The sequence below is a fragment of the Microcaecilia unicolor genome, chromosome 5 (genome assembly GCF_901765095.1).
Source record: "Microcaecilia unicolor chromosome 5, aMicUni1.1, whole genome shotgun sequence".
In the NCBI taxonomy this organism is placed as follows: domain Eukaryota; kingdom Metazoa; phylum Chordata; class Amphibia; order Gymnophiona; family Siphonopidae; genus Microcaecilia; species Microcaecilia unicolor.
Genome location: NC_044035.1, coordinates 151,225,774 through 151,514,131, shown reverse-complemented (window position 1 = coordinate 151,514,131; position 288,358 = coordinate 151,225,774). Strand labels below are relative to the sequence as shown.

The 288,358-nt window shown below is 43.8% G+C and overlaps 1 protein-coding gene across 1 annotated transcript; it reads right to left on the bottom strand.

Moving 5' to 3' along the window:
- Positions 1-113,246: 113,246 nt before the first annotated feature.
- Positions 113,247-274,974, bottom strand: CHST3 (carbohydrate sulfotransferase 3). The gene is made up of 4 exons (XM_030203421.1): positions 274,934-274,974; positions 142,257-142,418; positions 125,051-125,336; positions 113,247-115,320 (listed from the first exon to the last, which is right to left on the bottom strand). Exons 3-4 carry the CDS (start codon positions 125,185-125,187, stop codon positions 114,066-114,068), a joined length of 1,392 nt encoding a protein of 463 aa, XP_030059281.1. The 5' UTR covers positions 125,188-125,336; positions 142,257-142,418; positions 274,934-274,974; the 3' UTR covers positions 113,247-114,065.
- Positions 274,975-288,358: the final 13,384 nt, after the last annotated feature.

Below are 288,358 nucleotides of genomic sequence, written 5' to 3'. Positions count from 1 at the left end.
TTGGGATGTAAGTTCAAAACCAGGACTGTCACAAAATCTCCAGACTGGAACTAGGTAACTGGGCATCTCTGCATAGTAGGGACAAGTTTTGGACAGTGCTCTTTTCAGCCTACATCCTTAGTGCAGAACTGCCAAGTTACCCATTCCAGGAGGGAGACCTTTTGACTGGTCCTGGACTCTGCCTGTTGAAAAATCAGTGTTGCTGGACCCATAATGCATCTGGATAAGGTGGCTAGAAATCCAGGGGCTGGCCTAAATTGTCCCATCAGGAATTGGGTAAGCTGTCAGCTATGATGACACATAAAAAGTTGGTTCTTCTTTCTGGTGAACCACCAGGCATAGAAGATTTTTAGGCTGCATGAAATAATGAAATTGCTTTGCAAAGTTTGGCAGTGAGTAGGAATGGTGCCTTCAGGCAACTCATTGTGGATGCAAGCAAGAGAGAAATACAGAAAACAGAACATGTCACGCCTCAGGATCAGTACTTCATATGCCAAGACAGCTACCACGTTACAGAATAAGCTCAGCGAGTTGTGCACGTAAATCTTCATTAATGCCAATTAGTGCTGATAGTTGCTTGTTAACACCCAATTAACAGCACTGATTAGCTAGTTAAACAACTAAGTTACGCGTAATGTTATAGAATACGCTTTGATTTCCGCACAGAAATTAAGGGACAATATATAGAACCCTGGGGCCATCTGTACCATTTTCCAAATACTGCACGGGCTCTTCTCAGAACTACTGATCCAACTCTTCTCCTACTGTTATTACAACTCTACCAGACTACAAGAAAGCATACTACTGAAGTTACCTATCATTAAGAACATAAAGGTCAAGCGTCAGATCAATTCCATGTTCTCCCTTTCGAGTCATTGCCAAGTGGAACTCTCTTCCGGCTACTATCCGCTCAGAACCGAACTACCTATGACTGCGCAAGAAAATAAAGACCCTATTATTCGACAATCCTTAACCTCTTCATCTCGCCAGTCAACTGAACCCATGAGCCTACCCTAACTTAATTTTATCTCCCTCCCTTTGCTCTTATGTTCCCCAAACCCTCCCATCCACAACTCTGCAAACTGCCTCAAACCTCCAGCTGGGAATTGTGCGGTATACAGACTGCAGATTAGATTAGAAGTGTTCCTAGTTTATAAAATAGTGACACTTATGCACGTGATTGATGTCCATAATGGCACTTATGTGCGTAAGTGTTAGGCACTATTCCATAAACAGTGCGCCTAAATCACTTAGCACACAACTGTCAGAGGGACATATGCATGGTTGGAGCATGAGTGTATCACGGGTGTATCAGGGGCAGGTTGCCCAGCGACACATACAATTTATAGAATATTATTAATTGTGTGCATTGCATGGCATGGCACACTTAGCAGTCCTTTTACTAAGGTGCGCTAACAGATTTTATCTACTATAATAAAACGCACCTCCAACGTTCTGAAGCTGACTTCATGGCTTCAGGGTTCATAAGTTCGTAAGGGTGTCACATCTCTCTCTGCCCCGCCCTCACGTGAAAACATGATGATGTCGAGGGCGGAACAGTGAGAGTGAAGGGATCGCTGAAAGGATGCATCCATCTGATGAAGTGACATACCGTACTTCCGGGTACGTCACACGCAAAAGCTGACCAACCAGAGGTGGGAGGGCAGACGCACAGCGGTGAATCGATCTAGAGTTCACTGGATCTGCACGCTGAGCTGTGCACAGCAGCAGAGAGATTTGGCTGGTATCATTAGGGGCAGGGGAGACAGGAGATTCGCTTAGTGGCTGGAAGGGGGGCAGGGGAGAGAAGAGCATCAGTGGGTGGCTGGAAGGGGGGGCAAGGGAAAATGAAGAATCGCTGGGTGGCTGGAGGGGGGCCAGAGGAAAAAGGAAAATCACTGGGTGGCTGCAGGGGGGCAGGGGAGAGAGGACAATCACTAGCTGGCTGGAGGGGGGCAGGGGACAGACGAGAATCGCTGGGTGGCTGGAGGGGGGCTGGGAAGAAAGGGGAATCACTGGGTGGCTGGAGGGGGAGCACTCTCTAAAGTCTGTAATGACCTGTTCCTTGCCAAATCCAGAGGCCACTACTCCATCCTCATCCTCCTTGATCTATCCGCTGCTTTTGATACTGTCAATCATGATTTACTTCTTGCCACACTGTCCTCATTTGGGTTCCAGGGTTCTGTCCTCTCCTGGTTCTCCTCCTATCTCTCCCACCGCACCTTCAGAGTACACTCTCATGGATCTTCCTCCACCCCCATCCCGCTCTCTGTTGGAGTTCTCCAGGAATCTGTCCTTGGACCCCTTCTTTTTTCAATCTACACCTCTTCCCTGGGCTCACTGATCTCATCTCATGGTTTCCAGTATCATCTTTATGCTGATGACACCCAGCTATATCTCTCCACACCAGACATCACCGCGGAGACCCAGGCCAAGGTATCGGCCTGCTTATCCGACATTGCTGCATGGATGTCCAACCACCACCTGAAACTGAACATGTCCAAGACCGAGCTTATCGTCTTTCCACCAAAACCCACTTCTCCTCTTCCTCCACTTTCTATCTCAGTTGATGGCACCCTCATCCTCCCCGTTTCATCTGCCCGCAACCTCGGAGTCATCTTCGACTCCTCCCTCTCCTTCTCTGCGCATATCCAGCAGATAGCCAAGACCTGTCGCTTCTTTCTCTTTAACATCAGCAAAATTCTCCCTTTCCTCTCTGAGCATACCACCCATACTCTCGTCCACGCTCTCATTACCTCTCGCCTTGACTACTGCAACCTACTCCTTACTGGCCTCCCACTTAGCCATCTATCCCCCCTTCAATTTGTTCAGAACTCTGCTGCACGTCTTATATTCCGCCTGAACCAATATACTCATATCATCCCTCTTCTCAGGTCACTTCACTGTCTTCCAATCAGATACCGCATACAGTTCAAGCTTCTCCTTCTTACCTACAAATGCACTCAGTCTGCAGCCCCTCATTACCTCTCTACCCTCATTTCCCCTTATGTTCCCACCCGTAACCTCCGCTCACAGGACAAATCCCTCCTCTCAGTACCCTTCTCCACCACCGCCAACTCCAGGCTCCGCTCATTCTGCCTCGCCTCACCCTATGCTTGGAATAAACTTCCTGAGCCCTTACGCCAAGCCCCCTCCCTACCCGTCTTCAAATCCTTGCTCAAAGCCCACCTCTTCAATGTTGCTTTCGGCACCTAACCTTTATACCTTTCAGGAAATCTAGACTGCCCCTATTTGACTGACTGTACATTTGTCCTTTAGATTGTAAGCTCCTTTGAGCAGGGACTGTCCTTCTATGTTAAATTGTACAGCGCTGCATAACCCTAGTAGCGCTTTAGAAATGTCAAGTAGTAGTAGTAGTAGGAGCAGGGGACAGAGGAGACTCGCTGAGTGGCAGGAGGGGGGCAGAGGAGAGAAGAGCATCCCTGGGTGGATACGGGGGGGGGGGACAAGGAAAAACGATAATTGCTAGGTGGCTGCAGGGGAAGCAGGGGAGAGAGAATCGCAGGGTGGTTGGAGGGGGGGCAGGGGAGAGAGGACAATCGCTGGGTGGCTGGAATGGGGGGCAGGGGACAGAGGAGAATCGCTGGGTGGCTGGAGGGGGGGACGGGGAGAGAGGGGAATCGCTGGGTGGCTGCAGGGGGAGCAGGGGAGAGAGGAGAATCGCTGGGTGGCTGGAGGGGGGGGCAGGGGACACAGCAGGCACACTCGCACACAGCAGTCTCACTCTCTCTGTCACAAACACACACTCACACATTCACTCTCCCTCTCACACACACACAGTCACTCTCACACACACTCTCTCAAACATACACACTCCGACAAAATTCTTCCTACCGCCCGTTTCATTTGTGTCAGAAACGGGTCTGATTTAATAGTTTATTTATAAAACATTTCTATGCCACACGATCCATAAATTCTCAGCAGTGGACAAAATGGATATACACAAAATCAAAAATAATTATACAAACATAAAATTTCAAATAAACTAAAACAGAATAAAAATCAACTAAAAATCTAAAAAATCTAATTATTTCTGACAGCTCAAGTTTAACCTTCTACAACTCCATATGCATGTATAAAGAGAGAAATCTTTAACACTCGTTTAACCGGTTTTACTTCCTGTATTTTTTAAGCCTCCTGATTAGTGTGCACTAAATAATAAGATACCCATAGGAATATAATGGGCGCCTTATCATTTAGCATGCCAGGGTAACAGGCATACCCACTTACACCAACCATTAATCTGTCATAAGTAGACATACATAACTCTGGCACCAATACAGCTTCGTGCTAATATTCTATAATGGCTTAGATGCCCTTAAGCCGTTGTACAATTGGTGCTAAGGATGCCCCCTTGTAGCGCCTTAAATGAGGCACCAATTTATAGAATTGTCACTATGATGTTTTATTTTACTGTTTTCTGAATTTACAATTGTGTGTAAAAGTTTAGACACCCTAGTCAAATTATAGGTTTCAAATGAATCTCTATATGGTACAAAGTTAAACGTGGTATCTTTCTGCAAATGATAATACACAGGTTCCGTATGTTTGCCGTTTTTTACAGATTCAAAATAAGAAAACAGTTGCTATGGCAGGTGTCAAAGCTTGAACACTCTTTCTGTCAGTCCTTTGTAACACCTCCTTTGACAGATTTAACAACTTTCAAACATTTCCAATAGTCAGCCATCAGTCTTTCCACTCTTGCTTTTTGGAATTTTTTCCCTGCTTTTCCTTGCAGAACTCTTCTACTTTAGAAATTTTATTTAGTCTTGTTGCGTGTTTTTCAGTACTATTCAAGTCTGGAGTCTGTTAAGGTATTTCCAACACCTCATTTTTCTTTCCAGTAAGAATGTTATTTGGGATCACTATTTTGTTGAAATATCCAACCTTTTTTCAGATTCATTCCTTCATAGACTGTGGGCACTGTTCCTTCTAAGCTGAATTGTTGCCAGTGGGTAGTGGTGCTTCAATATTAGATTTTCAATTGATAGGAACAGGCAGGTTCCCTGAAGTCCTGCACAGCTTGCCAGGGAGAGAGACTGAACCGGGCCAGAGCAGGACTGCCGCTGCCACCCTCCCCAATCACTGCTGCTTCTACCCCCCCACATCGCTGCCAGTGCCGCCCCCCCCCCCATTGCTGCCACTGCTGCCCCCTGATCGCTGCTGCTGCCGCCCCACCCCCAATCACTGCCACAACAGGATTGAATTGAAATACCCTGGCTGGCAGGGTTCCCAAGGCTCCGCCAGCAGAAGACGTCTTCCTCCAACGCTGACTGCCTGCCCCTGCGGCTGCTTTTCCTCTCAGGGCATGCTCGGTTTCAAAATCGAGCATGCGTGCCTGAGAGAAAAGGCAGCCGCTCAGCAATGGACAGAAGAGCAGCGCTGGAGGAAGCTCAGGGTCCTCCCCAGCCTCCAAGGGGGGCCCAGTGCCAGAGTTTTCCCTCTCCTGCTCTTGTCAGGACACAATCACTCGAGTCCTGTCAGGAGCAGGAGAGAGAGAGAACCCGGCGCCGGGCCCCCCTTGGAGGCCCAGGCCCAAAGAAGTTTGCCCCCCTTTCCCCCCCCCCCCCTCAGCAACCCTGAAGCATGCCTGTCCCTCACTATTGAAAATGTGATAGTGAAACAGCCCCCAAGAGGCAGGACTGTAAGTGGAGAACTCCCACTGAGCTTAGACTGAGGGAACAGTGTGGGACGTTAACTTAGAACAGTGCATCCCAATCTTTTTACACCTGTGACCCCATGATTGTGGCCAATAAAATTGTGTGACACCTTGAAGGTGCAGAATAATGAGAGCAGGTTTTATGACCCCCATTTATGATCCCGACCACAGTTTGAGACAGGGCCGCTGAGAAGGGTGGCAGGGTGACAAACTTCCCGGGGCCCGGGCCTCCAAGGGGGGGCCTGGCGCCAGGGTCTCTCTCACTCTCCTGCTCCCAGAGGTTACCAACAGCGGAGTGGTGGGGGCGGTCCACCTCTGCAGTTAAAAAAAAAATCTCTGAATCGGCAGTGCAACACCAGCGTGCAGCGCTTCACCTCTGGATGAAAGAAGCAGATTGCTTCGGGCCTTCCCTCACTGTGTCCTGCCAATTTGGAGATTTTTTTTTTAAATGCAGGGGGCCGGGTGGCAGACAGAAGGGTGCTGTCAAGGGAGCTGAGGGTAGGCAGGTGGTGACTGAGGGGGGGGGGGGGGGCTCAGATGGGAGAATGGGGCTGGAGCTAGAACTGGGGTCTGAGAAGGGGCAGGAGGGAGAATGGGACCATGCCTGGGGCAGGTGGAAGAATAGGTCTGGGGCTGAAGAAGGGGGCATATGAGAGAATGGATCTGGGGCTGAAAAGGGGAGGAATCGTAATGCAAGGCAGGTGGATGAATGAAGGGGACTGGAACTGGGGGCTGAAAAGGAGGGTAGGTGGAATAAGTGGGCTAGTACTGCAACTGGGGGCTGAAAAGGGGCAGGGGCTGAAACTGTGGGGACTAGGGGCTGAAAAGGGGACAGGGAGAAAGTGGCTGGGGCTGAGTCTTGGGACTGGTGGTGGAAGAAAAGGACTGGGGCTGAAACTACGAGCTCAAACTGGGGACTGGGGGGATAATGGAGCTGGAACTGGGGGCTGAAAAGAGGGGGCAGAGAGAGAGGGGACAGATCCTGGATGGAAGGGAAAGAGAGAGAGGACAGACCCTGGATGGATGGGAGAGGAGAGGGAGGGCAATGGTGGATGGAACAGGCAGAGAGAGAGGGTAAACTCTGGATGGAAGGGAGAGAGAGAGCAGACAGTGGTTGGAAGGGGGAGAGATAGGGCAGACAGGGGCAGATGGTGGATGGAAGGGGCAGAGACAGCAGATGCTAGATGGAAGGGAGAGAGGGCAGATAGTGGTTGGAAGGGGCAGAGGAAGAGAGAGGGCAGATGGTGGATAGAAGGGAGAGAGAGGGCAGATGGCCTGAGGGGAAAATCAGCCGCAGGGGAAGGCCACGCAGCAGAATGAAGAACAGCAGCGCTGGAGTACGATCTCTTCTGCTGGCGGGGCCTTGGGATCCCCACCAGCCAAGGCACTTAACAGTTGCGACAGGTGGGGAGGGTGGTGTGGCGGCAGCAGCGATCGGGGGACAGTGGCAGCGACGATCCTGGGGGGGGCCCGGCAGCAGTGGTGGTGATCCTGAGGAGGGGGGCCCGGCGGCTGCGGCCTTGCCCCGGGCCCAGTTCAGTCTCTCAGCGGCCTTGGTTTGAGAAGTTCTGGCTAATAGGATATGTCCATTCTTCCTTCCACAACTGGAATATGCTACTAACTGCCACACAAATCGCAAAAGATCTCCCATGCTGAACTATTAACAAGTTGTATTTTTTTTTTCTAACGCTTTGCCTTTTTCCTACACATATATCTTTTGTGGTTGTGACCAAAAATTCAGTTTTCATTTCATCGGTCCAAACCAGTTTGTGCCAAAAGGTTTGTCTTACAAAGATTTTCTATAGCATACTTTAGACAATGACTTTTGAGATGATGTCATAGAAAAGTTTTTTTCCCTGATGACTCTTCCATGCAGGGGTAGGAACTACCGCTGGGCTGCTGTGGTAGCCCAGCGGTAGTTCCTTTTTAGCGAGTGGTAAGCCCGCATTGGGCTTACTGCCGCTTTGTAAAAGGGGCCCCAAGACTCATAACTGACCCTTGTTGAATTATATAATAGTGATGTGCAGCAACCACCACATTAGTGGATGTAGGACGTCTTTTACAAAGGCACGCTAGTGTTTTTAGCACATGCTAAGTTTTAGTGCATGCTAAACTCTAGAGACACCCATATATTCCTATGGGTGTCTTTAGCGTTTAACGTGTGCTAATTTTTAGCGCGCACTAAAAACGTTAGCATGCCTTAGTAAAAGGACCCCTTACTAAGTGCACCAAATTTTAATACAATGTCCCCCGGATTCTATATAAGGCGCTTAAAATTTTGCATGCAAATTTGGGCACGTGCCCAATTTGTGCATGAAATTTAATTGAGTAATGAGTCAATTAGCACCAATAATTTGGTGCTAACAATCATTGGTGTTAACTGGCACCAATTCGGAATTACGTACGCATCTTGCTAAGTGCTGGTCTATAAAGATGTGCGTGTAAATCTTTGTAAGAAATGCCATACTGGGTCAGACTAAATGTCAATAAAGTCCAGTAACCAGTGCCGTAGTGAGGGCGGCTGACACCCAGCGCCCCCCCTCGGCACGCACCCTCCCCCCTCCGGAGCGCACCTTCCCCCCAGAGCGCATTCTTACTTCAATTAGGAAGCGAGGGGTGGGCGAGGGGGCAGATCCACCCCCTAGTGCACGTTGCTAGGAACTGCGTTGGCTCCGCTGGTTCCTTGCTCTCTTTCCCCCGGAACACCTGTTCCGGGGCAGAGGGAGCAGGGAACCAGCGGAGCCGACACTCCCCCCAGCAGTGTGCACCCGGGGCGGACCGCTCCACCGCCCCCCCTTCCTACGCCACTGCCGGTAACCAATTCCCAACAGCAGCTAATCCAGGTCACAATTGCTGAGCAGGATCCCAAAGAACACAACCTATCCTCCTTGCTCATACACGGCTAATAATGTCTTATGGACTCCAGGGACTTGCCTAACCCCTTTTTAAACTCAGCTATGTTTACTGCTTGCAACACGTCTTCTGTTGACAAATTCCACAGATTAATTGTGTGTTGAGTGAAAAATATTTCCTCCAATTAATACTACTTATTAGTTTCATAGGGTGTCCTCTTAGCACTATTTGAAAGGGTAAACAGCCTACTCATGATTTTATAAATCTCTATCATATCTCCTCTCGTCATAGAACTTTATATTTGACCTTAAAGTTAGGGGCTACTCTTTCTCACTAGCTAGTTTTGCTGAAAATTAAAGTCTGTCCTATCCTGGTATACTCCTGCAGTTTTACCTTCTTTTTAGTTCCCAGGAACTATAGCTGTAGTGCTCAGAATTGACAGCATTAATGTAACACTTCAGTAAGCTTCATTAAAGCCTAGCAAACAGAGATCAGTATTTGTTACTATTTTATGGACGTCATGGGGATATTTGCCATGGAACTAGAAGACACATACATCACTGTCACCTAATTATTAAGTCTTTACAAAGCCAAAATGTTGACGGTATATTTCCTTCAAAGAGGAGCGTGCATCCCCTGAGAAAACTTTAGCATGCATTAGAAATTTTGAAGGATCTAGAAGAGATATAAATTTCAATCTAGCAATCCCTGAAAACCTCTCTCTGAGTTGCAGTCATTGAATACAGGGCTTGTTTAACCATTAGACAAACGTATAAGTTATCTCGGGCAAGGGAAAAAGGCAGCGACAAAGAGCTACTGCAGTAAGTACTACTACTACTACTATTTAGCATTTCTATAGCGCTACAAGGCATACGCAGCGCTGCACAAACATAGAAGAAAGACAGTCCCTGCTCAAAGAGCTTACAATCTAATAGACAAAAAATAAATAAAGTAGCAAATCAAATCAATTAATGTGAACGGGAAGGAAGAGAGGAGGGTAGGTGGAGGCGAGTGGTTACAAGTGGTTACGAGTCAAAAGCAATGTTAAAGAGGTGGGCTTTCAGTCTAGATTTAAAGGTGGCCAAGGATGGGGCAAGACGTAGGGGCTCAGGAAGTTTATTCCAGGCGTAGGGTGCAGCGAGACAGAAGGCGCGAAGTCTGGAGTTGGCAGTAGTGGAGAAGGGAACAGATAAGAAGGATTTATCCATGGAGCGGAGTGCACGGGAAGGGGTGTAGGGAAGGACGAGTGTGGAGAGATACTGGGGAGCAGCAGAGTGAGTACATTTATAGGTTAGTAGAAGAAGTTTGAACAGGATGCGAAAACGGATAGGGAGCCAGTGAAGGGTCTTGAGGAGAGGGGTAGTATGAGTAAAGCGACCCTGGCGGAAGATGAGACGGGCAGCAGAGTTTTGAACCGACTGGAGAGGGGAGAGGTGACTAAGTGGGAGGCCAGCAAAAAGCAGATTGCAGTAGTCTAAACGAGAGGTGACAAGGGTGTGGATGAGGGTTTTGGTAGAGTGCTCGGAAAGAAAGGGGCGGATTTTATGGATGTTGTAAAGAAAGAAACGATAGGTCTTGGCAATCTGCTGGATATGAGCTCTCAACGCTAATCCTGTGCTAATCAGCGTGCGGTAATGTAGCTGAACTAACTGGTTAGTGCAGACACACTCACTCTCTGCCCCCTAGACACGTCCCCCGTAGCAAAAAAATTCATGTTATTTTTTAGTGCACTGGTTGTGTGAACACATGTTAAAAGTACCACGGGACACCTCAGCACACCCCGCCGTATGCCATTTTACGATGCAGTAAGCATGCTTTAGTGCTTACCACAGCTTGGTAAAAGGGCCCCTTAGAGAACCATCAGTTTGTACCTTTAACTGTTTAATTTTTGTAAGTATGATGTTCCATTAAAATCTTGTGGTGGGGGAGGGTTCCACTCAGTTCTCTCCTTTTACTCCTCTTTCAGCTCAGAAGTTTTCCAGAGACATGGGGATGGTGGTCTGGCACTCTCATGACACAAACCTCCACTCTCCATTTTGCTCGCTTCTTTTCTTAAGCGGTATTTCTTGAGAGAGGAGTTCTAAATTCAGGTTTGAGGCCTATTTCATTTTTTCATTTTTTTCAAATTTGTGAATTTGCCACTTTATATGAATGTAAGAGACTCCTTCTAAGACCAAGCTATGGGTCGCCCAGGACCACCGACCCATTCTTGGCTCAGGTCCACCCAGCAACAGCACCTCATGCCCCTCTCTCTCTCCTCCTGCTAGTGGCCCAGTATCTTCCCCTCTCTGATGTACCTCAGAGGCATCCCCGGCAGCCATAGCAACTCATTTTTGTTGCCTACGTCCGCCCTCCCTAGCCCACACTGCCCACAGGTTTCTTGCTGCTACGTCCCACCCTGTTTCTTCACTGGCGGGATGTGTCACACAGAGGAAAGAAGCCTGCAGGGCAGATGCAGGCAGCAGAAATGAGCTGTGGCTGCTAGGCCACCTCTCAGGTACACCGGGGAGGGACAGAGGGTTTAGAGAGAGGGGAAGATACCAGTCTCTGGGTGGTTGGTTGAGGGGAAGGGAACCCCCCCCCCCCCCTGTATTTTATATATCTATGGCAGAGTGGGTTGGGGTAGGGTGGAGTGGGGCAGGATGGGGGGGAGTTCTTTTAAGTGCCCATCCAACGTACCAGGTCTGGCTATGCCACTGCTTTGAGAAGGGTTATTCTAAATGTATTTGCTCCTATTTATATGTAGCTATTAATGGAGAGCTTTCTTCTCCGGAACCTAGATATATCAAGAGTTTGGTGGCTTATTTAGATCTTGTTTTGGAAGTTAATGTGGGATAATACTTATAAGAATGCCCATCTTTTGATTTGTATGCTATACAAATACTGCTACTCATAAAGACTAATATTACTCATCGTAAACTGAATAAATGGAATCCCAACTTGTCTGCCCTTTTTTTGGTGCTTGTGTGGTTCAGAAGACTCTTCATTTACATGTGATAGGAATGCCTCTTGGAGGCCGGGTGACTGTTTCACTTATTGCAGGAAGGGACGTGTGCTCTTCTGTTTTGCATTTTTGTTGGGTGATTCTTCTGGTTGGGCGTTACCTATCAATGAGAAAAAATTATCTTTTTTTTGCATTTGGTGGCAAGAAGCACCATAATAAGATGTTGGAAGAGAGCAACCCCTGGCCCTCCTAGTTAGAATGGCTGTAGAAAGTGTTGGGTTTAGCGACTATGGAAAAGATGACTGTAAACTGAGGGGCCCTTTTACTAAGCTGTATTAGTGTCTATGTGCCCCCAACACGTGGCAAAATGGAGTTACCACACAGCTACGGCATGGCCCTTGCGGTAATTTCATTTTTGCCACACAGCTGATACATGCGGCTGAAAAATCATTTTTATTTTCTGCTGCATGTATCGGACGCGCGCCAAGTGGCATTTGCCGCGCGTAGGTCATTATTGCCTGGTTACCGCATGAGACTTTACCACGGTCAATGACTGATGGTAAGGGCTCAGATGCAAAATGGATGTGCGACAATTTTCATTTTGCTGCACGTCCGCAAACGAATCTTTTCCGGAGATGGGAAGGCGGTAGAACGAGAGGACATGAAATGAGATTGAAGGGGGGCAGACTCAGGAAAGATGTCAGGAAGTATTTCTTCACAGAGAGGGTGGTGAACGCTTGGAATGCCCTCCCACGGGAGGTGGTGGAGATGAAAACGGTAACGGAATTCAAACATGCGTGGGATAGGCATAAAGGAATCCTGTGCAGAAGGAATGGATCCACAGAAGCTTAGCTGAAATTGGGTGGCGGGGGGAAGAGGGGTTGGTGGTTGAGAGGCTAGGATAGTGGAGGGCAGACTTATACGGGGTCTGTGCCAGAGCCGGTGATGGGAGGCGGGAAATACTGCTGGACAGACTTATATGGTCTGTGCCCTGGAAAAGACAGGTACAAATCAAGGTAAGGTATACACATATGAGTTTATCTTGGGCAACCTAGATGGACTGTGCAGGTCTTTTTCTGCTGTCATCTACTATGTTACTATGTCCAGTTTTGGCAAAAATGTTAAAAAGGCCTATTTTACAGGTGTGCTGAAAAATGGTTCTGCATGTGCCCAAAACCCACGCCTACACTACCGCAGGCCATTTTTCAGCACACCTTAGTAAAAGGACCCCCCCTGAATGAGCTTTAAATTTTGGGCAGTATCAACTCTTTTGTTTAAATATGTAAACTGGATGCAAGGGTTGACTTTAGATACCTACAAATTTTATTGAATTACCATTGTTGTTGAATATCTTATCTTGTCTGATTCTTGTTGCTCTGTGCTTTAGCTCTGGTGTTCACCTGTTGGAGGGATGATTGGAATTTTTTTCTCCTCTCTCTCTCTTCTCTGTTTTCTTTGAAGTACAGCTGTAGTTCCTGATGTCTTTTTATCAGTTCTCAGTTATGTTTCTCTGTATTGGGTTGTATACCTACTTCTATTGTATTCTTTTTTTGTGCTCATTCAGAAGGTTGGAGTTTGCAGTTGGCTGTTGCCGGATTTTGCAAAATCTTTCCTTTTGGATATTTACCCCACTGTAGGTTAGACTTTGGGAACATATGACTGTTTATGGTTAGCTGTTATATTAAACTAGTAAAAAAGCCCCGTTTCTGATGCAAATGAAACGGGGGCTAGCAATGTTTTCTTCTGTGTGCATGTGGGAGTGTGTGTGTCCCTGCCCTCTGGCCTCTCTCCCCTCCCCCCTCTGAGTCCTTCACTGTTACAGAGCCAGCGATTTGATTTCGTGCTCTGCTGTTTTCCTTCACTGACTGTGTTACAGAGAGGGCGGGGCAGACACTCATAGGGAAACCGGATATCTCGCCCCCTTCACACTTCCGGCTGGAGGCTTCATAGAACGTTGGTTTTGCCTTTTATATAGAGAGATCTGTTGTGAATCTTATTGCATTTGTTGTGAATACTCAGTTATGTGACTACTTGAGCAAATTTGACATTCTTCATATTTCACAACACGGTTTCAGACCACTACATAGTACTAAAACTTTGTTGCTGGAAATGGTAACTGAAATCAGACTGGCACTTAGTAAGGGAAAGCAAATGATTTTGCTACAATTTGATATATCAGCCACCTTCGATGCAGTGAACCATGATCAACTGTTGAATAACCTTGGTAAGACTGGAGTGAGTGGTACTGTTTTGAAATGGTTTAGTGAGTTTTTACAGAGGAAAATATATAGTGTAAAAAAGGATTCAAAGGTATCCTTGCAGTGGAATGCAGATTGCAGAGTTCCTCAAGGGTCATCATTGTTACCTTCCTTGTTCAGCATCTATCTAAGTATGATGGGAACAGTGCTGTCCACCTTGGGAGTATTGGTCTACTCATATGCAGATGATATTTTTCTTCTGGGTGAAGCTGGAGAAAAGTGTGAAGATACTATGACTTTCTTGAGGGAGATTGTCATCAAAATTGATAATAGGGCTAAAGCTAATTTTCTGAAAATTGAATAGACTAAAGACTAAGGTTGTTTGGTTTGGAGATTATGAGAAGCTGGCAACTAAATGTCTGGAATTGGGTACAGGGGAGAAACTAATGATTGAGGACTTCTCAAAAGTATTGGGAGTCATAACTGATTCATGTTTAATTTTCGAATTACATGTGAAGGCCTTATCTAAAAAAAAAAAAAATTCTGATTACGGCAGCTGAAAGCAATTCAATCTAAATTACACCCAGATAACTTTAGAACAGTGGCACAGGCAATCCTGATTCCATACTTAGATTATTGCAACTCGCTATTTGGGGGGGTCTTACTAAAAAAAAAATATTACAAAAACTTCAATTTCTACAGAATACATCAGCAAGATTGATTTACAATCTGGGAAAGTATAAAAGAGCATCCCCACTGTTGAAGGAGCTACATTGGCTTCCTGTATCTTCAAGATTGAAGCAGTGCTTTTTTGTGCCGGTACTCGCCAGTAAGGCATACCGGCACCTTTTTTTCCTAGTGCCAGCTCACCTGCCCACTCTTAGCTCCCCAGCCCCGCTTTCTGTTCCTGCTGCCCACGACGCGTTTAAATCTTTTTTTTTTACCTGACGTCGCAGCGCCGGCATTAGTGAAAGGACCAGGCTCGCCTCCTCCAGCCTTCCCTTTGTTCCCTCTCAGTGTCCCGCCTTCTTCTGACATAGTTTCCTGTTTCCACGAGGGCGGGACACTGAGAGGGAATGAAGGAAAGGCTGGAGGAGGTGAGCTGTTTTACGGCATTACTCATTGAAAAAAAGCTCGGCTGTGGTTCACAGCCTATACTGAATTCTCCTGTTCCTCCTCAAAATTATATATATAAAAGCTTCATTGATATGTGTTTTTCATCTGAATTAATGCACCACAGGTCCCTGGGAGGCTAATAAGCATTTTCAGTGGGATTGATTCTTTTCATTCATTAGTTTGAGGCAGGTTTGGGGCCCCCTATGGTTTGGGGGCCCAGGGCAATTGCCCTGTTTGCCACCCCCTAACACTGGCCCTGGGTGGGGGGGGAGAGGAGGAGGCGGAGGAGGAGAGAGACACACACAAGGCTAAAAGTTTGCCTGTACCTAATGCCCTTTTTGAAACATAGATTACACTCCCATGCCAATTCAAAGCCATAATTGGAGAGCCATTAGATGCTTGAAGGATTTCATTTACTAACAGCATGCACTGATACTCTTAGCTTACATTGTGCTAATTTTCAAAGCAGATGGACATCTCGAAAAATTCTGTCTGCCAAAAACATCTAAATAACAATTTTAGAAAGGCAGTATTTGGATGTTTTACACTGCAGTGTACCCAAATAGCAAGGGGGCATGTTGGACGCATGTTTTGAGTGAAACTAGGGCAAGCCCAAAACCAGGATGCCCAACAGCGATCATAAGAACATGAAATAGCCATACTGGGTCAGACCAATGGTCTATCTAGCCCAGTATTCTGTTTCCGACAGTGGGGAAACCCAAATAGCAACATTCCATACTAACAATCCCAGGGCAAGCAGTGTCTTCCCCATGTCTGTCTCAAAAGCAGACTATGGACTTTTCCTCCAGGAACTTGTCCAAACCTTTTTTAAACCCAGATATGCTAACCGTTGTTACCACATCCTCCAGCAAAGAGTTCTAGAGTTTAACTATTTGTTCAGTAAAAAAAATATGTCCTCCTCTTTGTTTTAAAAGTATTTCCATGTAACTTCACTGAGTGTCTTCTAGTCTTTATACTTTTTGAAAGAGTAAAAAATCGATTCAGTTCTACACCACTCAGGATCAGTGGCGTAGCAAGGGCGGGGCGATGGGGGCGGTCCGCCACGGGTGTCATCGGGTGGGGGGGTGCTCTGCTCCCGCTGCTCCACCTTAAACATTTTTTTTCGAAGCGACGGAGAGTGGCAGGCAGCGCGCCTCGCGTCTGCCCTGCTAGTAAAGAAGATCTCGCTGACGTCGTCGCCCTTCCCACATTGAGTCCCGCCCCCCTCTGAGGCAACTTCCTATTACCGTGAGGGCGGGCGGGACTCAGTGTGGGAAGAACGACGACGTCAGCGAGATCTTCTTTACTAGCAGGGCAGACGCGAGGCGCGCTGCCTGCCACTCTCCGGCGCTTCGAAAAAAAATTTTGAAGGCAGGACAGGGTAAGAGCAGCAGGAGAACAGATCTCAGCTGTCGGGTCGGGGGGGGGGGGACTCAGAGGGGAGAAGGAGATTGGGGAGGGGTGGGGGAGCTCAGAGGGGTGCTTAAAGGGGATTAGGGAGGGTGGGGGAGCTCAGAGAGGGGAGAAGGGGATTGGGGAAGGGTGGGGGAGCTCAGAGGGTTGCTTAAAGGGGATGAGGGTGGGGAGCTCAGAGAGGGGAGAAGGGGATTGGGGAGGGGTGGGGGAGCTCAGAGGGGTGCTTAAAGGGGATTAGGGAGGGTGGGGGAGCTCATAGGGGGGAGGGGAGTGCTCAGATGGGAGAAGGGGTCTGAAGCTAGAACTGGGGTCTGACAAGGGGGCAGGAGGGAAAATGGGTCCATGCCTGGGGCAGGTGGAAGAATGGGTCTGGGGCTGAAAAGGGGGGATGCAAGGCATGTGGTGGATGAAGGGGGCTGAAACTGTGGGGACTAGGGGCTTTAAAGGGGACAGGGAGAACTGGCTGGGGCTGAAGCTCGGGACTGGTGAGAGAAAAGGGCTGGGGTTGAAACTAGGGGCTCAAAAGAGGACAGGGAGAAGTGGCTGGGGGCTGAAGCTCGGGACTGATGGGAGAAAAGGGGACTGGTGGGATAGTGGGGCTGAAAATGGGGCATGTGGGAGATGTGGGCTGGGGCTGGAACTAGGGGCAGGTGGAATAAGGGGGCTGGAACTGGGGGCAGAGAGAGAGGGGATAGAAGGGGGGAGCGTGAGGGAGGGCAGACCCTGGATGGATGGTAGAGGGAGGGCAGACGGATTGAAGGGGCAGAGAGAAAGGGCAGATGGTGGGTGGAAGGGGAGAGAGAAAGAGGGCAGACTGGGGCAAATGGTGGATGGAAGGGGCAGAGATAGAGGGCAGATGTTGATGGAAGGGGGAGAGAGAGATGGCAGACTGGAGCAGATGGTGCATGGAAGGGGCAGAAGTGGATGGAAGGGAGAGAGGGCAGACAGTGGATGGAAGGGGCAGAGAGAGAGGGCAGACACTGGATGGCAGAGAGAGAGCGAAGACAGATGCTGGATAGAAGGAAGACAGTGAAAAGATGAGGAAAGCAGAAACCAGAGACAACGAACTGTAAATATATATTTTTATTTTTTTGCTTTAGGATAAAGTAGTATTGTAGCTGTGTTAATAAATGTTTATAATAGAACATGTAAATAAGGTAATCTTTTTATTGGACTAATTTTAATACATTTTACTTTCGGAGAACAAAACCCCCTTCCTCAGGTCAGGATAGGACACTGTAACAGTACTATACTGAATTGACCTGAGGAAGGAGGTTTTGGCCTCTGAAAGCTAAATGTATTAGTCCAATAAAATGATATTATTTGTTTTATTTCTATTTGTTAATTTGTAAAGTGGTGATTGGTATTTGTTAGTTTTTTCAAATTTACATCTGCTGTCTTTATATTTTGCACAGTACTAGAGGACATTTTCTGTTTCTGTGGTGTTGCATTGTATGCAGAGTCTGGCATCGGGGGTTCAGTTTAATTTTTGTCTAAATAGAAAGTTTATGATTACTTATTCTATAGTGGATTAGGGTGTATCTGTATTTGTGAAAAAGACATGGCTTTCAGTTGGCATTGACTGTGCAGGATCAACGATCTGTACTAATCTGTCTGCTTTTGTTTTACAATAGGTGAATTGATGTTCTAGTGCTCACTGTAGTGTTTAAGATGCTTTCCTTTTCCTTGTGTGACTCGTACAAATTACTGCTTATGGTATGGTATAATTGCTCTGTAGGTCCTGAGTGTTTTGTATTCTCGGTATGCCTAGTACTGGATTTCGGGGGGGGGGGGTTGTGTGTGTTAAAAAATGACCGGCCCCGGGTGTCAACTACCCTAGCTACGCCACTGCTCAGGATTTTGTAGATATCAATCATATCTCCCCTCAGCCATTTCTTTTCCAAGCTGAAGAGCCCTAACCTCTTTAGCCTTTCCTCATATGAGAGGAGTTCCTTCCCCTTTATCATTTTGATCACTCTTCTTTGAGCCTTTTCTAATTCCGCGATATCTTTTTTAAGATACAGCAAGCAGAACTGAATGCAATGGCGATACAGAGGCATTATAGCATTCTTGGTCTTATTTACCATCCTTTTCCTAATAATTCTTAGCATCCTGTTTGCTTTTTTGGCTGCTGCCACACACTGGGCAGAAGATTTCAGCGTATTGTCTACAACGACACCTAGATCTTTTCCTTGTGTGCTGTCCCCCAAGGTGAACCCTAGCATTGGGAAACTATGATTTGGATTGCTCTTCGGTGATGAAAACAACCATGGAAAGTGAAGGAACAGCAATCCCTATGAATGAATAAGTCAGGAACCAAGGAGTGGGACAAGGAGTGGATAGTCCTTCCAGAAAACACAAGGGAGACTAGAAGATCCTGGTACAGTGTTTTATTCAAATTCACCTAAAAGACTCGTCACAGCACCTGCCTCAGGAATCTTGAAAGAAGATGTGAGCAATCTGTGTGACTTGAGATCTGAGAATCCAAATCTCAGAAAAGGGTCTGAAAAACCTTACAGCGAAACCGGTGTGTTAAATGTGCAATGTGTGTGTATTATATGTGTGTGTTCTTCAAGTAACGGTGGTGTTAAAAAATTGTCGTGGTGTAAAGTTTTAAGAAATATTTAATTTGGGGAAATTGCTCGGAGCAGTCGCTAATATTTATAAGTTTTAAGATATATTTTGGTTTAATTCTCCACCAATTACCTATTACGGTAATAAGATTTACAATTGCAAGAGTACAAAGGAATTAAATGCTATATTATTGGATTACATTAACCTTCATTACCAGGTTTAAAGAGCAGGAACAGACCATATATTTAGCTTCAAAAGGGCTTTATTTATAATACAGTTTTCAGCAATTAATGTTGCAGCGAGAGGTAGTTTTAAGGATCTTTACAGAGAATATGTGCTTTAAAGCAAGGTAACAGGTTTAAATATGAATTATTAACTTACAAAAGTCCTTTGTTGTTGTTCAGCTGATTGATGAGCAGCATGAGGTAAGATGAGCCCAGGAGTTCTACAGTCAGTGATGAAGAGAAGTACAGCTTCAGCAGAGGAGAGGAAAGTCTTGCAGAGAAGTCCTTGGTTGCAGAGGAGAGAAAGTCTGTAGCAGCAGCAGAGGAGAAGGATTCTGTCTTGTAGTCTGTCTGGAGATTAGCTATGAGCACATGGTTGCAGGAGGAGGGAGAGTCTGTGTGGTCAGGGCTGCAGCAGAGGAGAAGAAAATCTGCCTGCTAGGGAAACAGCTTCTGCTTTTTATAGCAGAGAAACATGATTGCATGTCCTGGATCATTTGCTTCCTGGTTTGCACTGGACCCTGGGTAATTGCAAAGCATTATGGTACCTGGTCTCATGTTTTATGACATCATAAGACTTCTTGTTTGGACCTCTCTGACAAATGGTCTATTGACAAGGTTGCCAGGTGGGCGGTTTTACCGCCCAATTGGGCGGTTTTCCGCGACCCGCCACGGGAAATTTTTGCCCGCGGCGGGTTGCGGTTTTTTGGGCTGCTTTTTGGGCTTCAGGGCGGTTTTTTGGGCGGCTTTTTCGGCCGTGGGGGGCGGGGTTAGTGACATTTTTGGGCGGGGTTAGTGACATTTTGGGCGGGGTTAGTGATGTTTTGGGTGGGGGGCCGATGACGTGGGAGGCGGGGCCGATGACGGGGGAGGCGGGGCCGGTGACGGGGGAGGCGGGGCCGGTGATGGCGAGGGCGGGGTTGATGACGGCGGGGGCGGGGGTGATGACACGGGGGTGGGGGTGTCAGGGGCGGGGTTTGAGTTTGGGCGGGTTTTGGGCGGTTTTTGTGCTGGATTGGGTGGGAAAAAAATTTTCCACCTGGCAACACTGTCTATTGAAGCAAAAGGCTTCCTGTTTGAATCTCTGTGGCAAATACACATCTGATAAGATTTGTCTGAGGCAGCCAGCAGGTGGTTTCCTGTTTCCTTTTGTCTTCAATAGCTGAATTCAAACCTTTTCCAGCCTTTCTGTTTCCTTGCCTCTTTGATCTTTGTTGTGTTGATCAGCCAGGCTTTTGATCAGAGGAACTTTGAAAACCTTTTGAAGCAGTCCCTGTATTTGTCAGAGTTTGTTTGAGAATAGTTTTTTGTTAAGGGGGAGGAAGGGGAGGTGAGATTTTTGCAGCAGTACCTTTTTGTCTTTGTTAAGTGTTCCCAGAGGGAGGGGAAAGAGGGACTTGGATGAAAGCCAGACCAGTTTATAATGATTCTGTCCCAATAAGTCTTTAAAAGCTGCATTTTTATATTGGTCAATAATTCTGACAATTAAACTGATATCATAACAGTGGAACATTTGTTAATAGTACCTGCAAGTGTGTGTGAAATGTGCCATGTGGTGTATTATTTGTGTGTGTGTTTGTCCCGCACGTAACAGCACTATTAAAATGGATGTACATGACACACGCCTATGATGCGGTTGTCACCTTTTTTCCTGGGCATGCTGTAACATCAACGCTTGCCCTGAGACTGTTCTATGCATGTGCTCGGCATTTTCCCTACTGAGTCGTTTGCAGAATTTCCTTGCATCTCATTTTCATGCATTGTTCTATGAGCATTGATCGCTGCTTTAAATTTTGTAAGTTCATCTGTGAATATAGACACACACGGTATTTAATGGCAACCTTTGAGCATATGTGTTTTAATCAAAATCTAACTTGGCAAAAATTATAGCAGCTGAATATAATTCCCTCTGCTGAGTGACTGCACAGACTCATCCTGACCATCTCATTGTGTTTTAGCCTCTAAAGTGAATTTAAGAATAAGACTGAATTGGGTAAGCCCTGAGAATTCTTTAAACTTAAGAGTATTCTGTATGCTGAGAGGAGGGTACTTGAACCGTTGTGTAGTTTGCCGGGATGGGGGTGGAGTAAGTGCTTAAAAGTTGATAATGTAGCCTTGTCTGTTGAAGGAGTGTATGTTTTCCCCACCCCATAGTCTAAATACCCCAGGCATAAATCTTGGTATGTGGCGCTTTGCTCCATTTTACTTTGAATGTAGAGATTGGAATTGAGATGGGCTCAGTTTTGGTGGTATTTTTTTTTTTTTTTTTTTAAAGAATCCTCCAACATCGATCCTTCTCTAAAATATCTGCAGGTACTTGCCAGTACATGCAGCGGGAGCATCTATTTTGCAAAATACTCGTGGAAAATATCAGTGGAGGAAATGCAGCGAGTTTCACAACTTACATGTGTTATATGTCGATTCTTAAGTGTTTTATGTCAGCCATTTTGCAAACTTATACTTGTGAATGTTGCTACTTTAATACAGAAGCTACAATCTTTATTTTCAATTTGGAGGGAGAAATAAACAGAGCATGTCTCTCTTAATATCTCATGTGCATGTCTGGCCTAAACAAGCACTTCTTGAAAACTTATATAATCTAGGGATCAGATGTAAATCCCCATGTGGAAATATTAGTTCCTTCATGTGCATTCCATTTACAAAATAGTGAATGCATATATAGATTTTTTACTCAAATAGACAATAACTTAACCACCCCTTTGGGATTAGAAATGTAATGAAATGCCATGTACTCCTATATTAATTTTAAGTATGATAATTTTGATCTTTTCTTTTCCTTTTTTTTTTCTTGGTATGTGACAGTTTTTCTTCAGCAAGAGTTTTTTTTTTCTTGTTTGTTGTTAAAATTTTAAAAATAAAGAAATTTGATAAAAGGCAAAAGTGCAGCCACTGACTTCTGTACTAGCAAGATAAAAAACTAGGGTACAGCACTGAAAGCAATCTCAGCATTTATACTCACTAGATGTCACTGCTGACATTCCCGTTCTTTGAAAACACATAATGCAACCCTCATCCACTACTGCTGAATAAAGTAGATAGCACAGTATAGACAGAGGTTAAAATCACAGCTGTGGGACAGGGCTGCATATACCTCCCAGCAAAGCTGATCAGCAGATAACTGCACTGCTGAAATGATGCCATATCCGCCTGGATTTCAGTCTCTAATAAAACTACCTGTGAACTAGCTGTGTCCGGAATTAGCTCCTCAGCAGAGTCAGAATCATATTCCAGTACAGTCCATGTTTTGGCACTTGATTCAGGACAACAATTCTCTCCTCTGTGTTATAACTTCAGTCCCTTGAGCTGGCCCCAGGTTATTCCCCAAAGCTCATACACCTTCATTAACATCTCCAAATCTTGAGACAAATCTGTGTCTCTTTTATCACACTGAAATGCTCTTAAACACTTTAAGACACTTGATAGAAGAACCATTAAAAAAAAAGCAATGTCAATTATGAATCAAATCACATGATCTTTAATTTAAAAGGACCTTAAGACCTTGATGTTCATTTCCAGTCTTCGAAGGCCACCAACAGGTTAGATTTTCAGGATATTCCTAATGGACATGCATAGGATAGATTTACGTAAGAACATAACAGTAGCCATACTGGGTCAGACCAATGGTCCATCTAGCCCAGTATCCTGTTTCCAGCAGTGGCCAATCCAGGTCACCTTCCATGCTACCAATCCCAGGGCAAGCAGTGGCTTCTCCCATGCCCATCTCAATAACAGACTATGGACTTTTCCTCCAGGAACTTGTCCAAACCTTTTTTAAACCCAGATAAGCTAACTGCCATTACCACATCCTCCAGCAATGAGTTCCAGAACTTAACTATTCTTTGAGTGAAAAAATATTTCCTCCTATTTATTTTAAAAGTATTTCCATGCAACTTCATTGAGTGTGCTCTGATCTTTGCACTTTTTGAATGAGTGAAAAATTGATATTGATTCACCTCCACCCGCTCCACACCACTCAGGATTTTATAGAACTTAATCATGTTCCCCCTCAGCCATCTCTTTTCCAAGCTGAAGAGCCCTTTAACCTTTCCACATATGGGAGCAGTTCCATCCCCTCTATCATTATGGTTGCTCTTCTTTGAACCTTTTCTAATTGCACTATATCTTTTTTGAGATACGACGACCAGAATTGAACACAATACTCAAGGAGAGGTTGCACCATGGACATTATAATATTTGTGGTCTTATTTTGCATCCCTCTTCTAATATTTCCTAGCACCCTGTTTGCTTTTCTGGCCACCGCTGCATGCTGGGCAGAAGATTCCAGCATATTGTCTACAATGACACCTAGGCATGCAAATCTCGCCATGAATATTCATTAGGATTATCCTGGAAACCTGATCTGTTGGTGGTCCTGGAGGACTGAAAGTGAAGACCCAAGCTTTAAGCCCTCAGTTTTAAATGATCAATAGAAAAAGCCATTACATTATTATTTATAGCAGAGTATGAAATACTGTTATATGAATTAAATACTTCACTATGACTATCCTATTTTTCATCAATATTTCAGTTATTTTTAAATTTCTGAATGCATTCTTCATCCCAACATTAATTGTTTTCAGTTAATTAGCTATAATCACCCTTTTTCTAAAATTGATTCTTACAAAGTTAGGAATCATAAATGTTTTTTTAAAGCAGATTTAAATAAGGCAGTCTAGTGATTAAAGTATGAGCAAGCTTTTTTGGTTGGCTTCTTGTCCTTAGTTTGAGGCTAACATCATGATAAAAGCATTGGAATCATGTTCCTTTTACTCTATTCCAGATGTTAATTTAAAGAAAAAAGAAGAAAAATGAAGCAGAAGAATTCTTCATGGAGTAAGGTTCATATATAGGGATGTGGAATTCCTGTCCAGCTTAGGCTTTAAAAGTGGTTGTCAAATGACTAAATAACAATATTTCTTCACAGCAAGAGATTTAAAAATAAAAACAAAGCTGCTAGGAATTTACACCCACCTTCTCTGTATCTTTAGCATAACTTGGCAAACTTTTTTTTATATAAGCTTCAAGGCAGTCTTCCTAATTTGTTTGACAGAAAGAGGGAACCGTGTACACAAAAATCACTATTACAATGCAGAGCAGTTAAGGGAAGTTTGTGTGACTGTTTTGTGGACATAGGTAGGAGACCAATACTGAGCAAGGTTTACCTTAGAAAATAGACACCTCTTGCTATTCAGACTGTAAACAAAATCACCCCTACAAAATACATCCTTTATTACATAGGAGCACCCCTGATACTGAGCAAACCTCTGGACTGTGTCCAGAGAGGGATAATTTCCATTGCTTCTAGAACCCCCCACTCATTTTGAAAAGTTAGCTCTTATGCTCTATTGCAACTTCTGTCTGATGTAACAATTCAAGCTGAGGTTCATCGGTGACATCTTCCTGTTATTTCAGAGATGCCAAGAGAAAGCAATTTTTGAGAGGGAGACTTTTAGCACACACACACACCCTACCCCTTCCTATTCCATAAGAACAGATGAGTAGCCATACTGGGTCAGACCAATGGTCCATCTAGCCTAGTATCCTACTTCCAGCAGTGGCCAATCTAGGTCACAAGTACCTGGAAGAAACCCAAATAGCAGCAACATGCCATGCTACCAAACCCAGGGAGAGCAGTGGCATCTCCCATGTCCACTCAATAGCGGACTGTGGACTTTTCTTCCAGGAACTTGTCCAAACCTTTTTTTTAAACCCAGATACGTTAACTGCCGTTACCACATCCTCCGGCAGTGAGTTCCAGAGCTTAACTATTCTTTGAGTGAAACAATATTTCCTCTTCTTTGTTTTAAAAGTATTTCCATGCAGTTTCATGGAGTGTTCCCTAGTCTGTACTTTTTGAAAGAGTAAAAATATCGATTCACTTTAACCTGTTCTACACCACTCAGGATGTATATATTATGAGCTTATAAACCTCAATCATATCGCCCCTCAGCTGTCTCTTTTCCAACCTTAAAAGCCCTAACCACTTTAGCATTTCCTCATATGACAAGAGTTCCATCCCCTTTATCAATTTGGTCGCTCTTCTTTGCATCTTTTCTAATTCCACTACACCTTTTTTGAGATACGGCGACCAGAAATATTCAATTTGAGGTCGCATCATAGAGCAATACAGAGGCATTATAATATTCTTGGTCTTATTTTGCATCCCTTTCCTAATAATAGCTAGCATCCTGTTGGCTTTTTTGGCCTCCACCACACACTGAGCAGAAGATTTCAGTTTATTGCCTGCAATGACACCTAGATCTTTTTCTTGAGTGCTGACTCCTAAGGTGGGCCCCAGCATCAGGCACCTATGATTCGGATTATTCTTCCCAATGTGCATCACTTTGCATTTTTCCACATTAAATTTCATCTGCCATTTGGATGCAGTTTCCTAAGGATGCAATTTTTCACAATCACCTACCTCACTCATGGTTCTGTTTTCCAGATCATTTATACATATGCTAAATAGCACCAGTGCCAGTGCAGATCCCTGCTGTATGCCACTATTCACCCTCCTCCATTGACAAAAATGGCCATTTAACCCTACCCTCTGTTTTCTGTCCAATGACCAATTCCTAATCCATAGAAGGATGTGGAGGGGCATAATTGAACGAAAACGTCTATCTCCATGGGCGTTTATCTCCGAGAACGGGTCCGTGAAGGGGCGGACCGAACCGTATTTTCGAAAAAAATAGACGTCCATGTTTTATTCGACAATTTGTGAGCTGGGCGTTTTTGTTTTTCAGCGATAATGGAAAATGAAAGCGCTCAGCTCAAAAACGAATAAATCCAAGGCATTTGTTCGTGGGAGGGGCCAGGATTCGTAGTGCACTGGTCCCCCTCACATGCCAGGACACCAACCGGGCACCCTAGGGGGTGAAGGGGGGCACCTACATGTGGGTACAGTGGGTTTGGGGGGGTTGGACGACTAAGCATTAAGCAGCACAATTGTAACAGGTAGGGGGGGATGGGCCTGGGTCCACCTGCCTGAAGTCCACTGCACCCCCTAACAACTGCTCCAGGGACCTGCATACTGCTGCCAGGGAGGTGGGTATGACATTTGAGGGTGAAAATAAAAAGTTGTGAAACATCATTTTTTGTGGTGGGAGGTGGTTAGTGACCACTGGGGGAATCAGGGGAGGTCATCCCCGATTCCCTCTGGGGGTAATCTGGTCATTTAGGGCACCTTTTGGGGCCTTATTCGTGAAAAAACAGGGTCCAGGAAAAGTGCCCTAAATTCTAGCTACAAACGCATACTTTTTTTCCATTATTGGCGAAAGGCGCCCATCTCTCCTCGGCCGATAACCACGCCCCAGTTCCACCTTCGCCACGCCTCCGACACGCCCCCGTCAACTTTGTACGCTTCCGCGATGGAGTGCAGTTGAAAACGTCCAAAATCGGCTTTCCATTATACCGATTTATTCGTTTTTGTGAGATAAACGTCTATCTCCCGATTTGGGTCAAAATCTAGGTGTTTTTCTCTTTCAATTATAAGGTGGATTGCCTCCTATCCCATGACTTTTTAATTTTCTCAGAAGTCTCTCACGAGTAACTTTGTCAAAAGCTTTCTGAAAATCTAGCTACACTACATAAACTGGCTCACCTTTATCGACATTTATTCACAACTTCAAAGAAATGAAGCAAATTGGTGAGGCAAGTCTTCCCTTGGCTGAACCAATGCTGACTCTATCCCATTAAACCATGTTTGACTTTCGGGCTCATTTTCGAAAGAGAAGGACGCCCATCTTTCGACACAAATCGGAAGATGAACGTCCTTCTCCCGGGGTCATCCAAATCGGTATAATTGAAAGCCGATTTTGGATGTCCCCAACTGCTTTCTGTCGCAGGGATGGCCAAAGTTCAAGGGGGCATATCGGAGGCGTAGCGAAGGTGTGACTTGGGCGTGCTTAACACATGTATGTCCTCGACCCATAATGGAAAAAAGGGCGTCCCTGCCGAGCATTTGGACGACTTTACCTGGTTGTGTTTTTCTTACGACCAAGGCATAAAAAGGTGCCTGAAATGACCAGATGACCACCGGAGAAAATCAGGGATAACCTCCCCTTATTCCCCCAATGGTCACTAACCCCCTCCCACCCTCAAAAAATATCTTTTAAAATATTTTTTGACAGCCTCTTTGTCAGCCTCAGATGTCATACTCAGGTCCATGACAGCAGTATGCAGGTCCCTGGAGCAGTTTTAGCAGGTGCAGTGCACTTCAGACAGGCGGACCCAGGTCCACCCCCCCCCCCCTACTTGTTATGTTTCTGGAGGAAACAGTGAGCCCTTCAAAACCCACCAGAAACCCACTGTACCCACATCTAGGTGCCCCCTTCACCTGTAAGGGCTATGGTAGTGGTGTACAGTTGTGGGTAGTGGGTTTAGGGGGGTTTGGGGGGGCTCAGCAGACAAGGTAAGGGAGCTATGTTCCTGGGAGCATTTTCTGAAGTCCACTGCAGTGCCCCCTAGGGTGCCTGGTTGGTGTCCTGGCATGTCAGGGAGACCAGTGCACTAGAAATGCTGGCTCCTCCCATGACCAAAGGGCTTGCATTTGGTCGTTTCTGAGATGGATGTCCTTGGTTTCCATTATATCTGACAATCAGAAACAACCAAGTCTAGGGACGACCATCTCTAAGGACGACCAAAATTTCAAGATTTGGACATCCCTGATCGCATTATCAAAACAAAAGATGGACATCCATCTTGTTTCAATAATACGGGTTTCCCCGCCTCTCCATCGGGATATTTTGCAAGGACGTCCTCAACAAAACTTGGACGTCCCTTTTGATTATGCCCCTCTATGTGTTCCGTAATTATATTCTTTATAATAGTTTCCACTATTTTTCCCAGCACTGAAGTCAGGCTTACCAATCTGTAGTTTCCAGGATCACCCCTGGAACCCTTATTAAAAATCAGCGTTACATTGTTCACCCTCCAATCTTCAGGTACTATGGACGATTTCAACGGCATATTGCAACTGAATTAGAAAAGATACAGAGAAGGACGATGAAAATGATAAAGGGGATGGGATGACTTCCCTATGAGGAAAAGCCAAAGAGGCTAGGGCTCTTCACCTTGAAGAAGAGATGGCTAAGGGGAGATATGATAGAGGTCTATAAAATACTGATTAGAGTGGAACGGGTAGATGTGAATCGTTTATTTACTCGTTCCAAACATATAAGGACTAGGGGGCATGCAATGAAACTTCTAAGCAGTAAGTTTAAAACAAATCAGAAAAATATTTCTTCACTCAACATGTAATTAAACTCTGGAATTTGTTGCCAGAGAATGTGGTAAAAGCAATTAGCTTATTGGGTATGCAAAAGGTTTTGTCAAGTTTGTAAAAGTCCATAAGCCATTACTAAGCTGAACTTGGGAAAATCCATTGCTTATACCTAGGATAGACAAAATAAAATCTGTTTTACTCTTTTGGGTTCTTGCCAAGTACTTGTGAGCTGGATGGCCACTGTTGGAAGCAGGATACTGGGCTTGAAGGATAGGAAACAGAGAGTGGGATTAAATGGGCAGTATTCACAATGGAGAAGGGTAGTTAGTGGGGTTCCTCAGGGGTCTGTGCTAGGACCACTGCTTTTTAATATAATTATAAATGATTTAGAGATGGGAGTAACTAGCGAGGTAATTAAATTTGCTGATGACACAAAGTTATTCAAAGTCGTTAACTCACGACAGGATTGTGAAAAATTACAGAAGGGCCTTACGAGACTGGGAGACTGGGCGGCTAAATGGCAGATGACGTTTAATGTGAGCAAGTGCAAGGTAATGCATGTGGGAAAAAAGAACCCAAATTATAGCTACGTCATGCAAGGTTCCACATTAGGAGTTACGGACCAAGAAAGGGATCTGGGTATCGCGTCGATAATACACTGAAACCTTCTGCTCAGTGTGCTGCTGCGGCTAGGAAAGCGAATAGAATGTTGGGTATTATTAGGAAAGGTATGGAAAACAGGTGTGAGGATGTTATAATGCCGTTGTATCACTCCATGGTGCGACCGCACCTTGAGTATTGTGTTCAATTCTGGTCGCCGCAGCTCAAGAAAGATATAGTAGAATTGGAAAAGGTGCAGCGAAGGGTGACTAAAATGATAGCGGGGATGGGACGACTTCCCTATGAAGAAAGACTAAGGAGGCTAGGGCTTTTCAGTTTGGAGAAGAGACGGCTGAGGGGAGACATGATAGAGGCATATGAAATAATGAGTGGAGTGGAACAGGTGGATGTGAAGCGTCTGTTCACGCTTTCCAACAATACTAGGACTAGGGGGCATGTGATGAAACTACAGTGTAGTAAATTTAAAACAAATCGGAGAAAATGTTTCTTCACCCAACGCATAATTACACTCTGGAATTCGTTGCCGGAGAACATGGTGAAGGTGGTTAGCTTGGCAGAGTTTAAAAAGGAAATCAAGGCAGCGGCTGTGATATACATTCTCTTCATCGCCCTGTCCCTTCCTAACCTCTTCCCCCCTCCCCTTCCACTGTCTACCTCAGGAACTCATTGCCCACCCTTGTCCCCTCTCATCCTGCTCATTACTCCCCTACCCTACCTCCCACCACCCCCCACCATCTCCCCAGCTTTCCTGCCCCCCTCATCATTCCTAGCTCTCAACCTTCTACACTTCCTCCCCACCATTAACCCATCCCCATTCCTCCTTAACACATCCCGTCTTCGTCATCTTCGTTGACCCTCCTCTCCCACCCTCCTCCGCACTCTCTTACTCCTTCTCCTACTTTCCACAGGTGACGTCAATCCCAATCCAGGTCCCCCTTACCTCTCCTCTCCATATCCACGTAACCGATCCCAGAATGCCTCCAATCTCATCTCTATTCCCCTTCTCCCCCCCCCCGCTTCCCTCCCCTTCTCGTGTGCCCTATGGAATGCCCACTCAGTATGCAACAAACTCTCCTTCACCCACGATTTATTCATCTCCCGTTCCCTTCAACTGCTCGCTTTAACTGAAACCTGGATAACCCCCAACGACACTGTCTCATTCGCAGCCCTATGCCATGGAGGATATCTTTTCTCCCACACTCCCCGCCCAGATGCACGCGGTGGAGGCGTTGGGTTTCTTCTCTCACCCTCTTGTAGTTTCCAACCCCTCCTCCTGCCACAGTCCCACTGCTTCTCATCCTTCGAAACTCATGCCATCCGTCTATTCTACCCGACACCACTCAGAGTTGCAGTCATCTACCGCCCCCTGATAAGCCCCTCTCTTCATTCCTTACTGACTTCGACGCTTGGCTCACCGTCTTTCTTGATCCCTCATCTCCATCCCTCATTCTTGGTGATTTTAACATTCACGTTGACAACCCATCCAACTCCTACGCTTCTAAATTCCTCACTCTGACATCCTCCTTTAACCTCCGACTATGCTCTACCACCCCTACTCACCGTAATGGCCATTGTCTCGACCTCGTTCTCTTCTCTTCCTGCTCACCTTCCAATTTCTGCACCTCAGTCCTTCCTATCTCAGATCATCACCTAATCACCCTCACACTTCATCACCCTCCCCCTCAACCTCGCCCAACTATAACCACTGCCTTCAGGAATCTCCAAGCTGTCGACCCCCCCTACCCTATCCTCTCACATCTCCAATCTCTTCCCTTCCATCTCGTCTTCTGAATCTGTCGACACGGCTATCTCTACCTACAATAAAATTCTCTCCACTGCTCTGGATACCCTAGCACCATCTGTCTCTCGCCCCACTAAGCGCATTAATCCTCAGCCCTGGTTAACCCCTTGCATCCGTTACCTTCGCTCCTGCACCCGATCTGCTGAACGACTCTGGAGGAAATCTCGCACCCTGTCATACTTCACCCATTACCAATTCATGCTATCCTCCTTCCAGTCCTCCCTATTCCTTGCCAAACAGGAATATTATTCTCAATTAACCAATTCTCTTGGCTCCAACCCTCGTTGCCTCTTCGCCACCCTCAACTCACTACTTAAAGTGCCCTCCACTCCCACCCCCCCTCACTCTCTCCTCAATCACTAGCTGACTACTTCCGCGATAAAGTGCAGAAGATAAACCTTGAATTCACTTCCAAGCCTTCTCCTCCCTGTGACTTCTTAACCCACTCCCTCAACCAACCTAACCTGGCCTCCTTCTCCTCCTTCCCTGAGATCACCGAAGAGGAAACTGCTCGTCTTCTTTCTTCCTCTAAGTGCACCACCTGTTCCTCTGATCCCATTCCCACCAATCTGCTTACCAACATCTCTCCTACAGTTAACCCCTCAATCTGTCACATCCTCAACCTCTCTCTCTCCACTGCTACTGTCCCTGACACCTTCAAGCACGCTGTAGTCACACCACTTCTCAAAAAACCATCATTTGACCCCACCTGTCCCTCCAGCTACCGCCCCATCTCTCTTCTACCCTTCCTCTCCAAATTACTTGAACGCGCTGTCCACAGCCGCTGCCTTGATTTCCTCTCCTCTCAGGCCGTCCTCGATCCACTTCAATCCGGCTTTCGCCCACTACACTTGACAGAAACAGTACTCTCTAAAGTCTGCAATGACCTGTTCCTTGCCAAATCCAATGGTCACTATTCCATCCTCATCTTCCTCGACCTATCTGCCGCCTTTGACACCGTCAATCATAATTTACTTCTTGACACACTGTCCTCGTTCAGGTTCCAGGGCTCCGTCCTCTCCTTGTTCTCTTCTTATCTTTCCCAACGCACCTTCAGAGTATTTTCTAATGGCTCTTCTTCCACCCCCGTCCCACTCTCTGTTGGGGTTCCTCAAGGATCTGTCCTTGGACCGCTTCTTTTCTCGATATACACCTTTTCCCTGGGCTCTCTGATCTCATCACATGGTTTCCAGTACCATCTCTATGCTGATGACACCCAGCTTTACCTCTTCACTCCCGACATCACAGTCGAAACCCAGGCCAAAGTTTCGGCCTGCCTTTCAGACATCGCTGCCTGGATGTCCAACCGGCATCTGAAACTGAACATGGCAAAGACTGAGCTCCTTGTCTTTCCACCCAAACTCTCTTCTCCTCTTCCCCCACTTTCCGTCTCTGTTGACAATGCCCTCATCCTCCCCGTCTCTTCAGCCCGCAATCTCGGAGTCATTTTCGACTCCTCCCTCTCCTTCTCTGCCCATATCCAGCAGACAGCTAAGACCTGTCGCTTCTTCCTCTATAATATTAGCAAAATTCACCCATTCCTCTCTGAACAGACCACCCGAACCCTCGTCCACTCACTCGTTACCTCTCGTCTTGACTATTGCAACCTTCTCCTCATTGGCCTCCCACTTAGCCACCTATCCCCCCTTCAATCTGTCCAAAATTCCGCTGCACGTCTTATCTACCGCATGAACCGATACTCTCATATCACCCCTCTCCTCAAGTCGCTTCACTGGCTCCCGATCCGCTACTGTATACAGTTCAAGCTTCTCCTATTGACCTTCAAGTGCACTCAATCTGCAGCCCCCCATTACCTCTCTACCCTCCTCTCCCCGTATGTTCCTACCCGTAACCTCCGCTCTCAGGACAAATCACTCCTATTTGTACCCTTCTCCACCACCGCTCTCCAGACTCCGCCCCTTCTGCCTCGCATCACCTTATGCCTGGAACAGACTTCCCGAGCCCATACTCCATGCGCCCTCCCTGCCCATTTTCAAGTCCTTACTCAAAGCCCATCTCTTCTCCTTTGCTTTTGGCGCCTAACCAACTTCCCCATTCATGATACCTACACTGACTACATAGTTTGTTACCTTTAGATTGTAAGCTCTCTTGAGCAGGGACTGTCCTTCCCCATGTTTAAACTTGTACAGCGCTGCGTAACCCTGGCAGCGCTATAGAAATGCTAAGTAGTAGTAGTAGTAGTAGTAGGGGTTAGACGGTTTCCTAAAGGACAAGTCCATAAACCACTACTAAATGGACTTGGGAAAAATCCACAATTCCAGAAATGACATGTATAGAATGTTTGTACGTTTGGGAAGCTTGCCAGGTGCCCTTGGCCTGGATTGGCTGCTGTCATGGACAGGATGCTGGGCTCGATGGACCCTTGGTCTTTTCCCAGTGTGGCATTACTTATGTACTTATCTAGATTGTAAGCTCTTTGAGCAGGGACTGTCTCTCTATGTCAGGTGTTCAGCGCTGCGTGCGTCTGGTAGCGCTATATAAATGCTATTAATAGTTGTAGTAGTAATCTTCAGACACAACTGGACACAGCTCACCAGATTCTGCAGAACTGATAATTTGACCCAACCTGCTCTCATACTGAAGAACCAATATTCAGCCCTGGAAGTGGAAGAGGTGAGAACATCCCAGGAACAGGAAGATCCAAAGCACAAAATCCCCAAGCTAGATGAGTGACCTCTAGAAAGCGAAAGGTAGTGGTGGTTGGTAAGTCCCTTTTGAGGGACAGAGAGGCATCCATCTGTCAACCCAACATGATGTCCCAAGAAGCGTGCTGTTTGCCTGGTGCCAAGATTTGAGATATGAGAGTTTGCCAAGACTCATAAAGCCTAAGTTCTACAGTAGAATAGGTAAACTTGAATCCATTATTTACTCTTTCAAAAAGTATAAATACAAGAGGACACTATCCTGCTTATAAGAGAAAAACGCCTATATTGCGACCCAAATCGGGAGATGGGCGTCTTTCTCCCGTGGGCGCCCAAATCGGTATAATTGAAAGCCGATTTTGGGCGTTTCCAACTGCAATCCGTCGCAGAAATGGGTAAAGTTGACGGGGGCGTGTCGGAGGCGTGGTGAAGGCGGAACTGGGGCATGGTTATCGGCTGAGGAGAGATGGGCGTCTTTAGCTGATAATCAAAAAAAAAGGCGTTTTTACCGCGATTTTGGGTCACTTTTTTGGACCCTTTTTTTTCACGAACAAGTCCCAAAAAAGTGCCCCAACTGACCAGATGACCACTGGAGGGAATCGGGGATGACCTCCCAGGACTCCCCCAGTGGTCACTAACCCCCTCCCACCAAAAAACCCCCACTTTACAAACTTTTTTTCCAGCCTGTATGCCAGCCTCAAATTCCGTACCCACCTCCATGACAGCAGAATGTGTTCTATCCTCTGACAGCCTTTCCCTGGTTCTGATGTGGCTCTCGGGTGAGCATGACACCTTTTCTGTTAAGGGCACTGCAGAGTCACTTCAGCAGTGCATTGTGGTGGGTATAGGGTACTGGGCTCCGTGATTCCACTAGCTTGTGCCACATGCTCACGATGTTGGTAGTTGGTAGGCTCTACTCCCAAGGTGCTTTTCCCTCTGCTGGGTCAGAGTGTGCCCTGTTTTGTTTCCGGTAGTCCATGAGGTAGTGGCCATTTTTGTAAGCCAGTTTTTGATCCCTTTCACGTGTTAGCCACGTTACAGAACTTAGTTCTTACCTTGAATGTAGCTGAAAGAGGGCATTGTACAGCATTCTGCCAGCTCTGACCTACTGCTAATCTCAGTACCAGGGAGACTCATTGCCAGTGGGGCACAACCTCTCATCTGCAGTTAACTGTGAGTAAGCGTGCTTATTCCAATAAAGGACGTTTTCAGAGAGATTAGTCTTCAGGTGTCAACTGGTGTGCCAATGTTATATAGCAGCAACAAGTCCTAGAAGCCTGCGTGCATGCAGGTCCCTGGAGCACTTTTAGTGGGTACCGCAGTGCACTTCAGCCAGGTGAACCCAGGCCCATCCCCCCTACCTGTAACACTTATGCTGGTAAATGGGAGGCCTCCAAAACCCACTGTACCCACATGTAGGTGCCCACTTCACCCCTAAGAGTTATGGTAGTGTTGTACATTTGTGGGTAGTGGGTTTTGGAGGAGGGGGGTTGGGTGCTCAGCATCCATGGTAAGGGAGCTATGCATGTGGGAGCATTGTCTGAAGTCCACCGCACTGACCTCTAGGGCGCCCAGTTGGTGTCCTGGCATGTCAGGGGGGCGAGTGTACTACGAATCGTGGCCCCTCCCACGACCAAATTGCTCGGATTAGGACATTTTTGAGCTGGGCATTTTTAGTTTCCATTATTGCTAAAAAAAAACAAACGCCCAGCTCAAAAACGTCCATTTTTTCAAAAATGCAGTCTGTCCCGCCTCTTCACGTACCCGTTTTCGGACATAGATGCCCATGGAGATAGGCGTTCGCGTTCGATTATGCCCCTCCACATGAATTTACGTGGTAATGCAATCAAAACAAACAGGAGAAAGAGAGATTTACCCAGCGAACGGAGTTCCCGGGGAGGAGTGTAGGGAGAGATGAGAGTGGAGAGGTACTGAGGAGCTGCAGAGTGAATGCACTTATAAGTCAATGAGTTTGAACTGTATGTGGAAACGGATAGAGAGCCAGTGAAGTGACTTGAGGAGAGGGCTAACATGAGCGTAGCAACATTGGCGGAATATTAGTCGTGCAGCAGAATTTTGAACATATTGAAGAGGAGAGAGATGGCTAAGTGGGAGACCTGTGAGAAGAAAGTTGCAATTGTCTAAGCGAGAGGTGATAAGAGTGTGGATGAGGGTTCTGGTAGTGTGCTCAGAAAGGAAAGGGTGAATTTTGGTGACATTATAGAGAAAGAAACGACAAGTTTTAGCAGTCTGCTGAATATGTACAGAGAAGGAGAGGGAGGAGTCGAAGATGACCCCAAGGTTACGAGCTGATGACACAGGAAGGACGGGAGTGTTATCCACACTCCCTCTTATACAAATCTGTCTCATACACCTTCATTATCCTGAAAAAACAGCCTGTTTATCAGCCTCCAGGAAATTCACTTCTAGTCCATGCATGCAATGGTATAAATCCAGTTTTGTGCCAACCTGTCTTATTAAAATGGAGCCAGCTGGTACATTTTTCCCAGCAAGCACAAAATGAGAAAAACATTTTAGTGCATCTGGCACAATGACCTAATTCTCTAACCATCTTCAGTTCATAATTATAGCATTTAATTAAGGAGTGGTAAATGTTTTGATTGTAAGGGCCATCAGTTACAGGGTGTTGGCAACTGACAGATTCTTAGATAACATCATGTCCTGTTAATAAAACAATAAAAATTTAGGACATTGTTATTACAGTTCTGTGCATCCTTCGGTTTGTGTGGAAGAAAGTCCATAGAAACCATTTGTGCCAAGAATCTCTCAAAAACACCAGCACAAATTGGGATTACATAGTACATTTTCAAAAGCTTAATCACGTCCTATGCTGGTAAAATAAGGAGTTACGTGTGTAGACTAACTGAAAGTGCTTACATGGATTTTCAGCCATCTAAAACTTTGTGGACTTTCATATTTAGGCAACTTAGAAATATACAGAAATGAATTTGGCCACATTTAAAAAACAGATGTTCCAGGGCATGTTCAAAATCTGTGTGCATAATTTACATTTTCAAAGAGTGTGGGGAGTCACTGGTATAATGATGGCACACGGAACTGTGAAACAAGTAAAGTTATGTGCCTGTATTTAGCCACATAAAAGCCTGATGATCAACACAATTTAGTTGTTTCTTTTGTGGTTGAAAACTGGGGTTGTTTTGCTCTAAAGGACATATGTAACCCATAGGAGCCAACGGTATGTAAATTCGTTTTCAGGCCATTTTCAGTTTAAATACCTCTAAATGGATCAAATGGACTTGGGTCCCAAGTGACCCAAAAACCCATTTGTGTTTCAGTACCTTAATAATTGGGTCAGGAAAAGAGCACTTGCTTTTGTTTAATCAGTGTGAGGCTCACAGGAGAGCAAACCCATGACCCTTGGGAGTAGAGGCTAGAGGCTTGTAGCTGAAGTCATGGGAGCTGTGCAATCAAGGTAGAAGCCAGTGAAGACTCATCCTCTGGGCAGTAGAAGATGGGACATGCCCTAATCAAGGGCACACCACATGCTGGTCCAATAAACTCCATCATTGGCTTCTTCCTTAACTGTACAGCTCCAGTGGCTTCAGCTGTAAGTCAGGATTCTTGTGTGCTTTCTTCTCCCCAAAAAAGCATCCCATCTGAGAGAAATAGCACCCATACCCTTTGAAACATACCAGAACTGGCTTCTGTTCTCTTATCAGACATGTATATAAAGCTTTCAACCAAGCTCCTCTGAAGGAAAGACAAGATTGATGGACTGGAGGGGAAATACTGCATCCTTCTTAAAGCTGAACCCACAGAAGCTCCAAACTGTAGCCCAAGTCTGCCATATGAAGTTCTTTTGCACCAACTGAAAATTGCAAACATAATCCTGAAATGTCTCCCTGTGATCCCTGAAAAAAAGTGACCAAGGGAAAAGTGAAGATCCACCCCCTTGCATCCTCCTCCTTTGCTTGAAGAAACTGCTTCTCTTGGTGTTTCAGCAGGCTGACTCAGGGTCCATTTCAGGAGGTACACCCTCTGACCCCTAAAAGGATGCTTCTGTCAGTTCTTATATTTCCAGGTTCAAAGAATGAATGCTCAGAACTAAGATTCTTCTGCACTATGAGAGCACCAGCTCTGTTAATTGTAGATGGGCCCTATAGGGAAATCTCCATCCCATCCCAAAGCTGGTTTACTTCCGCCGGTATCTGAGGGATAGTAGGACTCCTCATGTTCACATCGGCTAATTGTGAAGGCACTGTCTAATGTCCCCCAGACTGCCTTCCTGCCACACTAGTGTCCAAGGCTGCTAAAACATTAGTTGTCTGACTGTCCCTGATATAAATAAGGACCCACTAATCCCCCACTAAGTCCACTTCTCCTTTTTCAACAGCATCAGACAAGAACTTTCCCTCAGCCTACAAACCTCACCAGTGGCATAGCCACAGGTGGGCACAGGCCCACCTAGCAGTTGTACAGCTCTGATGTGGTTAGCAGGGATCCCCAAACCCCACCAGCTGAAGATTCCCAGCTTCTCTCCTTCCCCTCCCCTCCCCTGCAGGCAATTGGTTCTCTCAACTCAGCTCCACTCCTCCAACCTCCCTCCCCCCAATACCTTTTAAAGCCTTTAGTTCTTCACCGGCAGCGAGCAGCAACTCATGCCTGCTACACACGCTGGCCCTGAGCCTTCCCTCTGATGCAACTTCCTGTTCAGCACAGGCAGGACCAGGTCAGAGAGAGGCTTGGGCCGGCACGAGCAGCAGGTATGAGTTGCTACTCACTGTCAGTGAAGAATTGAAGGCTTTAAAAGGTACTGGGAAGGTTGGGGGAGTGAAGTTGAGACATCCAATCGTTTGCGGGGGACAGAAGGGAGAGGTGCTGGGCTAGGGGTGGTATTGTGCCCACCCACTTTGGGCTTGGGCCCACCCAAAATTGGGTGTCTGGATATGCCCCTGAACCTCACACCTGAGAAGGGTACTAAGTAGGAGGGAGTTGTACTGGCTGCGTTTATGCTATTCACTTTGTACCAAAATAAAGAAAAATATCATAGAATAAGTTTAAGGAATCAGAGAGTTAGAAGTGGTTTTTATTCTTACCAGCACAGCTTCAGATATCAGTTTGAAAGTCTTGGGAAAATATCACATTTACAGAATCTCAGTTAGAAAAATATCAAATGTACAGAATCTCAGTTGGAAAAATATTACATGTACAGAATCTAATATCAATAGCTTAGGTAATAATAATAAGCAATCAGACTAATTTGATAAGGAACAGTTGTAAAGAGGACAAATGAGAGAGAGAGAGAGAGAGAGAGATCACAGCGTGTTTCCTGAGACCATGCTTTCTTAGAGAGAGAGAGAGGGAGGGAGAGAGAGATAGGTCACATGTTATCTGAAAACATGTAGGGATCAGCACATGTTATCTGAAAGTATGGAGAGAGAGAGAAATAGCAGGAAATATATCAAGGGTTCAAGCAAGAAATATATCAGTGGTTCTGAAGTGAGATAAAATATAAAGATAGGAGAGGATAGTTCTCTGTTATAAAGAAATAGTTCTTACCAGAAGCAATGCAGAAATAAAGAAGGGAAAATATATTTCCTGGAGAATAGCCAATTAGCAAGGATGCCCTGAATCAGGACAGAGAAAAGTCTCTTGCAAAATATGGCTAATTCTGAAGATTTCTTTGTGTGCAGGTATTCTTATAGAAAAAGTGATGTCGTCACCTCTCCCCCCTCCTACACCAATGGAAGGTAGCATAGGTGTCTTGCCAACACCCTATTGGTACATTTGACCTTACCATCTTGTAACTGAAGAAAAGATGTGTATTCCAGATACTGGGCTGCCATAGTAACAAAAGCCAGGGATGTCTGCATTCCTGTCTATGGCTACCAGCAGTGACTAGCAGCCAGGTACAGAAAAGACAGAGGGGGGATGGGAGGCAGTACAGTACAGGTAAAGTAGAACATCTTTTTACAGAGTCTACTGATCCACTTGCTTCGAGATATCCATGAAGAACCTCTCACCCACCTGCTCTCTGGAACCCCTAGAGCAACAAAAGGGGCATCATGAGGGGCATCTGGAGATCATCCAAGAAGAGAGAGACATGTGGGAGATGCATGTGGACCAAGGTACCAGTGGCGTAGCCAGACTGCCAATTTTGGATGGGCCTGAACCTAAAGTGGGTGGGCACAAAATTTTCTCTCTATTCCCCCTTCCCCAGCAAAATTTAGTCACACTAATCAGATGCATTTGTCACATAGGGGTAAAGTGCTGCTTTTCAGTGCATCAGGTTTGAGAAAATTTATTTAAAAGCCTAATACCCTTTTCAATGAGCTTTCAGAGGCCAAAACCTCCTGCCTCAGGTCAGCATAACGCTGTTATGGTATCCTCTCCTGACCTAAGGAAGGAAGTATTGGTCTCTGAAACTTTATTAACACAGGTACCGTATTACTTTATCCTAAATTAAAATAAAATTATTTTCTTTACCTTTGTTGTATGGCCATTTACTTTTTCTCATTGTGTTGCTCCCAGTCTCTAGATTCTGCTTTCCTTCGTCTTTCTCTTGCCAGGGTTTCCTGTCCATTCACCACCTATGGCTTTTCATCTTTTCCTCACCATTGTTCTCCACATGCCCCTTCCTCTTATTCTCCAGTCTTTCCCTACTCTGTCCTCTCCCTCTTTCCATCCAGCAGCTCCCCTCTTTCTTTTGCATCCAGCGTCTCCTTTTTCTCCCTACCCTTCCATCCAGTGTCTTCCCTCTTTCTCTCCTCATCCTTCCACCCATCTACCCTCTCTCCTGATCCTTCCATCTAGTGTCTCTATCTCTCTACCCTTTTCTGTTCAGTCTCCCCTCTCTCTCTCTCTCTCTCTCCACATCCTTCCAGTCTCTCCCCTTTCTCTCTGCATCCTTCCATCCATCTCCCCTCCTTCTCTCCCTATCCTCCCATATCCAGCGGCTCTCTCCCTTCCCTCCTGTCCCTTCTTCCTCTCCCTCCCATGTCCCAGCGGCTCTCTCCCTTCCCTCCAGTCCCTTCTTCCTCTCCCTCCCATGTCCCAGTGGCTCTCTCCCTTCCCTCCAGTCCCTTCTTCCTCTCCCTCTCATGTCCCAGCGGTTCTCTCCCTTCCCTCCAGTCCCTTCTTCCTCTCCCTCCCATGTCCCAGCGGCTCTCTCCCTTCCCTCCAGTCCCTTCTTCCTCTCCCTCCCATGTCCCAGAAGCTCTCTCCCTTCCCTCCAGTCCCTTCTTCCTCTCCCTCCCATATCCAGCAGCTCTCTCCCTTCCCTCCAGTCCCTTCTTCCTCTCCCTCCCATATCCAGTAGCTCTCTCCCTTCCCTCCAGTCCCTTCTTCCTCTCCCTCCCATGTCCCAGAAGCTCTCTCCCTTCCCTCCAGTCCCTTCTTCCTCTCCCTCCCATATCCAGCAGCTCTCTCCCTTCCCTCCAGTCCCTTCTTCCTCTCCCTCCCATATCCAGTAGCTCTCTCCCTCCCATATCCAGTCCCTTCTTCCTCTCCCTCCCATGTCCCAGCAACTCTCTCCCTTCCTTCCAGTCCCTTCTTCCTCTCCCTCCCATGTCCCAGCAGCTCAGCCATTTTTCCTCCAGGTCCGCCCATCCGCATCCTTCACGCTGTCTCTATCCCTTTTGTCCCACGGAGGCAGCGCTTACTTCCTGCCCTGTCTTCTCCCGAAGCTCCGCTGCATCGGTCCCTCCCTGCAAGTAGAATCCTTCTTCGCCGGTTGCGCTGCGCTGCCATGCACATGGAGCTTCGCTCCTCCCCCTGTCGCGTTCATCCGGCCCTAAACAGGAAGTGCATCACAGAGAGCCAGATAGACGCGGCAGGGGGAGGAGTGTAGCTGTATGTGCAATTGCATGGCAGCGCAGCGCAGCGCGACCGGCGAAGGAGGATTCTACTTGCAGGGAGGGACCGATGCAGCGGAGCTTCGGGAGAAGACAGGGCAGGAAGGAAGCGCTGCCTCCGTGGGACAAAAGGGAGACAGCAATGCGGATGGGCGGGCCTGGAGGGAAAATGGGTGGGCCTGGGCCCGTCCAGGCCCACCCGTGGCTACGCCCCTGCAAGGTACTACATTCAGACTTGCCTCCCTAAAGCTTAGAATGAAGTAAGGGCTGTACTTGGTGAGGACATGAAAAAGGAAGCACTAGAAAACTGGGAGCAAGGCCTTGATCCTTTTCCTCCAAGGGCACAAAGCGTCTCTTTCTTTGGAATTCCCATATTGTCCACAGACTGGGAAGGAGTAAAATTTGCTCCACCCTGAACAATAGCCATCCTACTGATTCTAGTGCCTGCAACACCTGAATGCTGAGAAAAATACTTGCAAGTTCACACCTGCATTCAACCCCTTATTGCATTGCTTGGCCATTAATGTGTGTACAACCCTTGGTTAGGCTCACAGTTTTCTACCTCGGTCCCTCTATGCCTTAGAGGACAGCTGTGTGCTAAGCTGGCAACCCAGTTCTCCAGAGAGTTCTTTTTGTTTTGCGAAATAGCTATGCTTGTTTCTCATTTTGATGGCATGACGACTTGCACAGTCAAGGACTTCGACATCCTTCAGATTCAAGTTTTCTTTTATTAACGTCAGTCCTACAGGCTTGATGACCCCTGAGGCAGGCCCATGCACCGAAACACGGCCGTGTTGGGTCCCTTTGTATGACTGCTACAATAAAGGTCCTTGCATAGTTTGATATCCTCCTGTTATTTGCCTCACTTGTTTGGTTGATGCTCACTGTTTCGTGAAGTTCCTGTCTCCCTTCTCTTTCTTCTTCAACTCCTGCTTATAGTCATGTAGGAATAGACCTCTCTCTCTCTAAGCAGTAGGGGACGGCTGTGAGCCAGACTGGCAGCCCCTGTGCTTTTTTTCTTCTCCCCTTAGTCCCTAGAGCAAGGAGCCAAGGATCCTGATGGGCCCTATAGTGAGAAACCCACCCTATACAATTGTTACATCTTTCTTACTGGACCCTTCCAGGAAGGGAAACGTTTAAACCTGTCCCTTACCTCTAGATTCCATACTTCCCTCCAAAAGCTACAGCTTTAATTCTATTGGACTGCTTCCCCAGAATAGACCACATCTTCATTTTCATTAATTGGCACTAAACTGGAGCAGGGTCCCGGAATGTTCCTCCTGCAACTGCAAAGCAATGCACATTTGTTTTCTCGCTACAGGATGATAGACTTCATGCCTCCTTTTTAAAAACTTATTCAACTGCATGAGTATATTACAAAGGGCTCATCTCTTTCTTTTTTTTTTCATTAAACATTTAATACACACAGCAGGTCTGGACTAGATCTTACAATCCGAACACAGGTATGTAATCTCTTTCCATGCTGTTTATGTTTACAATGCACAGATGTCCTGTGTCCGAACTGTTTGGTAAAGCACACAAAACTGTTCTTTGGAAAACACTTAGGCAATTGGTCTACAAGATCCAGCACAGAAAAAAGAAGCAGTAGCTGTCAAAAAGCTCCAAGATGTGCAAAATGTACAAAATATTTTAGTGGTAAATAAATTGAACATTTTGCACATCTTGGGGGTCTTTTCTTAGATGTACGGCTTGGTTGTTTTTTTTTTTTTGGCAAAAAAGCATGTCCATTCCGACTTGACCTGCACGGCCCATTGTCTGATAAGGGAGAACTGAAAATTCCTCAATATGTAGAAAGACCACAGCTACAGTCCTGTTCTATCAAGAAGAGAGCCTTAAGCTGTCAAGCAGAGACCTCAATAAGAGAACCTCAAGCTGTCAAGCAGAGATCCAGAGAAATGCATCTGTGCCCAGGGAAAATAGGCACACACATTTGTACTTGCTCCATGGCAGGTGTAATTGTGTGCATGTATGTGCTGAAAAGAACAGGTGCACACACATATATTTTATAAAGTTAGTAGATAAGTGCTATCCCACTCCACCTACCCCAGGGAACACCTCTGCAGATATCATGTAAGCGTATGCACAAATTGGGTAAATTTTCTAAAGGGCACCGAAAGTTAGACGCCAGGGCAGAATGCACCAAGCATGAATTTTATGTGTGCATGAGTGCACCTAACTTTAAGCGCTTCCAGATGTAAATGGGAGCGCCTAATGGAAAGGGAAAGGGAAATGGGACTTGATATACAGCCTTTCTGAGGTTTTTTGCAACTACATTCAAAGCGGTTTACATATATTCAGGTACTTATTTTGTACCGGGGCAATGGAGGGTTAAGTGATTTGCCCAGAGTCACAAGGAGCTGCAGTGAGAATCTGAACTCAAAGTCCACTGCACTAACCACTAGGCTACTCCTCCACACTGGATGTCAGTTAGGCCCAAATGGTACTATTTAATAACGCCCACACACTAATCCCTGATATGCCCTTCCCACTGCCACTCCCACCTTGCCATTGCACATGCCTGATTTAGCCTGCTGACTTTATAGAATAATGGCTAAGGGCATGTACATGCATAAATGCCAAGTGGTGCAAATTAATAGCAATTAACAGCAATGATTGACAATTATCACTAGTTAAAGCCAAATAATTGATTTGCTTGCATAAATGCCCTTATTCTGAAACGTGCACGTGCAAAGCTCCGTGCTAAACTATTCTTAACACACACATGTATATAAGATCTGGAGGAATGGGGATAATTTTATAGAGGTTTGTCTATATAGAAAGGGAAAGGGAATGGATATACTGCCTTTCTGTGGTTTTTGCAACTACATTCAAAGTGGTTTACATAATATATACAGGTACTTATTTGTATCTAGGGCAATGAAAGGTTAAGTGACTTGCCCAGAGTCACGAGGAGATGCAGTGGGAATCAAATCTAGTTCCCCAGTATCAAAGTCTGCTGTACTAACCATTAGGCTACTCCTCCACTCTTCTGCTGTTTCACATATGCCAAAGCCATTCTCATTATCTTTCAGTCTCTCAATTCCATTCCTATCTCTTCTCCTTTCTCCAATATATCTGAAAAACGTCTTGTCACCTCTCTTTACATCTTTAGCCATTTTTTTCTTCGGCTCGCAGGGATGGGGCACTGGTGGCAGCAGCAGCAGCATGGCGGGGGCAGCAGCATGGTGTGGGGGGGGGCCCCAGCAGCATGATGGGGGTGGGCCCAGAGTACTCTTAATGCCCGGGGGCCCAGAGTACTCTCAGTCCGCCCCTGGATTAAGGCATAACCCCTCTCCTTAATCCCCCAGTAGTCACTGACCCCTTCCCATCCCCACCCCCCTAAGATGTGACAGTGGCAGTACATACCATTATGTATGACAGTGTCAGACGTTATGGCCATTCCTATTAGAGCAGCAGCCTGGTCCCAAGAGTAGGTTAGTGGTCAGTGCAGTGGACTGTAGAGAAAGATACCCATGTCCATATCCCACTCTAACTAGTACATTTGTGGTGGAAATTGTGAGCCTTCCAAAAACTACAAACTACCCACTGTACCTATATATAGGATACATTTGTAGGTTTGAGGGCTATTGTAGTGGTGTCCAGTTAGGTATAGTAAGTTTTTTGGAGTTCCTGAAGGGCTCACAGTACAAAATAATAAAGGTGTTATGGAGGGATTTGCACCTTTTTACCTTTTATGTGAAGTCCACTGCAGTGCCCCTTAGGCTGCCTCTCTGCTCATCATCTACCCTCATCTCCCCTTACACTCCTACCCGTAACCTCCGCTCACAAGACAAATCCCTCCTCTCAGTACCCTTCTCCACCACTGCCAACTCCAGACTCCGCCCTTTCTGCCTTGCATGCTTGGAATAAACTCCCTGAGCCCATACGCCAAGCCCCCTCCCTACCCCTCTTCAAATCCTTGCTCAAAGCCCACCTCTTCAATGTCACTTTCGGCACCTAACCATTGTACCTCTATCCAGGAAATCTAGACTGCCTCAGTCTTGATTGACTGTACTTTTTGTCCTTTAGATTGTAAGCTCCTTTGAGCAGGGACTGTCCTTCTTTGTTAATTGTACAGCGCTGCGCAACCCTGGTAGCGCTTTAGAAATGTTAAATAGTAGTAGTAGTATGTTTGTGTGGCCAGTCTACTAAGAATGCTGGTCCCCAGACATCCTAATGGCTTGTTTTTCTGTAGGACCTTTTATTTATTTATTTAAAAAACCATCTAGAAATTAGCAATTTTTGAAACAAAAAGTTAGATATTTTTCCGGTTCAAACATTGCCATGTTCAGGAATAGAGATTTCTAGACATTTTTAGCAAAATGTCTACAATTTGACTTGGATGTCATATTGAAAATGCCCCTTTATGTGTCCTACCTGATGGGTTGAATTCCTCACAAGCTTAGAGAGTGATAGAGTGCCTAGAAACTGAAATGCATGTTGTGAAGAACCAGAATCAACATGAAAATTAAAATGGCTCATGCCAGAAACGACAGCGGCCAGTAGACTTACAACACCACAAAGTTTTTTTGTGGTGTAACAGCAAATCCTGTCTCTAGCAAATATTTGAATTTATTGAAAAAAGTTTCTTTCCTTTCTAACATACGAAAGGCTTATTATTTTAAAGTTCTACTACCGTATACTTAGCAAACCTAAGTGGCCTTTACAGAAATTATGTGCTTTTTTTAGACAGTGTATTTACTGCAAAAGTACATTTTGAGTTTACCCATTTTACCACCCTTCCGGGCTGCAACCACTCCCTGACTCTGTAATAAAGGCAAGAATTAGAACATTTCTAATATCTCTCTGTTTTCTGCCTAAGTACATAGAAATAAAACAAAACAAGAAGAAAAAAAAGGAAAATAATGTGATACCTTTTTTATTGGACTAACATAATACAATTTTGACAAGCTTTCAAAGGCAGAGCCTCCTTCCTCAGGTCTGTAATGAGCAAAAGACAAAATCAAAATATATAAATAAGTGAAAACGTTCCTACGAGACACTTGAGAAAAAGGTAGGGGTGCGGAGGGGGGTCTGATGATGGATGGATGAGTGATCAGAAGGCAACAGAGCAGTATAGTTTTTTGGTTTATACTGTGATAGGAAACCCAAAACCTTGTTGAGTCCTGTCAGATGGGTGTCAAAATATTTCATTATCTTTCCTTATAGTATTCTGACCATATTATCATCGATGCAGTGCCCAGACCCTCAAAAATGCTCACCAAGGGACACTTTTGCAAAGGTGCCAGAGGGCTAACTCACAGTAGCAAGCGTCAAATCGGCACTACCACCAGAGTAGCATATGCGCCTGGTGGTAATTCCGAGTTTCGCGCACACCAAATCCCATGGTAGAAAATATTTTTCTATTTTCTACCACGGGGGCGTTCTCGTAATCAGCAGCATGGCCAAGTTGGCATGCACTGCATGGTTCCCACACGGGTAGCGCATGAGCCCTTACCACTAAGTCAATGGCCGTAAATAGGTGTGCACTAGTTTTAATTTTTGTGCACACCCATGTTCCGGCCCATTAAAAAATGACCTTTTTCCCAGTCACTGTAAAAAATGGCTCAGCGCGTGCACAAAAGACATGCCTACACTACCGCAGGCCACTTTTTATTGCTGCTTTGTAAAACGACTCCTAAGTGAGATGTCACCTTGGTTTACCTTGTGATGTGGTACCTGTGGGAGGTGATTCTTTTCTTTAGCATCTGGCTGTCTCTCCAGTATAGCACTTTTCTTCACATTTTCTTCACTGAATAACTTATACAATATTTTAGGAAGAATGTGAGAAAAGAAATCATTGTTTGGATGTTTATATAGAGGGGCATAATCAAAAGGGACGCCCAAGTTCTGTTGAGGACGTCCTCGCAAAACATCTTGATGGAGGGGCGGGGAAACACGTATTATCGAAACAAGATGGACGTCCATCTTTTGTTTCGCTAATACGGTCGGGGACACCCAAATCTTGAAATTTAGGTTGTCCTTAGAGATGGTTGTCCCTAGACTTGGTCGTTTCTGATTTTCGGCAATAATGGAAACCAAGGGCGCCCATCTCAGAACGATCAAATGCAAGCCCTTTGGTCTTGGGAGGAGCCAGCATTTGTAGTGCACTGGTCCCCCTGACATGCCAGGACACCAACCGGGCACCCTAGGGGGCACTGCTGTGGACTTCATAAAATGCTCCCAGGAACATAGCTCCCTTACCTTGTGTGCTGAGCCCCCCAAACCCCCCCTAAAACCCACTACCCAAAACTGTACACCACTACCATAGCCCTTACAGTTGAAGGAGGGCACCTAGATGTGGGTACAGTGGGTTTCTGGTGGGTTTTGGAGGGCTCGCTGTTTCCTCCACAAACGTAACAGGTAGGGAGGGGGGTGGGCCTGGGCCCGCCTGCCTGAAGTGCACTGCACTCACTAAAACTGCTCCAGGGACCTGCATACTGCTGTGATGGAGCTGAGTATGACATCTGAGGCTGGCAAAAAATATTTTTAAAGATGTTTTTTGAGGGTGGGAGGGGGTTAGTGACCACTGGGGGAGTAAGGGGAGGTCACCCCCGATTCTCTCCGGTGATCATCATCTGGTCATTTCAGCCACCTTTTTGTGCCTTGGTTGTAAGAAAAACAGGACCAGGTAAAGTTGTCCAAGTGCTTGTCAGGGACGCCCTTTTTTTTCCATTATGGGTTGTGGACGTCCATGTGTTAGGCACACCCAAGTCCCGCCTTCACTACACCTCCAATACGCCCCCTTGAACTTTGGCCATCCCTGCGATGGAAAGCAGTTGGGGACGTCCAAAATTGGCTTTCGATTATACCGATTTGGACGCCCCTTTGAGAAGGACGCCCATCTTCCGATTTGTGTCAAAAGATGGGCGTCCTCTTTCGAAAATGAGCCTGATAGTGTGATAATTTATTCATTCTACTATAGCAGTAGTTCCCAAACCTGGTCCTAGAGGCACCCAAGCCAGTCAGGTTTTCAGGCTAACCACTGTACTATACTAATCCAGCTTATGGATGCTTTTTAGTTTATACGGTAGCTGGGGTATCATAATAAAAGTTATTGTAAAATGTCCCATTTTTGATATGTATATTCATTAGGGATATCCTGAGAATCTGTTTGACATGTGGACCCCTAGGACAGGTTTGAGCACCCCTAGTTTAGACATTCAGGCATAGGCGTAGACTGGGGGGGGGTGTGAGGGGGGGCAATGCCCCCCCCAAACGACGACGAGGCGCCGCCGCACCATTAGTTTAAAAAACAAAAACACATGCAGGCACGCGCTCCTCTCCATCCGCTTGTCTTCTCTGCCCTCTCTGTCTGCTCCCGCCTTCCTCTGACGTCAGAGGAAGGCGGGACGCAGACAGAGAGGGCAGGGAAGCCAAGCGGACGGAGAGGAGCATGTCCGTCTACCCCTCTCTCTTCCTCCCTCCCTCCGGCGCAGGCAGCAGTCTTTTTCAGCGTTCCTGGCAGCAGTAGCGATGTAGACGCTGTCTTTGGCTCTGCCCCAAAGCCTTCTCTTCAAGTTCCTGTTCCCGCATAGGTGGGAACAGGAACTTGAAGAGAGGGCTTCCGGGGCAGACCGAAGGCAGCGTGTACATCGCTACCGCTGCCAGGAACGCTGAAAAAGCTGAAGACTGTTGCCTGCGCCGGAGGGAGGGAGGAAGAGAGGGGGTAAACGGAGTCACGATCTTGGACCTCGCGGGGGGGGGGGCAGTAGAAGGAAGATGGATGGAACTGGAGGGGTGGGGAGCAGAGGAAAGATGGATGATACTGGGAGGGGTGGGGAGCAGAGGGAAGGAGCAAGAGATGGATGGGACTGGGAGGGGTGGGGAGCAGAGGGATGGACCAGGAGATGGATGGGATTGGGAGAGGTCAGGCACAGCAGAGGGAAGGAGCAGAAGATGGATGGGACGGAGGGTTGGTGAGCAGAGGGAGGGAACAGAAGATGGATGGGACTGGGAGGGGTGGGGAGCAGAGGGAAGGAGCAAGAGATGGATGGGACTGGGAGGGTGGGGAGCAGAGGGAAGCCTACTGGAAAGAAGACACTGCATAAAACAGAAGACACTGGGACCAAAGCGAATAGAAAAACTAAATGATCAGACAACAAAGGTAGATAAAAGTATTTTATTCATAATTTATTAATTGAAATGTGTCAGCTTTTTGAAATGTGCATCTGTGATATTTTGCCTGTAAATTTCAATTCCTTCCTCCATATTAGCATATTCATTTGCATATGTATATATGCAAATGATATGCTAATATGCTCCGCCCATTCTTTGCCCCCCCCCCCTCCCCCAAATGAAACAGTCAAACTACGCCTATGCATTCGGGCCTCTTTTACAAAGCCACGCTAGTGATTCCTGCGCAGCAAATGAGAGGAAACCCATAGGAATCGAATGGGCTTCCTTTCATTTGCCACACCAAGAATTGGTAGCGTGGCTTTGTAAAAGAGGCCCTCAAGGTTGTAAAATGGCTAGATGTATTCAGGTGCCACCTGAGAAGTACTGACTTGGACATTTCTTTCAGAAATGCTGTTTTGTGTGCTAGTGTATACTGATCTTTTCTATGCGAGTTTGTGTGATACACATCTGGCCATATGTGGATATGCCCATTTATAGTGTCTATTTTGGTGGTTCTTGTAGCAGAAGCCTCAGAAATGCTCTCTTACTGTTTATAAAGAGGAAAATTATAAACACTCTCCCCAATATTCAGCCAGCTTTGCGCTGTGCAGTCACTGCCCGATGCTGGCACTCACATCAGATAGTGAATGTCAACCTGTATTTGGTGACTGGTATTGAATATGGGGTTTCACTTTTCACCATGGCAACTTAACTGGTTAAGCCAGGGGTTCCCAAACTTTTTCGATTTGCAACCCCCCCACCCCCGGCCACATGGATCTTCGCAGCACCCCCTCTGGCCACATGAGTCTCCGCATTCCCCCCCCCCCCCCATATGGGTCTTCCTTTCCCTGCAGCCCCCTCCTCTCACACCAGCACACCACTGCCTTCCCTAAATCTAGCATCGCTCGCTATCTTCCTTCCTGCTGGTCCAGGGTCGCTGCCGCTTCCTTCTCCTTCCCCTACCACCTGCAAGGGCTGGACGTGGCAGAGGGAAGTCCCCGCAGTGCCTATGTGAATTGCAGGCAGCCCGAAAATGTAAGCTGCAAGCACTGCTCAGCAGTGGGGGAAGAAGCAGGAAGCAGCAGATGCCGGACCTGCAGGAGGGGGAAGTAGGGATTGATGCGCCGTGGCACCCCTGAGAGTTTGCTGCGGCGAACCAGTGTGGTGCAGCGCACAGTTTGGGAACTGCTGGGTTAAGCTGATATTCAGCACTAACAGATTTAGTGCTTAGGGGGGATTCTATATAAGGTGCCTACAAAATCTGCACAGTAAACATTTCTGCCTAAGCATATTTTATAAGCAGCGCCTAAAACTATGCACCTCCGTTTACACCAATGAAAATGTGGCATAAATCCCTGCACGTAGATTTATACGCACTGGGCTATATTCTATAATTGTGGGTAAATTTTGGAACGCCCACGAAACACCTATTTTCCAGCCCATAGTCACGTCCCTTTTGAACTGCATGCATTAGAACTTAGGCTCAGTTCATTATAGAATACACTTAGCGAGTTGTGCACATAAATTCTAATTATTACCAACTAGTGCTTATTATTGCTTGTTAAGTGCCATTATCAATGCTGATTAGCTTGTTAAGCAAATTAAATTATGCGTGCTGTTATAGAATACGCCTGGATTTCAGCATGGATCTCTAGGCTCACTATACAGAATCTGGGGGTTAGCAGTTAGATAGGCCTGCTATCTATGCGGCCTATTTTAACTGCTAAACATAGCCAGTTTGTCACTGAATTTCATAAAAAATAAGAATAGCCATACTGGGTCAGACCAATGGTCCATCTAGCCCAATATCCTGTTTCCAACAGTGGCCAATACAATGCTAGATAGCAATGCTAGATAGCAATGCTAAAATGTCAGTAACAGCAACATAGATTAAGATAATTAAATGCTGTTTAATAGTAACATGTGAGGACTAAATAAATACATAAAATTTCTCGTTGAAATTGAAAGTGGTTGCTGAGAAAATAGCAAAAACCCTAGGGGGTTACTTTTTTTTTTGTCTCACCCTGTACATGGTTTCCGGAAAAAACGGGACCCCCCCCTAACATTTTTCTAAATAACCCAAAAAACAAATGTACTATTTTAACTTTTGTAATTACTGAGGGACCCACTATCAGATTTTTATAAACCCTGTTGGAACTGTAATCTTTTTCATCTCACAGTTTTTTCATCTTTTGTTTTTTACAATGTCTTTATATTTATCAACTGTAGTACAAAAATCTTTGTATTATACTCCAAACTCACCCAAAGATTGTCTTAAACTTGTCATACCCTCATCTAATATAATTTTCTCTTTATTAATAATTTTTATTCCAATCTATAATTAATAGCATATTTATTTAATATGTGATTCCAGCAGTCAATGAACTCCACTTCTTCCTTAAACATTTGTGGTTCTAATTTAACACATAATACATATGGTATTCATTCTAATTTACAATATTCCACCAGAGCTGAGCCATTCATCTCAAGATGTATGATGTACTTTTGTTTAATCAATAAATTGTTTAGTTCTGACTTCTGACCTAATGGTTGCTCACCACTTAACATCTGGAACTTCTGCATAAGATCCTTGGCTTTATCAGATGAAAAACTCAAGCCAGTGCACCTGACTTTTTCAATACCATCCATATCCAAAACAGCAACAGTTCAAATCTCAATATGAGACAAAAACTTGTTCATATAACAATGTTCTAACATATCAAAAGAAAACTGTGACAAGTCAAACATCCATAGTGATAACTCACACGTAATAGCCAAACGAGGAAAAACCAAACACTGATGCTACAGTTTCTTACTGGGATAATAGTTTATTTTATTGGTCAAAAATCTCATGACTTTTTTTTAGAATATTTTAATTTATAGAATTTATGTGCTTCAATTTTTAAAATGCTTCAAAACTCAATATATACTACAACCACTAAATCATTGTGGCAGAATGAAAGTTAACCTGGGGGTGGACTGCAAGGCTGAAGGTTTTCTTAGGGCACCCAATACACTTGCACAAGCTCTGAATCTTTCCCTATCTTTCTGCATAGCTGCCAACTTGCTCAGTAGGGGCATTTTAGATGAATCCTGGATTTCTCATAGCCCTATTCTGATGCATTATGGGATTGGCAGCACTCATTTCAATAAGTAGAATTGGAGACTACAAAAACCACACTACACTGTAATTTGATAATCAGGACTGGCTTAAAATGTCTGTAGCTCAGTGGTTCCCAAACCTGGTCCTGGAGGCACCCCGGCCAGTCAGATTTTCAAGATATCCACATTGAATATTCATGAGAGAGATTTGCATGCACTGGGAACCATTGCTCTAGCTGACAGATATATTTCTACTCTCCTTCTCCACCACTCTCCATCTTCCCCTTTGTACGTCTCTCCATGCTTTCCATCTATTATGGTCTCTAATTCTTTCCTTAGGCTTAACAACTGACATAATTTCTTATGGTCAGGCTTATCCAGTCCTGGTTTTAACACTCCCCCCCCCCCCCCCCCCCCCCGAAGTCTAAACTTGTAGTTATGATCTTCTTTTTCTTCAGAGCTGCTAGATAAGGTTCGCTCTAATTTAATAATTACTGGAGATTTTAACTGTGTCACTGACCCACTGATTGATAGGAAGTCAATTCATAGGTCTGGGCACTTCTGAGACCTACTTCTATTAATGGATGATTTTGGCCTTGTTGACATATGGAGATTAATCCATCCTAGAGATGCAGATTTTACTTTTTGCTCTCAAGTGCATCGATGCTTTTCAAGAATTGATTTCTATTTGATTCCTAAACCTATGGTCCCCTCAGGTATTAATGCGGATATTGGTAACATCTCTATTAGCGACCACGCAGGTATTTGATGTTGATCTAGAACCCTCTCATCCTCCTATGTGGAGATTTAATAATGCACTACTGGAATGTGAGGACTTTAAACGATATATGAATAAATGTATAAAAGAGTATTTTGAATTCAATTCTAATTCGGTCATGTCTGCTACCACTCTATGGGACACATTTAAGGCTACTAGTAGGGTAATATTATGAGTTATTGTGCTCTGAAAAATAGGAGAGATAAACTATCTACTAATTTAGAGAAATCCAATCACTTGAATTGAAACTGAAACTTAAACAAAATTGGTCTCCAGCTACTGCAAATCTTCTCCTTATGTCTAAATTTCAATATAATGATATACTGAGTAAAAAAAAACTCAACAGGAAATCCTTATTCAACTCTACATGTTATGAGTCTAATAATAAAGCAGGTAGGAAACTTGCTACCTTCCTCAAGGGTAAGAAGACTAAAGAACACATAGCTTGCATTAATAATAAAGATGGAGAAGTATTTACAGGCCAAAATAATATTTTACAAGCACTTTCAGACTTCTATCAGGTTTTATACTCTAGTGAAAATGACTCATCTGAATCTCGGTGTGATCAGTTTTTAAATGATAATATTCCTAAAGTGACTGAACTCCAGTATTCTGCTTTAGAAAACATCACATTAGCAGAAGTGAAAAAAACTTTTAGGGGTATGCAAAAAAGTAAAACGCCTGATACGGATGGACTAACTGTTGAATTCTCTATGGCCTTTCAGCATTCCATATTACCATATTTAATGGATACTTTTAAGGAGCTCTTTCAGGTTAGTAACATAGTAGAGGACGGCAGAAAAAGACCTGCACGGTCCATTCAGTCTGCCCAACAAGACAACTCATATGTACTACTTTTTGTGTATACCCTACTTTGATTTGTACTTGTCTTTCCTCTCTTCCTCCTGGGATCCAATAAATATCCATATCTCTTCTCTCTCTCCTGTTCCCACTTCCCTTCCTTCTGTGGGTCCTGTATGTCCCCTGCAGGTCCCAGCATCATTGCCCCCCCCCCCCCCAGTCCAATAATCTCTCACTCTCTCTGCTCTGCACTGGTCCAGTCATCTCACTCCCTCCCCCCTCAAAGCTTGCTTTAGATCAATGGCGGTGGCAGCACTCCACCTGGGCTGTCTCTGATCCTGCCCCCCCAAAACAGGAAGTCGTGTGGCAGTCAGGTTCTGTGGCAGAAGCTATTATTATTGTGCTCCCTAAACCTGGACGTGACCCTAAACAAGTCTCAAATTACAGGCCTCTATCTTTAATTAACGTCGATGCAAAGATTTTAGCTAAACTTATTGCAAATAGATTGCTTACCTGTTTGCCTAACTCAATCCATATTGATCAATTTGGTCTTATGGGAAAAAAATTCTCTTCTAGCCATTACTAAGCCTTCCGTCATCATACCCATCCCCATTTCCTTATCTATCTTTATTACTCCTTCCCTTGCTAATTCACACATACTCAAAGCATTCTATTATTATGTTACATTATAGCTCGTAATATTCTTCTTAATGAATATAATAATTGTAATTCTGTTTACTATCAGCCTTATTTTCGAAAGTGATGGGCGCCCAGATTTCAACCCAAATCGGGAGATAGGCGCCCATCTTGCAAAGGCGTCCAAATCTGTATAATCGAAAGCCGATTTTAGCGTCTTCAACTGCACTCCGTTGCGGGAATGAACAAAGTTGGAGGCATGGTGAAGGCGGGACTGGGGTGTGTTTATCGGCCGAGGAGAGATGGACGCCTTCGGCCGATAATCGAAAAAACAAAGGCGTTTTTAGCGCGAATTTAGGTCACTATTTTTGGACCCCTTTTTTTTCACGAGCAAGTCCCAAAAAGTGCCCTAAATGACCAGATGACCACCGGAGGGAATCGGGGATGACCACCCCTGACTCCCCCAGTGGTCACTAACCCCCTCCCACAAAAAAAAAAAAAATACGTTTTTTTTCCAGCCTGTATGCCACTGTCAAATGCCATACCTAGCTCCATCACAGCAGTATGCAGGTCCCTGGAGCAGTTGTTAGTGGGTGCCGTGGACTTCAGGCAGGTGGACCCAGGCCCATCCCTCCCTACCTATTACACTTGTGGTGATAAATGGGAGCCCTCCAAACCTCCCCCAAAACCCACTGTACCCACATGTAGGTGCCCCCCTTCAGCCATAAGGGCTATGGTAATGGTGTAGAGTTGTGAGCAGTGGGATTTGGGGGGGGGGATTTCAGGGGCTCAGCACCCAAAGGAAGGGAGCTATGGACTTCGGAGGTATTTGACTTTTTTTTTAATTGTTACAAGTCCCCCCTAGGGTGCCTGGTTGGTGTCCTGGCATGTGAGGCAGACCAGTGCACTACAAATCCTGGCCCCTCCCACGACCAAATGCCTTGGATTTGTTCGTTTTTGAGCTGGGCGCCTTCGGTTTCCATTATCGCTGAAAAACGAAACCGCCCAGCTCAAATCCACACAAATCCGATGCATTTGCCGGGCACAAACCATATTATCGAAAAAAAAGATGGGCGGCCATTTTTTTCGAAAATACGGTCTGCCCCGCCCCTTCAGGTACCCGTTCTCGAACATAGACGCCCATGGAGATGGGCGTTCGTGTTCGATTATGCCCCTCCACGTAAGCCGCATTGTACCTGCTTCTGTGGGAAAGTGCGGGGTACAAATGTAATAATAATAATAATAATTACTAGTTGCTATACGACAGGATAATAATATACATGGTATACAGTGGCAACATACTAAGGGGGGTCCTTTACTTAGGTACGCTGGCGTTTTTAGCGCATGTTAAAAACAGGCACGCGCTAAACGCTAAAGATGTCCATAGGAATACATTGGCATCTTTAGCGTTTAGCGCGCACCTATTTTTAATGCGCACTAAAAACGCCGGCGCGCATAAGTAAAAGACCCCCCAGAGTATAAACTTTCTGCTTATGCAGATGATGTGCTTTTATATGTAACTAATCCACAGACTACTTTTCCTACTCTTCTAAATACTATTTGAAAGATTTGGGTCTCTCTCAGTTTGCAAGATAAATTGGTCTAAATCTGAAGTCCTACCACTGAATATTCAGATTTCAGATTTTCCTTTTAAGTGGCAAAGAGATGGTATTAAATACCTAGGAATACAAATTTTACCTGATATGCAGGCTACCACAATCAGAAAGTTGTTATTGACAAAGTAAAATCGCTTTGCCAAAAAATGGAAACTGAAATGATTATTGTGGTGGGACAGGGTTGACACTGTTAAAATCTCTATAGCACCTGTCATTTTGTACACATTAAGCATGATTCCTGTCTTCTTTAATGCAAATTTTAATAAAAACAATTAGTGTGTTATCTTCATTGTTTGGAATGACAAAACTCCGAGAATAGTATTGTACAAAGTGTGCCTCTCAGAGGAACATGGTGGGATTAATTTCCCTCATATATACAGTTATCATTGGGCCTATATTCTTTGATAAGGCATTCTGTGGTTTGATGAGTCTTTGGATAAGTACACTCCCAGCTGGAAACAATTGGAAATGTGCATGGCTGATATTTTGTCTTACACATGTCATTGCAATAGGACTTCCTAAACACCTTTAAAAACCTGATTATTACATCCACACTCCATGCTCTTAACAAAATGGACACCGTGTTATATAATAAATGTAAGGAGTCATTACGTCGGCCATTGTGGTTTAATCTTGCTTTGAAATTAGAGGGTAAAATTACACTATGGACTGAATAAACTAAATGCGAAATACATACAATTGCGGATGTTAGCCATAATGATAAGCTTTTATCCTTTTCTAAACTGAGAAGAAAGTTTGACCTTCCTTTTTAATCAATGTTTTAGATGGATGCAATTCAGACACATGATAAGAGTTTCCCAAAACTGAACAACCTGAGATTAAAATTCTGAGTCTTCAAATCAATGCTTTGGTCATGCAGCCCCACATTGGAATAATTGATCCAATCGAAAGCTGATCTCAGATGAGCTTTGACTTTGAAAAATATTTGGGCTAAAGAACTGGATTACCATTTATCTGACTCTGAGCACATCAGTTCTGGACGAAGTACATCAAATGTTGTAAATCTGCAGCAGTGCGTCAATCTGTTTACCTCACTGCCCATTGAGTGCTATGGACACCTGTCAAATTTAAAAACATTTTCAAAGATAATCATAGCATATGTTGGCGTTGTGCTTCGGATGTTGGCACACTAGGGGGTCCTTTTACTAAGGTGCGCTGAAAAATGGCCTGCGCTGTTGTAGGTGCATGTATTGGACACGTGCAGGTCCATTTTGCAGCACGCCTGCAAAAAAGGCCTTCTTTGGCCGAAAATGGATGTGTGGCAAAATAAAAATTGGCAGTGTCCATTTTGGGCAGAGCTTACCGCTACCCAGTGACTTAGTGGTAAGGTCTCATGTGTTAACCAGGTGGTAATTGTGAGCATGCATACACTGCCAATTACTGCCTGGTTAGCACCATGCAGTAGAAAATTAAAAATATTTTCTGCTACACGTATTGGACTTGCCTAAAAAATGGAATTAGCACCCAGGGCTCACGGTAGCCAGGTGGTAGTTCCAAATTGTGTTTTCTTGCTCCAATATCTGAATCTGGGGGCACAAAGCCTTACCCAGATTACAATTAGAGCCCATAAATTATCAAGGGTAACTTCAGTCGGTTTCTCAGTTCCAAAAAAGTAGGAAAGATGAAGTCTGTACCTGTTGACTGGTAAAGCAAGAGCACTCAGGTCACAACTGCAGTCAAAGAATCTCCTGCAGGGTCAGAGGATCCCACAGTAACTGTTTGGGAGTTCAGAGAGGCTGAAATCCCCCAGTCTTCTGCTGGATGTAATTGTGCCTCACATCATTCTGACACTGCTGCACTTCCTGGCTGTAGAGGGGAGACGTGGACAATGGAGAACTGGTGCTCTGTCGCTGTGGGGGAGGTGCTCTATGGTCTGAGCTCAGAGTTGACACTAGCCCTGGCATCAACCAGGGGCTCCACTCACACAGTCATCATTGCCTTCCCCTACGCTTTAGCATTCTGAGGAAAACAACCACAAGAAATAATGGAGATTCACTCATGTCAGTTTCATGACGCATCTTGATCAGAAGGTGTACTATTTAATATTTTTGCAGAATTGATCGGACATGAACGTTTCCTTAATCTCCATCATGACCACTTTAGCTCTTGTCGGGCAGATGATCTCCTGGGTCCAACAAGTATAATAAACTGAAAAGATAAGTAATGCTAAAAGCTATATATTAATTAAGAGATTAGAAAAAGAACCGGTGAAGAGCTTGATGTTATTTGAAATCGCTATATCCTAAATGGACAGCGATTAACATCACTGAGGTTCAGGGATAAATTTATGATTTGATCTTGAAGTATCTGTATTAGGAGCTGTGCTCTTTTGGAAAAAGAACTTTATTATATGAAGATCTAAAAGATCTGAAGAAGATTTAATCTGGATTGTACTGATAATAACAGCTATTTATACAATCCAGCTTTAAAAGATCTATTTGCCTTAATGTTGAGTGGCACACTTTAGCTCTTCGACATATAGTACGCTCATGGAAAAACTCTGGAGACTTAAATGTTCATTTCTGGTGGAACACTGTCTGCAGTATTTATAAATATGAACATAATATTGCTCAGAATACTAATTAAGATTACAACATCAAAGCCCATCAGGTCTCACCTGGAAAATACCACATTAGTACGGAACTAACAACTAGTGCAGATCCTACTATATTGCAAGTATTATTTTGGCTGCTATAGTATATTGAAATGTTTGCTTTTGAGTTTCTTGTTCTCTTTTTCCTTTTGCTGTTATAGCCATTCTTATTTCAGAATTCTATGTATCTGATGTCTATATACTGACTGGATGTTTGCTTTGGTTTATTTATAAAATAAATAAAATGTTGAACTAAAAAGAAAAAGCCTAACTACAAAGACCACAATGCATTAGGATTTAATTTCAAAAAAATCAGATATCCCCAAAGGCCTTTGAAACTGGATCTCTTGGCTGCTTCACTGGCCAGCATGTGTTGCTAATTCTACTGAAAAGCTAAAGCAATTTGTTTTTCCAAGGGTGAGTGGGGAGACTCGCTCTTTTGCAAGTGACAGAAGTTTGAATCGAGTCTTTCAACTGAAAGATGTCCAGGATGGGGATAAAACTATCATGAACTGTACACTTTTTTATTTTATATTCTTTGTGGAGAAGCCGAGCCTGCAGAGCGAGGTTGAGTCAAAAGGAGTCATTTCTGAGAAATCACATGAAATCACAGTAGATTTTATTTTTAAATGAATAAAAAATACTCCTCTATACGTAATACTCAAAGCATTCTTCCCTCCAAATTCACGTCTACTATTTTTACTTCATAAAATAAAACCTGCTTGTGTTTTATTTTCCTTCTAGTCTCTCTTTTTCCGCTTCTGGTGACATCACCGAGTGAGCAAACAAGACACAAACTCAGTTTTTCCACCAAACCATCTTTCCCCCTGTTCTTATTGTGCAATACTAATAAGGCATTATAGAAAACTTGCTAAAAATGGAAAAGAGCAATACATAAAAAGCGAAGGGGAAAGATGAAATGCGAGTCCCAAAGAAAATAAAAACTGTGGAGCCAATCTTTAAGCAGAAGAGAAACTGCTGAGCCTCCTTGCGTGTCCTGGTGCCAGCAGGGCAGTTGGGCTTCTGCTGAGGCTCTACCACAAGAGTATCCTCCTTGTTTGTGGGATATGAAGAAGGCTTTGTGCAGCAGGACGGCTCAGGGGAAGGAACTTAGTGTAGGCTCTGTGACTCGCTCAGACAGAGGGGCACTTGACAATTTTTTTTCCTAAAGCCCTTCCTGTCAATACACGTGCATACTTGGGTAAACATGCACTCATAGCCATCGTGCACAAGGATACACACATGTATGCATGTACAATTATATACTGACAATCACAGTCGTCTCTCACACTTCCTTATATATAACCACCCATGGAAGCAAACACATTTACACTCACACATGTTCATGTACAATTCCCCTGCTGTAGCAACCCACATAGATTCACTCAGATACAGCAACCTCAGTTGTGCTCAAGAGCAGCTATAGATTCACCTGCAATCTAATCTGCATGAAGACACACACACTTACATACTAGGGTTGCACAAAGAAGCTACAAAGTAGAAAATTAAAAAAAAAAAAAGAGAAAATATTTCTTCACTCAATGTGTAATTAAACTCTGGAATTCGTTGCCAGAGAATGTAGTAAAAGCAGTTAGCTTAGCAGGGTTTAAAAAAGGTTTGGATGGCTTCCTAAAAGAAAAGTCCACAAGCCATTATTAAAATGGAGGAGAAAATCCACTGCTTATTTCTGGGATAAGCAACACAAAATGTATTTTACTGTTTTGGGATCTTGCCAGGTACTTGTGACCTGGATTGGCCACTGTTGGAAACAGGATACTAGGCTTGATGTACCCTTGGTCAGCCCCAGTATGGCAATACTTATGTGCTTATGTACATTGGTAGTGAAATTATGTGGATATGTTATCTGGATAATCGCTAACCTGGAAAAATTTCCACAGTATGAAAAAAGTTTGTACTAATCAACAATTCTCCCATTCTTTATTATAAGAAGGAAAAAAGGCCTCACAGAGCTCCTGGACAGTATTCATCCATCGGAGCTTAAACGAACCTCAAACAGGTTCTCTGTTCATCATTGGCCAAAACTTCTATGTTGTACATATTGTAATATCTTCAATAAAACAACACTAGATATAAATCTTGCATCCAAGTACAACTCTTACACATTGATGTGCGGGAATATGGTTATTAGAATAAGTTTGAGAGAACACTTATCTTTCAAACTGGCACTAGGGATTTCTTCAGTAATATACTCCCTCACCCCAAGCCAACAATGGCCAGCGTTTCGTCTGACTACTTCAGGGCATTGGTGGCGGGAAAATTTTTGGAATTGGTCATGAAATCCGGCTAACCGAGCCTCTGCCTAGCCTCGGTTAGCCGGATTTCATGACCAATTCCAAAAATTTTGTGTTGTTTTAAACCAGTTTTCCCACATACCAAGTTTCACCCCATTCCATAATATTTTAAGAGAGTTATTTTGTCCCATACAGACAGGCAGACATTTTTTACCCCTTTTGTATAATTCTTAAGAACTTCCCTTAGGTTGGAATGAATGCTAAAAGCATTTAATAGCCAATTGTTTTGAAGACTGGGGGAGGAGAGGGGTATTTCCACTTTTGGATAGCACTTTCTTTTATGTAATTTTTGATTGTTTGTTGATTGTGTTTAAATTGTGTTGTCTTATCTTTTCCTTTCCCTTTGTTAGGCCTGTAGTTGGCCTTGAGCTTGTAAAGGTTAAGCGGAATATAAATGTGCTTTTAACTTAAACAATAATGGAGCAACCATTGAGAAAGCAGGATGTTTAAATCTCATTCCAAAACCAAAACAACCAACCATATAATAACAACCTGTTTGATATGGAAGAACAATACATTCTGCATATGAAGGAAATTCATGTGTATGGCTAAAGGTAGCACCAGTGCTATCTAAAACATTTAACAAGCTTATAGAAACATAGAATAGTTCATGTTTTTCCAGAACAGGTGACAAACCCAGACTCTGGCTCGGGCTCCAGGGCCAACTCAAAGAAGTGCTGTCTGCTTGCTGGGAAGAAAAAAAACTTTTGGATGGCTGCACATCTCCCAAACTCATAGTGTCTCCAGACTTGTGGCAGAGGAAGACACAACACACTGGCTGGTCCTATGTCAAGCTGGGACTGAGATCAATAGGGGAAACAAGCCACTGATCAAACATAAGATGAGAAAGTCATATTCTAAGAATGTAAATAGTCCTCAGAGCTCTGCTTGCAGAAAGTGGTGAGAATAGACTGTGTGCTAAGACTTCAAAAAGACATGTACACAGGTCCTAAGAAATCCATAAGTGCTGTGGTTTCAGCATCCTTCAACTACAGAGCTGATCCTGCTTTTTCTATAACCTCCGGCCTAAGAGTACTTCCCTTCTGTGACTGTTGGCAGAATAGGAGGATTTCCCCCATACCCAACAGAGCTGCACAGCTTTGTTCAGCAACTCCTAGCAGCTGAGGGGCTATGAGCTCTCAACAGAACATAAGAGTAGCCATATTGGGTCAGACCAATGGTCCATCTAGCCCAGTATCTTGTTTCCAGCAGTGGCCAAGCCAGGTCACAAGTACCTGGCAGAAACCCAATTCCATGCTACCAATCCCGGGGCAAGCAGTTGCTTCCCCATGCCTGTCTCAATTGCAGACTATGGACTTTTCTTCCAGGAACTTGTCCAAACCTTTTTTAAACTCAGCTACGCTAACCGCTGTTACCACATCCTCCAGCAATGAGTTCTAGAGCTTAACTATTCGTTGAGTGAAAAATACCTCTTACTGCAAGAGAGTGGAGCTGGAGTAACTATAAGTTTTCCCCACAGTCAATATCCCTTATCACTACATGGCTCATTTAGGGGCCCTTTTACTAAGCTGCGCTAGCATCAGTGTATGTTTTTGACGTGCGCCGAGGCCCCCCTTTACTGTAGTGGGTAAAAGGCTGGCCATTTGGGGGGAAAAGAAATGACCGTGTGGTAAATGAACCACTTATTGCATGTAAAACAAAAAGTGAGGAGAGTGGATGAGGATACCAACAATGATGTATTTATTGACTTAAAAAATAAAAAGTTAAAGAATAATGTACATAAAAATGACCCGACACGGCAGTGTTTCGGCCCAATGGCCTGCCTCAGGGGTCTTTGTACCTCCTTTTTTGTTTTTGCTTTGTTCCACTTATTGCATGGCCATTTTGGTGGGGAGCCCTTACCAAGATGGTGGTAAGGGCTCTCGCTCTAACCTGGCGCGCACTGCCCGATTACCGCAGGTTAAGTTCCGGCACTACAAAAATCCAAAAAATTACTGTAGCACCTGAAATGGTGCACGCTGGGGGTGGGAAATACTGCCGGGCTCCTGCAGTAGCCTGGTGTTAGCTCCGGATTGGTGCCGCGAGCCAACCCTGTAGTAAAAGGGCCCCTTATATCCTAAGGTCATCATTCCCCTGCCCCTGTGCTAACTGTGAGAGGAAGAAGCCAAGGCAGAAGGCACTTCAAGCAATCTTAAAGCCCTATAGCATTTCAATTTCTTTACCCCCTGATTTCCTTGGTCTTAAATTTTCTGATCCGAGCTTGGGAGCTATAAACTTCCCTTAGGTATTCATTGTGGGGTCCTTTTACTAAGCTGCAGTAAGCGCTAACACACACTTACTGCAACTTGAAATGGTGCACTGCCAACATGCTCAGGCGTCCCATTGTAAATGCCAAATCAGTGCACATCGGACTGAAAATCAGCTATTGTGAGGGCTTTCTGGGGACAGAGTCAGCACTTGCCAGTTAAATGCTGATATTCAGCACTTAACAGGCTGGTTCCCAAACCTAGTCCTGGAGGCACCCCATCCAGTCAGGTTTTCAGGATATGCACAATGAATATTCATGAGAGTGATTTGCATGCACTGCCCCTTTGGTATGCAAATCTCTCTCGTAAATATTCATTGTGGATATCCTGAAAACATGACTGGCTGAGGTGCCTCCAGGACCAAGTTTGGGAACCACTGGGCTAGGGTAACCACATAAATAGGGCCACATAAAATTTAGTCCTATCTTGGGGCCCTTTTACTAAGCCACGTAGGCGCCTACACGCATTCAACGCGCTCCAATTTGGAACTGCCACCTGGCTACCGCATGGCCCTGGCAGTAATTTCATTTTTTAAATGCGCCCACTATGCATGCTGGAAAATTTCTGGTGCACCAATTTTCATTTTGCAGCACGTCCACTTTCAGTCATAAAAAGAGGCCTTTTTTGCAGACGCCCTGCAAAATGAACCTGCGTGCGTCCAATACATGCGTCTACAACAGCGCAGGCCATTTTTCGGTGCACCTTAGTAAAAGGACTCCTCTATACGGTGCCCCATAGTTGGTTAAGTGCTGAATATAGCACTTAACCAGCTATGTGTTAGCCAGCTCCAAGAACCTAGAAATTCAATGTCGGTGCCCGGACAAGACCCAGCATTGAATTTCCGGGTTTAACACCAGCGGTGGTCAGCACAATGTACCACAGATAGACAGTATATAAAATGCATTACCCTTACAAACTCAGGGGCCCTTTTACTAAGCTGCAGTAAAAAGTGGTCTGCGGTAATGTGGACATGTGAAATTGACGTGTGCTGGGCCATTTTTTACCGCCGCTGGGGAAAAAGGCTTTTTTCTAAGGGGAGCAGTAAATGGCCATGAGGTAAAATGAAAAGTAACGCATGCCTATTTACTTTCTGAGTCTTTACATTGACCTAGCTGTAAGGGCTTGTGCGCTACTCATGTGGTTATCATGCAGCGTGCACAAATGTGGCCACGCTGCCAATTACCGCCAGCAACACCCCCCACAGTAGAAAATAGAAAATTATTCTCTACCACGGGAAACAGCGCGTGCCAACTTCAGAATTATGAATTAACTAACTTCCGCAAACTACTGAAGACCCATCTCTTTAACAAGGTATACAACAAAAATCAACAAATGTGAACTCCTCTACATACATCCAGAATTGTCTTTTAATATCTGCTTGTTATACTACTATCATGTTTTTCATTATAATGTTACCCAAGATCCTTCTGTAATACTAAATGTCTATTTTCTTATATATTTCCACCATTCATGATGTATTGTAAGCCACATTGAGCCTGCAAAGAGGTGGGAAAATGTGGGATACAAATACAATAAATAAATAAAATAGAATTACCACTGGGCACCCACGCTACCCCGGCTGTAGTGCCGATTTGGCGTACGCTACCTGCGCATTAGCCCTATCGCTGCTTAGTAAAAGGGCCCCTCAAATTCAACATTCCTTCTTATGAGGAGCATCCTGAGGCGGAATCGCACCCTGTGCAACACGTCCCCTAGTGCCCCCACCCCGCTTTGCACCACAGCCAAGCAGGGGACACAATGGACAGGGAACAATTATTGCATCCCCATTTCCCTTACACCCTGTGCAGCTGCACCTCTTGCATAGCCATGGGGATAACGCTGCATTCTATCTACACTTCTTCCCTTGGTTCATTAATCTCATCCCATGGCTTTTCCTACCATCTCTATGCTGATGACTCCCAAATCTACCTTTCTACCCCTGATATCTCACCTTGCATCCAAACCAAAGTTTCAGCGTGCTTGTCTGACATTGCTGTCTGGATGTCTCAACGCCACCTGAAATTAAATATGTCCAAATCCGAGCTTCTCATTTCCCCCCCCAAACCCACCTCCCCGCTCCCCCCGTTTTCTTTTTCTGTTGATGGCTCTCTCATTTTCCCTGTCTCCTCAGCTCGAAACCTTGGGGTCATCTTTGACTCTTCTCTCTCCTTCTCTGCTCATATCCAGCAGATTACCAAGACCTGTCGTTTCTTTCTTTACAACATCCGTAAAATCCGCCCCTTTCTTTCCGAGCACTCTACCAAAACCCTCATCCACACCCTTGTCACCTCTCGTTTAGACTACTGCAATCTGCTTCTTGCTGGCCTCCCACTTAGTCACCTCTCCCCTCTCCAGTCGGTTCAAAACTCTGCTGCCCGTCTTGTCTTCCGCCAGGGTCGCTTTACTCATACTACCCCTCTCCTCAAGACCCTTCACTGGCTCCCTATCCGTTTTCGCATCCTGTTCAAACTTCTTCTACTAACCTATAAATGTACTCACTCTTCTGCCCCCCAGTATCTCTCCACACTCGTCCTTCCCTACACCCCTTCCCGTGCACTCCGCTCCATGGATAAATCCTTCTTAACTGTTCCCTTCTCCACTACTGCCAACTCCAGACTTTGCGCCTTCTGTCTCGCTGCACCCTACGCCTGGAATAAACTTCCTGAGCCCCTACGTCTTGCCCCATCCTTGGCCACCTTTAAATCTAGACTGAAAGCCCACCTCTTTAACATTGCTTTTGACTCGTAACCACTTGTAACCACTCACCTCCACCTACCCTCCTCTCTTCCTTCCCGTTCACATTCATTGATTTGATTTGCTTACTTTATTTATTTTTTGTCTATTAGATTGTAAGCTCTTTGAGCAGGGACTGTCTTTCTTCTATGTTTGTGCAGCGCTGCGTACGCCTTGTAGCGCTATAGAAATGCTAAATAGTAGTAGTAGTAGTAGTTATGGGAAAGGAGCAGAAATGGGCTGCATGACCACACAGCAGACAACAAACATGAAAGGACAAAAGAAAGAAAGCAGGAAAATATGAAGTAGAAATTTTTTAATTATGCACTTTTCTCAGGGAGACTTCCTCCTCCCCCTTCCATCTTCATTCACACCAGTCTCTCCAATCATTTCTTGAGGAGACCACCATGATATACTTCCTTGTAATGACATGTTGGGGTTTTTTTTTCTATATATCCTTCCTGCATTTTCTTCCTATTTCAGAAATCTATCTACTCTTTCTTTGCCCTGGAGTTCCTCTGTCTCAACACTGTATTTTTTTTTTCACTTCTGCTTTACAGAATGTAGGTGTTCTCATAATTTTCAGGAAAGGTTTGCCACAGTGTTTCTAAAATAAACTCCAGTGTTTTTAAATGGTTTCTGAATTGAAAATGACAAGTTGGGACTGAGAGGAACTGTTACCAGGAGACTAAACATTCATGTACCTTTGCCAAACTTTTTGTGTGCTTTTTCTACTTGGTAATTATACTATTTTTAAATCAATTTAGGGGCCAGATGGTCTAAGCAGTTTCCCCATAGCCTATTTGTTTCCTTTTCTGGCAAACGTTGCTTCTTCATCTATCCACCTCAATGCCACCGCCCGCTGAGAATACCAGCAAAATGAGGATGATGAAAATAATTCTATGCATCAGTGTTTTACCATTATTCATCATCAGTGCTTTTAGCCAAGTAATCCATTCTGGACTCCACCTTTCAAATTTAAACATAGCAAATGTAATACTGACGATAACTGAAAAATTACAGGAATAGTCTAATGGTTAGAGCAGTGAGCTCTGAAGCAGGGGATCTGCATTTTTTTCCTATTGCAACTTCGTGTGACCTTGCCTCAAGTACAAACTTTGAGGCCCTTTACTAAGCTGTGTTAGGCATTAATGCATACCTAATGCATAAGAACATAAGTGTTTGCTATAATGGGACAGACCGAAGGTCCATCCCAGTATCTTGTTTCCAACAGTGACTAATCCAGGTCACAAGTACCTGACGAGATCCAGAACAGTAAAAAAGACTTTATGCTGGTTATCTTTGAAATAATCAGTGGATTTTCCCAAGTCCATCTTAATAATGGCTTATGGACTTTTCTTTTAGGAAGATAGCCAAACCTTTTTTTAAACCCTGCTAAGCTAACTGCTTTCACCACATTCTCTGGCAACGAATTCTAGAGTTTAATTACACATTAAGTGAAGACATATTTTCTCTGGTTTGATCTAAATTTACTACATAGTCCCCTAGTGCTTGTATTTAAGGAAAGAGTAAACAAGTGATTCACATCTTCCATTTCCACTCCACTCAGTATTTTATATTTCTAACATATTTCCTCTTAGCCGTCTCTTCTCCAAGCTGAAGAGTCCTAGCCGCTTTAGCCTTTCCTCATAGGGATGTTGTCCCATCCCCTTCATCATTTTTATCACCCTTGTAACTTTTCTAATTCTGCTATATCTTTTTTTGAGATGCGATGACCAAAATTGCATAGAATATTCGATGTGTAGTCGCACCATGGAGCGATACAAAGGCATTATAATATTCTCTGTTTTGTTCTCCATTCTTTTTCTAATAATTCCTGACATCCTATTTGCTTTCTTAGCCGCCGCTGCCCACTGAGCAGAGGGCTTTAGCGTCATCAATAATGACACCTAGATCCTTTTCCTGGGTGGTGACTCCTAATGTGAAACCTTGCATCACGCAGCTATAGCTTGGGTTCCTCTTTCCCATATGCAGCTTAAAATGGTGCACCATGGGGCATGTGCAGGCATCCCATGGTAACTGCTAGATGTGTATGTACTAACTGCACAGTAAAAAAATATTTTTTAATTTTTTGCTTGAGGGGGCTTGTCAGGGGACAGAGTGAGCATTCCTGTGCTAAATAGTTAGCATATGAATAGCATGTGAGCCCTTACGACCAGTGAGTGCACATAAACTAATTTTTTTTTAATGGTTGTGCACTAATGGCAACATCAGTGCATGAGAAAAAAAGATTCTCTGTCTTCTTATATAAAAAAACAGTGGAAATAGTAGAAATGATAATAATAATAAATAGGGAGGACAAAGCCTCAAGAAGTTCCCAGCTAATAGCTTAACGAGCAGGTCTTCGTCATCATAGGCAAATAAAAAAACTCCCTGATAAATTTAATTATAACTAGTCATAGACACAAACTTTTCAAAAATAACAGCTATAGATACTTAGCTGTGCAATCTCTTTCTTCCAGCCTGAGGAAATGCTGGCCACTGTAGGTCACGGTCTGTTTTTGACATAATTGGAAGAAAGAGATTGCACAGCTAAGTATCTACAGCTGTTATTTTTGATAAGTTTGTGTCTACAACCAGTTATAATTAAATTTATCAGGGAGGTTTTTTTTGCCTATGATGAAGACCTGCTCTTTCAGCTATTAGCTGGGAGCTTCTTGAGGCTTTTTCCTCCCTATTTATTATTATTATTATTATTATTATTTTTATTATTACCATTTCTACTATTTCCACTGCTTATATATAATAAGATAGAGAATCTTTTTTTCTTTTGTTTGGTTGAATATTTCTTTGAGTCTCTTCCCCTTTAACTTTGTGTTTTGTATCTAACATTAGTGCATGGCCATTAATACAAAAAAAAAAATAACAAAATGCCATTTTTATGGCTGCAGTAAAAATAGCCTTAGTGTATGTGAAAAACCTGTGCAAGGGCGCATACAGCCATCTTCTACTGCAGCTTATTATAGGACCCCCTTAGACTGTGATCCCACTAGGGACAAGAAAGATACCCTCTGTACCTGATACTAGCGCAATCTATGGGTTCCTGTTACTAAGGTGTGCTACCAGATTTAGCGCATACTAACGAGTAGCGTGTGCTAAATGATGAGATGCTCATAGGAATATAATGGGCATCTTACCATTTAGCGCAAGCTAATCATTAGCACACGCTAAAAAAAAACCTTAGATTGTGAGCTCTCCAGGGACAGGGAAATACCCAGTGTACCTGAATGTAACTCACCTTGAGCTACTATTGAAAAGGTGTAAGCATAATCTAAACAAATAGATAACTACCAGGGCCTGCAAAGGTGTTCTCTCCCTCCCACACCAATTCCCCTCCCTCCTGTCACCTCTGGAACAACTTCTGATCTTCCCTCCTGCACATTCCTACTGGCTGGCTAACTTTTATCTGGACAATGAGTTGTCTGAATAAAATGTAACTAATAATTGGGATGGTAGATTTAAAAGCTTAGATTTGTTCACTCCCCTCCTAGGTTAACCAGGCAAATCTTTTGAATATCAACCCCACTGACTTTTAAATACAGATTTATTTGTTGAAACACGACCTTCAGTATGGAGAGCATTCACCCACAGGCCTTGAAAGTTATCCTTCTATTCAGAATGAATCTGGGGTGACTGGATATGGAAGCAGTTGAATGTGCCAGGCATCAGACAGCCCCTTAAATTCTCAAGCTTATTGAGGTTACAGGAGAGAGGCTAAAGTTACATTCCCCAATATGATTCACACCATCCTGTCCCTCTGTAACCGGTTATGGCGTGGCTCTTGTGGTAATTTCATTTTTGGTGCATGTCCGATACGCTCGGATGAAAATAATTTTCGGAGGTGTGTATTGGACGCGCGCCAAGTTGCATTTGACACACGTAGGTCATTACTGCCCGGTTACCGCGTGAGACTTTACCACTAGATCAATGGCTGGCGGTAAGGTCACAGACCCAAAATGGATGAGCGGCAATTTTGATTTTGCCGCATGTCCATTTTCGGCAAAAATTTTAAAAAGGCCTTTTCTACAGGCGCTCTGAAAAATGGATCAGCGCACACCCAAAACCCGTGCCTACACTACCACAAGTCATTTTTCAGCGCACCTTAGTAAAAGGACCCCATAGAGTAATAAATTGCTAAAAATTCAGCTAATTTACTGGGATAAAATAAGACTTTTTAAATTTGAAGACTGACAATGAACTTAATTCTCTTTTTATATATTTCCCTTTTCATCATCTGCTTGTCTCTTCCTTTGTAAAATGCACACAAGCTACTTGACTGTATCTAGTATATGTAATTATTTTGAAAGCCGCATTTTCCCTCTGACACAAATCCTCTTTTATTTTCCTTCCCAGCCTTCATTAGGCTCTGCTCCAACCCCACGCATTATCATCTAGTCAGTAGAAATGATAAGAGAATACAATGTGGTTATGCTAAGCATCCACATTCAGGGTACTCTATTTAACAAATTCCTTTGTCTCTTAAAAATATGTTATATAAGTTTGTAATTAAGAAGAGGTGGCAATTCATGTAGTTTATCCCCGCTGCAGATTTGGTTGGGGCTGATGGTTACTCCAGAGGAAGGTACATAATCAATAGGGCCTATGGCCAAATTTATTCTTCTTCCCTTTCAACTGTAACTCATGGCACATAGACTGTGAATCAGTCCACTCCAATTAGAAAGCTCAATATAATAAATGCAAACTTTTCAAGAGGAGCAGAACAATGACAAGCAAAATGGATCATGGGAGACCCTTCTGGCTTTAAGATAAAAAGTCCCTGTAATGGGCATTCCAGTATATACAGAATAAGAATAATGAAAGTAAAAGGCAGATTGTCCAAAGGATTAAGATAAATTGGTTGCAGCATTGATCATAACACGTAATTAAACAGTGAAAGGTCTCCTAGGGGTAACTTCACTCACTTCCAACTCCAGCCTCTAAGGGATGCTTGCTTGAATTCCAGGAGCCTCTACTTTAAACTAATAAAATAATATTTCTGCTTGGACCTCAGTAGTAGACAGGAAGCCTGGTATGAGACAGATGCATCTTCTGGCCTTTTCCTGAATGGGGCAGAAGCTGACGGAAGCTGAAAGAACAAAGGCGTGCCTGTTATAATCAGTGAGAAGATTTGGTGGCAGCATAAAACTTCCTCTGTTTATAAAATATGAACTCAATAGCGAAAGCATGACTGGTCGCTGCAGAAAGCTCTAAACCCCTGAAATAACCAATTGCACCTGATGCCAACAAGATGGAGAAATGGTGTTTTGGTGAAAAGCCTGAATTTGGGGTTAATGAAGAAGCCTTGGATCGCTCAAATCTCATCTACAACCAAAACATATAAAACACGTAAATAATATGAATCTATCATCTTTGCCACCTAGATAAATGTGTATATACAGTGGTGGAAATAAGTATTTGATCCCTTGCTGATTTTGTAAGTTTGCCCACTGACAAAGACATGAGCAGCCCATAATTGAAGGGTAGGTTATTGGTAACAGTGAGAGATAGCACATCACAAATTAAATCCGGAAAATCACATTGTGGAAAGTATATGAATTTATTTGCATTCTGCAGAGGGAAATAAGTATTTGATCCCCCACCAACCAGTAAGAGATCTGGCCCCTACAGACCAGGTAGATGCTCCAAATCAACTCGTTACCTGCATGACAGACAGCTGTCGGCAATGGTCACCTGTATGAAAGACACCTGTCCACAGACTCAGTGAATCAGTCAGACTCTAACCTCTACAAAATGGCCAAGAGCAAGGAGCTGTCTAAGGATGTCAGGGACAAGATCATACACCTGCACAAGGCTGGAATGGGCTACAAAACCATCAGTAAGACGCTGGGCGAGAAGGAGACAACTGTTGGTGCCATAGTAAGAAAATGGAAGAAGTACAAAATGACTGTCAATCGACAAAGATCTGGGGCTCCACGCAAAATCTCACCTCGTGGGGTATCCTTGATCATGAGGAAGGTTAGAAATCAGCCTACAACTACAAGGGGGGAACTTGTCAATGATCTCAAGGCAGCTGGGACCACTGTCACCACGAAAACCATTGGTAACAAATTACGACATAACGGATTGCAATCCTGCAGTGCCCGCAAGGTCCCCCTGCTCCGGAAGGCACATGTGACGGCCCGTCTGAAGTTTGCCAGTGAACACCTGGATGATGCCGAGAGTGATTGGGAGAAAGTGCTGTGGTCAGATGAGACAAAAATTGAGCTCTTTGGCATGAACTCAACTCGCCGTGTTTGGAGGAAGAGAAATGCTGCCTATGACCCAAAGAACACCGTCCCCACTGTCAAGCATGGAGGTGGAAATGTTATGTTTTGGGGGTGTTTCTCTGCTAAGGGCACAGGACTACTTCACCGCATCAATGGGAGAATGGATGGGGCCATGTACCGTACAATTCTGAGTGACAACCTCCTTCCCTCCGCCAGGGCCTTAAAAATGGGTCGTGGCTGGGTCTTCCAGCACGACAATGACCCAAAACATACAGCCAAGGCAACAAAGGAGTGGCTCAGGAAGAAGCACATTAGGGTCATGGAGTGGCCTAGCCAGTCACCAGACCTTAATCCCATTGAAAACTTATGGAGGGAGCTGAAGCTGCGAGTTGCCAAGCGACAGCCCAGAACTCTTAATGATTTAGAGATGATCTGCAAAGAGGAGTGGACCAAAATTCCTCCTGACATGTGTGCAAACCTCATCATCAACTACAGAAGACGTCTGACCGCTGTGCTTGCCAACAAGGGTTTTGCCACCAAGTATTAGGTCTTGTTTGCCAGAGGGATTAAATACTTATTTCCCTCTGCAGAATGCAAATAAATTCATATACTTTCCACAATGTGATTTTCCGGATTTAATTTGTGATGTGCTATCTCTCACTGTTACCAATAACCTACCCTTCAATTATGGGCTGCTCATGTCTTTGTCAGTGGGCAAACTTACAAAATCAGCAAGGGATCAAATACTTATTTCCCCCACTGTATAAAATTACGCCAGGCCTAAAAGTACACGTGATGGCACGTATGCACACACTTTTATTATTATTTTTTTTATTTATCCTTTTATCAGTACAATCAAGTATACATCATTCATAAACCTGAAAAGATTAGAAATATAATTATACAAAAATCAGAACATAATACCCACAATAATATATTATTTAGTCCACAAGTTTAAGACATCAGATTCCGAACTGGATTCAACAGCTATACAGCACGGGCCGGCCACGGAGGACGAAGAACTTTACAGACCTCGGGTCGGCTGGCGGGGGTTGGGGTCCCCCGCCAGCTGAAGAAATATTTTTAAAGGCAGCGGCACTGGCAGGTGGAAGTGGACCTTGGCTGACGGGGGTTGGGGTCCCCCGCCAGCAAAGGTAAGCAACGGCAGCGGGGGAGGGTTGGCAGCGGGGAGGGTGGAGAGAGTCATTGGTGTCTGGCAATGGTGGGGGGGGGGGGCGGTGGCAGCGGGGTGGGGGGCTAAAATGTGCCCCCTCCTTCTGGCTCTGGTCCCCCCTACCGCCGGAGTCCAGATACGCCCCTGCTCCTGGGCAGCTAATTATTGAATGCAAACTGAATGCAGACTGTCTGTTCTATAAGTTTTGCCCAGGAAGGAATGTTAGAGACCGGTCTGTAGTTTTCAAGCTTGTCCTGATCAAAGGAGCTCTTTTTCCAGTAGGGGGTGCCCCACAGCTCTTTTTTTAGTGTTGTTGGCACCTGCCCTTCCACAAGAGAGGAGTAAACAACTTTAGTGGTCCATTCAAGGAGGCCTATGCTCGCTCATTGTACTATCTTTGCTGGGTAGGGGTCAGGAGGGTAGGTTGTAGGCCATAGACCTTTCAAGATTTTTTCAAGAGCTTCCTCTGTGACCTGGTTGAATGAGTCTCAGATGGATTTGCATAGTGGGGCAGAGGGAGTGTTCTCCTCATTAGCTGGTAGGAGCTGATGGAGACCTTTAATTTTGTTGGTAAAGTATGTGGGAAAATCATTGCTAGTTAGTTGTGACTGGGAAGGGTGGTTCTGTTGTGGGGTTTGCAGTAGCTATTTACTATTTTAAACAGTTGCTTGGTTGAATTTGCAGCTTGTTCAATGTGTTGAGGGACATATTTATTTATTTTATTTATTAGGATTTATTTACCGCCTTTTTGAAGGAATTCACTCAAGGCGGTGTACAGTAAGAATAGATCAAACATGAGCAATAGGCAATTACAGCAGTAAAAATATTCAAGTAACAATACAAAGTATGGCATGGTATACTACTTGCAATGGCGACACAATGAGTAATAGAACATTATAATTGGTAGTGAAGAGTAAGGCAAAGTTGTAACATATAGATGAGTAAGAAAGCAGGAAGAATTAGAAAGTAAGGTGAGTGATTTGAAGAAAGTTGCACATGAGGTCAGAGAGATGGTTAAATATCATCTCAGCAAGGGTAGGAGCGGATAAACATGTCCCGCTGCAGTATGTGCAGTTCAAGTCAACCCTTGTGTGTGTGAGGGAGACTAACAAGTTAGTTACTTCTTCCATTAAAGGCTTGATTGAAGAGCCACGCTTTCACCTGCTTTCTGAAGTACAGATAGTCTTGTGTTAAGCGAAGCCTTTCAGGCAATGCATTCCGGATTGTGGGGGCTACTCCAGAGAAGGCTCGCTTGCAGGTATCACATCGTGTAATGTCTTTTGGAGAGGGTGTAGTTAGTGAAAGTCCTTGGGAGGACCTTAGTGTCCTTGGCGGTGTGTGGAGGATCATCCTGTTCTTCAGATACTCGGGGCCATTTCCTTTCAGGGCCTTGAAGATCAGACATAGAGTTTTAAATTTTGAGGGAAATATTGTTTTTTGGCTGTTGTTAAGGCCTGGCGGTACATTGCCATGTGTTTCTTACAATTTTGCCTGTCTTCATCAAAGTGAGATTTTCACCATTTTCTTTCAAGTTGACATCCTTGATACTTAAGAACCCATAGTTCTGGGGAGAAACAGGGGGAATGTTTGTACATAGAGCATAGGACCTTCTTTAGAGGGACCGTTTTTTTCTAAAGTCATTGCTCAGCGTGCATTCCAGATATCAACCTGTTCTGACACTGTCATCATCTTTTCATCCACATGGAGATAGGACAAGGCCGCTAGGAAGATATCAGAAGTCAGATTTCTCATGTCTCAAACTTTGGTTGGGTCTATCTGTTTTATGCAGTCATTAATAGAAAATTTGATTAGAAAATGATCAGTCCATGATAGGGGTGTTATGTCGATGCCACCAGCCTTGTGTTCAAAGATGTTGACTCCTTTTGCAGAACACGAAGTCTAGTATATGGCCCTTTTCGTGAATTGGAGATTTGATCACCTGAGTAAACCCTAGAGCTGCCATCATATCAAGGAAGGCAGCAGCGGTAGTGTCTGGAGTTTCGATGTGTAGATGAAAGTCTCCCATGATCAGTAACCTAGGGTAGTTCAGAGTTACCTCAGCAGCAATTATAGCCATGATTACTGACACTCTAAGAGACCCAACAATATTATTGTTATGATAATCCAAGTGGGAGAGTACTACAGCTTGCAACACACTTCACAGATGGCTTTCATCAAGAGATGTCCTTATTAGCTGAACTTTTCTATTATTAGTGACTAATTTCCTAATGCTACCATCATCTGACCTCTGACCATAGCCTGAATGTCTGTGGACAGGCACAATACTCAACCCACTACCCAGTTAGCTAACCAGGTAGCAAGCTGAATATCAAGTTAGAGTCAGAGCTTCCCCCCCCCCCCCCCCCTTGGAACAGACTCCCGCTCCGCTCCCCACCCCACCCTCAAAGAGCAAACATCTCTTGGACACCATACTACTGAAACTCCCTCCCACCCCACCTACCTGTAGGCTCCCCAGGTCTACCTGAAACCCCCTAGGGAGTGATTAGGGCAGGAGCGAACCCCAATTGCTCCTGCACATGCAAGCTTCATCCTTAAAATGGCAGTCATGACCTCTAGTGGTAATTTCAATTGGGGTTCGCTCCTGACCTGATGACCCCCACTAGACCACCAGGAAGCTTAAGGTAGTTCTGGAGGACCTGTGAGTGGAGTGGGGGACTTCAGGAGCAGAGGCTATGGGGAGGGGGTGGTGAATGAATGGACACCTTCAATAAATTTCACCCAACGTTAGCTAGTCTAGCTGTATATAATAGGTTAAGGTTTGGAGAAGTGGTATCTGTGTCTCACATGCCAGTGGAATATATATGCTTGGCTCAGTGAATGTATGTGGTCATGCAGATACAGCAGTGTGTTAGCAGACAGTTGCAGGCCACGCAGACCACTACATTGAACAAGCAGCTATGACAGCTCCACCAGCCAAAGTGGAGTAGGTACTGTTGGGATGGAGGAACAAGTTTTCCATGGAGGAGGGAAAATGCTGCCATGGGAATGGAGGTGGGGGAAAGGAAATGCTGGAGCCAGACTTTGGTCGGGAGAGGAGGAGGGGAAGAATTTCTTCACGAAAACGTCCAGATTGTGAAACCCCTTGATAATAAAGAAAATTCCTCAGGCACACATGAGATCGTGGTGAACACAAACAGAAAAACAGGCATTATAAAAAAAATTTAAAAAAATACAATTATCTAAAGGGAATACTTAGGGACTTAAGTGGATGAAAAAAAAAATCTTTCCTCAAGGGTTAGATTCTTGGCAATAAACACCAGTCAAGATAGACTGTATGCCCATACCAATGGTACACACACTGCAGCCACAGAATAGATTTTACTGACCTTCAGCTGCACAGCATTATGGAGAGATGTCTTGAAATGATTAAAATTGGTCCCATATTGCGAACAGATGGTCTCCAGCAAGCACAGAGGCCAACAGTTTAGAGATCAGAAAGAAAAAGTAAGATAGAATGACAGGGCAGTCTGCTATTGCTCCATAGTACTTCTCCATACTAATTCTTTCCATACTTGCACTGCTTTAGGTGAGATTGGAATTCATCCTACTTAAAACAAAGACATCACTTAGCTTTAAACTGATTGTAAATCAATTAAGACACAATTATAAGACATTGTTCTGGCTTATTCATTGTTAATGAATGACTGAAATAAATAAAAATAAAATCAGAAATGCAAATTGCCACTAGTCGTATCTCGGTCGTTTATTTTCCTTACTCCCCCTCACACTCCAGCAGTTTTTTCTCTTCTGCTGCTCCTGTATCTTAGTAGAATTTTTAAAAGGGTTGGACGGCTTCCTGGAGGAAAAGGCCATAGAATGTTATTGAATGGATGTGGGAACAATTCACTATTTCTGGGATGGGCAGGACAAATTGTTTGTTCTTTTGGCCACTGTCGGAGACAGGGTGCTGGGCTCGATGGACCCTTGGTCTGTTCCAGCATGGCGATGCTTATGTACTTATGTAGTGTAGTTTCTGTGTAGAGAATCCCATTTCTTCTGTTTTCCCAATAAAAGGAGTGTTGATGTTCCACTGTGTTCTGACAGTTTTACAGCCTGCCTCACTGACACAGACTACTCATTAATTACTGTGGATTCTTTTGGATTCATATTAGGTAAATGAGACTTTTATTAGAGGTTCACTTCAAACGGAGAGTCTAAGATACACAAAGATTAAGATATATACACAATGATTAGGCTATATAACTGAAAAGAAACAATACCTATAAACAATACATCACTGATCACTACATCCAAGCAAAGTTAGGAGTTCTAGACCAGGAAAAGAAGCAATAATAAACTATACATACATCACTGATCATTAATCTCTACATCCAGGCTCTTATCATCAGCTGGGAGGAGGGGCCCTGTTCACAGTGAAAGCTAGGAGCCTTGACCAGGAAATACAGTTCTCTGCGCAGTACATACGTTACTCACAGAGGAGCTCCCAATTTCACTGGCAAAAGTTACCCTTTTTATTAGGCTTAGAACTCATGTTCAGTGCTAAGAAAAATTACAGAATGCTTGAGAATTTCTCTGTTTAGGTAAACAAGTCATACTGTGGGAATGTGGTCACATGTTTCTCAGTCCAGGTGGCCAGTCTGAACTCAAAACAGGCTCCACCTCTCCCTTCACATACCAAATTAATTAGAGCTGTGCCTTATCTTCTTATACATTCCAAATCATTTTCACACAAACTGAATTACTTCTAATCAAAAATACAGACCCTGAGTGCACTGTCAGTCAAGGTAGAGTTGAAAAACAATCTTTAAAATCTTCCATTACACACAGACTGGTGTAATATTTGCAACGCTTATTTTTTATATACTCTGTGGCAGGTAAAAACAGGCGAAGCGACTGAGGGGGATATGACTATTATGGGGGTGAAGCCATGGATAGTCACCCTGCTTTTTATCTGTAGCTACATCTAAATCTCTCTCTCCCTCTCTAAAACAATGTGCCTATATAAGCCACATTGAGCAGGATACTTTCTTTTTTGACCTCATCACTGCCTCCTTGGATAAATGGAGGTCTCCATGATGCCTTTGGGTTAGCTCTAGTTGGGGATCCCAGAACCCCCTTCTCCTCTCCTCCTCTTCCCCATCTTGATCTTTGCTTCTTCTACTTTACCCACTCCCAATCATCTCTTTTCTCTCCTCCATATTCCTGATCTTCCCCTTCTTCTCACCTCATCCCTGATTCTCCCTCCTTCTCTCCTCCACATCCCTGAGATACTTTTCTTTCCTCTCTTACATTAATGCCTAAAATGCCTCACCCGCAAAATTTCAAAAAGAACAAAAGGCCTGATATTCAGCCATCAGCAGGCAGTGTTTTCACTGCCCGCTGCCGTCAATAAACCTGGATATTCAAGGCTTGGCTGACTGGCATTAAATATCTGGTAATTTTTTTTACTGCTAAACATTTACCCAGTTAAGCCAATATTCAGCAGCTGACCAGTTAAGTAATAGAGGTTAAAGAGAGGGCTGCTATTTATGTAGTCCGATTTAACCACTAATCTGAATATCCACGCCTAACCATATATTTTGTGCGCTATAGCTCATTTAGTGGTAGATGCTAACTGTACATATTCAGCGGGAGATAACTTCCACCACCCTTTCTGTGAAATAATACTTTCTTAGATTACTCTTAAACCTGTTCCCTCTTAACTTCATCGTATGCCCTCTTGTTCCAGAGTTTTCCTTCAGTTGAAAAAGGCTCACTTCCTTTACATTAATGCCCTTGAGATATTTCAACATCTCCATCATATTTCCTCTCTCCCAGCGTATACATGTTGAGGTTCCTAAGCCTGAACATAAAAAATATGAACAACAAAGGCTTATGAACAACAAAAGGCGTAGCAATCCAGAGGGGTGCACGTGCACCTGTAAGAAAAATAAAAATGGCAATGCCTGCTAGGTCCTAAATTTAGAAACTCCATTGGAAACTAAGGGTATATACCGAGCATGTTATTAGTCTATGCATACATAGATCCATGCCTGAAGAGAATCCCAAGGTGTATACAGCAAACATCAGTGAATCGTAAAACATTTCTACAATCTGAATGTGACATCTGTGAATAAATCAAGATACAAGCATCCTTAGATATAATGTGTTGATAAGTTGAAAAATAGATTAATAATGTGCCCTACGATCTATATTTTGATATTGGAAAGGTGCCATGCAACAGTGCTATGTCTTTGTAATTAGTGAAACCAACCAAAAAAAGATAATAGAAAAGTGAAAAACTGATTACTATATATCATCAATAGTGAAAATAAAATCCCGCCAAAATTCTTAGATTCCAAAAGCTTCTAAAAGAAACACAAACTCGATATATAAAAATCTATGCCAGCGATACCCATCCATATTAGAAATGCTAACTGACAGCTAACGAAAAAGTTGACATACCTTCAGTAATGACAAGAAAATCCCGCCAAAATGCCAAGATTTCAAACGCTTCTAAAATAAAAGAAACAATCAGCAGAAATTCGATATGTAAAAAAACTATACCTGCGATAACCGTTCATATAAAAATGATTACTGAAAGCTAACTGAAAAGGTTGCATACCTTCCATTAATAGACCATAGTACTATGCACCAAAAATGCAGTTTAAAAGGCTGCCAAGCTTGCCAAAGAGCATCCTCTGAAACTGTTGCTACTAATAATTATGTCAAATTACCAATAACCCATTTGAAAGTGGCATTAAAAGCTAGTCTCTCAGTATAGAAAATAAATTAAAAATCAATGTAATAATAATATGTCAAAGTCACATGACTAATCTGAATTCAATATGTAAAATAATTTTAATGTAAGTATGCTGCCAAATTGCAACAAAACATTCTAACCTGTGGCAGGAAACAGGGCACGTTGACCTTGTTTTCACAGCTGAAAAAGTGATCTATTTGCCTGAAGTCCATATTGTTGTTTGTTTTAAACCTGGGTACTGATAACTTATCAGGTGTCAGCTGATTCCTGCTTTGTTAAAACTGTGCTGGCACTAGTGTGATTTATATAGACAAACTAGGAAAAGAACAGAGATAGCTGAAGAGTAACCTTGGGAGGGAAGGAGATCTTTCAGAACACAGGCACTGTGATTTTAATATTCAAAACACAAAAATATTTCTAAACTTTTTAAAAAACTAAAAAATAATGTGGTCGATATTCAGCTGGAATATCGTTATGAACAGAAATTCAATGCTGGGCCATATCCAGGCTTGGCATTGAACTTCCGGGTTTGCAGACCCAGCTAAAGCATATTGGTTAAGCCCCTGTTTACTATGTCGTACTGTAGGCGCGCTAGCGTTTTTAGCACATTCTAATCCTAGAGACACCCATATATTAGCGCGTGCTAATTTTTAGCATGTGCTAGAAACGCTAGCACACTTTAGGAAACAGGACCCTGATGGGCCGATGATGAAGCAAACACAGAGGCTAGAGGCTATTAGCGCCATACTAGTGCCTGTGTTTGCTACCATGCCATGATCAGAGCCCCCAAGGAAGTGATACAACATGCTCATGGGCCCTAGCCGCAAGTAGCATGCAAATGCATGCTAAAAAGGGCTGTTAACACAAGTAGCATGTAAATGCATGCTAAACATATTCCTCCCAATATAACCCCCCCCCCACACACACACACACACAGGAACCCTACCCCAAGCCAGCAACACTGTGGGCTTGAGTCCCCCTGACCCCTCCAACACAAGTTCACAGGGGTTGGAGATCCACCCCCTCGCACCCCCCAAAAAAGCCCTGATGGCCCAATAGGCCACAAACCAAGCCCCCAACCTGGTGGTCTAGCGGCCCTCTTCCCTACCTCCCATACCTTTGTTGGAGGAAGGAGTAGTACACTCCCTCCTCTTCCAGCACTGTTGTGAAAATGAGAAACTCCCGTATATGGTGGTGAAGCTCCACCCAGCGCATTCCAGGATGCACTGGGCAAGGCTGGGCACACAATTTTCAACTTTACTGCAATGCTGCAACAGGCAGATAATACAAACTTAATGTTTTTTTTCTAATAAACAGTTCAATGTGTATCAAAACAGTTCAATTTGCTGAAAAAGGTTTTTTAAGTGACAAATCCAAGACTTTTGGTATAAATAGTAGTCTCTCATAAATCCTAGGGTATTTATATATTTATAGTATCCACCAGTCTTCCAAATACCCTTCCTTCATGGCAGAACATTCCAAGGCTTGTTTTTGCAGCAAACTGTCCCGATGGGCTTTATCCAGCTGCTGGGCTCACTCAGGATCAGACCTCCTTGTCCTTCCTCCAGAGGTGCACTTCTTTGAGCTACTGCCTCTGGCACTGAACAGGTTTTTTCCTGTTCTGCTTCCAGGCTGGGTTAACCTTTCTACACACCCAGAGCACTTCTCACACTTCAGTTAATGCTTTTATTAGCAAAACCCCCCTCTTTACTCAGGTTATTGGTCAAGTCCAGAACACCTCCTCTCCATACAGGTCCTGGCGGGGGTGAAGGCAAACAAAGACCATGTGCTCAGTAATCCTATCACTTTTATAACTTGCAAACTCCACCCCTACTGTGACACCCATTGTCATCAACAATCAGCAATTTCCCTACAAACCACTCCCTTGGGCTTGGTTCTTTAAACAACCTCCCCCCTGAGAATCTGGAGAATTCAACAGCAGTCTAGTAATTCCCTGAGGAAATTTCTAAACACAATTTACCACTGGAGAAAGGGTAGGAGAAAGGGGCAGATTCTGGGGGTGATAAGTGAGAGGCAGACACATATTGTGGGGTTGGAAGAAGCAAAGGATATGCAGGGGAAAGTAGAGAGGGAGAGGCATAAAGATGGGTGCTGGGGTAAGGAGGAGGAAAAGCAGGATCAGTGAATACTGGAGGGAGGAAGGGGAGAATGAGACAGGAAGGCAAATAATGAGGACATGGGGATGCAGAAGAATAGGCACTCAGATGTACACAGAGACTCTGGGACTGGGTGGGAGGCTAGAAGATAGGTTCTAGGACTGGCTGGATATTGGAAGTGTAAGTGGGGATTCAGGGCTTATGTGGGATTGTAAGTGAGGATTTGAAGACTGGGTAGGGAGGAAAAGTATGGACTTGGAGATTAGGTAGGATAGTGGGGACTAATAGATTAAGCAGGCATAAGAAGGAGAACAGGAACTAGGTAATTGGCTGAGGGTTATGAGAGCACTGTGAGATTGCAGAAAGATGGGGGGGGGGGGGGGTAAACAAATTACTAGGAGGGATTATGGAGTGGTTAGGAGGCAATTGAAAGAGACAGAGGGCTATGGAGATGGTGAAAGACAAAGGAAGGTTTAAGCCACTGGAGGAGTTGATGGAAGATGGAAATAAGGGAGGTAAAAGAGGGAATGGGAGATTGAACAGGATGTAAGACATAAGAAAGGGACTACAGTAGGTGGAAAGAATAACAGGGAAGAAACTGGGATGTTGAGGGGATGAAAGGCAGAAGAAGGTAGATGAGGCTGGAGGGATGGAAATGTGGGACTAGAAGGTGAATGATGCATGTGGGGAAGTAGAAGCTGGGGAATGAATGAGTCAAGTGGGGAATGGGAGGAATAGGGATATAAGAATAGGAAATGGAAAGTTGGTAAATAGCTGAAAGGTGAAAAAGGTGAGACTGAATAGTAGAAGCAGGAAAAGGGAGGAATGAAATCTAGTTATAGATAGATAAAAATACAGATGAAAGAAATGGATAAAAAAGATGAAACAGAATGATCCATGTCAGAAGTAAATTTAGGTCAGGACAAGAAGATGACAGGGAGAGTGAAGAAACAGAAAATGGAAATGAGATCCTGGAAAAGGTCATAGGAGAAAACCAATAAGAGGAAGAGATAAAATGACATCAGGACTAATCCAGCTGAAAAAATAAAATGATCAGGTAAGTAAGATACTGAAAAAAAAGAAATACCTGTTTTCAGTTTTTATTATTAGCTTTGAAAATGTGCCTTTCTTTGTATTTTGCTCTGTAAAAGAATAATATCTTTGTTCTAGTGCTCACAGAATATGGGTTTTCTCATTTTCTTTTTTTTGTCCTCATAATTATTTCTAAGTTCAGTCTTTTATTTTTTATTAGCGATGGTCCATGGTTTTCATGTGTAACCTCACTGAGGAATTCTGTTACCATATAAGTTCTGTGTAGAAGTCGGCTGCATTCCAGCTTGTTTTCGTTTCCCAACTGGAAGTGTATTGGTGTGCTAGAACGTTTGCAGTGCTGACTCCTTTTATGAGTTTTTGGAGTTGGTGCTGGTATCTGTGGTAAGATTTTAAGTGCCTGCTTGCAGAGTTTTGTGCTGCTTCACACAGTATATGTGACCATGAGAGTACAAAATTTGTGTTGCTGTCACTGATGTACACCAGATTTTGAATCGTATTATTCTTTTATGTTGAGTTGTAAAGTGAAGCATCCTTCTTCTTCCTGGCACCCATTGCTGGGGGAGTTTTATTGGTTAATCTGGGAATGGTCCGTGTGAAAGAATAATTATATTCTAGATGGTTTACATTAAAAATGCATGTTAGAAAGGCATTAATTATAATGGTAGTTTTAGTGCATGGGTCCTTAATCCAGTCCTCCAGACACACCTAGCCAGTTCGATTTTCAGAACATCCACAATGAATATTCATAAGATAGATTTGCATGTCTTACCTCCATTGTATGCAAATTTATCTCATGTATATTCATTGCAGGTATCCTGAAAATCTGACTGGCTTAGTTTGTCATGAGGACTGGGTTGAGAACTCCTGTTTTAGTGGGTGGTTGAAACTGCTAGGGCTAGAATATAATCAGACATCATCAATCAAAAAAAAGAGCTCAGTTGCCAATTGGAGCTGGGTTTCCATTTCCACTTCAGGAACTGATTAATGCTTTGTGTTGCTTCCTCTATTCCTATTGGCTGTGTGTTCTGCTTTTTGTTCTTTCGAGTATATCTGTCAGACAGACTATAGAGGCAGTCAAAGGTTATTATATAAACTTTATTCAAATAAGTAAATCATAAATTATACATCACCGCTTGAGTTGACAACATCTCCTTCAGCGGCTGGGGAGACTTGGATTGCAGCCAGGCAGAAAGTCTCAGCGGGCACAAAGGGCCTGGGTAACACATCTGCTCCCGTCCTGAAAACCTCCGCCTCTCTGCTCTTAGCTTCCAGCTTTTATACTGACCAATAAACATGATCTCATTCAATTGAATAAGGCTGACGTGTAGTTAAGGATGTAACAGTTTCTTAATGCATCCCCAGGAACTGGCCAGGTTTCCAGAGGTTCATGTGAAGCATCATCCCTAGCCCTATGCATGTTGTCATTCCATTTAGTACAAATTACTTCATTTAATATGATAATGCTATCAATTCCTGTCCTGAGAGTCCATTACTTTCAAGAGAACATTAACTATGATATTATTGCTTCATTATGTACTTTCAAGGAAACATTAAATCTGATATCAATACTTAGGCAGAACTCAATGTCAAGCACAAACTTTTCCATTACACTGTGGTTGGAGCTCACTGAGTGCTGCTGCTAGACTTGCTGGAGCAGTAAGGGGGGGGGGGGGGGGCTCAGGATGGAAACTACTGAAAACCCATCTATTCAAACAGGTTTACCCAAATGACTTGACATACCATAAGCAAACATAAGCAATACATCTATTTAGCGGTTCAACTAATCATTAACAACAATGTCTCAGAAAATATCTCCTACCAACCTTCTTATCCTCCATGCTTGTCCCTTCTCCTTTATCGCCCCACCTCCTTACCTATCCCTATCCTTTCTCTCACACCTCTTCTATCCCATTTACTCCTTGTTCATTTGTCCTATCACATGCCTCCTTTGTTGATTCTGATACTACAGATTGTATTCTCTTGTTACTAAGTAAGCCGCATTGAGCCTGTGATGAGCGGGAAAGCGCGGGGTACAAATGTAATAAATAAATAAATAAATGGAGAGTGTAGGGTCTGCACACACATAGATAACGGGTAAGAAGGCAGCAATGGAAGCTGAGAAAGTGCTTACTCAGGGGCCCTTTTACAAAGGTGCGGTAGGCTGTATGCATGTGCAGCGCACGCCAAAATGAAACTACTGAGGCTAGTGTGCACCCCTGGTGGTAATTTCTGATTTGGCATGTGCCCATAACATCTGGACAAATTATTTTTTTATTTCCTACCGCATGTGGCATTTCCAGCATTAATTGGCAGTTGGCGCACGCTGACCAGTCACTGCGCATCTAGCAAGTGAGCCCTTACTGCTAGATCAATGAGTGGCGTTAAGGGCTCAGACCTTAAATAGGCGTGTCCTGGTTTCAATTTTACCGCAGGCCCTTTTCCTGGCCCATTGAAAAAAGCCCTTTTTCCCAGACACGGTAAAAACTGGCCTAGCTCATGCCCAAAAGATGCACTCGCACTACCACAGGCCACTTTTTACTGCGGCTTAGTAAAAGGACTCCTCATTTATGGAGGGAGATGATCTCTGGGATCTAAATGTGTGAAAACCTTTTAAGTCCAAACCCTGGGGAAAAACACGGCATTTAGGCAGTCATTGTAGAATGGCTATTCGCATTTTAAATGTGCATAAACTGGCACTTAAAGGTTTATTTTGCATAAATGTTTAAGTTCCCATTTTACAAAGCTGGGATATGAACATCAGAAACTCAAGTGCGTACAAATTGCAAGGGGGCATGATCTGGGTGGAGCTAGAAAATGTACATTTATTCCCCATTTTAGAAGGGGAATAAACATGAAAAGTCCTTGCAGATCAACGTTGAGATTTACGCTGGTTACCAAGCACATTTAGGTTTTGACAAACTACTCTTATTGAGAAGCACTCTACTGGTTGCCCCCTCAATCCCCCAGTGCTTTTTGTCCTCCCTCAAAAACCAAACTGGCAAGGGATACTGTGACAGCGATTGGAAAATACACATTTATTTTTCTAAACTGACAAAGAAAAAATGTCTATGTGCAGGCACACACATGTTTATGTTGCCGGCCTATAAATGTTTATGTATACACGTTTATGCTTTCAATCCGTTGACATTTTTTATGGGGTTTTTTTTCGGGTGTAGGGCCATTCTTGTAGTGTCCTGATAATTGTGCAGTTCATGGCCAAGAGGGGGCACCAAAGCAAATGTTGGCTCAGGACACCACAGCTCCTTAAGCCAGCTCCTTACTTCCACCCCTCCCCCAACCAAATTAGGGTTAGCAGTTGGGAAAGGCAACCAGTAAAAGCCTTTCAGTAATGGCTTTTAATATGTTTTTTTTTTTAACCTTGCTGTGTACCACTGTTATCTCTCTCTCTCTCTCTCTCTCTCTCTCTCTCTCTCTCTCAAATTGCAAGAAGCTTTATTGGCATACCTATTTTTACGTAAGTTCATTGCCAAATTTAGATATATGTAAAATTGTTGATAAATGCATATTGAAGCAGTTTTGGAGCATTTAGATGATCAAAACAAAAACCAGTACAAAAGTGGAGAACCAAAAAAAAAAAAAGGCCAGGCACAAGGATGTGCTAAGAAGTTGACAAATTCTATTAAAGTAAAACAAGATCCCCTTGTGCCCGGGGTCTTGTTTTATGGTAATAAAGTTTAACTTCTTAGCACACCCTTGTGCCTGGAATTTTCTTTGGTTCTCCACTCTTGTACTGTTTTTTTTTTTATTTGTTTTGAGGAGATTAGTTCTTTCTTTCACAGTTGCATGATCATCATTTTTTAGATCCACACCAAAGCAGATTCTGCTGTGGATATTTTCAAAGCACTTAGACTTACAAAGTTACATAGATTTAGTCCGGGAGAGTATCTGGTAGGAGGGATTAATTACAGTGGCGTCAGCAAATGGACGACTTCCCTATTAGGAAAAGCTGAAGCATCTAGGGCTCTTCGATTTGGAGAAAAGACGGCTGAGGGGAGATATGATAGAGGTCTATAAAAACATAAGTGGAGTGGAACGGGTAGTCGTCAATTGTTTGTTTACTCTTTCCAAAAATACTGGGACTAGGGGGCATGCGATGAAGCTACAAAGTAGTAAATTTAATACGAATCAGAGAAAATGTTTCTTCACTCAACATGTAATTAAACTCTGGAATTCGTTGCCAGAGAATGTGGTAAAGGCGGTTAGCTTAGCAGGGTTTTAAAAAGGTCTGGACGGCTTCCTAATGGAAAAGTCCATAGACCATTATTAAACTGACTTGGGGAAAATTCACTGCTTATTTCTGGGATAAGCAGCATAAAATGTATTGAACTTTTTTCGGGATCTTGCCAGGTTTGTGACCTGGATTGGCCACTGTTGGAAACAGGATGCTGGGCTTGATGGACCTTTGGTCTGTCCCAGTGTGGCAATACTTATGTACTTATGTGAAATAGATTTAAAACGCTGCCACCATTTTCTGAGGTAAAAGCATTCACCAGTGAAGCTGACGCTGAAGTTGCATTAAGGGACCTTCCTTGAAACAGCTCTATGAGCAAAACATAATCATGTCGGATTCTGTCCCCAGCCCGGCAGTGCTGCAATGCTTAGACGAGTATTTAAACATTTCTATTATAATAATTTATTTATAAAAGTAGTCTTTGGGAACTTTTGAACCGCAATATAAACACTGAAATTTAAAGTTTAATTTTTCTGTGGAGACAATGAGGAGGTGGATGCTATAATTCTTGTAATGCTTGAAGTTTCTAGCTACGAGTTGGACCACTGAGGCATACACAGTATAATTTTCATTGCTGATCTATCCTTGACATTTTCACAATTCACTATAAAAGTCTGCCTGGTACTGGCCTTACTTCTGATATACTGGAGTTGCCATTGACACCCACTCCAGCCCATCCTGGTCTGTCTTGCCATATACGGGACCCCATCCTGGTCTGTCTTGCCATATACGGGACACAGATTGTAAAAGTCCATCCCACCTTGTCCTCATGTTCCAACTACTGGACTTGCCATCGAAGCCCTCTCCAGCACATCCTAATTTGTCTTGCCATATATGGGATACCAACAATAGAAGTCCATCCGGTATTGACCTCAATATAAAACTCTAGAATCAGAAACCCTAAATTTATTATACTTTGAGGCGTATTTTCAAAGCACTTAGACTAATAAAGTTACATAGAGGGGCATAATCGAAAGGGACATCCTCGCAAAACGTCCCCATCCAGGGGTGGGAAACCCGTATTTTCGAAACAAGATGGACGTCCATCTTTCATTTCGATAATACGGTCAGGGACGCCCAAATCCTGAAATTTGGTGGTTCTTAGAGATGGTCGTCCCTAGACTTGGTCGTTTCTGATTTTTGGCGATAATGGAAACCAAAGACGTCCATCTCAGAAACGACCAAATGCAAGCCCTTTGGTCGTGGGAGGAGCCAGCATTTGTAGTGCACTGGTCCCCCTTACATGCCAGGACACCAACCAGGTACCCTAGGGGGCACTGCTGTGGACTTCATAAATTGCTCCCAGGTACATAGCTCCCTTACCTTGTGTGCGGAGCCCCCCAAAACCCACTACCCACAACTGTACACCATTACCATAGCCCTTATGGGTGAAGGGGGGCACCTAGATGTAGGTACAGTGGGTTTCTGGTGGGTTTGGAAGGGCTCACATTTACCACCACAAGTGTAACAGGTGGGGGGGGGGGGATGGGTCTGGGTCCGCCTGCCTGAAGTGCACTGCACCCACTTCTGCTTCAGGGAACTGCATACTGCTGTCATGGAGCTGGGTATGACATTTGAGGCTGGCAAAAAATATTTAAAAAGTTTTTTTTAGGGTGGGAGGGGGTTGGTGGCCACTGGGGGAGTAAGGGGAGGTCATCCCCGATTCTCTCCGGTGGTCATCTGGTCAGTTCGGGCACCTTTTTGTGCCTTGATCGTAAGAAAAACATGACCAGGTAAAGTTGTCCAAGTGTTCATCAGGACGTCCTTGTTTCTTTCGAGTATGGGTCGAGGACGTCCTAGTGTTAAGCACGCCCAAGTCCCACCTTCACTATGCCTCTGATATGCCCCCTTGAACTTTGGCCATCCCAGCGACGGAGTGCAGTTGGGGACGTCCAAAATCGGCTTTCGATTATACCGATTTGGACGACCCTGTGAGAAGGACGCCCATCTTCCGATTTATGTCGAAAGATGGTTGTCCTTCTCTTTCGAAAATGAGTCCAATAGTAACCTATGGAACTTTGTACATCTAAGTGCTTTGAAAATGAGCCCTTTTGTCTCTAAATTGGGATTTTCTTGTGTATATTTATGTGCTTCTTTTCTGTCTGATTCATAACCTGTCCTATGTTCCTATCCTATCCCTTGTTCCTATCACACCCGGTGCCCCGCTATCACTTTGTCCTCTTCTTATTCAGACCAGCATACAGCACTGTGACACACACATAAAATGGTCTGTCTGGTGATGTGGCACGTTATAAATTAGCCAATTGAATTTTCTCTCAGCTCCTCCTGTATTGGCTCAGCATTTTTCCTCTTGGCTCAAAAGAGCTGATTTCATCTTGGACAGCATACCACAAGTCATGGATGTGATTTGTCTGTCAGAGATTTGGCCTTTTTAGAAAAAATTCTCATTTCCATGGTCGGCATAATTTAGTACTCTAAAGCAGTAGGGAAGAATGAGTTGGGGTGGAAGGGGGTGGCATTTACCAACTGACTGAACAGCCACAAAACATTTTGTTTTCTTTATGCAGAGAACTGAGATTCTCTGGTTTGTCTACACTGGAGCTAGTCAAGTGATGCAAGCTCTGTCAAACCATGCTAGGCTACTTTCAAGATCACACTACAGAATTCCTTTCTCTTTATGATAGTGTAAATGACTTTATACCATGGCAGAGCAAAATCAAGCTTTGCGATCATTTTTCAGCTATGTGAATGAATAAAGGTTGGTATGCTTTAAAGTTTATTGTGCTCTGCTCAGTCAGATACCATGTCAGTCTACTTAGGATCGATGTTTTTAATTTAACGAATGGGCACAAAATAAGCTCCTTTGGTTGAACTTCATCTTTTGTCTTTAAAGTGATGTGAGGGCTGGTAAAATAGGAATAGTTGGTATTTTGCAGATTTATATAGCTGTGCTGAAACTATACAATTTAAAACAATAGTACTGACAGATCCTGCTTATTTTATCATCCCCACCTTAGTAATTCCCTTATCTCTTATTTGTCCTGTTTGTCTGTCCTAATTAGATTGTCGAGCAGGGACTGTCTCTTCATGTTCAAGTGTACAGCGCTGCGTACCTCTAGTAGCGCTATAGAAATGATAAGTAGTAGTAGTAGTAATGTTCAAATGTGAAGGCAACATCTAAAGCTGGGCAGCCATATTTATGTGCCCCTCGTGCGTGTAAATGTACAGAATGCAATAGTTACCCATGAAAGTGCCAGCAGTGCGCACTTATGTGCTACTTTGTAACAGTGTGTGTGACATAAGGTTGGATTCAGTAAATGGCGCTCAACATTCAGTGCCATAAAAAATCGGCACTTAGGCTAGATTCTATAAATGGTTCCTAAAAAAAAATCGATGCTAAAAAACGGAGAGGTTATGCGTAAATGTAGCAACGAAAATGTGGTGCAAATGCCCGTGCCTAAATTTACACATGGAGCACTATTATTCTATAATTACGTACATAACTCAAAACCATGTCCTCAATCTGTCCCAAAGTGCCCATGACCCTCCTATTTCTGTACCTTTTTTCTGCTGCATGTAAATTTTAGGCACATAATTTCCAATTAAACCTAATTAGTGCCAATAATTGCTTCTTAAAAAGCCAACTATTGGCACTAATTGGCTCATTATTCTATTAACTACTACTAATCAGTAGGAGGATTAGCCTAGTGGTTAGTACAGGGGACTTTGATCCTGGCGAACTGAGTTTAATTCCCACTGTAGCTCCTTGTGACCTTGGGCAAGTCACAACCCTCCATTGCCCAGGTAACAAAATTTAGATTGCGAGCCCTCTAGGGACAGAGAAAGTACCTGCATATAATGTGTACAGTGCTGCGTATGTCTAGTAGCTCTATAGAAATGATTAGTAGTGGTAGTATTAAATTGCTTGTGCAAGTCAGGGCCGTGCCTAAATTCGTAAGTGCAATTTGTGGCAACTTTATAGAATCAGGGGTTTAGTGCCCTTTATAAAATCATACTTAGTGTTCATTCCTGTGCCTACCTTTAGGAACCAGATTAATGTCTGCTAAAACCTGGTGTAAATACTCACATCCAAGTTAGGCACGCTGAGTCCATACTCTATAACATCGCATGCAACTTTTCAGAACACCCTTGACACGCCCGTGCCCCCTTTTGAGTTACATGCTAGAAGAGTTAGGTGCCATGCCTTATACAATAGTGCACAGCCAGATGCATTTGCAAATTATAATGAGTGCCAATTAACATCAATAATTGGTTGTTAGCACCAGTGGCGCAGCCTGTACCCCCCAGATTAGATTTGAGTCCCCCAAGGTCTGCTGGTTTGGCTGGCGAGGGTCCCCAAGCCCTGTCAGCAGAAGCCTTCCTCCAGCACTGTTGCCACCATGCTACCTGCCCTGCTTCCCCACCCCCTGCATGCATGCTCAGTTTTAGTGAAATTGAGCGCTTGCAAGGCTTGGAGGCTTTGGAGACAGATATGCAGACCCGAAAGTATCTACTTCAGGGTCACGAACAAAGGACTCTTCATGCTCATGGAGTTAGCTGGGCAGGATTATGCATAGAGAGGGCCGGATGGACGCGGCAGGGGGGAGCGGAGCTGCCTGTGAGAATGGCAACGTTGTGCGACGGGCGAAAAACCGATGCAGTGGAGCCTGGGCAGAAGAAGAATTATTTCAGAGCAGGTAGGCAACACTGAATGCTGCTTCCCGGACGGCCATACCCGGAGCCGCGGGAAAAGGCAGCAACAGCAGCGAAGGATGTTGGGTGGGTGGCTGGGCGGGCTTGGAGGGAAAGTGGCTGGGCCTGGGCCCATCCAGGCCCGCCCGTGGCTACGCCCCTGGTGGTATCGCTTAGGTGGTTTAAGTACCTGAATCTCGCTATACATGGCCTGACATTGAAATATCCAGGAATAACGCCGCCAGTCAATGTCGACCCTATGGTGTCTTTATAGTGTATGAGGCAGATAACACGCCTTCAATGTAGGTGCAATCAATTACTTCTGCTCAAGAGCTGGTGACACAAAGACTAGGGGACACTTTAGGAAGTTACATGGTACTACTTTTAAAATGAACAGGAGGAAGCATATTTTCACTCAATTAATAGTTAAGCTCTGGAACTCATTACCAGAGGATGTGGTAACAGTGGTTAATGTGTCTGGGTTTAAAAAAGGTTTGGACAAGTTCCTGGAGGAAAACTCCATAGTCTGTTTTTGATACAGACATGGGGAAGCCACTGCTTGTCCCTGGGATCAGTAGCATGGAATGTTGCTATTTGGGTTTCTGCCAGGTACTTGTGGCCTGAATTGGCCACTGCTAGAAACAGGATACTGGGCTAGATGGACCATTGGTCTGACCCAGTATGGCTAGTCTTATGTTCTTATGCACATAAATCAAGGCATTTCATAATTTACATGTGTGCATGCTAACTCCAACCATGTTCTGCCCAAAGCCTGCCCCTGTGCACACCCAGTGTTTTTTTTACGCTGGTTGGTATGAGGCCATTTAAGAATGTATTTGACAACACACGTGCAAAAATAACTTTATAAAATTACCTTCTTAATGCTTAACCCTTTTGTAAAAGAAATACTCTTTATCCCTTCATTATCTTATATCTTTATACCTCCTGGTTCTTTCGCTCTTGGATATACACTGGCCAAAAACTTTGGCATTCACAGAAACAAAGAATGAGACTGTAATATTACTACCCAGAGCTTACAATCAGTTCAAGAAATACAAATAGGATACATAAGAGATTAGGAAAAGATTAATACAACATGGGTATTAGAACAGGTGGAAACGGAATTAAGAGTGGGCTTTTAGCCTGGATTTGAATAGGGCCTCAGACAGAGCATGACGTACCAATTCAGGAAATTTATTCCAGGGATATGATACAGAAAGGTGGAAGGAACAGAGTCTAGAGTCAGTGATGGAGGAGGAGGAAACAGATAAGAGTAACTTACCTGAAGAACAGAGTTTCCAGGAAGGGTGTAGGGATAGATTAGAGAGCAGAGATACTGAGGAGATGTATGGCCCATCCACTGTGTCCAGCTTGCTTTCTTTGGCCACAATTGATCTCTGATTTCACTTCACTTCTGTAAACACTTCTCTACACCTTTTAAGGCTTTTTGGAATTCTCTTCCAGTTTTAGTTTTCACCGCCTCACCAGAGAGGCCCTTCCATGCATCCATCACTCTTTTTTTTCCAAATCCTCTCTTTTTCTTTGCACTTACATTCTTCCCTCTACATTTTCAATGTTACGTTATAAGAAGCCTTTCCTTTCTCTGTCTTTTGACTTCTGCTGCTTCTTTATACTTGACTATTGTAATGTGATGCTGCCTTGCCTACCTGCAACCCCTTTAGGTCCTCCAAATTTCTGCCTTTTTCAGGTTCTCCATTACTCCTACCTTCACTATCTTCTGACACTATGGGGCTCATTTTCAAAGCACTTAGACTTAAAAAGTTCCATAGTAACCTATGGAAGTTAGTTAGTCTAAGTGCTTTGAAAATATGCACATTTATGGCTCAATTGCCAAGTCAAAATTCTCCTGAACACCTTTAAATGCATTCATAGACCTGTCTGACTTTTTCTCACTGATCCCATGTTGCTCATCTTCAAAGTTTCACCACTTGTATTCTATTGGTGTAACTCCGTTCCAAGAGAGCATCTGGAATAAACTTCAATCCTGACTGTCATAATATCTCACCTCTTCTGTTTCTCAAATATAAGCTATCTTTTCTAGGGCTTGGCAGCTTGAAATGTTTCATCTCATATCGTTTCCCATGTCATTTTGGGGAATATTTGTTTCGTTCATTATTTTCCTGGCATTTGTTCGTTACAGGAGCTGTCAAGGTTGTGCACTATTATCAGCAAACAAAAAACATAAGACGTTGTGTTTCTTCTCGTTTTCATTTGTAAAGGACATGCAGCGATATGGGATGCATCTTTGATATTTCCCATGTCATTGCAAATGATGGCCCATCCCTTATCTTTTCCACTGTCTTTGCCAGGTTCATCACTCCAGTTGTTTGTGTACCAGTTTTAGCCTAGTTTCTGATGAGCAATCTGACCATAGAAATCCATCATGTCTGTCCACCCCTATTTTGAACCTTTCATTCAGTTCCATTCAGGTTTATGACACAGACAGAGCTGTTTTTTCATACACCATTAATGAACCCCCCCCAACCACACCCCCCCCCCCTTAGAATCCCATCTTCTTTCATTTTCTAGAGGGAAACAGGCCAGTTCAACTGAAATATAAAGAACGGCACAGCACATTATGATACTTCTTGACTATTTAAGAAAAAAAAAGTTTTGCTATTGGGTAATGTCCTCTTGCCTAGTTTCATATATGGGAAAACCAGTTAATATTTAATGATGTGGAGGAATAGCTTAGCAGTTAAAGCAGCAAGGTAAGAACCAGGGTTCAAATCCAACTTTTTCCACTCAAGCTTCCTGTGACCCGTACTACACTTTAGTACATAGGCCCTCCAAATTCTATGGGTCAGTTTTCATATGGGACAACCAGAACATCCAGTGAGACAGCTGAGGTACACACCTAGATTAGAATTCTCTTCAGTGGTGCTGATGTATAGTGTATGCCGCTGAAAATACAAGCCTAATCTACGCATATAATTATGCACCTATTCTAGGTATATAGACACAGATACTGATTGGGCACCTAAACATTCAGGATATATGTTTAGGCCATATGCTCACGTTACACCTGGTTTCAGCACATCCAGTCCAAACATATACACTAGACAATTAGGTGGTCAATATCTGCACCTATACATTTAAGGTAGACGCATAACCCTAGATTCCATAAATTTGCATGCCCAAAATATGCCGTGTGCAAATTTTCACGTGCAAGTTATACAATGAGGGGCAGTTGTAGACGCAATCAAATTTAATACTCGCACTTAATTGGAGTTAACAGTAATTATTGGCTGAAATTGATATTAATTGGCCCAGTATGAGTAAATCTACAAGCAGGGATTTACCCACGTTGTTCGCTGTATAAATGGAGGTGTGTAGTTTAGGCTCTGGGAAATCAACTAAGCATATTCTATATACCATGCCTAAATCTAGGTGCCGCTCATAGAATAAGCGCAGCTGGAAATGTTTACCACGCCTTATATAGAATCTGGCCCTATGTGCCTAACTGCCAACAGTTAGCTGTGATCACTTACACCAGCCTTTGACATGGTGAAAGTGCTTGAACCTAATGTTAAGTGTAAACTGCAGACTTATGCTAGCATTCCACGCAGAACTGCCAAACAAACTAACGCATGCTCAACCTTTTCCTACTTGAGCACACAATTCTGGAACGTGCTGCCGCGCAACTTGAAAGCGATCAATGAACTAACTTCCGCAAACTACTAAAGACCCATCTCTTTAACAAGGCATACCACAAAGATCAACAAATGTGAACTTCTACACATATATCCAGAATTGCCTTACGATATTTGCTTATTATACTACTATCAAGCTTTATCATTATTATCTTACCCAAGATCCTTATGCAATACTAAATGTCTATTTTCTTATATATTTCCACTAATCATGATGTAATTGTAAGCCACATTGAGCCTGCAAAGAGGTGGGAAAATGTGGGATACAAATGCAATAAATAAAAAATTAAATTCACACTTGAGTGTGCATATCCTGGTGCCCAAATTTTGTCACTCTTCTTGAATCTACCCCATAGGTGGGCTCCATCCCCATAATACCCCTCCCATGCATAAAACTAGGTGTAAACTGGCGTGCTTACCTTAATTTTATACATGTACCTCTGTTGAAAATTAAAGTCAAGTAGCACTTAGACATCTGGCAGAGTGCCAAGGGGACAATTTTATAATTAGGCACTTCCAGTTAGGCACCTAGATGAAGTGCAGTGAGAGCCTTTTCTATAAAGGAATTTAGGTGCTTAGTTTCCATTACAGAATAGTGGTATAATTGCCTATCATTGCACCTAGAATTTAGGCACATGTACTTATACCAGCCACAGTGGTGTACCAAGGGTGGGGCGGTCCGCCCCAGGTGTACACTGCAAGGGGGACCAGCTGCACGGCTGTCAGCTCTGCCAGTTCCCTACTCCCTCTGACGTTACTTCCTGTCCTGGGGCAGGGAACCGGCGAAGCCGAAAGCAGCATGACTATTCCCTGCACCCCAGGGAGGTGATGCACCGGGAGGGAGGGGAGTGATGCATTGGGGGATGATGCGACGGGGGGTTCGCAGAGGTGATCGACCCTGGGTGGCAGCCGACATAGGAACGCTACTTGCCAGCTATACAGCTATTGTAAGCTTGAGCACCTAAACATGGAAGGAACATGTGTAACTTATAGTATTCTTTAACTTACACAGGTAAATGGGAGCTCTGCCTCAATCCTGCCCATGCTTACCCCTGTGTACACCTCCTAGCATTACCACGTGTAAGTACACACATACAGGTGTAAATGCTAGTATTTTAAACATTTACGTACATAGGGACAGATTCTAAATATGGAGCCAAAAAAATCGCTGCTGAAAAAAGTGCTCTTCTATAAGCCGTGCTGAAAGTTAGATGCAGTGTATAGAACAGTGCTTACACTCAGGAATTGCACCGAACTATAAGCACGACCATTTGCACCAAATGAAACGTGGTGCCAATAAATGCGCCTAAATTAGGTGCGTATCCCTGTTATTCTATAACACGTATACATTCCCCTTTTTCAGATCGCACATAAATTTTAGGCATGGATCCTGTGCCTAAATTTACACATGTAAATGTCAATTAAATCTAATTAGTGGCAATAATTGCTTGTTAAAAAGCCAATTATTGATGCTAATTAGCTCATTATTTAATTGCATACGCAATTGTTGGCGACTTTTATAGAATTAGGGGGATAATGAGCGTGTAAATTTAAGTGCTTAAGTTATACAATTACCCTTTAAGCATCTACATGATGCTTAAAAACTGACTTCTGAAGCACTTCTTTAACAGAGCACCTACAATGAGGTAATTGGACAGTGTGTGGTAGAATCCTATTCTACATGCTGACTGGGAAAAAATGGGATCCCCAACATTTTTCCAAATAACCCAAAACCAAATGTACAATTATTAAAACATGATTACTATTACTGACCAGTGTTACTGCAAGATGCTCCAAAACTGGATGATCCCTGTTTTCAAAATGACTTCATTCAGGAAGTCACCATTAAGATCCGTTAAGATCTTACTGATATTAAGATCTTACTGACATATAACTGCATTCACTCTGCCGCTCCCCAGTACCTCTCCACTCTTGTCTCTCCCTATGCCCCCCCTTGGGTACTCCGTTCTGTGGATAAATCTCTCGTCTGTCCCCTTCTCCTCTACTGCTAATTCCAGACTCCGTTCCTTTTATCTCGCTGCACCTCACGCCTGGAATAGACTTCCTGAGCCTGTACGTCTAGCCCCGTCTTTGGCCGTTTTCAAATCCAGGCTAAAAGCCCACCTCTTTAACGTTGTTTTTGACTCCTAACCACTACTCACTTGCCCTGTCCCTTTTTATCCCCACCTCTCTTTAATTCCCTTACCTCTTAGTTGTCTGTCTGTGTGTTTGTCCTGTTTAGATTGTGAGCTCTTTGAGCAGGGACTGTCTTTTTCATGTATGGTGTACAGCGCTGCATATGCCTTGTAGCACTATAGAAGTGATAAGTAGTAGTAGTAGTTTTAGCAAAATAGCATTTAGCAAACAATGCCCTCCTCCTCTTTACCCATTAATTCCCTTGCCTGTTCTATGTCTTGTCTGTCTGTTCTACCTAGATTGTAAGCTCTTTGAGCAGGGACTGTCTCTTTGTGTCAAGTGTTCAGCGCTGCGTGCGTCTGGTAGCGCTATACAAATGCTATTAGTAGTAGTAGTAGTAGTAAGATACAGTTGTGATTAAATGTTTGTGACAAAATTAGGTGCAAAGTGTTTGGTAAGGGAGTTTCCAATAAAGACTGGACTAATATATTTTCAAGGTCATACTAACCCCCCAATATTCAGCCAGTAGCAGACAATGTGATTAGCTGCCGCTGGTGCTGATCCCAAATATTCAATGCCAGACTGCTTCTGGTGACCGGCATTGAATATCCGTTTTTGGGGATTTTTTTGGTTCTATTTTAACTGGCTATGTGAACATTCAGCACTGGAAGGTTAACTTAATAGCAGGCAAAGACAGGACTGCTATTTACGTGGTCCGGTTTGGTGGCTGAACTTAGCTGGCCAGTGCTTGAATATTCGTGGATAGCCAGCTATATCACGCAATATAGCCAGTTAGCTGCTATCTCCCAGATTCTATATAGTGCAACTTAAGTTGTGTGTGCAAATCGTCATAACCCAGATTTGTGCGCAATTTATTAAGTCAATCAGTGCTGATAATTGCCACTTAACAAGCAATTATTGACACTAATTGGCAGTGATTAGAATTTTGCATAGAACTGTCTAAGTGTATTCTATAACATGATGCATGTAAGGTCTAAGCCACATGGTTGCCATAGGTGTAGAATTGGCAGGTCATGGGCGTTTCTAAAATCCATGCGCGTTGTTATAGAATACACCTGCTCCGGGCCTAATTTTGGTGTCGGCATTTACACAAAGTTTTACTTAGCATAAGTGCCCATGACAAATTTAGTGAAGTGGACAGGTGCTTAGCATATTAAACCGCGTGGCAATTTAGGCCCTAAATTTAGGCGTACTTTATAAAATACACCTAAGAGTATTTTGTTTTTTAGGCATGAATAAAGAATCTAGTCCATAGTGCTAAGCAGTAATATTCAGTGGAGATAACTGGCTATCTCACACTTAGCGCTTAGCCGGCTAAGCGCTATTTAACCAGCCAGGAGATGCTCCTGGCGCATTAAATTGTGCTGAATATTGGGCCCTAAATATTTAAACAATTGCAAAGTATTCTGAATCTATGTAAGGGGTCTCGTTTTTCCCAGACACTGTGCAATACATTTTGGCACAATCATTTATGCCAGCCAGAGAACCGGTGTAAGAGTTAGCTCCTTAAACACTGCAAATACCTGTGTAGCTCACATCATTTTACGTGGGTAAGTTCGAGCGATGTCCATGTGTATGCCCCTTTGCAAATATGCGCTAGGTAAGTTAAACAGGTATTTACAGAATAACACTTTTGTGGTATGCTGGCAGTTACATGTGTACATATGGATGTAAATGCCATTATTCTAAACATTTATGTGCATGGAACCAGATTCCATTTATGGCGCCAAAATCCCCCCACCCTTAGTGCTATTCTATATACCTCGCCTAAAGTTAGGCACAGTATATAGAATACGCATAGTGCCTGATCTCGTGTGACCATTTACGCCAACTAAAACCTGATCAGGAATTTTATAAGAGTACACGTAATTTTTAGGAATGCCCATGATCTGCCCATGGTCACACCCCTTTTGAGAGCCATGCATTAGTGCCAATAATTGCTTGATAGTGGTCAATTATCGATGACGACTGGCTTGTTAAACAATTAAGTTGTGTGTGTAATTTGGATGTGCAGCCAAATTGTGCGTGTAACTTCAGTCACCATATATAGAATTCAGGGGATAATGGGCATGCAAATGTTAGCGCCTATGTATAGAAATAGTTAAAGAGGCTTGTCTTTGTTGAAATCCCTTCTACCTAATTGGTTTGCATGCTAATTCACTTGGAGTCTTCATAGATTATGATTCTTTGAAAGAACTAATCAAAAAGATGTTTATAGAATCTTAAACTCACGATAACTTTATTGGCATCACCATTTTATGTGTTTGCAAAGTAATACAGAAAGGTGTTATCTGTGTGGTTGCAAAAGCTCCTGAATGCCAACCTCTCTTTGGCTGATCCTATAAAAAGCATCACAACCTATAAAGATTCCACTTTTCTCTACAATCAAAGTGACTATTGGAACACTCACCCTCCATGGGCCTTAGGTACAACTTAGACTGGAAGTCACTTGGACAGCACAAAAACGTGTGCAGCTGAATTCTAACTTGCCTTGAGCTCAGATTTGGAAAACAGAAGTAATAAATCTAAAATGCCACATCCATGACACATTAATTCATGTACTGAATGTAGTCATAGCCATAGCAAAGGGTCTCTACCAAAGGATATCAGGCATCAAGGAATATTTACACTTCTCCTTGTTTATGATTGTCTATTTTTGCCAATGAGAGGTAATCTGAAGAATGGCTTTTAATCAGGGCCGCCGAGAGACACTGCCGGGCCTGGGGCAGAATTGGACTGATGCGCACCCTCCACTCACTCTATCCTCCCCCCACTCATGCCACCCCAAATTGCGTTGCTCCCCACCTGGGGCCACCCCCTCGCACCACCACTACCACCCACCCTCTTAACTTTCTGTCTTTGCCTCCAAGGAGGGGGGGGGGGGGGGCCACCGGCAAGCCTCTTCCTGCTTGCCTGCTGTCATGGTCTGTCCTCTCCTGCTCCTGTCCATGCCGGGTCCCCGATTATTGCATTAACGTGATATCATGCTAATGCAATCATCTGGGTCCTGGGCAGCACACAACAGGAGAGGACAGGCAGGAAGGTTACTGTTGCTGGGCATGGGTCCCCCCTTGGATGCCAGGCCTGGGGAATTTTGCCCCCCTGTCCCCCTTCTCGGCGGCCCTGCTTTTAACATAAATACTATCAATAAATGCAAACATACTAAACAATTGCTCCTTCTATGTGACTTTCCGGTGAAAAGTGTGAGGTATGAGCTTGAGACTTAGCTTTTCTCCCTTTTGGAGTTTGTAACTTCCACAAAGAAGTTGATTGTGACCTGGTACTTGACAGCTGTTACCTCCTTGACGATCCTTCACCCTTTTGCTGACTTCAGCAAGGGGTATCTTCCATTCAGACTCAGAAAGGGGCAAAAGGCAGCTGGAAGTACTGAACCAGAAAGAAAGTTCTAGAACTAAGAAGACAATTACTTTCAATAATATATTTATTTTATTTAACCATTTCTAACCCATTACCCAAAACTAATTTCCTCTTCCTAAAGGTTTACAGCTAGTTAACAGCCTTTCAGAAACATTTTGATCTTTGAATTGGTTATGCTAATGTGCTCTTTAAAACAAAATCAAATGTCTAATACATCCTCTTACTCTCTTACCTATCTGTATGTCCCATCTTTGCTTATACCCTATGCTGTCTATTAAAATGTTATATTACGTATTGGGTTGACATTGTAAGTAGTATACAATCTGGCTTATTTTCGAAAGAGAAGGATGTCCATCTTTCGACATAAATCGGAAGATGGACGTCCTTCTCCCAGGGATATCCAAATCGGTATAATCAAAGTTCAATTTAGGACGTCTTCAACTTCAATCCGTCGCAAGGACGGACAAAGTTCAAGGGGGCATGTCAGAGGTATAGAGAAGGTGGGACTTGCCTAACACTTGGACGTCCTTGACCCATAATCGAAAAAAACAAGGATGTCCCTGATGAGCACTTGGATGTTTTCACACTGATTACACTGATTTCAACAGGGGGAAAAAGAGTGTCAGAATTCTACCAAAAATATGAAGCCTAGGACAGCGGCTGCAGATTGGCAAGATCTAGAGCCCTTTGCTTCTGAAATCTTGTCTGCAACTCTAGCTGCGGTCAATTCTGAGTGACCAATTATTGGTATCTGATGTCCTTCCTCTGAACTAAATCTATTCTCCAGGGACAGTCACTGCATTACTCTTAACCATCGTACCTAGTCCTTAATCTGTGCTACCACTCCATAAACTGGAAACCTCGAGGCATCAGAATTAAATGATCAGTAAAACTGTTCCCTTCTATTTCATGATGCGGCCCCTCCACTGGCAGGATAACATGAGGGAAACTTGTACAGCTGCAGCTTGCATCATACTGGTTCTGTACATGGAAAACTTTACATTCCAGTGCTGACAATCTGGCACCCGCCATTAAATTCACTAGGATGTGTATAAAAGGAAAACAGCAGAAAGAAATGCACCTAAGAAAAACTTGATTATGTATGTGAGGAGTGGCCTAGTGGTTAGCGTGGTGGACTTTGGTCCTGGGGAACTGGGTTCAATTCCCACTGCAAGCACAGGCAGCTCCTTGTGACTCTGGGCAAGTCACTTAACCCTCCATTGCCCCAGCTACAAATAAGTACCTGTAAATAATATGTAAGCCACATTGAACTCACTATGAGTGGGAAAGCGCAGGGTACAAATGTAACAAAAATAAATAATGCCCATTAGAAACATGCCAGAAACTGTTTTACAAAATCCAGCAGACTTATGTAAAGTTGGAATTTGGAATCTAGGCATTACTTTCAGCAGGTACATAGTGAAAACAGAAAGGAGATGTGAATTGCAAAGAAAACAGACACTGCAGCAGTTTTGCAAGTTCTTCTTTTAATTAAATAAGTCAAGTAAGTCTTCCAAGAGAGCTCAAGGTTCACATTTAACTTCTCTGCATGTTCAATTCTGACATCAAAAACAATCTGAATGGTATGTTAATGAAACTGCAGGCAACCTATCCTCTGAGGATGAGATCATAAGCTCAGGAACAAGCTAGCAGGACAACTGTGACCAGTAGGTGACAACTGTTTCAGCAGCTGGCACGCATAATACATTTGGTTAGCCTTGAGTTCAAGTCTCCAAAATGGTACAAAAACAAGCCAGTGTACTTTTTTTCTTTTATTTTGGTTTTGCTACAATTTTTTTAAAGCTGCAAGCTCGCTGCTCTTATTAACAGAGTTCTCCAATAAAAGGAAAGAAGGCTCCGTTTCACCCCCAGGACCATCTGCACCCCTGCCTCGGACAAATGCCTTGTGCAAGCTTTTCCTTAAAGTCACCCTTCTCATAACCAGTCCTCCTCAGCCCTCTTCCTTGTAGACAAGATCAGGAAGGGGAACCCTGGGAACAATCAACAGTGTGGGTTTGAATTTAGGGAAGGATGTTGTACATTCTCAGCAGAGTGATTAGAATTACAATAGATTAAAAGTTGTAAAGTTCAGTCTGATATCAGCCAAGATATAATAAAGAAAACAAAGGAATTTATTCTCCCTCTGTCCAGAATTCTGGATTTATCACATTTTTCTCCACTCAAAATTCTTAATCGTTTCCTGAAGCGATATCCCAGCCTTGGGTTTAGAGACACTTCAAGCTACATGTTTTACAATTCATACATGCATAGTTCTACTTTCAGGGCCTTAAGTGCTATACCACGTACTTCCAGATTCTATATATTGCGCCTAGCTTCTGTGCTTAAATCCAAGCGTATTCTATAACAATGTGCATAACTTAATTGGCTTAACAAGCCAATCAATGTTGTTAAGAGCACTTAACAAGCAATAATGCACACTAATTGGCAATAATTAGAATTTACACGCATAACTCGTGTATGCTGTAACTTACTGCGCCTAACTTCTAATGTGCATGCCCAAAAAGGGGCATGGTTATAAGCGAGGAAATGTGCATTTTGTAGGCAAATTTATGCGCATTGTTGTAGAATATGGCCCAGTCTTCGTAAATCTCAGGGTTTTATGTCACGTTTTTTGTTGGTGTAAATGGATGTTGCGTAGTTTTAGGTGCTGGGATATCAACTAAGCGTATTCTATATACTGCACCTACATCTTATAGAATATGTTTAGATGAAAATGATTCTGCACGGATTTTCCAGGCACCATATTTAGAATCTCCCTCATAACCCCTAGATGGGTGGATACATGGGAGCATGGGTGGGCCATAGGCGTGGCACAAAGTAACACATATCAGTTATGTATGTCACTTGATACACTTAGGCGTGACCATTTACACCAGTCATAAACTTGACATAAGTGCTCGTGCCAATGCTGACGTGCAAATTTTCTATAATGACTTAGGTGCGTTCCATATGCCATTACAAAATTAGCGCTCAGCACGTGACATTCGGGCGTCTAGAATGAGGAACAAGTTATAGAGCTGCCTTCTTGGTGTCTGAAAACCAGAAGCATTTCTAGAGCTATGCGGGAAAATTGCAGGGATTTATATAGCCCAGTAATCCTCAGCTGTGAAGAGGGAGTCATGATAAGCTTCCTGAATCCCCATGAGTGCCTGTATAGCCCCTGCTTGAGTCTCTCTCTTCCTGCAGAGGCACAACTGAGAACAAACTCTCTCTTTCCAGTGATCATCTTCCCTGAGTACTGTTCCCTCTAAACTGTGTGGGAGTCCTCCACCTATACTCCTGTCACTGGGGGTGCTGTTTAACTATCACATTTTCAATAGCCAGAGACTGACTAGCTCTTCAGGACTCCAGGGAACCTGCCTGTCCCTAATGATTGAAAACACAATATTGAAGCACCACCTCCTACTGGCAGCCATGCAGTTGGAGGACTCCTGCTCAGCTTAGAGGTACAGTGATCCTGAGAGTGCAATAGTGTGAGCTTAGTCTCAACTCTTTACTGTGCCATCACTGAACAATAGAGGAAAAAATAAAGGTGTAAATGGGGAAAGCTTTTGTTTCATTTACTAATTTCATCCCAGTTTTTGTTTCATTTCTACATCTTGGCATGTGCATAAGTACATAAGTATTGCCATACTGGGACAGATCGAAGCTCCATCAAGCCCAGCATCCTGTTTCCAACAGTGGCCAATCCAGGTCACAAGTACCTGGAAAGATCCCAAAAAAGTACAATACATTTTATGCTGTTTATCCTAGAAATAAGTAGTCGATTTTCCCTAAGTCCATTTTAATAATGGTCTATGGACTTTTCCTTTAGGAAGCCATCCAGACCTTTTTTTAAACCCCACTAAGCTAACTGCTTTTACTATATTCTCTGGCAACGAATTCCAGAGTTTAATTATACATGAGTGAAGAACATTTTCTCTGATTCGTTTTAAATTTACTACTTTGTAGCTTCATTGCATACCCCATAGTCCTAATATTTTTGGAAAGAATAAACAAATTATTCATGTCTACCCGTTCCACTCTACTCATTATTTCATAGACCTCTATCATATCTCCCCTCAGCCGTGTTTTCTCCAAGCTGAAGAACCCTTGCTGCTTTAGCCTTTCCTCATAAGGAAGTCGTCCCATCCTCTTTATCATTTTCGTCGCCCTTCTCTGTAACTTTTCTAATTCCACAATATATATATGTGCTAAATTGCTTTAATACTAAATCAGTAATTGTCACAAGTGAAAACGCAGAAATGAAACAAAACAAGTTTTGCTATTTCTGTATCATTTCAGAGCAGAAGTAACAACAACTCTGAACAAATGTCATTGAGATTATGCTGTCATTTAAAAATGACAGCACATCCCTAGAAATGGTGAAGCTGAGGCTGCAAGGCCTCCCTTCCTCTTTAGAATGCCAGGTCTCCTGGTCTACCGGGCACGAGCTTCTAAGACAGAGGCGTGGAAGCAAAAGCAGCTACGTGAGCAGGTTTAAGGTGGCAAAGTTTGGATTTGGCAGGAGCAGTGAAGAGAGCCTCAACCTCAACAAAGTTGACCACAGGACAGTAGTGCTGGTTTCTCAGAGAGGAATTTCATTTTCATTTATTACCATTTGTATACCGCCCTTATCCAGAATGGTGTACAAGTCAAACACACATAATAAAAACATTGAAAGACACAACAAGTACAATACAAATTAAAAAATGACACAAGATACACCGATCACCATATTAAGTCCATCAGCTGCATAATGCACTATTTAACCTGTCTTAACAAATACTGCTTGAGCTGTCTTTAAACAATCCTGTGTTCTTCTGTGTCCTGAAAGTTGCAGACAATTTGTTCCACTCTGTTGGATCCGATAGAGAGAGAGTGCATCTCCTCCAGATGAAACAGATGAAAATCTGGAATTGTTAAGAAACAAGTATTGTTCGATTGAAGCATCCGCTTCAGGCAATATAGATGGGAGACTATCTGGAAAATACTGAGATGAATCATGAAGCACCCTATAATAAACCATCATCAACAATTTAAATTTGATTCTATTTTGCATGGTTAACCAATTCAATTTTTGGTAATAATGTGTAATACGATCATACTTTGACAGTCCGTATAGCAAATGTACTGCTGAATTAATCACCATCTGCAACGGGCAGTCCCACATAACAGATACTACAGTAATCCAAACCAGTTACAACCAAGCTCTGAAGCACCCTACGGAAATCGCTCTGAGAAATTAGCAGTCGTAACTTACTAAGTCATGGGGCAAAAAGGAGTGAACAGGACTATTGACCACTGTTCCACAAAGTCCAGAACCACAGAAGAAGGAACATCCTGCTACCGCTAAGTGTGTGAAAGAAGATGTTCTGCTGATGTGGTAAATCAATGCCGCCTGCTAACAAGGATGCTGTACCACTGTTACTCGAAGAGTATATAAAGGAATAGGAGAAAAGGGGAAAGCTGGACGCACAGACAGAGCAGAAAATAAAAATATGAACGGGGGAGTGAGGAAAGAGTAAAAGGAGAAAAACGAAGAATGGAGGAGGTCAAAGAAACCTTAAGATAAGAAAGACTGGAGACAAGTTAAAAGGAGGATATACTAGGGGAAAGATGAGGGGTAGTGTGAGTGAGAACGGTGTATGGTGGGCTTGTAGTTGAAGGGAACTTAACTTATCAAGACTTATTTCTCTAAAATTTCTTTGCTTTAATGTTGCACGAGCTGCACAACTGAGAGTTTCGTGTAACGAATTACATTTTCAGAATCAGCAGCTGTGAAGACAGATAGGCTAATCTAGCAACAAGAGACAGCAAATTGCAGCAGAGAGCAAAAACATATAAACATATATCGAGAGTCAAGGGCAAGAAACCGCAAAAACTGAGGGAAAGCCATAAAATTGCTCAAAACAGGGAATTGTAGAATTTAACCATTTCTTGTTTCTGCACTTTTCCAGCGCCCCTAAGAATGCCCCTGTCTTTCACTGAAATACAAGGAAGTAATGGAGCTTTTAGGAGCCAAAAGGATAAAAATATCAGAACTTTCAAACTATTTAGTTCAAGACAGTACAATGCATTTGCTTTTCAGCCTCTTCTGAGGCGTTCACTCATCAAAACACGTCTTCAAACAATACATATAGATGGAATTTGTTAGTTTGACACTTAGGGGCACTTTTAACAAAGTTTAATGCACACTAATGAAATTAGCACATGCTACATGTTAAGAAGCCCACAGGTATAAAATGGGCTTTTTGGCATTTAGTATGCATTCAGGGCCTCTTTTACAAAGCCTGCTAGTGTTTTTAGCACACACTAAAACTAAGCAGGCACTAAACACTAGATACGCCCATATATTCCTATGGGTGTCTTTAGCGTTTACCCCCGGATTATATATAGCGTGCCTAGAATTACGTGTGGTTCTGCGCGTAAATCTAGGTGTAAACTATAACTACGTGTGTAGATTAACAAGCTGTTAAGCATTGCTAACAGCTCTTAACAAGCAATAACGAGCGCTAATTGGCAAAAATTAGCATTTACGCGAGTACATTGCTAAGCGTATTTTGTAATGTACTGCGCCTAAATTCTAACGCATGCAGGCAAAAAGGGATATGCTTAGGGGGCACAGAAATGGGTGTTCCAAAATCTACACAAGTTGTTATAAATTATGGGCCAGTGCACGTAAACCTACGCATAGGGATTTACGCCAGCTTTTCATTGGCGTAAGTGGACACGCGTAAATTTAGTCGCATGAACCATGCCTAAGTGCATTCTAAATACTGCACGTAGATTTACGCATGGTATTTAGAATGCGCTTAATCATAATTGCCTAACGTATGTTAATTTTAGGCACCATATATTAATCGGGCCCTTAGCACATGCTAATCATTAAGCTTTAGTAAAAGGTCCCCTTAATTTTGGGGCAGAGTTTAATGAACTAACGAAGGTTGGTCTGCAATTAGAATTTGTAAACTAAGAGCCTATTTGCTAATGGTTTTCTCTCATTTTGTGTCTGCAAGAAAGACGCTTTGTAAATAGAGCCCTATTTGTCAGAAATTTCACTCATATCTACTATTGGTGCAGCCTCTATTTCCAAAGTTCCTGAGTATCATATATGGAGGTACTTGGTCACTGCACCTATTCCTATCATTGTGGAAAAGACTTTTGGCCCAGCTCAGAGGCTCTTTGGCTCTGCCTTGTGGATATATACTCCTGTGTGAGGTAACACCAACTTTACAGAATCAAGGTCACTAAATCACCAGCTAATGTACTGCAGGACACTGTTTGCACTCATTCTCTGTACAATTCCTCCTTAAAAATCACATTCTGTTAAAAACTCAATATTAATAAACTAAGAAAATGTTAACAAAGAACAATCCACACAGGTGTTGGAAGTAAAATCTAAAAAAACTTGTATTTTTTCTAACCCACAAAATCTGACAATTTGACAACTACTGCTATTTTACTCCTTCCTACAAACCTTTTTGGTACTAAAATGACGGCAGATAAAGACCTGAACGGTCCATCCAGTCTGCCCAACAAGATAAACTCATTTTACAAGGTATGTAATACTTTATGTGTATACCCAAGTTTGATTTGTCCCTGCCTTTCTCAGGACACAGACCGTAAAAGTCGACCCAGTACTGTTCCTGTACTAAAAGTTCTGAAGCTAACGTCAAAGCCCCTTAAAATTTACACTCCAGCCCATCCATATCAGTCACGATAAAGTTCCCTGCAAATAAAATATTTTTTCTAATAAATAAATAAGTACATTTACCTCACAGTGACAATATCAGATCATGAGCCCATTAAAAACTCTCACAAACAGTGTGAAGAAAAATAGCACTTTCCTGGTATATGACTGCAGTCCTAAAATCAGACCAAGACAAAGAAGGACAAATAGGGCAGATTCTATATATGGTGCCTAAAGAAAACGTACTTACCTTGCCTAATGTTAGGCGTGGTTTATAAAGTATGTGTAGCGCCTGTCCTGCAACTAGAATTTATGTGCAGGCATTTACGCCAACTAAACCTGGAGTAAATGCCCACATCTTATTTTGACACGGATCAGGCATATTCTGTAACAGTAAATTATCAGAATGCCCACAACCCGCCCATGTCCCTCCCCCTTCTGAGATCCACGCAGTCCCTCCTCCTGACTTTGCCCAGTGTACGCCACACACCAACTGCTGTGTCGTGGTTTGTGATGTGTGTGAAAGCAAGAATCAGCTGTGAATGCAGCTTCTATTTTGCTCTGCTGATGTGAAGGCATCCTATGTTGTTAGAAAGACTGTTTTGGATTTTATTTTCTATCAAAGAGAATACTGGTTTGACCCCTGAAGCAGGCACCATTTTGTGCCGAAACATAGATTTCTCCATTGTTCCAGTCTTGAAGACTAACATTTACATGCCAGTTACACGCATAAATGTTTAGAATACAAGCATACGAGTGCACATACATGCTGGACATGCACTTACGCACTATTCTGTAAACATTTGCATATCTTCCATGGTGCATATTTTACATGTAAGCAAACACAGAGGTGGAATGTGGGTGTAACTTGTAAAAGTCTAGAAATTATGAATGTCAAAAAATAAATTCCCAAAAGGGTGTATGACAGTAATATTGAGGCCACGTGTGTCCAATAACCCAACAAAATGTATTAAAATAATTAATGTGAAAAGGAGACCTCAGTGTGAATTTATGAGCAACAGATGAGGCCAATCGCTTAGCCATAATGTTCTACAAATTCAAAGTGGACCCTGTATTTAAGGGTACCATCATAGGGCTCCCAGTGTGGTAAAGTGCCAAATCAATAAGTGCATAAATCACTCTAAATTTATTTTAAAAGACACACAGTGTCTGCAAGTTAAGTGTGCAAAACTAACAAATATCCTTTGCAAAAAGTCCAAGCAACCCCCGGAGTTTAAACTCATTGTAGCACAGGAAACTGTCCAATAATCAATACACTTACCACCCTGTTTACTATGCCGAATGGCAATGCCAACACAGTCCATCCAAAGTGAATAGGCTGTGTCGGCATTAGTGCACAGCAGCCACCAGTGAGGTTTAATAAACAGGGAGGTTACTTTTAAGTATCTTCCATTACTTTCCAAGGAGCTCGCCAATTCTACAAGGCCCTGTTTTAGAGAAACTCTCCTTCCTCAGGAACCCGTTGACATTTTGGCTTCCTCATGTAATGTCACTCCTGTGCGGATTGCCAAATGGCCCTGCCAAAGGAAGAGGAGGGCGGGACAAACTCTCAAAATTCCCACTGAGGTCTCCTTTTCACATTAATTATTTTAATAAATTTTTAGGGTGTTATTGGACGCATGTCCTCAATAATACTGTCATACACACTTTTGGAAATTTATGTTTGACTTGTATAGAGGGAGTTCCCAGAGATTAGGTTTTGTTATGTTAGAAATTATGCATGTCACTTAGGTGCATACGCTTATGCCACCTCTATGGCTGTAAACGCTCACTTCTAGCAACATACATAGTTTATTAGAACTTACTCTACCGCTTGGGCTAAGTCGCAGACCTAGGTGGTACAAACAAACAAAAAAACCCAAGGCAAGAAAGGAACTACAATAAAGACAGGAAAGAACAACACATACATCCCTAGAGGCAATCAGACATGGGGAAGTTCAAAAGAAAAGATAGTGTGGGGTGGGGGGAAGAGAGAGAGGGGGGGCCAGACAGACAGGGTAAGTAGGTATTAGAAAGGCAGTGGAGGTTAATCTTAGCACTCGCATGTGGTAGTTTAGGCAGATTTGAAGGCTTGGCCAAAAAAAAAGGTCTTCAAAGCAGATTAGAAGATTTTAAATGGATACTTCAGTACAGATGTCTAGAGGAAGAGAGTTCTAAAGGAAAGAAGTAAAAGGTGCAGTGTCTAGTAAATTCAAGTTAGGCAAATCTGGGACTGGGAAGAACTAAACGATGATCATTTAAGGAGCGAAGAAGGCAAATAGGTGAATATGGAATAGTAAGAGATGCCAGAGGGGTCCTATGGGCCTTAAAGGTAAGAGTCAGTAGCTTAATTTTATTCACTGTTAGTTTGAAAGCCAATGAAGTATATATATTCATGATTATGTTATTATTCTATAAAGGAATGTAGGTGCCTTTGGATGCCTATATATAGGTACACAGTTATAGAATTAACTCCTAAGTGGACTACTGCATGTTAAAAAGTTCTAATATGACCAATATTTTTTTTTATTAAATATGTGAAATGAACTGGAGAAAGGCATAAAAAACTATGAACCACAAATTTTGCCTTATGCATATCCCTTCCAAATACCCATTCCTTAGTGAAAGTACACTTGTTGCATTATCCAGTTTCCTGTGATTGCTTTTCTGGTTGATTAGGTCTTTTGCTTAAAGTCACACCCCTTCCTATTCCCTGGATGTTCCCCTTACTTGCTTTTCTTTCCAAATGTTTTTTTTTTGTTTTACCTCAACAAAAACTGCCCAAGTACACTTTACCCTCCCTGTGCAAGAGGAATAAGCCCACTTCTAACCAGCTTGTTTCAAGAATAAAAAACAATATTAACAAAAATTAAAAACCAGACCAGAAAACGTTCACAATCCACATATAGAGCCCACCCCAGGACACAAGGAGACATTTCTGAGACCTGCACTCACAGTATTGTGTGCTGAACGTGGTACCACCCCTGAAATCAATGGGCTTTTATTATTAAGCCATTAAGCAATGTTTAATGATTTCCTAACATGAGTTAATATGCTTTAACATGTACTATTTAATGCAGGTCCTAGTATTGTTAAAGAAGCCCTTTCCCTAACAGTGCACATAAGTCGCATTAATGCGCAATAGTAAATCCAGCCCTGTAATAGCTGCTGCTGGCTTTGCTACTATTTGATGAGGAAGACAGGATAAGGGCAAGCAGACATGCTGGTTGTGAGAAACCCCTGCTACCCAGGTCTCCCCTGGTTCACTGTTTTCTTGTTTTGCAGACTCCAGCTAAACCCCAGCTTGTCAAGTTTCATAAGAATCAACAGAAACATCTGTACATCACATGGAGTGGAGGAGTGGTCTACTGGTTAGTGTAGCAGGTTGGAGTGGAGTGGCCTAATGTTTAGTGTAGCAGGTTGTGGACCTGGGGAACTGGGTTTCATTCCTGCTACTGCCTGATGGTTGGCAATGGGTTGAGATCCTGGGGAATCAGGTTCAAGTCCCCCTGCAGCTCCGTGTGACCAGGGGCATAGCCAGACCTCGAGGTGGGAGGGGGCCAGAGTCCAAAATGAGGGGGCACATTTTGGTTGCTGCCTCCCTCCTCCGCCGTCCACCGCTGCCACAAATACCTTGGCTGGTGCGGGTCCCCAACTCCCGCCAGCTGAAGACTTCATCCAGCGCTGGTCTCCGGCGCCACCAAATTGCCTGCCTGCTCTCTCTTCCCCTCGGGTCCGGCACGCTTCTTTTAGTGAAACTGAGCAATTTCACTAAAAGAAGCGTGCCTGACATGAGGGGAAGAGAGAGCAGGGTAGGCAATATGGCAGTGCTGCCGCAGACCAGCGCTGGATAAAGTCTTCAGCTGGCGGGGGTTGGGGACCCCCGCCAGTCAACCAGAGGCCCAGAACAAATTTTTTGGAGGGGCCCAGGCCCCTGTGGCCCCACCTAGCTACGCCACTGCGTGTGACCCTGGGCAAGTCAGTTAACCCTGTGTTGCCCCAGCCCCAGGTACCACTGTTGTACAATGCACTACTTAGCATATTAGGGACAGACCCAGTAGTAGAAACTGTAAACCTCATAGGTCTAAGTGATATATAAATACTTAAATCAATGAATCCCAAGTATCTGAGATCAGATTAACTGTGTACTCCCAGAAATAGTACAAGTCCCCATCTGATCATTGGAGGAGTGTCTCACATTATTATCTTTAGGCAAAGCAATATCCATAGCCAGTTTTTGTCACATGAACAGAAACTAAAAAACACACCACTCTCCCACTCCTTTTTCAGGCAATTGTCATGAAATGCTATAGATTCTCCCATGGACTTTAAAGGCAAAGCTTGCACCACTGCTACCTAGGGGTGAGCATTACAGTTTAAGCGTGCAGCATTTTACAGAGGGTTCGACCCATGGAACACAGTTTTCTTTGTGTGCATTTAGTGCATTGATCGTCAATGGAGCATTTTATCCTGAAAATGACGCTTTAGAGGGGAAATTGAAGCAAGCATGAGTGTATTTGGTTTCCATGTAAAAAGCACCTTCATACAATGCCAGGCCAGCCTTCATTATAAAGCAGCTACATTCTCCTCCCTAGCCTGGAGTGTCAGACAAGCTTCCAAATTTAAGAAGCAATTCAATGGAGGCTTTAAATAGGTCTTTCTACAAAGGGTGAAATGTGGGTCAGCAGGTCATCCATTCTCAGCGTTTTCTTCCCCCACCCTATTTGAATCTTTAATTTCCCCCCTCCTTTTAAATTTAAATAAATAATGAATTACGTGACCTGGAAGCTCGCTATCTCCTCTACCAAACTAATGGAACGGTTCGTCAAGGTCTCTGGGTCAGTTGCTGGCTTATAGCCGAACAGTTTCATAGCTGGCTCGCAGACATTCTGAACAACCTGAGCCAGCTTAAAAGGGACACTAAAGCGCCATTTCTCAAACTGCACTGAGGAGTTTTTCTGGGTGGAATAGATACCACTGCTGTCCTGCGGGGCCTGGGTATTCTTAGCAATCCACTTTTCTACCTGTGATGTGATGGTAATCCCAGCAAAGCTGTACATCTCTCGGGCCTTCTGGAGAGGGAATCTGGCAATGTCCTCATAGCGGACAAGCATATAGCGTCCCCGTAACCATGACGGTTGCCTCAGTCCCAGTTCTGCTGAAAGACGGATGTTTTCACAATTTCCCTTTAGTTTCAGAATCTCGTCCTCATCCATAGATGCTGCATCTTCCAAAGCCCACTTTTTCCAAATTCCATACTTGGCAGAGAATGCAACCATGCGTGAGGCCAGTACTGCCCTGGGGTCACGAACCAGTTGGATGATCCTCATATCCAGTCGAGGGTCTTCTACAAGAGGACGCAGGAACTCCAGCTGACGAAGCCGTACTGTTTTCAGTGCTATGTGTTCCTTCTGCAGACATGCCTTCACAGCTAGCGTTATATTCAGGGGGCCACACTGCCGGTTCTTGCAATGGTACTTTTCAAAAACCTTCTTGACAAATGGGGTACAGACAGGGTCCTCACACAAAGATTGGCTGGAGCCTCTTCGGAACATGAATGGGGTTAGGTGATCTTCAGGAGGTGGGGTGATGAAGTTCTCCAAGATGTGAAGATTGCAAAGAAACAGCTGCTGGAGAACATTTCTGTAGACAATAGCAGAACCTACTGCATTGGCAGCACCAGCTATAAATGACACCATCTTTTCAACATGCCACAGTGGCTCAAAGATGTAGAAAATATTGTTCTGTTGATTGAAGAATTCACCCACAAAGGAGGAGCCTGTGCGGGTGGTTGCCAACAGAAGAACATGTCTGCGAGGGCCTTTGGGTTGGCCTTTGATAGCTGCTTGGCTTCCTCCCAACTGCCAGGTGACATTGTCTAGGTGGCTCCTGAGTTGCGAGAAGGCAGAGTCCAGCTCACTGAGAGACAGGAGGGATCCATTCTCCAAGTCCAGAAGGTTAGGAGGTGTGCCATTCACTTCCAGGAGGGCCTGAGGACTCTGCTTCAGAGTAAGTTTGTCTGATACCCTAAAAAAAATAGCACAGAATTGTTTATAACAGATTTTATAAAATTACATAGAAAAAAGTTGTTAGTCAAAAATATAGTTTATGTCCCATGACACAATTTTACAAATACTGTGGAAAAAATTCAGGGTTGTGTTATAAGGCTGTAATAATACACATACATTTATGTTTGAAGGCATGTATCAAATGTCTTTATATTACAATGCATTCAGGTCATAGGTTACTGCAAGCAGACTCATCATGTCCTATTACACACACACATACTCACACATTTCAATTTGGCTGCCAGTTTGAGTTTGTTAAGCAAAAAGACATACAATAACATGCCAAAAGAATGAATTCCTCTTGGTATGTAGAATATTTTCAGTAAGAGGATAATTTGATAAAAAATTCACCTAGACTGAAAGGGCAAAAAAAGTGTCTATTTACTGCCTACTTAATAAAGACACGTGGAAGGGCATTTTCGATATGATGTCTAAGTCCAACTTTGGACATTTTGCACAAAACGTCCAAAATCCGAACAGGAAAGAAGGGCGTTTTTGAAAAAAAAAACGTCTATCTTTTTTTTTGTTTAAAATACTGTTTTGAACAAGGTTTTGTGCTTTGGATGTTTTGTTTTTTGGACTATTTTTGAAAAAAAAAATAAACGAATAAGTGCAAAATGTAGAGATTCGTGCCATTGGGATGTATGAGGAGATAGCGTTTTTAGTAGACTGGTCCCTCAGGAGAGCAATGGGGCACCCTAGAGGGCATTTCTGTGCACTTCATAAAAATGCTCCCAGGTACATAACTCACCTTTGCTCCCTTATCTTTTTCCTTGAACTCCCCAACCCTCCCCTCCAAACACACAGTCTTCCACTGTACACCACTACACTATCCCTTATGGGTGTAGGGGGCACCTATATGTGGGTAAAGCAGGGTTTTGGTGACTTTGGGAGGGGTCAAAGTTTCCACCACAAGTGTGACAGGTAAAGGGAGATAGGGACCTGAGTCCCCCACTCCATAGTGCACTGCATTAACCACTATACTGCTCCAGGGACTTGTATGCTGCTCTAATAGACCTGACTTTAACATCCAAGGCTGTCTTAAAGGCTGGTAAGCCATATTTGTATTCACTTTTTTGTGGGGTGGGAGGGGGTGTGACCACTGGGGATACTAGGGGGTCACCCCTGATTCCTTCCAGTTGTCACCTGGTCATTTGGGGCACCTTTTTGTGTCTTATTCATTGTGAAAACAGGTCTAGACCAAAATGTTGAAGTTTCAGACCTAGACGTTATGGTTTTGTTCCATTATGACTGAAAAACATCCACATCTTAGGAACACCCACATCCTGCCCTTAACACGCCCCGACACATCCCCTTGAGATTTGGACATATTGCAGAAGAACAGCATAGAAAAACGTCTGAAAAATAGGTTTTGAAAATGCTGATTTGGACGTTTTGTGATAAAAATATCCAAATGCTGCTTTATGCCACTTCTTATGTTTTTTTTCTCTTTCGAAAACGAGCCCCTTAGGCGTCTTTGCTTTATAAAATATTAGCACAAATCCTGCAGAAATCATGGGTGAAATGCACCTGCATAAATTTATATCTACTCGGCAGAAGGTATAAATGCACACATATCCAATATGCATGATCACATGTATTTTACAAAGTACAGGCGCAAAAAATGACAGTGCCCACACTCAACACGTATATACCAAATGCATATAATGCAGAAGACGCCGACTCCAACAACTGGAAGAGCCCAATCACCACCAAAACAACAACACAGTGGCAAACAAACAACCAGCAACATGAAATGAAACATGAACAACACCCAACAAAACCACAACAGCAAAACAGGCAGATTACACAGACAACTACAAACTGTTAAAAATACCAACATTAAATACAACACGTATGTCCCAATACAAACAGGTTACATAAATGCGAGATTGGCAGTAAATAAGACAACACTAAGAGACTGGATAGAAACAGAACAACTTGGACTACTGCTCATAACTGAAACATGGCTACACCTTGAGATGGTCATCCCCGATTTTCGGCGATAATGGAAACCGAGGATGCCCATCTCAGAAACGACCAAATCCAAGCCATTTGGTCGTGGGAGGGGCCAGAATTCATAGTGCACTGGTCCCCCTGACATGTCAGGACACCAACCAGGCACCCTAGGGGGCAATGCAGTGGACTTCAGAAATTGCTCCCAGGTACACAGCTGCCTTACCTTGTGTGCTGAGCCTCCCAAAACCCACTACCCACAGCTGCACACCACTACCATAACCCTTACAGGTGAAGGGGGGCACCTAGATGTGGGTACAGTGGGTTTCTGGTGGGTTTTGGAGGGCTCAAATTTACTACCACAAGTTTAACAGGTGGAGGGGGGGGGGCTGGGTCTGCCTGCCTGAAGTGCACTGCAGTACCCACTAAAACTGCTCCAGGGACCAGCATACTGCTGTCATGGAGCGGGGTATGATATTTGAGGCTGGCATAGAGGATGGAAAAATATTTTTAAAGTTTTTTTTAGGGTGGGAGGGGGTTAGTGACCACTGGAGGAGTAGGGGGAAGTCATACCCGATTCCCTCCGGTGGTCATCTGGTCATTTAGGGCACATTTTTGTGGATTGGTCGTAAAAAAAAAAAGGACCAAGTAAAGTTGGCCAAGTGTTCATCAGGGACGCCCTTCTTTTTTCCATTATCGGCCGAGGACGCCCATATGTTAAGCACGCCCCAGTCCCACCTTCGCTATTCTAGCGAAAAAGGTGCCGGTACTCAAATGTCAGGCCACCCTTCAGGGCTGGGGTGACCACTGAAGGACCCACCCCACAATAGCCAGGCCCCCTGCAACCAGTCACAGAATCTAAGACAAGGCAGTATTTGTGTGTAGAGCCTGAGCTCTTTTATTAAAACTTGAGGACCGTGGGTCAGTTTTAGCAGACAATGGAAAAGGTGCCAGTACTCAGTACCCCCAAGTACCCCCTCAAAAAAAGCTCTGGCTATGCTTCCGACACGCCCCCGGGAACTTTGGTCATCCCCGTGATGGAAAGCAGTTGAGGGCGCCCAAAATCGGCTTTCGATTATGCCGATTTGGGCGACCCTGGGAGAAAGACGCCCATCTCCTGATTTGTGTCGAAAGATGGGCGTCCTTCTCTTTCGAAAATGAGCCCAAATGTAATATACATTAACAGAACCAAAAGAAGGGGAGGAGGCATTGCATTAATATACAAATCCTCCTTCACAGCAGAACTTATCGCTAAACACACATCCTCAACAAAATCACCGACAAAACACTAACTGACCAACTATGCATCACATTATTTTACTGCCCTCCAGGAAACTGGACAAACGCCCAAGATGATTTCACAGACTTCGTATCAAACATCTGCACCAATCACCCAAATGTCCTACTAATAGGTGGCATAAACCTGCACCCAGAGAAACAAAATAACACCAGAACACTAATGAACTAATTTCACAACAGCACAAGGAGTCTCATCGCACACAAAAGGACACCAATTAGACATACTAGTCTGCAGATTTTCAATGAGTAACAACCACATATTCACAAACCACACATGGGAAGACGTACCATGGTCAGACCACAGCAAGCTCACTTTCACACTACAATGGAAAGAAAACAGCACAAAAAGAGAGCCAAAAACCCAACACACATTCACAACCAGAGGAAAAGTATACAACCATACATTCTGGACAACAACAATAAATGAACTCAATGACATATCACCCGAGGATAAACACTTCATGAGAAACTGGGACGAAACAAGTGAAAACACACTAAACAAAATAGCACCACTCAAAACAAAAACAAAAATCAGAAAACAACCATGTCTCTGGTTTGATGACAAACTACTACATATGAAGAAACTCTACAGGAAACTCAAAACAGCATGAGCCAAAAACAAAACAGACGCAAACAAAACCATATGGAGAAAAGCTATAAAAACATACAGTACATATACGAACCTCTACAGTAAATATACAAACCTCGACCAGACCAATATGAAATAAATATTCAAACTCATGAACAAACTACTGAAAACTCAGAACATATTAGCGACAACTGAAACACCACCAACTGCAGACAAGCTTGCACAATACTTCAAAAACAAAACAACAAGCACAAGATCAAACCTTACAAAAGCACAAATAAATGTCACAGACTACCAACAGGACTGCGAACCACACGACACCGGAAGCCATCTTGAAGAAAGTTGGAATTTATTTGGCCACAGCCAGTAACGTTTTGCATTACAATTCAAACAACATTAAAAATAAGTAATGGTTCTGTCCCGTCTTCCGCCGGGACCAACACTCACCTGCTCGCCGCCGGTGCCAGTGGGCCATGGGGTCCGGGCCCGCCATGGATGGCCGGCCTTTGCCGCAGGTCCTCCGGTGGCTGGCTATCGCCGGCCAGTGGGGAGAGGCGGCCATTGTCTTCAGTCCGGCTACAGAGGATCGCCAGTTGTTCTCACCTTGTTGCCGCCGATGGCCGGCTTTCCACTTCTGGGAGGGAACCTCTGCAACATGGCGCCGGCGGAGGATAGCCAGCGTCTCTTCCGGTTGCGGGAGCAAGCAGAGGAAGTGGTGACTAGTGTCACCTCGGATTGGTTACCTGAAGACTCAACCGCAGGAAGCACCAGCTGGGGCCCCGCGCTAATGAGGAGGACTACTTAAGGAGCACCACTCCTCCTAGCCAGTGCTTCGGCTTCTCGTCTCTGAGAGCTCTGCATCGTTGGATGGAATTCTGTACCTTGCTATCGGATATTGCCTGCCTTGACCCTTGCCTGCTACTGACTCTTCTTGACCGCTGCCTGCCCTGACCACTGCCTGCTACTGACTCTCCTTGACCGCTGACTGCCTTGACCACTGACTGCTAATGATTCTCCTCGACCGCTGCCTGCCTTGACCACTGCCTGCTACTGACTCTTCTTGACCGCTGCCTGTCTTGACCACTGCCTGCTACTGATTCTCCTCGACCGCTGCCTGCCTTGACCACTGTCTGCTACTGATTCTCCTTGACCGCTGTCTGCTTCTTCCTCTACCGCTGCTGTCCTCCTCGCCGGCGTGCCAGTTCCCCGGGACCTCGGACCAGTTGACTTCCAGGAATCTAGAGCCACGCTGTCTGCGTGGCCTGTCCACCCCCTGTTCCAGAAGCCCTGTAGGCTGCCCGCACCTGGAGGCTCAACCTCCAGGGAACGGCGGCCTTCCCAGACGAAGAGTGGGGGTGGGTCGGCTGTCCTCTGGAGAAGGAGGGGTTTACTCCGCCGTCTCCGGCCGGATCCAAGGGCTCACACCAGCAAGCTGCGCACCCTTTGGCGGAGCAAGACAGGTTCTAACAACATACTACACCTGTTACAACACGGGTACACAGCTTTCCCTCTCATAATTATCTAGTATGACCCCAGGTTGCCATCTGAGCAGCCTGGGCGTCCCCTGTGCGAATTTCCAGCACCCATTGACTCCTGGTGCATCCCGTTTAAGGATACCCTCCTATATCACTAAACCGGCGTCCTGGCCCCTGGGCCGTGTAAGCCAGGAGACACGCTGTGTCCACATTTTTCTTTTTACCTGGCTGCCAACATGCAGCCACAACTGTTGCTTATGCTTATAACTTTCAAAGAAGTCTTTCTGACCCCGTTACTAACACCTCAGTTAGTACTGTCACTGCCATGTTGCTGTGTACTCCCTGGCGTCATTGTGTAACATTGCCTCTTAACGCCTGTCTGCGACAATTACTGCCTGTTGACTGGGTGGGCGGGTGGTTCAGCGCTGTGTTCTCCTCCCGCTGTCTCAGCTCCAAAGGGACTTCCTCCCACTCTTCGCCTCTTTTCTTTTCTTCTCTCCCCGCCCTTCCCCCCCCTCTTCTTATTCTTGATCTTTTCTTTTCCTTTCCTGCTCTGATTTATTTCCTCTGTCCTATCAATATTGGCATTCCTTTCATATATCAAGTCTTCAATAAATGTAAACATAAACATTCCAGGATCAGTGTCCTTTATAGAATAGTGCATAGTGCCAGAATCCATACCCAACTTTGGGCACGAACAGTTACACAACTGAAACCAGGTATAAATCCCGGCGCGCAAGTTGTGCACGGATCCACACTATTCTATATCACTGCGTACATTTTAAGGGAATGCCACTGACCCGCCCATGCCCCTCCCATGGCCATGTCCCCTTTGCAGATCCACACAGAAACACTTAAGTGCTATTCTATCAATTGGTGTATAAGCGAATTTTGTGCAGATCTGCCGTTTCTGCCTTGTTTCGGCATCTTGCATCTGTTAGAACACTTTTTGGCACAGAAGTAGAACCTAACGTTCAGCACCATATATAGAATTCCCCTGTGAAATGAGAAGACATATAGGAGGTGGAGAAAGTGTGTGATATGGGTGTTATTTTAGATAGCCTGAAGGGTTTGGAATTTTAAGTCTCGGATGTGGTTGAAGGTGTTTCTAGAAATTGCAGAAGGTTCATAAATTGAGGGATTTCTTGACCCAGAAACACTTTTGAGGATCGATGCTGGCTAGCATATGTTCATTATTGGATTATTGTAACATTGTGTACATGGGATTACCAGAAAGGGTAGCTGGTCATTTACAGATTGTGCAGAATATGGCAGCCAGATTGATTTATGGATAAAAGAGAAAGCAGAATGCCAGACCATTGTTGACTGTGTTGCATTGGCTCCAGAAAGAAGGAATACAGTTTAAATGTTTAATATTAGTATTTTAAGCCTTAAAGGGGGCTGAGGCTAGCTTTTTTAGTAAACTGACTTAGTATCAGCCAGTTGGGAAACTATGATCAACACAAGATGCCTTGTTACAAGTATAGGGGAATTCAGGGAAAGCAGGTTTCAGGCTAGGGCTTTTTGTATAAAAGGCCTAGATTGTGTCCCTGGACTTGAGGCAGGAAGAAAACTAATGGAGGAGTGGCCTAGTGGTTAGGGTGGTGGACTTTGGTCCTGAGGAACTGAGTTTGATTCCCACTTCAGGCACAGGCAGCTCCTTCTGACTCTGGGCAAGTCACTTAACCCTCCATTGCCCCATGTAAGCTGCATTGAGCCTGCCATGAGTGGGAAAGCGTGGGGTACAAATGTAACAAAAAAAAAAAAAACTATATGAATTTCCATACAAAATTGAAAAACGTGGTTATCTAGAAGGAAGTAGAGTGCTAATGATTGGAGAGGGCATAAAGCTGCTGAATAGTGAAAGCTGTGGATGGGGCAGGGTGAAGGGTGGAAGGTCTCTGTCATTTATGAAGGTGAACTGGGTTGTTTTATAATGGTTTTTATTATGTAACTGTGTTTTATATGGTTCTTACATGATTCGGGTTAAGTAATACTTGTATATTGGGGGAGTGGTATATAAGAAATTAACAAAATGAAAAATATTTTGAGATGTTTGTACTAAATTGTGGATGAAAGGGCAAAGGCCACTTTCTCTTTCCATCTTCCCTGTCTCCATCATTTGCAAGTCTTTTTTTTCTCTTTCACTTTCCCTCTCTTCCATCCAGGGCAGGATTACTACATAGGCAAATTAAGCACATGCCAAAGACCCAAAGTGGAGTGGAGGAGTAGCCTAGTGGTTAGTGCAGTGGACTTTGATCCTGGGGAACTGAGTTCAATTCCCACAGCAGCTCCTTGTGACTGGGCAAGTCACTTAACCCTCCATTGCCCCTGGTACAAAATAAGTACCTGAATATATGTAAACCGCTTTGAATGTAGTTGCAAAAACCTCAGAAAGGTGGTATGTCAAGTCCCATTTTCCTTCCCTTTCCCAAAGTCAAGGAAGGCACATGGACTCAATGAGTCTCCCAAAAGTGAAAAAACTCCTAACTGATGTGAGATCCTTGTGGCCTACCTGCCTCTACTCCCTTTCCTTATGCCCTCCATCACTTCTCAGCTGCCAACCCTAGTTCCTCTCTCCAAAGCAGTCTAGGGATGCTGCAAGGGTCCTGAGTACGACAGCAGGCTGCAAGTAATTGCAAAAACTAAATCACTGTGCATTCACAGGCTGCACATTGGCCTCTCCTACTCCTAGGTCCTCTGCAAGAGACAGAGTTAAGTCAGCATTTAGATTTAATCAGTCACAATTTCAAATCTGAGCTCAAGGTGAGTTACAAATTCAGGTAGAGTTGGTAGAACCATGCCCTAGATTAGTGTGTGTCTCAAATTGGTTCCCTACCCAGGGGTGGAGTGCCGCAACTCCATTACTGTATGCAAATACATTTCCTGCATATTTATTAGGGGTATCTTGAAAACCAGACTGGGTTTCAGCCATCCAGGAACGCAATTTAACACCATGCCCTAGCCACTCTGCTTTTCAGGACATCCGCAATGATTAAGCATGAGATAGATTTGCATGCATCTATCATATGCATATTCTTTGCGGATATCCTGAGAACCAGACTTGCTAAGGGATACCCCAGGACCAACTTGAGAAACACTGCCCTAGAGTGCTTACCATCTATGTCTGTACCTGAGAAAATGGAGGGTGAAAATGTTTTGCCTACACTCACAAGAAGCATTAGTGGGAGAAACAGGATTCAAACCCTAAAATGGTGCCTTTCAAAAACCACTGCTCCTACCAGTAGGCTATTCTTCCAAAGGGTCACCATATGTCTGGATTCCCCCGGATATGTCCTCTTTTTCAGGGGCCCGTCGGGGGTTCAGGCATTATTTTTTTGCCCGGGTTTCTGGGCAGGCGGGCAGACTGGTGGGCCTCAGGGTGCTCTCACCTCATGTACCTTAATGCACCCTGGTGGTCTAGTGGCTACTTTTGGGCAGGAAAGAGCCCCACTCTTTCCTGCCCGGTGCTGCCACTGACCTGCTCACTGCTGGCACTGCTTCAAAATGGCTGCTAAGACTTCAAGCAGCAGCCTCGCGAGACATCTGAAGAAGTTTTGCAAGGCCATCGCTTTAAATCTTGGCAGCCATTCTGAAGCAGCATCGGCATGGATGCTTGCTTTTTTGGAAATGTACATCTTTTCATTTTGTATTTAGCAGAGTACTAAAGAAAATGCATTTCTGTTACTTTACCAGTATTTTCACTGTTTATAGCATCTGGCTTTCTCAGGGGTCAAATTGACAGTGTGGTGCAGGGTAGGGGCATGGCTGCATTTTATTTTGTGTCCTTTTTTTTGTTGCGCCAAATATGGTAACCCTATTCTTCCATTCCACACCATGTCAGGAGAGAACTGGTGGGATTGGTGGTCTGGGCAGACAGGCCACAAATAGAGATTGGATGGGGGAATAGGGTGAATGTGGTTCTGTTGGAAAAAGAAAAGATATAAATGAGGCAGGGCTAGCCCATTAGGCAAGACAAGGAGGTTGCCTAAGGTAGGAACTTCAGGGCGGTGGGGGAGCAGCGGCACACAAAGAACCATCAATTCCTACTTTTACCTGCAAAACTAGATTTAATATTTAAAAGAATGATGTCCAGTTATATGTTTTTATAGAATTGTTTCAGGATCATCATGATTGCAATGTTTAGTTAGCAAAATCATGGAGAAGGGAGCCAATGGGTTAGGGACCTTAAAATTAATTGAAGGAAGGAGGTGTAAGGCTAAAAGTTCATCTAGGGCACCCAATACTCTTGCGCCAACCATAGAATGGGATCTATGGTTGGGACCCACAATGCATGTTTGGCTACAGCCCACAACAGTATTACTCCAGCTCTGCTTGCCTCCTCTGTTCCTTCCTTCCTTCCTTCTTACTTGGAAATGATGTTGTTCTCCTTCTCAATGATGAACAAGGCTATGGCAAACACCAGGATGATGGCATATTTGCTTCTCATTCTCAGGCTTTGCAGAAGATCTCTGATGTTCTTGGGCCAAGCTAGTCCTCTATCCATGGAAAGCAAGAGAGGGGCTGAGGGTTCGTCCTGAAATCTTCCTCTCCCTCACCCCTCTTTCTGGATCCAGGCCCAGTGAGCCCTGTGGTGATCATGAAGGCATCCTCTTGGTGCTGACCTTTCCTTACAGGGCAAGTGACACGCTGTCCCTGTGAGGAGAAAGAGATAGAGAAGGAAAACAGAAATTAAGAGTTGGAGATTCCAAGATGGGTACACCTCAATAGAATCTAGGAACAATAAGCAGCAATCCAAATATTCCAGTGCAAAGCCATTTGTGATGGGCACTGTGGGACAGTAAGAAAAACTGCCACCTTGAAATTCTCTGGTTAAGGTAACTTGAGTTACCAACATCTAAAAAACCTGCAGACACAGTCAAACACCACATTAATTTGGTTTCACAGTGATAGGATAGGCTAAGCAGGTGAAGCGTTCAAAACCTATACACCAGGCTGGTGAGAGAGATTTGCACACCATGAAGGTTGTGGACATGCAAATCCCTCTCATATTCATTACAGATTTCCTGAACATCTGGCCTGTTTGCAGCCCTGGAGGACTGAACCTGGACAAGCCTGCTGTACACACTATGATCAGTTCAAAGAAGAAATAAAACTCAAGATAAACAAAAAGGCATTTGTAATGATTTTGCTTGGTCCAACCAGCTAAATTATCTAGCTAGTGCTTCCCCAACCTTTTCATGCCCAAGGCGCACCTACATTAATAAAAATGTCATATCCTAAACCAGACTCTGTGGAGCAGGCAGTGTGGATGTGGTCAGGGCTCATATGGCCTAAAGCAAAGCTAGAAAAGCACTGAAGACCCCACCAGGTTCTCTTCCAAATTCTGAAGGGGGTAGACACACATCTGGGCCCATCACCATAAGCAGGGCTGGCGTAACTCTGTCATGTCAACAAGCTTGGATTACCCTCCCTCTCTTGTCCCCAGAGATACACTAGTAGTTTTAGGAGAGAATGACAGACATGCATACAAAGAGCTGAAACCATGAATTTCTCCTGCTGTTCCCATTACTCCTCTAGCACTAGAGCAGGTTTAGGCAACTTTGGCCCTTGAGGGTCACAACCCAGTTGGGTTTTCAGGATTTCTCCAATGAATATGCATGTCATATATTACCACAACTATGAGTTATTTCAGAATTATTTATTACTAGTAAAAAAAAGGCCCGTTTCTGAAACCAATGAAACGGGCGCTAGTATGTGGCTTTTTTTGTGTGTGTGTATGTGTCACAGAGTTATTTGTGTGTGTGTGTGTGTGTGTGTGTGTGTATGTGTGTGTGTGTGAGGGTGGGGTGTGTGTGCAGGTTGTTGATGTGTGTATTTTGTTTTGTTTTTTGGGTGTTGTTTTTTGGGGGGTTGGGGGATGTGCTGTGCTGGCAAAGTGGGATGGATTGGTGTGTGGCTTTGAGGGTGTGTTTCTGTTGTATTGTGTGTGTGTGGTTTTGTCTGTCAATGAGGTTTGTGGAGGGGGTCTTTCTGTTGGTGAAATGTAAATGTGGTTGTAGGGGGGTCAGCCTTTGCTGAGTGGTGGATTGTTTTTTCCGGGTTTTTTTTTTGTGTTGTGCTGAGGCAGCAGTGTTGTTTTAGATGGGCGGAAGGTAGAGGAGCACGTTCTTGGTCTGTCAGTATTTTTTGGCCGTTTCAGGGCTGCTGTAGGGGAACGCTGGAAGAGAAATGTGCTGTGGGAAGCAGCGCCGTCTTTTTCCATTGGGCTGGGGTTCTGGGCATCCTGGAGGTGGGAGACGGCTGGCCTGAGGACGGGGATGGTTGTTTTAAGTTGGCGGAAGGGAGAGGAGCACGGTCTCGGGCCGTCGGGGGTGATCCGGTATGTTCGGTCCATTTCAGGCCGGCTGCAGGGGATTGCTGGAACATTTATGCACTGTGGGAAGCAGCGCCATCTTTTTCCGGGTGCTCGGTGAATCCCCGAGGTGGGAGACGGCTTGCCTGAGGCTGGGGATGGTTGGGCACGTCCTTGGCCGCTTCGGCAAAAGGGGAAGAGGAAGGGGGTGGGGAGTTACCTGCAGCCGCGTGAGAAACCGGGTATTCTTTATTTGTTTTGTATTATTAGTTTGCATTTCTGTTGAAGAAAGAGTGGATGCCTTTCGAATGATGGAGGTGGTGCATCGGTGTGCGGTTGTTTTGTTAGTTTGGCAGCCAGTCTCCAGCGATTCCTAGGCAGGGAAGGAGTAGGGAAACACGCTGAGCGTGTTTCCCTACTCCTCCCCCTTCCTTGGTCGCTGTTTGTTGCTGGCTGGGTCGCGGGTAATCCTTCCAGCTGGGCCGCAGCTTCTCCTGTTCGCCCATGTCCCAGATGTTGAGGGGCACGCTGTTCTCCGGCTCCACCGACTCCACGTCAAGTGAACCCAAATATAGTCTGTGCTATAGGCCCTCCGGCACTCTTAGGTACCGGCATTAGGCATTTAAAATCCCCCCCCCCCCCCCCGTCTATTTTTGCACATACCCATAGCAGGAATATTCTTCTCTCGTTCCAGCGGTGGTTCTGTGCTCTCCGTGCTGCACAGATAATGAGCCGTTCTGCTGGTGAATGCTCCGCCCTTATTGCCACATAGTTTCCTCTGATAGGTCCGTCTTACGTCGCCTAGCGTTGCCTGGGAACGGTTTTGTGATGGTTCTTTGTGTTTCAGAACGTTGAGGGTGTTTTTTCTGATTGGTCCATCATGTGAGGGCGGGGCAGAGAGACATGGTCATTGTTGTGGCTTCACCACCAAGAACTGACGAACCCTTCAGGGAGTGACTGAGTGACTTCAGAACGTTGTCTTCAGAATGTTGAGGGTGAGTTTTATTATAGTAGATGTATTGCAAAACATACTAAAACTATTAAATCTGAAATCATATCATTACAGTGCTGTATACAAACGACCTAACTACCTAACCAAATAGCACTACTGTAAATTGCACATTTTAAACCTCACAGCACCCACATCATGTTGGTCTGATCAAATGATGTACTTATCCCAACAATGTTCTTCCAACAGTCTGTCTTGGGTTCGGCAATTTGCAGAAACGAGCTTCAGGGAAATTATAGACCGGTGAGTCTGACGTCGGTGCCGGGGAAAATGGTAGAGTCTATTATCAAAAACAAAATTAAAGAGTACACCCACGGACATGGATTACTGAGACCAAGTCAGCACGGCTTTTGTGTGGGGTAATCTTGCCTGACCAATTTACTTCAATTCTTTGAAGGAGTAAACAAACGTGGACAAAGGGGAGCCAGTTGATATTGTGTATCTGGATTTTCAAAAGGCGTTTGACAAGGTACCTCATGAAAGGCTACAGAGGAAATTGGAGGGTCATGGGATAGGAGGAAATGTCCTATTGTGGATTAAAAACTGGTTGAAGAATAGGAAACAGAGAGTGGGGTTAAATGGGCAGTATTCACAATGGAGAAGGGTAGTTAGTGGGGTTCCTCAGGGGTCTCTGCTAGGACCGCTGCTTTTTAATATAATTATAAATGATTTAGAGATAGGAGTAACTAGCGAGGTAATTAAATTTGCTGATGACACAAAGCTATTCAAAGTCGTTAACTCGCGACAGGATTGTGAAAAATTACAGAAGGACCTTACGAGACTGGGCGGCTAAATAGCAGATGACGTTTAATGTGAGCAAGTGCAAGGTGATGCATGTGGGGAAAAAAGAACCCGAATTATAGCTACGTCATGCAAGGTTCCACGTTAGGAGTTACGGACCAAGAAAGGGATCTGGGTGTCGTCGTCGATAATACACTGAAACCTTCTGCTCAGTGTGCTGCTGCGGCTAGGAAAGCGAATAGAATGTTGGGTATTATTAGGAAAGTTATGGAAAACAGGTGTGAGGATGTTATAATGCCGTTGTATCATTCCATGGTGCGACCGCACCTTGAGTATTGTGTTCAATTCTGGTCGCCGCATCTCAAGAAAGATATAGTAGAATTGGAAAAGGTGCAGAGAAGGGCGACTAAAATGATAGCGCGGATGGGACGACTTCCCTATGAAGAAAGACTAAGGAGGCTAGGGCTTTTCAGCTTGGAGAAGAGACGGCTGAGGGGAGACATGATAGAGGTATATAAAATAATGAGTGGAGTGGAGCAGGTGGATGTGAAGCGTCTGTTCACGCTTTCCAAAAATACTAGGACTAGGGGGCATGCGAAGAAACTACAGTGTAATAAATTTAAAACAAATCGGAGAAAAGTTTTCTTCACCCAACGCGTAATTAAACTCTGCACTTCGTTGCCGGAGAACGTGGTGAAGGCGGTTAGCTTAGCAGAGTTTAAAAAGGAGTTAGACGGTTTCGTAAAGAACAAGTCCATAAACCACTATTAAATGGACTTGGGAAAAATCCACAATTCCAGGAATAACATGTATAGAATGTTTGTACATTTGGGAAGCTCGCCAGGTGCCCTTGGCCTGGATTGGCCGCTGTCGTGGACAGGATGCTGGGCTCGATGTACCGTTGGTCTTTTCCCAGTGTGGCATTAACGTACTTATGCTTGCTTTATCTTCAAGTAGAACTGTATGGCACTTGATTACACCTGAGACTTTGGGATTACTGCTATTTGGAAAGTTGATTCCTCTAATCCAATCAGGGACCATGGAGCTGTGTTTAGATATCCAACTGTCCTATCTTGCAATCGTGGTGAGAGTTAATCTGCATTTTTCAAGACAGACTGTTGGAACATTGTCGAGAATGGGAGGCGGTGGCAGACCATGGGAGCCCCCTAGAGTTGTTTTAAAGTAGACTGGGGGAGGGTTTTTAGAGATAGGGGGATATGCCATACTGGGAGTCGGGGGAGGATATGGAAGAAGAAATGAAGGGCCTGGGAACAGAGGGGAGGAAGAGAGAGAGATGGCAGACAATGGGGTGAGGGAAGAACAGAGAGGGAAAGATGTTGGACCCAGGAGTGATGGGGACGGAGGGAGGGAGAAACACTAGATGGGAGGGCAGTTGGGAAGGAGAAAGATATTGGACCCAGGTCCCAGGTAAGATAGGGAGGGAAAGGCAGGTGCTGAATAAAGGGAGGGTGGGAGGGAGAGATGCTGGCTCATGTGATATGTTGTGATGTGGGTTGAGGTAGGGTGGGGGAACAACAGCAGGAAAGAGGGGGGAAGCAGCAGACAGGAAGAGAGATGGGATAGGAAGATGAGAGTGTGGAGGAAAAGGGACAGGGAGAGGAGATACTGAGCTACAAGAATGGAGGGGAAGGGAGGGAGACCTTGGATGAGGGTGACGAGAATGGGAAGGGGTGGCAGACTGCGGGAGTCCCCTGGGGCTGTAGGGCCCAGGACAACTGCCCTGTTTCCCCCTCCCTAACACCAGCCCTGGCCAGGAGTAAAAGGATCCTTATACTGGTTTTAATGTGATTGTTATATCTATTTTGCTTTTGTGTGGTATTAAGTTATTTATTCTGATTTCAAGTCACATGTTTACTGTAAGTGTCCTGGGGTATTAATTTTGATCAGACAACTCAAAGTGTGACTAAAAGGGCCATGTTTTTTTCTTACCTGATAATTTCCTTTCCTTGAATCCTGCTAGAAGAGTCCAAACCAACAGGTTATATCACCCTAGCAACAGATGGAGGAAGAGAACCTGGAACTTACTTAGTGACATCATAAGCTGCTTAAGGATTAGTGCAGCCCTGGAGCTTGCCAGTATACTAGTGACAAAGCTGATACAGAATAAGTTTAACAACAGAAAAAAACAATAAAAATATACAAAACATATAGCAATGCAAACGTTCCTGCTGAGCCTTACCCTGCAAGTACAAATCTGTAAGCAAGACCTGAAGTACAGATTTTGGGGAAAACTTTGAGGTGAGGTCTTTCCAGGTGAGAACTGGTCTACCAGGACTGGTCTACCATTAGGAAAGCCATTGCCTATTCTTGGGTGCGACTAACAAGGATTGGATCTATTCTTTGGGATCTTGCCAGGTATTTGTAACCTAGAATGGCATTTGGCAACTGCTAGAAACAGGATGCAGGACTTGATGGATCTTTTGGTCTCACCCAGTATGGTATATCTTTTTTCTTATTTAATAATAGTAATTCTTTATTACTCTTACTTTTATTACTATAGACTCATAAAGCTTTGCATTGGTTAAAGTTTGGAAGATTTTTTAAAACAAATTACATGAAAAATTTGGTCATTTACATGGTGCAAACCTAACAAGGGAATTATAACACATATACTTTTACAACCTGGATAGCACAACTTTGGAGAACACTTACTAAACTTTGGAGAGATTTTTCAGTTGGTTCACCAGTACTCATAGGAGTAAAGACACTGTCTACTGCAAGAATACTGGGTTTCTTAAATATTTTCACTTTGTACCAGGCACTGGAAATAACTATGGTAGAACTCTTGTTTCAGGTTTCAAGCTTTTAAGAAAAATGCCTATACCCAAAGTTCAAGGTAATTTTTCTCCAGACAGAAGTAGTTTATCTGACTCTTGTACCAACAAGCAGGCTGCGACCTACAGTTTATGAAATCGCTGACCTCTGCACTAGAAGCAGAGCACTGATGACATCAATACGTCACCCACTTCAAACTGGAAAGTACATGCTTATGTTACAATCCTGCAACAGCAGCATAAAACTGATAACTCAGAGCAGCAGTGCAGTCCTAGGACCCACATAGAAGCTAGGGGAAAAAAATGAAGTCGTAACAGCTTGTGATGTCATTTAAAGGACCAACACAAAAAATTGCCGTAGTGAGTGAACTTTCAAGACCACTTCAGTCTCTTCTTCAATTGTAAATGCAGGGCTGTGGGGTGGGAGTTATTCTAGAGCACAATGTGAAGGGGGAATTCCAACAGGCTTGCACTGCTATTCCCCCCCCCCCCCCCCCCCCCCCCCATTCTAAAGTGGCACAGCCTATGGAATAAACTAGCATTGCTGTAGCTCAGGCTGTTTTGGCACAGTATGCATGGGAAAATTGCACTGCTACTCATGTTGTACCACTGACTGGCAGTTCTGTAGCTTACACATGTGAAAAATGAAAAAAAAAAACCCATAAAAATCTAATTATTAAATAAGAATACAAAATCAATAAAACTGAAAAAGACAATGAAAGCAAAAATACAAAACAGTACAAAATCTCATCCCCCCCATTATCTTAGGGGCCCTTTTACTAAGCCGTGTAAGGCTCCACGCGCGCCCAACATGTGTCAAAATGGAGTTACCGCACGGCTACCACCTGGCTTTTGCAGTAATTTCATTTCTGACGTGCGTCCAATAAATGCAGCCAAAAAATAATGTTTTCAGACGCACATATTGGAGACGCCAAATGGTATTTGGCGCATGTAGATCATTACCGCCCGGCTACCGCATGAGACTTTACCACTAGGTCAATGGCTGGCGGTAAGGTCGCTGGCCCAAAATGGACGCGCAGCAATTTTGATTTTGCTGCAAGTCCATTTTCGTCAGAAATTTTTAAAAAGGCATTTTTTACAGATGAATTGAAAAATGATTCTGCGCTTGCCCAAAACCCACGCCTACACAACTGCAGGCCATTTTTCAGCACACCTTAGTAAAAGAACCCCTTAGTCATTGCATGCCCCCTAGTATTAGTATTTTTGGAAAGAGTAATCAAGGGATTCATGTCTACCCATTCCACTACACTCATTATTTTATAGACCTCTATCATATCTCCCCTCACATCTTTTCTCCAAGCTGAAGAGCCCTAGCCACTTCAGCCTTTCTTCACAGGGAAGTCGTCCCATCCCCTTTATCAGTTTTGTCACCCTTCTCTGTACCTTTTCTACTTCCACTATATATTTTTTGAGATGCAGTGACCAGAATTGCACACAGTATTCAAGGTGCGGTTGCACCATGCTGCGATACAAAGCCATTATAACGTCCTCATTTTTGTTTCCCGTTCCTTTTCTAATAATACCTAACATTCTATTTGCTTTCTTAGCCGCAGCTGCACATCGAGCAGAGAGTTTCAACGTATCATCAACAACAACATCTAGATCTTTTTCCTGATCGGTGACTCAGTGTGGAACCTTGCATCCCATAGCTATAGTTTGGGTTCCTCTTTCCCTCATGCATCACTTTGCGCTTTCTCACATTAAACATCATCTGCCATTTGGATGCCCAGTCTCGTAAGGTCCTTTTGCAATTTTTCACAATCCTCTTGTGATTTAACAACTTTGAATAACTTTGTTTCGTCAACAAATTTAATAACCTCGCTAGTTTTTCCTATATCTAGATCATTTATAAATATGTTTAAAAGAAGCGATCCCAGTACAGACCCCTGCGGAACCCCACTATCAACCCTTCTCCATTGAGAATACTGACCATTTAACCCTACTCTCTGCTTTCTATCTTTTAACCAGTTTTTAATCCACAATAGAACACACTACCTCCTATCCCATGACTCTCTAATTTCCTCTGGAGTCTTTCATGAGGTACTTTGTCAAATGCCTTTTGAAAATCCAGATACACAATATCAACTGGCTCACCTTTATCCACATGTTTATTCACCCCTTCAAAGAAATGTGGTAGATTGGTGAGGCAAGATTTCCCTTCACTAAATCCATGTTGGCTTTGTCTCATTAATCCATGCTTATGTATATGTTCTGTAATTTTGTTCTTTATAATAGTCTCTACCATTCTGCCCTGGCCCTTTAAAGAAAATTACCTTTTACTCACGGTGGTAAAAGGTAGCCTTGGGGCGCAGCAATCCTGCATGCTGACGCCACTGCGGGACATCTTTTACCACCGTTTGGTAAAAGAACCCTTAAAGATCTTGGTGCAATGTTTTTGTTAAGTTATCCATGGAAATGCAGAGTGGGATATGCTGGGATTAGGTGTCTGTTGTATAAACCATGAAATAGCACATAAATTATTAAATTAAATGAAATTCACATTTAATTTAATTCAAATAATTTTTATTCCGCCCAACCAGCCAGTTCAGAGCGGACTACAGAAAGGGGAATATCAACACACAGAATTAATCCAAACAAAATACAATATAAATCCAGACAAAACAACAGTTATAATAAAACATATTAAGAAAAAAAAAGTACAATAACTGATTATAACATCATGGCACTGTGCGATGCCATTAAAATGCCGTTTTGCACAGGACAAAAATGCTGGAGAATCTAGTATAATGCTAGAAACTTAGACAGCATCTGGAAAGTGTCCAGCAAGGCTGATGTCCCTGTAGGGAACAGACAGCAAAGCAGGTGGGAGGGAGCACGCACGGATGTCAGGTTTAAACTAAACTGAACTTTTTCAAAACAAATGGGCTGTGAAACCAGGGACTTTGGCTCCTGTGGCAGGAGTCTTACATTATCCACAGCAGTACATCTGGAAAACTGCTATTTACATCAAAAGGCTGCTACTGTCTCCCCTTCCCACAAGGGCCACTAAATTCAGTGAAGAAGGCCAGGCAGTATCCCATTTATCTACATACCCTGCTCCCAGTCCCACATCAAAAATTTGTACGAAATCCTTTTGCAAACTATCAGCCCTGGAGGATACTAAAACTGTTTTAGCTTTCAACATGAAATACTTTTCTCTGCACTTTCTCACTGGCCCTTTTTCTTCGTTCTCTCTCACTGGCAATCCCCTTTACAATCCTGAAATGCAATCTAGATTTTACAAGCACAGCTCTCCTCTTTGCCAGCTGTTTTCTTGTGGAGTTCCCTTAAAACTGCTTAGGAAGGGGGATTCCCTGCAGTACAAGAGGTAAGGGAAACTGACTCCCTCCCTCCCTCCCTCCCTCTCTCCCACCCTATGCCTGCCCCTGCTGTGGTAAGGATGGTATAATTAATGTCTTGCATGTATATATAGTGGAGTTTCTAGGACAAAACATTCAGTCTGATTTAACAAAGGTTTTCCTTTATGTTAATGATAAAAATCTGTAATAAATCAGATTCTTTGCTTTCTAAAAGTCGAAACTCATCAGAGCTTTCCCAAAAGGCCAACAAACCAGACTGAGCTCAATTATGTATTCCTGCACATGAGTCAGGATGAGGTTAAAGGCAGACACAGATCATGTCAGTGCTTAATCAGCTCTGACTGAATGACAATGGAACGCGTGTTGAACTGTGTATTACATCCCCATCAAAACCACTGAAGTCTACATAAGATTCATGGTTCTACAAGGCCTGCCAAATGCAAAGCAATCTGCATTTCTAGAACAAAGTTAAGACCGGCCATGAAGGGAGGGACTCCATTGCTGCACAACAGAGCACAGAAGCTTCTAGTGCAAGAACTAATTTCAGCCTGGCAGACTGAGCAGTGCTGACCAATAAGTATATGGTGTTCAACAAAACTTCCTTTTAGTTAAAAAAGCTGTCTTACTTGGGACTTTCTCCTGGGAGTGAGGTACCTGTTTGCTTTGCTACACTGAGCAATATTGAACAGAGAATAAGTAAAGCACAGCAAAAACAGCTCCTTACTAAAAAGAAGCTGAAAATCTGTTATATTTTGCTAGCATAATAATGTACTAAACCTTAAAATTCTAGTAAAATTCTGCATCCTGTGTTTTACATTTTGTTGCAATTCTAATAAAATTCTACATTCTACGTTTTGCATTATAGTGAATTCTAATAAAATTCTAACTTCTGTGTTTAGGATTCTAGTGTAATTATAGTAAAATTGTACATTTTCCCCCAAATTCTAGAAATGGTGCTTTAACCTGCGCATGCAATTTAACTGACAATTAGTGCAGATAATTGGGACCTAGCAATCATCGGTACTAACTGGCATTAATTAAAATGTACACATCCATATTTACACACTTGGATCCACAAATAAACCATAAAGGGGACGCGGCCATGGGGGGGGGGGGGATCACGGATGGATCAGGTGCATTCCCACAATTTATACACACTGTTAGGGGTACTTTTACTAAGCTGCAGTAAAAGGGGGCCTGTGCTAATGTCAGCACATGTTTTTGATGCACACTCCTTTTTACCACAGCAGGTAAAAGGCTGTCTTTTTTTGAAGAAAAGAAATGGCCGTGAGGTAAGTGCAAGCCAACATAGAGAGGGTCCAAGGTACAAAACAAAGTCCAGACAACAAAAAGAAGCACCAAGAGCCTTCAAAATCGGGACACAATTCCTTTAATGCTGTAACTTGAGAAACAATCTTCCAATGCTGACCCGACACAGGCTGTGTTTCAGTGCACAGGGCCTGTGTCAGGGGTCCAGTGTGATGTGACATCTAATGGACTCAATGTACAGAAGTGGAACTTTCTCCCATGCACATCACAAAGTCATTACTCAGTGCTTGAAAAGCAAAGACCATCCATTGGTTCAACAGATCCATTGCTGTACACTGTAGATGTCAGATCACACGACCCCTGACACAGGCACTGTGCGCTGAAACACGGCCCATGTCAGGTCACCATTGGAAGATTGTTTCTCAAGTTACACCATTAAAGGAATTGTGTCCCAATTTTGAAGGCTCTTGCAGGGGGATGATCAGAAGCAAACACCGACGCTAGAGGCTGTTAGCGCCATACTAGCGCCGGCGTTTGCTACTGCCCCATGATCAGAGCCCTCGAGCATGTGAAACAGCGCGCTGAAGGGCAATGAATGCAAGTAGCATGCAAATGCATGCTAAACAGGGCATTAGGTATTCCTCCTCAATGATCAGCGGCCAGCACACCAAAGATTGGGTTGCTGGCCACGGCAAACCCTGCACCAGCTCCGAGCTGGCGTTAGGGTTTGCAGATCATTGGAGAGGAATGGTGAGCCCTGTCCAGCATGCATTTGCATGCTGGCAGGCCCCCATTCCCCCCAACAAGCAAACCCCCCCTGACGATCCCTCCCCAGGTTCAGGGAGGGCTGCAGATCCAGTGGGTCTCCAGCCCCCCCCAAACCCCCAGCAAATGGTCTCTTGTGGGCCATTGGGCGCCGACCACCCCCCCCCCCCCGAACGAAAGGGGGGGGCTGGAGGTCTGCTGGACCGCCAGTCCCCCCCCCCAATGATTCCCCCACCAGGTTCAGGGAGGGCTGGAGATCCGGTGGGTCTCCAGCCCTCCCAGCTCCCCCCCCAGCATTGGCTAGGGTCCCTGGTGGTCCAGTATCAATCCGCCCCTCCCTACCTCCCCTACCTTGGGTTGGAGGAGGGAGGTAGCCTGCCTCCCTTCTCTTCCTTCGACGCTGCAAAATGGTGTAGGAAGTAGGGAGGGGGCGGATTGACACTGGACCACTAGAGACCCTAGCCAATGGTGGAGGGCTAGAGACCCACCAGATCTCCAGCCCTCCCTGAACCTGGGGGGGGGAATCGTCAGGGGGGGACCGGCGGTTCAGCGGACCTCCAGCCCCCCTGTCGCTGGGGGGGGGGGGGTTGGCTGGCACCCACTGGACCACCAGGTACCATTTGCTGGGGGGTTGGGAGGGCTGGAGACCCACCGGATCTCCAGCCCTCCCTGAACCTGGGGGGGGGGGGGATTGTCGGGGAGGACCGGAGGTCCACCGGACCTCCAGTCCCCGTTGCTCGGGGCAGGGGTATTCAGGGCCTGGTGGTCCTATGGACCTCCAGCCCCTGTGTTTGACAGGTTTGGGCTTTTGACAGCCCAGACCTGTCAAACAAGTGCGGGAGGATTGTGCTGAGTGCATGCTCAGGAACAATTCACCCGCACTTCTATCCCATGATCAGCAATAATTGTATGCTTAAATTTGCATGCAATTATCTCTGATCATTGGTGCGGTAAAGCCCCACGCTATTCCAGTGCTATTTTAGAGCGCTGTTTGGAACAGCGCAGGCCTTTTGATCATCTGTCTGTTGGTGCTTCTTTTTGTTGTTGTGAGATAAGTCCAACATTTACTGTGTGGCCATTTTGGTGGGGAGCCCTTACCGCCACCCACTGAGATGGCGGTAAGGGCTCCCGCACTAACCTGGAGGTAATCGGGCAGTGCGATTACTGCCAGTTAACTTCTGGCACTACAAAATTAGGATGTATTTTTGTAGTGGTGGAAATGGCGCTCGCTAGGGGGGGTGAGAGCTAACGCTAGGCTCCTGTGGTAGCCTGGCAGTAGTTCTGTATTGGCGTGCAGTAAGCCTGTGATGAGCTGACTGCTGCTTAGTAAAAGGGCCTCTTATAGAATAAAGGGGGATCTGCGCCTAATTTAGGTGCAAAGATTTACCTCAGGGTTCAGTTGGCGTAAATACTTGCACCTAAAACTAGTCGCAGCACTATTTTTGACACCAATTTTTCAGCGCCATTTACAGAATTTAGGGCCCTGTTTACTAAGGCGCGTTAGCGTTTTTAACGCACCTACAATTAGCGCATGCGTTAACCACGTAGGTGCCTATAGGGATATTGTAGGTGCCTATACGGTTAACATGCCTGCCTGTTTAACACACGTTAAAGATGCTAACACACCTATAACACAGCTTAGTAAACATGGCCCTTAGTCCTTTACATTTTGCATTCTAGTGCAATTCTAGTAAAATTCTAAATGCTTTGTTTTGCATTCTAGTACATAGCTACCACAAAATCTTCAGCTAAACATTCAGCAGGACAGGGAACCCCTACAGATATTCAGATAATTTGTCTGTATAGCTGTGTGTGAATTTTTAGCCTAAGAAAGTTACCCTTACTAATTCTCTGTTCAGATTTGAATGCATATGCTCAGCAGCTCACTTGCCACTAACCATCCAATCATAGGAGCCAACTTTTCAAAATTAATGTGGATGCTTAACCCAACGGAAATAACCTCGCCCTGGACACAGTCAAGGAGTTTGTTCAATACTGGGGGTGCTCAAGCACCCAAAGAGCTCAATTGTGCACTGCCATTTTATGTCGTTTTTGAAACATTTTTCTCTTTTGAAAATGAGTCCTCTAATGAACCAACATTTTTTCCCATGCATTCATCTAGTCAACAATTCACATGTCTGTATTTACCAGGATTCTGAAAAATCAAGCTCATTCTTATCCTTGCACCAACAAAAGCCTATAACATCTGTGATTTGTAAGAATTGTTGTCAAATACAAAGTCTGTATAAAGAAAATGTTATTTATGTTCATGTCATTTATCCCTCTGTTCTTGGGCTTTGTGTACGGTTGATTGGATGGTTAATGAATATTGTTTTATTTTAGCTTGATTGTGCTGACTGTATTATGTTTTAAAATTTTTTGACTGATGCAGATGATTTCTAATGTTGATTCTACCTTTTATTTCAACGTATTAAATGAGTAATAAATGTTTTAAATAAATTACATTCTGTATTTAATGTGAACTTCATACCACCTTTCTGAGAATAAATCTGCCCAAGAAGGGGTACAGCAATGCACATAAAACACGTCACCGAAATACATAATGGGCTAGATTCTATATATCATGCCTAAAAAATTGGTGCTGAAACGAAATAAGCCTAAATTTCTGAGTGGTTTATAGAATACATTGAGTGTTTGGCCGTGTGAATAAATTTAGTCGCGGGCAGTTACGCCAAGTAAAACTTGGAGTAAATGATGATGCCTAAATTACAAGTGGACCAGGGGTATTCTATAGCCACACTTATAGATTTTAGAAACGCCCGTGACCTACTACTACTACTACTATTTAACATTTCTAGAGCGCTACAAAGTGTACGCAGCGCTGTACAAACACAGAAGAAAGACAGTCCCTGCTCAAAGAGCTTACAATCTAATAGACAAAAAGTAAAGCATTTAAATTTAAAATATTTAAGCAGTCAAGCACAAGAGAACAGTCACAGAAGGACAGAAGATGTTGAAGGGTGGTCAGTGTGATTAGGTGTAACTCTGGTTGGAGTAGTGGGAGAAGGTGATAGGAGATATACTATAGGATGTCATTCTGAGGCCAGGCTAAGTCTAAAGCAGGAGAAGGTATTCTCTGCAGCCTATCTGTGAGATGGAAAATGCTCTCTGAAGCTGCTGCTATAAGTTGTTAGATTTCTCTCCCTGAAAGAGATCCAAGCCACACCCACGAAGTTCAAACTGTCAGTGGGGAGGGTGAGGGGAGGAAATGGCAGTGCTTGATGAAAAAGAGAGCTCAGTTTGATAGGAGATATACTATAGGATGTCATTCTGAGGCCAGGCTAAGTCTAAAGCAGGAGAAGGTATTCTCTGCAGCCTATCTGTGAGATGGAAAATGCTCTCTGAAGCTGCTGCTATAAGTTGTTAGTTTTCTCTCCCTGAAAGAGATCCAAGCCACACCCACGAAGTTCAAACTGTCAGTGGGGAGGGTGAGGGGAGGAAATGGCAGTGCTTGATGAAAAAGAGAGCTCAGTTTGATAGGAGATATACTATAGGATGTCATTCTGAGGCCAGGCTAAGTCTAAAGCAGGAGAAGGTATTCTCTGCAGCCTATCTGTGAGATGGAAAATGCTCTCTGAAGCTGCTGCTATAAGTTGTTAGTTTTCTCTCCTGCCCATTTTCTCTCCTGCCCATTCCATGCCTATGGCCACACCCCCTTTTCAGCTATGCGACTTAAAATTTATGCACATCACATTATAGAATACGCTTAGACAGTTTTGTGTGTAAATTCTAATTAATGCCAATTAGTGTCAATAATTGATTAAGTGGCAATTATCGGTGTTGATTAGCTTGTTAACTAATTAAGTTGTGCGAACAAATCCAGAATATAACTGGATTTGTGCACACAATTTAGGTCACAGAATCTGGGGTAATACCCATAAAAATATACACTTCTGCTCCTCAGTCACTGATCTTCAGCATTTATAACAGTCTAGTCCTACCTACGGCCTGCGGGCCAAAACCCAGCCTGCCAACCTCATGTCAGACCTGTGAGTTCTTCTACCAAGTAGAGCACTGCTGAGCCCGGTACTCGGACCAGGTTCTGCTTGGCAGCCGGACAACCCCGGGTTTCACCTGTGCTGACTGCCGTTCCCCAGAGGTTGAGCCCCTAGGTGCGGGCGGCCTGCTGGGCTTACGAGATGGAGCAGGAAGCGGGGTCATGAACGTGACGGCCAGACAGGCAGTAGGCAAGAGAGTGATCCAGGTACAGGCAGAGTCAGTAGGCAGGCAGCAGACACAAGAGTAATCCAGGTACAGGCAGAGTCAATAGGCAGGCAGCAGACACAAGAGTAATCCAGGTACAGGCAGAGTCAGTAGGCAGGCAGCAGACACGAGAGTAATCCAGGTACAGGCAGAGTCAGTAGGCAGGCAGCAGACACAACAGTAATCCAGGTACAGGCAGAGTCAGTAGCAAAGAACAAAGTAGAGGAGAAGCACACTACTGAGCAAGTAACACTTACCAAAGTAGAAGCCAAAGCAAGGAGTCTAGGGAGAGCTCAGCTGATAAAGTACTGGCATCTGACATCAGCAGGGAGAAGGGGCACAGCCATAGGACAAGAGCAGGGGAAGGAGGAACCGGAAGACCAATAGGACAGAAGCAAGGGAAGCCAGGCAGAGAGAGAGCAAAGCCAGGTGCATGTAAGCAAAGCAATCAAGGAGCCTGCAGCCAGAGAAGAACCACACACACATGGCTCAGGGCTGTGCCAGTCAAGTGTGCGTATTGACAGGACCCTGCGCAGCCCGAAGACGCCGCTTGCGTTGAGGTAGGGGACATGACACCTCATTCTCTTAGCCCACAGAAGCTCTGGATGAAGTCCTCTCAAAGGGTCCATTTCTCTGCCGCAACTGGTCTGCCGTGAGCTTGTACTGTGTGGCACCGAAAGTTTAGGTTGTTCCCATGGTAACAAGTCTCATGACACTTAGTACCGAAAGATCAACCTCAAATTCTGGTGCCACGCGGCTCAACCTCAGGTGAAACCAGTTGCGGCAGAGAAAGCAGGGATCCCACTGGAGGACTTCACCCAGAGGTTCTGCAGACCACTCACGGGGAAGCAGAGAACCTGAGGCAAGTAAGCAGAGCACTCAAGGCAGGGAAGCAGTGTCCATCGAAGCAATCAGGTGAGGGGAAGGAGACAGGGTGAAGGCAGTGGGGGAGTACATGAGAGGGAGAACGTGTGAAGGATAGGGAGGCATGGGGGAATGTTATGAAATATTAAATGTGGCCCCTGATTAAAAAAAAAAAAGGTTGGACAAGCCTGATTTATAACTTTAAGAAAGCTGCAGATTAAGGGAGCATTACCAGTTCACAGACAGTCTTACCTTGTTGGTACTTGGGATTTCTTTTTTTCTTGCTACTGCCTCTAGAAAATCCTCACTCTTTGCACCTTCAGATCTGGTTTTCATCAGGTAGCCTTCACGCACTGCTTCTAGTATCTTTTCTCACGATCATCTCCCATGTCTTAGGCTAAATACATGTAGTTTCTGTTTCAAAGAGAGAACAGAATATATGTCACTGCTTGACTTCTTGCAATGCTATTCTTGGGCTATTCATTAGTGATTAGTCAGAGTTATAATTTGCTCATTCTAACCTTCAAGTATGGGAGTGACATACAGGAAGCTCACGTAGTCCTACCCTGCCTGAAGAGCTACAGATGGGAACGAGCCAGGACAACTCACTTTGCTACAAAAGAGGGTAAGATCTATGTTGTTTCACCTACAAGAATAGTTGCATCAATTTTCCTTCACCAAGGCTACCACCGTAGCATCTGGAACCTGAATCCAAGATCCAAGACTAGATGTGCAGACTTATTTTGCAAAACAAATGTTTAATTAAAAACATCATATTAACTAATGTTCAGCCTTACAGAGAGAACTTAAAATCACACATCTGTGATGGTGGTATTAAAAATTAATACTTCAAAACTTATTAACCTTACAAACTATAGGCACAGGAAGCAACTTGCAGTTCCATTAAAGCGGAATTTGGTGTCTGTTTCAAAAAAAACCTGAAAACCACAAAATATCAGTTAGAGATCTGTTAGCCCTCATATCAACTACCAGTTGCTTCTCAGCTCTTGACAAATACAGAACACAGGAAGAGACAAGAGAGCAGTGAGTGCACCTTTACAAAATATTTCTGCCTTCTTAAAGGCACAGGGGCTCATGAGCTGTCAGGTATTTCTGTACTGCTGGCCTGCAAAATCCTGTACCAAAAGAGGACAGATTTGTTGCCACTATTTAAACAAGCAGCCGCTGTTGTGCTTTTCCTTTGCTGGATTTTAACCTCTGTCGGCAGCTGGTTTGGCCATGGAAAAAACGGCCAGGCCAGCTGAAAAATGGCCAATTTACACTGCCTGCCTCAAGCGCTTGCTTCAAAAATACCTCCCCTTACATTTTAGCTTAGTGCCTGCTAACCCCAACAAATCTGTCCCTTCAAAATCACCAGTCCTGTCCTTTTACTCATAAGGCTCCCACCACTACTTAATCTCAAGTCTCCTAATTCCCACCCCCAGTTCACCAGCCCCCTCTTCCTGCCCAAATAAATTGACTAATCACGTAGCCTGTACAGTTCATAGTATCTGGTAGACATTTGAATATACTATGACTGCGGTTGCCGATGACAGAGGACAAACAACATTAAATATAAAAATAAATATTAAAGTGGTTGAAACGCAAGGGGCCTGGAGAAATGAGGAACTGATTTGGATTGTCTTGGAAAGAGCAGATGGTACCTCTATCTACATGAATGTTGTCTACAGATTTCTGACACAATGAGGAGATCGATAAAGTTGGGAATGAAAAGGGAGCTGCTGTTGCTGGGAGATTTCAACCTGTCAGATGCAAATTTGAAAGTCGCATCTGTGAATTGGAAATAAGTAGAGAGACTGTGGATGCCTTTCAAAGTGCTCTGCTCAGATAAATGGTGACTGAACCCAGAAGGGAAGGGGCGGACATTGGATTTAGTGCTCACACATGGAGAATGTGTGTCTTGACATCCAAGTGGGTGCCCATCCGGAAAGTAGTGATCATCGCATGGTATGGTTTGATATCAGAGCAAAAACAGAATGCAGACACACAAAATTCCAAGTCCTAGATTTCAAACATGTTAACTTTAGTAAAATGAAGGAGTACCTGAAGAAAGCGCTGATGGGTTGGGAGGACATAAGAGAAATGGAAAGAAGCTGGTCCAAGTTGAAAGGAGCTATAAAACCAGCAGAAAAGACTAGCGCCAATCCAGCGGTTTTACAAATACAATATTTAAATAGACAAATAGTTAAAGTAGAGTAAAAGGAAAAAAAAGAATAGAAATAAGGGATCTAAAATGGTCAATTTAAAGTTATTAAAGAACTTGGGAGTTAAGAGAGATCCTAGGTTGAACTCCAAAGGATGAGAAGATGTTGACTCGTTGCGACCCCCAAGACAGTCAGAATAGCGATCGACTCCTCTCTCAGAAATGGTAACATAGAAAAAGTATAAAACTGTTTTTGCACCTACTACTGCCGTCGGGAGGGTATTCCAGACATCCACCACCCTCTCCATGAAAAGTATTTCCTGATGTTACTCCTACCACCTTGACCATGGTTCTTTCCCCCTACCCTCTTCCCAGAAGGCTGCACAGCATCCCTAGCTAACCTAGGAAACAGAAGACCCAAAGTGGGAACCATCCACATGACAGTGTACAGCACCTGCCACCTGAGCTACTGGGCCAGCCCAACTATTTAGCTGCTGAGCACAAAGTTTACTGTTCAAAATTGGAGCGAATATTCCAACTAGCAAAAAATAGTTCCACTGTTTTTATAACAGAGAAAGGGTATAAAGAGAAAGATGCAGCAACATTACAGAAGATTCCCTTGCACTGATCAACGTCACCATCTGCTCACTACCCAACTTTAACATCAATTGAGTTTTCTTTTTATTTCTTTTTTTGGTTCTTATGACAAATATTATAATGAAACAGGCAAGATGATAGCTGGTGCACTGCAACTCGGCTTCCACAAACCAACAGCACGCTGATCAATCTCTTGAGGAACAAGGAACTAAATAAATGCCTTACTGCCTGACCTTAAGTATCATAATTCAAGTTTAGCAGTGGTGGTTAAGGAGGCCTGAGGTCTCATCCACAGAGCTCCAGCAATAAGCTATTCTTATGAAACCACAAGAATTAATTCCAGACAATTGGCAGAAGAAGTTTAAAAATAAATAAGAGTACAGTCCAGATATGCTTTCTTTCCAAAACTACTCCCTCACAGTTGGTTTACATTAGTAGGAAAATTAGACACAACCCAGAACTTAGTGATCAAAGAGGCTGAATTCCCTTCTCAACCCAAGAGAGGGGTGGAATGGTTCCTGCAAACCAACGCTAAAGTATATGGGTAAAGTAATGTAAAATTAAAACCCAGAGAACTTGAAGACAAAGATTTCCTCCAGGTCTGAAATCAATCTGTAGAACCTAAAGGAAATATATCTTACATAAATTACACCTAAAAAATCAGTGCTGAAAAAAACCCGCTTAAGCAGTATTCTATAAGCTGTGCCTAAAGTTAGGTGCACTTTATAGATCAGTGCCTAAGTTCCGGGGATCACGTGTAAACGTAGGCACTTCCATTTGCACCAAAAAAACGTGGTGCAAATGTTCTTACCTTATTCTATAATTGTGCATGTAATCCAAAACCACACCCACGATCCGCCCCGAAGTGTCCATGTCCCTTCCATTTCTGCACCCCCTTTTTTGGGATGCGTGTCAAAGGTAAGTGCAGATCATGCACTTAAACTTACAGCATACATCTTAATTGATTCCAATTAGCGCCAATAATTTCTTGTTAAAAAAACATTATTGGCACTAATTGGCTCATTATTCAATAAAATTTACCTGTGCAATTTTGGGCGACTTTTATAGAATTAGAGGGAAAGAGTATCTGACAGAAGGACATATTCACAGGCGGAGACTGGGTGGAGAGTGGGCAGGACTGGCAACTATCAAATGCATGTGTATCTCTGGCATTTAGACACAAGTACTTACATCAGATCTGTGGCTGGTATAATTGCTTGCATCTAAATTATGGGCACCTATTTCGTCTGTTACATTACTATTCTATATAGGAAAGCAGGCGCCTACTTTCTTTTATAGAATAGGCACCACACAGATGTCTTCAGAAAGGCGCACTATCATAGATTTGCCCTGTACATGACTAGATCACCTGGCTTGTGACTACTTCTAGAATTTGGTATATGAGCACACTGGGCCTGGCCTCTCCCTCCCTCCCTCCCTCCTTCCCTCCCCCTGAAGCTTCCCAATGCCTGAGAAGGCTAACTCCACAGCCTCCCTAGCTCCAACCAGCCACGCAAGCCAAACCCTATCCTGGGAACTGAACCCAGGTTCTCTGCAGGGCCATGTACGGCTGTTACTGAGCCTTCCTACTGGCCTCTACTTCTACTTTTTGATTCTTGGCCTAAGCACAGTCTAAATATAAAATATAAAAGCTAGTTGTATGGCTTTATGAGCATGCCATAACTAATCAACTTAGCATGCCTTAATTCACAAGTTAGTGTGAAATCAATTTAGAATGCCCTATAACATACGCAGGCTGCACACTCTCTCACCCCCTGGCCCCAGACATAAGGCACACAATGACTGGGCAAGAACATAAGTACATAAGTACATAAGTAGTGCCATACTGGGAAAGACCAAAGGTCCATCTAGCCCAGCATCCTGTCACCGACAGTGGCCAATCCAGGTCAAGGGCACCTGGCACGCTCCCCAAACGTAAAAACATTCCAGACAAGTTATACCTAAAAATGAGGAATTTTTCTAGTCCATTTAATAGCGGTCTATGGACTTGTCCTTTAGGAATCTATCTAACCCCTTTTTAAACTCCGTCAAGCTAACCGCCCGTACCACGTTCTCCGGCAATGAATTCCAGAGTCTAATTACACGTTGGGTGAAGAAAAATTTTCTCCGATTCGTTTTAAATTTACCACACTGTAGCTTCAACTCATGCCCTCTAGTCCTAGTATTTTTGGATAGCGTGAACAGTCGCTTCACATCCACCCGATCCATTCCACTCATTATTTTATACACTTCTATCATATCTCCCCTCAGCCGTCTCTTCTCCAAGCTGAAAAGCCCTAGCCTTCTCAGCCTCTCTTCATAGGAAAGTCGTCCCATCCCCACTATCATTTTCGTCGCCCTTCGCTGTACCTTTTCCAATTCTACTATATCTTTTTTGAGATACGGAGACCAGTACTGAACACAATACTCCAGGTGCGGTCGCACCATGGAGCGATACAACGGCATTATAACATCCGCACACCTGGACTCCATACCCTTCCTAATAACACCCAACATTCTATTCGCTTTCCTAGCCGCAGCAGCACACTGAGCAGAAGGTTTCAGCAAGTTTTTTTTTTTTGGGTGGGGGGGTGGGGGGGAAGCCTTGAGTTCTATGTTGTAGAGGCTTCTCCCTGCCATGCTTTTCCAGCTAGGGAGCATGACTCACTGTTTCATGTGGCGGCAAGTCATATTGTCTCCTCTAGCATGACTGTGTATATGTCTACTTTGGACTGAGCCTTGGTCTAGCATTCCGCCTGCCGTTTAGAGCCAGCTAAGTGATCAGTCTGCCACCAGTATGTGCTCCTGTCCTTGCCTCAAATGGCCAAACTCCCTTTCACCTGCTGTTCCAGCACCTCCAGCAGTTCCTAGACTCGCATGCCTCCGCCACAACCCAGGGTTATGAAGCCATCCCTGGGTCCCACCCATCCAACCTCCCCTTTTATCCCCTTAAGCAATGTCTCTCCAGGGCCTTCTAGAAGTCATTGATGAGCAGGTCCGCAGTAACGTCGGAAAGATGAACTGCGACCTGCTTGAAGTTTTCCAGGATGGGAGGGGATGCCCATTCATGCCAGATTTTCACTCCACCGATGTGCTCTGTCCACAGACCGATTTGGTGATTAACTTTCGTCATGCCTCTGGACCACAACCTGGAATCAGTCCCTTGTAGTCAAGGGATGATTCCGGACCAGAGAAACATGGTTCTGCCTCACTATTGATCTGAAATCACTACTACATTAGCTTCTTCTGAGGTTACTGAATCATCCAAATCTCTTTGGGACTTGGCTTCTCTTTCTGTTCTTGATAAAATCTCACCTTTAGTGACTAAGAAGGTGAATAAGGTTAGAAACTCAACTTGGTTCGATTCAGTTCTTAAAATATTGAAGCAAAAGTGTAGCAGATATGAGAGGTGATGGTGTAAAACCAACAGTGTGGATGATAAACTGGTTTGGAAATTAGCATTTAAACGCTATAAAAGAAGTGTAATAATTGCTAGGAAAATTATTATAGTAAATTTATAAGTGGGGGCCTTATCACTAATAATGGACTTTTTTCTCTAGTGAAATCATTAATAGTGCCTGTTAATTATCTTTCTGCAGCTCAACCTATATCACCATCTGCTCAGGAGCTAGCTGATTTTTTTCTTCATAAAGGAGTTCAAATTCGAGCATATCTATTACAGTCCATACCTAAGAGTGGTATTCCACAACTGGGCATTTTAGTAGAGTTGGAACAACCTGTGTAGGTAGAACAGGCTTGGAATTCTTTTCCACCCATTTCGACTACAACTACTGTCTCTATTGAGAAAATGCTCTCATTCTCAATGTGTTTTAGACAGCTGTGCGGTTTCTGTGTTTTCAACAGTTCCATAGGTAGTTGACTTTAGAAATAAATAAGTTGTTGCTATTAGGTTCTTTACCACCAGATATGGGGCAAATCGTACTCACTCCGATACCTAAAGGCTCTACTTTAGTCTGTCATTACTCTCGGTTCTTGGAAAACCACAGCTATTGTGTGAGACAGAAAAAATATTCTCTGGATATTGGTCCCCTGGCTGTGGTGTTCCTTAGGGCTCACCTCTGTCTCCAGTTTTATTTAAGTTATTTATTTATTTATTTATTTATTTATTTATTTATTTATTTATTTATTTATTTGCTGCATTTGTATCCCACATTTTCCCACCTCTTTGCAGGCTCAATGTGGCTTACATTATGCTGAAATGGCGGTATCCATTTCCGGAGTGAGAAATACATATTATTATTAACTAGTAAAAAAGGCCTGTTTCTGACACAAATGAAACGGGCGCTAGCAAGGTTTTCCTCGGAGTGTGTATGTTTGAGTGTGTGTGAGAGTGAGTGAATGTGCGAGTGTGTGACAGAAAGAGAGGCTGAGTGTGAGTGTGTCTGTGAGAGAGTGTGTGTGTGTGATAATGAGAGTGTGTGCCAGGGGCTCCCCTCCCTCCCTCCCAGTTCCAGGGTCATCCCCCCTCCCTCTCTTCGAGTGCCAGGGTCATCCCCTCCCTCCCTCCCTCCGAGTTCCAGGGTCGTCCCCTCCCTCCCTCCGTGTTTCAGGGTCGTCCCCTCCCTCCGAGTTTCAGGGTCCCCCCTCCCTCCCTCCGAGGTTCAGGGTCTCCCTCCCTCCCTCCAAATTTCAGGGTCCCTCCCTCCGAGTTTCAGGGTCCCACCTCCCTCCCTCCGAGGTTCAGGGTCTCCTTCCCTCCCTCCGAGTTTCAGGGTCCCCCCTCCCTCCCTCCCTCTCTCTTCCCCATCCCAATTCAGCATTTCCCTTCTGTCACCCTACTCCCACCATGTCTACTATTTACCCTTCTCTCCCTGAGCAAGCATATTTCCTTTCTTTCCATCCTTCCTTGATCCAGTATCTCCTGTCTTCCCTATCCTCTCTACTCCTCTATCCAGCATCTTCCCCTTGACCAGCGGCGTAGCAAGGGCGGGACGGTGGGAGCGGTCCACCCCGGGTGCATGCCGCAGGGAGGGGTGTCGGTTCCGCTGATTCCCTGCTCCCTCTGCCCTGGAACAGGTTACTTCCTGTTCCGGGGCAGAGGGAATAGGGAACCAGCGGAACCGACAACCACCCAGCGGCGTGCACATGGCAGGCAAGAATGCACTCGGGAGGGGGGGGTCTTGGGTGATGCGCCGAGGGGGGAGGGTTATGTGCCGAGGGGGGGGCCTGGGTGATGCGCCGAGGAGGGGGGGTTGATGCACTGAGGGGGGTGTCATGCTGCACCCCCCAGGTGTTTCGGGAGGGCAGTTGTTGAGCGCATCAGTGGCGTCAGGCAGGCTCTAGCCTTTTTTTTTGTGTTGCTGACAAGCTGTATGACAGTTTGGGAGGGAGGGGGTTGGATCAGCTGTGAGGCATGGTTTTTTTTTTACCCCGGGTTCTGATGTTGACGTCACAATGCGTTTGCTGACGTCAGCCTGTGCTACGGAGCCTAGCAGACCAACTCCGAAGAAGTCACGAACACAGGCAGCAAGACCAATAAAACGTTGGAAGTGAGAATTATTATATAGGATTAACAATAAGTACAAAAAGTATGAAGTACATTAGAAGTAAATGGATATATAATACATTTCATGGATTTGAAATCAAGGGTAATGTATAATGTTCAGTAAAGAAAAAGAAATTAAAGTAATTAAATAGAAGAGTTCACTGTTAACTTGTTCTAATTGAGTTTAGATGTCAGGTCATTTATGAAGGATCCTTTTGATAAGTCTTTTTGAACAATTTAGTCTTTAGTAGTTTCTGGAAGGGTATCAAATCATGCGTTGTTTTTATGGCATTCGGTAGTGCATTCCATAGTTGTGTACAGATGTAGGAGAAGCTAGATGCATATATTGATTTGTATTTAAGTCCTTTACAGCTGGGATAATGGAGGTTCAAGAATGTGCGTGATGAACTTTTTATGTTTCTTGCTGGTAAGTCTATGAGATGTGACATATATATCGGGGCTTCGCCATGAATAATTTTGTGAACCAGGGTACAGGTCTTGAATGTAATACGATCTCTTAGTGGAAGCCAATGTAATTTTTCTTTGAGGGGTTGAGCCCTTTCCTATTTCACTTTTCCAAATATAAGTCTGGCTGCAGTGTTTTGGCCTGTTTGGAGTTTCTTTAATAATTTGTGCTTTAGGAAAAATTAGTTTGAACACTAATTGTTATCATCAGATGTGGTTAATATTTTGCTTTTGTTTCCAGTACCTCCTAATATTACAAACTTGCCTGATATTGTGTTATCAGCAGGGGTGTGCTGGTAAATTTTTAACAACGGGCTCTCTCTCTGGGCATAGCCGGCCCTGAAATTTGGAGGGGGGGGGGGAATACATGCCTCTTTCTCCCCTCCCTTGTGCGGCCATGCTAGGCATACCTTTGCCGAGCCCCACCAGCCAACAAATGGACTGCCACCATTCTCTGCTGCTTGTTCTGGCTCTGAGCAGCATGATGGAACCTTCTTGCGCTTGAATGAAAAGTCCCATCCTGATGCTCAGAGTCAGAAACAAGGAGCAGGGAGCAGCAGCAGTCTATTTACTTGGCTGGTGGGGCCAGCATCACTGCCAGCAAAGTAAAAGAGAATTCAGGAGGGGGCCCAAGCCCACATTTTGGAAGTCAGTTGTTAAAGTAGCCATGGGGAGGCCTACCTTAACAACCAGCTCCCAAAATTCTTAAAAACTTAACAAACGGCTCTCGCGAGCCCGTGAGAGCCCACTCCAGCACACCACTGGTATCAGGGATTAACAGGAATCAAAACTGGGCATTTACTAACAAATTAAAGCTGAACCCAAGTAAAACAAAGATCCTATGGTTTAAGAGATCAGATATAATTCTACCTTCATCTTTGGCATTAGCTAACAATCAGGCGTTTACTGTTGAAACCAAATCACGTGTGTTGGGGATTATTTTAGATTCCTCACTATCTTACAGTTCTCAAGTTAATCACTTATTGAAAAAAAACATTATTTAGAATGAAACAGCTGTGGTTAATACGGTCATTATTTCACTCAGGAGGCATTTTCACTCCTAGTCCAGATGTTGGTATTATCTCATCTGTACTACTGTAATGTACTTTATTTAGGGCTAAGTATTAAACATCTTAAAAAGCTCCAACTTATTCAGAAAACTACACTGAGGTTAATATTTAGGCTACATAAGTTTACTAGCGTTTCACTATTTATGGCAAAATTACATTGGCTCTCTGTGGTCGAGTGGATTTTGTTTAAGGCATTTTGCCTACTGTTTCAAACTAGCTATGGTTCTACTTCTCAGTTATTAATAAATATGATCTCTAAGTCATTATTTGGTCATTCTTTTCATTTACAGGATCAGCTCACTCTCTGTCCTCTTTCTTTTGTTAGAGTGCATTTTCTGAGGATGATTAACTCTATCTTTTTGGTTATTATAATTTCTGAATGGAATTGTCTTCCATTGATTATCCAAATGGAACAGAACTATTTGAAATTTCGTAAAATGCTGAAAACGTATCTTTTTGGTCAGGCTTAATTAATATATTTTCTTCTCTGTTTATGTGTTAGAAGTTTATTACTATATTTGTATAACATTAGATGTTGCCTCTACTGTACACTGCGCTGAACCCTAATTTTGGGAAAGCAGCAATCAAGAAGTTATAGCATTGATACTGACACCCTGGAGGAAAGGAGAAACAGGGGTGATACAATACAGATAGTGATAATGTGCAATCTTGAAAATCTGTCTGCTTTTCATTTAAAGAAACCTAGAGGGGCATAATCGAACGCGAACGCCCATCTCCATGGGCGTCTATGTCTGAAAATGGGTATGTGAAGATGCGGGACAGACCGTATTATCAAAAAAGATGGGCGTCCATCTTTCATTTCAAAAATACGGTTTGGACGGACCAAATGCCATGGATTTGGTCCCTTCTGAGATAGGCGTTTTTTTTTTTTTTTTTTGCGATAATGGAAACTAAAAATGCCCAGCTCAGAAACGTCCCAATCCAAGCCATTTGGTCGTGGGAGGGACAAATGTACAACACTACCATAGCTCTTAGGGGTGAAGGGGGCAACTACATGTGGGTACAGTGGGTTTTGGAGGCCTTCCATTTACCACCACAAGTGTTACGGGTGGGGGGGATGGGCTTGGGTCTGCCTGCCTGAAGTGCACTGCAGTACCCACTAAGAGTACTCCAGGGACAGGATTTGTTGCTGGTGTATAACCTTGGCACAGCAGTTCACACCTGAAGACTAATCTCGCTGAAAACGTCCTTTATTTGAATAAGCACATTTACTCACAGTTAACTGCAGATCTGAGGTTGTGCCCCACTGGCAATGAGTCTCGCTGGTACTGAGATTAGCAGTAGGTCCGAGCTGGCAGAATGATGTACAATGCCCTCTTTCAGGAACATTCAAGGTAAGAACTAAGTACTGTAACGTGGCTAACACATGAAAGGGATCTAAAAGTGTCTTACACAAATGGCCACTACCTCATGGACTACCGGAAACAAAACAGGGCACACTCTGACCCAGTAAGCAGAGGGAAAAGTACCATGGGAGTAGAGCCTACCAACTACCAACATCGTGAGCATTTAACCCAAGCTAGTGGAATCACGGAGCCCAATACCCTACACCCACCACAATGCATTGCTGATGTGACTCTGCAGTGCCCTTAACAGAAAAGGTGTCACACTCACCCGAGACCCACATCAGAACCAGGAAAAGGCTGTCAGAGGATAGAACACATTCTGCTGTCATGGAGGTGGGTACGGCATTTGAGGCTGGCATACAGACTGGCAAAAAAAGTTTGTAAAGTGTTTTTTTTTGGTGGGAGGGGGTTAGTGACCACTGGGGGAGTCAAGGGAGGTCATCCCCGATTCTCTCCAGTGGTCATCTGCTCAGTTGGGACACTTTTTTGGGCTTGGACCTGAAAAAAAAGGGTCCAAATAAAGCGGACCAAATTCTCGTCAAAAACGCCCTTCTTGTTTCGATTATCAGCAAAAGATGCCCATCTCTCCTCGGCCGATAACCACGCCCCAGTCCCGCCTTCACCACACCTCCAACACGCCCCCGTGATCTTTGTTCATCTCCGTGACGGACTGCAGTTGAGGACGCCCAAAATCGGGTTTCGATTATACAGATTTGGGCGCCCACGGGAAATGGGCGCCCACCTCCCGATTTGGGTCGAAATATGGGCGTCTTTAACTTTCGATTATGAGGCGGCTGGTCTACTATGGTCTCTATTGCAACCTTGCTATCAGAATGCCCTATCTTTCCTGTCCTGGTGATATCTTTGAAAGATACCTTATTCTGAACCATGTGCTTTTGAGCAACTGTCAACCTTCTCCCAGTTTCTAGTTTAAAAAGCTGCTCTATTTCCTTTTCAAATGCCAATGCCAGCAGCCTGGTTCCACCCTGGTTAAGGTGGAGCCCATCCTTTCGGAATAGGCTCCCCCTTCCCCAGAACGTTGCCCAGTTCCTAACAAATCTAAAACCCTCCTCTCTGCACCATTGCCTCATCCATGCATTCAGACTCCAGAGCTCTGCCTGCAGGGCCGGTCCTAGGGTCTCTGGCGCCCCCCTGCAGATGATGAGTTGGTGCCCGTGCCCCTCCCTCCGGCGCCCGTGCGCCCCCGGCCCCTCAGCATCTCCTTTCTCTCTTCTCCCACCCTGCCCCTGTCCAGCAATTCTCCTTCGCCCGAATCGCCCCATCCCCCGCTGCCCTTGGTGCTTTAAATCTTTAATTTACCTCCGTTCCAGCAGCCGCGTCATTTGAAAGCCTTGCCCCGTCTCTAGCCTTCCCTCCCTTCGTGAGTTCGTTCCGCAGTCCCGCCCTCGAGGAAATGACTTCAGAAGGCGGGACTGTGGAACGAACTCACGAAGGGAGGGAAGGCTAGAGACCGGGCAGGGCTTTCAAATGATGCGGCTGCTGGAACGGAGGTAAATTAAGAGATTTAAAGCACCAAGGGTGGAGCGGTATGGCGGCGCAGCGCCGCCCTTGAAGGCAGGCGCCCCCCTGCGGCGCTTACCCTGCTTACCGGGTTTGACCGGCCCTGCCTGCCTGTCTCTTGGGCCCTGTGCGTGGAAATGGGAGCATTTCTGAAAATGCTACCCTGGAGGATCTGGATTTCAGCTTTCTACCTAGGAGTCTAAATTTGGCTTCCAGAACCCCCCTCCCACATTTTCCTATGTTATTGGTACCTATGTGTACCAAGACAGCTGGCTCCTCCCCAGCACTGTCTAAAATATTATCTAGGTGCTGCGTGAGGTCCACCACCTTCGCACCAGGCAGGCAAGAGACCAGGCGATTCTCACATCCACCAGCCACCCAGCTATCTACGTGCCTAATAAATGAATCACCAACTACAACAGCCGTCCTAATCTTTCCATCCTGGACAGAAGCTCCTGGAGACACATCCTCGGTGAGAGAGGATACTGCATCCACAGGTGGGCTGGTACTGGCTACAGGATTACTTCCAACTTCACCAGGGTGATGCTCTCCTTTTAGGAGACCTCCCTCCTCCAAGGCAGCATAGAGGCAGCCAGAATGGAGGTGGGACTTCTCTACAATGCCCCTGAAGGCCTCCTCTATGTACCTCTCTGTCTTCCTCAGTTCCTCCAAGTCTGATACTCTAGCCTCAAGAGAACGGACTCATTCTCTGAGATCTAGGAGCTCTTTGCATCAAGCACAAACATATAACCTCTCACCAACTGGGAGATAATCATACATGTGACACTTAATGCAAAAGACTGGATAGCACCCCTCTCGTTGCTGGACTGCTGTCTGCATCTTAGTATTATAGAGTTTCCCCGCCTTATTCTCATACATAAACATCTGATGTTTACAATACAGAATGGATTTCTGTGCCCTCTCCTGTAAGAGTTCGTTCAATTCCCTCTGAGCCTCCAAATAAATTAACTTCTGTTCTTCTGTCTGGGCTGCCCCGTATTTCTTTCAGTGCACTCTCACCTCCCTTTCCAGCCTCAATATCTTTGTCTCTCCGTTTTTTTCACGGAGAGGGTGGTGGATGCTTGGAATGCCCTCCCGCGGGAGGTGGTGGAGATGAAAATGGTAACGGAATTCAAACATGCGTGGGATATGCATAAAGGAATCCTGTGCAGTAGGAATGGATCCTCAGAAGCTTAGCCAAAATTGGGTGGCGGAGCAGGTGGAGGAAGAGAGGTTGGTGGTTGGGAGGTGAGGATAGTGGAGGACAGATTTATATGGTCTGTGCCAGAGCCAGTGATAGGAGGCGGGACTGGTGGTTGGGAGGCGGGAAGTACTGCTGGGCAGACTTGTATGGTCTGTGCCCTGAAAAAGGCAGGTACAAATCAAGGTAAGGTATACACATATGAGTTTATCTTGTTGGGCAGACTGGATGGACCATGCAGGTCTTTTTCTGCCGTCATCTACTATGTTACTATGTATGTGCTATATTATGTAATTAAAGAGTGCTATAATGTGTTCTCGTTAAAGAGTGTTTGTTCCCCTTAAATAGTGTATGATCTCCTTAAAGAGTGTGTGTTCTCCTTAAAAAGTCTGTGTTCTCCTTAAAAAGTGCATGTTGTCCTTAAACAGTGTGTCTTCTCCTTAAAAAGTGTGCGTGTTCCCCTTAAAAAATGTGCGTGCTCCTTAAAGAATATGCGGTCTCATTAAAGAGTATACAGTGTCCTTAAAGTGTGCATGTTCTCCTTAAAGAGTGTGTGTTCTCCTTAAAGAGTGCACATTTCTCCTTAAAGAGTGTGTGATCTCGTGGGGGGAAAATCCAAGATGGTGATGCAGTGAGACACCTGTATTCTTTGCTCCTGCACTGCTTGTTTTCCTTCAGCAAGTATTCTTGCTGTTCCATACCTCTGTAATGCCTAAACAGGGAAAGATTCCTATAGCTGCCTGACAGCCTTCAACAGCAGTAATTATGGGCTTCTTGTCGACCCCTCAGGGTGTTCTATTTGGCCACAGCACAAGGGAGAGCTTGGACCTCGGGAGTGAAGTTTCACTCAGCCCACCTGGCACCGCCCCAACTGCCACGAGACTCGGCGTCTTTGGGGTCCATTCCATCGATGGAAGCAGCATCAGGTGTTGAACCCAAGGGCATGTCGCAGCTGCTGGCTCTTTCACGGCTAGAGCCACCAGAAGGAAGGCTGGCTCCAAGATCTGCAGTTGGAGAGCGCCACTGGAGTGCATTAGGAGGGGGTTGTCCCCCAGTGCCATTTGTTCCTCTCTTGGAAAAGCCGGCAGAAGTGAGTTTGGAGACCATTTGGACTGCTTTGGACTCTTTCTACAGGATATGCGCAAGGACATCCTCCCTACTTAATCAATATACACAACAAGTTAGTAAATGTAAGGACATTTTGAATGCTCATTTTGAGAAGATAAATGTTTTAGAAACTCAGGTTCAGCAGTCCCAAGCCTTACAGTCCAGTCTGGCTCAGGACAAACTGTTGGTTCATCGTCAGTTGAAAAACTCTGATAATTACGTGAGACATTTGAACCTTCATATATTAAACTTTCCTAAACTCATGACTACACCTCCAAAAGATCTGTTTTACAGATTTTTGAAGGAAAAACTTAAGTACTCGGATACTCGGCTCGGCTGTGGATGTTTCTTCTGACAGACTGAATAGAACAAATATTTTGGCGAGTTCTTCAGAAGACGTGGTTGCAAGGTCAACTTTATTGGTGATATTTGTTTTTCAATAGGACAAGGAGGCTTTGCTTTGTCTCTTTTTCAGGATCTCAGATTTGGCCTTTTTTGTGAGAAATTGTCTATTTTTCCAGATATATCTAAGTGGACTCAATCACATAGAAAGAAGTTCCTAGCACTTAGATCTCATGTCATTTCCTTAGGAGCTGGGTTCCAACTGAGATTTCCCTGTAAATGTATAATTACAATTCTTTTTGGAAGGTAGAGGGATTTCTCTGTCCTCTCCTTTAGTGTCTTAGGCCACCTAATATAGTAAGAGTCTGATATCTGCAATTTTATGTTAACTTTCTTAGTTAAACCAATTGTATTTGAATTGGATTTTTCCCCTAATGTGGTCTAATCTAGCATAATTATAATTTTATTTTCATGTTTTATGACGACTCCCTATGTTGTTTTGTTTTTTTTGGGGGGGGGGGGGGTTCTTTCTTTTTTTTCATTTCCATAATTAATGCTTGTTCTGTTTCAAGATTTTCTTCATGTAATTGTAAAGTTCATAAATATAAATACATAAGTATTGCCATACTGGGACAGACTGAAGGTCCATCAAGCCCAGCATCCTCTTTCCAACAGTGTCCAATCTAGGTCACAAGTACCTGGCAAGATCACAAACCAGTACAATACATTTTATTCTTTTTATGTTAGAAATAAGCAGTGGATTTTCCCCAAGTCCATTTTAATAATTATGGACTTTTCCTTTAGGAAGCCATCCAAACCTTCTTTAAACCCCGTTAAGCTAACTGCTTTTACTACATTCTCTGGCAACAAATTCCAGAGTTTAATTACATGTTGAGTGAAGAAATATTTTCTCCAATTCGTTTAAATTTACTACTTTCTAGCTTCATTGCATACTCCCTAGTCCTAGTACTTTTGGAAAGAGTAAACAAGTGATTCAAGTGTGTGATCTCCTTAAAGAGTGCATGTTCTCCTTAAAGAGTACACATTCTCCTTAAAGTGTGTGTGATCTCCTTAAAGAGTGCACATTCCCCTTAAAGAATGTGTGATCTCCTAAACAGTCGGCGCTCTCCTCAAAGAGTGCAGGCTCTCCTTAAAGAGAGTGTGTTCTTCTTAAAGATTATGCACACTCCTTACAGAGTGTTTGTTCTTCTTAAACAGTGCAAATTCTCCTTAAAGAGTACATGCTATTTATACACTCTTTCCTGATAGAATGCACATGCGAACACATTCACTATGGTTCACACATGTGCATCTATCAGGGAAAAAGCAAATACTATGTACAAATAGAACTGGATTCTATAAATCACACACAAAAAGGGCACCAGAAAAAAAAAACACTGCTAAGTGCAATTCTGTAAAGGGCACGCACCCTTTATAGAATCATGTTTAGTGCCAATTCCTACATCTAAATTTTAAACACCACACTTACACCTGCTGAAACCTGAAGTAAATGCAACCAAGTTGGGCATGCTGAGCCAATATTCTGTAACTATGAGTGCAACTTTTTGGAATGCCCCTGACATGCCCATGGCCACACACCCTTTTGAGATATACGCTATGGGTGTTAGGTGCACTGCCCTATAGAACAGTGCACAGTCAAGTGTGTATGCAAATTCTAATGAGTGCCAATTAACTTCAATAATTGGTTAGCTCGTTAGCCAATTAATTTGCGCGCGCATCTTGGGATCACACCCAAATTTAGGAGAACAAATCTGGGCTCCACACAGAGAATCAGGGTATAGTCCAGAAAGAGTGCATTATATGTGCACAGTGCATACTTTTAAAGACATTCTGTTATATACACACACAAAACAAATAAAAACAAAATAAAACTTTCTGCATGCCCATCCTGACTGGATACTGTCACTGAATATCCTGTTTATTTTTTTTACAGCAGTACTAGTGTTTAAAAAAATACACTGACCATCATGGATCAATATTGACATTTATCTTTATATATACAGCGGAAAAGTGGGCTGGATCTTATATACTTTGGTTGAATGTAGAGTGAATGTAGACTAGAAGATGCAAGAGACAGCTGCACTGTAAAGCTGTGAAGTGAGTCTTAATTCCCTCACCTCACATAAGACCAAAACGTAAGGTGAGTGCATAACCATTAACCTGATCCAACCCTTGGACTCCTAACAAGTTTTGTTTCAAATGTATTTATCACCTGATACACCATCTTCAGCAAATACATGGAAAATTGGAAGAGAAAATCTTCAATGTATTTGTAACATAACAAAAAAAGTTACAAGTTTTACTTCCTCTGTCAGCCGCCCACATGAAACAGCAAGTGCAAGGCATGTGCTATTCTTAAGGTGCATAATTTACACTGATTATCCAAGACAAGCTGCCTGCATTATTTCTCTTTGAAAATTAGCATAAAGTAGGCATTTTGGTTGAATTAAGTACAGCATCTATCAATTTCAGTTTGCAGTGTGCTACAGTGCAGAACGACAGATAATTCAGCCTACATCTTTAATCTGATACAGTACATTTACAAATGACCACTAGCTCACTCAGGAGCCGATGCAGAAAGCCGCATGGTAGAGCTATGTGTCAATGGCTGAGCACACAGCTTCTACCACAAACTGACCAAGAAAATGTTCCATACTGCTACAGCAAATTTGAAGCATGCAAAATGTGTGCACTAACCAAGGCAGGTCTGCACCAAGGACAGCTGGAACTGTGCACATGTCCCAGCAAAATGAGCATCAGCACACAACTGCCCATATCCTGGAATGTTATTCTGTAGATAAATATCAGCCTTGCAAAAATTTCTTGTACATTAATTCTTTGCAAGGCTGATTATATATATATATATATATATATATATATATATATATACTCATTCTTTTTACCATCTAGGCACAAACATGTATACTGGCTCTATGGCTGGCTGATGTTAAGTAATTGTGCTTGGAATATAGGCATGTTTTGACTTGTTACACTTGCATTTTATAAAGAAAAGTAGGTGCCTACTTTTCTTTGTCACCTCTTTATAAAATTATCCTCCCTATTTAAAAATTACCCTCTTAAAGAACAAGAGAATCTATACAAAATAAATTGAGTCTCCCACCTGAGAGCTAAATGTAGCCAAAGAGGAGTCGAAGTGCGCGGTTAACGAGGGCATCTGTAGTTTTATGGCTGCATAGTACAGACACGTTTTTCACCTAGAGATAACGCTGTGCAGATCTGCACATACGACACAGTATATTAAAATGAATGGTAATGAGGTATTAGTCATTCAGTCCTGATGCAGAGACGCACACAGAAGAATTTAACGTGAGCACAAACGCTAGATCATGGATGCCAGGTCTGAATAGGTGTAGAAGGGTTAGTTCATTCTTCTGCAGTAGGGTCTATGAGGATTTAATGCCAGTTTCTTTTTGCTGCTATCATAATGGTTGCAGCAGAAAACAATTTGTATCAATACATCATGTATTGATACATATGCCATAGAGTCCCAGTGCCAAAATATATCAGGAGCAAAATGCCCCGGTTCCAAAATATGTCAATGCCAAAATGCCCCTTTTTCAAAATGCCCCAGTGCCAAAGTGTTCCAGTGCTACTATATGCCAGTGCCAAATTACACAGTGCCAAAGTGTCAAATACCAATATGTCCTGATGCTGAAATGCCCCAGTGCCAAAGTGTCCTGCTGCTTAAATATGCCTGTGCTAAAATATCCCACACCAAATTGTCATGGTGCCAAAATGTCCTGGTGCTGAATTGTCCCGGTGTTGAAATATGCAGGTGCTGAATTGTCCCGTGCCAAAATATCATGGTGCCAATATGTGCCAGTGCAAAAGTGTCCCAGTGCCAAAATGTCCTGGTGCCAAAGTGTTCTGGAGCTGACGTGTCAAGTGCTAAATTGTGCCAGTATTATTTTTTTTTTTTGTTACATTTGTACCCTGCGCTTTCCCACTCATGGCAGGCTCAATGCGGCTTACATGGGGCAATGGAGGGTTAAGTGACTTGCCCAGAGTCACAAGGAGCTGCCTGTGCCTGATGTGGGAATTGAACTCAGTTCCTCAGGATCAAAGTCCACCACCCTAACCACTAGGCCACTCCTCCTTCTTGTGCCAAAATGTGCCTTCGGTGTCAAAATATCTCTGTGCCAAAGTATCCCAATACTAGAGTGTCCAGGTGACAAATTGTCCCCATTCTTCCTTTTCAAAATTTCCTATGCCAAATTTTCCTGGTGTCAAAGTGTCCTGTGCCAAAATATGTTGGTGGTAAAGAGTTCCACAGCTGAAGTGTCCCAGTCGTAAAATGTGCATGTGCTAAAGTGTCCCAGTGTCAAAATTGCCCACTTCTGAATCTTCCTGATGCTGAACATTCCATGTGCCAAAATGTTCTATTGTCAAAGTGTCCCCGGTATCAAAGTGTCTTAGTACCAAAATATGTCAGTGCCAAAATGCCCTGGTGCCAAAATGTCCCAGTGCCAAAGAGTCCCGGTTCCAAAATGTCGGTGTCAAAATGTCCCAGTGCCAAAATGCCCCGGTGCCAAAATGCCTCAGAACCACAGAGTCCCGGTGCAAAAATATGTTGGTGGCAATATGCCCGAGTGCCAAAATGTCCTGGTGCCAAAATATGTCAGTTCCAAAATGCCCCTTTGCCTAAATAAGTCAGTGCCACAATGTCCTAATGCCAAAATGTCCTGGTGTCAATGTATCCCAGTGCCAAAATATGTTGTTACCAAAATGCCCTAGTGCCAAAATGTGCTATAACAAAGTCTGCCAGTGCCAAAATGCCCTGGTGCCTAAATTCCCCAATGCCAAATATGCCATAGAGTCCTGGTGCCAAAATATATCAGGGGCAAAATGCCCCGGTGCCAAAATATGTCAATGCCAAAAGGCCCCTTTTTTCAAAATGCCCCAGTGCCAAACTGTGCTATATCCTGATGCTGAAGTTTCCCGGTGCCAAAATGAACCAGTGCCAAAATATGTTGTTGCCAAAATATTCCAGTGTCAAAATTCTCCAGTGCCAAAATGTTCAAGTGGTAATATATGTGAGTGCCAAAATGTCCCATAACAAACTATCCCATAACAAAATATGTCCATGCCAAAATGCACCGGTGACAAAATACATTGGTGCCAAAATACTCCAGTGCTAAAATGCCCCGTGCCAATATATGTTGGTGCTAAAATGTCCCAGTGACAAAATGTCCCATCCCAAGGCATCCTGATGCCAAAATACCCCAGTTCCGAAGTTTCCCTGTGCCAAAATGCCCCAGTGCAAAAATGTCTTGGTGCAAAAGTATCTGCCAAAATATGTCGGTGCAAAATGTGTCCTGGTGCCAGAGTCCCGGTGCCACAATATGTCAGTGCCATAATGCCCCAGTGTCAAAATGTCCTGTGCCAAAATATGTTGGTGCCAAAATGCTCCGGTGCCAAATAGTCCCAGTGCCAAAATGTCCCGGTGCCAAAGTATCTCAGTACTAATATATGTCAGTGCCAAAATGCACCAGTGCCAAAATATATCAGTACAAAATGTGTCGTGCAAAATGTCCCGGTGCCAAAATTACCTTTTCCCAAAATATGTCAGTGCAAAATGTGTCCTGGTGCCAAAGAGTCCTCGTGCCAAAATATGTTGGTGTCAAAATGTCCTGGTGTCAAAATGAACCAGTGCCAAAATGTCCTGTCCCAAGGCTAAAATGTCGGTGCCAAATGTCCCAGTGCCAAAATATGTCAGAGCCAAAATGCCCTGGTGCCAAAATGTCCCAAACCAAAGTTTCCCATAACAAAATATTTCAGTGCCAAAATGCCCCACTGCCAAAGTGTCCTGCTGAGAAAATCTGTCAGTGCCAAGATGCCAAGTTGCCAGAATGTCCTGGTGCCAAAATGCCCCAGAGCCAAAGTGTCCTGGTACCAAAGAGTCCCGGTGCCAAAATTCCCAGATGCAAAATGTATCATGCCAAAAATGTCAGTGCAAAAATGCCCCAGGGCCAAAGTGTCCCTTGACAAAATATCTCAGTGCCAAAATGGCTCAATGCCAAAATGTCCTGGTGCCAAAATATGTCAGTATCAAAATGCCCCAGTACCAAAATGCCCCAGTGCCAAAATGTCCTGATGCCAAATTGTCTCAGTGCTAATATAGGTCAGTGCCAAAATACCCTGGTGCAAAATATTCCGGTGCCAAAATATGTCAGGGCCAAAATGCCCCGGTGCCAAAATATGTAAGTACAAAATGTGTCGTGCCAAGATATCCCAGTGCCAAAATGACCTTGTGCCAAAATATGTTAGTGCAAAATGTGTCCTGGTGCCAAAGAGTCCCGGTGCCAAACTATGTCAGTGCCAAAATGTCCCATGCCAAAATATGTTGGTGGCAAAATGCTCTGGTGCCAAAATTTGTCAGAACCAAGATGCCGAGGTGCCAGGATGTCCTGGTGCCAAAATATCCCAGTGCAAAATGTGTCCTGTTGTCAAAGAGTTCCAGTGCCAAAATAGGTCAGTGACAAAATGTCCCAATGCCAAAATGTGCTGGTGCCAAATTGTCCCAGAACAAAATATGTCAGTGCCAAAATGTGTCAGTACTAAAATGCCCTGGTGACAAAATCCTCCAGTGCCAAAATACACCGGTGCCAAAATGTGCCATAACAAAGTGTGCCAGTGCCAAAATGCCCCAGTGCCCAAGTGCCTCTGTGCCATACAGTCCCAGTGCCAAAATATGTTGGTGGCAAAATGCCCCGATGCCAATATGTCTTGGTGCCAAAATACCTCAGTGCCAATGTGTCCTATGCCAAAATATGTCAGTGCCAAAATGTTCTGGTGCCAAAAAGGCCCCGGAGCCAATCTATATCAGTGCCAAAATGTCCCAGTGCAAACATGAACCGGTGCCAGAATATGTCATTGCCAAAACGCCCTGGTGCCAAAATGTCCCAGTGCCAAAGTGTCCTGCTGCCAAAATATGTTAATGCCAAAATGCCCCAGTGCCAAAATATGTCAGTGCTAACATGCCCCTTTGCCAAAATGCACCATGCTGAAAATGTCAGTGCCAAAATAACGCACTGCAAAATTGTCCCGGTGCCAGAATGTCAGTGCCAATGTGTCCCAGTGCCAAAATATGTCAGTGCCAAAATTCCCCGGTGCCAAAGTGTCCAGGTGCTAAAATGTGCTAGTGCCAAATTATACTGTGCCAAAATGTCCAATGTCAATATACCTTGATGCTGAAATGTCTCAGTGCCAAAGTGTACTGCTGCTAAAATATGCCTGTGCCAAAATACTCCAAGCCAAATTGTCATGGTGCCAAAATGTGCTGGTGCTGAACTGTCTTGGTGCTGAAATATGCAAGTGCTGAACTGTCCTGTGCCAAAATATCCCGTTGCCAATATGTTCCAGTACAGAAGAGTCACAGTGCCAAATGTCTTGGTGCCAAAGTGTTTTGGAGATGAAGTGTTGAGTGCTAAATTGTGCCAGTATCAAATTGTCCCTGTGCCAAAATGTGCCTTCTGGTGTCAAAATGTCTCCATGCCAAAGTATCCCAACACTGGAGTGTCCAGGTGCCAAAATGTGTCAGTGCCAAAATGTCCCCATTCCAAAGTCTTCCTTGCCAAAATTTCCTATTCTAAATTTTCCTGGTGCCAAAGTGTCCTGTGCAGAATATGATGGTGCAAAAGTGTTCCAGAGCTGAAATGTCCCAGTGCCAAAATGTTCCACTTCCGAATCTTCCTGGTGCTGAAGATTCCACATGCCAAAATGTTCCATTGCCAAAGTGTCCCAGTGCAAAAATATGTCAGTGCCAAATTTTCCCAGTGTCAAACTATGTCAGTACTAAAATGTCCTGGTGCCAAAATGCCCCATTGCCAAAGTGCAAAAAGTGTCCTGGTACAAAAATGTCTTCATGCCAAAATGTCCCAGTGCCGAAGTGTCCCAGTACTCAAGTGTTCCAGAACCAAAGTTTTATGGTGCCAAAATGTACCAATACTGAATTGTCTCAGTGTCAAAATACCCTGGTGCCAAAGTGATCTGGAGCTGAAGTGTTGAGTGCTAAATTGTGCAGGTACCAAATTGTCATTGTTCCAAAATGTGCCCCAGTGCTGAAGTGCTGAGTGCCAAAGTGTACCAGTGCCAAAAAGTATCAGTGCTGAAATTTCCTCATGCTGAAGATTCCAGGTGCCAAAATGTCCCGGTGCGAAAATGTGCCAGAGCCAAATTTTACTGTGCCAAAGTGTCAAATGCCAAAATATCCTGATGCTCAAATGTCCCAGTACCAAAATGTATCTGTGCTGCAACTTCCTGGTGCTGAAGTTTCAAAGGTGCCAGAATGTCCCAGTGCCAAAGTGCCCTGTGCCAAAATATGTCAGTGCCAAAATGCCCTGGTGCCAAAATGCCTCAGTGCTAAATTGTCCCAGTGCTAGAGTGTCCTGCTGGATCTGTACTGTCTCAATGATCGGGATGAGGAATGATGAAAGTTGACAGTGGGTTGTGGGTGCTGAAGTTTTGCTGTATGACTGGTCTACATCTGTCCTATTTTATTTGGTGTTCTTTTCTAAAAATTTTATGATTATTTTATTGCAAAGCCGCTATGATCTGTGTTCAGTAATGGTGGGATATTAAGAAGTTTAATAAACATAAACATCATTAAATATTGGCATCAAATATTGACTAAATTCTTAGTAGTGACAAATCCTTTTGACCATTATGAGGCATATTTTCAAAGCACTTTGGGAGGCTAAGTTCCATAGGTTTCTATGGAACTTTGGGAGGCTAAGTGCTTTGAAAATGAGCCTGTCTGTCTACCACGACTTCAAAATTGAGCAAACAACTTACCCAATTGAAAACACATAAAAAATTTTAGGAGTAATTATAGATCGCCACCTAACATTTGAACCCCACATCTCTACAGTTATATCCAAATTCTTTAAAACTCTTTGAAAATTAAAATGCATTAAGTCCTACTTTCCAATATCGGCCCTCAGACACCTAATTCAATCCCTTGTGTTAACACAGTTAGACTACTGCAATGCTACCTATGCCGGCTGTAAACAACAGCTAATTAAGAAACTTAAACTGTTCAAAACACAGCAGCCCATCTCATCTATAATATAACATGCTATAGTAGCGCTACTCCCTTACTAATTAGACTTCACTGGTTACCTATAAAAGTTAGAGTCTATTTCAAGATCTGTGCTTTTATCCACTGAATAATATAAAGGATGGCCCCTAATTATATGCAGGAACTCATAGAACTCCCTCTGCGCAATGTAGTCCTTGATTCTAGAGACTATCTTACTTTACACTTTCCCAACTGCAAAACGATTGTTTATAACTCTGTTCTAGCAACTGATTTTTTCTATCTGGGCACAAAATGGTGGAATTTGCTGCCTAAAAAAATTATTCGTCAATTTAACTACCTACAGTTCTGAAAATTTTTGAAATCACATTTCTTATCAACAGAACACTAATTTTCTGCTTTAACTTTCATTTATATAATTTATAAAAGATGTTTACCCTCAATCTATCTTTTGCACTACTCACTTGAACACAGTATTTTGCCAATTTATCGTACTCCTACATTAATTCATACTTCAACTCAGACTGTATGTTATCCAGTACAATAATACTATAAGGCATTGTTTCATTGTTAGTATCTCATCTTCTACTGTAATAATAATTGCTATACTTTACATTCAATATTTCTCTGATATTTCTGTTCACCTTCCAACGTTTTCTCTATTGATTAATTACTATAAGCCACATTGAACTCAAGACTCCTTTGGATAATGAGGAATATAAATGTCATAAACAAAATAAATACTGCATAGCTGGAAAACAGTCATTTACCATTATTATCTTATTAGGCAGACTGGATGGAATGTACAGGTCTTTATCTCCTGAAGTCTTGGAGGCCGCCCTTGTAAGTCTTGGCGGCCATTATCCGGCAGTGGGGGAGAGTCAGCGCTGGCAGCGGGCAGGCAAGACTGCCTGCCCCGAAGAATTCGAAGGACAAGGCAGGGTGACTCAGAGTCAGGTCGGTGAGGGACCGGATCCGGAGGGAGGGAGGAGAATTCGCTGAACAACTCGGGAGGGGGTGGCAGGGGAGAGAAGGGAGTCGCTGGGCATGGGTGGATGGATGGAGGGGAGAGAAGGATCGCTGGGTATGGGTGCATGCAGGGCAGGGGAGAGGAGGGTCATTGCTGGACATGGGTGGATGGAGGGCAGGGGAAAGGAAGGTCACTGGGTATGGGTGCATGCAGGGCAGGGAGAGAGAAGGGCCACTGGACATGGGTGGATGGAGGGCAGGGGGAGAGAAGGGTCGCTGGACATAGGTGGATGGAGGGCAGGAGAGAGGAGGGGAGAGGGAAGAAATGCTGGACATGGATGGAGGGGAGGGAAGAGTGAGGAAGGAGATGAGATGAGGGAAAAGGAAGAGAGGAGAAAATAGACAGAAGCTGAGGACCAGAAATGAAGAAGAAAGGAGGAAAGGAAAGAAATAAATGGAAAGGAAGCCCTGGAAACAGAGTTAAGAGGACAGATAGCAGCAGAATCGGATACTGGGCCAGCATGATCAGAAAAACAGTCACCAGACAACAAAGGTAGAAAAAAAATCATTTTATTTTCATTATAGTGTTTGGAATATGTTCACTTTGAGAATCAGGTGCTCAACATTAAAGTTTATATTTATTTACTTATTTATGGCATTTTATCGCATATTAAACATTAATTGGAACCTGGGATCATTTAATTTTTTTTTTTCCTGGAGTAATGCATTGCCACCCCCCCCCCCCCCAGGCTCTCTCCCCGGCTATAGCCAGCTATGCAATTTGGGGGGGGGGGCGCAGAGGGAGTGCAGAGGGGGACTGGGGAGAGAGCCTATTGTTAAACATTTACCAGCACACCACTGGTTGTAGATGTAATAAAGGAGTATTTGGTTTTGGAAAAGAGCTAACAGGGGCAGGCAAGTGGGGAAGGTAGAGAGAGTCAACTAGAGTAAGCATTCAAGGGAGCTATATTGGTATGGGGTTTGATAAGTAGGTTAATCTGCTACTCAGAATGCAGGAACTAAGGGCCCGATATTAAGCCAGTGGCAGTGAGCATTTTGTTTACCACCAATGTTATTCCCAGATATTCAAGGCCAGGTCCTGTTCAGGCTTCGGTTTTGAATATGCGGTTATTTTTGACCTGGCTAACACGTAGCAGGGCATTTTCGATATGACATCCAAGTCTGACTTTGGACATTTTCCGCTAAACATCCCAAATCTGAATAGAAAACATGACCATTATTGAAACCACGTGGAAGGGCATAATCGAATGGGGCGCCCAATTTTTCCTGAGGATGTCCTCGCAGGACGTCCCCGCGAAGGGGCGGGGAAACCCATATTATCAAAACAAGATGGGCATCCATCTTTCGTTTCGATAATACTGTTGGGGATGCTCAAATTTCAACATTTAGGTCGACCTTAGAGATGGTCGTCCCCAGTTTTCGGCGATAATGTAAACCAAGGACGCCCATCTCAGAAGCGACCAAATCCAAGCCATTTGGTCGTGGGAGGAGCCAGCATTCGTAGTGCACTGGTCCTCCTGACATGCCAAGACACCAACCGGGCACCCTAGAGGGCACTGCTGTGGACTTCACAAATTGCTCCCAGTTGCATAGCTCCCTTACCTTGGGTGCTGAGCCCTCCAAAACCCACCCAAAACCCACTCCCCACAACTGTACAACACTACCATAGCCCTAAGGGGTGAAGGCGGGCACCTACATGTGGGTACAGTGGGTACCTGGCTGCTTAAGGAACCCGCCTCAACATAGCTGGCTTTGAGTTCGGCACTAGCTGCGAATTTCAGCGGCACTTAGCCTGTTATGTGCCGCTGAAAATTAATGGCTAGCCCCAACCAATCGATTTAACTTGTCAGCAGCCAGCTAAATCGCTTTGAATATCAGCCCCTATCTGTTTGGAGTATCACATCTAGAGTGGCTATACTGCTGATAATGACCCGTAAATCATGCTAAATGTTGCACATAGGCACCGCTAGTTAATTACAGAAAATTTAAAGTAAAAGAAAAAGGCAAGGCCCTTCCAAGGCAATAATTTTAGGAACACTACCTGTCTCACACTATACCATAGAAAGGGCAAAGAGATTAATTAAACTAGTGAATGGATCCAAATATGGTACAGGAAGGAGAGCTTTAGGCTCAATCAGATAAAATGGTGGCATCTCAAAAAAAGATGTATTTGATAGATTACATTTGAATTGGACAGGGGTTTAAATGATGGGTAAGGATGAAAAGCTGACTGCAGATTTTATCAGACTAGGAGAATGAAGAGGGGTTAGTGAGTGAAACTGGAAGAAACTATTTAGTGGGGGGGGGGGGGGGAGAGAGAGAGAAGATTTTACTAAAGGTTAAAGGGTAAAGAAATGGGAGAAATAGCAAGAAGGGACATGGAAAATGAAATTCTCATCGGTATAGTCAACCAGGAACAGCGTAATAAGAATGGTAAAAGGAAATGGCTTCCTTCCCCATAAAGAACACATTTCTCAACTCAGTCCTCGGGACACACTTAGGAAGTCAGGTTTTCAGGATACCCACAATAAATATGCCTGAGAATATATTTGCATGCCCTACCTCCACTGTATGCAAATCTATCCCATGCATATTTATTATGGGTATCCTGAAAACCTAACTGGCTGGGTGCATCCCGAGGATTGGGTAGAGAACCACTGCTTTAGACCAAGGCTTCACCCTATAGTTCTAAACTTGCAAAAAAATAAAAAAGTAACATATCTTCTGCTTTGTATTTTCAACAAGACAGGCTATATTGGTTATGAAAGTATGACTCCAAAATCATAGATGTGGTTTGGGGTGGACATGGGATAGCAGTCTGTCACCCACTCCCCCCACCCAAATGTGGGTGCTAATGATGACTTGGTCCCTCTTCCTGGACTGCCAATATGACTTCATTGCCCTTCCCCCTCCCCCCACCTCCAAAGTAAGCAGGTCAACTGCGACAATGTCTAACACACATTATTGGAAACTGCCACACTGACAAAATGTCTTGTGCTCTGCAGTACCAAAGCCCTGATGGTGCATTGATTCTAAAATGAAGGCAGCTTATCTTATTTTGTCACATTTGTTCAACTGTTTTGGTATAAGTTTCTTTCCAAGTGGAAGGTAGCCATTTTGAGATTTTCCAAAGAACATTAAAAAGTTACTTAATCATTGGCTAATGTTCAGCCAGACATGCAAATTATATTACTGCTGGTTGTGTTGCCATGACCGCACATCTGCTGTTTCATTTTCTCTAACCATTACTCAGTAATTAAGTTGTATACATCGTGTTCATTCATCCATCCAGCACGGAGCTGGTATGTGACTCAGATTTCATATACTAAGATGGGGAAAATCAGCTCTTCTATAAGAGAGAAAATTCTAAATCATGATTTTGTGGCAAACAGGAATTCACTCTCTGAGTATAGATTTCATCATATTGTCTGAGGAAAAGAATAGTTCATCCATAGCTTGGCGAACAGAGAAATTTGTTTTTCAGTCTTTTGTAAATAGAGAATACACAACAGTATGTGCAAGAAAACTACTTTCACAACACATATTCAATCTTCTATCAACATTGAACAAAAACTAAAAGAAATTCATTGCTTCACCATCATCATAAGCGCTACAGGTATCTTATCTCCCTTTAAGGCTGGTGCAGAATATTAGACACTCTAGTCCAGTGGTTCTCAATCAGGGTGTTAGGACACACAGGTGTGACCCCAAGAGGTGGGAGATGTGTCACAAAAAACTTGGCGCATATAGCAAGCCTGTGTTTCCTTTACAACTATCCGTGCCTGCAAGTTGGGAAGACCAGCAATCATGAAAGTCAAGTTCTTGAAATCCCCATAATTATAATTTGTTCCTATTTTTGCTTCCCCACTATCCTCACTGCCACCAGCCCTAACTGAAAATGTTGCAGGTCTGCTGTCCATAGGTTATGCTTGCTATATAGTTTCTGAGTAGCACATTTCTAGGTTTCTGTATTGCTTCACAGTATTTGGCAGTGGAGGGATTTTGTGTTGCTGTTACTGAGGTGACACTAGAATTTGAATATATATTTGTTTTGTTGTATGACAAGTGAGAAATCTGGGACTGATGTTTTGCATATAGCTTTTTGATATAGGATAGGCAAATTCATACTAAACTTACAGTTAAACAATGAATGTGTAGATGTGCTTTGTTCAGTCGTGAATTTTAGTGTTTGGTGCATCACATACATGAGCGTCTGTCAGGTGTGTCACCAACAGAAGAAAGGTTGAGAACCACTGCTCTAGACTAGACGAATCATCAGTGTCCCTCAATTTACTTTCAGGTCCCTAAACTCCATCATAAGATTTTTATAATCAAATTAACCAATCCTGGTCATGATCCCTCCTCCTAGAATACTTTTTACCAGGATGAGCATGTAAAAATCCAATTGTGCATCAATCTTCAAATAAATAAAAAATATACTGTATATACATGTACACACACACACACATAATGAACACAATTTTCCAAGGCCAACTACTTGGATAAACGGGATTTCTGCCAAGAGCTCATTCCTCCTCATTGTGGGTAAAAGTTTGTGTGTCTGTCAGGATCTATGGTTTGACAGCACTCCAGAAGCTACTACCCTAGGCAACTGCCTAGTTTGTCTGCTGGGCAAACCAGCCCAATCTCCCTCTTTCTATTTATACCCACCATGTACCTATATCGTGCTTGATACACCTGTGATATCATCAAGCAAAAGGCCACTTATTGTCTGAAATCATAATGAGCAGGGAGGCGAAAGTTTAAACTGAATGAGCTAGTTACTCTGCACAGGAGTTTAATGCATATAAAGACAATTGGTACACATAAACTAAACTGATCACTGAACAAACCAAAAATGAATGTCAGCACCGTCGAGACATTCTTCACAGTACCAAACACCATGCCCTCTAGAACTCTCTAAATGCCCCCATTTTTCTCCTGCACCAACTCACAGTTCTAGTCTTGCAAGCATTTTAAATAGAGGAGGGTTGAAAGAAAGAAACAGGCATGTGCTTATTATTTTAGCACAAACCTTATTCTGAGGGAAAATAAAATCTAAGTACCTACTGTGTCCAGGAAGCATATCAAGTTTTTTAACCTACACAAAGTGTGAGACAGTGGATGTCTAAAGTATTCAAAAACAAAGAACACAAATCTTCCACAGGAAACACTGTGTGCTGTGAGCTTCATTAATTTTATTGGCATTTTGACCTTGACCATTATTTATATCTGTTTTGCTGGCTTATAAGAACCCCTGATGAAGGCTCTGTATGTCGAAACATGGCTCATGTTGGGTTTATTGTGTCAGCACTTCTTTTTTGAAGAATAAACTTTGATCTTCTTGGACATTGTGGTTGGCTCATTCCACTCCTGTGCACTTTGTCTAAAGTATTCTACTGTGTACTTCAAAATATGGGGGGGGGGGGGGGGGGGTCAATATTCAAAGAGATTTAACTGGGTAGGAGAGCGCCCTGTGCGGGGCTATCTGGGGATATTCAGTAGCACTTAACTGGATACTACCGTTCAATATCTCCTCTAACCACCTAAGCCGAAACCGGCTAGTTTGTGGGTGGTCCAGGGGCGGAGTTGGCACTTAGCTGGTTAAGTGCTAATACTCAGCAGTTAACTGCATAGGAAAACCAGACTAACTGGACTGATTAAAACACAGGCCTATCTTTGGGATCCTTTTACCAAGCTGCGGTAAAAAAAAGGGCCCTGCAGTAGCGGCAGGGGCTGTGTTTGCCGTGCGCCAGGGCTCTTTTTACCACAGCAGGTAAAAAGCCCCTAAAAAACACATGGCTACGCGGTAAGATTATTCTTACCGTGTGGCCTTGCAGGGGAGGGGGGAGCACTTACTGCCACCCACTGAGATAGCAGTAGAGGCTCCTACCTGGTGGTAACCATGCAGCATGCAGTGCTGCCCGAATACTGCCAGGTTAGCCCCGTGCTAGAAATTAAGGAATTATTTTCTGTTGTGCCGGAAATAGCGCACACTTGAGACAGAACTACAGCTAGTAGCCAGGTTGGGCCGGCGGTAGTTCTGGGTTGCCATTCGACAACCTTTTAGTAAAAAGGCCCCTTTGTCCGGTTAAACTTATCAGGTTAAGGACTGAATACGGGCCCTTAACTGGATAAGCACTGGCCATCTGCACATAATGAATATCTGGGCATAAAGCTGGAGGCGAAACAATTGCTCACCACTGTTGACTGAAAATTTACCCTCGATTTTTATTTGTACTAATATTTTGCTGCTTACTTAACCATTTTAAGATAATCCAACAAGCTATTTTGGGGGCTGTGGCACAGTGCTGTCAAAGCTGTGGGGCACTGGGTGAAGCCTTTCTTAACATATAGGCCTAACTTTTCAGTCACATTCGAAGTACAATGTAATTATGTGTTTGTCACGATGATTACTGTTTTGTTCTGCTAATTTATGTATGTTTTTATTGTAAAGGCGATAAGAAAGTCCCAAAGCATATATATAGTAACATAGTAAATGACAGCAGATAAAGACCTGAATGGTCCATCCAGTCTGCCCAACAAGATAATGGTGCTATATTTTTTTTCTGCTGGATACAGAGCTGGTTGTCAGTACTACAAGAAGGCAGATTGCATTTAAGGCCATGTTTACTAAGGTGTGTTAGCATTTTTAACACGCCTACAATTAGCATGCGCGCTAACCGTCTAGGCGCCTATAGGGATATTGTAGGCACGTACATGGTTAACGTGCATACATGGTTAATGCGCACTAAAAATGCTAATGTATCTATAACGTGGCTTAGTAAACAGGGCCCATGGTGTGCTACTTCGGTGCAGTATTTATATTTTTTGCAAGAATATTTAGAACTAGTGAGACATTTGGTGTTGACTCCTGAACCAGGCCTTATGGCCGAAACACGGCTCGTGTTGAGCGATGATGAGTTTGTGAAATCTACAATAAACTGTTGCATTTGCACCATATGCTTCGGAACTTTCTTGTCACCTTTGCTGTTTGTGTCTTTGGTTTGTATGTATGCAAAGGTCAGTTATTCGTTTGTTTTGTTTTTTATTGTAATTCACTTTGCAATTAAAGCAGGATATAAGTACATGAGAGAAAGAAAGAACCCTCAATGGGGATGTTATGAAAACAGCTGCAGAAATTGCACGTGTCGGTGGTGTCTCTCCACATGTGTTAGCCAAGATCTTCCCCTCGCGGGGCTGGAACACAGCAGTCACCCAAGGACAGTGAAAGGCATTCAGGCACACATTGCTCACACTGACTTTTCTGTCACACTTGAGAATATTTGACATCAGCTAATGGACTCTGCTTCTCTCTAATATTTATTTTATTCCCTCTTTTTTTTAAGTGTGCTGAGATAAATACTGAGCCTGTGTGCCAATCAGCCGCAGAGGGAGAATTGAAAATCATAAATGGTCCAATGTTTGATGGAACAGAGAGACTCTGTGCACCACTGAAACACTTTGCTCTGGGAAGCAGAAAGACCTGGCATCCAGCCTCCCGCTGCTTTCAACTGCACTGACTTCGAAATCTGTAGAATGTGTGACAGAGGGTGTGGGCTCTTTGGAAAGAGAAAAAAAGTACCATAAGAACAAATATTTTACTACTCTGATCTAATTGTCTTCTGCAGGGAGCACATGACATGACAAAGATTTCTAAGCCAATGAACAGAAAGCGGAAGAATTAACTCTTCTCTGCCTCTTGACTATGAGCTGGAAAATGCAACAACGCAAGTTACCAAGACCCCCTTTTACCAAGGCGTGCTCACGTTTTTAGAATGTGCTAAAATTGGGCGCGCGCTAACATTAGAGATGCCAATGCATTCCTATGGGCGTCAGCAGGCGCTAAAAACGTGAGCGCACCTTAGTAAAAGACCCCCTGAATGAGCAAAGCCTTTTGTCTAAATTGCTCCCTAATCTATTACAAACACATAGGGCTGGCACTAGAAACCAGCACAGCAAGCAGGTGCGTGAGGTGGCACATTTCCAGGAGTGGCATTTTGTCATTTACACAACTTATGACTATGGATGAGTATTTATAATGTGCATTTAAACACTGAACTATAGAAAATAACCGCAGATAAAGACCAAATGATCTTTCAAGTCTGCCCATTCATACTAACTACTAAGCTCTACAATTCCTCCCTCTCCCTTAGAGATCCTCTGGTCGCCGTAGCTCAAAAAGGATATGGCGGAATTAGAAAAGGTTCAAAGAAGAGCGACCAAAATGATAAAGGGAATGGAGCTCCTCTCATACGAGGAAAAGCTAGAGGTTAGGGCTCTTTAGCTTGGAAAAGAGATGGCTGAGGGGGAATATGATTGAGGTGTATAAAATAAGTAGAACAGGTAAAAGTGAATCGATTTTTCACGCTTTCAACAAGTACAAAGACCAGGGGACACTCAATGAAGTTATTTGAAACTACTTTTAAACAAAAAGGAGGAAATACTTTTTCAATCAATGAATAGTTAAGCTCTGGAACTCATTGTCAGAGGATGTGGTAACAGTGATTAGCATATCTGGGTTTAAAAAAGTGATTAGCATATCTGGGTTTAAAAAAGGTTTAGACAAGTTCCTGGAGGAAAAGTCCATAGTCTGCTATTGAGATAGAAATGGGGAAACCACAGCTTGCCCTGGGATTGAAAGCATGGAACGTTGCTACTATTTGGGTTTCTCCATCAGTCCAAAGAGAGAGGGAAACTATCCTCAAAAAGGAAAGCAAGCTAATGTTCCTCATCAACAATCATACATAAAAAAGGGAATGGAAGAACTTGTGGTGTTGAGAAAAAAGAAATAAGGAAAAGGAGGAAAAAAGGAACCAGGGGCATCAGATTTATATTAGGTCTCCTACAGCGCTCAGCTATTCCAAACCCTTGAGCCTACTGCATAACATCAATCACTTGCCACCCTGGACCAAAAACCTCCAAGGAACTGCTATCCATGCTTTATTAAAAAAATTGAAATATTTCTGATCCAAACTTACAACATATCAAGAAATATATAAATGGCGACTACTTATCCTGCATTAGCAGACTCAGCGCTGATCGAATGATTCCACTGCCAAAACGCCGGTGCTAGAGGCTGTTAGCGCCATACTAGCACCAGCGTTTGCTACCACCCCATGATCAGACTCCCCTTGAGCGTGAAACAACACGCTCGAGGGCTCTGAAAGCAACTAGCATGCAAATGCATGCAAAACAGGGCTAAACATATGCTACGTTAGGGTTTGCAGACCATTAGGGAGGAATGGTGAGCCCTGTCCAGCATGCATTTGCATGCTAGCAGGCCCCCATTCCCCCCCCAATAAAGCAAACCTGAAGACCCCCCCAGCGACAGGGGGATGGAGGGACCTCTGGTCCCCCCCCGACGATCCCCCCCTCAGGTTCAGGGAGGGCTGGAGATCCAGTGGGTCTCCAGTCCCCCCTAACTCCCTTCAGCATTTCAAAAAAAGTCCCTGGTGGCCCAGTGGGCAACCAACCCCCACCCCCCGAGCGACTGGGGGGCTGAAGGTCCGCTGGACCTCCGGTCCCCCCGACCCTCCCCTGACATAGTTCAGGGAGGGCTGGAGATAATGTGGGTCTCCAACCCCCTCCTAACCCTCCAGTATTGGCAAGGGTCCCTGGTGGTCCAGTGTGAATCTCCCCCCTCACCTTGGGTTGGAGGAGGGAGGTAGCCTGCCTCCCTTCTCTTCCTTTGATGCCGCAAAATGGTGGTGCCCAGCCCTGCCCAGTGTATCCTGGGATGCGCTGGGTAGGGCTTCACACCATATTAGGGACCCTTGCCAATGCTGGGAGGTTGGGGGGGCTGGCAACCCACCGGATCTCCAGCCCTCCCTGAACTGTGTCCGGGGGAGTCGGAAGGACCGGAGGTCCAGCGGACCTCCAGCCCCCCTTTCGCTCGGGGGGAGGGGGGGGGTTGGTCGCCCAGTGGGCCACCAGGGACTTTGAAAATGCTGAGGGAAGTTAAGGGGGCCAGAGACCCACCGGATCTCCAGCCCTCCCTCAACCTAGGGGGGGGGAACCAGAGGTCCGCTGGACCTCTGGCCCCCATTTTGCCTTGCTCGGGGCAGGGGTAGTTGGGGTCTGGTGGTCCCATGGACCTCCAACCCCTGTGTTTGACAGGTTTGGGCTTTTGACAGCCCAAACCTGTCAAGTGCGGGAGGATTGTGAGGAGCACATGCTCAGGCACAATTCTCCTGCACCCCATGATCAGAGAGAATTGCGTGCTTAAATTTGCATGCAATTATCTCTGATCATAGGTCTAATAACGCCCCGTGCTGTTCCAGCACTATTTTTAGAGTGCTGTTTGGAACAGCGCGGGGCTTTTGATCATCTGTCTGTGAGGTCTTTAAATGCCTCTATTGTATCGCCCCTCTCTTGCCTTTCTTCTATAGTATACTTATTTAGGAATTCTTTTACAAAGGTGCCAAAAGGCTACTGCACGTGTAGCGCATGTCAAATCGGACCTACTGCTGGAATAGCATGGGAGCCCAGCGGTAGTTCCAAAATTGGCACTTGCAGTTTCCAGTGTTCCCAGCGGTAACTGGCAGTGCAGCCACACTGCTGGACGCTGCCCAATTACCACAGGGTTAGCACGTGAGCCCCTTACTGCCTTCTAAATAGGTAGCAGTAAAAGCTCAGGCAGTAAATAGATGTAGGCTAATTTTAATATTAGCGCACAGCCATTTTACTGCCCCATCTTAAAAAAGGCCTTTTTCCCGTGGCGCTTAAAAGTGGCCCAGCATGCACCAATTTCACAAGCCTAAACTAGCGCACACCACTTTTTACCGCGGCTTAGTAAAAGGGGTCCTTAGTTCTTTACCTCTATTTATTTACCGCCTTTTTGATGGAATTCACTCAAGGCAGTGTACAGTAAGAATAATCAACATAAGCAATAGACAATTACAGCAACAAAAATATTCAAATAACAATACAAAGTATGGCATAGTATACTACACTGTTAAAGTCTTAAACCTTGGAGAGCAAAAATTTGTATTGTAACACTGTAAAAATGTATAATTTTGAACTACCAATTGTGTAAACAGAAAGTATGGTGAAGGACTATCATTTAGATCAAACAGAAGCCTCAACCACCCCCAGGAGAGTCATAGACTTTTCAACAAGACCTCAATGAGGTTTCCATCATCGGCTTCAGCCTGACTGAAAGAAGAACAATGGTGGGAAACCACTCCCCAAAAAAAGGAGAAAGAAAACACCACTGAAAAAAAAAAACCAGACTAGGCTCTTAAAAGTCCAAAACTTTCCCAAACTCTGTTAAACACAATCCCCTGCTTGTCTTAAGTTCCCACTGTTTCCCCAAAAATGCCAAATAAAGGTTGAATGGAACGTAGGACTTAACTGAACTTTCGTGCTGCCCTGTGTTCTCCGGCTGTAACTCTTGTGTTAAACACTGTACGGCAGCCACTATTGCATCATGACATCCCAGATTTTCAAAGCTTTCATACTACATTACAATGTCAACACAATACACAATAAAACATTTTAATAGACAGAATAGGGTATAAGCAAAGATACAACATATAGATACAACATTTATCTATGATGAAGACCACTGACCTTTTATTAATCGTCCTCTGGACCAACTCCATCCATATACCCTCTAAAAGATGCAGTCTCTAGAATCGTACACAGGCCTGCCAATGGGGGGGGGGGGGGGGGGGGGGAGGCAAGGATGCTTGGGTACATAGGGAGATGAATGGCCAGCAAATAAAAGGAAGTGATACTGCCTCTGCATAATTCTCTGGTGAGACCTCAGTAATATGTACAATCAGGGCTGCTGAGATACAAAGCCGGGCCTGGGGGCAAACAATTTTGAGGGCCCCCCTCCTGACTGCACCACCACTCACAGTCAAAAGCAGGAGTGTAGCCAGCCGCCAATTTTTTTTTTTTTGGGGGGGGGGGGGTAGCCACCCACTCCTCTCTGTTCTCTTCCCTCAACCCCTGTTAAAAATTTTGCCTTTGCTGGCGGGGCCCAAGTAAAAAGGTTGCTAGCATGCTTTCCTGCTGCCAACGCTGGCACTCCTCATGCATGCTCAGTTCATACATGAACTAAGAATGCGAAAGAAGCGCTAGGATCGGCGCCTGGAAAGCACGCTGCCAAATTCCTCACACCGGGGGAGATTTGGGACACTGTCTGGCGGGGCTAGGGCATCCAGGCCAGCATTCAGGGTACTGCAGTTTGGGGGAGGGCCCTGAGTCCAAAGTGAGAGGCCAGGCCCTGAAGGCTCCCCTGTGGCTATGCCACTAATTTAAAGGAAAAGTATTTCACCAGTAGGCATGATTGCCCCCACGTTCTGTTTTTCTGTCAAACACATATACCCTCTATACTGTACCATTCCCTTGTGTTTTTGCAGCCCAAATGCATGACCTTACATTTTTTAAGATTAAATCTTAGCTGCCACTAGATCATGCTTCACTAGATCCCTCCTCATCCTCCCCACAGCTTCTTCGGTATAAACCCTGTTGCAGATTTTGGCATCATCCGCAAAAAGCAAACCACACAACCAACATCCCTTCCACAATATCACTTAAAACAATGTTGAAAAGAACTGCAAAATTGATATAATGTGCATTTACTTATGAATTAAAACATGTACAATCAATTTGCATGTGCTAAAAAATTAAAATCCATACAAAATAAAATAGCCAAAAATTGCAAAGTACAAGTGTGAGTAAAAACTCACAAAAAATTCAGAGAGGGGCAGCCAAAAATTGTTTGCTGGGGTGGCAGAAAACCTACAGGTGGTCCTGCCTACACAAACAAAAACTCCTGAGCTTATTTCAAATCTACAACAGAAATGTAAAAGTGACCTAGGTCAGACTGCAGCAACAACCCACACAGGACAACCAAGACTCACATCTGCATTCTACATTTTCTGCATTTTTTAAAAATGAAGATAAAGCTTGAGAGACAAGCTATAGTTGTTACTTCTTTTATTTAATCTGTGGCAAGTTAGTTCAACAGAAAAGTGTCACCTGCTGCCAGCTTGTTGCCACTTACTCATACATATCAAAGTGGATTGGCATAAGCAACTACCTCAATTATAATTGTTATCTTTAACGTTATACAAAGGACAAATTTCAAATGTTTGCTTTGGAGCAAAGTCCACATACACATTTTATTGGCAGTCTTTGTACCAATTTTCAAAACAAAAGTACCCATGTATTTCCACATTGACAAAAAGGAGGGCAAGTCTATAAAGACAGTGGCAAGATTTAGGTGCCAAGAATGCATGTAAATGACCAGAATACCAGTATATTAAAATATATATATATATTCGTAAGTTTCATAGTGCAATCAAATGATCATACTTGTACAGAAAGCTGACCAAAAAACATTAGTAAAGAAAACAGGTAAAAAACTCAGGGCCCTGTTTACTAAGCCGCACTGTAGGCACGCTAACTTTTTAGCAGCACGTGCTAATGATAGAGACACCCTAGGTGTCTCTAGCACTAGCACGCGCTAAAATGTTTGGGCGCCTAAAGGATGGCTTAGTAAGCAGGGCCTCCAATTGTTTTCCTTTCATAATATTAGGCAATATGTCAGCTATAGTCCACAACAGAATGGAACTGAACCTAAGTATTTATTTTATTTTAGATCATTTATAACTCGCTTTTTGCCACGTAACGCAGCCCCAAAGCGGCTTACAATGAACTAAGGAAAAGAATTACAATGACAGTTGAAGGCAAAAGGGAAGGGAATATAAATACAAAAAGTTAAGCAAATGCGCAGCAGGTAGGGAAAAGAACACAAAAAGAAAAGAAAGGAAAGAAAAATAGGACAGAATCAGATCTTGACTCACCGAGACACAGAAGATCAGATCATGCAGGAAGCCAAACGATGAAGATTTTCCCAAACTTTTCTGCATTTAAAAATAAAACAGGAAGAAAAGACCTCAAAAGACCCTTCATGCTCAAGTGAACTTGTCACTGACACATTTTTAGCACTCACCGGGCCATTATGTCATCATAGGCCAAAAATCTCCTTAAAATTTTGTACTTTTTCATCTTCAAAATTAGTGATGGTATCTAACTCTCTGTCCATCAAAATGTGAACCGAAAGGTCTGAACACAATGGTCAAATGGGTTGCTTTTCTTTAAATTCATGTAAAACAGCATTTTTGTCCCATTGTGAATTCCATAGAACTCGCTACCGGTTGTTGATTGGTGGAGTTAATGATGACGTCCTACATAAATCAAGGTGCCATTTTGGACAGTGTGTGCTGTAATTTTATCCTTGACAAGTTGATTATGCTTCCCCATCTGGCTCTGAAGTTGCTTAAAGAAGTTTGCTAACATCTTTTATATTTTGTTCAGAGCACCCTGTTTTCTCCCTTGACAAAGCTGGTGGGCTTAACGGGTCCCCGTCAGGAGTTTGAAAAGGATCCGAAGAGCAAGTGGGGTTGGACCACATAAGTCAAGCTAAGTCGCTCTAATGATTTTTAAAAAAATGTTGTCAAAGGCTTGTACCGTGTTATTTCATATTTTAATGGACATAGAGTTTGATATTGTCACTAATTTTGAAGATGAAAACATAAAACATTTTAAGGACGTTTTTGGCCTATGATGACATAATGGCCTAGTGAGTGCTAAAAATGTGTCAGTGACAAGTTCACGTGAGCACTGAGGGTCTTTTGAGGTCTTTTCCTCTTGTTTTATTTTTAAATGCAAAAAAGTTTATAAGCAACAGATATTGAGGTCTGCAGTTTAATGAGTGGAAGTAATTCATACATTCTGTAGAAGAAGTTTGATTTTTGGAAGTGATCACAACAGAAAGGATCCAATGCTAAAGGGGGTGGGGGGGGGGGTAGGAGGGGCAGGTTGGGTTGGGGTTCTGAGTGGTAAGAGTGGGATGGAATTGGGGAATAATATAAAATCTACAAAAGTTGAAGTATTGGACTGGTTATTCTGAATAGTTCAATAGACGCTTTAGCGCAGTAAGATGTGTTCATTCGGTTTGTAACGAGAATATCACCATGTTCTGTATTATTTGTTCGTTACATTGCTAGAGACTTGTGTTTTGCACAATTGGACTGTACCATAATACGCATGATGTACTATGTTTCACATTCTGTGTATTACTTATTATTAAAGACTTCATGAAAATTAAAAAAAAGAAAGGATCCAGTGCTAGATGGAAATCAAACATTTAAAAAAATAACAGGAAAAAAAAATGAAAAATGCCATATGCTAAGTAGCAGAGACAATTTCTTACTGAACCCCTCCAGGTGTCACCCCTGAGGAATTGATACAGAAATCCTCCTAACAGCTAAGAATGATGTCAAGTATGAAAGGCTCCTAAAATATAAACTTCTTAGACTGATATGAAATTATGCATTTACAAGGGAATTTTAGATAAAAAGAGGCTTCCAATTCCATACCTTCTGGCTGCAATAACAAAAACTGTTTACATCTTTTTTCAGTCTTTCATGATACATCAAAGACAAAAAAAAATGTCTTTCATCCTTAAAACTCTTCTATTTTGATCTGAATTAATGCTGAAGAAAAAAACCTCTATCAGAGCTTGTAACCAAGGCCAGAACTAGTGTTGCCTGAGGAGTCGCAATAGCACTCCCCCGTATTTCTACCCCTCTGGCTTCCAAAGAATCTAATGTCATTTCTCCACCATCAAGATGGCCACCACACTTCTGGGTGGGCAAAAAAATATGCCCATTGTATGAAGTGTAAAACTTCCTGTAAATATTTCTTAAATATATGTTTTGCTTGTCCATTTTCTCCCCATTCTCTTCCCTCCTTTTGTTTTGTTTAGGGTTAATTATTTCCTATCATTTGTCCCCCCTTCCTTATAATTATAAAAATTGTAATCATGGGGTCCTTTTACCAAGCTGCAGTAAAAAGGGACCTAGAGTAGCAGCAGGGGCTGTTTTTCCCGCGCGCCAGGACCCTTTTCCCACAGCGGGTAAAAAGCCTCTAAAAAAAATGGCCATGGGGTAAGATTACTCTCACCGCATGGCCATGTGGCGGGGAGCCCTTACCACCATTCACTGAGGTGACGGTATAGGCTCCCACGGTAACCCAGTGGTAACCGCATTGCCTGATTACTGTCAGGTTAGGGCCGCAGTAAAAATTAAAAAAATATTTTTTGTTGTGCTGGAAATGATGCGCACTTGAAGCGGAACTACCCCTGGAGGCCGAGTTGGGTCAGCAGTAGTTCCAGGTTGCCACAGGGCAACCCTTTTGTAAAAGGGCCCCCTAGTTTCCTAATGTGTCATTCCATTACTCTCTTTCTTTATTTTAGTTTCTTGTACTATCCACTGTATACTGCTTAGATTTTGTGATTTGTGGTATATTAAAGTTGAACCTTGAACCTTTAGCTGAAATATTCTGAACATTAGAGGAGGTTAATACGCTTAAGGTTATACTTCTAGTACAATTTTCAAGATTCTGCACTTTAGAGCATATAAGAAATAGATCTGAAATATCAGTGGCTTGTAATGTTTGCATCTGAACAAATGCCTATTGAAAATGCACCACAGAAGTTTTAACATTAGACACTTGTCTCCAAAAATGTCATTTTACTTTCCACTTGAATATGAAAAGTTAAATTATTTTTAACCAAAAGAAGCATCTTTGCTAAGTCTGATATTGATAGCCAAATAGAATGTAAAGTCATTTCATCAGGTTAATACAAGAATAATACACTCAGTGAATCTCTCATGCACACTATTATGCAAGAATAAAACAGGCAACTCCTGGGTGAGTCTGTCTTAGTCACTCCTACCTCAGACACACCCTTAGCTCCATTTGGTGTCTGACTCAGGTTTTCTACATTTTGGTGCTCTTTTCCCACTACTCTGAATAGTTGTCCCACGGTCAGTTCATCTGGCTCACAAATCTGCAACTGACTCTCTTCCTTTCCTACAGCCGCTTGACTTAAATCTTGCAAGTGCTGCGCAGCTGGATTAGGGAAGCTGACTGCTTTCATTTGCAGAAAGAGTCTGAAAATCCAGGTTCAGTATCATCTCAGGGCCTAGGGAGGACTCCTGCCCTCCTACCACAGAAGCAGTCTCCAGCAGGCCCCACCCTGGATCATTTCTTCAATCTCCAGCGCATGGCTCACATTATGTAAATGTTAATATTCCAGCTATACATTATTTTATAACACAGTGCCTAAATGCAATTAGATTTAGGGTTACCATATGGCTCCAGAAAAAGAAGGACAGATTGAGCCAATCTGGGTTTTACTTCCATTGCTTTCAAATGAAGCAAAACCCAGACTGGATCAATGTGTCCTCCTTTTTCTGGAGCCATATGGTAACCCTAAGATTTAACTTGTGAGGAGCCTAGGGGAATAGGCAACTGTTTGGGAGAGGCGCCAGAAGGGCAAAAGTTTTACCCTGAAGCCTTAAGGGACTACAAATCCCAGCTTCCCCGGAGTAAATTATCCACCCTTCACTGGAGGAATAGACCTCCCATTTCCCTTGAGAGGGAGGAAGACTACAGTTCCCAGATGCCCTGAGATAGAACACATGATCCTGCAAGGAGAGATAGCAGGAACTACAATTCCCAGGCTCCTGAAAGGGAGAGTGATGACTGGTTCAGAAGAGCTAATCAAGGGGATTTGAGGCAGTTGGAGGAGACACAAAGGGAAGAGCCGATGGACTGGTTCAGTAGTTTTCCCAGGGAGGTGAAGCAGCTGAGCCCGAGCCTACGGATATATCTGCACTGGACAAGGTAAAAGGGGAAAAACTGAAAGGATTTATAGCAGCCCTACTTTCTAACCTGGCTCAGAAGTGGAGGAAGGATTCATAGAGGTCTTGGAGTTTCAAAGGTTATCTCCAGCGCTGAATTGTTCAAATCTGACCCAAGTGGGTGGATGCGTGTTTGTTGCTGGTATAGTACGGGGGGGGGGGGGGGTTCCCTTCAACCTCTGCATGTATAGGGGGTGAAGGAAAAGGTATTTGAACTGAAAGCGGTGAACTGTTGGTTATAAATGAACTGCATCTCCAGAAGAACTATATTCTGAGGGATAAATGAACTTTGGGTCCATAGGGGCTTATTTCACAATACTACTGACTGTAGGGCAAATACAGGATCCTGCTTTGTACATGTGAACCAATTCTCCTCCAAGAACTGTATAACCTTTAGTAGTGAAAGCAAACTGGAAAAAGGAAGGCTGAATTGAGCCTGTTTGCTAAGGCTGCCCTAGGCGGCGCCTGTATGAACTTAGTGACTGAATGCTCAGGGCTTTGGAAGACTACACCCAGGCATAAATGTAAAATACTTAAGTTTATGAATGGACCTGATTTTGAGTTAATAAAGGAACCTCACAAAGGCAAAAGGAGTGGAGTCGTGTCTCGGGACCGCCCAGGGCTGACTGATATCTCACCTGCCCCTGGAAAGGGAGGCATGACAACAAACACTTACTCTGATTCCCCAAATCCAAGCAACCTTCTAAAGCTGCTTCTACTATTTGCGACAGCTACGCTGCCTCTCTCCTTACATCGAAAAGGAAAATCTCATCCCAGTTGTGCATGCCATTATAATATCAAGACTGGATTACTGTAATGCACTCTACAAAGAGTTTTGATTCAGAATGCTGCAGCAAGACTTGTAGAATCTTGCAAGCAACGTGACCACATCACACCATTTTTACAAAAACTTCATTGGTTACCAGTACAATACAGGGCTAAATTTAAAACTCTATGTCTGATCTTCAAGGTCCTTAAAGGAAATGGCTCTGAGTACTTGAAGAACAGGATGACCCTCTACACACCGCCAAGGACACTAAGGTCCTCTCAAGGACTATCACTAACCACACCCTCTCCAAAAGACATTACACGATGTGATACCCATAAGCGAGCCTTCTCAGGAGTAGCCGGAATGCACTGCCTGAAAGTCTCCGCTTAACACAAGACTATCTCTACTTCAAGAAGCAGGTGAAAGCTTGGCTCTTCAACCAGGCCTTTAATGGCAGTATACTTCCAATCTCTGCCCATACCATGCCCACTGTCTAAGCAGTCAGCCCTGAATAATTACTGCACTTGCTGTTTTAGTTCACTTGCTGTTCAGGTTTACTAAAACCTGTGCTAACTACTCAGCACAGTTTAGTAAACATGCCTGTTAATGTTGTCCTTTTGCTGTGAGGTGGGAAGCCTTGATTTTTGTTTAACAATGAAAAAGGAAAAGACATTTGGAGTTTATGATGGCCACTGGAATGCTTGGCATGTTAACATACTTTCTAGGTTGTAATGGATACAAGGCATTGACTTGTGCCAACACAATCTGCACTTTTAGTTTCTGGTTTTCTATTTCTTTAATGTAGTGAAATGCCTGGTTAAAAAAAAAAATTTTAATAAGTAAGTCAACTTTTCTGGAGGTTTCTTCCTACATTGCATTGCCTCAGGGTCGCATGGAGATAGGGTCGGGCCCGGGGAAGGCCACCACCCTGCTCTCGCTCCACTTCCCCTGCCCCCTTGCCTTCCTCTGTCTTCTCTTCTCCCTCGGTCTGTCACTTTCGCTGCTCCTGTGTGCAGGACCAGGGTTATCGAGTTAATGCAATCACCTGGGTCCCGATACACAGGAGCAACAGAGAGACAGACCCTGGTGCTGGGTTCCCCTGTGAGACCGGGCCCGGAGAATCTTCCCCCTCCCCCCCCCTCACATACACACACTTCCTCTTGGCAGCCCTGCATTGCCTTTGGGTCTTATTCCTGGGCTTTTGTTTATTATCCCAACAGATTTTATGCATTATGTTCTTATATTTTTACAGTTTATTTGGATAAAGGATTTCCACTTTTTATTACAACCACACTCTCTTTTAAAAAGTTCTTTCCCTAAGTCCACTGTTTGGTTGTATATATCATATTCATATACAACTGAGAGAAGTGCACTTCCTGTGAGGGGCTCTGACATGACTCAGGCCCCAATTTATAAGGGCGAGTGTGGATAAATAGGATGAGCTTTCAAAAAGTTCAAACACAAATCTCACCCCATGAATCAAGCATAAATCAAAGGTTTTTGTTTGTTTCTTTAACTGTCAGCTGAACTATCTACAAAGGATTTGGCTACTTCTGCTGAAAAGTCTCAAGATACCAGAACTTGTAAACAGTCCCAGATTACAAGCCCAATATCTTTCAGGGGCCTTCATGTCATAAACAATAAGGAAAAGTAAACATAACAGCTATGCACATCAAACTGTGCTTCAAGGTCTGCTAAAATTTCCCTCAGATTTGGTTTGCAGACTTTTAGATTTTTTGAAGGGCAGGCATTATCCCCTGGATTCTATATAGTGCACTTAGATTTAAGCGCCGAAATCGGCACGGATTCTATAACACCATGCATAACTTAATTGGCTTAACAAGCTAATGAGCATAGATAACAGCACGTAACAAGCAATGATGAGCACTAATTGGCACTGATTAGAATTTAAGTGCACAACTCACTAAGCGTATTCTGTAACAATGTGCGCCAAACTTCTAATGTGCAGAGGCAAAAAGGGGTGTGGTTATGGGCAGGGACATGGGCATTTCATGAGCGTTCCAAAATTCAGGTGCCTAGTTATAGAATATGGCCGAGTGCGCCTAAATATACACGCTGAGATTTACACAAGGTTTTCATTGGCGTAGGTGGTTGCGCACAGATATTGGCGCTGAATATCAACTAAGCATATTTACAATATGTGGGGAAATCTTGCCTGACCAATTTACTTCAGTTCTTTGAAGGAGTAAATAAACATGTGGACAAAGGGGAGCCGGTTGATATTGTATATCTGGATTTTCAAAAGGCGTTTGACAAGGTACCTCATGAAAGGCTACAGAGGAAATTGGAGGGTCACAGGATAGGAGGAAAAGTCCTATTGTGGATTAAAAACTGGTTGAAGAATAGGAAACAGAGAGTGGGGTTAAATGGGCAGTATTCATAATGGAGAAGGGTAGTTAGTGGGGTTCCTCAGGGGTCTGTGCTAGGACCGCTGCTTTTTAATATATTTATAAATGATTTAGAGATGGGAGTAACTAGGGACGTAATTAAATTTGCTGATGACACAAAGTCATTCAAAGTCGTTAACTCGCGACAGGATTGTGAAAAATTACAGAAGGACCTTACGAGACTGGGAGACTGGGCGGCTAGATGGCAGATGACGTTTAATGTGAGCAAGTGCAAGGTGATGCATGTGGGAAAAAAGAACCCAAATTATAGCTACATCATGCAAGGTTCCACGTTAGGAGTTATGGACCAAGAAAGGGATCTGGGTGTCATCGACGTCGATAATACACTGAAACGTTCTGCTCAGTGTGCTGCTGCAGCTCAGAAAGCGAATAGAATGTTGGGTATTATTAGGAAAGGTATGGAAAACAGGTGTGAGGATGTTATAAAGCCATTATATCTCTCCATGGTGCGACCGCACCTTGAGTATTGTGTTCAATTCTGGTCGCCGCATCTCAAGAAAGATATAGTGGAATTGGAAAAGGTGCAGAGAAAGGCAACTAAAATGATAGCGGGGATGGGACGACTTCCCTATGAAGAAAGACTAAGGAGGCTAGGGCTTTTCAGCTTGGAGAAGAGACGGCTGAGGGGAGACATGATAGAAGTATATAAAATAATGAGTGGAGTGGAACAGGTGGATGTGAAGCGTCTGTTCACGCTTTCCAAAAATACTAGGACTAGGGGGCATGCGATGAAACTACAGTGTAGTACATTTAAAACAAATCGGAGAAAATTCTTCTTCACCCAACGCGTAATTAAACTCTGGAATTCGTTGCCGGAGAACGTGGTGAAGGCGGTTAGCTTGGCAGAGCTTAAAAAGGGGTTAGACGGTTTCCTAAAGGTCAAGTCCATAAACCGCTACTAAATGGACTTGGGAAAAATCCACAATTCCAGGAATAACATGTATAGAATGTACGTTTGGGAAGCTTGCCAGGTGCCCTTGGCCTGGATTGGCCGCTGTCGTGGACAGGATGCTGGGCTCGATGGACCCTTGGTCTTTTCCCAGTGTGGCATTACTTATGTACTTATGTACAATCAGCTCCTAAATCTAGATGCCGATTATAGAATACGCTTAGTTGACACTGATTTCAGTGCCGATTTTTTAGGCGCCATATATAGAATCTCCTCCTATAGGGCTGATATTCACAAGCTGAGCAGAACATCCATCTAGCAGTACGAAAAACCAATTCAAGATGTCAAACGTACTCCATCAGTCCCAGTTTTCAAAGAAAGTAAAGCTCAAAGGACATTGGTGGTCAGTTGTGCTCCTTTTCAGCTGAAACAGACCAAGCAATTTTCAGTAAGAGTTATGCATTTACCAGTTGGTGACAAACACTTAAGTCCTCTATTTGCATATTTTCAAAAATTAAATGGATATTAGGCCCTTTAAACTGCTAAACAGGGTAATAAGGGTCTGGGGTAAAAATGATCTGTTCATCAACAACTTTTAGCCATTAAACAGGACTGTAGGTGAGCCTTCAGCTTACCCCCTTCCTCCTTCTCCCCATCTTCCATTAACTTTCTGTCTCCCAGATCCCTGCCCCACCGGAGATTTTGATCATTAAACTCAATAGCTGGGGTAATCTCAACACTCCTCAACAACTGTTGCGAGGTCTAAAACAGTTAAGCCATGCTAATTCTAAAGGAAGGAAAAGACCTCAGGAGTCCACTTATAGCAAACTTCTTTCAGCGGTCAAAAACCGTCCAAATTTCTTTAACTTTATTCTTAATTCTTTATTAAATATTTATATTTATATCCTGCCTAACCAATACAAAGTTCAATAGAAATGACAACCCAATTCACAATTTTAAAACATGAGAATCCCAATAAGATTGCAATAATAAGCAACAACTCAATAAACACCCTAGCTACACTTAAACCTCTACGAAACAGCATCTAATATGCCCAACTTTAACTCAAGTCAATAAAGTATCCCAAAAATAAGCTCTGGTAACCCCAAACTCAAGTCAATATTGACTTGAGTTTGGGGTTACCAGAGCTTAATTTGGAGATACTTTATTTTTAAACAACTTTAACTCAAACCAGAATTTCCCTCAGAGCTGGGTTTTCAATTTCTTATTAAAAGAGAGACGACACCTCGTCATGTCCAGTGGCAGCTGATTCCGGATGTAAACCCCCTGATATAGCGGGACTCGGGAGATAGTTGGTTATCTCCTGCTGAATTTTTCGCAGTCATAGCAGCTAACCGGTTATATCGTGCAATAAAACCGGCTATCCGCGATTACGCAGCACATTGCCAGCAAAGTTTGGCAGCCAAATCAGGCTGCCCAAATAGCAGGCCTCTTTTTGGCCACTATAAACTTAATCAGCCAGCACTGAATATTGGTTTGGCTGGTTAAGTTTAACCTGGCCAAAAATAAATTGGATATTCAATGCTGGTCACCGGAAACAGCCTGGCATTGAATATCCAGGCTCACCGCCGACCGTAGGAGTTAGCCGGGCTGCCTCCCAGGGTCTGAATATCAGCCCTATAGGAGGAGATTCTATGTATAGTGCCTGAAAAAATCAGCACTGAAATCAGAGCCAACTAAGCGTATTCTATAATCAGCACCTAGATTTAGGTGCTGATTGTAAATATGCTTAGTTGATATTCAGCACCAATATCTGTGCGCAACCACCTACGCCAATGAAAACCTTGTGTAAATCTCAGCGTGTATATTTAGGCGCACTGGGCCATATTCTATAACTAGGCACCTGAATTTTGGAACGCCCTTGAAATGCCCATGACCACACCCCCTTTTGTCTCTGCACATTAGAAGTTTGGCGCACATTGTTACAGAATACGCTTAGCGAGTTGTGCACTTAAATTCTAATCAGTGCCAATTAGTGCTGATTATTGCTTGTTAAGTGCTGTTATCCTTGCTCATTAGCTTGTTAAGCCAATTAAGTTATGCATGGTGTTATAGAATCCGTGCCGATTTCAGCGCCTAAATCTAAGCGCACTATATAGAATCCGGGGGATAATGCCTGCCCTTCAAAAAATCTAAAAGTCTGCAACCCTTATCGGAGGGAATTTTTTAGCAGACCTTGAAGCACAGTTTGATATGCACATTTCTATGAGAACTCCGAAGTTAAGGCTCAAGTACTCAAATCATCTTAAAAATAGCAATCGATTATTATTGGTTTCTTCTCCTTTAACAGCCTTATTTACCTTCCACTACAGGAGAAACATATCTCTGATTTTAGGCTGAATTCCCCCCCCCCCCCCCCCACCAGTTAATTTTAAGCATTGCTTCTTGGTTAACTGTAAAATATCTATTCTAATTAAAGACTGAGTTAAATATTAAACTTGTATGTTGCAGGGAGGAGCCAGTGGCATGATTAATGAAAAGATTCTTAGCAATTTGTATAATTATGGGGGGGGAGGGTCTTTTACCCTCAACTTAGTGTGCCTGAACTGTAAAAATTAGAGCACATTTACCCCCTAATTCTATAAAAATTGCTTGCGTAAATTTGGGTGCATGCACTATTTAACTGAATAATGAGCTAATTAACGCTGATGATTGGCTTTTTATCAAGCAATTATTGGCACTAAATTTAATTGAAATTTAGGCGCAGGATCCGCTCCTAAATTTTACGTGCAAGCCAAAAAAAGGGGGGTTGTGGAAATGGGAGAGTCACGGGTGGGCCACAGGCGGATCAGGGGCGTTCCTGTGAGGGGTTCTGACATGACTGAGAAACGTCAAAAACACTAATCATTAGCACGTGCTAAAAATGCTACCACAGCTTAGTAAAAGACCCCCTGAGTGCACAATAACAAGTTCTAATGCTCTTTTTTTAAAGCAAATTTGTCATACCAACCAAAAAAAAAAGGCAAAAAATTAGGGAAAATCTCATTTAAAAATATAAACAAATAAAACTGAACATTTATATTATAAGCGCATCCTTCCCTTCACAGCTGTACAGCAGGGATAGACTTGGCTGGAGGATAGTTTTTACCATGTCATCAGGAGTGGCTACAAGTACAAATACAGACCAAAAACAGACTAAAAGAAAGATAAACACATGATTTAAAAAAAAACACGCCAATCACTAGGAAAGCGATCCTCTTACTGAACGGAAATGATTTTGCATTTCAAAACCTGGGAGGCAATGTGAACTCCCAAAGCACAAAAAGAGGCAGCATACGAAGTAAGTCCTCTTCCTCTAATCCTTTTCATCCCCTTTTCCATAAAGTCTTTGATTTTCCCTTGCCTTTAAAATTGTGACCTTGGAATTGTGGAACAGACCACGTCTGTAACAGTAGAAAAGTCATTAATAAACCTTACGTTAATATATTCACATTCCACCTGCAAGAACATTTATTCCTTTTAAAGCAGCAGTAAACCTTAGCTAGAGACATTTTCAGCTAGCACGGACTTTGCAAATATGTACCAAACAGCCTAGGACAAATAACCCTAAGTGGAGCTATGCTCATTATAAAATAAGATTGGTGTGATTTTGTTGACATTTAGGTAGAGGGAGAGGGAGGGAAGGGGTGGGAGGGAGGGAGGGCAGGTGGGTGGGGTGGGTTTTAGTAAGTTAAGATTTGTTGTAAATGCGAAATCTGGTGCTGAACATTGTGATGTCTGTTGAAATAAACATGATTTAAACATAAAATAATATTGAACTGAAGAAATGCCTACTAAAAGCAACACCATTCTGTATGGTTTGGCATCTATTTGCATCCAAATCAGGATTGATCTGTGAGCAGTCAATCTTTGTGCTAGTTTTCAATAGGTCATTGCTCCGGTTCATGGTGCAGGCAGGAATGAATAAAGCACGCCCTGCTCTTATTCTTCAACTCTTTCTGCAGTTTGACATGATTTTTCCCAAATCAAGTATCACCTCTGCACATGCCAATTTCTTTGCTAGATGGGTTTTTTTTTTTTTCCAGTTATCGACCATCTGGAATTACAATGAGCACTCATGATCATTTTTTCCTCCTGCTAAAATTGCTGGCAGTGCTGCACTGCCGACAGCCCAATCACTTTCAATGGGCTGTGTCTGTAATGCTGCACGGCTTTGTAAACATGGGAGTGGGAGGCCCTTTTACAAAGCTGTGAGGGTGGGTAGCGGGTGCCAAATCGGCACTACCGCTGGGGTAGCGCGTGGGCCAGATGGAAATCCCAAGTTTGGCACGTGCCAAATCCCACAGTAGAAAATATTTTTCTATTTTCTACCATTGGGGCATTCTTAGTGGTAATTGGCAGTGCGGCCACGTTGGCGTGTGCTGCATGGTTACCACGCGGGTGGCACGTGAACCCTTACCTCTAGGTCAATGGCTGACAGTAAGGGCTCAGGTCGTAAATTGACGTGCGCTAGTTTTAATTTTTTCGCACGCCCGTTTCCCAGCCCATTAAAAAAATGGTCTTTTCCCCAGCTGTGATAAAAAAGTGGCCCAGCGCACGTCAAAAAGACGCGCCTACAATACCGCAGGCCACGTTTTACTGCGGCTTTGTAAAAGGACCCCTGGGTGTTTTGCCTGTTTACAGTTTATTCAAATTTGATAAACTGCCAAGCCTTTTCGGTTACAGGTGGTTTATAATTTTAAAAAATAAACAAATTTAACCAGAAAAGAACTCCAGAATCAGGATAGGACAGACCTAACACATACACTCCATAAAAGCAAAAATAGAAAAAGGAGAAATGAATACTACTACTACTACAAATAATTTCTATAGCGCTACCAGTCGTACGCAGCGCTTCACAATTGAAAATGAAGAAAAGACAATCCCTGCTCAAAAGAGCTTACAAACTAAATCTAAACATCGCTTTTCAATACTACCATGTACAACACGGGCATTCGGCATTCACTCAGTCACCCCCTTCTATCCAAACACCACACCAGAAGCCAATTTCTTTAACAAATGTGGATTTATTTAGGCCGCAGCCAGGTCCGCAAAATTTATTTATTGTAAACCTTCACATAAACAATCATTGGTAAACATCCTTGATAAACATCTCCCTCCGAGTACACAGCCCTTCTTGCTTATATTACTACAGGCTGTGCCGTCCAAGCACCCTGTTCCTCCTCAGTGCTGTCTGCTATAGCACGCTGTCCAATCAAATGCATCCCGTACAAGGATGCATTTACCACTTTAACCAAAGCTATTGGCCCCCTGGCCGTCCAAGCCAGGAGACTAGCCGTATCCATCTTGTTCTGTAATCCTGCCCGCATGCAGGCATAACATTTTGCTGAGTATTGTAACTTGCAACAGGTCATTAACATATACATAGTAACTCAGTTTGCCATATTATCCGCTGAGGTGCTGTGTACTCGTCGCTAATGTTACCTAAGTTCCATAGCTTATGCCTTGCTGCGACAACGACCCTTTCCCTGTACCTCATGGGCGGGAGGGCGGGTCAACACTGCTCCCTCTGCTTGCTGCAATCCAAATGGCGCTGTGTTTCCCTTCACAGCCCTTCTTCACCCCTCCTCCCTACCCGCCCCTTTTCCCATCACCCTTCAATCTCTTAATCTCCCTATCCCCTCCCACTCATCCCTCCCTCTCCTCCCCACCCCAGATTCTTCCTGAGCCTTCAGCCCGGTTGTAATCGGCTCCCCTTTAAGGGTGAGCCTTTCCATCAACACGGGCATTCGGCATTCACTCAGTCACCCCCTTCTATCCAAACACCACACCAGAAGCCAATTTCTTTAACAAATGTGGATTTATTTAGGCCGCAGCCAGGTCCGCAAAATTTATTTATTGTAAACCTTCACATAAACAATCATTGGTAAACATCCTTGATAAACATCTCCCTCCGAGTACACAGCCCTTCTTGCTTATATTACTACAGGCTGTGCCGTCCAAGCACCCTGTTCCTCCTCAGTGCTGTCTGCTATAGCACGCTGTCCAATCAAATGCATCCCGTACAAGGATGCATTTACCACTTTAACCAAAGCTATTGGCCCCCTGGCCGTCCAAGCCAGGAGACTAGCCGTATCCATCTTGTTCTGTAATCCTGCCCGCATGCAGGCATAACATTTTGCTGAGTATTGTAACTTGCAACAGGTCATTAACATATACATAGTAACTCAGTTTGCCATATTATCCGCTGAGGTGCTGTGTACTCGTCGCTAATGTTACCTAAGTTCCATAGCTTATGCCACAGCCCACGGCAACGACTCCTCGTTCGCCGCGGGCTCCCCCCAAACCCTGGCTGCGACCTACCACCAGCGTAATGGCTTCAATAAAATTCTGTAAATCAAAGTTATAGCACGCAAATCAAATGCTATAGCACGCTGTGCAATCAAATGCAATGAAATGCATCCAAACTCGTCCCTTCTTGCTTAATATTACTACAGGCTGTGCCGTCCAAGCACCCTGTTCCTCCTCAGTGCTGTCTGCTATAGCACGCTGTGCAATCAAATGCTATAGCACGCTGTGCAATCAACGCAATGAAATGCAAATCAAATGCTATAGCACGCTGTGCAATCAAATGCAATGAAATGCATCCAAACTCGTCCCTTCTTGCTTAATATTACTACAGGCTGTGCCGTCCAAGCACTGCTCCCTCTGCTTGCTGCAATCCAAATGGCGCTGTGTTTCCCTTCACAGCCCTTCTTCACCCCTCCTCCCTACCCGCCCCTTTTCCCATCACCCTTCAATCTCTTAATCTCCCTATCCCCTCCCACTCATCCCTCCCTCTCCTCCCCACCCCAGATTCTTCCTGAGCCTTCAGCCCGGTTGTAATCGGCTCCCCTTTAAGGGTGAGCCTTTCCATTTTCAGCTCTTTCTATGTATCTTACTCTCCCCAACCGGTTGGATATCTAACGCTAAAATAAAAGGAGTCTTTTAATACTTTTTTGAATGCTTTTGTATTTTTCTCTGCGTGTAATGACTTTGGAAGATTATTCCAAAGAACAGGAGCCAACCAAAAAAAAAAAAAAAAGCAGCAGAACACGTGGATTCCCAACAAGCCCTAGAAATATGGGGTATTGCCATTCTAAAATCTTGCAAAGATCTAACCTCCCGATATTCATCTGGCGGCAGGCAGCATGGTTAACTGCTGCTGCTGACCCTAAATATTCAATCTAAACACCAATCCAGAGCTAATAGAATATCACATTATTGACTCCCCACCCAAAAAGATATCTATACAATTATCATACCAGTGATGTAGTGTTCTTTTAGGGAGGAAAAGCCTCAATTCATGATAGGATACTCGTTTGTTGATCACTCATTCAACCTAAGGGAGTTCCATCCATTCATCATAGACTGAAAAACCTCCTTGATTCTAAACATAAGGTCCCCCCAAAACACTCAATTCTGCTTTCTGCTAGTGTTATGAGGTTCACTTTTCTCTCCAGTAGTGGATGGTGATAAGAGACTGAACAGCTGGAGAGATAAGTGAACCTCATAACACTAGCAGAAAGCAGAATTGAGTGTTTTGGGGGGACCTTATGTTTAGAATCAAGGAGGTTTTTCAGCCTATGATGAATGGATGGAACTCCCTTAGGTTGAATGAGTGATCAACAAAAGGAATATCCTATCATTAATTGAGACTTTTCCTCCCTAAAAGAACACTATACCACTGGTATGATAATTGTATTGATACCTGATTACTCAATGCCAGGCTATATCTGGTAACTGGCATTGAATATCTGGTTTCAGTTTTGGCCACAGCAACTTAACTGGAGGAGTGGCCTAATGGTTAGTGCAGTAGGTTGTGGACCTGGAGAACTAGGTTCAGTTCCCATTGCTGCTGCGTGATGGTCAGCACTGGGTTGAGATCTAGGATCAATTCTCTCTACAGCTCTGTGTGACCCTGGGCAAGTCACTTAACCTTCCGTTGCCCCTTAGACTGTGAGCCCACTAGGGACAGACCCAGTACCTGCAAATGTACCTGTAAACCATTTAGGTCTAAGCAGTATATAAATACATAAATGAATAAACCAGCTAAGCAAATATTCAGCACGAGCTGATTAAGCCTTTTAATAAGCCATGGTAAAAAGTGGCCTGCGGTAGTGTGGGCTCGTGTTTTTGGCATGCACTGGGCCATTTTTTTTTTTTGCTGCGGCTGGGGAAAAAGGCTTTTTTAAATGGGGGCAGTAAATAGACATGCACTAAAATTAAAAGTAGCACATGGCATGAGCCCTTACTGTCACCCATTGACCTAGCGGTAAGAGCTCATGTGCTACACACGCAGTACTCATGCTGAGCACACCAATGTGGCTGCGCTGCTGATTACTGTCGGGAATGCCCCCCACAGTAGAAAATATAAAAATATTTTCTACCGTGGGAAACAGCGTGCACCAATTTCAAAATTACCACCAGGTGGGAGTGCTAACCGGGTGTTAGTGTTGATATGGCGTGCGGCAGCCCTATCGCCGCTTTGTAAAAGGGTCCCTCAGTTAACAGTGGTTAAAGCAGGGGTGTAGCCAGATCTCACGGTGGGAGGGGCCAGAGCCCGAGGTTGGGGGGGCACATTTTGAGTACCGCCCCCTCCACCGCCACACCTTGCCTCGCCTCCTTGCCCCCCACACCACCTTGCCTCACCTCCTTGCCGCTTCCCCTCACCGCCTCGTCGCTCCCCCCGCGAAAACAAATACCTTTCCTGGCGGGGGTCCCCAACCCCCACCAGCTGAAGCCTTCTTCAGCGCCGGTCTCCGGCGCAGCCGCATTCGCTGCCCTGCTCTTCTTTCTTCTTGCTCCTCCAGTGCACGCTGACCCTCCTTCTCAGTTTCACGTAAAGGAGCGTCAGCGTGCACAGGAGGAGCAAGAAGAAAGAAGAGCAGGGCAGCGAACGCGGCCGTGCTGGAGACTGCCGCTGAAGAAGACTTCGGCTGGCGGGGGTTGGGGACCCCCGCCAGCCAAACCAGGGACCCAGATGAAATTTGCAGGGCCCAGGCCACCGTGGCCCCCCATAGCTACACCCCTGGGTTAAAGATAAGCCTGCTATTTATGTGGCCTATCTTAACCGCTCAACTTAGCCAGTTTAGCACTGATTATTCGTACTTAGCTGGCTAAGTTGTGTGACATAGCCGGTTAGCAGCTAGCCGCTAAGTACTAATATTCAGCAGAGATAACCAGCTATCTCGCACTGAATATTAGCACTTAGCTGGTTAAGTGCTATTTAACCGGCCAGGAGCCGTTCCTGTCCAATTAAATAGCGCTGAGAGTCCTGGCTAGCGTATAGGAAATGGCTAGATTACTGTCAGTAAATAAATACTTGCTGCATTAGATTTGAACTTACTGTGCATTAATTTAGGGGATCCTTTACTAAGGTGCACTAACAGATTTAGCACGCGCTAAATGATAAGACGCCCATAGGAACATAATGGTACTATTTAGCATACGCTAATCATTAGCGCCTGCTACATCCATTACCGTACCTTAGTAAAAGGACCCCTAACTTAACGTACAGTAACTGCAAAATCGAATCCACTTTAGCCAAAGGACCCGTGTGCACTGCTCATACACTATTCCTTGTTTGGGCACGTTTTGTTTTTTGAACACTGTAACATTCTCGGTACACACTCTCTGCTACTTATTCTAAAGCCTTGCAGCCTTGTTTCATGAGCTCACAGTACACAATAGTTACTGTGTTACAGAAACAGACCTCTCTCACTTTTTTGAATTATTGCTTCATAATTATTGAAGTCCCTGTTGGAGGTGTGATCCCAATGTGACTGTGAACAAATCCCTTTTTAATCACCATGCCTCTGTTGTAACTCTCTGCCTCCTTGCAAGCTCCTGCTGCGCTCTTGGCTACATGTGTAACTTTGGCCAAGTCATTCTTATCTCCTTGTGTGTCAGTTGTTATTGAAAGAGCTTGTAAACTTATCTTTATTCTCTATTTTGTGGATCCATCATGCAGTTTACAGTTCAGTATTAAATTCTTTAGGTGCTATCCTCCCTCATTGAAATATTTTAGGTCCTAAATGTAAATGCCATTTGCACGCTGAAATTATAGAGTGCTAGCACTTCCACACATGAGGGGGGGGGGGGGGGGATTCTATATATTGCACTGGAAAATACGCACGGAAAACATTTCCGCCTAAGCGTATTCTATAAGTGGCACCTAGCTTTAGGTGTGGTATATAGAATACGCTTAGTTGATATCCCAGGACCTAAAACTACGCACATCCCTTTACACCAATGAAAACATGACATAAATCCCGGCGGTAGATTTAGGTGCACTGAGCTATACACTATAACTACACGCGTAAGTTTCAGAATGCCCATTTCCCCGCCCATAACCACACTCCTTTTTGACTGCACGTGTTAGAACTTAGGCACGCGGCGTTACAGAATACGCTTAGCGAGTTGTGCACGCACATTCTAATTATTGCCAATTAGTGCTCATTATTGCTTGTTAAGTGCTGTTATCAATACTGGTTAACTTGTTAAGCCAATTAAGTTACGAACGTAGTTACAGAATATGCTTGGATTTCGGCACGGATCTCTAGACACGCTATATAGAATCCAGGGGATAATGGCTAGTTGGGCACTAAGTGATATTCTATGACTGATGTACACAACTCACTTAGGGCTCCTTTTACAAAGCTGCACTACCAATTAGCAGCGCCCCAAATGTGACAAAGCCCATTCAATTCCCATGAGCTTTGTCGCATTTAGCTTGAAGTAATCACTGCCATGTTTTTGTAAAAGAACCCCTTAGCATGTAAATGAAAGGGACATATATGTAGGCAGCGCATGGGTGGGGCTCCCATTTATGCGGCTGAGGGGAGATATGATAGAAGTCTATAAAATACTGAGTGGAGTATGATAATAGTGAATCTGTCTGGGCCTTCTCTGAACCAAACTCCTGAACCTAACTCCTGAGGCCTAGAGAAGTTTGGCTGTTCTTAAACATCAATCTCCTCTGTCTGACCCTGAAATAAGCAACTGACAGGCTGCTTGCTGCAGTCTGCAAAAAGAGGAACCGAAAGTTAAGAAGTACCAGCTTAAGGCATTGGGACAGAATGTGTGCAGGAGCTCCCTGCAAAGTTATCAGGGTGTGTAGGTGATGGAAATATGAGATAGCAGGATTGCTGGTGTAAGGGACCGACCGTGAAGCAAGGTAGTAAACAAAATTATCAAGAGTAAGCTTCTGGAGACCACCATAATTTATCTCGATTAGTTTTTGTAGAAAATCAGAAGTTAAAAGGGGCAGGGATAATTACATGCAGGCCATAGACCCAATGGTACGGTTTTGATATACAAGTGAATGTATATCCTAGATCAACGGAGAAAGTACTCTGCGTCTGTTACTGTACAGCCAAGTACGCTCCCAATGAGAAAAAGCCTTAGACAGCACTGACTTTACCTGTCTGTATTTTTAATTTGGTAAGTCAATAAAACTATTTTTCTCATACCTACTTTTGTCAAGCTTGTTTCTCCCTAACTTTGGGAAGTGCGTGGAGCACCTCTGGGTTAGATAGAACAAATAAATAAACAAGTAGAGCGGGTAGATGTGAATCGCTTGTTTACTCTTTCCAAAAATACTAGGACTAGGGGGCATGCAAAACAACCCAGAGGATATATTTCTTTACTCAGTGTGTAATTAAACTTTGGAATTCGTTTGCCAGAGAGTGCAGTAAAAGCAGTTAGCTTAGCAGGGTTTTAAAAGGTTTGGAAATTTTCCTGGGGAAAAAAAGTCCATAAGCTATTATTGAGATGGACTTAGGCAAATCTACTGCTTATTTCTGGGATAAGCTGCATAAAATCTGTTTTACAGTTCTGGGATCTTGCCAGGTTCTTGTGACCTGGATTGGCCTCTGTTGGAAACAGGATATTGGGCTTGATGGACTTTCAGCATGTCCCAGAATGGCAGTGCTTATGTTCTTAATACTGTAAGTACCACATTTAGATGCGCGCAAATTGACATAGGGTAAATGGTCGTGCCTAAATGTAAGCATGCAGATGCCAACTTCCGCTACTGCTATTAAAGAATTAGCACTCAGTGTGTTACATCCAGTTAGAGAATTATGCCCTAGCCCCCTTATTCTAGAATCTTTAACACTCATTCCTAACCTCCCCTCCTTTACCTCCCTACCTTTCCCTCCTCTGTTACTTATATTGACAAGCCGTCAAGCCCATTAAAATGGGCAAGAAAGCGGTCGGAGCCCCGCCCGGTCCAGCTGAGCCCCCGCCCAGGAAAGCCGCCCCAGAGGATGGTGGCAGAGGAAAGCGCCTGAGTCACAGCAGCAGCGGCAGCAGCTCATCGGACCTGTCGGAGTGCGCCTCGGAGCTACTGTCGGATGATCCCCGCCCGTTGCTCGCCGGTCACCCGTAGCTCTTCCTGCCTCCTCTAACAACATCGGAAGAGATTTGTGACGTGCCACGCATGCGCGTCGGTCACTCTTCATTTATATAGTAGGATATTCTTTGATATGACTATTTGATTATTCCTTGTATTTTGCATTTCTTATCCCTGTATCATTATAAATTAATAAAAAATTTCAAGACAAAAAAAAAAAGATTATGGAACGCTAGCACTTATGTGCGTGAATGTAACATGCTATGTGCATGCTCCGCGGTATTCTAGAATGAGAGTGTGCACGTTTCTATAAATTGGAGCCTCCATTTAGGTGCGCCAATGCCATGCGTTGGGCACACATTTTATTAGGGCATCTGTGCATCAAGACGCCGTTATAGAATAATTCAACATGGAAACACCTCAGTTTAGACATGGCCATTCTGACCATGCTAATGGCAGGTGTAGATGGGCACACCTACATACAATGTTGGCCCTACCATTAGGCCAAATGAGGCGGAGGCCTCAGGTGGCACTCTCCTCTTCCTTCCTTAACCCTCTTCCTAAGGTTTACCTTATTTTTTTCTCTTTTCCAAAAGGCAGCAGTGGAAGCAATTCCTGTTTCCTCAAGCCGGGAAGCAGTAGAGCGAAGAGGTCAGTGCTGGTGGCACCGCAGCAGGCCAGCCTATGGGAATCGCTGCCACTGCCACATTTTAGAAAATAAAAAAAATAAAGGTAAATGTGGGGAACATGGTTTAGGAGGGAAGGGGGAGATGCCAGACCGGGAGCAGACAGATGGGGCAGACTGCCTTGGGCCGCTCCTGCCTACATGCGCCAAGTGACACCCGTAACTGACAGTATTCTATAAATTATGTGCATCACTTGAAGACACGCCCATGGCCTGTCCATGCTCTGCCCACATATATGCTCTTACAGAATACCACCTAGTGCACATTCATCTGTAACCACCAATTAATGGCACGTGTAACATGCATGTGGCATGTATGTCTAGTCACCAATTTACAGAATTACCCCCATAGCAAATAAATGCAAGAGGGCATTCAGAGGAAGGCACAAGGGTGGGTATTCTATATTTGGCGCCCAAAATTGGCTACAGATATACCTGCTATTTTGGTGGCCTAATTTGGCCGCTAAACTTACCCAGTGATGTTCTGAATATCGCATGGATATATCACATGATATAACCAGTTATCCACTAACTGCTGGATTCTATTTTTTCCATTTGTATTGGTCCCAGACTCTGGTTTCTATTTTCGTCATCTTCTCTTAACTCTTTTGCCAGGATTTCCTGTTTGTCATTTTTCTCTTCTCCTTTTCCTTTCAGATTTCTTCAGTTTATTTTCTACCCCTGACCAAATTTCTTTCTTACTCTATCCAATCTTCAATTTTCCTCTTTTCACTGTCTACCTACAGCTTGCACCCCTCTCCTCTTCACTTCCATTATCTGCCCCCTCTCTCCTCACCATTTGCATCATTTGCTCCACTCTCCTCCCCACTTCCATCTAGCATTTCCCCTCTCTCACCTCTGCATCCCCTCTCTCTTATTTGCCCAGTGTTCTGCGTTGAAATCTAAGCATATTCTATAACAACACACATAACTTAATTGGCTTAACAAGCTAATCAACATTTTTAACAGCACTTAACAAGCAATACCGAGCATTAGAATTTACGCACATAACTTGCTAGGCTATTCTGTAAAGAACTGCACCTAAATTCTAGAGCTCAAAATTCAAAAAGGGCGTGACCATGGGCAGGGAAATGGGCATTTCGTGGGCGTTCCCAAATTTATGCATGTTGTTATAAAATATGGCCCACTTTGCGTAAAACTATGCACAGGGATTTATGCCACGTTTTCATTTGTCTAGATGGGGATGCGTAGCCGCGCCTAAATCTTATAGAATGGTTTCTGTGCAGATTTTTTAAGCGCCATATATAGAATCTAATCCTAAGTGCTAGCTGGCAATATTCAGCGAGAGATAACTGGTGATCTCCTGCTGAATATTACCAGATAGCCGGTTAAGTGCCATTTAACCAGTTTGGAACTGTTTCTGGCTGGTGAAATGGTTTTAAATATTGGGGGGATAGTAATTCTATTAAGATCATTTAAGGTTAGGTGCTAGGATAATGTGCTCTAAATATGAATTCTATATCTGAAATTATGTGTGTAATTGCCATAATAGAATACTAGTGTAAGTCAGTATTTACGAGCTTAACATTTGATGCAACCACTTACACCGTGCCAAAGGCTGCACCTAAGTGCTGTGAATTAACACAAGTAATTGATAGGATTCTAAAAGTTTAATGTGCAAGTACTTGGCACACCCCTGCCCCGCCCATACGCCTCCACATCCATACCCCTCCTGCAGTTGTACGCTGCAGAATTTAGGCGCTAGCATTATAGAATCGTGCCTAACTGTAGTTAAGCAGGTAAACTGCAAATTAGCGCCAATTAACTCACTGATAATCGGTTGTTAGTGTCAATTCATATCTTATTAATCAATTAACTTGCCTGCACAACTGGAGCAGAGCAGTAGCTTAATGGTTGGTGAAGTGGCCTGAGAACTAGGGGATCTGGGTTCAGTTTCCACCGCAGCTCCTTGTGACCCTGGGCAAGTCACCTAACCCTCCATTGCCCTAGGTACAAAACTTGATTCGTGAGCCCACCAGGGACAGGGAAAGTAGCTGTATATAATACATAAACTGGTTTGGATGCACCACAGAAAGGCAGTATATCAAATACTTCACCCTATAAGAATGCAGTTTTGCAAGCTAAACACGAAACTGTGCATGCATGATTACAAGGTTAGTGGCCATATTCAGACCACTGACTGGATAAAGTTCAGACAGCCTAACTTTATCTGCCTAGTTACCTAATTAGCAGTCTGAATATGGCAATTATCCAGATAACCTCCAGCTCCACCCAAGCTCTGACCATAGAGAAGTACATTTGAATATTGGTCTGTTAGTGTTTATAGTGTGCCTTTCCAGTATAAGCTCGACAGATTACAATTCAAAATAACCACATCAAAAATATAAAAAACATATATCATAATATCACAACAGAATATGCACACGCACCATTTCCAGCAAATCTGCTATGACTTCTGTCACAGGAATTTCTGTTTAGCAGCAGAAACTCTCATTCTTTGCCTTGTGTTCATGGACTTCCCTTTCCCCTTACAACAGTCCTTGTAATAAGCAAGAGAGTAACATTTTGTCAAACTGATTAAAGCTGCTTGCCACAAGGTCTGCCTCCCTGCAAACATAGCCCAGCCCTGAAGAGACACAGAAAGCCTACTCTACCACAAGAAGCAGTACTGCACTTAACCAACACAGGATGTCCATGTTTATAAAGTAACTAGGTATACATATATAGTTAATTTTCCTATTACATCATGGTAAGCTTTAGCAAAACAATCCTATTACAAATAAAATGTATTTTTTTCAGTATTTATATACCACCTAGACCTAAACAGTTGACAATTTTTCTTTGTTAGGTATTGGTACTGCCCCTAATGGGCTCACAGTCTAGTATTATATTAGGACCTGAAGCTGGTTCCTCAGGATCTCAACCCACTGCTGACTGCTAGGCAGCAGCAGGAATTGAACCCCATTCCCCATGACCATAGCCTGCTGAACTAAATTAGGCCATTCCTCCACTCCAAATTTTTCAGCATGCATGTTCCATGTGGATAACACGCATCTGATTTCCTAGGGATTTGAACCCACCACCCATGACAGGTCAACTGTTCTAACCACTAGCAGGCTTATTTTCGAAAGAGAAGAACGCCCATCTTTCAACACAAATCGGGAGATAGGCGTCCTTCTCACAGGGTCGTCCAAATTGGCATAATCGAAAGACGATTTTGGGCGTCCTCAACTGCTTTCTGTCTGGGGATGACCAAAGTTCACGGGGGGGGGGGGGGGGGGGGTCAGAGGCGTAGTGAAGGCGGGACTGGGGTGTGCCTAACACATGGGTGTTCTCCACTGATAATGGAAAAAAGAAGGGCATCCCTGATGAACACTTGAGACGACTTTACCTGGTCCTTTTTTTCTTATGACCAAGCCTCGAAAATGTGCCTTAAATGACTAGATGGCCACCAGAGGGAATCAGGGATGACCTCCCCTTACTCCCCCAGTGGTCACTAACCCTCTCCCACTCTCAAAAAAAAAATGTTAAAAATATTTTTCCAGCCTCTATGCCAGCCTGAACATCTGACACAAAGAGTCATTACACTTGTGGTGGTAAATGTGAGCCCTTCAAAACCCACCAGAAACCCACTGTGTACCCACATGTAGGTGCCCCTTCACCCCTTAGGGCTATGGTAGTGGTGTACAATTGTGGGGAGTGGGATTTGGGGGGAGTTTAGGGGGCTCAGCACACAAGGTAAGGGAGCTATGCACCTGGGAGCAATTTATGAAGTCCACTGCAGTGCCCTCTAGGGTGCCCGGTTGGTGTCTTGGCATGTCAGGGGGACAAGTGCACTACGAATGCTGGCTCCTCCCACCACCAAATGGCTTGGATTTGGTCGACCTAAATTTCGCGATTTGGGCGTCCACGACTGTATTATTGAAACGAAAGATGGACGCCCATCTTGTTTTGATAATATGGGTTTCCCCGCCCCTTCGCCAGGACGTCCTGCAAGGATGTCCTCAGGAAAACTTGGGCGCCCCTTTCGATTATGCCCCTCTATGTCACCTCATTTGCTCTTCCACCCGCTTTAGGGTAGAATTACTGAGCAGCAATTATAAAAGCTCCTCAGGCAGCCACCTTCTGATGGGTGTGTGTGACAAACTGGTTATTACTAATTTTATTTCAGATGTTTTTCCAAAGCTCAGCGTGGTGTGAGAGTGCATTCAAAGCATGCCATAAACAATAGTGAACCAGTCAGGAATCCGACTTGCCATGGACTTACAACGAATCATTTTATAATAGATACAATTCAGTTGGGACTGAGGAAAAAAGTCTCACGCAATTTCATGACCCTAATTTCAGAGGAGTTGGTCAGAAAGGATTATCTCTTTGCAGAGGACAGGAAGATCTGTAGGAGGGTGGACACTTCAGGTGCAGCAAGAAGTATGAGGCATGATTAAGGGTTCTATTCTTAGGTGTTTACCAACTATCTGCCCGATATTCAGAACGATTTAGCCAGCCACTGACAGGTTAAATCACTTGGTCGGGGCTAGCTGGTAAGCGCCGAACAGAAAGTCGCCTATCTTGGGGGCGTTCCAAGGATGGAGGCAGCACTGACATCGAGCACTTAAGTGACCCCTGAGGCACTCCACTACTCACCTTCCTTTCCTCCAAGTGAATTCCATTTACCACCACCCTCTGTCGCCTGTTGCTCAACCAGTTTCCAATCCAGTTCACCACTTTGGGTCCTACCTTCAGCTAAGTTTATTCCTGAGTCTTCTGTGAGGCACAGTATCAAAGGTTTTGCTGAAATCCAAGTAGATTACATCTAGTGCATGTCCTTTATCCAGTTCTTTGGTCTCCCAGTCAAAGAAATCAATCAGATTAATTTGCCAGGATTTTAAGCAAAAGGGTGCACTCCTGCAAGCACACTCTTATGAAACACACTCATGAGCACCATTATTTCACAAGAGTGTGTGTGTGTGTGTGTGTGTGGGGGGGGGGGGGGTTCCTGTTGTTTATGGTTCAAAGCAACATAAAAAGACACAAGGAATATTGCCGACATTTCCTATGTCATTTCAATTAAATGTACAACTAAAGTTCTGAACGTTCATAACTGTAATAGAATCCAAGATACTACTAAATAAGCACTAAGGATCCTTAAATATGAAGGGTAAGGCCTAAGATTGGGCAGATTCTGCTGTACTAGCAGACCTTTTGGGACCACATCACTGAACCATGACTCTAAGGTCAGATTACAAGAAGGAAATTTTAAACAAACCAGAAACACAAGACCTTTGAAGTTAAGAGGATGAAATATTTTGACACCAACAAGACAGGTGTCATTGGGATACTTTCACATTTCACTTATATATTCTGATATTCTCAAGTTTTGCTCATTCCTGAACTCAGGGCCGTGCCTAGGGTCTCTGGTGCCCCCCTGCAGACTATCAGTTGGCGCGTGCGCGCCCCCCCCCCCCCCGGACCTGCCTGGCTCCAAGGCGCGTGAAGAGCTGGGCGGTGCCAAAGAGCCGAGCGCTGCTCCCCCAAGCTGCCGTCTGGGGCGCGATGGAGGAAATGGCTGGGTTTGGCCTGAGCCTCCTCCGCTCCATCCCCAATTCCCCGGTGCTTTAAATTTACCTCTCTCCGCCTCCGACATCTGCGCAGTGTCAGTGAAAGCACTGCCTATCTGACATCTCTCCACCAGCCTTCCCTTCGCTCGTTCGTTCCCTCTGTGTCCTGCCTTCTTCTGACGTCATGTCCTTGAGGGCGGGACACAGAGGGAACGAACGAGCAAAGGGAAGGCTGGTGGAGAGACGTCAGAAAGGTAGTGCTTCCACTGACGCTGCGCAGACGTCGGAGGCGGAGCGAGGTAAATTTAAAGCGCCGGGGAATCAGGGATGGAGCGGAGGAGTAAGTTTTTTTTAAAAAATACAGCTCAATGGCGCGGCACCCTTGAAGGCAGGTGCCCCCCTGCGGCGCTTACTGCGCTTACTGTGTTGGCACGGCCCTGCCTGAACTGAAGAAGAAGGTTCTGGTCTTTGAAAGGTAGTAAAATAAAATACATTAAATTAGTACAATAATAAAGGGATCATCTATATTCCCTTTTTCTGTTTGGTTTTATTTCTGTGGATGAACACTGCAATCCTTTATTGGTCACAATTTTCTCAATTTCTTTATTTTCTTGTTCTTTTCACATTAATATTGTTCATTAGCCCAGGGCCGGCATTACGAGGTGGCAAACAGGGCAATTGCCCTGGGTCCCCACTCTATAAGGGGCTCCCAAGCCTGCCTCATGCTGAAGGCCAGCTTTGGGGTCCCCCTCCCCAGAGTCTGCCCTAGGCCCCTCAATGTCTAACCCCATATCCCTGCATTAGCCTCTCGCTTTTTTAACGGTAGCATAGTAAGGATCATGCACGCCAGATGTGCCAAGGAGACTGTCATTTAGAAAGTAAAATATAAAGTTACAAAACATGTTTCAGGGATTTCTTTAATATTTTGTTCTGTTTTATGAACACGTATAAGGAAACTGAACGTTACAAGCTGGCTGCTTGCTTTCTTAATGTTCCTGTTTCTTTTTTATCTCTAAAGATAGTGGATAGAGGGCACTGTGTTGTGGTGAAATGCACAAGCCATAAATACCACAATGCCCTTTATTGTGTTGACAGCTAAAAGTGATATAAATAGCCGTAATGAAGGAAGAAGAAAGTCAGTTTGTGGATAAGAGCAGACCTTCTCCAACTCGATCAGGATAGGAAAATATTTTAGCTTAACATTCACAAAAGGGATCCAGTTTGGATAGGAGGGCCAAAGATGATCTGCTGGGTTCTCTTTTGGAAGTCTGGAGAAGGAGGGGAAGTTCCCAACACCTGTTAGAATCTGAACAAGTAGACCCTTTTGGAGTGTGCAAGGGTAGAAGAAATGGTCCCTTCCCCTAAGGCTGACCTTGACCTCACCATTGGCCACTTCAGGCTGGAAGTGAAAGTTTGTAACCGCTGCAGGGCAGAACCTAATGCACCTCCACTGGCTGGTTTTGCTCGCCTCTAAACTAGACCATGGAATCTGCTTTTTCTCTTTTATGTCAAATATCCAACCTTAACCATGTTACATTAGATAAATATTTTCTTAATGTTTTTATCTTTAATCTTCCTTCTGGATAGCCCCATTCTTGATGGCATGCCCAGGAAACACATGTCCTTACTGTCTGAGAAGATACATGTGGAGGGACATTTTTGATATGATGTCTAAATCCAATTTTGGACATTTTAGGAAAAATATCCAAAATCTCAACAGCAGACATGGTCATAGGAGCCCGGTATAAGAGGCTTGGGGAAGCCCAACCGCTGCCCCACCCCGCGAGCTGCAGGTTTCCCCGCCTGCCCTCAGCTGCTATTTCCTGCCATCTTCCAGATCCCCCGATCCCCCCGTCGTCAATCATCTCACGTCTGCCTGGAGTGCCAGCCCCTCAGCTGCCCGATAGCCCGTTCCCTTCCTGCCCTCGCCCTATGTCCTACCTTAAAATATTATAATTTTCCTGGAGCGGGCGGCGCCGGCATTACAAGGAGCAGCAGGTTCCAGCCTTCCCTCGCATGGCTCCGCCCTCTTCTGATGTATTTCTTGTTTCCGCGAGGGCAGAACCATGCGAGGGAAGGCTGGAACCTGCTGCTCCTTGCAATGCCAGCTTCTCTCGGCATAACCTCCCCATCTCAGCATCCGGCTGCAGCTTAACCCCACACTGACACTAACTACTTCCCCCTGCAGCTGCAGGCTGGATTGTGAGAGCAGAAGAAGGCAGGAGGCAGCAGCAGCAGCAAGGGAGCATCTGGTACAAGTTTACCCAGAGGTAAGGCAGAGAGACCCCTCTCACACAGAGAGTGCCACTAATCAAAGAATGTGACAGGCAAAGAAGGACTAGGGCTATTCACTGCTCCAAGTCCTGAACAGAGGAGAGATATGAAACACAGCAGGAGATATGAAAGAGGAGAGACTTGGAGAGTGCAAAAAGATATAACAAGAGATTGAGAGAGATAGGAAAGAAGAGACAGAAAGAGGGAGAGATTGATAGGTAGCAAGGTGAAGAGACAGAAGATGAATGGAGGTTAGAGAGATTTACCAGTTAAGGGAAAGGGGGGAAGAAGGAAAAGTTGTGCATAGTGTTTTGCAGTTGAGCGATTGTGGTTAGTATATGCTTTGAGCAACCACTTTATTCTTTGACATATGATACATATCTAATATCTAAATTTAATAAAAGGTATTAATTGTGACTTATTTTTATTTTTTCTGTGTGTTATCAGCCAATTATGGATTTAAGCTCCACCCCCAAGCCCGCCCCCTTTAACCTCCCCAAACAGTTGGGCCACCGACCGCCTATGGACATGACCATTTTCAAACCAGAAAAACGTCCAACTTTTTGTTTCAAAAATGGCCATTTGCTAGATGTTTTTGTGTTTAGTGGACCATTTTCAAAAAAGGGAAAAAACACACAAAAACAAGACATTGGGATGAATAGGGGGGGGCAGCATTCTGAGTAAACTGGCCACACAGGCATCCCATCAGAGCAGTGGGGCATCCTAGGGGGCACTACCGTGGACTTCACATCTGTTACTCCCTTATATTGTATGGGGAGCCTTCAAAAACCTACTGTACATCACAATAGTCCTTATGCCTATAGATGTCACCTATATGTAGGCACAGTAAGTTTTTGGTAGGTTTTGGAGGGCCCACATGTTCCACCACCTATATCAGAGTGGGATATGGGCCTGGGTCCCCTTCTCTACAGTGCACTGCACCAACCACTTGGCTACTCTAGGGATCTACTTGCTGCTCTAATAGGACTTGCCATAACATTTGAAGTTGTCATAGAGGCTGGTATGTAATGTTTCAGTCACATCTTTAGGGGGTGGGGTCATCCCTTAATCCCTTGAGTGGCCGGCTGGCATTTGATGTAGCCCTTCCAGGTGATTTAGGGGGAATCGGGCTGGGGATCTGTTTAGATTATTTGCTTTTTTCTTTTGTGAGTATGATTCTGTCCTATTTTTAATGGAGTTCTTTTCTGGACTGATTTTATATCTTTATTGAAATGTAAATTGATGTGATCTTATGTATTTAAGCTTAGCAGTATAGCAAATAAAATAAACTATAACTGTAACAATAAACATTTTGTGACTTAGTCATGTTTGAAACAAGTCTAGGCCAAAATGTCTAACTTTTAGCCATGGACGTTTTTACTATGTTCAAAGACATCCAAGTTTTGAGAATGCCCAAATCCCTTACCCAACATGCCCCCTTGTGATCTGCACACACTGCAGTGAAAACCGTATGAAATCCGGGTTTTGAAAATCGTGATTTCAATGTTTTTCAGAGAAAAACGTCCAAATGCCATTTTATGCCGTTTTTGAGACATTTTACTCTTTTAAAAAGGAGCCCCTAAATCTCCTTTGAGAATCACCTGCAAAGCTATGCTTTGGGAACTGCCACAGTCCCTGCAACCATCTTCCCTCCCTCCTCAGGATTATGTATCTCACCTCTTAATGCAACTGACTTCTACCAGCCCCATCAGAAAGAAGATTTAAACTTGAGTCTCTTGGACTGCAGCAAATAGCATGACAGTCAGAGAACCGGACTATCACAGTTGCATCTCTAGAGGCTCCTGATACAAAATATCTTCACTCTCTTTCAACACACATATCATACCAAAAGTCTTATGAGGCAGAGCTCTGACTAGTTGACTGAATCATGATTCTCCTGCAAGGTGCACTCTATTCAGACACTTCTTTTTCCTTACTAATTTTCTGTCAGCTGTGGATATAGTGCTGGGCAGACTTATACGGTCTGTGCCAGAGCCGGTGCTGGGAGGCGGGGATAGTGCTGGGCAGACTTATACGGTCTGTGCCAGAGCTGGTGGTTGGGAGGTGGGGATAGTGCTGGGCAGACTTGTACGGTCTGTGCCCTGAAAATGACAGTTACAAATCAAGGTAAGATATACACAAAAACTAGCACATATGAGTTTGTTTTGTTGGGCAGACTGGATGGACCGTGCAGTTCTTTTTCTGCCGTCATCTACTATGTTACTATGATATGGGCCATATCTTTCCAGTCCTGAGATGGGCCATAACCTTCACAGATAAGCAAGATACTTTATCAACTTAACCAGCATTCGTTGTAGGTCATGATGCCTTTTATGGGTTTGAACCAATGAAGGCAAATTCCAAAAATGAAAGGACATATGCCATTTTGAAATCTCATATACAATATCATCTTTGGCTATCTTTTTTAAATTGATCCAATAAAAATTCTCACAGCTTATAATAGGGGTTCCTAACCTTTATTTGGTTCCTACACCCGTTTCACTGATCAGTTCTCCCTTCCTACATGTCCACTAGTGACTACTGAGAGCTACATATGTCGCTGTTAGCTGCTAACAGTACTGACTGCTAACATGTCACTAAAATTACAGTAGTACATGGTTATACTATCAATAACTGACCTAATAACTGCCTTCACTCTGTCTAGAAAGTTTTAATAAATTATCTCAAGACCCTTCTTGCACACACACACCCCCTTTGACCTCTTCCCAAACCCTTTGGCATCTGTTTGGTGGTTGTTGTTAAGAACACCTGGCCTATAATGAATCCAAAGAATATCTCCAGGACCAATGTGTCTAGTTAGAGGTTCCCCTTACCAATTTATCCACAATGACTCACTTAAACCACAAAGTGAACGATGGATAGGTTCAAGGCATATCCTACAATTACTATATTTTTGCATTGAATAATTGTGCAGAGGCCCCAATTAAATGAGTCAGCCACCAATAGAAGCAGGGTTGCCAAGACTCAAGAGAGAAAAAAAAATCAACACTGCCTTCTAAAATACACTCCAATTAATTTCAACCCCTTCCAGACCCTGCCTCCCCTGGTATCACCATGGTTCTTCTGTCGCTGCTAATTCAAAATGTGTCTAGCAGTGCAAACAGATTTGTTCTGTTCTGTACCCGCATCAACCTGATTAGGAACATTTTTGTCTTCTATCTAACATGCTCCTTTTACTTCTGCCATAAATGAAAAGTACATCGAATTGTGGAGGGGGAAGGGCAATTCTATACAGGCCACTAAAAATCTGTGTGGTAAGATAGTATTCAATAATGGCATTAGAGCACCCATTTTCCAGTACAGAATAAAGCCTAAGTTGGCATTTAGGCGCCAACTTTTACACCATGTAAAAGGCAGGTATGAATGTTAGTACCTAAATGTTGGCACCTAGGCAGACAAAGTTGGACACCTAAGATCTTATAAAGGGGGTAAATCATTCCAGGGTTTTGGTGCAAGGAAGAAGGCCCAATGTCTAGTGGACTTTTGGGGGGAAGGAAGCCCTAAACAATGCAAGTCAAGAGAATGACTAGGAGTATAAGGAATAATTAAAGAAGAAAGATAACAAGGTGAACCTGTATAAAGAATCGTATGAACAATACAGAGCGTTTTAAACCAAATACGATAACTGTCAGGAAGCCAATGTAGTTTGATCAGCAAGGGAACCACTGAATCATATCTACATGCCTTACACAGAAAATGAGCAGCAGCATTATGCAGTGTCTGCAAATGGCTCACCTGATGAGAACTGATACCTGTATAAATATTATTACAGTAATCCAATCGTGAGATAACAAACGCATATATCAAAGTATGGAGTAACGTGAAAGCCAAATAACTAGAAATTAATTGTAGACGTCTAAGGAAAAGAAAACCCTGCTTGAGAACTTGGGAACTCTGCCTATCAAAAGAGAGTCTAGTGTCGATCACCACTCTAAGGTACTGAAAAGAGTCAACTGCAGGAATATGAAAGTTAAAAAGAAGAGGGGTAAAAGAATGTTTAGGTGAGGGTTTAAAACCAGTCTGTGATTGCCTAGCTGCCGGGACAACGTGAAAAGACACAACTGGAGAGGCCCAATATCTGGAGAGAATAGAGAGATAGGAAAAATACGATGAAATATCGTCACCATAAATGAAAATTTTAAAATTGAAATCCTGGATAATGTGGCCAAAGGGCTAAGAAAAATATTAAACAAGAGAAGGGACAAGACTAAACCCTTTGGAACACCACAATGAAAGAGAATTGCATCGGTTAAGGTGGTAGAACAAGAAACTGTAAAGGAATGATCAGCAAGATAGGAAGAAAACCACAATAGAACTGTGCCTGAAAGACCTAAGGCTATGAGACTGGAAATTAACAGAGAATGATTGACTAGATCAAAAGCCGAAGAAAGATCCAGAGAAACCAAAAGCATGATTTGGCCTGCATCCAATGATGAATGGAGCTCATTCAAGAGAGTTGTGATTGTAGATTCAGCACTGTGATGAATTGTAAAGCCAGACTGGCGTGTGTGAAGAGCGGAGAGCTGGTTAACACAAATCAAAAGTTGATCAAAGACAATTCTTTCCACTATCTTTGAAAAGGCACAAAACACCGGACAGTAGTTCTCGGGAAGAGAAAGATCCAGAATGGGTTTTTACAGGAGGGGTCTAACCAATGCATTTTTCCAGGAGGAGGGGACATGACCGGTAAGGTTTTGGTGGATCATGTGTAGGAGCAATGGAGCAAGACCATGTCTAGGGAGGCATGCCGGTTCCTGAATGTATGTGTGATCATTATAGCCACAATTTCTGCAGGATTTCTGCTAGTATTTTATGAAAAAAAAAATAAAAGCTTATTGTGACAATATTCAAAAGCAGCTAGCCAGATAACAACGTCTCCTATTCAGAGAAATGCTGCTGACCGGATTATTCAGAAACACTGTCTGGACAGCATCTGTGAATATTCTTACAGACTGACTGGGCTCTTTGGGAATCATTCTAAGTAAGGGCTAATATTTACATGCTGATAGCACATTTAAATGTTTATAATACTAGCATATACACGTCTATCTGTGCACAGAGGGATGTATAATCCAAAAATGTAGGAGTAAGAAAACAGCAATGCAGTCTGCCCACTCAGTGCTGGCCCAAGGCAAGATGCTGCCTGAAGCAGAGCTAAGATGCCCTCCCCCCATTCGCTGCATTTACCTGTTTCATCATGTTCCAAACCCAGCAACGGCAGTGATTCCCATATGCTGCCCACCTGCTCTTCCCTTTACTGTGGCTCTGATGAAACAGGAAGTTACATCAGAGAGGCGGCCGCAGTAAAGGGAAGAGGCGGGTGCCGGCAGCATGGAGGTGTATAAGAATCACTGCTGCTGCTGGCTTTGGAATGTGACGAAACAGGTAAATGCCAAGAATGGCCGCTCCCTGAAGAGTGGGGAGATGCCGCCCCTGAAGAGTGCCACCTGAGGCCTCCACCTCAGGTGGCCTAATGGTCGAGCCGCCCCTGTGTCCACTAGATCCAACGTGGAAAAAAAGAGGAAGCAGACCTTGTGAAGAAAAAAAATAATCTTTATTAATTCATAAAATCTTCCAAAATTCAAATACAGTTGCCCGACATGGGCATGTTTCGCCAAAATCCTGATACATCAGGGGCAGAAAAACTGAAATGCCAAACATAAAATCAAACATTCAGGTATGCTTGGAACAAATGAATCCTGATGCAAAAATTACACTAAAAGGCCTTTTACAATGCCACAGTAGAGCTACCGCAACACTGTCACACGCCAAATCGGGACTACCACCGGGCTACTGCAGGAGCCCAGCGGTAGATCCCACCCCCAGCGCGCACCATTTCCGGTGTGACAAAAATATTGTTTATTTTTGTAATGCTGGGGCTTACCCGGCGATAATCGGGCAGCACTGCATGCTACCGTCACTGACGGGTTAGCACAGGAGCCCTTACCATCACTTAAATAAGTGCCGATAAGGGCTCCCCACGGAAATCGCCACACGTTATTCCCATTTCTTTTTATGGGCCAAAAACAACCTTTCACCCACTGTAGTAAAAGGAGGCCTTAGCGTGCAGCAAATCCACGCTTCGATGCCACCGCAGCTTGGTAAAAGGGGCCCTAAAACTCCGAGATAAATAATAAAACATATATATACAAATCTTTATGATATAACTAAAAACAAAATTGTAACATATAAATAAACTAGTAAAAAAGCCCCGTTTCTGATGCAAATGAAACGGGGGCTAGCAAGGTTTTCTTCTGTGTGCATGTGGGAGTGTGTGTGTCCCTGGCCTCTACCCTCTCTCCCCTCCCCCCTCTGAGTCCTTCACTGTTACAGAGAGAGCGATTCGATTTGCTGTGTTTTCCTTCACTGACTGTTTGTGTTACAGAGAGGACGGGACAGACACTCATGGGGAAACCGGATATCTCTCCCCCTTCACACTTCCGACTGGAGGCTTCATAGAACGTTGGTGGTGCCTTTTATATAGAGAGATATCATAAGAGCAAATTGTACCAAATCAATAAAAAAAGAAGGGAGATGGCTTTTACCCAGCTGCTGTAAAACCTCAAACTTCATCAGAACTGGTCACAACTGATAAAGAGTCGAATAGCAGTGGAATACAAATATGTCCATATATTACAAGATAAAACAATAAGTACTAGGAACAAACACAAAAACTAAAAAAAAAAAAAAAAAGCCATACAAAAATTCCACTTATATGTCCCTCCTCCTGGATCTGTTTGGAAAAGTAATCAAAGGAGCTTGCACATTTTTCCTAAGCGATTTTACTTGATGTGAAGTGGCAAACATCTCAGGATTGTTTGTTTACAAGCGGAAAAACCCTTATAAAATCCACCCCCCCACACACACTATATACAAAAGTCTGCTATTTGGGGACATTATCATGACAGAAATTAAACTGCTGGTTCTTGTGGCTGGACTTCCTGCAATAGTTCCTGTGGCACAGACATCCTTTCGGGTCCTTTCACTGGACTATAGGTATATTATCTTTTTCTGTCCCTATGTGAAACGCTAAACTTTAGCTGACACATTAAAAAATATCCAGACTTTAACATCTTTTAACAAAGCTGCGGAAAAAAGTGGTCTTAGTGTGGGTTTTTCCCACACGCTAAGGCCATGTCTACCAAAGTCGGAAAATGGCCCATTTTCCATTTTCTGAATTAATGGCCATGTGATAATGTTTCCATTAGTATGCAACCATTAACAAAAATTAGCATGCGAGCCATTACTGCCAACTATTTTGTAGGCTTAACGTAAGGGCTCACGTGTTAATCCTGCACTAATCAGTACGTGACAATGCCAGTGAGCTAACTTGATTAGCACAGAAACGCCCACTCTAGCACATGAATAGCACGTGCACATTTGCAACTTATCACAGGATCCCTCAGCGCGCCCCGTTTTACACCATTTTAAGCTGCTAGTAAGTAAACAGTACTTATCACAGCTTAGTAAAAGTAGTTATTACTGGACAGATGACTATTTGTAATAATTTGGCCAAAAATGTTTTTTAAACAAATAACACATGGTAGTTAAAAGCTCTAAGGAGCTCAGCCAGCTATTACAGCCCACAATCTTTCCTTTTTCCAGTCACACATCAGCTTTCTCTATCCTTCCAGCACTTATTGGGAACCATCCAAATCCACGAATGGATATCTTTTAATTACAGCAGGCATCTGTCCTGCACCATCTGTTATCTGGAACTCTTCTGTGAACTTTTAAGCGGGGGAAAGGTCAAAAGGGAGAGAGAATTACCTTTCTGGTAATGAGGTGTTGGAGGTTTTACAGGTAGGTGAGGACTCTGGGGGTGGTCCGCCCCTGGTGCAGGCAGCAAGGGGGTGCATGGAGCAGTCGCACAGCTATTAGCTTCGCCGGTTCCCTGCCCTTTCTGACGTTACTTCCTGTTCCGGGGCATGGGACCGGCAGAGCCGACAGCCACGTGACTGCTCCATGCACCCCAGGTGGTGAGGATGATGCACTTCGGAGGAAAGGGAGGTGGGTGATGCGCTAACAGGGAGAGTGATGTGCTGGAGGGTGGGGTGATGCACCTGGGGGGTGCAGAGGCGACATGACCTGCCCCGGGTGGCAGCCAACCTAGGTACGCCACTGGGTGAGGAAAAAGCCCTACAAGAAACCTGTTAAAGAAGGAGAGGCAAGGTAACACAGAGAGTTCACGAATCCCTAAAAAGTCTTGTCATTTAAGATCTAGGGGATAGGAGCATCCTAAGGAGATCCTGAACCTCTAGAGTACTAGGAATATTACCCTGCCCTGAGGCCCCCTGTCTACCAATCCAGGCCAGGGATAGGAGGTGTCAAGAAGAGCTAGAGGAATAGCCCCCAGCCCATGAAAGGAAAAAGCCCAACCTTAAACACAGAGGAAGAAAGCCAGAGGACATGGAGCTGGAGGAAGCTGACCAGCAAAGGTAGGCAAGGAATAGCCATGAAGCTCCTGAGGAAAACCAAGCAATGGAGATAAGTTATTGATTGTGCATTTGATTCCTCTGTTGACCAGAAATCAAAGACTTTCTGTTATTGCTCACAAGGCAGCAGAGGGCAGGCCAGTGTCAGTTGAAACTTTCTTTCATCTCAAGCTATTCAATCTGGCTTTCGCCCCCTTCATTCAACTGAAACAGCGCTTGCTAAAGTCTCCAATGATCTGTTCCTGGCCAGATCCAAAGGTCTCTATTCTATCCTCATCCTTCTCGATCTATCTGCTGCTTTTGACACTGTTGATCACAGCCTACTCCTTGATACACTGTCCTCACTTGGATTTCAGGGCTCTGTTCTTTCCTGGTTTTCTTCTTATCTCTCCCAGCATACCTTTAGTGTATACTCTAGTGGATCCTCCTCTACTTCTATCCCACTGTCAGTTGGTGTACCTCAGGGATCTGTCCTGGGACCTCTTATTTTCTCCATCTATACTTCTTCCCTTGGTACTCTGATCTCATCCCATGGTTTTCAGTATCATCTTTACGCTGATGACTCCCAGATCTACCTCTCCACACCAGAAATCTCAGCCGAAATCCAGGCCAAAGTATCAGCCTCTGACATTGCTGCCTGGATGTCTCGGCGCCATCTGAAACTAAACATGACTAAGACTGAGCTTCTCATCTTTCCCCCTAAAGCAACCTCTCCTCCTCCCCCATTCTCTATTTCTGTGGATAACACTCTCATCCTTCCTGTCTCATCAGCTCGTAACCTTGGGGTCATCTTTGACTCCTCCCTCTCCTTCTCTGCACATATTCAATAGACTGCTAAAACCTGTTGTCTCTTTCTCTATAATATCAGCAAAATTCGCCCTTTCCTTTCTGAGCACACTATCAGAATCCTCATCCACACTCTCATCACCTCTTGCTTAGACTATTGCAACTTGCTTCTCACAGGTTTCCCACTTAGCCATCTCTATCCTCTTCAATCTGTTCAAAATTCTGCTGCACGACTAATATTCCACCAGTGTCGTTATGCTCATATTAGCCCTCTCCTCAAGTCACTTCATTGGCTTCCTATCCATTTCTGCATACAGTTCAAACTCCTCTTATTGACCTATAAGTGCATTCACTTTGCAGCTCCTCAGTACCTCTCCACTCTCATCTCTCCCTACATTCCTCCCCGGAACTCCGTTCACTGGGTAAATCTCTCTTATCTGCACCCTTCTCCTCCACTGCTAACTCCAGACTCCATTCCTTTTATCTTGCTGCACCATATGCCTGGAATAGACTTCCTGAGCCGGTACGTCAAGCTCCATCTCTGGCCGTCTTCAAATCTAAGCTAAAAGCCCACCTTTTTGATGCTGCTTTTAACTCCTAACCCTTATTCACTTGTTCAGAACCCTTATTTTATTATCCTCACTTCAATATTCCCTTAGCTCTAGTTTGTCCTGTTTGTCTGTCCTAATTAGATTGTAAGCTCTGTCGAGCAGGGACTGTCTCTTCATACTCAAGTGTACGGCGCTGCGTACGTCTAGTAGCGCTTTAGAAATGATAAGCAGTAGTAGTAGTAAACACTGCGAGGGAGGAGGCTACCCCTATCCTTATGGCTAGAGAAGCCAGGGCAGTGTTTTGTTTTGTTTATTTGGACTTCTAATAAGTTTGGAGAAAGACTGGTGGATGGTACAAACCTACTAAGCTGGAACTGAGAAAGAGAAAGAGGGAAAGAAGGGGAGGGGGAGCAAAGGCTCTAAACCTTGGTGGAGTCAGGCCCAGGGGTCCAGAGCTTGCCTGAGAGGAAGGAAGCCCTATATAAAATGTTACAACCTGCATCACCAGTTTCTTAACATCTACATAGGTGGGAAGGGGGGAGGGGCAAGTGGGGGAGTGAGGGAGTGAGGGCAGCTGTTAAGAGCCTGAAGCTGACCCCGGCAGTGAGGTCTATGTGTCTAGCAGGTAAACCAAACAAATGTGCTTTGGTGTGTTTTCACTGTTGGTACTATGGATTGAGTATTATTCGTCAATCAGCTGTGGAGACATAATAAAGCTGATGGATTAACCTTAATGGGGGGGGGGGGGGGGGGATGGGAACAGGGTGGAGAAAAGGTTGAAAAAGGTTTGATGATAAGAGATGTAACCTGTGTATTCAACTGTTTGGTTGAGTTTCTCATTGACTGCAAATGGAGATTGTTACTTGTTTACTATGCGGAATCATCAATAAAAATGATAAACATTAAAATGTTACAACCTTAGCCGGAATACTGCAAGGGTAATGTGGCTGCTGTGTTTTGATATTAGGAGCCCTAATAAAGCACTGGTTATTAACCACAAGAAGTTGCTCACCCTGCTGGTCCAGCCAGGCACACCCAATTGGCCAACTGCGTGCCTGCTAGTCCACCCATTCTGCTGTCTGCATGCCTGCTGGTCCAACCGGGCCCACCCAATCTGCTGTCTGTGTGTCTGCTGGTCTACCTGGACACAAGTTCCAACTGCGTGCCTGTTTGGAAATGACAGTACTTGTGAAACTAAATGCTTTCAAATAGTTTTATGTTCATGTGATATTCTGATGACTGTTCTTGATGTGTCTGTTCTGCTCTTAATAAAAAAGAAAGCCAGAACTAAAGTTACTTGTCTTGAGATTCCTGAACTGAATAAAAACTAAAATTATCATCGCTGCCAAGAGCTAGAATAAAACGAGAATAAAAATTCCCTCCCTGTTCACTAAGCCATGCGGCAATGCCGACACAGCCTACTCAAAGTGAATGGGCATTAGCTCACGGCAGCCACTAGCACGGCTTAGTAAACAGGGGGATAAATGTTTTGCAAATGAATAAAAACTAGAACAAAACTTATTTTCTGGACTAAAATATCAGTGGGTTACACCAGTATAAGCCATACAAGGATAAGAGTTAGATATCGGATATTCTATTATTTTGCTGTTTACTAGAAGCAGAGCACAAGACAGTGTTCAGGTCCCTTCTCCATTACTCACTCCATGACCTTCAACAAGTCACTTCAATTTCAACGAGCCCATGCTCCAGAAACAACTGTAAACTCCGGTCTAGTCTGATGTATCTAATTTCATTTGGGGAAAAAAAACCTTATATCCCACTAACACAGGCCATAATCAGTTCAAAGCTGTATGCAAAATATAAACCTACAATACAATTTAATATCATCCCTACAAAAATCATCATCCTCTATTTCACAGATTTCAACAAGCAATTATAAACATACACTGATGACACTGTGTTATAGTTAAGAAGGTTCACAAATAAATTTCTCATTTTCAACTATTCACATATCCTTCCACTCTAGGATTTAATGAAAAATCTTTTGGTGAGTAGTCAACATCCAGGGAAATATATCTAGCTGAAAAGGGAAAAGTCACTTGTGTAATAATGCAATACAAAAAAAAATGCAATACAGCATGGAATTGAGCGCATGCTAACCAATAGCGTGGGACCACGGTAATGGCTGCTACTACATCTGGGGTGGGAACTGGGCAGGTTATGGGCAGAGAATTTGAGTGAATTACACACTGTGTGAAGTCAGTGCAGATGAACTTACTGCCTCCTCAAGACAAGGCGTTAAGAGAGCAATTCTATAACTGGGGGCCACAATTTAATTTAATTCTGGCATTTATAATCTACTTAACCATCAAGTTCAAGGCGGAGGACAATCACACATTATAAACAGGTACTTTTTCTGTCCCTAGAGGGCTCACAAAGATTTTTGTACCTGAGGAAATGTACGATTAAGTAACCTGCTCAAGGTCACAAGGACTTGCAGTTGGAATCACACCCAGAATGCCAGGACTAAAGCCCGCTGCACTAACCATTAGGCCATGCCTCCTCATTTAAGCAGCCACTTTACGCAGGCTGTGAGCCTTTTCTGTAATGGCACTCACGCACATCCTCTCCGTTATAGAATACTAGTTTTAGCTGGTACCAATGCGCCTACATTTATGTGGTAACATTTTCGCCAGGTCTATGGCTGAAACTAAATGTTAGCACTAACACACAAATAGAAGGGAATTCTAAGCACAGTTCTATAAATGGCACACATAACTGTAGATGACAGCAGATAAAGACCTGTGTGGTCCATCCATACATTGTAAAATCACACTTTGGCGCACATCCAAACCTATTAGGCTCGGGACTTACACCTGCTAAATGCCAGCGTCTAACTCTGGCATGGATCCACCTAATTCTATAATTCCGCACACAGCTTTAGGGAGCGCCTCTAACACACCCCCTGGCCACTCCCCCTTTTCAGGCAGAAGCTATAAAAGTTGTGCATGGATCTTTCTAGAATAGTGCACATCAAGATGCGCGCAACTGCCAAATCAAAGCCAATTAACTGCAATAATTGGTTGTTAGCCCCAAATTATTGCTAGTTAACGGTTCGTTAATTTAGTTGCGCATGCCCAAAATTCGGCACACAACTTTCAGTGCGATATATAGAATCCAGGAGAAAATTTACAGTACTCTGTAGGTTAATCACATAAACGTTTGGTCCACCCTATGTCCTACTCATGCCCCTCCTGTGAATGCTCCCTTACAATTATGCGCTAAGCCATTTTAGCGCATAATTACAGAATAGCAGTTTGATGTGCACCTGCCATTTATGCTCATACATAGCTGCATTCTCTAAATTTAAGCATGCCAATGGTACTTATATTTAGGTGACCTGTTATAGAATGAGAGGCTATAGTAAGTGCATCTGTATTAATTGTGAATAAACTTAATGTTGAGTATGGAACATGTCTGTGCAGGAACTGCAGGGAACGTGCTGGACCTGACTCCCACAGTTAATGCAGAGCCTTTGCACTTACGGCATACTTTTGCTGTTAAATCACGTTAAGTGAGAAACTGTATAGCACTTTCATAAAAGAGCCCCTGAGTTTACAAGATCATATTTCACCTATTCTTTCTTCTTTGAATTGGCTTCCAATTTAGAAATGTTGCATTTTCAAAACGCTGGTGATGGTGTTTAAAGTGTTTCATGGCATGGCATCAAGATATGTTTCTGATAAGCTGCCAATTCATACTCCTAAGCAATCATTACATTCTCAGAGTGAGAGGCATTTTCTTTTACCTCCTGCCAGATCTTTCCAGTTGGAGTGTGTTCGTTCTCGAGCTTACCTCTTATTTCATGATCTGGTTCTGGAAAAAGTTCCTCCCTCTTTGAGATCAATGAGTGAAAGTTTGTACAAAAGGAAGATAATTTGCAACGTACAAATATACTACTTTTGCACTGCTTTAGGATCATAATAGATGGGAACTTCTTGGATCAGCAGTCATCAAATAACACCCCGATAAGCTGGCAACGTACAATGGCTCTGTTTGATTCTACGTCATGCAGACTGGTTGAATATCAATCACATCTAATAAAGACACATGGCAAGGCAGTCAGCTGAGCTCGGTTCTGGCTTTCCTTCCTCCCAAGGTCTTGGGCACATCTCAGCAGCACCTCTATAGTAACCACCTGACTGCTGGTGTCTTGGTAGACTAAGCTGCTCATTATCCCCTGGCTATTCTAGATCACCACACTAGTATGCCGCCATAGCTTTACTCCAAAAATAAACCAATTCCTCAGAGAATACACAACTGTCACTAGAAAGCTCCTCAACATTCAGCCAACAGAACTATATATGTTATAACCACGCTGAATGCACAGAACAAACAAGAGAAGTTGGTTTCTGGGAACAATGCCGTTAAAAAGGAGTCTCCATGATGTGTGGGGTAAGCCCGCCCATGCGTTAAAACTCAAGTTTGCTTATAAGGAGCAGTGATTGGAGTGAGTTGAAGCCCCTTAAAGAAGAAAGCAAAAAAGGAACCTCAGTGAGCCAAGGCCAAAATTATACTGCACCCTTTATAAGTCAATGAACATTTTTTAAATTAGAATAGTGGATAAAGAAATAGAATTGGGGCACTTTTATACACTTGGACATAATGGACGCTTTAATGATTTAGGGCTCTTTGTACAAAGCGGCAAAACCAATTAGCGTATGCTGAACACAAAGAAGCCCATGGGAACTGAATGGGCTTCTTCGCATTCAACTCGCCACTAATCAGTAGCGCCGCTTTGTAAAGGAGCCCTTAGTTACATACTTGAAATTTAAGTTTACGGGAGGTAATGATGATGTAAAAAACCTAATGTTGACAAGTGGAGCTGACGTTGTGCCGGACATATTTGTCATGTGACTGACGTAATTACAGCGCGATCTACTGAAGGTCCCCCTTCTTCACAATTTAATTTTTGGGGTGATAGCAAGTGCTAACTAAACAGTAATTAGCTCTGGTGACTGAATATTGAAGAGCTTTCTAGATTTAGAACATTACTTTTTTGTATATGTTGAAGATTGCCATGGGGAAATGTGGTTCAGTACATGGCAATCAAAACAGGTAAAATCAAACTCACAAACACACACTCTAGTAAAATACAAAAAACACAAAAATGTTTTCAAGTTGAATGGTCAGTGCATCCTGTATTTTGCACTAGATACAGTTTGGGACAAGCCTACTGCCCCTTAGGGCTTGCTGTTGAGCTAAGTAATGAGGCAACACATATACAACTAGAGTTGACACAGGCTACTGTGTGCTGAGGTCCATGTGTCCTTCCCAAAAACAAATGGCCCCAAATACCAACCTGAGCCCTTGTTCCCTAGATCAAACTAATGCGAATATATTTTTCACAAAGTGAACCTGGCCAAAGTTTCCCTTCATCACTTCAGTGCAAATTCCACAGCTCTACAGCGGTGCTTACTAACTGCCACCATGGAAATTCATCACGGATTCTTCTCCTGACCCGCAACAAGTTTTACTTCCATTCTTTGAGAAGCACTGGGTTTCTAAACATTTTATGAAGTTTTATCTGACCCACATGTGCTTATTCACTACTGGTGCCTTGCATTAATGCAAGCCCTGCTAAATGATTTATTATTGTTGTTAATGTTGTTATGTAACGTGGAATTTCTTACCTCTTATCTTGTCTAGACTGGAGTGGCTTAACAAGATAACTTTAAATGCAGTGTGCTTGCTAGAAAAGAAATTTTTTAAAACCACATTCTTCTCTTAACTTATTATTAATCAGCATATTCTGCAGAACACTATACTGTGATTCACAATCTGATTTGATAATCAGTATGCCTCACATTATTTTCTTATATCTACTAGAGTGACTTGACTTAATATGCTACCAGTGGCGTAGGCAGATGGCTGATTTAGGGTGGGCCCATAAATTTGTCTCTGCAACCATCCTCCTTGTTCTCCTCCCCCTGGTACCCCCCCCCCCCCCCCAAATTAAAAACAGAAATATCTGAGCTGACATGGAACCCCAAGCCCTGCCAACTAAAGACCTCATTCTGGCCAAAACATTTGCAAGCTAGGGCAGCCAGCAGCACTGCCCTTGAGCTGCCACCACCGCTGGCCCCCACACATGCTCAGTTTCAAAAACTAAACATTCAGTGGGAAAGCAGGGGGACGAGCGGCAGTGACTCAGGGACACTGTTGCTGACTGCCCCAGTTTGCGAGTGTTCCAGATGGGAGGAGGTCTTCGGTTTGCAGGGATTGGGAATCCAGGCACACTAAGGGCCCCTTTTACCAAGCTGCAGCAAAAGGGGGCCGGTGCTGGCGTTGGCGCATATTTTACACGTGCGCCGAGGTCCCCTTTTACTTCAGCTGGTAAAAGGGAAGTCTCGCTTTCCTACAGGCAATGGCCGGGCGGCAAGTAAAGCACTTGCCACAGGGCCATTTCAGGGGGAGCCCTTACTGCCACCCATTGAGGTGGCAGTAAGGGCTCCCACGTTAACCTGGTAATATACACTCCGGCACTACAAAAATAAATTTTTGTAGCATCAGAAATGACGGCACGCTAGGGGTGGGACGTACCGCCGGGCTGCTGTGGTAGCCCGGTGGTACTTCCTGTATAGCAAGCAGTAAGCATGCATTGGGCCCTAAGGGAGCACCATTTCTGGGTGGGCCTCAGCCCACACCGGCGCACCCAAGGCTACCCCAAAAGTGGGCTTACACACTAACCATGCACCAATCAGTTAGCTTGTGGCAATGTAGCTGCGCTAACCGATTAGCGCAGAACACACCTACTCTCCACCCCCCGCGCTAAAATATAAAAACTATTTAACGAATACAAATGCAAAATCTACAGCAAGACAACTGAGCACTCCTGTGGTTGTGCATTTTAACCTGCAGTAAACAGCTTAGAAAAAGGACCCCTACATTTTTTAAGGTGTACCAACAAACTGACACCTCTCCCCTGTTTACTAAGCCTCGTTAGCTGCTGCCATGCGCTAATGCCGACACAGCCCATTCAATGGGCTGTATCAGCATTACCGCACGTCTCAGTAAACAGGGAGGTGAATATGTGCTAACAAACGTACATCTCCAGAATGCAATTTTAACTACCCAATATATTCCAATGAACTTTTCATTTCATGTGCACAGGGAAAAAAAATTTCAGTTTGTCTGGTCTTCTTTCCCAATTCCTTTTTTTGAGGGGGAGAGGGGATTCAGTTCGTTTCACATATTTGTGTCAACAAATTATTTTACATGCATGAGATTCATTGATTAATGCACTTTAAATAGTTTCTGCATACAATGCATTCTTTTAAAGTGGAATGGCAAAGTATCTCTGATAGTGACAGACTTTGGAGAATATACGCTTGAACATCTACTACTGCGTTTAAAAGAAGGCCCTTGCCTGGTGGCAAATGTACAATTACAGGAACTACACTAAAATGTTTGTTACGTATGTATATTGTGACAAGGCAAGCCCCAGAGATTCCCCAGAAGCAGTTGAGCCCAGAACTACAGGTCCCAGAAGTCCTTGTAAGAATGAGAAAAGAGAGTACTCCTAAAAAAATGGAATGGATTCCCAGCCCCAGCAGGGGGAGCAATGGCTCAAGGCAGGGTGAACCTGTTACTCCCTTCCCCACTAGAGGGAGAAGGAAGGATGAAGCTCAGTTTCCCTGGCTTCGCCATCAGTATATAATTCCCCCCAGCTGTGAGAAGGGGAGGACAGATTTCCTGGAGGCTCTCAGTCACCAGGGAGGAGAGACGAAGGGAGAGATTCCATGGAGTATGTGGAGGAAGGAAGTAGCCTGCCACTAGAGCTGCCTAAGGGAGAGGAGCCTGCTACCATGGAATGGGAGAATTCAAAGGTTGTCCTGCCCAGCACTTGAAGGCAGAAGGAGGCCACACCGGGCGTGGTGCTGAGAGGTGGGAGAAACTGCTAACCCTGCTCCTTACAGGGTTCCCTCTGTGCTGTGAAAAGGCAGGTGATTTGTGGTATTGGTTTGATGTGCAAAGACAGTCCATGAAGATTTGTTCTGAACTGTTGTGCTATATTGGAAGTGTGCTGAACTCTTACTAAATCCTTCTGAAGGATGGGGGAAGGGAAAGCTAATCAAACATATAAATGGCAAGTGACCAACTCACCTGCAAATGTGCAGTAGAGACTTCCCTCTCTGTCCCGCCCTCGCGTCAAGACATGATGCCATCAGAGGGCGGAACAGAGAGGGAAACGGAGTCAGACTGTTGGATGCTGCCGCTACCGCTGAAGCCTGGAAACGAACATTGCGCGCACCAACCTACACCCTCCCCGCCGCAGCTCCCGCCCCCTTCTGTATCGGGCCCCCTGCACTGACCTGACAGCGCCTCTCACCTCCGTGAGAGTCCAGCCCAGGAGGGTTGCTGGAAATCTCACCCGTTTTAACTGGCTTAACGGCTAGTGCCCTAACAGAAGACCTGAGTGTTTGCTGAGGGATTTTGGGACCTGGACTGTACCTTTTTTTATTTTGAAGATTATCTTATGAGGACTGTACCTTTTTCTTTTGAAGACTATATTAAGAGGGCTGTACCTTTTCTTATGAAGAATTAATTAAGAATTTTGGTATGAAATTGCCTTGACAAAATACTTTGGCCCTGAGTCTCAGTATCAGCAGTATTCTGTCCAGGAACCCTAGGAGCCAGCTCCACCCAAGAGGAAGAAGCTGACCCCCCCCCCCCCCCCCCTTTACAATATACACCCTACTAGAGCTAAAAAGATGGGTATGCCCACTACGGGTGCCTGTCTAAAGTGTGGACATTCGGAAGCCACCTATTGACATGTTATTTGGGACTGCCCACAGATTAGTGCTTTTTAGTCACAACTTTGAACATTTTTGAATAATGTCTACAACCAGCGCTGGGTGGCTACACCCCAAATGTGTCTTCTGGAAAATATAACAGGTGCTATTGAGGGCACCCATAAAATCGGATTATTTTTGCGTAAGTCAGCACTTGTGGCTAAACGATCTATACTGTTGCAATGGATCCACCCAACCCCCCCCCCCCCCCGACACTGACAGAATGGAAAAATCTAATGCATGAACTACTCACAGTGGAAAGTCTTACAGTGGTGTGGTGTGAAAAATAAGAAACGATTTGTAACTATTTGGCCTTTAACTCCTACGGTTTGTTCAGTTTTCTTAAATACTTTGACAATATAGTTGCTAAAGTTTCTTCTCCATTAGGCTATGTGGTGTTTTTTGGGACTAGTGGGATTTATAAAGGGGGGGAGGGATGAGGGTGGGAGTCTTATGCTGAAAATGCTTATAATGTTGCATATGCATTTATGCTTACTTTTGAATGATAAAATAAAAACATTTGACTTAAGTGGACCAACAAATTGCATGCATGCTAGCACGTATGTCCCTAATACTCAAGCAGTTCTAATATACTCGCTCATTTGCAGAAATGTGTGCACGAACTGTGACCCTAAGATTTAAGGAAGAATTAGAGCATCTGGAATAAAATGAACAGAAGAAAATATATTCCAGCAGCACATTTCAATGCAGAGGAGAAATAACCCAGAAGGGAAAAGGAAGGAAGGTGTGGGCAAGTGATGTAATATTTTCCCAGGATGACTAAACTTCCATCAAATTAGTTCCCCAGGCTTTGAACTGTGAGCATCTGTTGTGCAGTACATTCCCAACCCCCTTTTCATCCAAGGCATACCAGCAGAAGGGTCTCTTTTCATCTTCTATCCCTGCTTCCTCAGGAAGCAACAGGATCACAAATAAGGCAAAAGGTTTCAGGCTCTCAGAATACTTCTGGAGACATTCACAGCTGTAACTGCTGTATACACTCATCAGTCATGGAAGAATCAAAGATCACATGATAGGAAGCAAAGAGTCCACTGGATCCTAGCTGATGATGCCTTGTGCCCTGAATGTATCAGCATATTCTCTGGCAAAATGTTCTGGCCACTTATAACCCCCCCCCCACCCCCGTTTACAAAGCCGCGTGGCATTGCCGACACTCCTCATTCAAACTGAATATATTTTATTTTCTGGCATGTGGTGAAAATCAGACGGTAACTCCGACTTGACATGTGTAGGCAATTACTTAACGTGAGAGACCTTACCGCTAAGTCAATGGCTGGCAGTAAGGTCTCCGACCCAAAATGGACGTGCGGCAATTTTTATTTTGCCGCTTGACACGTGTAGGCAATTACCACATGGTTAATGTGAGAGACCTTACCGCTAAGTCAATGGCTGGCGGTAAGGTCTCCGACCCAAAATGGATGCGCGGCAATTTTTATTTTGCCTCACATCCATTTTCGTCAAAAATTTTAAAAAGGCATTTTTTTTTTTACAGGCACACTGAAAAATGGTTCTGCATGCACCCAAAACCTGCACCTACACTACCGCAGCCCATTTTGCAACGCTCCTTAGTAAAAGGGCCCCTAAATTGGATGACGATTTGGCGCTATTCTATAAAATGTGGATACACTTTACCACTCAACACATTATTTTTTTCACACCTAAATTTACTGAATCTTGTCCTAACAGCTTAATGCACTTTAGTGACGGGCTCCTTAGTCCTAAAATTCAGATTAGTCTGCTGGTCTATTTATTTAGATTTTGCTCACACCTTTTTCAGTAGTAGCTCAAGGTGAGTTACATTCAGGTACTCTGGATAGTTCTCTGTCCCAGGAGGGCTCACAATCTAAGTTTGTACTTGAGGCAATGGATGGTTAAGTTACTTGCCCAAGATCACAAGGAGCAGCAGTGGGATTTGAACCGGAGACCTCTGGATTGCAAGACACTGGATTGCTCTAACCACTAGGCCACTCCTCCACTCCACTCTATGTATACCCTATCAAAGAACAGATTAGTAGGAAACTATGACTATGGCAATATATGCAAAACTCAACTTTCCATTTCCCATCCCTGATAACAGTACACTGCATACCAATCATCAGTAAAACAACATAAAAAAAAAAAAAAAAAAACCAAGAGAGAGGATAAAGAAACTACATGGTAAGTATAGAAAGCAGACAATATGATGGAGTCCTAGCTCTGACTGTTGAAGGATCACAGCCTGCTCTCCAAGGTTATTTTGCAGGAGGCATTTTGTTAACTCTTTCAGGTGAATAGGCCTCAAAGGTTGCTGGATTTTTTTTTTTGGGGGGGGGGGGGGGCAGAGGGTTGGAATAATGCCCTAACAGTGTGTGTCGGAAAGACTAATTAAATAAAAATTACTATCATTCTCAGGAAACAAAATAGCACCATTTTTTCTGAGCAGATGACATGGTTTGAGGCAAGCATCCTTGCCCTAATGGTTACACAAGATCTATTAGATCCCCTGGGTGAAAATGTTCTCCAGTAGCTACTAATATTAATGATGACAAATCATAAATTGGTTTTATGTAGCATCTTTCATCCAACCTAATTCAAATGTTGCCCAAACACATATTTGTAGCAGTGTCTCTGGGGTGGACAGGCTAAAAGCGCATTTCTGGTGCTTCATCTGCTATAAGCTACACAAGAAAGAACAAGTCTTACTATTGCTATTATTACATTTACTTTTAAAAAAATAAAACAGACATACAGAGAGAGATTCATGTGGTTTACCAAAGATCACAAAGAATCAGACGTATAAAGGAGATTCCAACTCAAACTCCGGATGTCTCAAAAGAAGGGGTTCTTAACCCACTCCTTGGGACACACCCAACCACTCTGGCTGTCAAGATGCCCACAATAAATATTCATGAGATACATTTGCATAAAATGATGGCAGTGCATGCAAATGTATCTCATACGTATTCACTGTGGATACCCCTGATCCAGAGGCGTGATTCTTTGCTCTAAGTACTAAAGCAGGGGATCTCAACCCAGTCCTCGGGTCACACCAAGACAATCTGGTTTTCAAGATATCCACAACAAATATGCATGAGAGAGATTTCCAAACACTGCCTCATAGTGTACAAATTTCTGTCATGCATATTCATTTAGAGGCCGATAAATTTCTGTTTTGATTTTGACATTGAAACCGGACCAAAATTCACATTCAGCCTTGTTTCAGTTTTAGCCAAAAATGCTGGTACACTTTTGGCTGAAACTGAACATTTTTTTTGTTATGTCCTGTGGCTCCTCTCCCCCTCTTCCTGCCTGAACTACAAGAGCTCCCACTTCCTCCCTCCCTTCTCTCCCCCCACCCCCAAGCAAAAGAAGCCCTCCTCCTGGACCTACCCTTACCCTCCATTCCTGGGTCTACCGTACCTTCCTGGTGGTCTACTGGCATATTTCTAGGACACATACAGATGTGCACACATAAAAAGTGTAGGATTTCCAAGCTGAAAAACACACTTATGTGTGCACACCTGTATATGCCCTAGAAATATACATGGTTCTGATATGTTTCTTATACGATATGATTTTTATTTGTGAATGTTTAAGACTTTTAACATTTTTCACATTGTGATTACAATTTTGTTCTGTTTTTAGTTTTGCCTCTGATGCAGCTTTTGGCGAAACGTGGCCATGACAGGCATAAGCATTTCTGGTAGAACAAAAAGTTCTTGCACCAAGATGCCACCATAGAATACTAATATAAATCGAAACTGGCATGCCTAAATTTAGGCATGATTCTTATTAAGTAGACCTAATTACAAGTGTGGGGATTCTAATCAATTAATACATATATAATCCCAGACACATATCTCTCATCTCAAATATCATTCAAAGTCGTGATAACAAACATTATACTCTGAATATTTTCTCGGGGATCTTCAGATATCCAATTCATTTATACCTTATGGGGAATTGTACCCCATTCTTAATGGTATTATACAGATCTTCATAGATCTACCCGATCTTGTAATATCTTCTAAAAATATCTATTCTATCTTATCCATTAATTAGCATTACTTAACTTCAAATAGGTAGTAGTGGAGCAGCAAATTTTCTTTCTATTCAAACCTCCGCCGACTTGGCCAGGTTTCGTATGTACTTCATCAGGGGAGAGGTTTGCTGCGACAAAATAAAAACATTAAGAATTGTTTTCAAGTCCTAATAGTATCACCACTTTCTACTTTAGTTCATTCTTATTTAACAAATTTATTTACCATCGTACGTTCACTTCCGTGTTCCCAGAAAATGGCTGCGGCGTTCTCTAACGCTGTTACAATTTAAATAGCCCTCAGCTGATTCTAAATACTCTATTCTGATTGGGTTCCATATTTCTGTTAGCCACCAATCAGATAAGAGACCACCAATCTAATTCAGAATTTAACCCATAGGGTTGCAAAGAACGTAATTGAAAAATCATTTTTTGTTCTTTATAGTTTAACAAAGAACCAGCATTGCCACCCTCCCAACCCAGCTGAATATGATCTATAATTCTCCATTTAATGTCCGTTACATGATGATTTTTATCAATCCAATGTTGGACAATTGGAGCAGATGTAACTTTGTTATTAATGCGAGATTTATGTTCAGTAAGTCTAGTTTTAATAGGGCGACTAGAACGCCCGATATATATCATTTTGCAAGGACAAACAATGGCATACACAACATTCTTCGAGGTGCAATTTGTATAGGAACGAGAGGTCAAAGAACGTGTAGTTCCTGGAGGAGTCCAAGTTATACCCTCAATAGTGAGATCACACCATTGACAGGATCCACATTTAAAATGGCCCAGTTGTTCCTCAAAATTAGACATGTACTCCAACCTTTTATATGTCAACATCTCTCCAATCGTTTTACCTCTTCTGAAGGCACAAATTGGATGCTCCTCAAAACACGCATGAATCTGTAGGATTTTCCAATTATTATGTATAATTTCTGTAATACGAGAGCTAAGGGTGGAATAGGGGATTACCATCACTAATCTATCTACTTCAGATATACTGTTATATTGTAATAGTAAATCACGCTGCGAATATTTAGCTCTCAAGTATGCTGCTTTAACAATTGTTTTAGGATAACCTCTCTCTTGAAAACGAGTAGCCATTTTAGATGCTTGTACCTCAAACATCATATCTTCTGAACATATTCTCCTTGCTCTTAACATCTGACTCACTGGTAAACTTTTTTTCAAATGGTAAGGGTGGAAGCTGGTAAAATGTAGCAAAGTATTACGTGTCATAGGTTTTTGATATAAATTAGTATGCAGATGACCATCTTTCTTATAAATCCAAACATCCAGAAACTCAATACTTATCATATGATATTTAACTGTAAATTTCAAATTTTGTTGATATGCATTAAGTTTAGATATAAATAGTTCTAACATCTGTGAAGATCCATTCCAAATAAAAAAGATATCGTCCAAAAAACGTTTCCAAATTGTAATATTTTGATATTCTTCCAATTTATATACAAATTGTTCTTCAAATTTAGATAAATATAAAGTGGCAATAGAGGGGGCTAATGATGCCCCCATTGCAACTCCTTGAATTTGTTCAAAAAATTGTTGTTGAAAAAAGAAATAGTTCCGCTCTATCACCAATTGAGCTAACTGCATCAAAAAAATTTTGGAAATTCGTTGAGGAGAAGGACGCTTATCTAGTTCTTCAGCAATGATCAATAATGCATCTTTCTGTGGAATAATGGTATATAATGAAGTAACATCCACCGTAACTAGCAGAGCATTATCTGCTACATCTAAATTTTGAAAACATCGAAGTAAATCTGTAGTATCTTGAAGATACGATATAACCTTCTTTGCTGCTGGTTTCAAAAAAACATCAAGAAATTTAGATAGTGGTTCCAAGATGGTATTACACAGTGCCACTATCGGACGTCCTGGAGGTTTGGAAACATCTTTATGTATCTTTGGGAGGAAATAGATCCTTGGGATCTTAGGATACTCTTCCATTATGAATCGCGCTTCCCTCGATGTTATCGTAGATGTCTGTAATGCATCTTCTATTAATTCTTTTATAACCCCTTTTATCTCATCAGTAGGATCTGTTGTCAATTTCTTATACGTTGTAACATCATTCAGTTGTCTCCAAGCTTCATCCAGATATTCAGTCCGCCCCCAAATCGTTGTAGCTCCTCCCTTATCTGCTCTCATAATAAGGGCTTCAGTTTGAGTTTGTAATGTAATAAGGGCTTCACGCCCTCCCTTTGTTAAATTCTGTGTTTTAAATTCGCAGCAAACCTCTCCCCTGATGAAGTACATACGAAACCTGGCCAAGTCGGCGGAGGTTTGAATAGAAAGAAAATTTGCTGCTCCACTACTACCTATTTGAAGTTAAGTAATGCTAATTAATGGATAAGATAGAATAGATATTTTTAGAAGATATTACAAGATCGGGTAGATCTATGAAGATCTGTATAATACCATTAAGAATGGGGTACAATTCCCCATAAGGTATAAATGAATTGGATATCTGAAGATCCCCGAGAAAATATTCAGAGTATAATGTTTGTTATCATGACTTTGAATGATATTTGAGATGAGAGATATGTGTCTGGGATTATATATGTATTAATTGATTAGAATCCCCACACTTGTAATTAGGTCTACTTAATAAGAATTTTCAATTGGAGACCTGGCCTCAGCTGAATAATGGCAACAGCACCTGAATTGGAATTGTATGGATATTCAGATGACCAAATGACTCACTTATTACAAAGAGCGACAATATTAGAAGAGGATAGATCTGGATTTGGTGATATATCTTGGTTGGAATTGGAAAATATTAATAAACGTCTATTACAAGCCGAATTACATGGTGACACGATGGCTCAATATATTAAAAGCCATATGATCCCTAGAGGATTGAGACTTCAAAAAGCACCTTCTCTCTTTACTTATGATGAGAATTTTGTAAAGAAATGGAATGCTATCCTTAATAAATGCAGTAGAGATCTGATGCTATTAATTGTAGAAACTACTATGGAAGTAGAACAAGATCTTAAAAAGAAAGTTGCAGATATGTCTGAAAAATTACAACAAAGTACTACGGTAGATGAGTACTCTAAGTTACAACAAGAATTAACAACAAAATTGAAAATAGCAAGAGACTCTATTAGACAATTTAAAATCAAGAAATTAAAACGGGATGAGAAAGACTATGCAACAAATCATGTATATTATTGGATGCAGAAGGATAGACTAGTTAAAACCTCTCCAGAAACAGTGTTTGGGGGCCCATTGTCTGATAGTGGCTCTAGTGGGGAAGAGTTAGGAAGATCTTTATCGAATGAGAGGATTGTACAAACATCCTCTACTTTTTTAGACACTCGCAGAGGACGCAATCGAGGCAGAAAACCACGCCAAACACGATTCCAACAACAAGATCAATATACCCCATTAGAACAGAATCGCTATTATCAAACCAGAGCTCGTTCGACTGTGGCTCATCAACAATTGTAAACATCTCGAAAATGCAATTAACAACGGCACAGGATCAAGTGTTAAGATTGGGTTTAGGCTTTGTACCTACCCTGCATTATGACCCCTTTGCTACTCGAATAGGACTATATAAGTTCTTTAGAAAACTTCATTTAAAAAAGTTTTTTCAGGATCAACCTACTTACCCAGATATTTCGATTGTTAAACCTAAATCGAATTGGATGCCCACTGAAAACCTAGATCCTTCGATTATAGCTTTTCAAAAATGTATACTTTATGAACTGGAGAAGATGGAAAGAGTTTTACAATTTGAATTTAAAACACAGAATTTAACAAAGGGAGGGCGTGAAGCCCTTATTACATTACAAACTCAAACTGAAGCCCTTATTATGAGAGCAGATAAGGGAGGAGCTACAACGATTTGGGGGCGGACTGAATATCTGGATGAAGCTTGGAGACAACTGAATGATGTTACAACGTATAAGAAATTGACAACAGATCCTACTGATGAGATAAAAGGGGTTATAAAAGAATTAATAGAAGATGCATTACAGACATCTACGATAACATCGAGGGAAGCGCGATTCATAATGGAAGAGTATCCTAAGATCCCAAGGATCTATTTCCTCCCAAAGATACATAAAGATGTTTCCAAACCTCCAGGACGTCCGATAGTGGCACTGTGTAATACCATCTTGGAACCACTATCTAAATTTCTTGATGTTTTTTTGAAACCAGCAGCAAAGAAGGTTATATCGTATCTTCAAGATACTACAGATTTACTTCGATGTTTTCAAAATTTAGATGTAGCAGATAATGCTCTGCTAGTTACGGTGGATGTTACTTCATTATATACCATTATTCCACAGAAAGATGCATTATTGATCATTGCTGAAGAACTAGATAAGCGTCCTTCTCCTCAACGAATTTCCAAAATTTTTTTGATGCAGTTAGCTCAATTGGTGATAGAGCGGAACTATTTCTTTTTTCAACAACAATTTTTTGAACAAATTCAAGGAGTTGCAATGGGGGCATCATTAGCCCCCTCTATTGCCACTTTATATTTATCTAAATTTGAAGAACAATTTGTATATAAATTGGAAGAATATCAAAATATTACAATTTGGAAACGTTTTTTGGACGATATCTTTTTTATTTGGAATGGATCTTCACAGATGTTAGAACTATTATATCTAAACTTAATGCATATCAACAAAATTTGAAATTTACAGTTAAATATCATATGATAAGTATTGAGTTTCTGGATGTTTGGATTTATAAGAAAGATGGTCATCTGCATACTAATTTATATCAAAAACCTATGACACGTAATACTTTGCTACATTTTACCAGCTTCCACCCTTACCATTTGAAAAAAAGTTTACCAGTGAGTCAGATGTTAAGAGCAAGGAGAATATGTTCAGAAGATATGATGTTTGAGGTACAAGCATCTAAAATGGCTACTCGTTTTCAAGAGAGAGGTTATCCTAAAACAATTGTTAAAGCAGCATACTTGAGAGCTAAATATTCGCAGCGTGATTTACTATTACAATATAACAGTATATCTGAAGTAGATAGATTAGTGATGGTAATCCCCTATTCCACCCTTAGCTCTCGTATTACAGAAATTATACATAATAATTGGAAAATCCTACAGATTCATGCGTGTTTTGAGGAGCATCCAATTTGTGCCTTCAGAAGAGGTAAAACGATTGGAGAGATGTTGACATATAAAAGGTTGGAGTACATGTCTAATTTTGAGGAACAACTGGGCCATTTTAAATGTGGATCCTGTCAATGGTGTGATCTCACTATTGAGGGTATAACTTGGACTCCTCCAGGAACTACACGTTCTTTGACCTCTCGTTCCTATACAAATTGCACCTCGAAGAATGTTGTGTATGCCATTGTTTGTCCTTGCAAAATGATATATATCGGGCGTTCTAGTCGCCCTATTAAAACTAGACTTACTGAACATAAATCTCGCATTAATAACAAAGTTACATCTGCTCCAATTGTCCAACATTGGATTGATAAAAATCATCATGTAACGGACATTAAATGGAGAATTATAGATCATATTCAGCTGGGTTGGGAGGGTGGCAATGCTGGTTCTTTGTTAAACTATAAAGAACAAAAAATGATTTTTCAATTACGTTCTTTGCAACCCTATGGGTTAAATTCTGAATTAGATTGGTGGTCTCTTATCTGATTGGTGGCTAACAGAAATATGGAACCCAATCAGAATAGAGTATTTAGAATCAGCTGAGGGCTATTTAAATTGTAACAGCGTTAGAGAACGCCGCAGCCATTTTCTGGGAACACGGAAGTGAACGTACGATGGTAAATAAATTTGTTAAATAAGAATGAACTAAAGTAGAAAGTGGTGATACTATTAGGACATGAAAACAATTCTTAATGTTTTATTTTGTCGCAGCAAACCTCTCCCCTGATGAAGTACATACGAAACCTGGCCAAGTCGGCGGAGGTTTGAATAGAAAGAAAATTTGCTGCTCCACTACTACCTATTTGAAGTTAAGTAATGCTAATTAATGGATAAGATAGAATAGATATTTTTAGAAGATATTACAAGATCGGGTAGATCTATGAAGATCTGTATAATACCATTAAGAATGGGGTACAATTCCCCATAAGGTATAAATGAATTGGATATCTGAAGATCCCCGAGAAAATATTCAGAGTATAATGTTTGTTATCACGACTTTGAATGATATTTGAGATGAGAGATATGTGTCTGGGATTATATATGTATTAATAATTTTAGGCATGACCATATACATCGTCAATGGCAGGTGTAAATGGGTGTGCCTCCGTACAGCATGCAAAGCGCATAACTGATAATATTCTGTAAGTTATGCCCATAATTTGGAGACATGCCCATAGCCTGTCCATATCTACATCCCTTGCAGGCTCGAGCTATAGAACTTACATGCAACCTTACCGAATGGTGTCCAGTGTGCTTATGCAGGTCACTGCCAATTTCAGCACCTCTGATGTATGCAAGTGGCAAGTAAGTGTAGGCTCAATGGTGGGAGGCTCTCTTTAACTTGAATCTACTACAGTGTGATCTGCTAACCACACAGCTGTACTTCTCCTCCCCCTTTTTCAATTTGTTTGCTGGCTTCTCTTTAAAACCTTTCTGAAGATGTTTCCTGTGGTATTTCACATGCTGTAGCTGTGTGGTCACTAACTCGCTTGCAAAGGTTGAAATGTATACCAGTCAAGCTGTATGACAAGAGAATGGAAACCCAGGTACAGACTAATGCCTTTGATATAAACGTTTAGGATGTCAGTTGGTAAAATGCAGACTAGCTCAATGGAGCTTTAGTGGTTATTCTACAGTATGTGCATGACTAATATAAGCTACAGATATCCAGTTTATTAATGTTCAGCAGAGTTGACATTCCAGTTCTTAAAGCAAGAGACTCATGGGAGTGACACGGAGCAGGCAGTTGCATTCACACTTTCTCCATACAGTTCTGCTGATGTACCTCTAATACTGGAAAAACAGGATAAAAAAAACATTAACACAAAATTTAAAAACCTGCCGGTCATATCTTGCATCCTCACTCTCACCACTCAATTCTATCCTTCCTCTCTCAATTATATCATGCAAACAGGTCCATCAATACATCTCAGTCCTAACTGCACCCCTTATTCCTCAAACCTCATGTAACTCCTGAGCCCCCTGCAGTTTTTCTCTCAATTATGCCGAGCAACAGATCATACAAACAGCTCTATCAGTGAACCACAAATTAGTGTGGCAATCTGTGGATTTTTGCACAGGCATTGTGCACAAAAAAATCCTCCAGGCTCCTCCAATAGCATTATGTTACTGAAGTGTGATGACATCCAGGTAACCAGGAGAGTATTTATTTGGCTGAGCCCAAAAGAACCTGTCTATAACAAAGGGGAAATGGGAGTGTCCTAAATTCTATTGGTGAGAAATTCCTAAAAGCTCCTAGCTTTGAGTTTTGTTTGTTGGTCTCAGCATCCCAGGCCCTGACCCATGTAACAGGGCTTTTGGACACTGAAGACATACACAGCAGTGTTGTACTAACCTAGTCAACACATTTAAGCTGTTTCTTTTTACAGACAGAATTCAAAAGTGTCACTCAGACCTCTGACCTTGGCTATAGTATGAGGCTGGAAATAGGGGAGCCACCTCATTATCTTTGGGTCATAACTAGAAGGAAAATTAGAAGGAGAAGAGAGTATGTGTCTCATCCGTGTTGTAACACCAGGCATCTTTAGTTTCCAACCCAAAATACTGCAGAGTCTGTCAGAGCCCAGCTAGGAAAGGAGAACGTCTACAGTTCTTGAACAAAAATGCCAGCCCTTGTTTGACAGTCCTACTGACCTCCCAGTTCCTCAGAGGTGGCAAGAACTAATACCAGGGCTGTTGAGAAACTGAACTGGGCCCGGAGCGCGGGGCAGGGCTGCCCCCCCCCCCCCAAGTCATCATCCGCTGCCACCCCCACCCCCCTCACACATCACTGCCGCAACAAGATTGAAGATTGAAATACCTTGGCTGACAGGGATCCCGAGGCCCCGTTAGCAGAAGTCTTCCTCCAGTGCTGACTGCCTGGCCTGCAGCTGCTTTTCCTCTCAGGGGAGGCTAAGTGCTTTGAAAATAAGCCCCTATATGTACTGCCACTAAACGATCAAAATTCTAAAGAGGCACTATGTTTTGAATAGCTGTCTTCTGTGAGTGTGTTGCAGGAGGTCCGGAGGTGCTGGGGGTGTCTAGACTGGGACCTTGCAGAGAAAGAGAGGAAGAATAGGTATTGCTACAGGGTGGCAGGTGCTACCCCAACCATAAGTAGAACCAGTATGCTGCCCACCATAATCCAGAATCTCCCCCCCCCCCATGTCTTGCCTTCGATCCGGCATCTCTGCTTCTCACAATCACCTCATCCCAATGCCCTTGATCCAGTATCTCCTCTCTCTCAATCAGCCCACATCACACCCTCGATCTAGCATTTCCCCTCCTTTTCAAGCCCTCCTCCCCTTCCCCCAGCTACCTTAGAACTTGTTTTACCTCTACAGGTTGCCAGCAGCAGTAGCCGATTGCAGCCTGCCTTGATGCCTTCCCTTTGCTACATCCCACCCTCTCTGATGCAACTTTTTCATTTCCACACAGGTGGGACTCAGCAGCTGAGGGAATTCACCAATTCAGGCTGCAAGGAGCGTATGTGACTCACTATCGCTGCCAGCAAGCTCTAGAGGACAAACAAGTTCTAGGGTAGTTGGGGGAGAGGGGTTTGAAAGGAGAGGGGAGATGCTGGAATGAGGGCATGGGAGGTTGAGAGAGAAGGGGAGATGCTGGGGTGGGGGCTGAAAGAGGAGGAAATGCCAGCTCAAAAGCAGGGGCAGAGAGAGAGAGATGCTGGACAATGAGAGGAAGGAAGGGAGACGGAAGAGAGAGATGGATCTGAATCCAGAGAGGGAGAGAAGAGTCAGGAACAGATGCTGGACTGTGAGATAGAGGGGTTTGGGGGAGGACAGGAGGGAAGAGAAATGGGAAAAGATGATTCTGGGGATAGAGGGGAAGTGGCAGGCAGATATCAGGGATAAAGGGAACAGAAGCTGTATGGGACTCGGAGGGAGGGGGGAACAGAACTGTATGGGATTCAGAGGGAAAGGGATGGAGAACAGACGCTGGACAGGACGGGGGGAGAGAAAGGAGAGCAAAAGCTGGATGAGAATTGCGGAAAGAGGAAGGGGAGAAGAAGCTGGATGGGACTTGGGGGAAGGGGACAGAAGATAGATGGGACTCAGGGGAGGGGAGAGAAGATAAACGGGACTCAGGGGAGGAAGAGCAGAAGCTGGATGGGAAGGGGGAGGGGAAAGGGAGCAAAAACTGAACGGGAGTCAGGAAGGAGGGAAGCAGAAACTGGATGGGCGTTAGGGGAGGGAGGAAGGGGAACAGAGCAGAAGATGGACGGGACTTGGTGACTGAGTGGAAGAGTGTTAAGAGGACAGAGCAGGGAATTATGGATGGGAGAGACTCAGAATTTGGAGGGAATAGCGAAATTGAGAAGAATTTAGAAGGGCTATAAAAAAACAAAACTTAAAGGTTGCATATATGTTTGCATGTGAAGTGGTGCTTAGATGGTGACTCTGGCTGCATTAACTAAGGCCAGTGCTCGGTTGGCTTGTACGGTCTGAGTCCCGCATATGGTGATCCGGTTTAGCATGGAATGTTGCTGCTATTTGGGTTTCTGTCAGGTACTTGTGACCTGGCTTGGCCACTGTTGAAAACAGGATACTGGGCTAGATGGACCATTGATCTGACCCAGTATGGCTATTCTTAACTTCTTAAATAAAAATATCTTTTTTTTCTTTTTACTTTTGTTGTCTTGGAATTTTCTAAATTAGCTTTTCCCAATCTGCTTCAGTCGTGTCATTCTACTAAATTCTTTTTTAGGTTGGCCTTTCCATTTCTTCTGTTTCCTCTTGTCCTTCTCTTCCTTCTCATTTCCATCTGGCAGTGATCTTTCTTTTTTATGTTTTTTTTTTTCACTTTTCTCTGCCTCTGTATCCATCCATATGATTTTTTACCACTCATTCTCCCTTTCTCTCACCCTCTAATCCTTGATCTCCTTTTCATCTCTCATCTACCTACCAGTTTTTCCCACTTCCTCTTTTCCCCTCTCGAGTAATCCCATTGTCCCTCCTGTCTTTCTCCTATCCCCTATCATTCACCCACTCATCCCCATTTCTGTCTTCTGTACTCACCCTTTCTGCCCTCATCTATCTTCCATTGCCTCTCTCCCCTCACCAGCCCCACCCCATCCCTTTCTTCCCTTATCTCCAGGCCACTCTATGTCACTCTTAGTGCAAGTAGCTTGCAAATGCATGCTAATCAGCGCTTAACGCATTCATCCCCAATGATCAGTGACCAGCACACCAAAGATTGGGTCGCTGGCCGTGACAAACCCTATGCCAGCGTTAGGGTTTGCAGATCATTGGGGAGGAATGGTGAGCCCTGTCCAGCATGCATTTGCATGCTGGCAGGCCCCCATTCCCCCCTACAGAAAACCTGCCAACAAGAGCAGTTGAGGACGTCCAAAATTTGGACGGTTCTGTGACGGGCAGTTGAGGACATCCACATTTTGGATGTTTCTGCAATGGGCAGTTAAGGATGTCCAAAACTGGATGTTTCTATGAGAAAGACGTCTTTACCTATACCTCCGACACCCCCTTGAAATTTGACTGTCCCTGCAACAGGGCAGTTGAGGACGTCCATCTTCCGATTTAAAGATGGGTGTCCTTCTCTTTTCATTGGTCTCCAGCCCAGACCTGTCAAACAAGTGCGGGAGGATTGTGCTGAGCGCATGCTCAGGCACAATTCTCCCGCACTTCTACCCCATGATCAGAGATAATTGCGCTGCTTAAATTTGCATGCATTATCTCTGATCATAGGTCTAATAGCGCCCCATGCTGTTCCAGCGCTATTTTAGAGTGCTGTTTGGAACAGCGCGGGGCTTTTGATCATCTGCCTGCTAGTGAGTGGGTAGCTAAACAGTCCTTAAATAAGTAAGACAAACAGTAACTCTACTTGCAAAATATATTACCCCTGCCACCAGGTCGCTAAATAATATAACCAGAGACTGACTATCACCAGAACCTCAGAAGTATCTTTGCTGTTTCTCACCTATGCTTTAAAATGTGTTCCCTGTATCGCCAAAGTTTCTTGAAGTGAATTGAAGATTGTTTTATCAATGCTGGCATAGAACATTGCTTTGCTATTCCAGTCCTGTGAATCTTTCTGCTTACTCATCTATTATCTGTTTCACATACACAGGCCCACACAAGCAGCTCTGCCAAGTTCCTCTATCTCAAACTGAGGTGCTTAACTCTATCTGTTACGCACAAATGCTTACACACCCATACCTACCCATAACAGTGCATACATCTGCCAATACACCTCAGTCCAGATCCTCAGTATCTCCTACTACTCAGGTGCTAAGCCTACAAACACCTGTTTTAATGCAATACTGCTGACAATGCAGTTCTCAACCCTAACACCTCACTCTGTCATTGCACCCTCATGCTTTTAGTGCTCCTAGAGTGGCATGCAATAAAAATATTGTTATTATTATTGTCTTCATATGTAGCAATGATGACTGGTTATAATGCCATTAATCTGGGTCCTATCCATGAACCTTGGAATCATAAAGATATCAGCGTAAAATGTATGCTGTTCCAAACAGAGTAGTTTTTTGCAAAATTAATAGTTATAATCTCTTAAATTTTGTATTATAGAGCCGGTGATGGGAGGTGGGACTGGTGGTTGGGAGGCGGGAAGTACTGCTGGGCAGACTTGTACGGTCTGTGCCCTGAATAAGGCAGGTACAAATCAAGGTAAGGTATACACATATGTTTGTCTTGTTGGGCAGACTGGATGGACCGGGCAGGTCTTTTTCTGCCGTCATCTACTATGTTACTATCCTGCTTATAATCAAACGAGAAAAACGCCCAAGTTCCGACCTAAATCGGGAGATGGACGTTTATCTCACAAAAACAAATAACGCGGTATAATCGAAAGCCGAACTTGGACGTTTTCAACTGCACTCCATCGCGGAAGCGTACAAAGTTGATGGGGGAGGTGTCGGAGGCGTGGTGAAGGCGGGACTGGGGCATGGTTATCACCCGAACAGAGATGGGCGCCTTTCGCTGATAATGGAAAAAAAGTATGCGTTTGTAGCTAGAATTTAGGGCACTTTTCCTGGACCCTGTTTTTTCACAAATAAGGCCCCAAAAAGTGCCCTAAATGACCAGATTACCACCAGAGGGAATCGGGGATGACCTCCCCTGACTCCCCCAGTGGTCACTAACCCCCTCCCACTACAAAAAAATGATGTTTCACAACTTTTTATTTTCACCCTCAAATGTCATACCCACCTCCCTGGCAGCAGTATGCAGGTCCCTGGAGCAGTTGTTAGGGGGTGCAGTGGACTTCAGGCAGGTGGACCCAGGCCCACCCCCCCCCCTACCTGTTACAATTGTGCTGCTTAATGCTTAGTCGTCCAACCCCCCCAAACCCACTGTACCCACATGTAGGTGCCCCCCTTCACCCCTTAGGGCTATAGTAATGGTGTAGACTTGTGGGCAGTGGGTTTTGAGGGGGATTTGGGGGGCTCAACACACAAGGGAAGGGTGCTATGCACCTGGGAGCTCTTTTACCTTTTTTTTTTGTTTTTGTAAAAGTGCCCCCTAGGGTGCCCGGTTGGTGTCCTGGCATGTGAGGGGGACCAGTGCACTACGAATCCTGGCCCCTCCCACGAACAAATGCCTTGGATTTATTCGTTTTTGAGCTGGGCGCTTTCATTTTCCCTTATCGCTGAAAAACAAAAACGCCCAGCTCACAAATTGTCGAATAAAACATGGACGTCTATTTTTTTCGAAAATACGGTTCGGTCCGCCCTTTCACGGACCCGTTCTCGGAGATAAACGCTCATGGAGATAGACGTTTTCGTTCGATTATGCCCCTCCATGTATTAACTGAAGCTTCGCCAAAAATTCCCAGTAGTTTCATGGATGGAAAATGTTAGATTACTAGACTCAGAGCAGGTTAAAGCAGAGTGCACCATGTCAGTCAGCGTGAGAGAGCTAATAAATGAAACCATCACAGATAATTCACTAGAGCAGTGTTTCCCAATTCAGTTATAGAGTACCCCCTTGCCGGTCAGGATTTTAGGTTCTGGCAAGGGGGGTACTCCAGGACCAATATGGGAAACACTGCACTAGAACACTGATGTGAACGAATCATGGGTGAATATGGAATTACTCCATAAATTAGCGAGGCCATCAAGAGAAACAGCTACAAAACATCCCACAATCATTAACAGATGTGAAAGAACTACAGTCCAGAAAGAGTCCCACCTAAGAACATCAATATGAATATGGCCACATATCAGCTTGCACCTGTATCAGGGACACAGGCAGATAATTAAACTCCTTGCAGGCTTCAGTAATATAAAGTTTAATTATCCTTTCAATTGCCCTCTACCAAATTGTAAAGAATATTATTAGAATATGTCTGTCTGACATAATTTTGCCTCTTGGAGATTAGCTTGATAAGACTACAGGAAATCTCCTTATGCCCCTGATGCAGCTGCAAGCCGAAACATGACTGAGTTAGGCTCTTCTGAAATAAAGTGACTTTCACCATACTGTGCTGAACTATTTTTTCCAACTCCTTTTCGTGTTGCTGTTGCTTGTTATTGGATTTTGTCTTTACTTCTTTTTCGTTCCACCTAAGATCAGGCCTGGAAATTTCCAAGTCACACAGAGGTCTAAAATTTCTGTTCTACCACCCATAGAGTTACCATATGGCTCCAGAAAAAGGAGGACGGATTGAGCCAGCCGGGTTTTACTTCCATTGCTTTCAATGGAAAGCAATTGCTTTCAATGGAATTGAGCCAGCTGGGTTTTACTTCCATTGCTTTCAATGGAAGTAAAACCCGGCTGGCTCAATCCGTCCTCCTTTTTCTGGAGCCATATGGTAACCCTAAGCACCCACATCCAAAGTGGGATAGTCTGATACTCTGGGTGGTAACTTCTGAGGTAGTCTTACGAGGCCACCTCTTGAACTGTTGGTAGCTGTTTTGAATTGGCGCCCAGACAGGAGGCAGCAAGACAGTCTGAAGCTGGTCCAGGTACCAAAGAGGTCACTAGACCACCAGGGCACTACAGTAAGGTATGGGAGGGGAGGACACCCTTAGGCCTGCCCACTCACCCGCCAGCCTGCTCGTTCGTCTGCAAATCCGGACAAACGGTCAGGCTGGCAAAACCTGCCCAGTTGCCTGGACGTGTCCTCAAAAAGAGGACATGTCCAGGTAAAACCGGACATGTGGAGGGGCATTTTCGAAAGGGACGTCCAAGTTGCAATATGGACATCCTTGCAAAATGGTGAAATCCAGGGGCGGGGAAACCTGTATTTTTGAAACAAGATGGACGTCCATCTTTCATTTCGAAAATACCATCAGAGACGTCCAAATCCTTAATTTGGACATCCCCAGATTTGGACATCCCTAGACATGGATGTTTCTGACTTTCGGCGATTTTCAAAACCAAAGACGTCTATGTCAAAAATGGCCAAATGCAAGCCATTTGGGCATGGGAGAAGCCAGCAGTTCTAGTGCACTGGTCCCCCTGACAGGCCAGGACATCAACCAGACATCCTAGGGGGCACTGCAGTGGACTTCATAAATTGCTCTCTGGAACATAGCTCTCTTACCTTGGGTGCTGAGCCCCCCAAAACCCACTACCCACAACTGTGCACCACTACCATAGCCCTTAAGGGTGAAGGGGGGCACCTATATATGGGTACAGTGGGTTTGTGGTGGATTTTGGAGAGCTCACTGTTTCCTCCCCAAACGTAATAGGCGGGGGGGGGGGGGGTATGGGCCTGGGTCCACCTGTCTGAAGTGCACTGAAGTACCCACAAAAACTGCTCCAGGGACCTGCATGCGCTGCCATGGACCTGATATGACATCTGAGGCTGGCATAGAGGCTGGCACAACATATTTTTAAAGATGTTTTTTGAGGGTGGGAGGGGGTTAGTGACCACTGGGGTCGTAATGGGAGGTCATCCCCGATTCTCTCCGGTGGTCATCTGGTCATTTCGGGCACCTTTTTGTGCCTTATTCGTAATAAAAACACGTCGAGGTGAAAACGTCCAAGTGTTCGTCAGGAACGTCCTTTGTTTTTTCGATTATGTGTCAAAGACATCCAAGTGTTAGGCACGCCCAAGTCCCGCCTTCGCTACGCCTCCAACACACACCCTTGAACTCTGGACGTCCTTGCAACGGACTGCAGTTGGAGACATCCTAAATCGGGTTTCGATTATACCGATTTGGACGTCCCTGGTAGAAAGACGTCCATCTTCCGATTTATGTCGAAAGATGGACGTCCTTCTCTTTTGAAAATGAGCCCAATGGTAACTCTACCCTCCACACATACACAAACAGAGGCCTACTAGGCCTACCACATAAACACACCCTGCACCCCTAAGCACAAGCATTGCCCCACCACATACACTTTGCACAACATGTAAATACATAAGCATGTACCCTGCCCCCAGACATATAAACATATATGCAGATGACATCACGATCTACATCCCGTTCAAACATGATCTAAAGGAAATCACCAACAACATCAATAAAAGCTTCCAAATCATGCATTCATGGGCGGATGCATTTCAGTTGAAACTTAATGCAGAAAAAACACAATGTCTCATACTTACTTCACAAAATAACATAAGTACATTCTCCACTATAACCACACCAAACTTTTCCCTCCCAGTGTCAGACACCCTGAAAATTCTTGGAGTTACCATCGATCGAAATCTCTCACTTGAAAATCATGTGAAGAACACAACTAAGAAGATGTTCCATGCATTGTGGAAACTTAAAAGAGTAAAGCCTTTCTTCCCAAGGGTCATTTTTCGCAACCTGGTACAGTCAATGGTGCTGAGTCACCTTGATTACTGCAATGCACTCTATGCGGGCTGCAAAGAACAAATCATCAAGAAACTTCAAACAGCCCAGAACACTGCAGCCAGACTCATATTTGGAAAAACAAAATACGAAAGTGCAAAACCACTAAGAGAAAAGCTACACTGGCTGTCCCTTAAAGAACGTATCGCGTTCAAGATCTGCACATTAGTTCACAAAATCATTCACGGAGATGCCCCGGCCTACATGTCAGACCTTGTTGATTTGCCACCCAGGAACGCTAAAAGATCAGCACGCACATTCCTTAATCTACACTTCCCCAGCTGTAAAAGACTGAAATACAGACTAACACATGCATCCAGCTTTTTATACATGGGCACACAGGGAATGCCTTACCACGTAACGTAAAAACAATTCACAAACTAACTTTCACAAATCTCTGAAGCCATATCTCTTCAATAAGGCATACCACAACTATCAATAAACACATCACCACTTTACCTTATATTCTAACTGGTTTCTTTCTATGCCTATCATTCTATTCTATATGTAATTCCAACTGTAACCTTTTTTTACTCTGGAATGGTGAATGCCATAACGGAACAATGTAAGCCACATTGAGCCTGCAAAAAGGTGGGAAAATGTGGGATACAAATGCACAAAATAAAAAATAAAATAAAAAATATACACATACACCACATACTAGTACACACACAGAGTCTTCCACTCACTCATACACAGACACCCCCATATATCTCCTGCATATAGTGGTTAGTGCAGTGGACTTTGATCCTGGGTAACTGGGTTCAATTCCCACTGTTGCTCCTTGTGACTCTGGACAAGCCACTTAACCCTCCATTGCCCTAGGTACAAATAAGTACCTGTATATACTATGTAAACCACTTTGAGTATAGTTGCAACAAAAACCACAGAAAGGCAGTATATCAAGTCCCATTCCCTTCCCTTCCTCCTCATACATCAACCACCCCTCCCCCCCCCCCCCCCCCCCCAACAAACAGCCCTGCTGCTGAGTTTCAGTGGGTCCACACTAGTAATTCACTCTTTTCAAAACTTTAATACATTAGCTCTTCTACATATGGAATCAACAGCTCCTAGAGACGACAACCTACCTGCACACTTCAACTAGTCTTTAAACCAGCCAAACTGTTTTTCAACAAAAAAATAACACACAGCCATATTTTCTGTTTGTATAAGACACAACTAGGGAGTTATATGTTGTTCCAAAACCTCCTGTGTTGGTCACACATTCTGCTGCTGAGATTTAAAATGAAAACAAGTTAACAGTTAATGAATATGCTGAGTCACACTGGCTTAGAAAGAGCTTATTATATAGGTTGAGGGTTACTTGCAATTAGGTGCTTTTATAACTTTGGGAAGGTAGGAAAAACATTTTTCTTGGGTCAAAGTCTGAGACAGTGAAGGCCCTGAAGGGGCAAACGTGCTAGTGACACAGCAACTGTCCATAGAGATCTGTTTCTGTTTAATTAATTCTGGTAACCCCTGTTGTTTCTGTCCTAGAAACACCATGGGTCCTAGCAGTGGAGAGATGATAAAAAAACACAAGAGCCAACCTGGTTAATGATTTTCCAATATTTTTCTTTAAATAAAAAGAGGGGGTTTTGCTAGCACAAGATGAATGAGAGAAAAAGGGTAATGTAGAAATGAAGGCAGATAACAATAATGAAATGGGAAAGCATGGCGGAGGGGAGGAGTTTTGTCAACTTCCTGCCTTCTGTACCATTACCTTCCCTTGACATGAACCCACCTTGAGTGATACTATTTCTGTAAAATGATACTTCTCTCATGCCCTCTTTTCCTCCTCATAGAAAAAAAAAAAAAAAGAAGGATTAGCTCAGTGGTTCCCAATTCTGTCCTGGAGGACGAAACCCCAGCCAGTCAGGTTTTCAGGATCGCCACAATGAATATGCATGAGAGAGATTTGCATGAAGTGGAGGAAGTGAATGGAAATCTCTCTCAAGAATGTTCATTGTGGAGATCCTGAAAACCTGACTGGCTGAGGGTTCCCCAGGACAGGTTGGGAACCAGTGGACTAGCCTCATGGTAAAAAGCAGCAAGCTGAGAACTAGCACAAATACGAATGTGGTTCTGTGATTTGGGGCAAGCCACTCAACCAGTTGCTTAGCTACAGGGGGCCACATGGGGCCTGGGCCCCTCAAACTGGCTCCGGGGCCCACGGTTTGGCAGGTGTGGTCCCCAACCCTCACCAGCTAAGGCTTCTGTCCCGCGCTGGTCTTACATTGCTGGCGCCCTGTCCTGTTTTTAAGCGCCGTGCACGCTCATTTTAATGAAACTGCGAAGGCTCGCGCATGCCCAGTTTCATTAAAATGAGCATGCACAGCACTGAAAGCAGGACAGGGCGCCAGCAATGTAAGTCCAGCGCGGGGCAAACGCTTTAGCTGGCGGGGGTTGGGGACCCCTGCCAGCCAAGGTACCTTCCAGCGGCGGGGAGGCAGAGGCGGTACCTTCCAGCAGTGGCAGAGAGGCAGAAGCGGTGGCAGTGGCGGAGAGGCAGAGGCGGTGGGGGGGGGGCAGAGGTGTCGGCGGGAGGGAGGCAGCAGGGAGGCGGGCCAAAATATGCCCCCCCCCCCCACACCTTGGGATAGAATAAGACAGATATGAAAACACAGATTAGAAAGGATATTAGGGTATGAACTACAATATTTGAAACGACAGAGAGAGGGGTCAGCACATTATGGGCAACTGTGTCTTCCAGGCCCACACCAGCAGTGTAGGAAAAGAATATCAGGTCACCCAGAAGTTGGGTAAGCAGGGCAGATTCGGGCAGAAAGTAATGAGTTAATGAGGTGTGAACAATTAGTAACTGGAGTTAATTAGCATCAATTTGGATTTGTAATTTGAATTTGTGCACACGTTTGACCTAGGCGCTATTCTGTAACATCCACATCTAAATTTCAAAGTGCACACTCAAAAAGGGGTGTGGCCATGGAAGGGGCAGGGGCGTTCCCAGAAATTAGGCACCATATTATAGAATTTCCACACCTAACTGCCATCAGCTGGGTGCAAGGATTTATACTAGGTTTCAGCAGGCAAAGTTGGGAGTGGTAATCCACTCTAAGTGCTAAACAACCTTTATAAAACTGGCGTTTGGCGCAGATCTTAACGGCACCTAACTTTGGGTGCTGTTTACTGAATCTGGCCCTAGGGGGCTTTGACACAAATATTATAAAATAGTGCCTAGCACTTACACACACAACTGCCAATTACTAGCACCTCTGACACAAGCCAAGTGCTAGTGTTTTACAATTTATGTGCACGCTTGACGCTTACCATTAGACACAGAGTTATTTATTTATATTAGGGCTTTTACTAGGGTGCACTAATGGATTTAGCACACGCTAATGATTAGTGTGTGCTAAATGATAAGAAGCCCATTATATTTCTCTGAGCGTCTTATCATTTAGGGGTCCTTTTACAAAGCAGTGGTAAGCCCAATGTGGGCTTCTCACTTGATAAAATGGAAGTACCAGTGGGCTACTGCAGCAACCCGACAGTAGTTCCCACCCCCAGCGCGTGAAATTTCTGGCACTACAAAAATATTTTGTAGCGCCAGTGTGCACTGCCCGGTTACTGCTTGGTTAGCATGGGAGCCCTGACCGCCACCTCAATGGGTGGTGGTAAGTGCTCCCCCCCCCTGAAATGGCCGTGTGGCAAGTCCTTCACTTGCCACCCGGCCATTTCTTTTAAAAAAGAAAGACCTCCTTTTTACCCACTGAGGTTAAAGGGGACCTTGGCGTGCGTCAAAAATATGCACCGATGCCAGCACAAGCCCCCTTTTGCTGCAGCTTCGTAAAAGGACCCTTTAGTGCGCGCTAAATCTGTTAGCTCACCTTAGTAAAAGGAGCCCTTAATTAGGATCTATTTACCACATTTTTGAAAGACTTCACCCAAGGCGGTGTACAAGATCAATCTGAACACAAGCAACAGACAAAAAACAAAACACTCAAATAGAAGTATTTATTATGACACAGAATGTTACTTATATTGCAGCACAATAAAGTTACAGAATGAGGGGGAAAATCTCTTCCCTCCCATCCTTTGAAACTTTGACTTAGGGTGGACTTAATCCTTCTTTCGGCCTGTAGAAATACTTCCAGATTTGTTTCTCTTCCTAGGAGGCATCAAAAATGTAAAGAAAAACAAAAAGGGACCATAGTGGCTCCTGTACTTTGATAAAGTTGCAAGGAGAATAGCCCCACATCTAGTGCAGCAGGAACTAGCAAACTTTATGTGATCTCGTGCAGATCTTGGCCGATCAAGCGACGACACCCGCAGTCATGTTGAATTAGAGAAATGAACCTTCCCTTCTGCTCCTCTCACTGGGGGCTCAAGGTTCTAGGCAACAAACTTCTCAACTCCCATGTAGCCAAATGCATGGAATGATGTTCATTCTTTGGGTTTACACAGTGCCTGTCATCCAAAGAGGATGTAGACTCACAGCACACCAGAATACGCCAATGAAAACCCGGTGTGAATGCCCATGCCCAACTTACACAAGGATCCCCCAAATTCTATAACAGCACACATAATTTTTAGGAACGCCCCGCCCTGTCCATTTTTCTTCCATGGCCACCACCCCTTTTCAGATCCATACATTAGAACTTGTGCGCTCCTCTTTATAGCATACGCCAACAAAGATGCACATGTAAATTCCAATTACTGCCAATTAGTGCCAATCACTGCTTGTTAGTGTCCAATTATCCACACTGATTAGCTCATTATTCAGTTAAGTTGCACATGCAATTTGGCGGTTAGCGCCTGTTAACAGGCTACTGCATAAACATGTTAAGGGGTTGCGTGGTACTTTGCCTGTTGCCGTGCATTAAAGACATGAATCTGTCTCCGGGGACCTCTCCAGATGTGCAGCTTAGGGGGTTACTTCAGAAGCACCTCCAGGTTTCAAAAAAGCATCTACAGAGGCAAAATGCACACATGTAAATGATGATTTCATGAGGCACGATGAGGGCATAGTTTGGGCATGCCTTGGGCAGGACAAAAATCTACGTGTCTATTTTCTCATTTTACAAAGGCACACATGGAAAACGAACTCCCTATCAGCCTTTACAGCAGCTCAAAGGCACACACAGCATTCTAAAAAGTGCTCATTTTAGCCCAGGTGTCACACAAGGAGTCGTCATTCACCATACTCCCCTCTTCTTTATTTCTACCTCCAAATGAAGAAAAAGAAGAATTGCAGCCTCACTACTTAATTGGTTGCACTTACACATTAAGAGGCCTTTTTACCAAACTGTGGGTCTTTCCTGTGCACTAAGACCATTTTTCCGCAGGGGAAAAATGGCTGATTTTCCTTATTAATGGCCTCATGCTAATTTTCCCATTGGTGCGTGAGCCCCTACCCCCATCCATTATGTAGGCAGTAAGGGCTCATGCGCAAATTGGTTAGCATGCAGCAATATAGCTACGCTAGCCGATTAGCACAGAACATGCCTATTATCCGCCCCCAGAGTGGGTAGCACTCACCGATGTCCAAATTACTGCGGGACGCCTGAGCATTTTAAGCTGCTTACCGCAGCTTAGTAAAAGGACACCTAGGTTTTGTAAAAGAGGACAGCTTTCCATGGAAGCAGCACCACTTTCACATGGAAATTGAAAAATCTCCTGTTATAAGTGGAAGCGGCCAGCTTTGTGCCGCTCATTTTTTCCATGTGTGTATTTGTAAAACATCTGCTCCTGCTTGCTGGCAGACACAAGTGCACCGTTGCGTGTCCTTATAGGTATTTCTCTGTGTTCAGACGAGCCTTTTGTAAAATATGACTGGCACTGAGCACATCTCAACCCAGATGTCAGACTTCCGAGTTCAATAGTCTATGTAAAATGGACCTTTTAATGATGCAACTGCTATAAAACAATGATGAGCCTGCTGGACTGGATTGTAATAGTTATAATGGTAAGTTAGAGCGTAAATTATTGACATGGCATCCTTTCTTAGAGAACCGTGGTTTGCCAGTGAGATGGACTGAGATTATAAAGGAGGGCTGCATTTGAGAGCATTTGGCAGCAGGTCAGTCTATTCAACAACATGCCTATGATCTCATCATCACAGCTGGCTTAACCATTAGGCAGACTAGGCACATGCCTAGGGCAGCTGTAGTCAAAGCAAAACAGTAGATCCTGACAGCAGTCAAAGAATTTTATAGATAGAAAGATCTACAGATATACATAGTTTATAGTTTATTAAGCTTGATATACCTCTAAAATTTACATAAAATCACAGAGGTGTACAATCAAAAATTAAAATATAAAGGAAAAGAACTCCATATATAATAGTAAAGCACATTCACACCATCAAAGAAAGAAATGAGCAAGAATACACACACACACACACATCATCTGTACACACAAAACAAAGTTTAATAAACAATATTTGAAAGTATGAAGTCAATTGTGTATTTTTACAAGATGGCTCTGAGAGGAAGAGAGGGATTTGCCTAGGAGGCAGCTTACAGGCCTGAAATTTAAGTGAGGCGGGGAAAAGGCTACAGGTTTACATAAGACACCTAGGAGTCCTTTTACAAAGGCACACCGAAAAATGACCTGCGCTAGTGTAGGTGCATGCTTTGGACATGCGCAGATCCACTTTTCAGCGCACCTGTAAAAAAGGCCTTTTTTTCTGGCCAAAAATGGACGTGCCTTCATACAACAGAAAATAGCTTAATTTTTCTTCCAAGATTATTCAAGTTAGCTCAACTACTGTGGTTGGATACAAGTGGACTCTATTTAATTTATTATGGACTTTGTTAAGGCAGTTTTTGGAAGAGAAGCTCATTTTTCTTTGCCTCCCCCCAGGTCCCTATTCGAGTCATAGCTCCCAATATGGATCTTGGGCCAAAGGCTTGCCTACTTCTAGCATACGATTTCACAGACAGTGTTCATGGTACCTGGAGACTTATAGCAGAAGTGGGCAAACCTTCGGCCCAAGGGTCACACTCAGAGTCATAAATGGGTTAGGGTCCTCATGGGAAGTGTGGGGTCTGTGGACTCCCAGACCTCATTAAACTCCCAGTCAGACCCCAGCATTCTCCCTCCAGCTAGTCTCCCTGTCTTCCCCTGCATGATATCAGGTTCCTCTTTTGGCCTCACAGGGGTGATACTTTATCCCAGCTGACCTAGCAATGTCATCACCACAGGCCCCATACGTCTACTTATTGACACATGTGGCTCAGCATTTCAAAGTGGACAGTTCAGGCATTCACTAATGATGTCTCCAGGGCAGCTGGGAAACAAGTGTCACAATGGGCTGGATCACATGCAATTATGAGGAGTGAGGCCAAAATCCACAACCCAGTAAGCTAGTTTTGGCCCTCAAGCTATAATTTGCCATTCCTAACTTATCCAATTATAACATTTTGGTTTTTTTATCCTTTATTAACTTTTTAAATATTTCAATTATGGTTATTTCATGTTGGAAGTGAGGTGTGTGCTATGAAGCTGAGTGAAATACACTTCTGTTGTAATGCATTTTGAATTGTAATTTTGAGACAGCAGAATTTGAAAAATGTACAAGTGTGTGAAGACTTACAAGGCAATGTAAACTCCTCAAATGCAGCTTATGTAATTCAATCCCCTATTTATCTCTTACAGAATGGCCCACATAAATCTATATGTTTCATTCTTAGCTGGTACAAGGATGGATCAAATTGAAAGGGTCCTTGCAAGGCTTTTCCTATCCAGCTGCTATTGCAAGGGCAAAAGGTCAATTTGACACTACAAAAAAAGAACATCCCACAGCCTTCCTTCCCCTTTCCCAGAACCAGAATAAACAGCATTCTTTGGACAAACGCCATAAAACACTGACGATCAATAAAAGAATCTGGATGCAAAGCCGGCAACTTATGCAGTACCACACAATAGCTGTCTATGGTTCACCCGGTCTTTTCGCTTTTCTGTCTTGCCACAGACCGACTGTGAGCTCCATGAAGCAGGGACTGTCTAGTGTTTCCGTAACATCTGGTAGGGCTGTATAAATAACTTACAGTTACAGACACTCCTCCCAACAAATCTAAAAGTTATCACACAAGACACGATGGATGCAGCTTGCACTGCATGACACCTATATCTGCAGTTACATGCAGGGCCCTGTTTACTAAGCCGTGCTGTAGGCGTGCTAACTTTTTAGCGTGCGCTAATGCTGGAGATACCCATAGGAATATATCAGTGTCTCTAGCGTTAGTGCACGCTAACTTTTAGCGTGCGCTAAAAAGTTAGTGCGCCTACAGCGCGGCTTAGTAAACAGCGCCCTTAGGCTCTGTTCTATAAGGTATGGAACTACAAGGGGGCGTGCATGTGGGCAGGGCATGGGCAGGTCAAACACTTACCTGCGAAGCTTATAGAATAATACAAATTACGTGCATGGGTGCCAACATTTAGGCATGCGAAAATGCAAACTTAAGCTAGTATTCTATAACAGAATCTGGCCGCGCGGATGCCGTTAAAGAATCGCGCTTAGCGCCATCCATTTTGCTAGCGTTTTGCCCGTTCTGTTCTTCCTCTTTTCCTCCCTCTAGCAATTCCGTAGGTGGAAGAAAAGAGTCTCCCAGCTCTGGTCACTGGCTTTGAATCTATACTTGGAAACACTTGGACCAAACAGTTTATCTGCCACATTATGTCAGCAAGTAGTCTGCCAACTATCACTTGAGCTTACTGCTGGCGATGGAGGTGATAGCAGGAACAGCAGTGGGTGTTACAAACATATCAGGCTGCTCACCCCGTGAAGGTGGGCCTCTCTGTACTATGCAATGCCTTCCATTCCAGAAATAAGGAAGTGTAAAAGATGTGGTGGCCTCTGAAATCTGGAACTATGGATATTAACAGGGTAATAATCAGCCCGATAATCAGTGGTCAGTGTTTCTTTAGATGCCAGCTGCTGTGGGTTTCTTATATAGAAATATTAAGCACCAGGCTGTACCAGCAGTGGCGTAGCCAGACAGGTGGCCAAAGAGAGTGGCCAGAAAATTAATCACTTCCCCTGACCTACTCATCCCTCTCACCTCCCCCTTCATACCAAAAGAAATACCAGCACTGGTAGGGATCCACAAGCCTTGCCAGCAGAAGACCTTCTCCTGGCAGAAGAAACACATACACCCTGTGCGCTGGTAGCAGTGTCCCCGAGCCACTGACACAACCAGCCTCCACACATGCATGCAAACTGAGCATGTGCGAGGGGATAGGCGGCAGCGGCTCAGGAACACTGCCACCAACTGCACATGGTGTAAGTGTTCCTTCTGCAGAGAAGAAGTCGTTGGCTGGCTTGGCTTGTACATACTTGCCAGCCCCAGCCACACCAATGGAGCACTGATTTTGGGTGGGCCTGAGCCCAAAGTGGGTGGGTTATGCCAGTGTGTGCCAGAATCTCAGTGCTGAATAACTGGTTAGAAAGCAGTCGCCGGCACTGATCCAGGAATGCAATATTCTGAGCGGTACCCAGATAACTACTTGGATAAATTTAAGGGATAAATTTAAGACAGTTACCCGGTTAGCAGTCTGAATATCACTGCCAGTGAGGTAACTCCCAGCTCTGCCTTAGCTCTTAGTTTCACTTACATTGTACAGACTTTCATACCACTAAACCCTCCTTAGACTCCTTAGAACCAAAGGAAGAACATTTTTTAAGTAGGTGATGATCCCTCCATCACTACTAGCTGCTTCAAAAGACATAAATACAGCACTGGAGAACCCAGGACTCCCCTTTCCTTTTGTAAACTGAAGGGCTGATATTTCAGAGACGGATCTTAAACATGCCAATGTTTACCACTGTTTCTACAAAATGCTTCTGAGTTTTGGTTAAAATAAATTCTTCAAGTATTTTAGAAACTGCTCAGAATATCTCATTGTCTTTTTGGGCTTTGATCTCTGGTGACCTATGACCTTTGACAGAGACCAACAGACAAGCAACTTTATAACAGGGGCCAACCCCCCTCCCCTGCAGATGTGGGACAGAAAGCAGCCTGAACAAACCCAGGAAAACAATGACAGGCTTTCACTCCCCTTTCAGAAACAGGAGAGAGATTTACTTTGCTTTGTAGCACAACTGCATCTGAAGTGTTTCAAGATGAACATCTTGCCCCAAATAACTTACATCAACAAATGTCAGTCATAATCCAAAATTATAAACTATAGATATTTAAAGCCTGATAGCTCAATACCTCCTAGCTATTTAATGCATAAAGAGAGAAAGGAGAACGGCCACGGGAATGAAGATTGACTGGGCCAGTGATGTGCTCTCACTGATAAATCTTTAGTAAGAAAGAAGAGGAACTTAGTTTTATATATACCACCCTTCTAATAAAATGCACCCCTGGAGTGTTTTACAAGAGAAGATGGAGTACAGTTACATCTGGAGAGGAAGCGAGGCTGGCAGGTTAGAAAAGATCCTGAGGACTGGCTCAGTGACTCAGGTGCTAAGTGCTGTGCATTACCACGTGGAAGGTCCCCCGGTTTGATTATCAGGCTGGACTTTCTGCTCCCCAGGTTGGCTTGGGCTAGGGATGCTGCAGAGAAAGGGATCATTATTATTGCTTACTAGTGACACCTAGTGGCAAGACTGAAGGCCCATGAATGAAGGGTTCAGATGGCGCCCTGGTGCAGATGCCAGCCAGGACAGCAGTATCGCTACAATGACCAGACCATGTTTGTTAGAAGAGGGGTGATATAACACAAGGGGAGATAATCCCCAGGTAGTTGTGAATAAAACTTCATGATCCCAGATTCCAGAACTAGTTCTGATAAAACTAGAAATATAAAGGAGCAGGAGGAAACTGCTGCATGAAAGGAAAAAGAAACCCTATGGGAATTTGATACCTCAAAATGAAGCACCACAGAGTCAGGACAAAATTACAGGCATTTAAAATATAAATAGTTTTCACAGCTCAACTAGAAACCTTATTCATACATCCTTGTGAAGCTAAACAAATCTGACTTCTAAAACAGTGTCATTCTATCAAGCACCCTGAGAAAGTGTCAATACATCAACAGCACAAAGCCCTCTCTTGATAGAAGGAGGCAGCCTGGAGAAGGGCATCAGTTAAGTCCAAAAATAACAATACGTGACTTTCAATCAGACTCAAAGTTTTGCTTGTCCTGACCAGAGCTCTGATGGTGCACAGGCCGAAATGCATCTGATATCTGAACTGATACAACGCACCAATATCCCTCTCCCCGCAGCATTCTCCCTGTTCGAACTGCTCTAAATGATCTCACACGGCATGCAAACAGCCAGCCCTCACCTGATAACATTAAAACAAATGTACACTTGCTGTTCATGTGTATTACACAAATGTTGCCAGTGCTGCCTGTTCTGTGTGTGCGTGGGCCCCTCACAAGAGAGTATCTGCAAGGGCCTTTTTGCATTTGGGATATTAAATTGTAAGCTCTTTGAGCAGGGACTGTCTTTTTGTGTATGATGTCCAGCGCTGAGTATGTCTTGTAGCGCTATAGAAATGATCAATAGTAGTAGTAGTAAAAGGCCAACACACTGTAATCACCCAGACAGCATCTGCAGTTCTCTACTAGTTCTATAATGTCACTTGTCTATCGATTACATCTCTATAGCATCCTGTAATCTTCCTGCTTTAAGGATTTCTGGCACCAGTTCCATGGCCAGTAACGGATGGTAATGATGACAATGAAATAAAGCCGCTGGGTTTCAGTGAGTGACAGTTACGTAGCCATTAAGCCTGCAAAGAATTTCTACCACACTAGACAGTGGTATAAATTTCAGAAAGTCCCCTCCTTTATTCTTTTTATGACATGCCTATTCATGCTTCACAGCAAGACTTTCCTAACCAGAAACACCTCCCTGGCACACCCTAATCATTTACAGGTTAGAATCACTATAGCAGATATAAACGGAAAGATATAAACAGGATGGGATCGGTCCAGAGGGTGGGTACAAAATTGGTAAGCAGTCTTGAACACAAAAAGTATAGGGACAGGCTTATGAACCTCAACATGTATACTCTTGAAGAGAGAAGATATGATAGAGACGTTTAAATATCTCAAGGGCATTAATGTACAGGAAGTGAGCCTTTTTCAACTGAAGGAAAACTCTGGAAAGAGGGGGCATACGATGAAGTTAAGAGGGAACAGGCTTAGGAGGAATCTAAGAAAGTATTATTTTATGGGGGGAGGAAGTGACGTCACCAACAGCATGGACGCTTGAATTGAAAGCTCCGGTGGCCTCGCAGCGGAAACGAATAAAACTATGCTTTAAGACAACGCTGGGGCACTAAAAATAACAACAACACTAACCTGAGCAAAGGCGCTTCGTCAGTCTATGACTTCCTGCCGGACAACAGCTGATCTCTCAAGATTCGCGTTCGCGGGATCCGTGGCACTGCCGAAAAACAAAATGGCGGACGTCCGAAAAGGGAGAGAGTCAGTGACCACGGAACAGCCCAAAATGCAGGGGCTACAAGCGGATCAGCAGGCGATGGGTGACCCCGCAGAGGAAGAGCAACCTGGCTTACAAGTATGGCTGCAAAATATCAGTGCTGAACTTAAAGCACTGCGTACAGAGGTGGCAAAGCTGGGCCAGGATCTGCGAGGTGAGATGTGTATGATGTCCAGCGCTGAGTATGTCTTGTAGCGCTATAGAAATGATCAATAGTAGTAGTAGTAAAAGGCCAACACACTGTAATCACCCAGACAGCATCTGCAGTTCTCTACTAGTTCTATAATATCACTTGTCTATCGATTACATCTCTATAGCATCCTGTAATCTTCCTGCTTTAAGGATTTCTGGCACCAGTTCCATGGCCAGTAACGGATGGTAATGATGACAATGAAATAAAGCCGCTGGGTTTCAGTGAGTGACAGTTACGTAGCCATTAAGCCTGCAAAGAATTTCTACCACACTAGACAGTGGTATAAATTTCAGAAAGTCCCCTCCTTTATTCTTTTTATGACATGCCTATTCATGCTTCACAGCAAGACTTTCCTAACCAGAAACACCTCCCTGGCACACCCTAATCATTTACAGGTTAGAATCACTATAGCAGATATAAACGGAAAGATATAAACAGGATGGGATCGGTCCAGAGGGTGGGTACAAAATTGGTAAGCAGTCTTGAACACAAAAAGTATAGGGACAGGCTTATGAACCTCAACATGTATACTCTTGAAGAGAGAAGATATGATAGAGACGTTTAAATATCTCAAGGGCATTAATGTACAGGAAGTGAGCCTTTTTCAACTGAAGGAAAACTCTGGAAAGAGGGGGCATACGATGAAGTTAAGAGGGAACAGGCTTAGGAGGAATCTAAGAAAGTATTATTTTATGGGGGGAGGAAGTGACGTCACCAACAGCATGGACGCTTGAATTGAAAGCTCCGGTGGCCTCGCAGCGGAAACGAATAAAACTATGCTTTAAGACAACGCTGGGGCACTAAAAATAACAACAACACTAACCTGAGCAAAGGCGCTTCGTCAGTCTATGACTTCCTGCCGGACAACAGCTGATCTCTCAAGATTCGCGTTCGCGGGATCCGTGGCACTGCCGAAAAACAAAATGGCGGACGTCCGAAAAGGGAGAGAGTCAGTGACCACGGAACAGCCCAAAATGCAGGGGCTACAAGCGGATCAGCAGGCGATGGGTGACCCCGCAGAGGAAGAGCAACCTGGCTTACAAGTATGGCTGCAAAATATCAGTGCTGAACTTAAAGCACTGCGTACAGAGGTGGCAAAGCTGGGCCAGGATCTGCGAGGTGAGATCAGGGAGCTGGGAGCACGGCTGGAAGAAACGGAGACACAAATAGATGTCCATAGTGAGGCCCTGAGCTCGCTAGATCAGACAATCGTTGAAATGCGGGGTGACCAACAACTGCTACAAGATAAAATAGAGGACCTAGAGAATCGAGGCCGCCGTAGCAATTTGCGGTTCCGAGGCGTACCCGAAACTCCATTATATCAGGATAGCGAGCAAGTAATACAGCAAATTGTGCAAGAACTATTCGCCAAGAGCGGAGCTACGCAGGAAAATGCGACAGTGCAACTTGAAAGAGCGCACCGGGCGTTGGGACCGACACGAGGCAACAAACCCAAAGATATCATAGCCTGTTTCACAAGCTATAAACTAAAAGAACAAATACTAAACCTGGCGCGACAAACACAGGACCTCAAATGGGACTCTTACAATATTGAAATATATCAGGACCTAGCAGCGGCGACGCTGCGACGGAGAGGAGAGCTGAGACCCTTCACGAGACACCTTAGAGAACTTAAAATACAGTACAGATGGAGGCATCCTTTTGCCCTGGTATTCTATAAAGATGGCAAACTGCACCAAATACGGTCACTCGCAGAAGCCAGGGTGCTTTGCCCGGAAACGGCTGAGTTGGAGGAGCGGCGAGAAGCAGGCCCGGGAGGAAAACTCACTACTAGAGCTATCCCGCCGAAATGGCAGAGAGCAGGGAAAGGACCAAAAAGACTACAGCGCCAGCAATCCGCATCGCAGATCACCTGAGGAGGAAAAGGACAGACACCAGGAAAAATTAATAACTCTAAAGTTGTTGTTGAAGTTGAAGTTAACTATGTGGACTACCACCCCAGCGCTGGACATGAGGTAGTTTTGTTGAAAAAAAAATGCTGTTGCGGCGAGGCCCCGAGGAAGCGCCAGCTGTTCCTTCCTCTGAGTAGGCACACGAGTAGATTGTAAAGTGATGCCTAGATTGTGTGGGGGGAGGATGGGAGGGGGGAGAGGGGAGGTTATTAAGGGGATCATAGGGAACAAAGGCAGTCTAAGTGTGGAGCAAGTAAGGGGTATGGAAGTGGTTGTTGACCAAATTAAAACATGGTGGAGGGGCGTAAAACTATGTGATCAATCTTAATGGGGGATATTAAATGTATGTTGCTGAATGTCAGAGGGCTGAATATACCCAGAAAACGGCAGCTTCTGTTTCGGGAACTAAAGTGACTTGGGGTAGACATAGGATTGATACAGGAGACTCACCTCAAACCTAGATATGAATATCTATGCACCAACAAGAAATACCCTATCATTCATTTTGCCTCAAATACAGACAACACAAAAAGCAAGGGGGTACTGGTGGCATTCTGTAGTGGTAAGCCATGGGAAATAAAAAAGGTTATAAAAGACAAAGAGGGGAGATACCTGCTGATAGTAGTTGCACTGGGGGAAAGAACATATACACTAGTGAATGTGTACTGCCCCAACGCAGATCAGGGGGAGTTTCTCCAAAAGGTAGACCAGACTATCACCAGACATGTAGAGGGAACTTTATTGGTGGGAGGCGACTTTAACCTTACCCTGAATCCCTTATTAGATAATACAGCAAGTAAGGCAAACTATGCCAAACAGGACAGGAGGAAACTACACGAGTTTATAACACGCTGGCAGCTTGTAGATTATTGGCGAAAAGACAATCCCGTTCAGCGGGCATATACATGCCATTCTCTATCACATCAGTCATCATCCAGAATAGACATGTGGCTGGGGGATACTTCCCTACTGGGCTCAATAGGTGCGCAATCTATACTTCCTCACACATGGTCGGATCACTCACCGGTGACACTAATAATCAGAGAGCCAGTTTCTGGTAAGAAGACACGGCAATGGCGCCTTGATGACGCCCTATTAGCAGACCCATCTAACATACCCCAGATAGAAGCGAAAATTCAGGAATATATTCAATTCAATGATAATGAGGAGGTCTCCCCAACAGTGCTATGGGAGGGATTGAAAGCGGTGATAAGAGGACACTTGATAGCTTTGCGATCTAAGAGATGGAAGGAACGATGTGCTAAAGAAACTGAACTGCGCCAGTTACTAGCCCAGACTGAGCAGTTAATTCAGGAGGGAATTGAGCAAAACCAACAGGAGCTCAGGGGACAGGCGCATAACATCCGCACGCAGATACAGGAACTGGAGCTAGCAGATATAGCAGAAAAACTGCAGAAAGTGCGCCAATCATATTTCGAATTTGGGAATAAACCCAGCAGACTATTGGCTCACAAACTAGCTCAACACACTAGCAGAAACATGATCAGCGGCCTTAGAGACGCAGAGGGAAAGACACACACTGAGCCAGAATTTCTAGATACGGCCTTTAGCAGCTATTACCAACACTTATATAGCTCCGAGGGGAGCAGTGGAACAGAAGAAATTAGGGCTTACTTAACAAATGTAGATCTTCCACGACTCCCAGAATCAGCAAATCAAATATTAGGGAAACCCATAACACAAGAAGAGGTGGAACAAACGATCAAGGGGCTCGCCATCCACAAAGCACCAGGGCCAGATGGGTACACAAATAAATTCTATAAAACGTTTGGAAAATATTTGGCCCCCTTACTGGTACGGGTATTTAACTCCTTGAACGAAACCACAGGCCTCCCACCGACATGGAACCTGGCCACGATCACGGTTCTCCACAAACAAGGCAAAGACCCACAACAATGCAGCTCTTACAGGCCCATATCCTTACTGGGAGTTGATTACAAAATATTCTCCAAAATTATGGCCACTAGGCTGCAGAAATATCTCCCACAACTCATCCATGAAGACCAGGCAGGTTTTGTGCAAGACCGACAAACCTTTGATAATATTAGGAGGGCCCTACAGGTTATCCAAGGAGCCCGTGCGCTTCAATCACCTCTTTGTATATTATCATTAGATGCGGAGAAGGCCTTTGACCGGGTCAGCTGGCCATTCCTATTTGCAGTATTACAAGAGATGGGGGTGGGAGGGCGTTTTGCGGAATGGATACACCTAATATATAAAACGCCCAGCGCAGCTGTGCGGGTTAATGGTATACTGACTAGCCCTTTTCCCCTGCATAGAGGAACGAGACAGGGCTGCGCACTATCGCCCCTACTATTTGCTCTAGTAATGGAGCCACTGGCAATAAAGATACGAGCCCATCATCAAATACGGGGTCTAGTGGGAGGGGGCATTGAGACAAAGATACTGCTTTTTGCAGACGATATTTTGCTTCTTTTGAAGGATCCCCTGACTGCGTTCCCAGTACTGGAGGATGAAATTCAGACATATGGAGAGCTATCGGGCTTCAAGATTAATTTCGAGAAGTCTGAGGCACTTGATATAAATCTATCTAAAACCTCCTTAGATATACTAAAGAAACAATATCCATATAGATGGGCAACCAAGTATGTTAGATACCTCGGGGTCAACATACCACGCCAAATGGAAGAAATATTTGAGTATAATTATCCGAATAAGGTGCGGGAACTTTTTAGGGAACTGGAACGGTGGGAGGGATTAACTATATCCTGGGTAGGAAGAGTGAATGCAATTAAGATGATAATTCTCCCGAAATTGCTCTACCTATTTACGGCCCTCCCAATCGAGATACCGGACTCCTTTTTCAGGGGTCTGCAGGGCAGAATATTCTCATTCATCTGGAAAAAAAGGCCACCCCGAGTAAGGCGGGAAATGATGTACCAACCCCGAGATAGGGGGGGCATGGGGGTTCCATCCTTTCAGGACTATTATAGGGCAGCACACCTACGAATCCTAGCACTTTGGTCCCAAAACACAGGGAAATTATGGACAGATATAGAACAAAGCTGGCTAGAACCATATCCATTGAAAGCTATACCATGGCTACCGAGGCACACTCTGCGAGACCTGATCAAGAGAAGCCCCCCTTTGCTACAGGGGCCACTGAAGACATGGGACAGGGTTAGAGAACAGTTTTTCCCCGAACGCAAATACTTTAAACACACATATCTCAGATATGCACCCCAATTTGGCCCAGGAACTACAAACAGTGTATATAAAGACTGGGAAGAAATGGGACTGTATGCGTTAGGACAGATGTGCGAGGAGGGAGAGGTCCCCTCTTATTCACACTTATGCCAGGAACATGGACTATCCCCCATACAGGCCTTCCATTACCATCAAGTGCAGAACTTTATTAAATGTAAAGCGAAAGAAGAACTTGAGCTGACTGAGACACAACTTGAAAAAGGCATGACCAGGGGGGGGAATAAGGGAGGTATATCTAGAATCTACAAAGCACTCATAGTCCGAGAAAATCCGGTAGAGAGGTATACACATAAGTGGGAGATGGCAATAGGTGTTATGTTTGAACCAGCACAATGGAAAAGGGCGATCAAATCCTTACTTAGAGTATCAATCTCTAGCACCATGATTGAAAATGGGCATAAAATATTATATGGCTGGTACCAAACCCCAAGTCGCTTAGTTAAGATGTTTGGGTCAGGCTCCTCCCAATGTTGGAGGGGATGTGGATGTGAGGGCGATATGTATCATGTGTGGTGGTCTTGTGCACATGCACAGAGGTATTGGAGGACTATTGTGGACTACATAAATCTAGTGACGGCCACACACTTTGAACAAAAGGCAGAATATTGCTTGCTTCATTTTAAACCACCAGCGGTCCAGCCACATGTGCATCGGTTTGCTACGCAAGTATTTGTGGCGGGTAAATTGGTACTGGCGGCGGAATGGAAAAAGCCCAGCCTGCCGGACATCTCAAGGGTTCAAGAAAAATTGAAATATATCCACTTGATGTCCAAGCTCACGGCTTTGAATAACGGACGAATGGCCCAACACCACAAGATTTGGGAAGCATATCTCAGTTGGTCGGAACCACCAGTGAACATGCAAGAGGATAAAGACTGCGGGTAGGGAATGGGAGGGGGAGGGAGAGGGGAGGGGAGGGGAGGAGGGAAATGGGGGATAAGCTTAAGGATGCTTAAAGTGGAAATGATGACACATTGTAATAAGCAATCATCCCAAATGTTATGTACTTTGCAGAAGCAAAAATGTTTAATGTTGATAGTTATGAAAAACCATAAATAAAGAATTAAAAAAAAAAGAAAGTATTATTTTATGGAAAGGGTGTTGGAAGCATGGAATGGTCTCCCGGTGGAGGTCGTGGAGTCAAGGAAAGCATGGGATAAACACATGGGATCCCTTACAAAAAGGAAGAGTTAGGAGTAACAGAGGATGGGCAGACTAGATGGTCCATTTGGTCTTTATCTGCCGTCATGTTTCTATGTTTCTATATGAACTGTATAATGAAACATGATTTGAAAATTGAACTGTGTGCAAAACAGAGAAGGTCCTGGACTTTCCTGGTCTCAAGAATCAGTGAAGAGAGGGAAAGGATGGGAGTGGGAAGATGCCAAGACCTTTGGTGGAAAAGAAATGACATGCAGACAGGTTCTGGCTCTCAACATTTTAATATCTGGACACTAGCAAATGTAAGCCCCTGGTGGAGCAAGGTATAACACTTTTTTGAACACTTCAAAAAATGATGTTAGTTTTGTCATGGTTTACGATGGTACTGTGTCCCCAATTCAAGACAACACCAATTACACAGGTCCATCCATTGCTGAATTGCTTGCTGTCTCTCATTTTTGCTTTAAGTCAAGGGGAAAGTCATGTTGACTTCATATAACAACACAGGACTAAATTCAGTAAATGGTGTCCAAATTTGGGTGCCAAAAAAAATGAACACTGCGAGTCTAACTTTGGGCACGAGTATTTATACCAACTGAACCATAGTATAAATCCTCATGGTATAAATCCTCACCTGTAAATTAGGTGTGAATCCCCCACTATACACTATGCGTATCTTTAGCGAATGCCCTGAGCTGTCCATGCCTCTCCCACGGCCACAGCTTCTTTCAGATGTGCGTTAAAATATTTTTGTGTCCATCTTTATAGAATAGAGCATAGTAAGATGAGCATGTAAATCCTAATTTTTGCCAGTTAACCCCAATAATTGTTAGCGCCCAATTATTGGTGCTAATTGGCTCATTACTCAATTAAATTGCACTCACAAATTGGGCACATGGCCAAACTTACATGCGCAATTTTAAGCGCCATTTATAGAACTTGAGGGATAGTGTAGTCGCTATGTTGGTCCACTTGAATGCATAGAAATAAAGGGCAATAAACAAAAGGCCCAATGTTCAGAAGCAAATATTCCTAAAACGGCTGCTGTTATCCAGATGTTTGCATTCAACAGGAGTGTCTGAGACAGCCACTGAATATCATTCTAGATCATTGCAGCACTATCTGGCTAATGCCAGAGCAGTAGGGAAGACAGAGAATGGGCAGAGGAAGAATTTTCTGGAGAGTGGCGATATTCAACCAACTAAACTTTAGGGCAAAAGAGGTGTCCTAAAGTTATCCAGAATGCTATCCGAATAGTGGGCTTGATACCATTGCTATCCAGATAGCAAGGCAGCTCACTATTCTATTTGCTGAATATGCAGAATATTTTTAAATGCCACTACCAACATTAAAAATGAAACCCCAACCATGATATTTCAATATAAAGTGACACTTTATTATGTAACACAGTAACATGATAAATGAGGGCAACATAGTCCCACCCCCCATTGTTTTTAGAGTTATACCTACTGCTTCATGCTGGCCTCTCGTTTGTTTTTAGGGTTATACCCACGGCTCCATGCAAGCTCCCCCCCCCCCATTTGTTTTTAGGGTTATACTTGCCGCTCCGTGCAGGTCCCTGTCTCCCCCCCCCCTTTTTGATTTTAGGGCTATACCCACTGCTCCATGCAGGTCCTCCCCTCTTCTGTTTTTAAGGGGAGGACCCGCTGTTCCACACAGATTACACCTCCAGCTATGCTTTTTTTTAAGTGTGAGTCATTTAAGGTTTACCTGGAGTGGAAACGCTCCATACTTTCATTCCATCCTCTTTCCATACGGGGATCTTCTATGTTTTTCCCACACCTTTATGAATTCTGTCACTGTTTTTGTCCCCACCACCTGCTGCGGAAAAGCATTCCAAGTATTCATCACCCTTTCTGTGAAAAGCATTTCCTGATTTTGCTTTTAAGTTTCTGTCCTTGCTGTTTCATTTCATGTTTTCTAGTTTTATAACCTCCCTGTTTTTGGAAAACATTTGTTTGTTCATTAATATATTTCCTTAAATGTCTGTAGCTTATCTCCCAAGTCCCTCCTCTCCTCTAGGGTATACATATATATATACAAGTATTCAAGTCTCTTCCCATAAATCCTCTGGTTTGGGCCCCAAACCATTTTGGTCACTTTCCTCTTAGCAGTTTTATGTCCTTGGCAAGATACAGCCTTCAAAACTGAACACAGAACTCTAACTGGGGCCTCACCCATGACTTGCACAGGGGCACTATCACCTCCTTCTACTGGATATGCCTACATGAATATATTTCTTGACTAGTTCTCAGGAGCAAACATTTCCTTTCACATGTTAGTTCCCAAGAGCTAGTCAAAGAAATGCATTTAGTCCAACTGACCTTTATTTCTAAAAACAGTGAACAGAAATGAAAACTCCCTGGAGACTTCATATCAATTCTCATAAACATTCCCCATGCCTCAGTTTCTACACAAGGCATGTGGTGCTCCTTTGCCAGAACAGATAGCTTTCTTCCTTCCCACAATTTCAGTGCCAAAGACATGTGGCAACAGTGAGGCCATACATTCAGCAAAGCATTTTCCTCCCCCCAAATATTCTGCATCCCTGGGCATTCACAGTTTCTGAAGACCTGATAGGTCAGGACCTAAATGGGGGGGGGGGGGGGGGGGTGGGGAGAGGGGAATGGATTCCAGACAGAAGAGATTCTCAGCTAAACCTTTTTAGTATGTAGAAATAAGGCCTAACAAACAGTTGTGGGTGATAATCAGGGGCAGACTGACAGTGATCTGGGCCCCTGGGCAGAAAGGGTCATTAAGCCCCCACCACCGCCGCTGCCCCCACCTTTGTCTCCAGCACACTCCCCCCCCCCCCCCCCCCCCAACACACTACAGCTCCCTGGGCCTATCTTGAACAGCCCTGGTGATCTAATGGCCTCTTCAGGGGCAGGAAGCAACCCCACTCTTTCCTGCCTGCCGCCGCCACTTCTACTTAATGGCTGCCAAGACTTCCTGCAGCAGGCTCGCGGGTCTAAGCAGTCTCGGCAGCCATTTTGAAGATGTGGTAGTGCCAGACAAAGCAGCAGCAGGAGGTAGGAAAGAGTGGGGTTCTTTTCTGCCCCGAAGAGGCCACAAGACCACCAGGGCACTTCAAAGTAGGCCTGGAGGGCTGCAGTGTGCAGGGGGGGAGAGGCACGAGGCCCCCCCAGAGCCTCTGGACCCCCGGGCACTGCCCAGTTGCCAATATGGTCATTCTGCCCCTGGCGATAATCTTTATCAATTAGTCGACTAAAAATGGAGTGACCCAAAACTTGTTAGCTGAGCCTTGTTTCTACATATTTGTGTGGCTTAACTGGGCCACCATAATACTTTTAAAGATATATATATACAGGGGTAAATATTCAGCTGGCAGTAGTCAGTTTTTTTGGCCACAACCAGAATTAACCCCAAATTTTCAATGCTGGGCCATGTCCGGCATTGAAATCCGGGCATACATGATGGATATCACATATGCAGTTAAGTACAATATTCAGCAATTCACTGCAGAAGGTGAACCATATAAAGATAAGTCTGCAATTTATATAATCCTATTAATGTGGTAACCTTATGCAGTTAACCCCTAAATATCATGAATTAACTGCGTAAGTGCCAACTCCCCCTCCCCCTCCACAAATTAACCAGCTTTAGCTTGGACCAAGCCTTTAACGGAAGAAATAAGCCACATTGAGCCTGGAAAATGTGTGATACAAATGCAACAAATAAATAAATAAAAATAAAACCAACTTGTTAGTCTCACTCACACACACAAGGATTGACTCGGGCTGCACATACTGCAGAGGGACATGTTTATCCACTCCTACCCTAGCTGAGATAATATTTAACCATCTCTCTGACCTCACATGCAACTTTCTTCAAATCAATCACCTTACTTTCTAATTCTTACAACTCTCTTACTCATCTATATGTTACAACTTTGCCTTACCCTTCACTACCAATTATAATGTTCTAATACATATTGTGTTGTCATTGCAAGTAGTATATCATACCATACCTTGTATTGTTGTTCGAATATTTTTACTGCTCTAATTGCCTCCTGCTCATGTTTGACCTATTCTTACTGTACACCGCCTTGAGTGAATTCCTTCAAAAAGGCGGTAAATAAATCCTAATAATAAATAATCTCTATATATAAAAGGCAACCCCAACGTTCTAATGAAGCCTCCACGGAAGTTGAGGCGCCCCAGATATCCGGTGTGCCCATGAGTGTCTGCACCGCCCTCGTGTCAAAACGTGATGACGTCGAGGGCGAAGCAATGACACTCGAGGGCCCAAATGGAAACGGCACAGGCACGGAAGCGCAGCAAAAAAAAAACCCTCCCCACACAGAACGAACCACGAACAACATCCGACTGTCACACGGAGGCAGGCAAGCAGCTCGGAGGGACAGAGGGAGGGGGCCCCTACCATTATAGAACCTTGCTAGTGCCCGTTTCATTGCGCTCAGAAATGGGCCTTTTTTCCTAGTAATAAACCCCAAAAGTCTATGAATGCCACACGCAAATTTGAACACACACCCAATTTGCATGCACAGTTTAACTGAATAACAAGCTAATTAGCATGTTAGAAAAGATAAGCGCCAAAAGCTGCCCCAATTTGACTGCCCCTATCGGACTGACTGTTCATTTGTCTTTTAGATTGTAAGCTCTTTGAGCAGGGACTGTCCCTCTATGTTAAATTGTACAGCGCTGCGTAACCCTAGTAGCGCTTTAGAAATGTTAAGTAGTAGTAGTAGTAAAAGCTAATTTAACAGTGAAAACAAGAAGTCAAGTTTGCCTTCTTATTGGATGACCTCTTTTGTATATGAAAAATTGAAAATGATTTTCTACATTTTTTGACTAAAAAATGATGAAGAAAAGGGAAGAAAACTCTTGTGTGTCATAAAATGGATTGTTACATTAATTAGCTGGGAAATTGTGAGTTCTTAAGTGTCCCCTCTAATGTTTCTGTTTTTTGACCATTTATTTGAATAATCAATTATTGGCACTAATTGGCATAAATTGAAATTTACGTGTATGTTTTCAGTCATGGGGATCTGCGTGTAAATTTTATGCACAGCTCCAAAAGGGGCGTAGCTATGGGTCATGGGCGGATCAGGGGCGTTCCTACAATTTATGCGCACTGTTATAGAATAAGGAGGATCCGCGCCTAATTTAGACATGAAGATTTATTTTATTTTACTTGTTACACTTGTATCCCACATTTTCCCACCTATTTGCAGGCTCAATGTGGCTTACATAGTACCGTAGAGGCGATCACCAATATCGGTATGAACAAATACAGAGTGAGGGTGTGGTAGAGTAAAGTTCATGCGTGACAGACAGATTTAGGAATCATGAGGAGGAAGAGTTAATTTATGTCCAGTACGAGCTTTGGTTTTGTTGTGTTGCAGCATTTAATGTGTTGAGGCATTTAAGTCAGATCGTTCGGATATACCTTTTTGAACAGGTGAGTTTTTAGTAGTTTCCGGAAGTTTAGGTGGTCATATGTTGTTTTCACAGCGTTTGGTAGTGCGTTCCATAGTTGTGTGCTTATATAGGAGAAGCTGGATGCGTAGGTTGATTTGTATTTGAGTCCTTTGCAGCTTGGGTAGTGGAGATTTAGGTATGTTCGTGTTGATCTTGATGTGTTTCTGATTGGAAGGTCAATGAGGTCTGTCATGTAACCCGGGGCTTCAGCGTTGATGATTTTGTGAACGAGGGTGCAGATTTTGAACGCAATACGTTCTTTGATTGGGAGCCAGTGTAGTTTTTCTTGTAAGGGTATTGGGCAGTAGGCATGCTTCGATGCGGAGAGGGGAAGGGGGGGGGAGAATTTAGTGTTGGACCTGTATTATTTATTTTAAAAGTTAAAAATACATATATACAGCAGCACTAAAAAAGGTACAGGGAAGGGCAACCAAAATGATACAGGAGATATAACACCTCCCCTACGGAAAAAGTCTAAAGTGTTTAGGGTTCTGCTAGGTACTCCAGGGTTTACTTAGTGTAAATCCTTATGTCTAAAGTTAGGCACCGATCCCAGCGTATTTTATAACAGCCTAATTTTCAGCGCCATTTCTACAATACAGCTTAGGGCGTTTTTGACGCTATTTATAGAATTTGGTACTGAACATCCGCAGTTAGTCCATTCTTTGTATATCACCCCCCCCCCCACCCCACCCCACCCACCCACCCACCCATGCATACACCCCCCCCCACCCCCAGTATTTAAACAGATGAAATGTGATGGAGTGCTGCTCTTGCACCCACAGGGCTCTAAGTTAAGAGCATTCTCCTCTGTTCAGACCACACCACATCTGAGCACAATGCCAGGAGAATATTGGCACCCATTTTCCATTACAAGCTGGATAAGTATACATTAAATGCACTTGCATATATATACTTTAGATAACTGTCAAATGTGTCACCAGTCAGCAAGCAACTGAGCTTTTTACAATACTTTGCAATTATCGTTTGATTGCACTTTTAAGTTACAACGTAGAGTACACTGATAGTTCAAAGAAAATTATTTTTTAAATGCTTATTAGAGCGTGTATTGATCTGTGTTGTGACTTCATGAAAAAGCTTTCCACTCAAAACGAGAGCGAGTACATATATGCATACTGTACTTGTGCTCTGAAGACAGGGAAAACATTAATCCGCCTTTTCCTTGGGGAGCTCATGCCTCATGCATAAATCTTTCTGAGAGCACTTTCTCAGAAATGATAACCCTCTACATGCACACACTGCTCCCTAGCTTTTCGGTTTTACAAACACCCTCGCCTGTTTGCAGCATGGTGTGTGGGCAGGGGAGGAAGAAAGGATTACCCTGAACTCTATAAAGCTGAAAAAGAACAAAAAAAAATGTCCCCCTGGTTGAAGACCCTACTGCTCCGATGCACCAAGACTCTCTTTTCCACCCCCTACAAGGATGTCCTCGAGGAAAACGGCAACTTTTTTATTTATTCAGTAACATCACCGGGGACCCTTCTGTTTTTCTCGCCTAATCTCTACTTCTGTAGCACACAACAAACAGTACGACGCTTCCTGCCTTTACATCTCTCCCCCTGTGGACGAACTTGCCTTCTTCCTCTGCACAAACTTCAGCATCTCAGATCAATCAACTCTCGGCCCCCCTTTCCCCCCCCCCCCCCCCCCCCCACAAAATAAATGCAAAAGATCCCAAGGGAGACATGCACCCCATCCCTGGAGTTTGACACACTCTCTGCACTGCTCAGGCTGGAAACGGCACTTACAGAAAACGAGGCGATCCGGGACTCATCCGGTCTCTTACAGCTCCGTGTGTCTTGTTGCTTTCTTGGGGGGGGGGGGGGGGGGTTATCTTCAGATCCACACGGCTCCCTCTCGATCAAGACCTGGAAGGAGGCCAGAGTAAGATCCTTGGTTGGAGAAAGCAGTTCGGGTGGGAGCTGGTTGCTGGTGTGGTTCTCTATAGGAGACGGTGAGAGACGCCCAAAGTGAAAGGTGAAAAAAAAAACACCTTATAAAATACGGGAGGGGGACGCTGATAACTTTTCACAGCTTTCTCCAGCCAGAAGAGCACAAAAATAGCAACCTCTTCAACCCTGTTTGCTGGAGCACCTGAGTAATGGAGCCAAAGAGGAGGCCAGAAATGCAGCTGCCCCGGTTCTCAGCCGTCCTCGCACCCCTGACTCAGGCTCCCTCTGATCCCTCGTGTGCCCCAACGCTGAGATGCCTGTGGAGCTCACAGAGTGGTACAGAAGCATCGCCGGTTGCATCCATCCCGCGTCTGAGCAGCAGGGGCAGGGGCAGGGCCGGGGGAGGAGGCTAGTCAGAGCATCTGTACTCACTCCTCCCCTCGGCATCCTGAGCACAAGGAGCTCTCTGTTACTTTTCCACCCATGGCAGTCCTGTGCACCCAGAGTGCAGAGATTTGGGTTCAATCCCCTATTCGACCAGGCTCCGTGCAAGTGCATTAGATGCTCTAGGCTTTGCCCCCCCCCCCCGAAATCACCCTCTCTCATGATAACCCCAATACTATAGCTACGATCCTGCAAAACCATAAGTGCACGTACTTTATAAAGGCAGCATATGTGCCTCTGGGCTTTTATACACTGTACATAGGCATAGGAGCCAACTTTTCAAGATTATTGGGGGTGCTAAGCCCAGTGGAAATAACCCTTCCTTGGACACATACAATGAATTTTCTGGATATTCGGGGTGCTCAAGCACCCACAGAGTGGCTCCAATGTACATAGGACTTCTGATTCTACAGATTTATAAACTGTAAGTATAGGTGTTTATTTTCAGCTTATTGGGGTTTATAGGGAACCTACCCAATATATGTATATATCAGTATTTTCACTTCATGGAATTAAATTTTAGGCACTTTTTTTAAGGTGGATTCTATTTTGTACACTGTAAAGTTTACAGTCAGATACTTTCTTGGGGAAAACAATCAGAAGCGTGACCAAATCCAAACATTCCCTATAAGACCATGAAATACGTAAGGAAATCTAAGCTATGTATCTGCTTTATACAACCTTGGGTGAATCTTTTCATAAAGGCCATTATCAAAATACCAATCAATAAATAAACTCCCTTTGTGTTCTGTCCACAGCACCCAGGGTAAACCTGAAAAACAAAAATGGACATCAGACAACAAAACAGCTAAAAACTATTTCATGTGAATCTATGAGAAGTGAGTGAAAAACAATATTTTGGTAATGTATGTGAAAACCCTGTTTGAATATAAAGCCAGCACAACATGGTAATCACAGTAGGAAAGCCGATGTTTTGTGGTACCAAACCCTGCCACGACCACCATTCTTACCTGACCTGAACATGGAGGAAAGGAGAAACAGGGGTGATATGATACAGACGTTCAAATATCTGAAAGGTATTAATCCGCAAATGAACCTTTTCCGGAGATGGGAAGGCAGTAGAACTAGAGGGCACGATACGAGATTGAAGGGGGGCAGACTCAAGAAAAATGTCAGGAAGTATTTTTTCACAGAGAGAGTAGTGGATGCTTGGAATGCTCTCCCACGGGAGGTGGTGAAGAGGAAAACGGTAACGGAATTCAAACATGCGTGGCATAAACATAAAGGAATCCTGTTCCGAGGGAATGGATCCTCAGAAGCTTAGCTGAGATTAGGTGGCAGAGCTGGTGGTGGGAGGCACGGCTGGTGGTTGGGAGGCGAGGATATTGCTGGGCAGACTTATACGGTCTGTCCCAGAGCCGGTGGTTGGGAGGCAGGGATAGTGCTGGGCAGACTTATACGGTCTGTGCCCTGAAAATGACAGATACAAATCAAGGTAAGGTATACACAAAAAGTAGCACATATGAGTTTATCTTGTTGGGCAGACTGGATGGACCATGCAGGTCTTTTTCTGCCGTCATCTACTATGTTACTATGTTACCTCTGTTGCGCTGGTCCTGTCTGCACAAGCGACTTGCCTCTTTACCTTTAAGCTTCACAGTGCTCCAGTGCCAGTGTCCCTAGAATGGAGACTTGCACCAGAGTTCCTTCCTGCACTGTGTGGCAGAGGAGATGGGCTGATGCAGTGGCAGCAGTGGTAAGAGCAGCCCTGAGGGAGGCGCCCATTCTAGTTTGCAGGGAATGCCAGAAACCCTGGATCCCTCTTTGTATAAATATAGTGTAAGAAAAAATATTAAACATAGTGCAAATACCACACCCAGCAGACCTTCCTCCCTAACAAAACCAAAATTAATGATAAAAGATCTACCTGACACAATTTGCCCAAACACTGGCTCTTATCTGTAAATCTTATGTAAGTCTCAAAGTAAAGCACTGGTGTGTGACAGCAAGCCCCAGGTAATCCTAGGCTACCGAAGCAGGGAGCAGTGCACCAAGTATTTGCTTTCTCAAGTGAGTGCTGACAAGCAGAGGTTCCACTCCAATGACATCATCTAGCCACAGGCTGCGGACATCATTAGAGCATCACAGGTGAGGATGATTTACAGGGGGTTTTGGTGATGACCAGAAAACCCAAATTTCTCATCAGGATTTTCCAGTTATAACCAAAATCAAAAGCTCTATTCTGTGTACAAAAGAAGAGTGGGACTTTGGGGGTGATTATGTCTGATGACCTTAAGGTAGCCAAACAGGTAGAAAAGGCCAGAAAGATGCTTGGATGCATAAGGAGAGGGATGACCAGCAGGAAAAAAAGAGGTGATATTGCCCTTGTATAAGTCTCTGGTGAGGCCCCATTTTAGAGTACTGTATGCAATTCTGGAGACTGCACCTACAGAAAGATATAAACAGGATGGAGTCGGTCCAGAGGATGGCTACAAAATGAGTAAGTGGTCTCGGTCAAAAAACATATAGGGACAGGCTCATGAACCTCAACATGTATACGGTGGAAGAGAGGCGGGAGAGAGGGGTTATGATAGAGATGTTTAAATACCTCAGTGGCATTAATGTACAGGAGGCGAGCCTTTTTCAAATGATGGAAAACTCTGGAATGAGGGGGCATAGGATGAAGTTAAGAGAAAATAGAGTTATGATGAATCTAAGAAAATACTCTTTCACCGAAAGGGTGGTGGATGTGTGAAATGGCCTCCCAGTGGAGGTCGTGGAGATGAGGACTGTGTCAAAATTTAAGAAAGTGTGGGACAGGGATCCCTTAGGAAAGGAGGAGGTAATGGTTACTGAGGAGGGGCAGATTGGATGGGCCATATCTGCCGTCATGTTCTCTGTTTCTATAAAATAGGCTTCTACAACCAGCCCCAAGAGTGTGCAAACGTTAATACACAAATATACAGCTGCCCCAACCATTAGACAACACTAGGTAATCACTTAGGACCTTGGTGTTCACCCCCAGTTCTCAAGGGCTGCCAATGGGTCAGGTGTTCAGGATATAACATAGTAACATAGTAGATGACGGCAGAAAAAGACCTGCATGGTCCATCCAGTCTGCCCACAAGATAAATTCATATGTGTATACCTTACCTTGATTTGTACCTGTCTTTTTCAGGGCACAGACCGTATAAGTTTGCCCAGCAGGATTCCCCGCCTCCCAACCACCAGTCCCGCCTCCCTTCACCGGCTCTGGCACAGACCGTATAAGTCTGCCCTCCACTATCCTAGCCTCCCAACCACCAACCCCTCTTCCCCCCACCTGCTCCGCCACTGAATTTCGGCTAAGCTTCTGAGGATCCATTCCTTCTGCACAGGATTTCTTTATGTATATACCACTCATGTTTGAATTCCGTTACCATTTTCATCTCCACCACCTCCCGCGGGAGGGCATTCCAAGCATCCACCACCCTCTCTGTGAAAAAATACTTCCTGACATCTTTCCTGAGTCTGCCCCCCTTCAATCTCATTTCAGGTCCTCTCGTTCTACCGCCTTCCCATCTCTGGAAAAGATTTGTTTGCGAATTAATACCTTTCAAATATTTGTTCAGGATGTCCCTAATGAATATGCATGAAGATGATTTACATGCCTTCTACCTCCATTATATGCACATCTCTTCCATGCATATTCATTTGGGACTTCCTGAAAACCCAACCCGATTGCGGTCCTTGAGAACTGAGAGTGAAGACTAATGCCCTGGTGGTTGCCTAGTCTTTGGGCCAGCCCTGGATACATGCATAGAATTGCATCCAGGGCTTTTTTGAGGAGGTTCTTGGGGGTACTGAGTACCAGCACCTTTTACATTGTTTGCTAAAATTGACCCATGGACCCCAAATTTTAATGAACGAGCTCAGGCTTTACACAACAATTCTGCCTTGTCATAGGTTCTGTGACTGGTTGCAGGGTGCCTGGCTATTGTGGGGTGAGTCCCTCAGCGATCACCCTTCCCTTGAAGGGTGGCCTAGCATTTGAGTAATGGCACCTTTTTTGCTAGAAAAAAAAACGCACTGATTACATCAGATTCAGAACAGCTGTAAAATTTGAAGTAGAGAGTTGGGGGGGGGGGGGGAGAGTTGGGGGGGGGGGAGGAAAAGGCTTAACCTGTAAACCAGGTGTGGTTAGAGGCTGGGATTTTTGGCATCCTTAATCGTCGGTGCCCTGGGCCAGATACTTACCTGTCCAATGGTTAAGCCAGCCCTGTCCACATTTGAACTTTTCAGTAATGGTATTAACATAATGTGACCTAGAAGATCTGGCATATTACCTTCTGACAATAGTTGATTTGACTAAATCAGTGAATTTAAGTAGGAAAAAGAACTCTTAACACGTAGGCAAAACTTCAGCCTTTGTCACGATTGTGCCCATATTTCATGCTCTCATTCATTTTGCCACCTGGTGGTCAGACCTGGTGGCTGCGATGGACTGTCTGCTTGCTGTTTCCCATGTTCCAGAAATCATTACGGTCCGGTCCGGATCTTCCAGCCTTCCAGACTGTCTTGGGATTTTTGGAATTAAGCACCACCCTTACCTGGTGACCTCCCTGGTATTTTGCCTTTATTAACCACCTAGAAACTTTCTAGTTTGCCTTTGCAACAGAGGTCCTCAGAAGAGTTTTCATCTGTGAGAGTTTGTTGCAATGCTAACCTTGCTACTTTCAGTTTCAGCTAGACCCTGCTTGTTTCCTGGTTTATTCTACTGTTTGTTGCCTACCCAAGACTCTGCTTGTTTCCTGGTTTATTCTACTGTTTGCTGCCTGCCCAAGACTCTGCTTGTTTCCTGGTTTATTCTACTGTTTGCTGCCTACCCAATACTCTGCTTGTTTCCTGGTTTATTCTACTGTTTGCTGCCTGTCCAAGTCCCTGCTTGATTCCTGGTTTACTACTGTTTGCTGCCAGCCTGTTTGGTTCCTGGCAGGGGCGTAGCCACGGGTGGGCCTGGGTGGGCCCAGGCCCACCCAGTTTTGGTTCAGGCCCACCCAGCAGTGGAGGCAGCGGAGCGGAGGGAGCAGGCTGAGCTCCGTTCCCGCATCTGCCTCCCTCACTCTCACGGCAGCGCTTCCCAAACGCTGCCCACCGCCGCCATGATCGCGGGATTTACCTCCCTCCTCTCAGCACTCAGCAGCAGCGGTAGCGAATCATACACGCTGCCTCCTTCTAACCCGGAAGTGACTTCCGGGTTAGAAGGAGGCAGCGTGTATGATTCGCTACCACTGCTGCTGAGTGCTGAGAGGAGGGAGGTAAATCCCGCGATCATGGCGGCGGTGGGCAGCGTTTGGGAAGCGCTGCCGTGAGAGTGAGGGAGGCAGATGCGGGAACAGAGCTCAGCCTGCACTATAAATTTTTTTGGGGGGGGAGAAGAGGGCTCCGGGCAGCCAGGTGGAATCGGAGGACATGGATGGGAGCGGGAGGGGCGAGAGGAGAATCACTGATGGCTGGAGGGAGGGGACAGGGGAGAAAAGAGAATTGCTGGTATAGATGGATAGAGGGGGGCAGGGGCAAGAACAGAATTGCTGGGTATGGCTGGATAGGGGCAGGGCAGAGAGGAGACTTGCTGGGGATGGATGAATGGAGGGGGCAGGGGAGGGAAGAGAATTGCTGGGGATGGATGAATGGAGGGGGGCAGGGGAGGGAAGAGAATTGCTGGGGATGGATGAATGGAGGGGGGCAGGGGAGAGAGAAGAGAATTGCTGGGGATGGATGGATGGAGGGGACGGGGAGAGAGAAGAGAATTGCTGGGGATGGGTGGATAGAGGGGGGCAGGGGAGAGAAAAAAATTGCTAGGTATGGATGGCTGGAGGGGAGAGGAGAGTTGCTGGACATGCATGGATGGAGGGGAGGAAAGAGGAGATAGGAAGGTTGCTGGACATGGGTGTATGAAGGGGAGGGCAGAGGAGAGGAGGGTTGCTGGACATGGATGGAGGGAAGGACAGGGGAGAGGAGGGTTGCTGGACATGGATGGAAGAGAGGGAAGGGAGAGAGAAGAAATGCTGGACATGGATGGAGAGGATGGAAGAGTGAGGAAGGAGATGAGGCAAAAGGCAGAGAGGAGAAAAAGTGCACATGGATGAAGAAAATAGGCAGAAGCTGGATCCACTGGACAGTCAAGTCTGCGGAGGACCCAGCTTTTACTTATGGATATAGAGCAAGAAATGAAGAAGAAAGGAGGAAAGTAAAGAAATAAATGGAAATGAAGCCCTGGAAACGGAGTTAAGAGGACAGATAGCGGCAGAATCGGATACTGGGCCAGCATGATCAGAAAAACAGTCACCAGACAACAAAGGTAGAAAAAAATCATTTTATTTTCATTATAGTGTTTGGAATATGTCCACTTTGAGAATCAGGTGCTCAACATTAAAAGTTTATATTTATTTACTTATTTATGGCATTTTATCCCACATTAAACATGAATTAAATTGGAACCTGGGATCATTTAATTTTTTTTTCCTGGAGAGAGTAATGCATTGCCCCCCCCCCCCCCCAGGCTCTCTCCCCGGCTATAGCCAGCTCTGCAATTTTGAGGGGAGGTGCACAGGTGGACGGGGGGGGGGGGGGGGGGTTGCAGAGGTGGACTGGGGAGAGAGCCTCTTGTTAAACATTTACCAGCACACCACTGTCTAGTGCCCACCCATCCAACCTGTTGGCCCACCCAAAAATTGACTTCTGGCTACGCCACTGGTTCCTGGTTTCCCTTCTGCTTTGCTGCCTGCCAGTAAGACTCTGCTTGATTTGTGGACTATTCTCCTGCTTCCTGCTTATTGCTTCTGTTCCAGTCCAGCTGCTCCAGTCCGACCTGTGCCCCGTCTGTCTGGGGTCCGCCTTGCTGCCTGTTTGGGTGGTTCTCCTGCCGCTGCCGGTTATTGGTAGTGGCCCAAGGGCTCACTTTTCCTGACCAGTGTGACAGAATGTGACAGCCTTGCACTTAACTGTCAGGACCCTACATTCCCTCTTTTGATTTTCATGATTAAATGCAAACCCTGTTAGAATGATCCTGTAGATGTGCAAAACGGGGTCCCAAAAAACAACAAGGCAGACGATCCGCAAACTTCAGGACGGAAAACAAAAGAGCAGATCAGTGATAGATGTGTACAAACTTTATTAGTCAATTTGCATATAAAATAATATGCAAAATGGGACATTATAAACTTCATTTTATATATATGCACTGTATATACACACATTGAAAGCAATTTCTAAATCATTCACCTTTACCCAGGTAGATGGGCTATTTGAAAACTGTCCCTGTGGATAAATGTACACGCTGATGGTCATTTGAGTTTATGTGGCTGCAGGACTTACTGTTTTGTTTTGACTCCCCCATCCCCAGAATCTGCTGCCTTAGGTGATTGCCAAGTTTGCTTAATGGTTAAGCCTGCCCTGCCTAGAGGTCAGCCTTAATGATAAGTTGGTAATTAATTGGGAGAAGGATTTAAAACAGGGGACAATTGTGGACCAGGTATCAATGGCATCACTGCCTAATAGAGGTTGGTTCTGATGGAACTGGAAGTCCAATAGATCATGAGGAAATGACTGAGCCAAAATACAAAAAGCTTTCTTCCAGACATTTACTCCCTAATTCTATAAAAGTCACCAAAAATGGTGTACGCCCAATTTGCATGCACAATTTAAGTCAATAACAAGCTAATTCATGACAATAATTGGCTTTTTAACAAGCAATTAACTGGTTTTGGCTTGGGCACTAACCTTAAAAAGTCTATGAATGCCGCACACAAATTTGGATGCACACCCAATTTGCGTGCACAGTTTAATTGAATAGCAAGCCAATTAGCATGTTTGAAAAGCTAATTTAACAGTGAAAACAAGAAGTCAAGGGGCCCTTTTACTAAGCTGTGTAAGCATCTACGCATGCCCCAACACATGCCAAAACGGAGTTACCGCACGGCTACTCTTGCGGTAATTTTATTATTGCTGCATGTCCGATACGCACGGTAGAAAAAAAATCATTTTTATTTTCAGCCATGAGTATCGGATACACGCCAAGTGGCATTTGGTGTGCGTAGGTCATTACTGCCTGGTTACCGCGTGAGACTTTACCGCCAGGTCAATGGCTGGCGGTAAGGTCTCAGGCCCAAAATGGGCGCACAGCAATTTTGATTTTGCCGCACGTCCATTTTCGGCCAAAAAAAAATTCTGCACACGCCCAAAACCCACGCCTACACTACCGCAGGCCATTTTTCAGCTCACCTTAGTAAAAGGACCCCCAAGTTTGTCTTCTTATTGGATGACCTCTTTTGTATATGAAAGATTGAAAATGATTTACTACATTTTTTTGAATTAAAAATTATGAAGAAAAAGGAAGAAAACTCTTGTGCATCATAAAATGGATTGAGTTACAGCTCCCAGAATCAGTTTCAACAGTATGCAAATGGAGAAGCACACATTTACAATTGCTCCAAAGCTGGTGTAAATGCATGCATGTACTCTACATTATACTTTATTAAACAGACATGTACATTCCAACTCTGGCTCTGCTCTGCCCACATTGTTTCCCTGAACATCTATACACAGATAGATTGGAGGTATTTAAATGTCTCCCCTTTATTTTCTCTCCTCCAGGGTTTAAATGATCACATCTGAAGTCTGTCCCCATATGCTTTATGAGGACGGGAGAAGGTGTTCAGTTCTTGCTTCTCCATCTTTGATCCAGCTGTTACAGTCTTGCTGGCCACCAGCTGTGTGTTCTTTAACAACCATCAGGGAGCCAGACAGGCAGTTCAAAACTGAGTTTTATATTGCCAGTTTTAAATTGTGCGGGCAATCAGCCCAACTCGATATAATTTATAAGTTATTTATTATATACTTCAAACTCTACAAGGTACTCAGGGTGGAGTAGAACTAAATGAACCCCAATACTACAACATTTTTAATTTAAAAAAATTACAAATAATACAGCCAAATAATAATACACTAAGGGGGCCTTTTACTAAGGTGCACTGAAAAATGGACTGCACTAGTGTAGGTGCGTGTTTTGGACGTGCACAGATCCATTTTTTCAGCGCACCTGTGAAAAAAGGCCTTTTTTAAATTTTTGCTGAAAATGGATGTGTGGCAAAAGAAAAATTGGCACGTGTCCATTTTTGGTCGTCTGAGACGTTACTGCCAGCCATTGATTTAGTGGTAAGGTCTCTCGTGTTAACCGCGCAGTAATTGCCTATGCGCATCAAGTCAAAGTTACCGCCCGATTTTCGCCGCACACCAGAAAATAAAATATATTTTCTGGCGCACGTAGCAGATGTGAGTCAAAAATGAAATTACCGCACGGGCCACACGGTAGCCGGGCAGTAACTCCAAATTGACGTGTGTTGGGCACACATAGGCGCCTTCACGGCTTAGTAAAAGGGTCTATTTTACAAAGGCGTGCTAGTGTTTTTAGCATGTGCTAAAAATTAGCATGCGCTAACCATGTAGATGCCGATAGGAATATTATTTATTTATTTATTTATTTGCTAAATTTGTACCCCACATTTTCCCACCTATTTGCAGGCTCAATGTGGCTTACATTATATTGCAAAAGATATAGTTATGAACAGAGTAAGAGGTTTGTTTTAAATTAACATATTACTATGTAAGAATTAAGGAAGATATGTCTGTGGAATAATTTACATAACACATAATGAAAAAGAAAAAAATATGATAATATGGCTAATATAATCAGTTTAGAGGGATTAGTAGGTGGTTGATTATAGAATAATCAAGTTCTAAGGAGCATCTACATGGCATCTACATGGTTAGCGCATGCTAAAAAATGCTAGCACGCCTTTGTAAACAGGGCCCTAAGGGGTCCTTTTACTAAAGCTTAGTACGCACTAATGGAATGTTAAATGCTAAGAAGCCCATAGGTATAAAACAGGTTTCTTAGCATTTAGTGCATGCTAATTCTGTTTGCGCAAGCTAAACTTTAGTAAAAGGGCCCCTAAATACAAAAATATAGACAATTAAGAACAATAAATAAAGAAGCAAAATTGTAGTACTCTAAAAATTCAATATATTTTATCAGAAAGTAGTGCAAAACAAATAAGCCAAGCTCTCTCTCTAAAACATGTGTAGTCTTTCTCAGCCTACAAGGCTATTACAGGGGGGATAATCAGAAGCAAATGCCAGCACTAGAGGCTGTTAGCTTCATTTGCTAACGCCCCATGATCAGAGCCCTCGAGGAGCGCGTTGTTTCACGAGGCTTCCCAAAGCAGATTACAACAGTCAACATGAATCCATCAGGAAACAGGATATCCTCACTGAGATTTGGCCATGTATTACTGTATTCTATAGAACAGTGTAGAAAAATAAGCATACAATATAGAGAGTTTATTACTGATGATTCTACCAACTACAATAATTTTTAATGCTGTTTTAGTTATTTTCAGTTTTATTTCATGATATATATCTACATATGGAAAGCTTTCAAATAAATAAAATAGCTATCAAAATTTTTAAAAACACACATAGGCAGTCATAAACATTTGCTATTGTTTTTATATAGAAATATATTTATTGCTATCATAAATAAAGGCATATAGCACAGCACTGAAATCCACAATGCAGCACTGCAAATAACAAAGCAAGCTCTGCAGCACTGACAAATACATTTTGAATAAAGCCCTCCCCCTTCCTTCACAGAGACCCCTTAAAAACTCCCCAACTCCCCTTACACCCCCCCCCCATCCCCTCCTAACGGAGAGAATGCAAAACCTATGAGGTTTAATAAAGACAATATAAACCTCACAAGTTTGTTATTGTTTTCAATAGCAAACCAATTCAAAACTGCATAGAGCAATACTATATCAGAAACTTAAACTCACTCTAATTGCTCCAAATCAACAGGATATAGATGAGACCATGAACTACTATATTATCATTAAATAATATATAGCCTCATACGTCCAGGGTACCTTTATATCAATTAGGACACCACTGACTGACATTCATCATAGGCTACCACCACCTACCTAGCGCTGCAGAGAAAAACTCTCCTATCTAATCATGAGAGAAAAATCTGCAGTGCTTAGGCATATGGGACAATCAATTTAATAAATCATAAGTTCAAATGCTCATATCCATATGAAGAGAAATGTATGATGCTTTCTTATTGTTTCTCCTGATGAAGAAAACGAAACAGTGGGAGTCCTAATCCTGTCGAGGAATAAGAAAGAGTGGGAGTAACACGTGGACTTTAAGGAGTCACAGCCATGGACATTAAAAGAGAATTAAACAGCGACTGAGCTTTTTGAAAAGAGGCAAAGCTAAGTGTACACATAGAACTGTTTAACCTGGCTGTTGTTTTCCTATATTTCAGTATTGATACACATTTTTTCTTCTTTTTTAGACCCTTGATATAGTTTTTTTGGGTCATATTTAGGATTGATGAGCATTTGAACTTATGATTTATTAAATTGATTGTCCCATATGCCTAAGCACTGCAGATTTTTCTCTCATGATTAGATAGGAGAGTTTTTCTCTGCAGCGCTAGGTAGGTGGTGGTAGCCTATGATGAATGTCAGTCAGTGGTGTCCTAATTGATATAAAGGTACCCTGGACGTATGAGGCTATATATTATTTAATGATAATATAGTAGTTCATGGTCTCATCTATATCCTATTGTTTTCAATAGCAATTGCTATTGCTTTGTTCTAACCAATATGGTGGCAAACTCCGCCCAGTTTTTTCAGCCCAGATAATGGGCCACATAGGCTCATGCTGTCCCCTGTCATGAAACCCCCGTCGAGGTCCGCTTCCTCCTGCCTGCCGGTGCCTTTTACTTCAGCTGGCGGGGGACCCCAACCCCCGCCAGCCCAGCCGAGGTCTTGTTTAAGTTTTCTTCCTCATGCTGTGCTGTGCTGTTAAAAGCTGCATCCCTTCCCTTCCAGTTTCGGACGGAATCTGACGACGCAGTACGTTGACATCCTGCACGTACAACGTGCTGCGACGTCAGATTCCGTCCGAAACTGGAAGGGAAGGGATGCAGCTTTTAACAGCACAACAGCACAGCACGAGGAAGAAAACTTAAACAAGACCTCGGCTGGGCTAGCGGGGGTTGGGTCCACCACCAGCTGAAGTAAAAGGCACTGGCAGGCAGGAGGAAGCGGACCTCGGCGGGGGTAGGTGACGGCGACGGCGGGGGAGGGTTGACGGCGGAGGGGTTGACGGCGGTGGGGGGGGTCGGCAGCGGCAGCCGGGGGGGCTATAATGTGCCCCCTCACTCTAGCCCCTGCCCCCCTACTGCTGAACCTCAGATACGCCCCTGGTAATGACTAGCTGATAGAGAGGGAGGGGAGGAGAAGGACGAGTTCAGAGAGGGCCAGAAAACCTAAAAGTGGTGTGAGAGAGCTGTACTGGCTAGAGGATATAATACTGCAGTGAGGATCTGGAGGAGTAAGCAAAAGAAGGGAAAGGAGGAGAAGAGGCTGATAGTTGGGCTGAGGGACAGGGATATGAGTAGACACAGGCACTGAGACCTAGAAGACATGGGTTATGGAAGAGAGGCTGAGAAAACATGGCTGTGAAAGAGAGACACAGAAAAGAAGATTTTAAATCTCCCAGGTTTTAACATAATTAAGGTTTAAAATAACCTTTGTAGTTAAAAATAAAAACTGTGAATGTTGAGCACCTGATTCTCAGAACATGATGTCTGTTTTGGTGGCTCTTTGCCAGCCCCTTGAAATGGCACACTGATTATGATTAGAACACATTACTACTCTAACCAATGAAAGGTTATTCTGTTGTAATACTTCCTCTGTGTACATTCATATGCTGCACAAGCCGGCGTGTTTCTAACTATAACTGAGATAACAAAGAACAACATCA

Bases quoted from the DNA above. Each gene is read 5' to 3' on its own strand.
- CHST3 (XM_030203421.1), bottom strand. From the start codon at position 125,187: ATGGATAGAGGACTAGCTTGGCCCAAGAACATCAGAGATCTTCTGCAA. The intron at 115,321-125,050 runs GTAAGAAGGAAG...TATTTTTTTTAG, and splicing joins GAGAACAACATCATTTCCAA to GGTATCAGACAAACTTACTC.